Below are 288358 nucleotides of genomic sequence, written 5' to 3' on the forward strand. Positions count from 1 at the left end.
GGATACTGAACCTTCGTTGGGCTGGTGGGACGGCTTTAAGCGGACAGAGGAAAATATCCCTTATTTGTAAATCTAAAACTTGACAGGTATGGTTTACGTGAGTGAGAAGAAAAAAAATGTGTTTAATTGTGATTAATCACAGAGATTATTTGTTTATTTTTTATCTATTAACTACCACTAATTATATTATATTATATTATATTATATTATATTATATTATATTATATTATATTATATTATGTTTTTGACACACAGACTCATAGACGTTACATGTTGAAAATGTAGGGCACTGGCTCTTTAAACGCTTCCTGTTTATAACCGATTTGTAGGAATTGAGCGGAGTCTATCGTTATCCAATCAGGTTAAAGTATTACAGCGCTTATGGCTATTAAAACTACATTTCCCGAAGGTCTTTGCGAGTACCGGTTGACGTGGCTGGCGTTCTTCAGCAGACCGGGTCAATTCAAACTTTCAACAGAAAATCAGAGCGTTCCTCCTAAAACTAGTTTTATAAGCGGGTTGGAAGTTGGTATTTAGTCTCTTTTAAACTTTATTAGGCGTGTCTGTTTGTAGTTTCGGGCTGTTTTAGGCTGTATTATGTCTGGGAAAGTGAAGAGTCGGAGCGGGGCGAACGCGGACTCGGTACCGGGTAGTGTATCGTGTGATGAGCGGATTCTGCGGGACTGCCACAACCTGTACACCCAGCCGGACAGTGGTGAGCTCCACACATCTTAAATCAGCTCGAAAAAGTCACTTTAAAATAATGTAAAATCTGCAAACTAGCTAAGTATGTGTTGGGCTGAGTTTGGAATGCTAGCTGTTGCTATAGCATAAGCCAAAGCCGGTTAGGTTAAGCTAAGCTAAAACTATACTTGAACCTAATATTAACGTTAGTTCGTATTTAGTATTAACCGGAGCCTTGCTCGTTACGTTCATTCTTGGGTCAAATAATGTTTTAAAAGCTGTGTATTGTTGGTCTTAGCTTAGCTAGGTTAACCTGGTTAGCCAGTTTAGGTAACCTAGGTCAGCTAATTAACCCAGCTAACCAGTTTTAAACTGTAACTAGCTCTATAAGTTAAGTGTTATGCTTTACTCATACATTTAACTATTTTCAATGTTTGTTGGGCTTGTTTTTAATATACACAGCAAACTAACTACTAACCGTCAGAGGTAGATTAAAAGTTTTATGGTTGTAACGTTAGTTAGTAGGGAGAAGAGATTATGTTCCAGTTTTTAATCCCCTGCATGTTTCTGCCCCTTTAGGACTAATAACAATAGCCCAGTCTGTTGGCGTGACCCTGCTGCCACCTCGTAAAAAGATTACAGTCATGCTGATGGGGAACCACTCTGCTGGGAAGAGCTCCTTCATCAACTGGTATGTAGTTAGCTTCTGTAGTTAGACACCTACACACGGTTTAAGTCCGTCTTCCTTTCCTTTTATTGCACTTGGGTCTTCTTGACCCACAGGGTTGGCATCTGACCAGGACGCTTGGAGATTTTAACTTACATGCTCAAACACATCCGGTGTGCCCGGTTGGCAATCCATTCCACCCATCCTTCAATAACACTGTATATAACCAGGCCTGATTACTTCCAGATCTGTAGAAACAATATATATTTTTAAATACAATCTGCCTGACAACATGAACCAGGATAAAAGATCTCCAAAACTCAGGCGTATGTGGGATCTGTAGAAAAACAATAATTCAAAGTGTGAAAAAACAGCCTTCCTCTGCAGGGAACTATATGTTTTAGGAGCAAGTACAAATAAGCCCAACTATACCTGTCAAAATCCGACAAGTAAACTGTACACAACCATTCATGATGTAAATCCCACCCACAGTTCTGTGTCTAACAGAAAGTGTGTAAGCAGCCCGATAAACTAATTTCCTGGATATTGCAGATGATTTGCAGGCATCAGGGAGACTATTCATTTGCATGAGAATCCTGTGATATCTCTATTATAGCACAGGGTTCTTCTTGACAATCAGGGTTGGAATCCAACCAGGAGGACACTTGATGATTTACACATGCTCCCACAACACATCCAGGAAAAAACTGGCTGGCAACACTTGAGTTTTGTACATTTGAGCAGGGAAGTTACAAACTAACCTGGGTTCCTGTTTGCCAGGATTTGAGCTCGAGACTCCTGCTATATAAGCTTGAGTCTACACATATGTACAGTAGAAGAAAATATTATCTAGGTTGTTCATTCTTATCTGTAAATGCTGCTGCAGATGTGGATGTTCTTTTCAGTCAAGCAAGAACATTCCACACTGTGCCTGTTTAGTCAAGTACCCTCAGGCTTCACACAGTTGGTCTGATTTTTGCTCCTGCTTGGTTGCAACAAAAATCTACAGTCATGTTGGTGCTTTGTGCATAAGTTTAGACACCCATTCTTTTGACTGTTGTGCACAATTGTCCTGAAGGTCCAGTATTCAGGATTGTCTAATTTTCTCCTATTTGTGTTCACATTAGAGTTAATTAGAAATCAGATAATGTCAAATTGGATTTGTTTTTCTTACTTTTGTACCGAATAAGATACTATAGAGAGAATATAGATGCTTGAAGTCTGATCTGAGTGGTCAAACTGAGACAGATGGACATGAATCATATTGAATACCACAAACAAATGAGTGTTGAATCTAATTTTAAAATAAGTTTTAATGTGGATTTTTGCAGAAAATCTGTTCAGATAAAACAAACGCATACAAAAACAAACACTTGCCTTACAATAGCACTGTCAATTTGTTTGATGCTCCACTAGCCTGTACAAGGGATGGTAGATCCATTTTAATGCTACTCTTTGCTCTGCACAATACCAGCTACATTATGAAATTTGGAGATTTTTTTTTGTTAGTGTAAAATGTTGTGATGTTACATTACTGCCTCAGGGGTCAATGCTTCTTTCCCTGTCAGTGATGGGTTTTGTTTCTCTCAGCTTGTCCAGAAATGTGTGTATGCTTAGTTTGAAGCACAAATTCCACTTTCTAACTTTAGGGGGGCTTAGGTGCAAGAAGTGGCAATTCACAAAATGTTGTATAAAATAGTATACATTGAAAGGGCAGTTTGAGGTGCCTGTCTGAACAAAGCCTGACATTCCAACTAAACCTGGTAACTGCAGATGACTTCAGTCTCCAAACCCTGCTCTGTACTTCAGGCCTACCAATGATTATGCTACTCGAACCCAGTAGTTTGTAATTGTGGTTTTGGTATACCATCTGTTCTATTTTCCTGCTCTACTGCTATTAGAAAATATTGAGCCAGTGCTAGTTATGTGCTCACAGACTGACCACAGAAGAAAGACTAGCAGATGGCTATATATATATATATATATATATATATATATATCATTTTTTGTTTGTTTTATATATAAGGTTCTTTACAGAACCCCAATTGCTTTTGTCAATGTAATTGCCAACAATTGGCCTGCAGTCCAAGTCTAAGACACTCAGGGATAAGCAAAGGGTAAATTTTCTGATTAGCCTGTCAAATCTTTGGTGGATATGTGGTTGTGAATAACTATAGGTTACATAAGCCAGTGATTTGTGGTTCTAGATATACCTGTAATTGTTTCTTATTTATGTTTTGTTATCTGTAGGTATATAGAGGAGCACATCCAAAGAACTGGAGTTGCAATCGAAACCCAAGGCTTCACATTTGTTACTAGTGGACGCAAAAGAGAGTCCCTTACGGTAAGTACTGTTATGATTTATGGATATTTACTTTGTATAAAGCTTGAAAAATGGTGTAGTAATGGTCTTTGGTTTGACCTTTCATCCTTGTTCTTTCAGGGTAATGCAACTCTTCACCTGTATCCCCACTTTAAACCACTTCAGGACTTTAAAGGTTTGTTATTAATGTCTATTTTATCAACATTTAATCACTGTGAACTTCTATAAGGTGTTTTTTTTTTTTTTCCTTCCCCTTTTTCCTTTTAATTAATTCCTTCTTTGTCTTCATGTTGCTTAGGTGTGTCTGAGTATCTTGGCACCGAGATCTGCACTTCTCGGCAGAAGCGTTTTAGCTTGGTGACATTTGTGGACACTCCTGGACTGGTGGATGGGGATATGAAGTACCCCTTTGATGTGGACCAGGCTGTGCTTTGGCTTGGTGCGTTTTTTTTTTTTATATATATATAAATTTGTGCATTTGTGTGTTTCTAACATCACCAGTGGGGTGGTATTATTAATTGACTGATTTGAGTGTCCGGACAGGTTTCTAAAAAAATTAAGCAGGACTGGTATTTTTCTAAACTTCAAAGCAGCACATTTCAGCTATTAATGTAAAAATATAGTTTAGGGATTGGTACCATTTTTAAAACTATATCACAGCAAGAAATGAATTTCTGCTTGTAAAAACTCACCAGATCCTCTGATTTAACACAGTTAAGACCTGATTTACCAAACCATGTGTTGAATAAAAGAGCTTTGGAGATGTTTTGTATAAATGTTTAATTTAATTATTTTACCAAGCATTTACTTAAGGCATCTTTTTTTTTTTCCTTATTTTTTGCAGGTGATTTGTGTGATTTGATCCTGGTGTTCTTTGACCCGATGGGTCAGGCTCTCTGCAAACGTACGCTCAACATTGTGGAGATGCTGAATGAAAAGCACGGAGATCGCCTCCGCTTTTACCTCAGCAAAGCTGATGAAGCTGGAGGAGAGTCTGACAGACAGGTTTGATGTCTTGTAATGTAAAAGAACATTCCTTAGTTTCTTAGTAGGTAGTTTCTCAGACCTAATGCCAGCTTGTTATTTCAGAGAGTGATGATGCAGATTGTACAGGAGTTGTGCAAACGCCCAGGACTTAACAAGTGTGGTTTCGACATGCCTACTATTTATGTCCCAAATCCCAACAAGGTACTTTTGTGCTTAAATGTTAACTGGTCACGATAGTGCTGCGTTTTTATTTATTTTTATTAAATAATTTATTTAATATAACTTTATATTTTTGCCCACAGCCCAGTCGATGCGTCAATCAGATAGAGGAGGTGTGTCGCACCATAGAAAAGACCATCAACCAGACTGTACAGAACACACTTAACTCCTTGGAGAAGGACTGTGAAATCATCTCTGAGGCCATTACAGATGCACTCAGCAACGACCGGTAATTTAGCAACAACATTAACATGCACATTGTTCTGAGTTTGTGAGATCTCAATCCATTTAACTGAATTAATTAAAAATTAATTGGCCACACAATGTGAGCTTAAGTTCATTTAAACTAGGCTATCCAATACATTTTAAAATGGCTACTTTTGGTCAGTTGTCGCATTAGCTGAATATTATTGACTATTTCTTTAAACAGTGACTTATAAATCTGAAGGTTCAGGTTCATACCCAATAGTCTCACTGTATGACAGACAAATAATTCAGACCAATCATGCTGCACATTTTTTTTGTAGTGCATGATTATCATGACCTTATCAGAATGACAGAGTGTCACTTAGGGAATGTTTTTGGCATAAATTTGCTACTTTTTTTAAAGTTCCTCTAACATGGGCAAAATACTACCATTTCACTGCTTTTTGTTAATTAGCTGTTGACGAGAAGGTAGTCAATTTAACGCGTCAACTCTGGTATTGGCTGTTGCTCTTGATTTTTATTTTTTATGATGCTGAATTTCTAAATATGTACAATATCTGTAAATATTGGATAATCTCTATGCCATTGGCATTATATGGTGCAAACAACACAGCCCAAGCAAATGAATCAGAATGATGATCAATCCTGATCCAGTAAAATATGCCTTGATGTTTTTACAGATAGGATCATGACCTCTACTCTCAACTATTTAGACCATATTTACACCTTCACTTCATGTGACCAGTATCTTGATTTTATCCTAACAATATATTTCCAACATGCATTTACATTTGGTTGTTAAATATCTGATTGCTTTTTGAGATGGAATTTACAAATTGAATGCATCTGAGAGTGAGACACATTTGAAACACATTGAAGCCATGTAAATACATTTGAGTCTATTTCTGGAAATGTACTCTATACACATGGCCAAAAACAAAACAAAACTAGTCTCTAACTCCTTTTGTGTTCTTACTCCTGTAGGCAGTGCAGCGTTGAGAACCGGCGGGCCCGCTGTAAGGGCTGTTTTCTAGGGCTGCTGGGCTTTTCTATCCCCTTACTGATGCTGGGTGCTTTGGTACTGGGCAGCATGTCCAAGGAGATGCTGGACCTAGTGCTAGGTGCTGATGGCACTGTGGCACTGTCACAGTATCTGGTAAGTCTGTGTCCTTGTAAATTTGTTACAATATATTTATATAATCCCATGCTTTTTAATTTAATGCATTCAGCTCCTTCAAATTGCTACTCAAGTTGTTCCATTGCCTTCATGGTACCATTACATACATCCTGTCTAGTCCTTATAATGAAATATTGTCGATAAAATGACCTCTAGACCAGATGAAGATGAACATATTGGCATCAATTTCTTTTCACAGCTATTCAAAAGCATTTTCAGTTCAGTTGAACAGAAGTTAGATTATCTGTATCGCATGAATAAACAGTGAGAGTCTACAGCAGCAAACAAAGGGAAGTTTACACAATGGGCAATATAGTGGGTGCCAAAAGATCATGTTAATTTATCGTACTAAATTAACCTAAAAATAACAATCCTTAAGCGCAAATGTGGTGTTTAGTCTGATTAAGAATTAAGATGACAATTAGTAACTAACCCTAACCCTAGTTATTTTTTTTTTTTTGTATTTGTGTGTTTTTCTCTTGTAGGCTCCAGTACTGAGGGCGTTTGAGTCTGTGTCTGGTGAAATGCAGCTCTATATTTGTGGTGGCCTTGTGTTCCTCTCCTTTATCCTCCTCATCCTCTCTCGGTTCTCCTCCCGGTCAGTATAGTGTGGGTGAGCCTGTGTGTAGGTGGGCACATGTGAACATGCTTAAATTTTTCTTTATGCTCAAATTTGTTTCTCTTCTATTTGCAGCACTAAGCCCACTCTTTCAGGAAAACAAAAGAGGCAGATGCAGGAAAAACTGGAGTATATGCAGGACGTGAAGAATAAAAAGGTAAAGTGATAATTGTTTCAAACTGTGATTTTTACTATTTATAAGACAATTTCTACATTTCTAAGGCCGGCATTTAGTTGGCAGCTACAAGCTGATGTTCTGAGCATCATAACTGAGAATCAGAGTATACCACACATAGTATACATCACATTTATATACAGCATATTTAACCAGCACAGTGGCATAAATTTCTTATCAGTGATTTAATGCAGCTTGAAAAAACAGTTTGCATTAGGGCTAACATTCACCAAATATGCTCTGACTGGCTGCATCGTTACTAAACCCCCCAATTGAGCCACGTGGCTCATAACTGAGAACCAGCTGTCCTAAAAGCTATAGACATTGTCTGTAGGCAATAAATATGATCATATCGTAAAGGACAATAGAATTTACCTTATCTAATTAGTACATTACAATTAATCTGTTACAAACATAATCCATCTCAGAATATCAGTTAGCATTACCAGTCCAGTTGTCAATCTGCAATCTGCTATTGTGGACTTTATAATAAGTGATCAGGCCAGATTGTATGAATAAAAACTTAAACTCTGTTTTATTTTTATTTCTAAGTAAGTTATTGATGAAAATAAATTACTTTTTAAAAGGTAAGTAACTTACCTTCTTCTGAAAATAAAATCTGGCATGTGACTGTCTACTTTAAATGCTTTGGTCACTTGTAGCCAAATAAAGGTATATCAATGCTATAAAAGATGCCTAGGGTTCTAACAGGCATACAATATACAAAATTTGCACTGTTGTCAGTTTACAGCATTCAAGCCAAGCAGATGTTTCAAAGCAGTGTGTGTGATGTACACCGCAGATAATGTTTTTTTTTTTTAAGACTTATCATGTGTATTGTAATGTGTTGAGATTTGTACATTTTGTCCAGCCCTAACTGTATCTACCTGTGTATCCACAGAAAGAGCTCTATGAACAATACCTCCGGCAAAGTGTTGGAGATCAGGATATGAACTAAGACGTACAATTGGAATGAAAGACCTGATGCATGGGTGCACAGAGAAGTGTGGAAGGAAAGAACAGTGATGGAGAAGTACCACTGAGCATTCTGCCATAATAGAGCACCAGTAGTAATAAAGACTCAAGTTTTTCAGCACCACATTCCAAAATCACACCATGCCAGCACTCGAGCGTTAAACATTTTAGTAACCACCTCGCCCCTTTAAAGCCAGCAAGAAAATGTTGGTTAAATGTACTGTTACTGTACACACCTAGAACACATTCCAGCCACGGCATGCACTGTTAAATCTATTGTATAGTTTCTGTACTTTTTTTAAATGTCTAATCTAACAGACTATCTTCCAGATGTGCTATAATGTTAACATGAAAGACTACATTTCGAAACAGAGCTTTGCTGTAGGCCTTGACTTGTACATCAGCAGTGCTTGTTTTACGGTTACATGTTCATATGCTGCGCTTAACTTTATACCTCACCATGTTTTTAACACAACAGCTACAATGAAATGAAGGTCTGTTTTTGATCATGATAGAATTTCCAGAATACTCCTCATGCCCTGAGCTTTGCCAAGTTTTACCAGGCTTAGAAAGATCAACTTTGTATGCTTTCTTTTATTTTTACTCTTTTCTTATTGTAGTGATGATGAAATGTGATGATAATAATAATAAATGCACAATTTAATAATGCATTTTGCATCATCTGTGCCTTCTTTGTGCAGTTAAAAAAAGACTGCATCTCTCTGTTGCAAAAGTTTGGGAAATGGGTCATCTGAAATATGTGAGGCCTCTGAAGAATTTCCTCAGTTTGATCCAGTAAGGGACATTTCAGCAGAACTACTTCCTGTCACATTTCCCATTTCCTCTGTATTCCTTTTTCCCCCACTTATTTCAAACTGTGCATCAGCAGGGAACATATTTAGCGTTCCTTGTACTTGGGTTCATGTTGGGTCCATATTGCGCACAATTCAAACAAGGCCTCCGTTAGTCCTTCATTAAAATGTAATGTAATGCATTTTGACATAACCAGGCTTAAGTGACTTCAGATCTGTTCTGGTTACATTCTTTTTTTTTTTCCCGTTACATTAAGAGTGCACTACTGGGTAGAGCAAGTTAATGCTAAACATTTAATATAGTTATGTGCAAAATAATAGCAGGTAATATCACTACACATTTTAATTACTGATTTTGGCAGAGAAGCAAATACAACAGGGGGAGGGGTGACTAGGTGCAGTCAAGTAAATAAGCAACCAACAGTATCAAGTTTAGTGAGTTAAATGCGTAATTTTGGACATCATAAGAGAGAACGAACCTTGGGAAACAAAGAAATGCAGAAAATAAATGGCTGCACAGCAAAAACAACCTCAAATGTTTTAACTAACAGGGCAGCATTTGTCAATGTTTTTGCCTGATATTACTCTTTTAAATCTTGAGGATTTCCACTCAAGCATTACATAAAATGAAGGAATCACAATTTTAAAAGTATCAGATTGGGAGTCTCGAAAGCCCTCAAAGTTTTCAGAATATAAATAACTTTACTGTGGAGAAAAAGGGTTTTAGATAACCTACACATTTCAAGTGTTGGCCTGTTAACAGTTTAAAATGGCAAACAAAAATCTGAAACAGGGTAGAACAGAATAAACAGGAAAAAAAGAATGGCAATGAAGCATCCAATTATTCACTCTAACTAAATTCAAGGAGATATTTAGTTATCTGAGTACTACAACAATTTAGAAGACTTTTACATGAAGCCAAACTATTTACAAGAAACATTTTGATAACTGACATTTAATAACTGCATTTATCTTAATGGACCAACACAAAGTAGCACAAAAATGATGCATGGTTTACTACCTAAGCTATGGATTTCTGCAGCTCCTCCAGAGTGATCATGGGCCTCTTGACTGCTTCTCTAACCAGTGTTCTCCTTGCTTTATCTGTTAGTTTGGGTGGGCGGCCATGTCTTTAAGTTTGCAGTTGTAGAATACTTTTCCATTTTTGGATAAGAGATTAAACAGTGCTCCTCAGGATGCTCAAAGCTTGAAATATGTTTTTTATAACCCAACCCTGCTTTAAACTTCTACACAACTTTATCTCTGACCTACCTGGTGAGTTTCATGGTCTTCATGATGCTGTTTGTTCACTGGTGTTCTCTAACAAACCACTGAGGCCTTTACAGAACAGGTGTTTATATTTATAATAAGACTAAATTACACATAGCTGGACTCAATTAAGAGACTTTAGAAGGAAACTGGATTTCATTTAGGGATTTTGCAGTAAAAAAAAAAATGAGCTAAATACTTTGGAACACGCAGCCAAGGAGTAGGGAAGGAGGAGAAGAGAAAAGGAAGAAGAGAGAAGTAGTAGCAAAAGTTTCTGGACGCAGGCGAGCCGCGCATGCGCAGAGCACTCACCCTACACACTAACCCTGCCCTGCAACGTCAGCTGTCAGAAGTGCAGTAGATATAACTATAATCTTCGTGTGTGAGTTTACTGTCTGTGAGGGTGGGGTTTGTGTTATTCTGGAGATACAGCTACATTTCAGTAAAAAACCCTCAACAGGAGGGTTTATTGGGCTGTTTCTGCTGTCTCTGTTTTCCCTATGAGCTTCAGAAGGAAGGATGGTTGCGTAATATCCGCAGGGTTAGACCGGGGAAAGTTGTTTCCTCTCGACATTCAGACCCTGATCCCTCATGTATGGAGCTTCAGCTGAGGATAGTTCACTGCTCGAAGGGCATTTCTGCGGATTTAACAACATGCTAGCTGGCTAATGACCAACCGAATCCAGTGTGGGGAGTTTTAGAGCATGGAGGAGCCGGAGAAGCCAGCAAGTGTCCGGGAGGAGGAGGACAGCGAGACTGCTGGTATGTAACTTAGCGTTAGTAAGAAATGCTTCACTGACATTCTAGCAAAACACCACGAATTAGCCTGAAACATCAAATAAACACCACGACAATTCTTACATATTTAAATTAAATGGTTTATTGGAGCTTCTGACCAGTTATTTAAAAAAAGAGCACTAACTAACACTTCTCTGTGTGACTTTTAGTTTGTATGTCCAGTAGCTAAGCTACCTAGTTAACTAACTACATCAGAAACAGCGTTTATTGATTAGTCATTTAATGCCATTTAATGGTCTTTAAAATGACAATAATATTGACAATATATCTTAAACAAATAATTGGTATAGTGACAGGCCTACTGTTGATATAGGACATTATAAATAGCCATTAATAATTAGAATGATTTTATTAGGCTATGAAATATATATGAAAGACAAAAAACTGAGTATGTATTTATATTTTTATCTAACTACTTCTGTTTAATATCTCTTAGTAATAAGTAGATAATAGAACATGTAGTATGAATATAATTTAAAAAAATAAAACAGGATTACGCACATTCGTTTAATTTTTGACAGGCCAGTGGATGTTTGTTAGTTCTTTTTTGCAGTCAAGAAAACTTGTTTTATTACTGTTTCCCACCTGACAAAGACCAGAATTCCAGTACTGATAGTATACTATAAAATAAATTACAGACACCCATCACTGAATACACCTTATGAAGGTTTTTCACACGTCAGTTATCACACACACAAAAAAAAGTTTTTTATTGCTTCTTTGCTTAAAGAATCTTTTTTTTTTTTTTTAGAAACATACTAAAGTAATACAGTGTCCATCAGCCCTTCTTCTGCTTGCCTGCTGGCTTTGGCAAATGTGTGACCACTATACACTGTAGCCTAGAATTGAGAACATACAGTAGGTCTTGTCAGTAGGGTTTTAGCTCTAGTCAGTAGGGTTTTGTGATGCTGGGCATTGGCCATAAGCTTCTAATTTGCAAATTGGACACTTTTCCTTTCATTTGATGTTTCTCCTCCTTTAGATAAGAACTGAAACATAACAAGAGAGTTTTATTCAAAGGTCATTTATAAAATGCTTTCTCTTTCATTTTTCCATCAGGTCCATGTGAAGCAGAAACGAGTCTGCAGTCCGAGCTAGTTGAGTGCCGAGCCCAGTTAGAGCACTGGCAAGGTGTGGCGACGATCTGTGAGCTTAGCAAACAAGAAGAGCTGCAGGAGCTGCAGAAACAGTGTGATCAGGAGATCCAATCTCTCCAAGAGGCTCTCAGAGGTGAGAGGGGGAAGAGAAAGTGAAAGGGAACATCAGAATCAAACCAAGTCAGTCTGACGTTGCAGAATTGGTTGACTGTTCCACTGTGGTCACACTGCTGGCGCTAGAAAAATGTCTACAGTGTTGGATTTTTATTTAATTGCAAACAGTTTGAACACTATGGATTTTAATGTTTGTCTGGTCAACTCAATTTAATTTGTTTATATACTTTACATCCATTCCTACAAGCCTAAGCTAAACACACGTGATCGCCAATCGCCAGTCATACAACTACAACTGATGTAGCAAGAGCTCATGGGCAAGAAATAATTTTGAAAAACCTTTGTCATGCTCTAAAGTACAGAGTTACACTTACAAATATCACTTAAAAATTTACTGTGCTAAAACTTTTAGAAATTAAACTTGTATTTTCATCTACTACTGTAAAACTAGCCTAGTTTGGAGGGAAAACCGTAAACATGGCAACTTGGGATACAGAGGCAACGCAAAAGTGCAGTACAAAGAGAAATATTAATACTAAAAAAAGTTAATACTATTTCCAGTGATATAAATAGAAATAATAAACAGACTTAATGACAATTTACATAAATAAATAAATAAAATAAAGTACTTATGCATTTCCCTCTCAGTAAAATTATTACAAAAATCTTCCTTACAATAGAACTGATTTTTTGCTCAGAACAGGGTAGGGTAAAAACAATCAGGATTAATCAACTTAAAGATTAGTTGACTACTAAAATAGTTATTAGTTGCTGCCTTTATGACATCTTTTCCAAGGACGCCCATAAATATTTTAATAAGACAGATGTTGCCACCACATGTTGCCAACATTTCAAAGGCGTGTCTGTGGAATAGAAGGGCACTGTTACTGAACTGACCTGCCTGCAGTACTGATCTGTACCCAGTAGAATTTTGGTACAGAGAGGTATCAAACGTCTTAAAAACTGATAAACGCTTTAAGAAACAATTGTTTATATATTTTTTGGAATGTCCATACTATCCCAATTTTTTATCTAATTAATGGTTATTGTAGCTAAATGCCTTTTCTGTTTTTTTCCCATCTATTGTTTTCTCAGAGACAGCTGCTCAGTATGAGGCCAGAATATCCATGCTTCAGTCAGAACGTGCTCAGTGGAGAAGAGCAGGGTTCACTCCAGATAACAAGGTGTGTGTATATTTGGCTTTTGTGTGTGTGCTATCAAGGCTTGGTGTGAAGGATAGATTAAAATGGAGCATGTGATTGGCAATCACACTTCTCCATGCAGTTCCTACTTCCAGTTCTGTTAGATAGTACCTAGCTAAAGTAGTTTAGGGAAGACAACCTGTAAACCAGCTAAAAAGAGCTGTGGTTGTTCAAAAAGCTAACCCCTGTCCACCACCCAGAGCACCAGTAATGGGCATGTAAGCATCACATCAGGACCAAGCAGTACTGTTGAAGGTCTGGTTTGATAAATCATGATCATTTGAAAGGTCGAGTGCCTACATACAGCTCTGGAAGAAATTAAGAGACCATTTAAATTTCTGAATCAGTTTCTCAAATTTTGCTATTTATAGGTAGATGTTTGAGTAAATTGAACAAAGTTCTTTTATTCTATAAAAACAGATATCATTTTCTCCCAAATTTAAAATAAAAATATTGTCATTTAGACAATGTATTTGCAAAAAATGAGAAATGGCTGAAAAAACAAAAAAGATGCAGAGCTTTCAGACCTTAAATATTGCAAAGAAAGTTCATATTCATAAAGTTTTAAGAGTTCAGGAATCAATATTTGGTGGAATAACCCTGGTCTTAATCACAGTTTTCATGCATATTGACATTTTCTCCTCAAAAAGCAAAAAGGGTGAAAAGGGATATGGAGAGAAACAGAAGGACAAGAGTCTGTAATTATGGAACAACAGAGTGCTTCTGTTGCTTAGTGGAGCTGAAAAAATGGAGAATGAGTGTAGAATCAAGACGGTTACATTATTTCTTAAGAATCATGTGCAGAATGCTCTCCACCAGTCTTTCACACTGCTTTTGGGTGACCTTATTCCACACCTGTCACAAAAATTTAAGAAGTTCAGCTTTGTTTGAGGGCTTTTGAGGGTTTTCTTTGCATCGTTTGAGGTCTAAAAGCACTGCATTTTTTTCAGTATTTTAACCAATACTCATTTTCTGCAAATAAATGCTTTAGTGACAATATTTTTATTTGGAATTTGGGAAAAGGGTTGTTATTAGTTTATAGAATAAAACAACATTGTTCAAACTGATCATTTTTAAGTGGTCTCTTTTTTTTTTCTCGAAGATGTATATAGAGTATCACAGTATATCGTATTGTGAGTTTCCCTGTGATTCCCACTCCTAGTATTAAAAAGGATTTTTAAGCTGGAAAGTAATGAAGGTTAAAATGTAGTTATCTGTTCTTCATCTGATACCCACTGAAACATAATAGAGCTTTCTAACTTTTCTTGACAAGCTCCACAAGTGTTTTTTACCTTATTTTATTAGTTTTGTGGTCATTCCAGAGGACGTATGACCAAATCGAACAATGATATAACTGACCATTAGCTAACAGTTGGAGAAAATTCAGCCGGAGTGTCAAATATGGGCATAAACAGCATGACGCAGACTGGAATAGTCCTCCTTTTTTTTCTTTAACACACATCTCTCTCACTCCAGGACAACATAAAGAAGGGAAGGATGGAAGGAGCCTCCCCACCCGGTGAGAAACCCCAGGCTGAATCTCCTCCCACCAAAGCTTCTGATTCGGATATGACTGGGGACAGCGAGCCAAAAGAGCTGCAGGCTGAATCATCGGACTCTGAGAATACAGGACTCCACATGGAAGGCTTTTACACTCAGCACTATGATTCAGCCTCACTGTCCTCCTTCTCTCTGGACACGCCCTCTCTGCCCAGACGCCCGCCCCCTCAGGAAGACACTGCCTCCCTGGTTTCCACAGGAACTCTGGTGCCTGAAGCCATCTACCTGCCTCCACCTGGGCACAGGCTGGTCGCACATGCGGATTGGGATGCACTCCAAGCACAGGTCAGTCTGGGGTTGTTTTGGGACAGTAGTTTGTTCAGTACAAAATCATGAAATTCATTACAATAGAAATGTGTGTGTATTTACACCGCCTGATGTAAATAGGTAAGCAAATGGGTATGAGCCTCCCATTTTGATTACAACAAGTTATTTACCCCTAGCTGCTGCATGTTTAACCATGTTAAAAGACCCATTTTATGGTTGTGGAAAAGATGAAGTTAATCTGTTTCAGAAGGGGCAAATTATTTGCATGCATCGATCAGAGAAAACAAAGGACATTGCTGAAAATTGGGATCAGAACTCTCCAACACATTATTAAAAAGCAGAAAGACGGTGCACAGACATTATCTTTGAATAAGGAATATGGTTAAAAAAAAATCTTAAAACAATTGTGACCATTTGGTGAAATCAAATACTAGAAAAACAGCACTAGAACTGGGAAATGTTTGATAGTGAAAGTAATAGTATTTCCACACACCATGTGAAAGGAACTCAAGTGATTGGGACTAAACAGCTGTGTACCCTTTCAAACTTGCTAGCGAGCAAAAAGATTGGACTATTAGGCAAAGGAAGAAGGTCATGTGGTATAATGAGTCCAGATTTACTCTGTTCCAGAGTGATGGTGGCTAGCTGGGAAAGCTTGGACCCATATTTCTTAAAAAACAGTTTGTCCAAATCCAAAAATAACTCATCTGGTTTAACATCATCATGCACTGATTTATCAAACCAGGTGTTGGAAAATAAATATAAAACCTTAGTTAATACTAAACACCCATGACAAGGGCTTTGAAGATGATTTAAAGAACAAAGTGATAAATAAATATTATTAGTAGTATTTATAGAAAAGTTTTTTAGTATAATGAAATGCTCGTATCAGTATAATTTGTGAGGTGTTGTCTTGTGAGTAAGGCTGAGCTGTGGCCAGCGTGCATAAAAGCAGCTTGAATTATCAGAATTTGAGTAAGGCCTGATAGTGGTGCCAGATAAATGGCACACTTAATTTTCAAAGTTGTGGATAAATTTAACATTCCTCAATCCACAGTGCCACAGTTTGTTCTGGGAATATGCCACACAAGGCAGTAACACCCACAGTGGACAGCACTGGGTGGTGATAATTGTGACCGGTGGAATCTGGCTAGAGTTGTCAATGCAAACAGACAAGCAACTCTTGTAGAAATCACATCCACATTCAGTGCAGGAGGCCCTGCACATACACATTCCGCAGGTCACTGCAGGGTCAAAGTCATGGGACACTAGTTCCTGTCACATGGCGTTTGGCATGTCCGTGTACAGTGAAAATAAACGAAATGGTGCTTTGAGAAAGGGCAGCTCACAAAAGTGTGTATAAGTGTCCTTCTGGGAGTGGCAGCTGTTGTTGACTCCACACACAGTGTGGGACTGTTTCTGAGTCTCAGCAGTAGCCTGTGATCAAATCTTTTGTTTAGATAACATTGAGAACAGGGATAATGTTATGGGACTATGGTCTCTAGCACTGGTAAAAAGTATTGCATATTTGTTAGATCTGACAAAAGTTCATTATTCTTACCAGGCCTATCGTGATGTCTGAATTGCAATAAACAATAGAATTGTAATTTACAATTCAGTTTCTGATTTAATGATAGACAGAATAACATTATAAGGCAAATATACATTTAGAAAGAGTAGTGAGTAAAACTGGATAAAATACTAATAAAAATAAAGTATTTGAACACAACGGACATAATGTCTTATTCATGTTCATCTATATAATGTGTGATACGGATACTTACTTTTCTTAAATATATATATTATATTTTAGAATATCCCAATTTTACCCCCTTTATTTTAGCCATTTAAGCTTTCCAGGTCCAGTCATAAACCAGAAAATCCAGTGTACAACTCCTAAAAATGGAAAAAAGTCATTTTAGTAGTGTAAAAAATGCATGTATTATTTAAAAAAAGAGGGTTTAATTGGTACATGCTGTTGCTGTTGATTATTTAATTGTGATTTTTTTTGTGTGTGCTCAGGTGGCTGAACTACAGGGAGAGCTGACCCAGTTAAAAGAGGAGAAAGCACAGCTTGAAAAAGAGCTGGATACACAGACCATAGAAACCCAGAAACAGGTAAAGAACCTTTAAGTTGACTTGGTTCTGCCGTGTACCTTATTCCCCTTATGAAGCCCTAACATTGATTATTCTTGGGGGACAAACTAATTACACCTCCCTTTCCTTAATAACAGCCTAAGCCTGTTGGATAAGGGTTACAACAGTCATTTAAAGTGATTTTTTTTCTGGTTGGTTAAATTGTCCCTTTGTTCCACAGGTACCTGTTGAATCAGTCACACACAGACTTTATTCAGTTATATAAATTTTAAAATGCTCCATAGTTTCTGAGAGTTTTTGTAACTGACCTCCCCTTTTCATTTGAAATCATTAGTAGTAGTATAACATATTAACATAAGGCCAACAGCATTCTGACTTTATTATAAATTGGCCTTTTTAACCGTCAGAAGCATCACAAGTGAAAGAGAAAGTAAAATTATGGAACTGATAGTGGTTTGGAGTGGAACGTGTTTCGGATCCGACAACAGTCAGTTTTTTTGTATGGAGGCCTTGTGGTGTACGCTTCAGTGCTGTTTTTGCTGTGAAGCAACACACTGCTGGTGTAATGAAATGGGGAGGCATCACAAACTACACAAAGTTCATCATTGCAATGATACAGAAGGGAAACAGCTCAGATCAGCTATATTACATATAAAACAAGATTGTTACTGAGGATTAGATTAGAAAATCATGGACATTTGGAAAAGAAGGCGTAAAGAAACGTAGTAAAATACTTGGAGGACATTCATTTTATTGTAACATTAGCTACAGAACATACAATCACAGAAAAAAGCAAGAGACCACTTTTACCACCCAAATTATGAGCTTCTTTGATCTTAGCAAATTAAAAACGTCTGGGATATAATCAGGAGGAAAATGGATGATCAAAAGCCATCAAACCAAGCTGAACTGCTTGATTTCTTGCACTAGGAGTGACATAAAATTACTCAAAAGCAGTGTGCAAGACTGGTGAAGGAGAACATGCCAATATGCATGACAACTGTGATTTAAAGCTCTGCATCTTTTTTGTTATTTCAGCCATTTCTCATTTTCTGCAAATAAATGCTCTAAGTGACAACATTTTTATTTGGAATTTAGGAGAAACATTTTCTGTAGTTTATAGAATAAAACAATGTTCATTTTACTAAACATATACCTATAAATAGCAAAGATCAAAGAAACTGATTCAGGAACTGAAGTAGCCTCTTCATTTTTTCCAGAGCTGTATAATCTGCTGTTATTTTCTCTCTATCATAATTTCCTAATAAATGAACACATTAGAATTATTACAAAAGTACAGATTTAAACAAATTTTTAGTTTAGAAAATATGTTTATTAATTTTATTTGAACATTTGTGTATGTGTGTCTCTGTTCACTTAGGTGGCAGTGCTCCAATCTCAGGTGCAAACATCTGAGGCTCTCCTTCAGGAGCTCCAAAACTCCTTCAGCCAATCACAGAGTGCTGTGCAGAGCAGACTGGTGAGTAACAGTTGAATGATGCAATCAAATGCAAGACCTCCAGCAACTGTACAAAGCAGGGATCTAAATTCATGCCAGTGGTGTAAAAGGGAATTCCTCCCCATTCGCCACCTCTAGGGGGAGCTCAGAAGCAGAGAATGATCATTCTCACATAATGCTGCTTTAAATACAGACCTGCCTTATCTTAACCCTTTAAGACCCGTGTATTTTCTTTAATTTAAATGTTTTGTTGCACATATTGTATTTAAGAGCTGTATTTGAGAGCTGTTGTCTATCAGAACAGACCGCGAACCAGCCAATGAACAAGTTTATAAACCATTGGAACAGTAGCTTGACCCCAGGCACCCACTGCACTGGTTAAAACAGTAGTAGTAGTAGAGTCATTAAGCACAGTAAGAGCTAATTTTTAACCAATTAAATGTGATTTAGAATTAGGCCTGTCACCATAATGTTTTTTTTTTTTTTTTTTTAAAGTGTATAATTTACTTTGTATGCTATTTTCTGTTATTATTATGTCAGTGGCATTTAATAGTCTTACAATTACAATCACAATAATTTCTGGAACAATATATAGTCCACAAAAAAATCTTATTGTGAAAGGCCTATTTAGAAAACTATTTTTTTTTATACTGTTAATGGCATAAAATGTTTATAAAATATAAAATATGACATACATGCTTCCAATGCAATGGAAATAAAAATAACTATTAAATATTTCAGTTAATTGGATTTATCTGCTATATATATTTATAGTAGAATATTAGTCTTCTGTGCATTACAGACAGAAAACAGCATTCTTACATTGTGTTACTGGAGAAAACTCTGGTCTGAAAGGGTTAACTGAGTATACATTATACATTGTTAATCACGTAGCTGTATTTTATTCAAACACATTAAAGAAACTCATCTGAGACATGTGACAACTGATCAGGATGCCCTCAATGAATATTTATTGATTGATTTGAGGCTCTTGAGGCCTTTGCAAAGGCCAGATTTGACTGTTGACAGATGATCCATTGTTCAGTCCTAATCTGTGGGTTCTTTCTGTTCTTCGTCAAGCAGACAGAGTTGTCTCTCTCCCAGAGGAGAGTCTGTAGTGAGCTGTCCAGACTGAAAGGAGAGGAAACGACAGAGAACAGCGCAGCAGGAGCTGAGCACCATTCTCTCTTTTTACAGGTAACAGACACACTGTTTGAGTATCTAGATGGAGGTGAGGCACAGAAAAGGAGATAAATTAAATAGAGATGCACTGAAATTCAAATGTTTGACCGAAACCAAGCGAAACAATACATTTAGCCAAAATCTGATCAGTGAAAATTGCATTTGTTTAATTTATTTTTCACTATTGAATAAATTAAATAGCGTAAGTATCTATTTTTTCTTGATTTTCAAAAAAGAAGCACATTATTTAAAAATATTTGTAAAACACTTATTGATACACAGTGATCTCTCAGAAGATATACCAAGAAATCATGATGGCTACATTAGCAGTACTGTTCTGATAATAAAATTACTTCACTAGTGCTATTCTAGTCACACATTTAGCTAGTTAGCTCAGGAGTGATATTCTGTTCATGAATATACTTCAGCAGTGCCATTTTTTGCTCATTTAGCTCAGTGGTGCTGTTCTAATCATCAATTTACTTCAGTAGTGCTGTTCTAGTCACAAATTTAGCTAGCTACCTCAGAAGTGCCATTCTAATTCCAAATATACTGATGCAATTTTAGTGATAAATTTACATTAGTTGTGCAACTAAAGAGACATTACAAGTGATGCTGGATGAGTTATTTTGGGGCTCCGGTGGAGTAAGGTTCTGCCACTGTTATGCTCAGAGGGCCACCAGTTTGAATCCTGGATTATGCTGCTCGCCATCAGCAGCCAAAGTCTGAGAGAGCACAACTGGCCATGCTCTCACTTGGGGTGGTGCACTTCCAAAAAAAAGATGACCATCAGCTCTACATGGTGATGCTAGCAGTGTAAAAAAAGAGGCTTGTATTGGATGATATGCTAGTGCTAGGAAATGCTAGCATTATGTTAGTATACACAAGTTTTATGTATGTATTCGCTGTATCTGCAAGTGAAGATGATTAAGTCAGTGTGTATCTGTGTAGGGCGCACACTCAGAGGAGCGGCTGCGGATTGAAATAGTCAACTTGAAGGAACAGCTGGAGACACGCACAGAAGAAAGCGGTTAGAGCTTTTCTTTTTGCCTCTTTTGTCCACTTTAGTATTTGATTCAATGTGCCTCATTTACCGATATAGTTTCTAAACAAGATTTCTAAAGTGTTTAAAAACTGCAGAATTGTTTACAGCTCAGCTCTTTTTATAATGGATCCCATTGTTCTTAGAAACTAAACAAAACCCAAATATTTTCTTTAAAAGCGGTTGGTGAATAAGGCCCAATATTGTTATGTATTAAACTGGTGTATTTAATAACCAACATGTTTTCTTTGTTTTCTTTATCTCTTCTTTCTTTAGAGGTCTTAGAAGGTGAGTTGAACACATTTCAAACATCTCAAGCATGTGATAAATATTTAGAAATGTACAATACACATTGTTCCGTGTGCTGGTGAGGGGAGGGATCTTACAGAACCAGGGTTGGAGGATTTTGTTCACAACTGCATGTTCAGCATGTTTATGTCTGTGTTCTTTGGGTATTTCTCAGCTCAGCTCTCAAGCCTGAAAATAGAGACGGACCGCATTCAAAGTGAAAAAGACAAGGTGAGTGAGAATATGTTTATAAACTACTATACCATATTACTTTATTACTGTATACTGTTCTGTTAAGCTGCTTTGCTGTAGTTAAACACTTCAGTGAATCACTAAATTAAATCGTTGAATTGTTTGTGGTTCGATTCAACAGTGTTTTAATAATACAATTATCATTTTAAGACCAAGTTATACCACTGATAATTATATAATATATAATGTTGTATATAATTATATATTTTGTAAATTTTTAGTGATATTAATGTTAACATGTAATGAATGTGACTAATCTGGAAACTTTAGCGTATTGTTTTTTAAACGCATTAATCATTTTACCCATTTTGGCTCCAATTCCCTGCCATATTTCACTCTTTTTACAGAACCTGGTGACATTTTAGTGATTTTTACAGTTTTTAGCCGTTATTTTGTAGTTATTTAAAGATGTAAACACTGCTGCTACTGCTCAGAAGTTTAGAATGTAGTTTACTTTTTATTTACATTAAAAAAGGAATTAAATATGGATGCTTTCCCCGTTCCATTAAAAAATATATTATATCGCTATTTTTAAAAGCAGTTTGTATTAGTTTTGCCATTTACTGTGGCAATTGTTTGTTTGTAGTTTATATGTATGAAATAAATTTGCTGCGCTTTAGTTCTGTGGAAGATATTTGTGCTTACATTACTTTTTTTTTTTTTTTTTTTTTTTTTTACTATTTTTGTCACATTTTTTTATTTTGTTTACACTATAATGGTTTTATACAAAATAAGATTTTATTTGGTAAATTACTATTTAAGAAAAAGACTGTGATATGTTTTTTATTTTTGCTGAATGTGTAAAACTGAATTACTTTAAAACTGTATACATATAAATGTTTTTTTCAGTATAAATATGTTTTGTCATATTGGCAAGTATATTGTTATCGCAAAAACACCTTAAATATCATTATTTTATTTTAAGGACACATTACTCACCTATAATTAGAACGTAAATAAAATTCTTCTGTAATTTTATTTTATTTTACATTTAAAAATCCATTAGTAAAAGTTTAAGTGTTAAGAAGGAAAAAATTTGATTAATTGCGATAAAATCATAGCAAATTGAGCTGTTAATTATATTTTTTAATGATCAACAGAACTATAAGATTTTCTTCACTGCACTTTTCATTACATAAAGTGTATAAGTAGTATATGTATATGTAGTAGTGCTAAATTTCTCTGTATCTTCTCTTCACTATTTATTTTTATTATTTCTTTGAGTGCAGTTGGAGAATGATCTGCAGGAATGCCGCACTGAGCTGCAGGGCCTGCGGGTGGCGCTCTCGCACTTGCAGAGAGACAGCAAGACACAAAGCCATGACAAGGTAGGACTGAACTTTCTTTTTTTGGGAGGGAAAACACATCTGGTCCTGTGATATTGTATAATAATTATTATTTTCTCTCTTTCTCTCTCAGACGGTTCTTCAGCAGCAGTGTTTAGAGCTGCGCAGTCAGGTGATCAGTCTGCGCTCTCAGCTGGACACCAGTCAGGCTGTGCAGAGGGACTTTGTGCAGCTGTCGCAGTCACTGCAGGTACACACCGCTATAACTACACCATCTGCACTGAGTCCAGATTATGATTTTAGCTATTGTTTTGTAAATAGAATAAATATATTATTCTATTCCATATTCTACATCTATACATCACAGTATCTCACAAAGGTAAGTATTTATATATATATATATATATATATATATATATATATATATATATATATATATATATATATATATTGTAATATATCTTTTAATGGTACAACACTGATTTGACACTATGATACTATGTAAAGTAGTCAGTATACATCTTGTTTATAAAAGTGTAAATAAGCTGTACCCTGAAAATAACACACCACACACAGCCATGTTTAAACACACCTCCAAGATGAAAACCACATTGCAGAGGAAGCTAAAGGTAGAGATGATTGACTGGCCAAGTGTGTCTCCAGTCCTAAACCCTATTGAGCATCTGTGGGGCATCCTCAAACTGAATGATTGCTTTGCAGTTTTGTATAGGACTGCAGAAAACTTTGGAAGACATGCCAAGCAGGTGCTTAACAGTGAAAAATGAATCTGTCATTGACCCAAATATTATTTGATATATGCATATTTGTATTTTTGAATCTAGATCATTTTATCTTTTTTTGTTTTGTACAACACAAGTAACTGCTAGCTGTAGTTTGTTAAACTGGACTGAGTAAATGTGACAAACGTTTATTTTATTTACAGTTACCCAGGTGTAAATGTGGTGAATAAACTTTCACTGGTTTATGAATAAGTTTTTATAATTTGTATTTGCTATTTGGACAAAACATATACACATTTTAAATTCACTTGTTCTATCTGCTACACACAACTGAGTGTACTGAGGTACTGAAGTGGGTACTGAAGTAGATACTGTTGTGGGTACTGAAGTAGATATTGGTACTGAAGTAGGTACGAAAGTTGATATTAAAGTAGGAACTAAAGTAGATACAGAAGTAGGCACTGAAGTAGTTAGTGACCTAGTTACTAAATAGATAGTAAATAGGTCCTAAAGGAGGTAATGAAGTAGATACTGAAAATAGGTACTTAAGGACTGACGTATGTATTGAAGTAGATACTAAAGTAGGAAGTGTGAAGTAGGTGTTAAAGTGTAAAAGTGAGAAAATGATTTTTCTTCTGTGCTGTTTTGTGTTTTTAAGGTGAAGTTGGAGCAGATCCGTCAGGCGGAGTCTTTGGACCAAGTTAGGGAGATTCTTGGGGAAGGACTTGAAATAGAAAGTGATCAGTCCACCAGCGCCACGTGATCCAGCTGCAGATTCTTACCTTTTCTGGACCAAAGAGAATGGTCTCTGTTACAGGAAACGACCCAGGACCAAGCATAAACTACCTATCCTAATGAACTGGTAACATGAAGAAATAAACCAGATTAACACTGACTGTTCTCACACACAGATATTAACTGAAACATTGCAAACATTTTATAAAGTATAACTTTGCTTAAGACTTTCTGAAACTGGACAACTGGTTTTACTTGAATTTTTAAGCATTCCTGACAGATAAAAAACTTAACTATATTTGTGAAGATATTGTGTGTTAAGACTTACTGTACTTTATAAAATTCAACAACTGTAATCAGTAATTTCTACTGAACTTCTTAACAAATATACACACGTACATTTCTCATTTTTATTTCTGTCACCAGTTAAACTTTGACACTCCTAACAAAAGTGCCATCTTTCTTTGATACTGTTTGCTTATGAAAAGACTGAAATAACTGTAACCGGTGGGAAGATCTGCATTACAATAATGTAGTTTTATTAAAGTAATGGTTCACAACAAAAAAATCAAAATTGTATTATTTTAACCACTACTTTTAAAAACGTTTTTTTGGTCAATATGTATTTGGTTTGTGAAGTTTGACTATCCCAAACATGTTTGATGTCGGAGGAAGCATTCTACAGTGTCTTGCAAAAGTATTCATACCCTTTGAACCTTTACACAAGATCTACCTTTCAAAAAGACAATGACCATAAACAAACATTCAGCTTTGCTGTTATTGATATGCAGTAGACTCCCACGAACATTGAACATTTGCAGATTTGCAATCACAGATTTGCAGCTGTAATGGCAGTGAAAGGTGACTCTACTAAACATTTATATAGGGGGGGTAAATACTTTTGCTTGTCACACATTTTTACATTTTTATTTGAATATAAAATTGAAAACCATGTATCATTTTTGTTCCACTTCATGACGATTTGCTTCTTTGTGTTGGTCCGTCACCTAAAATCTCAGTAAAATACATTTAGGCTTTTGGTTGTAAGGTAAAAAAAATGTAAAAAGTTAAATATATATGAACACTTTTGCAAGCCACTGTAGATATATTTTTTATGTAAAAATTGTACATTTCTGAGAATTGTTAACTAACATGGGGTCGGTCTCATGTCAGGCCTGCATAAAGGAATTGCATTTGATAACTTCAGTGGGACAAGACTGCCCAAAATAGGAAACTGGCAAAGACATGTTTTACTGCAGGGAATAAAACAGACTTGTGTTTTAACTTTTCAAAGTTTAGTGAGTCATTTATTTTGTTGTATTCTTTTATTTTTGCTTACTTCTGTCTTCTTAACCACACATTTAGATTTCTCTAAATGGGTCAGTGAAGCAGTGAAGAGAACACTGGATCTTCTTGATGTCTGCTGACGTCTGCTGTTCAACAACATACCAGTTATTGTAGATGTAGATTGCAGAAGAAAGGAGTCTCAGAGATACGGGCTTCAGACATGCGTTTCCTTGATTACTAAAAATGTGACTGTAATTTTTTAGATGGGAACAGATTTGTCCTAGTCCTGAGAACAAAAAAATAATTATGCGTTATTAAATACTATTACTGAACTTATGATATGTACTGAGCATTGCAATACAATAATGAAAAACAACTCGGAGACAAGGAATTTAAATATTTGAAATTTATTGAATCAAAGTAAAAAAGAATGAGAAAATTAAAGTGTGAAGAGAGCTACGCACATTGTAAATGTATTGATGACTAAAATGTGAAGTAAATCCTTTCCTCCCTTATATCTACACCTTTACGTTCCATCCTTGCCTCTTCCATCTCTACTCCTTTACATTCCATCCTTTCCTCTTCCATATCTACACCTTTGCTTTCCATCCTTTCCTCCTTCATCTCTACACTACAGTGGCCCTGAAGTGCAAAACAAATTAACATGTCAGAAAACAAAATGACAAAAAATTAAAACAAATTTACATACAAAAATAATTACATTCAAGAAAACAAAATTACCAAAGAAAAAATATTTTACATGGGCAAAAAATATTACATTTCAGAAAAACAAATTTACAAAACTTAAAACAAATTTACAAGACGCAAAACACTTTTACCAGCACTGAAACACTTTTACAAACTGCGATTTCTGACGGAAAGGGAGAAATCACACAGGAAGTGCTTGTTGCGGACCCTCCTTGTCAGTCAAGCTGCTTCACAATAAGAGAGAGTGGAGTTATGGACACTGAACGATGTTTTATGGCACGTATTTTAGCAACCGCAGTAAATACAACAACTATCCCTGTCCTGTTGCTACTGACCGCGGGACACTGGCTGATGACCGCGGGGCAGTGGATGATGACCGCGAGACAGTGGCTGATGACCTCGGGGTAGTGGCTAAAGCCCGCGGATGGGCCAATAGCTACAGGACAGGGATAGTTGTTGCATTAACTGCTGCTGCTAAAATACGTGCCATTAAACATCTTTCAGTATCCATAACTCCACTCTCTCATTGAGAAGCAGCTTGACTGACAAAGGAGGGTCCGCAACAAGCACGTCCTGTGTGTTAGACCCTCCCTTTCAGTCAGAAATCGCAGTTTGTAAAAGTGTTTTAGTGTTGCTTAAAGAGTTTTAGTGCTGGTAAAAGTGTTTTGCCTCTTGTAAATTTGTTTTTCTGAAATATGTTTTTTTTGCCCTATGTATTATTTTTTTAATTTCTTGAATGTAATTATTATTATTATTATTATTTTTTTTTTTTACAAAAAATTCATTTCAGTTCATTTGTTTTGCACTTCAGGGCCACCGTACTACACCTTTGCTTTCCATCCTTTCCTCTTTCATCTCTACAAAGTGAGCTATTTACAGTGCATAAATCATTAAAATGGTTAAGTGAAGTATTTACATCCATGTCCATCCTTTCCTCCTTTATCTCTACACCTTTACTTTACATCCTTTAATCCTTCATTTCTACATCTCTGCATTCCAGCTATTCCTCCCTCATCTCTACATCCCTGCATTCTAACTCTTCCTCCCTCATCTCTACATCTCTGCTTTCCACCAGGCTGTGCTGTTCTACTCCTGTCTGCTTAACCAACAGAAGGTAGTTCTGGGCAGGAGGTCTTGGCTTCATCCACAACTTTTTGGACAGCCGTTTTCTGTTTCCTGCTCTCTCCTGCATTTCACAGAGGTATAGAATACAGAATAAATCACATTTGTCATTTTTAAATACAGTGAATGAAAAAGGACAACTTAGACGTATCTGAAACAAATCACACTTTAATAATCAGTTTAGTTTATTTATTTAGTACATTATTTTATACACAGAAGTCATTCAAAGCTTTATACATCAAGAATAAAAACAATGTACAAATAACAAATGTAACAATAAAAATAACAATTATATTACAGAATAAAAGAGTAAAATAAACTGCAAACAGAAGAACAATAAAATAGAACATAAATAAGAGCCAAACAGATAATACACTTCTGCAAACAATTAAGAAAAAATAGAATTTATTTGTTAACATATTAGAGGAAAAAATCATGTCCAAAATCTGGTTAAAACATTAAAATATAACAATAATATAATATAAATAATATAATTTGTGCATTTTATGTTTGTTATTTTTTCTGTAGGAAATTTGGGGGTGTACAACATTTGAATACTTTGTAGGACAAGTCTGACAAACGGGAGACAAAAATTAAAATTTAAGTTACAATTCCACCTTAAATGCTGTATCTAAATGCTGCGTCTCTTAAGGTAGAATGGAAAGATTCAAACAAGGATCCCTTCAATGATTCAACGCGTGACCTGCACTTTTCAGGCTAAAATATGTTTGTTTGATATAAATAAATATTAATTAAATAATATTCAAATTAATTGATTAATTTGATCACTGAACTGAACTGTTTGGGGCAGCGCAGTGTATCGCTATCATTAGCATGCTAAGCTAAGCTAAGCTAAGCTAGACGCTATGTTTATATGTCGCCTAGCAACCGGAGAGACGCGGCTCTTCCCGGGGGAAGAAACAATACAAAAATCACAATATTTCGATATAAATTATATAAAAAATATATAAAAAATTAAAATAAATACTTTATTTGCAGTTTATTCAGGTGTAGTTTCGCTACTCTTTGTGTATCGTTGTGTTTGATATCACCCATGTACGATATATTTTGTCATTTACAGAGTAAATTTACAGAGTAATAAATAAGTAAAGGAAATATAGCAGTTGTTAGCTCAAACACTAATTTAGTTAATTAAGCTAACTGCACTGTCCATCAAACATCACCATGATCACTTACAGGAACAGCGCCAATCCTCCTTAACCAAGGCTTGATCAGCAGGAGGCCACGCATCTCCACAGAAGGCTTCATCTCTAATCAAGAAACTAAGTTAAAATATAAAGTATTAATAATTCATATCAAATTTCAATTAACCTAGTGAGACTTTTCATCACAACAGTAATTTAAGTCTGATTTACTTACCTGAATGTCTTTTTATAAGCGGTTTATAAGCTCTCTCTCTCTCAGACACTGAAGAACTGTGTTCTCCAGCAGTCAGTCCAACTAACTGTACACTAAAGTTCCAAGTGAAGCTTCTTCTTCACCTCAAGTCCTGCTGCTGCCATTCTCCTTCACACATCATATGGCCTCAGTTGCTCGATCCAGCCGCTTCGCGCTGGATCAGCATCAGCTTTATACACACTAAAAAAAGAAAGTACAGATTTGTACTTAAAAGGGTACAAAGCTTGTCGCTGGGGCTGTACCTTATATTGAGGTACAAAAAAGTACCTTTCAGTGAAAGTCCTTTTTTGTACCCATGGTTTTTATGCCAGTAAAGATTGTAAAAATGTTTGAATTATCATCAAGTAAATATGGCTCAAAAACTTGATGATCGAAAATTGTCTGGCTTTCAAATAAAAAATGTGCAATTAAAATATATATTGTTTATTAGTACAGTGATACAGAATACTAAATGTACCCTTTGGCTGGTTAAATGGTACAAATTTGTACTTATTGCTGTTAGAAATTACTTTGTACTTTAGAGGGAACAAATCTGACCCTGTAAAGACCAATATTGTACCTTTGAGGGTACAATTATAAAGAATGTACCTTTGAGTACAAAAAAGTACTTGTATCGTACCCCTGTTTTTTAGAGTGTACGCCTCGACTACTGCAATGCCCTGCTAACTGGCCTCCCGGCCTGTGTAGTAAAACCACTCCAAATGATCCAGAACACAGCAGCACGTCTGGTCTTCAACCAGCCAAAACGGGCACATGTCACCCCACTGCTCATTGAGCTCCATTGGCTACCAGTTGATGCTCTCATAAAACACAGAACAGCTCCTTCCTACCTGCATTCACTCCTGAAGGCTCACGCCACCTCCCGGCCGCTGCGCTCCTCCAATGAACGTCGCCTCGCTTTACCAAACATTTACACAAAGCAATCCAGACTGTTCTCATACAGAGTTCCCCAATGGTGGAACAAACTACCTTCTACTACCAGATCAGGAGAATCTCTGACTATCTTTAAGAAACTCCTGAAGACAGAGCTCTTCAAAGAGCACTTACTCTCTTAACACCTCTAACACACTAACTACTTCTAACCTCATTTCCCTCTTCCCCTCCTTCCCCAATTCCTCCTATTCAAAAGTATTGAATCATGCATCATTTTAGAGAACATATTTCCATTCAGTGGTCCAGAGGTTCATGTTTATCTGCTTCAAAATCCTATTCTATTTGCAGTAGTTCTCTACAGAGACAAGACAAACTGTGTGTGTGCATTTACACATCTGTGTCAGCAATGGATGCAACATAAAGTAACTCAGTGCATTCATTAGAAGGACTGTCCATTAACATTTGCATATATAGTGTATTTTGATTTGGGGCTCCAATTTAAGCTGCGCACAGTCTGCTAGGTATGTGGATGTTGTAATCAGAAGTTTAAGGCTCTCTGTGTGCATAAACATGTGATCTCTCCATGTGTGAAATGCAACCTCTCTGTTGTCTCACCATTCTCCCACCTGAAACCATCTCTCTGTGTCTAAAGTGGTTTTATAGTAGGCCTCCTGGCATGATGGGGGGTTGCCCCCTCTGCTTGCCGGTGCCAAGAATGTCAGTCCTGAAATGCAACCCTGAAAACACTGCCCACGAAAACAAAACATGAGCTAAGGTACAGGACAGCAATAAACATGTCCAGCCTTCTCCTCCACCTCCAGAAAACTTGAGGAGTGGAAAAAAACTGTATTCATACACTTCTTTATAGCATGGAAACATGACCACTCTAAACACCCTGAACAAATGGTAATCCCCTGTCAGTTCACGTCTGACACAACACACACACACACACACACACACACACACACACATGCAAGCACATACTTACACAACAAAAGGTCACTCGTGGACTATTATGGCCTCTAATTATTATTAGAAAATAGTTAGGATGTCCATATGTGTACTGTAATGTTACACACACACACACACACACACACACACACACACACACACACACACACACACACACAATGTTCCCTCTGGATGTCCCCCTGTCATTTAAACACGGAACAGCAAAGTCCAGCACAGATACACAGTCCGCCTTTACTGAGAAGTACTCCCAACACTAGGAGGGTAAAGACTTGTACATTTCTTTTCTTTGACCCTGATGGCAAACTTACTCTGGACCGTATCTGGCCCACACCAGTGACATCTTTAAAAATCCGGCAGCTAACTTATTTTTGTACAACAGGCCCAAGACCGGCACAACTCTACAATGGATTTCACTACATCTGGCCCAGATTTGGCTCAGATCTATGACTCATTACCATATCTGGTCCAAATGTGGCACAGACTAGTATAGTCTGAGTGGCCTGTAAAACGTCTTTAAACCCAAAGCAGCTCCAAAATTTACAGCCTTACTGTAAACATACAGTAATAAAGCAACATTTTATTTTACTAGTTTTGTTTCCCTACTACAACCACTCAAAACAGTTCACATACATATTCTGACTAAACATTTGAACATAAACAAAAAAGACAAGAGTTTAAAGCCATTTAAACTTTATTTTGTTACTTGTCAGAAGATACAGGCTTTAAAAAATAGAACCTTCACTTTATCAGGAAAAGCATGTATCGCAACTTTAAAATATTACATTTGTGTATGTGGTTTGTGTGTGGTTAGCAAATTGCTTCAGTGGGAAAATCATTGCAAATCAATTAATTGAATCAAACAGAAGGAGACCAACATTCACATGTGCCTAAAGTGGCAGTGTTAGGACCATTTATGCAGACCAGATTTAATTTGCAGACACAAAGATAGATCCGAAACAGACTCAGTTATTATGAGACAATATCGTATTGGATCCAAATAAAAAAACTGTAATGCGAGTTTGCTGAAGGAAAATCAGATCATTCCATTACATGACATTACATTAGAAGTGATAAAGGAAGAGAGCGCCATCTACCCACCCCTTAGAGAGAGAGCAAGGCCAGTTGTGATCTCTTACACTTCAGCTGCCAATGAAATGATAACAGAACAAATTGCTCACCCCATCCTTCCAAATACACACAAGCTGTCTGCCATGTACTAGAAGAAGTATTGAAAAAAATAATAATAATAATTTAGCTACCTGTGGCTATTTGAAGGACAGGGGCGAAAAAAATTGTGCCCCCACCAGAATAAAAAAATGCCTATTATGCACCATGTATGTTAAAAAATGTCATAGTATTAACGTCACATTACCCAATATAGGCTGGGTTTTACATAGGTGTTTTCACTGTGACTCAGGTAGGCTTCCCAAATTTTACATGTATCTAAGCCTAATTTACAGTGAACAACCCAGATGTCTCTCCTGGGCCCATCACTTACGCTGATGGGGTACATCCCTTACATCCACACATAGCCTTTGCACTGGGTGATGCATTGATATATGTTTTTTTGTTGGAAGGCTCAATTAACCATAATTATTATAGAATAACACAGTGGTTAGTGCATTTTTCATAGTATAAAATTCATTGTATCTGAATATTAACAATAAACACTGCATAATTCACATTGGTCACTCCAATGATTTATTCTAAATAAATAATTTACAGTGAAAACTCTATACCTCATAAGAATTCATTAATTCATTCATCAATTCATTTCTCAATACAGAGCAATTCGTAGTAGTTAAAGAAGTAATGATGTATTTAAATAGCTAAATAGTGAGGGATTTAAGAGGTTCAACTGAAACTTAACATAGAGACTGTGAACATTAACTTAAATTCGGATAAACACATTTTCTTCACATTTATTTTGTTATAAAGTCTGTTCTACCCTGCAACAGTTGCTATGAAAAAGTGTATTTGCAGCGGGGACCGGATTATTTGCATAAAAAACAAGCCAAAACAAAGATGTCATTACTCTGTCATTGACATTAATAGTGCAACCACAAGAGCTGCTTACTGCTGCAACGATGACACAACAAAGCACCTTCCCGACACTGAGTGGTGAAGATGAGGTTTCGACGGTGATGGGATGCTAATTATCGCAGCGGGAGAGGTCAGCGGAGGTCGGCTGCTGAACCTTTTCTGCTTGGGTCAAAACATGTAGAGTTGCTGGGCAACAAAGTTTCTGGGCCTTGTAAGGCTCGGGACTGTAGCAAAGCAAGGGGCTGAAAACCAGCAGGCCTAAAAATAACACACAAAGGGATAGAGAGAGAGAGAGAGAGAGAGAGAGAGAGAGAGAGAGAGAGAGAGAGAGAGAGAGAGATGGCTGTTGAGGCGGGCTTTCTTTGGGATATCCTCTACCCTCTCCTCTTTCAAGAATACCCAAGGACATCCCTCACTATAATTAGCAAGTGTTAGCAACTGTCCCTGTCCCAAATGTTCTTACTGTAAGAGCACCTAACAGTTTTTCTCTCACTTTTCCAACACCTGATTTGTTCACTCACACAACCTGTTAAACCCCCCACCTTCTACAGTACTATCTAGTCTTCCTGTGAATGATCAGTGGACTTCAATGAAGTGATCAGACAAATATCATTAGGCTTATAAGACTTATCCAAGTCTATAGGCTGAGCAGGGGGTGGCTTGTGGGTCTTAAGTCTCAAGTTCTCTAAAGTCACAAACCTTTTTGTAATTTATGGTTGATCCTGTATAATTCATAGTAATTACTCAACAAGTCATAACAGTTACAGTGTCATTTATAGTGGCTAGTAAATATATTTCACATTGGTCACTGTAATGATTCATAGTAACTGGATAATTATAGAAGACATTCATTGTACTATGTTAATAAATCATAAGAGTTAAAGAGTAATTCATGGTAGGCACTATAAAATGTATAATATTTACTAAATAAATTCTTATACAGTACCAGTCAAAAGTGTAGACACACCTCTTCTCGTTCAATATGTTCTCTTTCTTTTCATGATTGTTACATTGTAAATGTAATATTGAAGGCAATAAAGATACACAGGTGCATGTGAAATTATTTTTTAACTAAAAAAAAGTGTTAAACAAACCAGTTTTAAGGACAGATCTGCACAGTCTTGGTATTTTCTAAGTGTCTTTACAGTAATTGTCTGGAATAGTTTTCTAAATTTCTAATTTCTAATAATTGTCATTTAGAGCATTTATTTGCAGAAAATGAAAAATGGCTACAATAACAAAAAAAGACATCAAATAATGCAAAGAAAACAAATTCATATTCATAAAGTTTTAAGAGTTAAGAAATCAATTATTGGAGGAAAAACCCTAGTTTTTAATCTCAGCTGTACAGTTCGGTTTGGTGGCTTGTGATCATCCATCTTCCTCTTGATTATATTCCAGAGGTTTTTAATTTTGTAAAATCAAAAAAAAACTTTGATCTCTTATTTTTGCTGTAATTCCATATGTGTCCCTTAATTGTTTTGATGTCTTTGATATTAATATACAATGTCCTCTGCTAAAAAAAATCCAGCTCAAGACCAACAGCTCATCTAGAAATAAAATAGAGAAAAAAACATACAGCTGGTCATAAAAAATCCCTATGCTGGTCAAAAGGTACTTAACCAACTAGCCAACCAGTATTTTTTACGACAAGCTGGTCTTAAGCTGGAAAACAAATTAAATAAAGAAATTAAGAAAAATACTAAAATAATTTAGTATATGAAAATCTACTGATTTTTTCATCAGGAAAGTTGTGTTATTTGGAATTTAGTCTGTCACCTCAGTCAGCTAGCTTGGTAGCTAAGTTAACTAGCTATGGATACATATATATATATATATATATATATATATATATATATATATATATATATATATATATATATATATATATATATATATTTTTTTTTTTTTTTACAAAAGAAGGCAACCACAGCCCTCAGCCACAGAAAAACATTCAGCTTCAGCAGCTTCAACATCCTGCGATAAAGAGAGTCACCAGTGAGTGGGTAACATGGTTAGCTTAGCATTATTAATAAATAGCTGCAGTTAGCTCACTGGCTAACATCAGAACTCTGGAGCTAGAGCTCTGGTTAGCATTAGCTGAGTTGTACTGTGTACAGTTGCTATATACAGGATGTGACTTTAAAAATCCTAAAAATTACAGTTACGGTGCTGAAACTAGGTCAAACATACATTAAAACAATTATTTAACATTATGAAGTATTAATTTAAACTCATGAAGTTCCTAAGTGACACATACTGAACATCCTGAACATATCACAGGACAGTGTGTAAAACTAGCTCTTTTAAAAGTGTATTTTTTGCTTTGTCAGCTCTGTTTCAACCATTTACCCATTCACACACTTTACTAAAATGTTTTACGTTCTATAGAAGCTGTTCTAAACTAATTTCTAAAACTAATAGAAGTTAAATTAGCAGTTAGGTAGGTAATTGTTGTTGTGTAATTTATGTTAAATTAGAATTTTAATCTTATATAATATCTACAGTCATTTTCCCACAATAATAATAAAAACAAACATTAATGAGCCGCTGACTGAATTTAACTGTTTACATTTTGAACTTCAGAAATGGGTCTGAAGTCTTGTCTTATTATAATCCCTCTATAAACTCTTACCTTACGTAATCAACTTATTTTTAACGGACTGACAGAATATTTTGAGTACATACACAACTGGCCTATTGGTTAGAACACCCCCATATTTTCCATTTTATTTTTGTCATTTAAGTTGTTCTTGAAATGGTACAAAATCCAGTGAACTGTAAAAAGATACAAGTTAGCTAGGGCTTTCAATAAACTTTTAATGAAAATAAATTTACTAAAAACTGAAACAAAATAAAAAAAAATGAAACAAGACATTTTTTAGGAAAGAAGTAATTTGTTTAATGACATAAAGCTGGTATAGATGTATAAAGATGTATAGCCATGTGTTACTGCACTCTCTACTACAGCATATACACAACACTGCACATTCAGATTTTCATCATAATAAGTAGAAAAATACCCAGAAACACAGATAACTGTGTTTTTAACTATTAAAAGTATTCTAAGTATTCTATAAATCAAGTGTAAGCCAGATAGCAGTGAGTACTCTTCCATTAAAAGACTCCTGGAGAAACTTGGAGAAAACTGGTATAGGAAAAGGTCTGGCTGTCCCACATGGCAGTGTTTAATATTGGAAGTCTCAGTTTCAACAGTGAAGAGAAGATTAGGTCTGACAAGTGAAGTGCAGTAATAAAATCATTAATACGATAATAAAACAGCTTGTCTGGATCATGCAGCAGAGCTACTGGACTACTAAACAGTGGGTGTGTTCTAAAACCTTTGACTGGTAGTGTCCAATTAGAAAGATTGTATATACAGTGACCCTATTAACAGGTTTAGTGCAGCATCTGTGATGGATCATCTGTTATCATCATGGAAGTAATGCAAAGAAGAACCCTTAAAATTCCTAATTGTAATTCAAACAATTCATTAAAACTTATACGTCAACAGTTTTTTTTTTAATTATTGCTTAAAGAACCATTTAAAGCACTTTTATTTTAAAGAATGTAGTATGATTCCATGTGTGTATACACGTATATACACGTGTATATATACATGGATCGTACTAGGAATTCTATAATTAAAAGCAATGTGTGCATTCCAGGCTCTCTATATGTGGATGTGTGTGTGTAGGTGTTGTTCACTGCTTGAGATTAGAAGGTCTCGCACTGGAACCTCAAACTCAAAGAACCAAGAATAGGGACAAGGTTGAGACAGTGTTGAAAGTTTAACACCATTCTTGTCTAACAACTGCAACAGGCACACAATCGCACACATCCACACACCACATACACACACTGTCACACATGCACATGCATAGACTGCGCAGCCTTCTTCCAATGTGACTCATGAAGGTCTTTAACTTGAGGGCAGAATCATGGAAGCCCAACCTGGAACATGTTCTTCAAGATCTGCAAAAAGAGACACTATAACTTCTTTCTTCCTAAAAATCACATTTTTGGAGGAATTTTAAAATTGTTCAAAAAATGTTTTTTTTGAACAATCTCAGATTGTATCCCAGGGGCATTTATGGGTAGCACAACCCGGAATCATAAAATTATGTCCACGGTTTCCAAGTTGGTCAGGATCAGTAATGGGACCAGGAAGTGTTAAATATGGACCCTTTCTAGATGCACTGTAATAAAAAACATGACAACGCTTAACGAAACCTTTCCTTCTATATAACTAAATACAAATCCCAAACAAGCCCCACAGCATTATGGGCCATTGTCACGTCCATTGTTAAAACGATACAATATGACAGGATTTTCTATTTTCTGACAGACAGAAAATGAATGTAAAACAGTAACTTTCTGTCAGCTGGGATGATAAATAAAATTTACACATCCTTCCTAAAATAATTATTTGGAAAAATTGGCTTTTTGCCTAAAACATCTCCTTATGATGCTGCATGGTCACCTGTATTAAAATCTTCTACACCCTCAGTAGATCACATCATTTATTTCTACCTCTTTAGGATAATAGCCTATGTAAGGAGTGTGACTTATAATAAATTATGACTTAGGCAAATAGCTTTCCAAGGTGGCAGCTACCTTCACGGAACTAATCGCTACAATTCAGGATTTATCTCCAATAAGTGATAAGATTTTAAAGGCTTTTTAAGGCTTACAGGCTATAAATATTGCAAGGTTGTTTTGTCCTATTATTGACATTTATTGAGGTTTTATTAGTCTGCATTTTAGTCAACAAAATAGCCATATGTCCATAGATGTAAGCTATAAATTCTCTACAATTTGTGACTGTTAAAATGCTAATAATCTTTTCAATCAGTTTTTTTATATTCTTTTATTTGGATTGTTTCTTGTTGGCTCTACTGCTCGACGCTATGATAAACTATCCATTTAAACCATTGTTCATTTTTAAATAGCCATAACAATAATTTTTTTGTGTTTCCTGAAAAGCTTGAACAAAATTACTTCAAAAGTAATTCATGTATTCCACTTCCACAACATTTTTTGTATAAAAGCACATGATACATTTTGAAAAACAGGCTATTCTAGTTATTTTATTATTGTTTTTTTTTAGAGAACAAAATCTGTAAAAAAAATCATCAGTCAAATCATCATCATTAGAGTCTTGGTTGAGCCATCTGATTAATCAAACTAAAGAACACAGTGATGTATAACTACTGTCCATCTCATAATACCCATCTCGTAATTACAGAAGGTCAGTGGAGTCGTGTTTGACATGGTTAACTTTAGACTTTGACTGGTTTAGTCCTCCAGTGTATCGAACTGGTCACTGTGGTCGCCACACTGGGGCTGAGTGTGACACTGGTGCCAAAGCAGAGACACCTGGTGCTGTCTGTGGGGCAAGGGTCAGCCAGAGGGCAAATGGTCAGATGTGAAACGTCATAAGGAGACAAGAATGAAAAACAAAAAATAGCTGAAACATTGCTGTGAAAATAAACAAACAAACAGTTTTTTTTTAAGAAAAAAGGAAATTTGGATATATGAGAAGATGCGAAAGAAAAAAGGAACACCCACAGACTTTCTCGCACATTAAGGCTGGACAAATTCTGTAGACAAAGACACTATGCGAGAACACCTTTGATTTGTTAAAGAAATTATGCGACCTTTTTAAGATTGCAAAGGCAAATTTGGTGTATTAAAAACATTACACCAAAATGAGATGAGAGATCTCTTTCTTACCTAATTGTATTTCTTTGTGTTGCTTCCTAAAACTTTATCATTAAACACATTTTAAAATTAAACAAACAATGGTCTAATCAGTTTGATTTTTACTCTTTAACTTTTTATTTCTTTAACAGAAATAATTTTACATTGTAAAAAAGTCATTTGAAGATTCTGCTGCTCCAGAATACCCTGTCCTCTGTTTATGTATTCAGAATTAATAATAATAGTAATATTAATATAAATATAAATTTATAATTATCTTGTTGCTAATAGGGATGCGCCAATACCACTTTTCTCTTCTGTTAGCAATACTGATGCCAGATTTTCAAGTATCTGCCAGTATCGAGTAGCAATACTGGTATCACAGTATAATAAAAAAGGCTCTTAGTCGTGAATGAGAAATGAGAACGTCGAACACCTCACACCTGGTCTCCTGCAGAGACATGTCTTTCTTTTTTAGTTAAGATAAGTAAGTAAGTAAAGAGCTGTTACAAAAGTACTCAATATGTCTCCAATATGACTTTTGATAAGCAGTGTGTGAACGGTAGAGATGTACACATCAAAGAGAGAGTGTGTGTGTGTGTTTGAATGCACAATGGCATGTATGGAGTGTGTAGGTGGGTGAGTTAACACTAGTCAGTGTGTGTACGTATGTGTGACGGGGGGCTGAAAGCCGATCTTGGGGGATAAATGAGTTAAATGTCATTGAGGTGCACGCTGACAGACCACGCCATGTTGAGGTCATAGTTCAAAGTACAGAACAGCTGCTGCAGCAATGTCTACAGTGTGGAGAAGATAGGAGTGGAAAACCAAAGAAAGAATAAAAGAATTCAAGAAATGAATAAAGAACGAAGAGAAAAAAGTAAAGAAATGAAGAAAGAAAGAATTTAAACAAGAAAGAAAGAAAAAAAGGACAGAGAAAAAGACAAGAGTCTTGTGAAAACTGAACCAAGGAAGAAGAAGAAAACCAACACAAACAAATGAACAAATAGTATAGAAAGAAAAAAAGTGAGGAAAGAAAAAAGAAAGGACACATAAAGGAACAAATATATAAAAAAGAAAGAAAGAAAAAAGGACTGAAGGAATAAAAAACAAAAAGAGAAGATGAAAAAGGAACCAAGGAAAGAAGGACTAAACCAATACAAACTATTAAGCAAAGAATATAGAAAGAGAAAAGAAAGAAAAAGTCATGAAGAAAGGTAGGAAGAAAGAACAGAAGAGGAAAAAAAATACAGATACACATCTAAAGAAAGAAAAGGATCCAGCGAAATCAGAATGACAGAAGGGAGGAATAAACAAATGCAAAAAGTTAAGAAAATAAAAAAAGAAATTAAGAACAGAAAGATAGCAAAAAAGAAAGTAAGGGAGAGAGAGAGAGAAGAGACAGAAATAAATGGATTAATTACACTTAAGTGTTTTGTCATAAAGGAGACGCAATGGAAAGAGTTAGCCTCTCTCGCTCTCTTTGCCTTTAAGACATATGGCTTATGCACAGTTCTAAATGGCACCTTCTCCTTTGATGCCCTACGGCACGTGTGTGTGCATGAGGGGTCTGTGTGTGTGTGTGTGTGTGTGTGTGTGTGTGTGTGTGTGTGTGTGTGTGTGTGTGTGTGTGTGTGTGAGGGTGTTTTGTTTTAAAGAGAGCTGTGAAATCCTCCTGGGACACTTGGTGTCTTCTGTCCACTCATAGGGAAATAAGGGCCCACTTTGCCTTAGTCTGTAATGACACACTTGTATCCTGTGAAGCCCTGTTTATTCCACAGGGTCCATCAAGCTACCTCAATGTGTAAGAGACCCCAGAATCCAGAGGTAACTTTGGGTGCTTTCACATCAACCTTGATTACTCCAGACTAGTCTAGGTCTGAACCAAAACTGCCAAAATCTGATCTGGCCAATAGAAGTGGTTTCACACTCTTGCAAACAATTGTACCAATCACAGATTGTTAAGGCAGGTCGTTGTCACCTATTCAACAACAGGTGATACCTGTATCTAATGTAGCTGTAGATTCATTTACGTCTAAGAATAAAAGGAATCCGATGGAAATCTGTTCTGCTCATCCTGCTGTGTGACGCAGAATTTTGGCAGATTTCAGGTGTGAAATCGCCCTTTGACTTAGAACAGGTTTATAATGGAAGCCAAAGGGAAATTATTACAGACCTTTTAATGTGTATCTCATGTCTCTCTCCCTCTTTATATCTCTTTCTCTCTCCCTCCCTGATACACACTTCACGCTTACACACAGTTTTTCCATGTCTGGTCATTTGGAGTGTTAATCCCCTGAACATAATGTCCTAACTTACATTGAGATTCATTGCCATCTCTTTCTCTCTCTCTCTCTCTCTCTCTCTCTCTCTCTCTCTCTCTCTCTCTCTCTCTCTCTCTCTCGCTTAGCAGAGTTATAGTTAAGTTATAATCTCTATTATTACATCCTATTGTCCTCATATTGAGCCCTGCTGACCCTTCCCTGCCCCAGTACAAGCAATAAGACACTTGACCCATCACTCATAATCCCCACACCACCCAACACTCACACTCTTGAACAAATACACACACACACACAAAAACACACACACATGCTCTCAACACTACAACCCTTCACTCCCTGCCATCCATCCTACACTGACCACCAGCATGTTCCAAAAACAGACACCATTTTCGGTTCAAGGCTGACCCCCTTCCCCCTCAATCCCCCACATACTCACACACACACACACACACACACACACACACACACACACACACACACACACACACACACACACAATGCCACTCACACCCACAGTTGTTGCCCCATTCCCCCATCCAACCACCCCAGGCCCGGCCCCTTATCTCCTTATACGTCCCACCTTATCCAATAGGGGTCCACGTAGGGGTGTGCCTGCAGGCCAGGGGGCTTTGGTGGGTCTTTATAAAATTGTATGGAGATGAGCAACAGTTAGCACTTTCTGTCAGTCCAGGGAGGAGAAGGACAGGAGAGAGAGCCGAGAGAGAGGGGGGAGAGAGGAAGACCGTTGGGGCCAGTGGTTTCGTCCCAAATCCCACTCTTTCAGAAAGTGTCGGTGGGTAATCTGTGTTTTTTGGTGGTGTTTTTTTTTTTGGAATTCTCTGGGTTCCTGAGCTGGGACCTTATTTTTTTCCTTCCGTACTTTACCGCTCATGCTCTCCTGTTGTACGTGTGTTTTGTGAAGTCTCCCCTTAAGCAGAGAGGATGGAGAACGCCCACACTCAGGAGTCGGCTGAATGCCTGGCCTACTTTAGCGTGAACGAGGGCACGGGCCTCTCACCTGAGCAGTTCAAGAAGAACCTGGCCAAGTTTGGCTATAACGGTGAGAGAAGCATGAACTGATCGATGTTGAATGTTAATACAAGGAAAGAAAGTCTGAGCTACTGGAGTCTAGAGTCTATGAGGAAGAAGGAACTCTCAGGCTGGTAAAAAGAGAATAGACAGAGAGCTGGATAGTGGTAATGATGATCCTTTTCCAGCTAAATAATTACCACAAGTTTATTTTATTTATGCCACTAAAAATATGATTGTATCATTTATTTCAATCACATATAGTTGTCTTTAACTACATACGAATAATTTATATATATGATATCAATATACATTGATCTAGATCTAGACATCTGATAGCAGTTCCTTTAAGTGTAATATATATCATGATATAATTGAGCTATATAAGGCAGAAAGGGCCTAGACTAAGGCTTTGTGTCAGATGCAAGGTCAAATTGAAGGACAAACAGTCATTTCTAGGCCCGTCAGCTCTGATTCTTGTAATTCTTGCATACACTGCACTGTATGAAGTCTCTCTGAGACGATGATTATGCTTATGGTACTGTACAGGTAATAATAATAATCTTCTCTGTCTGTTGTTTTGTCCTTTTTTGATTCCACCTTCCTGACTGCATTGACCAATCACAGAGCTGCCTGCTGAAGAAGGTGAGTTAATGAACTCAGCTGACTTATAATTGTTTAAAATACATTGGGCTGCGCCAAGAGGTTTTATCAAGATTATTTTATAAATTTGTATTATCAATTATTATTATAATTATTTTATTGTACCCGCATTTTTCTTCCAATTTTAGCTAAGCCAATTAGCTAAATGTTATTGTGTTAATATCTGCTAAACATAAAAAAATAGACATACTGTTGGGTTATAAATTAAGCTAAATTAACCAATGCTTATTTTTTTGAGCATTCAGTTTATTAAAACAGATTAAAACATATATCCAAAAAGTCTAAGTTTTTTTATGCAATTATATGCCAATACCAATATGATTTAATACACTGCTAATTTGCCAGTGTTAAATCAACACTGTTAGTGCATCCAAAAAAAAAGATGTATGCAAGAACAATGGAGGAACATAGAGTATACTCTATTTGTGTTTCACTGCCTAGACTCAGATTTCAGATTTAAGGCTAAGGTGTGATCCACTTACAGGCGACAACATTTGAAAATGTACTGCACTAATAATACTGCTCAGAACTCAGTGGACATAATTGACATATCACATTACACAAGATCATAAATACAAACTGTTCGTTCTCTCCCTCTCCCTCTCTCTCTCTCTCTACCAGGTAAAACAATCTGGGAGCTGGTGGTGGAGCAGTTTGAGGATCTGTTGGTCAGGATCCTGCTGCTGGCAGCCTGCATTTCTTTTGTAAGTGAATCTGTGTGAATCTCACATGATCAATACAGCAACATACCAATATCCTCCAAAGAACTTTCGTTTTCCTTGTGGCTGTTTGTGGGCGGGACCTGAAGGGGTCATGTGGTTGCAGGTGATGTGCTAAATGTGGGCTTGTGGTGTTCCTGAAAAGAGACAACACTTCAGTTTCACAGTTGGGGGTCACTAATGCTGTTGTGAAGGACAGGGGACACATTCTCAAGCCCTCCTGTCAATCTCTGAGAGAGCCCCTTCACCTTTCAGCCTTGAGTAGTGCACTGTGGGTAAACTGTAAATTCATTTGTGAACCTGAAAGCATGGCGAGCACCAGGAGGTAGTAAAAATCACGACCCAAATAGAAGTCATGCTTTGAGTTCCATGTCCCTCAATCTAACTCGTTAATCACTTTGCATGTAAGGAAAAAATGCAGCATGCAGAAGACTAATTGAATTTTATTCGGATTGTAAAATCAGACAGACATTGGATTTTGGATACAAAGAAAAAATGGTTTGATGTGCAAATACAGCTTTTCTAGTCCCCATGGAGAAGTATTGCTTATAGAATAGGGCTAGAATGCAGAGTTAACATTAAAAAAAGTACAATAGGAAATGCAAATATACAAATAATATTCATTCAAAATAATAATTACAATATAAAATATGAAGAGATCAAATAATAAAGGACAAAGCTGATCACTCAATTCAAGGAGAATAAGAGCAGGAAAAATCATAATATTAAGAAAACTTTTTTCAGTACTGGATTGATGTTGCATTTTATCTGGACATTAGAGACAGTTACTCAAACAAAAAGTAGGATTATACTTTTAAAAAAGGAATTACATTTAAATTACAAAAAAAAATATGAATGAGCAGGTGTCTGAAAACTTTCGTCCATAAAGTTTTAATGCAAAACAGCGGTAAAAAATTGTATTGTGCAAATGTTAACATTATAAAAATCCAACACATACCTCACAACTAGGATATTGTTTACACCTGGTTACAGTATCTGGAATATATTCTAATAGGATTTTAACTAAATGCATTTACACTTGGTGGTCAAAATTGTCTCAACATTTGTTAGACTGAAATCCGATTGAAATGTACAAATTCACTCATTTTGCACAAATTAATACTAGTGTTTTAGTTTACTTGTACTGGGAGAATACTCAAGTGCTTTGAAGTGGTTTGATCAATTATTAAATGCATCTTTGTTGCATTTATACTTGCATTTTATGTAGTTGGGTATTGATGTCAATGCATTTCTACATCAAATTAAAATTAACCCAACCAGACATCCAAAATTAATCACTGTTGGTGGCCAGCTTAAAACAAACAGTTTGACAGTTTCAGACGCTATTAGTGCTTATAAGGCTTGGTCACATGTTTGGCGCATGCTCTAATTTAGCGCTGTGAACGAATGTGAAAGCCATAGAGAGGTTTATTTCATTCTATGGTCTCCTGAGTCTGCTGAAGTGAAACATTTATTTTTGGGCTGTTAATCAGTACGTACATCATTCTACGCTGCACTTATTACTCTCATAACTTCTCCTTTAATGATTGTTTGATTCCTCCTTAATAGCTCCTCTTAATGGCATAAGTATATTCACAGCAAATGCAGCTCATTACTGAAATACTTTATCTGTAATTCTCCCATGAGGTTTTGATATAAAAACACTTCCCATCCATGTCAGGCCTTTAATCCTTCTCCCAGCCACACACACTCTCACACACTCACAGTCATACACTCACACACTCATACACGTGTCCACTTGCAAGGTTGTTTTATAGAGAGTTGAGTTGAGGGGGAGAACATGCAGCATTAGTTCTGCTGTCCTGCGTCGTAATAATTTCGCTATAGCCCTAGAAGGCTAGGCCTGGTGGGAAGAAAAGCAGATGGAGAAAGACAGAAAGAGAGAAAGTAAGTAAGAAAAAAGGAAGAAAGAAAATACGAAGGAAAGAGAGAATGTGTCAGTGTTTTATTAATTGTGTATTCTGTATTTTTATTTTCTCCAACTGGGTAAACATCTCTGCTCATCACATGTTTTTTAAATGACTGGAGCTAACTAAACAATTCAGCCTAATAATTTCAGAACATTTTGTGGGAACATTAGAGAAGATTCAATAAATTCTTCCCTAAAGATCTAAAGTAAATCTAATAGAATTGAATCAAATAAATTTGAGATTTACACCTTTGCTGTACTGTTTTTTTAATATAGTAATTTTTCTGCCCGTCAGGTCCTGGCCTGGTTTGAGGAGGGAGAGGAGACAGTCACTGCCTTTGTTGAGCCTTTTGTCATCCTGCTCATCCTCATCGCCAATGCTGTGGTCGGAGTTTGGCAGGTGAGTTTTTTCACAATGTCAATTACTTTACATTTTACAGCAGAGAAAAGGGTTTTGTTTGACCTACACTTGTAGCCCATGCACAGAACAAGGCCTGTTAAGAAGTTACCAATCTAAGTATTTACACACATCCGATCACAAAACAGCAACACAGAAGAAAAGAAGTAATTCATGGAAACGTTTTGAAGTTAGGGACGAGATGAACAAGCCAATGCCTTAGACTAATAGAATAGAATCATATAAATCACCAGAGTTATATAGTACTGTTAGCTCAGTGAGCTGAGCACAGTTTCTTAAAGGAGAACTCTGGTGTAAAAATTGACTTTTGTTATAGTAAAACATGATAAAGAGTACCAAACTTTGTTGAATAGCCCACCTTTGTTCTACCCAAGCTTTCCGAAATCCAGCTATTTCTTGCAATTTGTCCACAGGCTAGAATGGGTTTTAACGGGGCATAGTTTGCTCCTGCAGATAAATTGCTTTTTACACCATTATCAGGGCTCAAAGTAGCTCCACATCTCATTGTTAGAATCTAAAGAGCCCTGATATTTAAAACGAGGCATTATGAACTTTAAAAGTGAAAAACCACGGTTTACAACCCGTAGCGTTAGCTACATCTCCGGGCACCGCCATCTTAAAGTAATGTCATTAGATGATCATTAGAGTGACAAGCATATAATGTTGCAGCCTGGAAAGGCACAAACACGAAACATTCTACCTTCTGTATGTATACAGCATGTACTTCTGTTAAATTTACGTGCTCATCACTCTGTACTTTAAGATGGCAGCACCCGGAGATGTAGGTTATGCAACGTGTTTTTTAATAAACTTCTTGTGCACTTTTAATGTACTTAATGCCTTAAATGTCAGAGCTCTCTGGATTCTACCAATGAGGTGTGGAAAAAGCGATTTATCTAAAGGGGCAAGAATATGGCAAAATAGCTGTCTCTCGGAAAGGTGTGGGAGAATGGAGGTGAGCTAATCAACAAAGATTAGTACACTTTATCATGTTTTACTACACCAAAAGTCAATATTACACCAGAGTTCTCCTATACATTAAAAGTCTAAATGTTTCAACTGTTCAACTGATACAAAAGCATGGCCTCTTTGATGCCATCTTACCATCTTTGACTTTTGTATAATACATGGGCACAGTACATGGGCAGTGAGATGCTTGGAAAGAGGCTCTCTCTTTGGTGTGCAGCAGAACAGAGCAGTTGGCATTAAATCAGGGGTCGAGGGTTAATCCCAGCAGATCTTTAAGCCCTCCACGGCCTGCAGCAGTGCTTTGCAGAGTGGCCGTATCGTCACGTTGCTCAGGGCTGGTCAGGTTTCAGTAGGGTCCACATTGATACAACAATGCTCACTTGGAAACTATGTGCAGCAGTGGAAGGAGAAGGCCTCTGGGCTGTAAAGAGATGGGAAGAGAAAATAGGATCTGATTGTGGCCTGGCATTTCCTTCCTCCACAGGAGCGCAACGCAGAGAGCGCCATCGAGGCACTGAAGGAGTACGAGCCAGAGATGGGCAAAGTGTACCGCGCCGACCGGAAGAGCGTGCAGAGGATCAAGGCCAGAGAAATCGTTCCTGGAGACATTGTAGAAGTGTCAGGTAGATGCACAATCAGCATTCACACTAAAGCAAAAAGAGAATAAAGCTCAGACTTCTGAATGAGTCAGTAGGATTGACTGACTGATCCAGGCTCTGCCCACAAATATTGACTAATAATGAACTCCATATGTTCAGGAGTGATGTAAATTAAATGATACTGGAATTCTTCTTAAAACCAGTCTAAATATATGATTTTTTAAAACATTGCTATACAAGAATATCATAAGAATATTCCAATTATAAGTAACTTATTTTTACTTGTTTTAAACAGTTTTACCTACTGAAATTGTCTTATTCTACTGCTAGAATACTTTGCCTCTTTTAAGCATAATGTCTTGACAAAAGCGAAATTATCTGTTATGTCTTTAAAAATTAAAAATGATTTACCAATACTATAATAGCCAGTACTTTAAGAGCCAATACTTTAAGAGCCATTACAATTGTGATGCCTGCCTTTTTAAGTCTGGTTAAATCAGATTTTTTTCTATATCAAAACAAACTAAGATCAATATACTGTATCACCACTATGTGTCACAAACAAATTCTTTATATTTCCCCCATTTAAATTTGATAGTTGCTGATAAAACAAACCAATTTAAATTTTCCAAAAGTACTTGGAAAGTTTTTTCTATTATGATGATTTCCATTCTGGAGATACAAGGTTTTTGGCAAGAGAGCAAGGATATACATACATGACCAGAGCAACTATTTAGAAGGTATTTTTTTTATTATTTATAGATATAATGAGCCACCTTCAGTGTGATGTGACGCATCATGATGCCCCATCAAATAAAGATTGAATGGCAAGCATCGGCACCTGCTGCCAGTATGTCTGAAGTGTGGCAAGACACAAGAGTAGAACAAAGCATGTTGGCCAGCTGTCATACTGCCATATGAAGGGAGGGATGGAGGGAGTGAAAGAGAAAGAGAGAGAGAGAGAGAGAGAGAGAGAGAGAATTGTGTGTGAAATGTGTCCTTGAGAAAGAGTGTGAACAGGTATCCTTTTATGGCAATCGCTGTGTGTGTGTGTGTGTGTGTACATGAGAGAGAAAGAGAGAGAGAGAAAGAGAGAGAGAGAATAAAAAGCACAGGGATCACAGAAGGTTGAGAGAACTCATCAAGAGTGCAGGCAAAGGAGTGCTGGTGTATAAATACAGCCCAGCACCTGTCTTCCACTTGCCCCCTGTCTCAACCCCCTCTCTCTCTCTTTCTCTCTCTCCCTCTTTCCCTTTATCCCTCTCTCCTTCTCTTTCATTCCCCACCTGTTCCCTCCTCATCACTCCTTCTCTCCACTCCAGTCAACTTGTTTACAGTGTTTAAAGGGTCGCTGTGTCCTTTCTCTCTCACGCAGCTCATCACTTTAAAATGCTTTGAGTTGTTGGGCAGGAAATTATAGTTCTTCAATGAACTACTTATGAGTCAATTCAGGCCATCTGATTACTTAATTGATAAATAATTAATTTATTAAGAGTTCGGTGAAGAGGACTTTTACTGGACAAATCCATTTAACTTTAACACTGATACTGAAAAAAGGATACATGATTTTTTAAATTTTGCAACACACGTTTCTTTGTGTTCTTGTTCTTAATCCTACAGTTGGTGATAAAGTGCCTGCTGATATCAGAATCACCTCCATTAAGTCCACAACTCTGCGGGTTGATCAGTCCATCCTTACAGGTAAATATTAAAAAGAAATATTATGCATCGAAATAGTATTTCTTTTGTTTATTGTGATGTTAAAAGACGAAAAAAAATAATTTGACTATACATTTTATTCTATTCGATTAAGTAATTATTGTAACATGTAGAGTAAACATGAGTAATAGTAAAATAATTTAAATCATAACTCTCTCTCTCTCTCTCTGTCTCTTTTTGTCCTTTTAGGAGAGTCAGTGAGCGTAATTAAGCACACAGAGTCCGTTCCTGACCCCAGAGCCGTCAACCAGGACAAGAAGAACATGTTGTTCTCTGTGAGTTTTCTTTTTTTTTTTTTACCACCACACCTCTATCACTCACATCATCTCCCCTTCCATCATTTTCATTACAAGATCTAACTTCACTTAATTTACTCACTCTAACAGCATAGCATTTTCACTTTACCTGTTAGAACCTGTATGCAAGCCTATACTACAGGCCTTCGCTCTCAGAACCAGTTGTATAATTATCAACATCAGTTTAATTGGCTCTAGAGTTAAACCCTGTGTAATGCCACAAAATATTCCATATCAACCAACAGTCACCAACAGTTCAAAACAGTTTCTGCATTACGATTAATCGCTAAATAAGGTAGCAAACACTGTAGTTTACTGTATAAAAGCATGTGTGTGGTACATGTGTTCATCCGTGTCTTACTCTCCTGTCTTTGCTTTTACCAGGGAACCAACATCGCTGCAGGCAAAGCTATTGGTGTGGCCGTGGCCACTGGCGTCTCCACTGAGATCGGCAAAATCCGTGACCAGATGGCGGCCACAGAGCAGGAGAAGACACCCCTGCAGCAGAAGCTGGACGAGTTCGGTGAACAGCTCTCTAAGGTCATCTCTCTCATCTGCGTGGCTGTGTGGATGATTAACATCGGCCACTTTAACGACCCCGTGCACGGTGGCTCCTGGATCCGTGGTGCAGTTTACTACTTCAAGATCGCTGTGGCTCTGGCTGTGGCTGCCATCCCTGAGGGTAAGAGAACTGCTCTGGTCACAGATGTGCCACAGATAGTAATTGTACAATAGCATCACACATTTTTAATTAGGTTTGTCTTTACCAAAGCAAAGCAGAACTCATCACTAATGATGATCCACTGCCATTATAAGTCACTTGCACGTCTTACACCATAGGCGTAGGAACCGGGGGGGATGGGTGGGACATGTCCCACCCAATATTAGAAACAGGTGGATTTGTCCCCCCCAAAAATGATATCAGTTCGCTCAGGTCAGCTGTACTATTAATGAGGAGACAGACCGGACCAATCACGGAGCCGGTTCAGGTATTAAGTCACGCCTCTCAGTAGAAACAGCCAATCAGCTTGCTGGTTTTGCGGCGCGCGGAGCAGAGGCAGTTTGCTGTTGGGGAAGCCCCGCCCCCTCGCTGTGAGATTTAGCAGCGGGATCGGGACGCAGCAGCTTCAGCTGATTTTAAAACAGATATGGATATACGGAGATTTTACTAAAAGAAAGGTAACGATAGGCTAACCACTTCAACTGTGATGATATGTTTCTGATAGCTGGTTAAAAATACACGTCTCTGAATCAGCACACAGTTTAAACCCACTGTGATTAATAAACTGCAGCTGTGTTAGTGTGTAAGCTTATCTTTGGAATTAGCTAGATTGGGAGTCAGGGTTAAAGAAAAAAAATAAAATATATATGTAATGTTTCCCTGTACCTGATCAGCTAATCACTTTAATTTTCAAACTGTTTATTCATTTAGGATTACAGGACTTACTGTGAGCTATAATGAACGAAAATTGATTTAACTAACTAGTTATCTAGAAGCTGGATGTAGATGATCGCCAGAATTTCGAACAGTACTTTAAGTTGGTAGTTTAAAGCAGTTACTTAACCCCGATCACTGCCCTAAACTAGTGTTTTCCACCTGATCAGCTAATAAATAGTCATTTACTGAGTTTACCTGTTAAAAACCTTTAGCCCCATATGGAGCCTAAATTAATCATGTATATCCACCAGAGGAAGCTCTAGAATATGCAGAACAGTTTTAATATGCAGTAGAATATAAAAGAACTGGGTTGAGAAACACTACTGTAACGTGACTTCTGTTCATTTGTATTTCACAGTAAGACCACATATCCTGACGTTTATAAAAGTCTCTATGAAACGTAAAGTTACATTCTTTTACATAAAAGGACACCATCTTAAGAAGAGCTCTCAGTAGAAAAAAATAAAAGTGCAGGAGAAAATGTAAATATACAACAGAATTGACATGCCAATACATAATAATAATAATAATAATAATAATAATAATAATAATAATAATAATAATCTGTTATATTATTTTAAATATTAGGTGATAACTGAAAATTTTTGTCATATGTACATAATTCAGACATTGCTTGCATAATTTTTAGTTGTATGTAATGTTTAGGTTGTAAAATCACCTTATAATAATAATTTACTTTTAATTAAAAGTAATTTCCACAAATGTTGTTCTAGGAAACAATTGGGTGGGCTTGGGTTCATATTGGCAAATGTGTCCCCCCCAATATCAAGCCCGCTCCTACGCCCTTGTCTTACACAACTAACGAGACACCAAGATTTCATTACTTCCGATTGATTTTTTTTTTGACGGTTAGTTTATCAATCAATCAAATAATCAATCATTTTTTTCCCTCGGTAAAACATTGTGTAGCCCTCATGTTCAATGCTCCCAAGCATTTACAACTTAAAGGGACTGAAAAATAATTTTAAGTATTTAATCAGGTGAGCTAAAATAAATAAATGGTAAAAGTATTAGAAAAACAAGCAAAAAAACATAAGATTTAATGAAGAAGAAATAAAATAATTCAGAATAAAAGCATAAAGGGACAGGCCAAAATGTAAAGCAGCAAAATAAAGAGACATAATTTGCATATTAAAATATAAATACAAAAAATAGTGACTCAAAGGGACTGAAAAAATACATTTAAATTTAAATTAAAAACAGATAATTAATCAGGTGAGCTTAAATAAGCAACTTAATAAAAAAATAAATAAACTAAATAAATAAATATATAAATAAATAAATGGTAAAATTATTAGAAAAACAAGCAGATATAAGACTTAATAAAGAAGAACTAAAACAATTCAGAAAAAAAGGATAAGTAGACAGGCTAAAATGCATGTAAAGCAGTACAATAAAAAGATAAATGATTAGTATAATAAAATATAAACACAAATAAAAAAAATAGAGGACTAAAAATGAAGTAACTAAAATAGCACCATGATTATAAAGAAAGTGATGAAGGTAAAACAGAAGATAGAATAAATACAAAATAAATGAACAAATAAAAAGATGAAAACAGGAAATAAAATTAAATTAATAAATTAAATAAATTAAATTAAATAGATAAAAAAACTCAACTAATACAGTTACAGGCTGTCTAAAGATAGTTAGAAACTAAAAGTTTAAAAATTATTTAGTGACACCAGTGAGTTGAGGTTTTAGAGTTTCCTATAGTGAATTCCAGCTCACTGTAGATATTCCAGTGTAGCGGAATTGGATTTTGTTGTGTGTTCTGTGTATATACATATACGTCTATAATGTGAATCCACTAACCTGGCTCTTGCTCTGTGTTGGCAGGTCTGCCCGCTGTGATCACCACCTGCCTGGCTCTGGGCACACGGCGCATGGCCAAGAAAAACGCCATTGTCCGCTCCCTGCCCTCCGTGGAAACCCTGGGCTGCACCTCCGTCATCTGCTCCGACAAAACCGGCACCCTCACCACCAACCAGATGTGTGTCACCAAGGTGGGTCAGAGATAGGAGTACATAGTAACCTCCAAACGAACACACATACACAATCACACACAAACCGCACACATGCAAACATGAAAACATAAAAAAAACCACTTTTCAGACCTTCCCTATTGTTACAAATGCCTTTAAACTAAAATCCCCCGCCATGTGTTTTTTTTAGATGTTCATCATTGATAAAGTAGAAGGCGACTCCGTATCTCTTGACCAGTATGACATCTCTGGCTCCAAATACACTCCTGAGGGTGAAGTGTAAGTATAAAACAACCAAACAAGCAATGATTAAGAAGATACAAATAGGAAAAAAAATAACACATGCTGAACATAATCTTACTCACTTTCTTTGCCTTCCCTACAGAACTAAGCGTGGCCTTCCAGTCAAATGTGGTCAGCTTGATGGTCTGATCGAGCTAGCAACTATCTGTGCCCTGTGCAATGACTCCTCCCTGGACTACAATGAAGTTAGTATACACATCTCTCACTTTCTTTCTTTCTCTTTCTTGTCTTCCTTAAAGCAGCATTATGCAAGAATTGGGAGGTGTAATTAGTGCTTTAACACATTATTTTTGTAAGCTGAGAAATACAGAACCAGCATGCTAAAGTGAAAGAAGCATGTGGCTTGAGGTGGTAAAGTAATATTACAGGATTTTACACAAATGTGGCATACTGTGTACTAGGGCTGCAACGATAAATCAATATAATCGACAATGTTGATTATTTAAATTTGTTGACTACGAACATCACTGTCGACTAATCATTAATTTGTAATAGTACCACATTACTCAAAGTGCTGGAGACAGAACCGCAATAGGAGATATGGTAAATAGGTAATAGGTAAATGTCTTCCTCACACAGTTTATACTCCTAATCTGTCTCCAAAAGTGCCCAAACACAGCAGATTACATATTTAGTCACTAAATATCAAACATCCAGACATTTAAATGCCTTTTAAATCTCTTGTTCAACTGTCGCTATCGTTTTTAGAGATGAAGGACATGGCAGAAATAATCGTTGACTAATCGAGAAAATAATTATCAGATTAGTCGACTACCAAAATAATCCTTAGTTGCAGCCCTGCTGTGTAGTTCAGTTAGCAGAATGCCGACCCTGGAGTTGTAATGGTAACAGCACTAGCACTAGTCTCCTCATTACAGGTTAATGGAGCATCAACATGATTTATTTAGGCTGTTCGATTAATGTAAAAATGCTACATAATGCTGCTCATCTTAAAAGGACTATCTTCTAAATTGCTTACATTTTATATTTTGTTGTTTCTGTTTTGTAACAGTCTAAGGGTATCTATGAGAAGGTGGGTGAAGCCACTGAGACTGCACTCTGCTGCCTGGTTGAGAAGATGAACGTGTTCAACACTGAGGTCCGAGGCCTGTCTAAGGTGGAGAGAGCCAATGCCTGCTGCTCTGTAAGTGTACCAATCTATTGTTGTATCAAAAGTTCCATTCCATTCTATTAATCAGAAGTTCATAATAATTGGTCCTCCTCCGTCTTCTCTGCTTCCTAGGTTATCAAGCAGCTGATGAAGAAAGAGTTCACCCTGGAGTTTTCCCGTGACAGGAAGTCCATGTCTGTCTACTGCTCCCCCGGAAAGCCCTCCAAGGCCCCCATGGGCAACAAGATGTTTGTCAAGGTCAGTGTTACTTTTCTAGAAAGTAGAAATCAATCCAAACCTTCTCCATAAAAATAACATTATTTTAACCTTATCTAATCCAATCCTGTGTTCTTTCAGGGTGCTCCTGAGGGTGTGATTGACAGGTGTGCTTATGTGCGTGTGGGCACCAACCGCGTCCCTCTGACTGGCCCGGTTAAAGACAAGATCATGGCTGTGATTAAAGAGTGGGGCACTGGGCGTGACACCCTGCGTTGCCTGGCCCTGGCCACACGAGACTCCCCGCTCAGGAAGGAGGAGATGAACCTGGAAGATTCCACCAAGTTTGCTGACTATGAGGTATGAAAGAAATGAGAGGATCCTTCTTTATTTAAATAGTCTACAGTCTCAGGATGATCTTTAAACGCTAAAAAGACTTAACAGTATATATACACACACACAGACAATTGAACACATAGGGGAAAGTAGCCTGTAGGGGATGACTATACATTGATAATGCCAAAAAAAAGGGGTCAGACACAAACAATGTGTTTCTCATAAATATTCATACATGCAAACATACCGTATTGCCTCTGATTGGCTAACAGCACTGCAAGGCAGCAAGATAAACAACAGTTAGAAACATTTGAAAACAAATACAGTTTTACACAAATAAAGTTTTTGCAATGTCATATATGTTACTTCACAACATGTTTAAGTGCAGTTCAGCCACTGACCTAGTCTTAGAGTCTCTGTAAAATGCAAAATCCACCAGAGATCCTATGTAAATCCTATAGTTACACACAGAGGTCGGTAGTCCAGGTCCAGAAAGTAAGAAATTTGTTTATTTTAACTTTTAACTAGTATAAATAAAACTGTTCTAAACATATTCCTACCTATCTGAATTGCACTTTGCTGGAGGTGTTCCATAGACAAATTCTAACCCTTTGTTACTTAGCTCTAAACTACTGGGCAAAGCATAAAACACTGATGTGTTATTTGCACAAAGAACACAGGAACGAACTTGCCATGCTGTTCCTAGCACTGTTAGCTCCTATCTGATGAGCCGAGGTGGGCAAGGCCATGAATACTAATTCATGGGTTGACGTAGACACAATTTCTTTTCCTGATTGACTTGTTTTTCTGAATATTTTCTTTTACTAGCTACTGCAGACAATAGAGGTTAAAGAAGAGTTTCATGTGCAGCATCATATACAACTCAGAGAGACCTATAGTATTTCACAAAGAATAAGAAAAAATGGATTTTAGCAGAAGGAGACCTTTAAGTGATCTCAAACTGGTTCCAGTACCACTGATGTGTCCCTGTGAATTGTTTAGATGCTACAGAGCTCCAGGTTTCACTAACTTCATCATATTCTTTTGTCCTCCATAGACTGACCTCACCTTTGTGGGCTGTGTTGGCATGCTGGATCCCCCTCGTAAGGAGGTCATGGGCTCCATCCAGCTGTGCAGGGCTGCCGGCATCCGCGTCATCATGATCACTGGTTCGGGACATTCTTCTCTCTTCTTTTTATAAGTCATTCACATGCTATTATTCAATACTGTTCCCTCAACACCTTCTTTTCTATTTCTCCCAGGTGATAACAAGGGCACAGCTGTGGCTATCTGCCGTCGTATTGGCATCTTTGGCGAGGACGAGGACGTGACTGGCCGTGCCTTCACTGGCCGCGAGTTTGATGACCTGCCTTTGACTCAGCAGAGAGATGCCGTGCGCAAAGCCTGCTGCTACGCCCGTGTCGAGCCATCCCACAAGAGTAAGATCGTGGAGTTCCTTCAGGGCTTTGATGAGATCACTGCTATGGTGAGAAAGCTACACATGTTTTGACCACAATATTGATCATAAATCATGATCAAAGAAACCAAAACACAGAGAAAACAATGGGCAAGATAAACGTGTTGTAAAAACGGATGGAACCAGTCTAATACTCGGCAGTGAGTGAGTGAGTGAAGTGCAGGGATATATATTTTGGTGAACAGGTGAAATCAATACTCAGGTGATGATTATGGTTTGGGAAGTGTCATGTGATCAGTCATCTGAGGGAGTGAATGAGTGATATTAGTGTGTGGTGCATTCTGGGCAATGGAGTCCTGAGTTGGGAGATCACCTTTTAGACACAGGTGCAGGAAGAATACAATTACTGTCAATTGATTGAAAACAAGATGCTGGAAATCCCAGGCAAACGTTTCTATAGCCAGTCCAGACAGAAACATGGGCCAAGTAGAAATTCTTATGAATTATTTTGTTTGAAACTGGTTTAATTACTTACATTACAAAGCTAAATTTTAGTTTTTTGAATATTTTGGTCATTCTGATCCCAAAAGGCAAAGATCATTTTAAATAGATTTTAAATGTTAAAATAAACTCCTTTTTAGTGTTTATGCTTGTGTTTAGGCCCTACTGATCCCAAATAGCAAGGAGACATTAAAAATGCAAACTAAGCAAAAGTCCGGATCTCAGGAGGTTAACATTCCTCAATTCATATTAGAAATTACCACCCAAGTGGACAGGGCAGTCGGTGATAATGATCATGATCAGCCAGCGGAATCTGGCTAGAATTGTTCAAATGCCAGACAAGCGTCTCTTAGTTTCCATAGAACATGTCAGTTTAGGTTAACGATTTCAGTGCTTTGGGGCCACAAAGATCTTCATCTTCCATCCCTCTGTCATTCAACAGACTGGTGATGGTGTGAATGATGCTCCTGCTCTGAAGAAGGCCGAGATTGGCATTGCCATGGGCTCTGGCACTGCTGTTGCCAAGTCAGCCTCGGAGATGGTCCTGGCCGATGACAACTTCTCCTCCATTGTGGCAGCTGTTGAGGAAGGCAGAGCCATCTACAACAACATGAAGCAGTTTATCCGCTACCTCATCTCCTCCAACGTTGGCGAAGTCGTCTGGTGAGCGACCGTCTCTTTAAAACAAACAGCTGCCCTGCTGTTATCTATCCATGTGTCTTCACAATTTCACAAGCCTTATCCTTTCTCATTTCTTCTCCAGTATCTTCCTGACCGCTGCTCTTGGTCTGCCTGAGGCTCTGATCCCAGTCCAGTTGTTGTGGGTCAACCTCGTCACTGATGGCCTCCCTGCCACAGCTCTTGGCTTCAACCCCCCTGACCTGGATATCATGGGCAAGGCTCCCCGTTCTCCCAAGGAGCCCCTCATCTCTGGCTGGCTCTTCTTCAGATACCTGGCCATTGGAAGTATGTTAAAAATGCAATCAATGGAGTAAAGCTTTGATAAATCTAAGGCAAGGCCTTATAAATGGCTGTATAAACTGATAAACTGATTTTCCTCTCTCTCAGGTTATGTTGGAGCTGCTACTGTAGCTGCTGCTGCCTGGTGGTTCATATACTCTGATGATGGCCCTATGGTCAGCTTCTACCAGCTGGTGAGTCTCCTGAACCTAAGTTTGCACACAAACTTTACAATGACTACAACAGTGTTTGCTTGAGTTCAGTTCCTCAAAAGACCTACTCAGATGTGATTAGTTTCTCTGGAGGTCCTGAGGTAATTTTCTCTTTTATGTGGGGGTCCTCTGTGATTTTAATCAGATGCCCTCTGAGAAAATTACAGGCTGATTTACCTACTGTTTTTCGCAGAACTCCGTGGTCCTCTGGTAATTTTAGTTCCGCCCGGATGCACATTTCTGAGTTTAGTCACCTCGCGTTTAATAAAATAGCTATTTGTCCACTGTCACACACCGTAATAACACTTTAGGCGCGCGTTTCCACAGAGATCCACGTAAACACAACAGCGAGTGGAAATGGAGGAGCTACTGAACGTGGTGTGACGTCACTGAGAAAGCTAAAAAACTCACTGGTCCTCCTGTTTTTTCAATTGCAGTCTGGATGAAAGAGTTTTATCACTGAGTAGAAGTGTGAAATATTTTTCACAGACGACCCCCTGAAAAACTTAACCCATCAATAGGGCTACTTCTTGAAAAGTTCAAGTTCTATAGTGGCTTGCAAAATTGTGCATACCCCTTGAAATTTTTTTAATTTTGTCTTCTTACAACCACAAATGTAAATCATCGCTGTCCAATGAAAAACAAGTATCTCCATTTTTGTCGATTTTTAGTTTACTACATAATTTGAACAGACAAATTTTATGTCCCTTATACTCTGCTAAATTTTCTTGATGAAGGGACCAATAGAAATGATCTAAGAAATAAACTATTTTTACATTGACTTCCTTTGAATGTTTAGAAGTTTTCTCTCTCCTGTAAAGTTGCTGTTTTGGAGATACTTGTTTTTGATTGGACAGCGACAATTTTTTTTTGAGATTTTAAATGATAGATCAGCACAAAGTAACACCTAATTGTGAAGTGGAATGAAGGCATACTATGGTTTTAAAAATTTGTATCAAATAAAAATCTGAAAAGTCTGACATGCCAAAGTATTCACCCCCTTTACTCTGAAACCCCTTAATAAAATCCAAGTCTCTGAATTATTAGTTACTAGAGTCCAGCTGTGTGTGATTTAGTCTCAGTATAAATATAAACACCAGGTCTGTGAAGGCCTCAGTGTTTTTTTTGTAGAACACTAGTGAACGTACAGCATCATAAAGACAATGGAACTCACCAGACAGTTCAGATATAAAGCTGTTGAGAATTTTAAAGCAGGGTTAGGTTCTAACAACATATCCCAAGCTTTGAACATCCCAAGGAGCACTGTTCATTCAATCCATCATAAAAAAATATATAAAAAGAATTGTACAACTGCAAACCTACCAAGACATGGCCGTCCACCCAAACTGATATATCGAGCAAGGAGAGCACTGGTCAGAGAAGCAGCCAAGTGGCCCATGGTCACTCTGGAGAAGCTGCAGAAATTCACAGCTCAGGTGGGAGAATCTGTCGACAGGACAACTGTAAGTTGTTCACTTCACAAATCTGGCCTTTATGCAAGAGTGGCAGGAAGAAAACCAGTGTTGTGCTTCTTTGTGTAGATCTATCACTTAAAATCTCAATAAAATACATTTAATTTTATGGTTGTGAGGTGTAAAGTTATGAAGTCATGATAAACAAAATACTTACTGGATGTCTCCCTGTCTTCTAGTCCCACTTCATGCAGTGCAGTGCTGAAAACGAGGACTTCGAAGGTATTGAGTGCGAGGTGTTCGAGTCTGCTCCCCCCATGACCATGGCCCTGTCTGTGCTGGTGACCATCGAGATGTGCAACGCCCTCAACAGGTCAGACTCCAACAACCTGCTAGAGATTGATTATAAATACAAATAAAAATGTCAATGCTCAGCTCTTAAACATTACCATCTTCACCCATATATACAGCCCTGGAAAAAAATTAAGAGACCACTTTAGTTTCTAAATCAGTTTCTCTGATTTTGCCATTTATAGGTATATGTTTGAGTAAAATGAACATTGTTGTTTTATTCTATAAACTATGGACAACATTTCTCCCAAATTCCAAAAGAAAATATTTAATTTAGAGCATTTATTTGCAGAAAATGAGAAATGGCTGGAATAACAAAAAAGATGCAGAGCTTTCAGACCTCAAATAATGCAAAGAAAACAAGTTCAAATTCATACATTTTTTAAGAGTTCAGAAAACAATATTTGGCATAATAACCCTGTTTTTTAATCACCACTTTTATTCATCTTGGCATGTTCTCCTCCACCAGTCTTACACACTGCGTTTGGATAACTTTATGCCACTCCTGGTGCACAAATTCAAGCAGTTTAGCTTGGTTTGATGGCTTGTGATCATCCATCTTCCTTCTGATTATATTATATATAAGTGGTCTTTCATTTTTTTTCCAGAGCTGTACATGTCTCCTAACTATGTGACATTAGTTTCATAGCAGCCACAATATTAGATTGTAAGTCTTTATTAGTTTCTGAGTAAATAATAATTGCTTATTACTTTAATTTGATTGTGTATTTGTGTGTGTGCAGTTTGTCAGAGAACCAGTCCCTGGTGCGTATGCCTCCCTGGAGCAACCTCTGGCTGGTGGCGGCCATGTCTCTGTCCATGTCCCTGCACTTTATGATCATCTATGTTGATCCTCTGCCTGTAAGTTCCACCAACAACCTTCAAGAATTTGACATAAAAAAGTACAAAAAAAAATATTATAGTCCGATTTAACATTAAACATTGATTTTATTTCTATAATCTTCATAGTGCAAATTACTGTTGTTTATAAAATAAATACGTGGTATTTTTTGTCACTGTCACAAATCTCTCAGTTTTTGTAGGTTTTTGTTTTATGACATAATTTAAATCTTCTCTTCAGTTGAGTTTTTTGTAATGTGTCCAAATTTGAATATAAACAGACCAAGAGAAATGCTCCAAAATTATTAGAATATTTTTTATAGTAACTTTTAGTAATCCTCCTGTGCAGTTTTTGGAGATACCAGGTTTTGGAATGACAGCAGCTTATTTGAAATGTTAGACTTTTGGACAGAACTGTATGCCAGTTTATTTTCTTTATCTGTCAAATTTATTATCCATTACTGATCTATTTTTTTATCTATCTCTCCACATATCTCTCCATCTCCACATATTTCTCGATCTCTCCATCTCTCTCTCCATCTCTACCTATTTCTCCACCCATCTCTCTATTTCTCCATCTCTTCACCTCTCCATATATCTCTTCATCTCCACCTATTTTTTTCTCCTATCTCTATATCTCTCTCTTCACCTCTCTATTCATACATCTCTCCATCTCTCTCTTCATCCATCCATCTATCTATCCTCTAGATGATTTTCAAGTTGACTCATCTGACTCTGGAGCAGTGGCTTGTGGTGCTGAAGCTTTCTTTCCCCGTCATCCTCATCGACGAGCTGCTCAAGTTCGTCGCTCGCAACTACCTGGAACGTAAGTGAACACACACACACACACACACACACACACAAATTAATTTTCTCCTTTAATTAATTAACACTGATCAAAATTACCTGTTAATTAATTGAACGTGATGATACAATCTGATAATGTACTAAACTCTATACTGTTAACCCATCGATTAAGCTTTAAACACCTTTTAAAACAGTAAAAAAAATCTATAATTTAGACTTCAGTATCCTTAAAACTAAATACTCCTGTGAATGAGCCTTCTCCTTTTTCCTTTTCACATGTACCTCCTCTCCTCTTCCTTTTCTTTTCCTCTTCTCTGATCTTCTCTAATGTCCCTCCTCCGCTCAATCCCTTATGATTTTATTCCAGCCTAATCCTGTTCCCTTCACAATTCCTGTAACAAAGCAAGGTATCCCCAGTCGTCACCATCTGCGTTTATTGTTTAGATAGGGTTTTGTCTTTTGTCTTATTTTGTTGGATGTTCTATGCTCGGTAGAACATCAGAATGTCGAATTGTTCACTGAATTGTTTGAATCACGCTGTTTATGTTGCATATTTGCAGTTTTAAAAATGTGTCTGGTTATGGTGAATAGTTATCACCAGCTTACTTGATATATTAACACAAACAATTAATATATGAACATAATCCAATTGAAATTCATTTGAAATCCTAATGATAATAGATAAGAATGGGCAGATGCTGAATTGCTGATTCAGTTGGGTTATATTATTCATATTATAGTTCTTTTACTAACTTTGTTTTTGGACTGTGGGTGGTTGTATGTGGAATTCAGCTTTTAGTATATATATATATATTTTTTTATTTTTTTCAGGGTTTCTTTAGCATAATTCTTTATTTGTTTGAAATTTGTATTATAATTAGAGTTTGCATGGAGTTTTCTCAAGCAAAAGCTTCAGATTTTTTTTGTCATTGATGATTTAAACTAAGAAATGCACAAAACTTAACTGCATTGCACTCACCACTGTACTACCATATTACTGTTCAGTGATACAAATAGTGGGATAGTGCTGTATGTTCAGCTTTTACTAATGGATGGATGAACTAAATGAAAGAGGACAGCTCACCAACTTCAGTTTGAAGTTAAAGCTTTTCTGCAAGCCTCTTTCTGATTGTTCTTCTTCTCTTTCACAGAGAAAGACGAGAACCTGGTGTCTAAGAAATGGGACTAAGAAGAAAACATCCGCACAGAAGCAGAATTGTTCTTTTAAAAAGAGAAGAGTTGGTAAAAAAGAAGATTTAAAGACAGAGTGTGCTTATCCAACCGCCTGAAAGAAGTTAGACGACCAGTCAGTGAAGCAACAGTGAACATCAAGCCCACTGCAAAATGCCAAAGAGAAAATCTTACAGATATTTAAAAGAATGAAATAAGTGCTGTGAATGTATTGCAATTTAAGTTAATATATATAGAGAGATTAACATTGTAAACAGTTATCTAATAATGTACTGGTTCTATTCTTAAAAAAAAATAAAAAATAAAGATATATTAAAAATGGGAGAGGACTCCATTCTGTGTCTCCTAAAGTTTGACTATTACTTGGGTGCAGAAAAAGAACTTTTAACAGCAGTTTGAAACATTTAATCAAATGAGACCCTGATGTGGATACAAAAAACAAGTTAGGGTCTTCAGCATAGCTAAATTTGAAGGAAAAGCAAGAGGAAAAAAACTTAATGGAAGTCAGTGTAATAAGAAGTAGTTTTAAAGAATACTTTTAGTTTTGGTCTGGTCTGAATCAATAAAGTGTTTTCCCTTTGGTCTGGTTTGCTTTGATAGTTAAAAATGTATTAACCGCAGCAAAATGTGTCACAACAAACCATGTAAAAATGTTATTTCTGCTTATTGCTCAGAGCAAGCTGTCTGGGAAGCCGCTCTTAAAGTTCTTTAATTTTCCCAAAAATCGCCAGTGCTCCTTTTAAGCCAGTGTGCCTTATGTATGAATTTGATCAGTCAGGTTGTAAAGCCACTCTGCTGAAGTACAGCTTTATACATTGGTTCAGTTTGGTTCTGCAGTCCCGAGACTGGAGCAGAATTAGCATTAACCACTAACCGTGCTAATCAGTAGCTCTTTTGTAGGGGAAAAATTAAAGTGGCTGGGCATTCTGTATAGCCGCAACTTTATTAACTTCATAATAACAATTAATCTTCATTATGCTGAGACAACAGAGAGGTTGCATTTCACGCATGGAGAGATCACATGTTTATGCACACTGTGAGCCTTAAACTTGTGATTACAACATCCACATACCTAGCAGACTGTGCGCAGCTTAAATTGGAGCCCCTAGTCAAAATACACTATATATGCAAATATTAATGGACAGTCCTTCTAATGAATGCAGAATTCAGTTACTTTATGTTGCATCCATTGCTGACACAGATGTGTAAATGCACACACACAGTTTGTCTTGTCTCTGTAGAGAAGTACCTCCAATAGAAAATGATTCTAAAGCAGATAATACAAACATAAACCTGTGGAACACTGAATGGAACTATGTTCTCTGAAATGATGCATGATTCAATACTTTTGAATAGGAGGAATTGGGGAATTGCCTTTCCTGGAAACGCAGCATTTAGATAGTTTTCAAAATTAGGGGTCTCATGGAAATGCTTAAGCACCCCTGTTCATAAGACCTATTTAATTGATTGAGTAAAAGTGAATGAACGAATTCTGTACAGAAAACCTGTTCTCCACATGTTTTATTTTCTAAATTGTGAAAAACTTACACAATTACCCAATAAATGTCATTACTTTCATACACACCTCATTTATTTTTTTCCAAATACAGTGTGTGAACTTTTTTTAATTGAATTGTTATATTTTTAGTGATTCCAAAAGAACACTAAACAATTTAAACCTGGGCTAAAACTGCTCTTGTTCTTGTTGGAGCAGATGTCAGATAAATTTTAATCACTGTTCTGTTTGTTTTAGTGTACTGTAATCATATAACAGCAGTTTATTATTAATGACTAGAATTAATATTTCTGTTAATAATTCAACATATGGACAACCTGTCTAATGCTCAACCTAGGTCAAAAATGACCCGCATTCATTTTCTATTTAACTTTCTGTTAACTTATTTAACTAACTGTATGTTTGGCAAAATGATAAACATGATGCAAATACTAAGTAAGTGTTAACTTTCATCAGATATTTTCTAAGGTCATGTTAAAACAATTGAAAGCAGTTCTTAGTTAGCTGTGGGAGCTGTGAAATGGTAAATGTGGGTCATGTCTGACCTGTGTGTAAACCTGACATAGAAATACAAAAGTTGCTTCTTTATAAAGTAAAAAAAAAGAAAATAAAAATAAAGATTTGTGCTAAAGAAACCCTCAGCCATACATGAATTAACATTAGAGGGGTAGTGAAACAAGAATTACTTTTATTCAAAAAGTAAGAAAGGTAAAAACAAAATAAGCATGTTTTATGATTTAAAAACAAGCTTATTGAGGAATACCTTAAATTCAGATTTTTCATTGCTAAAATATATAATAGAAATTCTCATTCATACATGAATTAACATTGAAAATGAATGTGGGACATTTTTGACCCATGTTGCACATTAAAGGGGTAGTAATACAAAAAGTAAATTCAAAAAGATTGCTGAATAATTGCAAAAATACAGAAAATTAACCTCAGCCAGGTCACTTTTGAACCATGATGTGCATCAAAGGGTTAAAGAGGTTTTGACTTAAAACTAATTCAGTTTATTTTTAAGTGAATGGTTGCTATGGCAGCAGCAGGACTTGTGGTGAAGAAGAAGCTGCACTTGGAACTTTAGTGTACAGTTAGTTGGACTGACTGCTGGAGAACACAGTTCTTCAGTGTCTGAGAAAGAAAGAGAGCCTATAAATCGAGTGAAAAGACATTCAGGTAAGTAAATCAGACTTAAATTACTGTTGTGATGAAAAGTCTAACTAGTTTAATTAAAATTTGATATGAATTATTAATACTTTATATTTTAACTTAGTTTCTAGATTAGAGATGAAGCCTTCTGTGGAGATGCGTGGCCTCCTGCTGATCAAGCCTTGGTTAAGGAGGATTGGCGCTGTTCCTGTAAGTGATCATGGTGATGTTTGATAGACAGTGCAATTAGCTAAATTAGTAAATAGAGTATTTATTTAAATTTTTATATATTTTTTATATAATTTATATCGAAATATTGTGATTTTTGTTTTGTTTCTTCCCCCGGGAAGAGCCGCGTCTCTCCGGTTGCTAGGCGACATGTAAACATAGCGTCTAGCTTAGCTTAGCTTAGCATGCTAATGATAGCGATACACTGCGCTGCCCCAAACAGTTCAGTCCAGTGATCAAATTAATAAATTAATTTGATTATTATTTAATTATTATTTATTTATATCAAACAAACATATTTTAGCCTGAAAAGTGTAAATAAATTGTATTTTTTCTTAATTGTTTGCAGAAATGTATCTGTTTTACTCTTACTTAAGTTCTATTTTAATTGTTCTTCTGTTTGCAGTTTATTTCACTGTTTTATTCTGCAATATTATTGTTACTTTTGTTATTTGTACATTTGTACGTTTATTCTTGATGTATAAAGCTTTGAATGACTTCTGTGTATAAAATAATGTACTAAATAAATAAACTAAACTGATTAATAAAGTGTGATTTGTTTCAGATACGTCTAAGTTGTCCTTTTTAATTCACTGTATTAAAAAAAATGACAAATGTGATTTATTCTGTATTCTATACCTCTGTGAAATGCAGGAGAGAGCAAGAAACAGAAAAAGGCTGTCCAAAAAGTTGTGGATGAAGCCAAGACCTGCTGCCCAGAACTACCTTCTGATGGTTAAGCAGACAGGATTAGAACAGCACAGCCTGGTGGAAAGCAGAGATGTAGAGATGAGGGAGGAAGAGTTAGAATGCAGGGATGTAGAGATGAGGGAGGAAGAGTTAGAATGCAGGGATGTAGAGATGAGGGAGGAATAGTTAGAATGCAGGGATGTAGAGATGAGGGAGGAAGAGTTAGAATGCAGGGATGTAGAGATGAGGGAGGAAGAGTTAGAATGCAGGGATGTAGAGATGAGGGAGGAATAGTTAGAATGCAGGGATGTAGAGATGAGGGAGGGACAGTTAGAATGCAGGGATGTAGAGATGAGGGAGGAATAGTTGGAATGCAGAGATGTAGAAATTAAGGATTAAAGGATGTAAAGTAAAGGTGTAGAGATAAAGGAGGAAAGGATGGACATGGATGTAAATACTTAATCATTTTAATGATTTATGCACTGTAAATAGCTCACTTTGTAGATATGAGAGAGGAAAGGATGGAAAGCAAAGGTGTAGTACGGTGGCCCTGAAGTGCAAAACAAATTAACACGTCAGAAAGCAAAATTACAAAAATTAAAACAAATTTACATACAAAAAATAATACATTCAAGAAAACAAAAAAATATTTTACATTGACAGAAAAAAAAACATTATATTTCAGAAAAACAAATTTACAAGAGGCATAACACTGAAACATTTTTATCATCACTGAATCACTTTCACAAACTGCGATTTCTGACTGAAAGGGAGGGTCTAACACACAGGAAGTGCTTGTTGCAGACCCTCCTTGTCAGTCAAGCTGCTTCACAATGAGAGGGTGGAGTTATGGATACTGAACGATGTTTAATGGCACGTATTTTAGCAGCAGCAGTAAATGCTAAAACTGTCCCTTTCCTGTTGCTACTGCCCCATCCGCGGGGTTTAGCCACTGCCCGGTGGTCATCAGCCAGTGTCTTGCCGGGTTCAGCCACTGCCCCAAGGTCATCAGCCAGTGTCCCCTGGGGTTCAGCCACTGATCCGCAGGGTTCAGCTACTGCCTCGCGGTCATCAGCCACTGCCAGTAGCAACAGGACAGGGATAGTTGTTGTATTTACTGCGGTTGCTAAAATACGTGCCATAAAACATCGTTCAGTGTCCATAACTCCACTCTCTCTTATTGTGAAGCAGCTTGACTGACAAGGAGGGTCCCCAACAAGCACTTCCTGTGTGATTTCTTCCTTTCCGTCAGAAATCGCAGTTTGTAAAAGTGTTTCAGTGCTGGTAAAAGTGTTTTGCGTCTTGTAAATTTGTTTTAAGTTTTGTAAATTTGTTTTTCTGAAATGTAATGTTTTTTGCCCATGTAAAAAATGTTTTTTCTTTGGTAATTTTGTTTTCTTGAATGTAATTATTTTTTGTATGTAAATTTGTTTTAATTTTTGTAATTTTGTTTTCTGACATGTTAATTTTTTTTGCACTTCAGGGCCACCGTAGTGTAGAGATTAAGGAGGAAAGGATGGAAAGTAAAGGTGTAGAGATGATGAAGGAAAGGATGGAAGGCAAATGAAAGAGATGAAAGAGAAAAGGGTGGAAAGGTGGAAAAGACTGCAGTCAAGACCCTTGCTTTGGAAGGAAGACCAGTGAGAAGAAGATTAGAAGGATACACACAGCTCATTTCATATTTCAGTCAATAATACATTTACAATATGCATAGCTCTCTTCACACTTTCTACATTTTCTCATTCTTTTTTCTTTGGTTCAATAAATTTTGAATATTTAAATTCCTTGTCTCTGAGTTGTTTTTCATTATTGTATTGTAACGCTCAGTACATATCATAAGTTTAGTAATAATATTCAATAAGGCATAATTATTTTTTTTGTTCTAAAGACTAGGACAAATCTGTTCCCATCTAAAAAATTACAGTCACATTTTTAGTAAATGAGGAAATGCATGTCTGAAGCCAAAAATATCCCTATGTAAAGGTAAAAAGTATCAACATTGAAACACCTTGACAAAATAGCCTGAACTACGGTGAGAATTACATTTATTATCATCCCTTAATACAACTTAAATATAAGATTTGACTATTAAAACCAGTAAGTAACTATAATCTAACACAGTTAAACTAGAGTGGAAGGAATGTGATAACATAATGATGAAGAGCTGGAGCCCCCACCCCCATCATGACCACTTTCTACAGAGGGAGTCTCGGGTCTAGGACCAGCAGACTGCGAGACAGCCCCATCCATCAGGCTGTGAGGATGCTGAACTCTCTTCCTGCTCTACCCCCCATCCCAATCCTGACCCCACACCCTCCCACCAACACAGTACTGAAACTCTGCAGTAGAACACACACAGTACTGTAACTTTTGTAAAAGGACCTGCACTACACACCCAATACCTGCACTACTGTTACGCTGCACTGTCATACACACTTTAATTCCCCAAGAACTGGGAACTTTAAGAACTTTACCAGCCTTAAGCTAGATACAACATTTGCACTACTGTTATACGGGTTCTATTTATATTGTCACTTGATCTTAATCACCATTAATATTGCACTATTATCTTCTGTCTCACAAATGTCTATTGTGTTTTTGTTGTATTGTACATATAGTGTCTCCCACTCATTTAGATTATATTTTTATTTCTTTTTATTTCTATTTATATATCTATTTCACCCCCACCACTACTGCACCTTGTTCTGTCTCATGTATGTCTGTGTCCCTGCTGCTGTATTGTACACATAGTGTCTCCCCTTTTCTTTATTATCCATTATCTGTACTTGCTGTAAAATTGGGAAGGAGAGTAACGTAATTTCAATTCTATGTATGTCCTGTACATATGCAGCATTGACAATAAAACTACTTGACCTTGACTTGACTTGACCTTGACTTGATGATGCCAAAAAAATTGTAAAATAGTTTAAAAATGCATTTATATAAAATGATTAAACTAATATTAAAATACCAAAAGAGAAGAAAGGGTTAAATAAAAACGTGATATAAATAAAAAATATATACAATAATAAAAAGAAAAAAATAATAATAAAATTTTAACATTTAAAACCTGCCAGCTGATCCTAATCAATTGCAAGAATGTGTTAATTAATTATATTATATTAATTATATTGGTTTATATTTATCAGAGAAATGGTGTATGCTAGCATATAATGAAAATATTTTATAAATAAAAATAAATCAGCATATTTCCTGTGATACTTTTAACGAGGACCAATCAACTTTTTCATACAGCTCACATGATGTGTTTAATTAGGTTTGTCTGTGATGTACCTCATGGCTCTGTGGTAAACTGACATATTTTTAAACAACATTAGTACAAGTTGTAAGGCTGGCTCAACGTTTTTTGTTGTTTTTTTGTGGGGAAACTGTACTTGTTCCAGTATAATTAACTAAGCTAGAGTAGCTTAATTGGTCCATAATCACCATTAAAAATTATGGAGACAGTGTTTTTAATAAAGAGAGACAATAACTAATAATTAAATAAATGTTAGACAATATAAATGTAGAAACAGACAGGTCTATATTTTTAAAAATAAAAAAGCCTTCATTTATTTGCAGGGCCCTACACATTATGTGTAGTGAGCGTATAGCTAACGGCAGAGCGAGGCAGAAGTCCACAGTGACTGAACACACCAAACATAAAATTGAGTGTAGCCAGGTCCAGAACCAGAATTCACCAGATGATCATGTGATCTGTGGGCATGTGATAGTGTTTAGATTATTTGTTGGTGTTTGTCTTGTCCTTATAGCTGGAGGATTTAAAGCAAGTAGTTTTAGGGGATGATTATGGGGATGAATATATAACATAATACTGTGTTATCTAAAATTTGCTCATCAGGGCCTGACACATAAAGAACAATCTCATGGACATGAAGACAGCAACAGGTGGTTGGTGCTAGACCAGGACACCCACCAGCTGCTCAATTTCCTCCCTATAGACAGACTCATCACTCATCACAAACTTTATGATCTTTACAGATGAGATGGGGATACAGGGGATGGTGTAAAGACTGAATTGAAGGGGTAGTTTAAACTGCAGGAGCTCTGGCACAACAATATTAAAGGTTGAGTTACTGTAAGTATGAACTGAAGGGCGGTTTAAAGAGGGTTTGTAATAGCAAGTGGGATAGGACCAACCTATTTAACACTTTAATGACTGACTACAGGGAACTGGACAATCAGCCTGCTTGTGTTTGTTTTCATTTTCCTTGTTAACAAGTATGAAAACCATTGCATTAGCTTAGTTTAATATAGTTTCAGTAACTTATGACCCCTTGACCTCCTCAAAACAAGCATGAAAAATAACCAGTAGTGTGCCATGGTAGCTACCTAGATATTTTTTTTATTCCACATTAAATTATATAGCAGTTGCTTTACATGGCACCTTAAGCTGCTGTTTAATGTATAAATAGGTAGAATTATAAAAAAAAACAAGAAGCTAGCAAACAGCTAACTTTAGCTTCCTATTAAAGAGGCATGAAAAAACAAACAAGCAAATAATTACAAACAAGCATGAATGATTAAAAAAAAACAACAAGAAGCTAGCGAACAGCTAACTTTAGCTTCCTATTTCACAGGCATTAAAAAACAAACAAACAATCATAAAACAATTACAAACAAACATGAATAATTAAAAAAAACAAAAATACCGGCTGGATACCGGCTTGTTCTCTTTCCTATAATGTTTCATCATGTGTGACACAATATGTCCTCCTTCAGGATTTTGACAGCCTGAGGTATTGGGTCTGATACAACTGTTTAAGACGACATAAGACTTAAGAGAAAATGAACTGGGAATCAGGCGAAAAGTGGTATTTCACCATTCATATTATATTATATTACATGCTATGTCCACAGGGTCATTGTGGAAAAAATATGTCCTTCTTCAGGATTTTAACAGTCTAATGTATTGTGTATTAGAATTTGATAGTGTTTAAGACAACTTAAGAGATAATGGCCTGGGAATTAGGCCAAAAGTGAAAACAACGTTTTAATTCATCATCTAATTTTAAACATGCTGTTTTTTACTGTTAAAATGCGCCACCTGCAGGCGGCCGCATGTATGTTCAGCCAGCACTTAAGGTGGAACGGAAACCTGAATAAGACACTGGAGTATAAGAAGCTAACTTCAGCGTCGTCTTTATTGAACGTCTTCCGCTTTTAAGGTGGAGCAGAAAAGTATGGCGTCAAAATAGGGTCAAAAGTTTAGAGAATCAAAAGTATGATTCATAACCACAAAATTTACATTTGGAACCGAAATGACTAATATTGATATAAAAATAAAATTACAATCACGTCTTTAAACAATATTTATTATTGAATGCAGAGTTTAATATTCCGTTTTGTGTTTAGATTCATAAGAAATCTGTTTGTGGTTTCAGTATTTTTTCAGTTGCTTTTCAGACATGGTAAGAATAATACTTTAAAAATACAACTCATATTTACTACTGTAAAATACAAAATAAAGCTCTGATAGTAGTTGGGGATAACTGGCATTCAACTTCATTAATTTTATAATATTAATGGAACTTAAAGTGGAGTTATTCATAACTAAATTTTGGGAGATAATCCACGCCCATTACTCCACCCACTAGCCCTATTTAAACCCCCACTTCCTCTCCTCCTGCGTGTGGCACAACTTGGCATTTGCTTCGTATCGCACACCTCACCTGATTCGTCATGGATCTACAGCTCGCTGCTTCTGACGACGAGCTCTTCTAAGCCTCTGGCTCTTCATCCGCCGGCGCTCCCAGCCGGCCTCCTCGACTGCGCTCCGTGGTGTCCGTTCCGGCTTCCTCGGCGGGCGTCGCTTCCTCCGGCTCCTCGACCCGGTCTGGCCGCTCCCGCGAAGTTGCTCCGCGCGGTCCTCGCATCGCCGCCGGGCTTCGCCGGCTTCTCCTTCCCCTCGACGGCGGCCTTCGACCCCCAGGATTGGTTCCCGTCCTCCGGCTGCCTCTGCCGCTCCCTCGCGGCCTCCTTCTGCTTCTCCAGCCTCTCAGGCGGCTTCTTCAATTGGCGATTGGACTGTCTCTGGTTTGCAGAAGGCGCTCCGGTCCCGCGGCGTTCCCTTCGCCCGGTCGGCCAATAAGCGCTGCCTGTTTTCCCTCTTTCAGGCTTCCAGCCCTGGCTCCAGGCGCTCCTCTGCCCAGCCTGCTGCAGCCTGCGGCGAATCCTCCCCGGCGTTGCTTCCTCCTCGCAGCCGTTCCCGGCGCTCTGTCCCCGTTCCAGCGCCCCCTGCCAGCGTGGCGGTCCCCGCACCTGGCCCGGCGCCAGCCTCCTTCCCCGTTGGAGTTCCCTCTTCCTCGCTTCTGGGTGATCCTCCCCGTCCTCTCCTTTCCCTCCCTTCAGCTCCTGCCCGCCTCCAGTCTTCACTTCCTCTCCCCCCCTTCTCCTCTTCTCTGTTTCCTCCTCCCCACTCCGTCCCGCCTTCTTCCCACGCTGTTCCCCAGTCTTCCCTCGCCATGCCCCCGCCTTCTCTCACCTTGCCCCTGTCTTCCCTCGCCATGCCCCCGCCTTCTCTCACCTTGCCCCTATCTTCCCTCGCCGCGCCCATATCCTCCCTTGCCACGCTCTCATCTTCCCACGCTATCCCCTCATCTTCCCACGCCATCCCCTCATCTTCCCACGCCATCCCCTCATCTTCCCACGCCATCCCCCCATCTTCCCACGCCATCCCCTCCTTGATGGCCCGCCCACCAGCCTCTGAATTCATGCCTGCCTCTTCCCTCGCGCTGCCTGGGCTCCGCCTTCCGCCTCCTGACCTCTCCTACTCACTCTACACCGCCGCTCCAGCCCCGCCCCCTTTTATGGAATACCACCGCCTGTTTTCTGCTCGGGCCGCAGCCCGCCTCTTGCAGCAGAATGTCTCCACATACTGGGGCATTCTTGATATGGAACTGTACTGCAGGATCTTCGCGGGCCGTGCTTCCATTTCCTGTGGGCTGTGCGGGCATCCCTCTCACCCCGCCTCTGCCTGTTCCCTCGTGGACCCCTCATCTGGCCCGCGCGTGGCCGCGAGCTCTTATGCACGCTTCGCGGATGCCCCGGCCGGCCGCGCTCCCTCCCCCCAGCGCGTTGTCTCCGTCGATGCCCGCGGCAGACGCCTGAGTTTCCTGGGCCATCGCATGCTGTGCAACAATTTCAACGGGGGCGGCTGCTTCGCCTCGTCTTGCAAGCTGCTGCACGCCTGCTCCTACTGCGGGCTGGCTCACTCCCGCTCCGGCTGTCCCCGGCGCCCACCCAAGCACGGCGGAAGCTGACTGCTCCGCTTTCTGTCCACAACTGTCAACGTGCCCGAGCTGGCTTCGTGCCTCTCCGGCCATCCCGACCCCGTTTTCGTCTCTCATCTCCTGGATGGATTTCTTTTTGGGTTCTCGCCTGGTCTAGCTGTCCTGCCTTCCTCCTCCTGCTCCTGCGCTAACCTCCTTTCAGCTGAGGCCGAGCCGGAGGTCGTTTCCCGGCTTCTGTGCAAAGAAGTTGCGGAGGATTTTATGATCGGCCCTTTCTCTTCTCTCCCGTTTTCCACCTATCGCATTAGCCCCATAGGCATTGCCACGCGCAAGTACTCGGGGAAGAAGCGCATCGTCATCGACCTCTCCGCACCTCACGGTTCTGTTATACCATCCATCAACAGCCTGATTCCCAGCGCCGACTTTTCCATGTCGTATGCTTGCGTGGACAACGCAATCTCTCTCATCCGCCTCCTCGGGCGGGGTACCTGGCTGGCCAAGGCGGACATCGTATCTGCTTTTAAAATCGTCCCCTTGCATCCCGATTTCTGGCACCTTTTCAGAGTCCGTTGGCGCGGGCGATATTACTTCGCGGTCCGCCTCACCTTCGGCTGTAAGAGCAGCCCTAAGATATTCGACTCCCTAGCCGAATCGCTGTCCTGGATCCTCCTCAACGTTTATCGCATCCCGTACGTCGTCCATCTGCTGGATGATTTTCTCGTCCTCGATGCCCCCACCTCTCCTCCAGCCCGATGCATCACCCGACTGTCTGCAGCTTTCGACCGTCTGGGTATTCCTCTCTCTCCCGACAAAACTGTCGGCCCTGCTACATCTCTGGAATTTCTAGGCATTACCCTGGATTCCGTTTCTCTCCAGGCTTCCCTCCCCCTTGACAAGCTGGTCCGTATCAAGGATGCCCTCTCTCTATTCCTTGAACGTCAGCACTGCTCCAAACAGCAGCTTCTCTCTCTTTTGGGGCATTTAAATTTCGCCATGCGGATTATTCCCCAAGGCAGATCATTCATTTCTCATCTTCTCACGCTGTCTTCTTCCATCACCTCTCTCAACCAAACAGTCACTCTGGACCAAGCCTGCATGTCTGAATTGCGCTTCTGGCTCCTCCTACTCTCCCACTGGAATGGCATTTCTCTCTTTCGCCTTCCAGAAGCGTCGGATCACCCCGACTTTTTTCTCTTCACTGACGCTGCCCCCTCCTTTGGATATGGAGGCTATTGTGGCACCCGTTGGTTTTTCTCTCCCTGGCCTCAGGAGCTCATCGAACAGTCGGCTACAGACGGCGACTCCTCTGCTCTGCGGGAGTTATATCCCGTCATCGCAGCCGCCGTGCTTTGGGGCCATCTGTGGAACAGAAGCATCGTCTCCATCCATTCCGACAGTTCTACCGTTGTACACATTATCAATAAATCCAGATCCAATAATCTATCCATCATGCTTTATCTCCATCGTCTGACTTGGTTATCCATCATACACCAATTTTCTCTCCAAGCTCTACACATACCTGGCCTTTCTAATCCCACTGCTGACGCTCTCTCTCGTTCCAACCTGCAGAAATTCAGGACCTTGGCACCACATATGGACCCTCAGCCCACTCCGACTCCACCTTATTCCGATACCATCTTCCCGCTCTAGCCACATCCAGCATGAACCAACTCACCACCGCTTCTCAAGATCTCATCATTGACTCCGTATCCCCTAACACCTTGTCCACCTACTGGACCGGTTGGCAGTGTTTTAAACGTTTCCACCACATCCAAAACCTTCCTTTTCCTTCTTTAGACCTTCACACTCTGTCCTCCTTTCTCACTTTCTCAAGCATTCATCTTTCGATCCGCTCCTCCACTTTAAAAGTCTATCTGTCTGCTATCAACTTCTTTCTTATTCTGCTATTAGGATCTCCTCATCCCTTTTCCAAACACCACCAAATATCCCTACTTATCTGAGGAATCAGAAGACGAGAGCCGCGTTCGCCCAATCGACGCCTCCCCATCACTTCCCATATACTGCATTACTGTCTTTTTACGCTCCGCCACAGTTACGCTGCTCCCTCCATCTGCGCTACGCTTGAATCTATGTTTCTCCTCGCCTTCTCCGGCTTTCTCCGCTGCTCGGAATTCACAACTTCCACTACCTCCCATAATCCTGCTTTTCACCCCTGTCTTTCTGATTTATCTATTTTGGACAAAAGAACACTGACCTTCAGAATTAAACGCAGTAAAACTGACCAGCTCGGCATTTCTGCCCCTATCTATCTTTTCAAACTTACTTCCCCTCTCAGCCCCTATGAGCCCATCACTGCGTACCTCAGCCACCGTCCCACTCACCAAGCTTCTCCAGACGACCCTCTTTTCGTCACAGAATCCAGATCACCTGCCACTCGCCACTGGTTTCATTTTCATCTTAAGCAAATTCTCTCACTCAGCGGTTTTAACCCTTCCTTCTTTTCAGCCCACTCTTTTAGAATCGGCGCCGCATCCACAGCATCTCACCGCGGTTTACCTGATCACACAGTAAAAATCCTCTGTCGCTGGACCTCCCAAGCTTACCATGGATACATCAGAACCCACGCAAGCGACCTTTTAGCTGCTCACGAGCGCCTGGCTTCCCTTACTGTCTAATTTTGGGGCTTCAGCTTCTCGCGTCCTTGCGTAGCTGCCCCGAACTCTAGCCCAAAATATCCACTGAGTTCGCCCCCTCTCCTCTTTCTATCTTATTCCATCAGGGCGTGGGTTAATACTAGCAAAGTGGAGTTATTCATAACTAAATTTTGGGAGATAATCCACGCCCATTACTACACCCACTAGCCCTATTTAAACCCCCACTTCCTCTCCTCCTGCGTGTGGCACAACTTGGCACCCGCCTCCTCCCCATCTCCCACCTTTTTCTCTTTCTTCTTCTTCTTTACCTCTCATCGCGGGGGGGGGGGGGGGGGGCTTCAGCTTCTCGCGTCTTTGCGTAGCTGCCCCGAACTCTAGCCCAAAATATCCACTGAGTTCGCCCCCCCTCCTCTTTCTATCTTATTCCATCAGGGCGTGGGTTAATACTAGCAAATAAGTTGTATTAGACCCCAAAACCTGCAGCCGCTGCGGGTTTGTCGATGGGTTCTGTTCAGGTGTTTTATCCACACGGAGCGCTTACTAACCGGTTTAACCGTCTGCACGGTCAATCTCTCCGTACCCGGGGACACAGAACCGCTCAACGGGAGGGAGTAGCGTGATCTGCCTGAAGGCTAGCGGCCGGGCCGGGCCGGGCCGGGCACTGCTACTGAGTCCTTAGCGCTGCTTTAAGACCTGGTCGCTGCTGGCATTGTTAAGCTAACGGCTCAGAACCAGCCAGAGTCACAGCGGCGGCACGGCGTTAAAAACCTCCTGACCCTGCAGTGGAAAAGCTTTCAGGCTTCAGCTCGCCTGTGATCTATAGTTATGAGACGTTTCGCCATTTTTCCACAAACCATAAACCGCGGGTCGCACGAGAAGATGCTCCGCCCTTTAGCCACGCCCACTGGGGGGCTCCGGTCTGCTTTCCCTTCCAAAACGTGCCACAGGAAGTGTGCTGCTGAGGGATGAGAGGACCATTTGAGCGAAGCTGTCCATTCACTTCCATTCATTTCGGGGTGTCTTTGAATCAATAATAAATGTATTTCCAAGCCGTTTTCGACTATGACACGGCCCATGTCGTTTTTTACAAAGAACAGATTTTCTTTCATTAGATCCATAAGATTAATAATCTGTTCATAGCTTTAGAAAATAACGTTTTTATACAACTATGCTAACGATGACGTGAAAGAAACGCGACCCAAAAAAAAAAACATGCTGTAATGTTTGGAGAAGTTGCTCCTTTTAATTCAAAAGTACGGAGCCGATTGCCGTTGAACAGGGTCAAAGTAACCTTTTATTATGGAAATATAATAATACTACTAACAGTGATAATACATGGTAGATACCCAGATAGCCACCGAGTGCTGGCCCAGTATTGGGCCTTAGCTGGTTTCTGACTGTCCTCAAAGGTGGCCCAGAACCGGCCACCGGACTCGGCCCAGTGTCTTTTTGAACGTAGGACCAAGTCTGGGCCTTATTCGGTTTCTGACTCCTCAAAGCTGGCTGAGAGTCGGTCACCGGACTCGGCCCAGTGTCTTTTTGAACGCAGGACCAAGTCTGGGCCTTATTCGGTTTCTGACTCCTCAAAGCTGGCTGAGATTCGGTCACCGGACTCGGCCCAGTGTCTTTTTGAACGTAGGACCAGGACTGGGCCTACACTGGTTTCTGACTGTTCTTGAAGCTGGCTGAGATCCTGCCACCGAACTTGGTCCAGTGCCCAACACAAGTTAAGCAAAACTTTTGTAACTGAAGGTACTTTGTCTTTTACTGTTGGTGAATTTGTTTTCTAAGAACTAGGAGGTTCAGGAACCTACAATGTTATTCCTACTACTACAAGCTACAAGCTATTTGTACATAAAATTTATGTAAATAACCACTTTGTACATCAGTACATCAATATGATTATTATATATTATTATAGGAAACACTAATAAGGAATTTACCATTGGTTTAAATAGAGTATTCTGTTTACTCAATTAGTGTTAATGAGAGAAAAACTTTGTCTGGAAGCTCAAAGAAAGACATAAAACAAAGATTTATATTAAATTTACGTTTAATTCATAAAGTTTACATATTTAAAAAATAAAGGGAAAAAAAGAAAACAGAAACAGATTACAATTTGCAAATTCTTTTTAACTCATTCAATTGAATACACTACAAAGACAAGAAATTTAATGTTGCAAATATTCACTCATTTTGAATTTGATGCCTGTAACATGTTCCAAAAGTTAAGACAGGGGTAACAACATTATGCATGCATTATGAAGACCAAATACGAGAACGAAGACCCCGGACTGTTTCTTTAACTAGCTGAGCTCTGCGGTACAGTTAAAAAGCTCCCCACGACAGTGCTCTTACTGCCTCTCCCTATTAGGCTACAGAGGGGCATGTAGTGTTGTGTTACAGTGTTTGTTGTTGCGCCGCTAAAGTATGGAGGATGAAGAAAAAGAAATCCAACTGATTTGAAAGAATCAGGAAAAAATTGAATTGTGACCCCAAGAATCAATTTTGAATCGAATTTTGGGATTCCCAAAGATTCACAGCCCTACTTTGTACTATGAAAAACATTGGTTTAATAGGTTCGCCCAAACAAAGGTTTGGCACCTGTGGACTTCTTGTTACTTTTTACCGTATTTATTTTTATTTGTATCTGTTTTAATACGTGGTACCTTTGCCAAGTAAAACTCAATATTAACTCAACTTAATATTGAGATGATTGGTTTTAAGAAATTTGCATCGGCCTAAAACATTTTCACAGTACTGTACATATACACACATACTGTATAGGTTTTTGTGTGTGTGTGTTTGAGCTGTACTATGGAGGACTAAAAATGACATAAGTATAAATAAATAAATGCAAACATAAATGTAGAAATAATAAATATATACATGAATAAATGAATAAATAAATAAATGTTGAAATAAATAAATAAATATATAAATAAATGCACATATAAATGAATGAATGAATGAATGAATATTTGCATAGGTAAATAAATAAATTAATACATTTCTTATTTATTTATATATTTATTTATATATTTACTTATATGTGCATTTATTTATTTATTCATTCATTTATTTATTTCAACATTTATTCATTTATTTATTTCAACACTTATTTATTCATTCATTTATATATTCATATTTCAACATTTCTACATTTATTTATTTCCACATTTCTTCATTTATTTGTTTATCTCCACCGTCCTGTACTTCCGGTATCAGTGAGACAGAACAAAAGGGACGGCACAGCAACATCGCGGCTATAACCCCTACTGCAGTAACAACTGCTGAAAATGAATGAGGGTCAACAGCTTAAAAATGTCGCCGCTGCAGGCCAAGGCAGGAGCAGTGTCACTACCCGATCTGTACCCCCTGCCCGATTTGTTCCGCGCATGCACACGCATTGCAAACTGAGCAGGGGCACAGATCAGGTAGCCACGGCTGTTACACCAGCCGTTGTGCGCATGCGTCAACAGTTTTCGGCTCTGTGAGGTCGCTGCTCAAGCTTAACTTCCGTTTTCTGAATTATAGATAGACTGATAGGTGTTTAAACGAAATATTTCGAAAATCAAACAAAATAATCTATTAAAATGTATGTATGTGGTGTTTTTTTTTACATATGCCAAGTCTGTAAACTACTTCACATTTTATTAACTTAATTACACCTTTAGCGATAAGATTAACATCTACATGCTCAAGTATCAATTTATAATGCTTACCATGAATTAATGAATGAATAAATTCATAAATAAATAGAGCCAGAACACAATAATTCGCATAGGCTAACTAGCAGTTTATCTTTCTGTAATCTAGATAGACTGGGAGATATAAATAAGTAAAATACAAACATCAACTAGAAAATAATGTTCTTTGTTCTTGAGCAGTTGATATATAAACTGTGCATTTTATGCTTTGTCAAATTTAGTATTACAGGGTGTATGAGGCATTTAAAAAATTTAATTTGTTTACCATTATAACAAACCTGTTTGGGTTATATCCATTATATGGGGTGGTGGTGTGGTCTTTGACCATTTGTAGTATTCCTCAAGCTAACAAAGAGTTTATTAATAAAAAACATTTATTTTTGCTTAAAATACACAGCAGAATGTTTAGAAATGGGAACCAAATACCATGTCTCTAAATGTGGTCCTGTATCAATATGCTACTAACCATTAAAAATAAGGTACAACACATTTATCAAAATACCAGTTTATTTTCTTCTCAGAGAAAGCATGAGAGCAAAAAGCAAAACAAAAGAAAAACATCCCTCTCAACACACAACCACCCAGCCACTCCCACCCTACCTCACCCCACCTCACCCCGCCCCACTCCCACCTCACCCCGCCCCACTCCCACCTCACCCCGCCCCACTCCCACCTCACCTCACCCCAACACACCCCACCCCACCTCAACACACCCCACCTCACCCACTCCCACCCCACCTCATCCCAACACACCCAACCCCCCCGACACAAACACCCACCACAACACAAAAACCCACCCTCCCCAACTCAAAGTACCCCGACACAAACACGCAACCACCCACCCAATTAAAATGGTAGTCACAATAAATAAACATTCATACAGATATTTCAAACACAGGTAACTGTTTTTACCTTCTGCTGTAGTTAGGACCTGAAAGAAACAACTCTTCAGCCTCTTGTATAGTTATTCCCTGTAGTGTAGACATGGCTTGGGTGATGCACTAACAAAAGGGTTAAAAAAATTAAATATAAATTATAAAACTGCATTATAAAGATTCAGCACTGCAGTGCAGTGATTAGAAGTGATTATCAATGGTGGTGGTGTATGAGGTGTTAGTGCATGTTGTGCTGGTACAGTGAGTGGATCAGATATATCAGTGCTCCTGGAGTTTTTAAACACTGTGTCCATTTATTGTCTCTCATTCTATTAGACACTCCTACCTATCTGCACCACAGTGTATATGTAAAGTCAGATAGAAGCTCTGAGTCTGTTGCTGCATAGTTGGTGCTGTCAATACTCTAGTCCTTCATCAATGCTCACTGGATGTCCACCGCCGGTGGACTATTCAGGTCAAGCAAGTGAAACTGAGGTGTTTAAAAACTCCAGCATTAGCGTTAGTATCACTGCTGAAAATGACCCAATAACTGTCTGAGAAAATGTATTGTGGTTATCATGGTCTCACAGTACTACTCTATTGGATTTTAAAAAAAGATACATTTGATTAAATTTTTTATGTAACTTAAGTCACAACAGGCTATTTAACATTGTTAATAGATATTTACTGCATACCTAGTAACCTTACCTCTGGGAACAAAACATCCAAAATGAACTGCACTTGATCCTCAATGTGGAATTCTACTGGTGCAGATTTCAGGACATCCTGAAGATAGAAAAATAGGGAGTCCTGTTCTTCCTCCGAGTCCAGGTACACTGGCACCCGTAGAGATGATCCCTTCTGGATTCTGCTGAGCCACTTCGAAGGCTCTTTTCCACAGAGTACACCCTTAGGTCAAAAGGCAAAGTGCCAAAAGCACTTCATCAAAACATGAGCAAACATTTAACATTTCTAGTTGAATGTCAAAAGTAGTTTATGTTAAAAGTTTTGGACTATAAATCCACATTAAAAAAAAAAAAAAAAAAGTCCCCCAACACATGGTGACAACAAGCATGAATTATAAGGCCTTTTGCTTATTTGCTTATAACACTGTAATGGTAAAACAATGTGCAAATTGTAAATAACAAACATTGTTAATGTGTGACAAACATACCAACAAATGTTGCCGGACTCCATGGTCTTGTACAGCAAAGTCTACCAGCTTCTTTTCTTGGGCTGTGCGGTTGACCATGGTTTGCACATGAGGTGGAATGTCTGAAGTGATTGACCTAGATACCCTAAAAAGTGGCTGAAGGGTCCCTTGCAATAGCCTGCTAGCCCTGTCAGTCCAGAAAGCAAACCTCTGGCCATGTCTGTTGAATCAAAAAACTTAATCAGCAGGTAATCAAATGAAATAAAATGCAGAAAAGGCATGAATACTTTAGCAGAGTGGCCTTACCCTTCAATCTGAAATCTTTCCATCAGTAGGATGCACCACCACTGGCGGATTAATGGCACATCATTCTAAAACATATATAACAATGATCAGACAATTGGGGTGGGGTTTGAAATATTTTTTCTATATTAATAGATGCAACTGACCTCTGTGAAGATAAATGGGGTATTGGTGCAGATACAGAGGGCATACTGTAAAAAAATAAATCTCTCTATTATACCCAATAACTCAAAATGCTGCTTATCACAACTTAAAAGGATGCTTACAATGAGTATAAGGATGCCACAGTAGTTCCCAGAAGTTTGTTGAGGGAAGTGCTGGAAACAAAATATTAAATATTACTGTTAAGTAAAGGTGTTGAACCAATAGAAACAGATGTAGACAAGTGCTTCACTAAAGTAAGCTTAGGTTCCCCCTTACTGAGTTACTGCCAAAAGCCATTAATACATGAAGTAGATGTGCTGAAGATAGAGATTGTGTCAAATTGTGTAAAATAGACAGAAAGTCCCTAGGTCTGGACAAGAAAGAATGTATGGTGGAAAGAAGACGAATGAATATAGCAAAAAGTATCAACTGGTGGGCTAGTCATGGCTCAGTTTCCCAAAATCACAGTAGAAAATTCTCTTCAAAAGAAAATATCTATAGTCTTACATTACATTTAAGCCAACTGATGTCCAGAGTTTTATATAACCCAGTAAGAAAATAAAGAAAAGGCTTTACATCAAAACTTCTGCCGGTCTTCTCTGTCCAGGGTCTTGGGTCAATCTGGCCTGCAATATGTCTGCACATAAAATGGAAAAAAAAATTAATTATGGACACACACTTACTGAAACCTATAGTCATACAATTGTTCTCCATGGTCTTGTTTCATAAAATGAGACCTAATCCTACAGCCATCGAACAAGGCTTCTGCGTAAACATAAAACAAAAGAACAAAGCTATAAATAAGCAGCCATAGAACAAGGCTTTTTGTAAATCATCAGCCATAGAACAAGGCTTTTTGTAAATCATTAGCCATAGAACAAGGCTTTTTGTTAATTTTCAGCCATAGAACAAGGCTTTTTGTAAATCATCAGCCATAGAACAAGGCTTTTTGTTAATTTTCAGCCATAGAACAAGGCTTTTTGTAAATCATCAGCCATAGAACAAGGCTTTTTGTAAATCATCAGCCATAGAACAAGGCTTTTGTGTAAATCAGCAGCCACAGAACATGGCTCTTGCATAAAATATTATTGGTAAAAGCCACTGAACAAGGGCAACTTTTTCCTCTCTCTTAACCTAAATATCGTTTTGTACGAGTCATCTCCAAAACCACCAGGGAGTACAGAATCTAGAAAAATGATCTCTCTCTCCACAACCAGTAAAACCTGCAATGGACATATTTCAAAATGATAAGCTAATCAACAAACTTCATTCTAAAAATCTGAATATCTATTTTTTGAAACTGTAACTCAACACATAGCAAATAGTGATCCAGTTGATTCTGTTGCATACTCCATGCAGGGAACAAAATCGCATCCTTGGAACACAGATTGTTCTGGTGTAGAGAAAGAAAATGCAACCATTCAACTACTGTGCATTGTACAGAAATCATTGCATTAATGTGCAACTGTCTGTCTGTGTGTGTGTTTAACTTCACTTTACCGGTAAACTTGAGAGTGGGTCCACATTCATCGTTTTCCATGTGGGAACCACATACATGTCAGCAATGTAAACATCTTTCCCCTATTTACAACACAACAAGATTAGCAAATGTATACAAGTACCCATGAAGAAGTATACAAAATAACAATGTTTGAGCTTCTGTAATTAATTACATGTTTTTGAGCAGCTTCTCTGATGATCTTAAAACATGCATTCCCAATCTAGACGTAATAAAACAAAATAAAGGCATAAATTACACACAAAAAAAAACTATTTCTGTGCCTTTGAGCAAGCATGCTGCAACATGAATATACTTACAGTAGACTCCATGCACTGATTTAACCCAAGACTCCACAAGTCCTCACGTGTAAGACAGATATTGTCATCTTTAACAATCAATTCTGCTGCTGGAAGGCTTTTGTCCAGGACATATTTCAACTGCAATTAAAAGAGTTAGCAAGGGAGGGGGGGTGAGAATGGTGTGAGAGTGTAAGTATGTGAGAGATGGTCTGAATATACGATTGCAAAAAATTATTGGTAGTGTCTAACAGTGTGTGAAGGAGAGTGAAATTTGGAATGGGCTAGGTGGAATCATCCCCTACCAGTTTTTCCTGGAGAGGACCCAAGTCTTTTTCCCATTTCTCTCCAGAAAAAGCATAAGGATGGTCTGTTGCTTCATCAGGTGTACCATACTCATGGTCCTGAAGTGACACACATGGAACTGCTCCATGATCTGAAGAGACAATAAAAAAAAATTAAGTCTAATATTAATAAAATAAACTTTACAATATACACCTTACATGTCAACCATTACAAAAAAACACTACTTAGCTCTTACTTTCCAACCTGTAGAAAGGCCTTAGCCGTGAGACATTGATGCAACATCGAGTCCCATTATCTTTCACCACTGATGCCACACCCTTTTTAGAGATACTATCCACAGTGAAAGGACCTTTGTGGCGGTCAGCAAGGGTGCCAGGACTGATTGTGCTCATAAGCTTTCTCTTACGGTTCCTGTAAGACTTTTGTTGTCTTTTCTGCGCATTTTCAATGTTGCTAAACACCTGAAAAAAAAAAAAATTACACTTTACTACATGCCATTGAATTAAAAAAAACTTCTGTGGTCAGACTACATGAATTTGGACCTAACCTTCTCATTTAAAATTTTCATTTCATTTACTCGGGTGTCAAGATCATCTTCTGGGTCAGCAATTTTAAAGTCTTCTCCCATGGGACAGGCGTTCATAACCTCTGGCAAATGAGGGTGCCGATGGAAGAATAAGAAATACGGGGTGTGCCTGGTTGAAGACTGGTTAAAAACAAATTAAGTTATCAGAAATAAAACATTATATATCGATTACATTATATATCGACCATAATGAATGTATAATGAATACCCACTTGCTTAGCAGTTAGTACCATACACAACTGCAGGTAAATGGATGTCCCAATCATTATGGCTTTCATTTACATACTTCCGCAATACACGTTTGACATTTTGATTTGTTCGCTCATCCTATATATATATAAAAAACAACAACAATTAAAACATTTCCTAATTTTTTTTAACATTACAGGGAAATGTCAAATAAAATTATGTTGAAAATTACCTGCCCATTTGTCTGAGGGTGGTAGGCACTTGAGACAGCATGTTTGATTTTCAGAGTTGCAAAGATGTTTTCATTCAGCTGTGTGCAAATCATCAAAAAGGAAATACAGTGTGCATAGCAGAATGTCAGAAAAACATGTGTGCTAATTAAGATAAATATCAATGTTAAGAATTCACATTATACTAGACTTTTACCTCATTAACGAACTCTCTCCCTTGGTCAGTAATAATTTTCTTGACCATGCCGAACAAGTAGAGTGTCTTTATGATGGCTGCTGACACTTCAGTTGCAGTCTTATTTTGCAGTGGCTCAGCAACAACCCACTTTGTATATAAATCAGTCATGGTCAACACATACTTGTTTTTTTGACCAGTTTCTCGCAGTGGGCCAATTAAATCCAGGCCAATCACCTCCCATGCAGCCTTCACCTAAACACATATTTTCCATTACCTTTCAAAACATTTATTTTCTCTATTAAACAAAACAGAATTTGGAATACCTTAATAGAATGTAACACTGGTGTCCCCGTCTTCATGGGGTCATTTAGTTGGCAGCGGCGACAACACTTCACCTAAAAAAAAAAAAGAAGAATTAAGTTGGGACAGTGTCTAAACATGTACAAAAAGTAAAATAAAATGCATATCATAAATACATATTAGAACAAGGGGTGTGCTATATAATTTCGTGCACAATAATATTTGTCGTTACATTACTTTGTTTTTGTTACACTATTTTTATACAAAATCAGAATCTTGGTAACTATCTATGAAAGATTTCTTTTGTTTCTACTGAATAAATAATATGAGGCTGAAGTTGGTTTGATATTCGCAGCTGCCGCTTCACTGAACCACCGTGAACTAAAGGGAGCGTTCACAAACTGTTCCGCATATTATATTTAACACCTCACATATCAACACTGAAGGAGCTATAATGAAGAAAAGCAGTACAGCTGTTTATTAACTATGTAAATATACATTATGTTATAAAATGCAATTTTATATACACGACCTTCCACTTATTTTCTGTTCTAGTGTAATTCATTCATTTCCTAAGTAGAAAACATCTTAAATAGAGAATTAGCCTCCTACCTTAAGGGAAAACCTGGCATTAGCCTGGCCAGAGCTAACTGTTAACTGTAAAATATTTATTTTAATTACTGAATATTAAATTAATAAATTTTATATATAATTAAAAAAATACAATAATATTTTAAAAGCCGTTGCGCTCAAAAAAAAAAATCCAGTGTGATTTTAAGATTTTTTTCATCTTGGGCCAGACCAAATACTGATACTGATAAATGATATGAAATTCTAGTCTCCTATTTTAAGGAAAACCTAGAATTAGCCTGGCCCGAGCTGATTTTATACTGTAAAATGAATTAGCAACATAGCATACACAGCCATAATGCAGCAAAAAATTTAATATAAGCTGATGGTCCAGTACGATTTTGAAGGATATTTAATCTTGGGCCATGCCAAATACACATGATATAATGAGTTTTAGTCTTCTACTTTAAGAAGAACCTGAAATACTTTATACTTTAAAACGAACTGGCAACATGGCATACAAGCTATAATGCACAAACATTAATGAATATAAAGCCAGTGATTCCAGTGCGATTTTGTGAATACTAGAACTCTTCATCTCATGTTTATTTGTTCTGGTCCAAAATGAAAAAGTCCTTCAAAATCATACTGGAACGTCAGCTTAATATTCAATTTTTGGTGCATTATGGCTCGTATGTCATGTTGCTAATTCATTTTACAGTATAAAATCAGCTCAGGCCAGGCTAATTCTAGGTTTTCCTTAACATAGGAGACTTCAATTTCATATCATGTGTATTTGGTCAGGCCCAAGATGAAAAAATTATTTGAAATCACATTGGAACATTAGCTTTTTATTCATTTTTTGTGCAGTATGGCTCACAAAGGTTTTTAAAATATAATTTTATTAAATATTTTTTTCATTATATATTAAATTGTTAATTATATATTCAATAATTAAAATAAATATTATACAGTATACAATTAGCTCTGGCCAGGCTAATGCCAGGTTTTCTCTTAAAGTATGAGGCTAATTCTCTAGTTTAGATATTTTCTACTTAGTAAATGAATGAATTACACTAGAACAGCACGTTAAAGTAAAACTGGAGAAAGTAAGTGATGGAAGGTAGTGTACATACAACCAAACGAATCAGGAGCTGCGAATATCAAACCAACTTCAGCCTTGTATGAATAATACTGTAATATTTATACTAAATAAAACATTTATATGTACTGTGTTGCAGTTTTACGCTCTGGAAATAAATAAGAAATTGTGTTATAACTTCACAACATACCCACTCAGTTACATCTTTCATTAGGGTAGGCCAGAAGTATCCAGCAATCACCCTGTCTCTCGTGCCTCGTACACCGTTGTGGTTGCCGGTGCCGGAGTTATGGCACTCCATCAAAACAGACCTTTTTTCCTCCTCAGTACAAACAACTAGTCTCATATACGTTTTATTTGGTCCAGTGTAAAACAATCGGTTGTCTGCCGAAAAAAAAACACGTTTCATATTTAATTACTTATTGATATAATAAAATACTCCGAGCTAAATTAGCTAGCATAGTTAACCTAGCTATACTAACTAGTTCACATAACGGGACACTTCGCTTCCTCAGCTAACGCAAACCTTTCTAAAATATGATATGATTTTAACTTACCTTTTGCTATGAAGTTTTCAGACACACGCCGCATTTCCTTGCACATTTTTTTGTTGCATGGTGGAGTAAATGTTCCACTTAAAATGTACTCTTTCAGAGCTCTGTAAAAACTTAAGTCCTTCATTTTGAAACCGCGTTTTACAAGCTGTTTGCGACAGTGTGAGCGGAACCACAACTTGGCATTGCCTACCTGATCTGTGCCCCTGCTCAGTTTGCAATGCGCATGCGTGCGCATGCGCGGAACAAATCGGGCAGGGGGTACAGATCGGGTAGTGACAAGCAGTAGAACCAAAACTTTTGCAGCTCAAAAACCAATCCTGCTTTAGAGCGAGGATAGGACCGCCTACCTAACTATCATACAAATGCAGAAATACAGAAATAAATAAATTAATAAATGTGGCAATAAATCAATAAATAAATGTAGAAATGTTGAAATAAATGAATGAATAAATAAATGAAAAAATAAATAAATGCACATATAAATGAATAAATAAAAATAAATATAAAAAATTAGAAATGTATTTATTAATTTATTTATTTACCTATACAATTATTCATGCGTGTATTTATTTTTTATATATTTATTTATTTATTCATTTCTATGTGTATTTATATATGCATTTATTTATTTCAACATTTATTTATTTATTCATTTATTTATTTCAACATTTATTTATTTCTACATTTATATGTGCATTTATTTATTTATTTATTTATACGTATGTCATTTTTGGTCCTCCATACTGTAATACTTAAATATATAAATACATCTACATTAATTATAAGGAAAATGTGTTGATTATAAAGATTAAAATAATATAAAGACAATTAAAATAAAGATAATTTAATAATTCATTGATGTCTCCTCCTCAGTAAATTTATATCTTACTCCCTGAGAGCATTACACACCCACCAGTATAGTTTTTCTTATTTATATTTTCTGAGTAGGCTCTAAAAGCAAGTTATACCTTCTCTACACATATTTAATTGTACGCTTGTTTCTATAGATACAACTATCAACTAATAGAATCAAAGTACAGTAATAGTTTAATGTTAAATATGTTTATTGCAGTCATATTTACAAATATAATGCTGTTATGTTTTTTCTTTTGTATGACATGACCATTTTAAATTCAGCATCACATTCTTGAAATAAGTACTTGGAAAATTGGGCACCAGCAGAAGCGAAAGTAGGGGCAGCAACATTAAAACATATTAATTTACTGACAATAATAAAATGTATCTATGATTTTCCTATTTCCTTTTTTGCCAATATAAAACATGAATAATTTAATTGCTCTGAAAAGCTCCACTATTTTACTTAATGTTGTTAAATTCTCCTGTTGTGTCTAACAGGATAACTGTGTGTGTGTAATTTAATTTTAAACTTTTTCAAGTAAAACATTTTTGTCTCTAGTATACTAATATACTGCATACACAAACAACTTCTAGTGTGATTTTACAAATTAGAGAAATGTTGACTAAAGCTTATTTGGTAGTAGTGAGTGTGTTTATATAAAAATGTGCTAGCTAAGTTAATAACATACACTTTTAACGAAGTAGCAGAGTGTGCAGGAACTCTGGAATAAACAATACAAATAAAGATTTTTTTTATATTAACTCACAGACACAGCACCATTTTATTTAACTAAAAAGCTAGCTAAAACAAACATTACACAGTGACTTGTAGAGACACACAACCACTAAGTTAACCTAGCTGACTAGCTAGCTAATGTACAACATCTAAACAAAAGTTCTGTGGAAGCATTTAGGTTAGCTAGTAAAGACCAATTCGCTAGCTAACTACCAAATTGGTTAACTAGCAAGCCTAAATGCTTTTACAGTATGTATGTTTGTAAAAGCATTTAAGCTAACGCTAGCAAACTGGCTGGTTTCTATCCTAGCTAGCTAACTGTTTATAGCTTAGCTAACGTAAATACCGAAACAGTACTTCTGTTCTGGCCTTGTACACTAGTTAACAATTTGAATTTCAAGTAAAAACATACTTTTTGGTTGTCTGTTAGTAACTGTTATAGCAACATTAACATTTACATTAACATGAAATGTGTTTAATGCTACATTCTGAGATAATTTAGCTTCAGATAATATCACCTTGATATGCTGCTAAGTTAGCTAGCTTAGCTAACTGAAGAGGCAACACAGATAGGGTTATAAATCATATTTGACGGCCAAAATATTTATTAAGTCAAAATAAATTATATTTCAAAAAAGGTACGTAATATTAGTTAGGTTTCCTACCTACCTACAAACTTCAAAGGTTTCAGGATAGCTGACAGTTGAGGAACGTTGTAATGTTTGAGGAATCCGCGCGCCAAGTGCTACGAGAAACCGCACGGGTTGAACTGGGCTGATGCGCAGGGGCACCAAGGTAAATATCATCTAGATTCATTTACACTCTAAACGTGATCACACGTTTGGGGTGTGCGCGACGGTTGGTTTTGGGGTCTAGGGATGCTGATCGTGTGTGTGCGTGTGTGTGCGTGTAGCAGTACTATAACAGGCTCTGTGTGTGTGTGTGTACTATAACAGGCTCTGTGTGTGTGTGTGTGTTTGTGTGTGTGTACTATAACAGGCTCTGTGTGTGGGTGTGTGGGTGTGTACTATAACAGGCTCTGTGTGTGTGTGTGTGTGTACTATAACAGGCTGTGTGTGTGTGTGTGTGTGTGAGGAGCAGCATAACAGCGGGAGTAAGTATTCTTACTGACAGGAGTCATCTATAACTGTAAATAAAAAGAAAATATACAAGTCAGCTTTGGTAGAAAAGTGCTAACAGTAGGGAACAGTCAGTTTTCCACTTTGTTAGTGCAGTGCTGGTACAGGGTCGTCTGCCGTATTTGAGCCAGGACACACCTGTGTTCAGAGAATCAGCAGGTTAGGTGCGACAGTCGTTCACCAGCACCAAAACGACTGCTCAGTGACACTGATGTAGAACACTCAGAAAGTGACACTGGGCCAGCTGTGGGCCAGAAGTATTTTTCTGCTTGCGACTCTAAACCAGCAGTGCCGACTTAGAAACGACTCCGGGCCAAAGTCGCTGGCTATCTGGGTAGTTAGATAGTAATAAATAGAAGTAAGACAGGCCATGAGATTTATAATATATAGACAGAACTATATTTTATATTACACATTTATTTTTATCATTACAGAGTTTCTAAATGCTAAAAACTATGAATATTCTTCAGTAAATCCGTGGACTGATATTGGCTATCAGTTATTCTAGTTTATACCGTCTGTTCATTCAATAAAAGCCCCTTTCTGGGACGGAATGGAGCTTTTCTCACTGTGGAGTGAATAGTTCTGTGCAGCTCCTATAAACAGTGCGGTTGTTTGCACGGCACGCGGCAGATTCGCGTCATGCTGGCGCCTGCGCAATCTCTCTCTTTCCCGGTTAACGCCCCACGAGAAGCCGATCAGGAAGTGACACGATTGCCCTCACCTGGCTCCGTTGAAATCAGCGGGATGGCTTGGTCCAGTTAATATATGCTGTCAATGCATTACACAGATGGAGATGCGCTGCTGTGAGCGAGTGAAATTACCGTAGTGGGCGGGGCCTTTTTTTTTTTAGCAGCCAACAACAGACTGTTTCCCACCCACCCATGAAAAGAGGGTTTGAACTAATTCAAAAGAGCAAAAAATACTGAAAGCGCAAACAGAGAGAAGCGCAACTGAGCAAAAAAATACTGAAAGCGCAAACAGAGAGAAGCGCAACTGAGCAAAAAAATACTGAAAGCGCAAACAGAGAGAAGCGCAACTGAGCAAAAAAAATACTGAAAGCGCTAACAGTTTTCTTATGAATCTAAAACACAAAACAGAACATTAAACTCTCCATTCAATAATAAATATTGTTTGCAGACATGATTTTAATTTTTTTAATATCAATAATAGTCCATTCGTTTTCAAATTTAAATTTTGTAGTTATGGATTAAACTTTTGATTCTTAAATATTTTGACGCCATAGAAAATTTGTATGTGGAAAGTTTGTAGAATAAGCACAACATAATCAGAAATGTACAAAACACATAAGGCACCTCACATACACTACAGCCGTAATGTAACATATAGGCTTTTAAGGTGGAAGGAAAATATGTTCAACTCTATCTTGTGGCTGGTAACCTTCTGAAGGCCTTCCCAAATTGACTTAATGTTGTTATAAGCAATATTCTTTTTTTGTAGCTTGAACAAATTTGTATGAAGTAATTTATTTTTGCTTTTCTGCAGCCTGTATTTAGCTCTTTTTTTTGTAGAAGATTCTGTTCTGTTTAGCAATACTGAAACCTGAATGCAGTCTGAGATTAGCTGAAATGTTGGCTGTGATTTTTTGTGTGTATTTATGTACAACCCTGTTGGCAGTTCTAAGTTTGTCTTTTTAAGTCTTGAATTGACTTGACTTTTTCAGACTGGTCGGTACTCAACATTGCGGACCAAGATCAAAACCCCACAATACCTTACTTTTAGGCATTTCTACAAAATTCACTACTATTGGACTTACCATTAAATTTCTCCAGACCATATAATGTGCCATTGTCCCAAGGCAATCAACAATCCTCACCTCATCTAACAGAGATCATGTTGTTTTTAACTCGGAGCTACTGTGGCTTATGCTTTAAAATTATTTCATCCTCATAAGCTGACACATGATCTTTCACTTCACTCTCACCTCAGGTGCTTACAGTGCTCATGAACACTAAAAAAGATGTTGCACTTTAGTGCCATAGTCTTGACAGTGTAATACGACATTTGGGACCAGCATGTCTTTGGTACTCGAAATGATTTGCATAATATAGCTATTAATACATGTCCCTCCTGTGTGTGTGTGCATTCCCCACAAAGAAGCTAACTAATTAGTATCAGTGTGCTCTCACTATGCTTACCTAAAACTGGACAGGATGATATCATGTCTCTTTCTTTCAGAGCACACTGCGGATGTGCCAGGGAAACACAAATGCCAGGGCTGAGCGAAGGGACCTTGGCAGTTTTTCAGCGTTCCATACCACAGCAGTTGTTAATATACAAGTGATGGCATGCCGGCTTACTGAAGCACACTCTCACAACAGGTGGTGGATAGACACTGTGTACATTTTGATAAGCATTTTTCATTAATAGTGGTGTGATACGTCTAACAGGAGAGGCCTAAAATGCATGGCAACATGCTCAACATGACTTTTGTCATGTCATGTATTGTATATGAATCTTGGATTTTTAACATTTAATATCCCAAGAAATTATGAAGCTAATCCCTTTACATTTTGCATTGTGGGATATTCTGTATGTTTAAATATACTGAAGTTTAATATTTTTGAGTATATTTAATCAAAGAAAGGCATGAAAACATAAATATAGTAAAACATATTTTACAACTGGATGTTTTGAAAGTCAATAAACAAAGCAAACAAATAAGATCACAGATTATAATATATATTAGAATATAATTCAAATATGGACCCTTTAATTAAGAGTGTTAATTAAATGTTTAATTTATGATCCAAATTATATATGCTACAAAAAGTTTATATGAATTTTTATCAGTAGCGCCATGTACTGTATATGAATCTTGAATTATTACTATTTACTATCACAGGAAATTATAAATATTGTGGAATATTTTTTCATGTTTGAGTATACTGAAGTTTGATATTACTGAGTATATTTGAGAACACTAAGGTATACATACTACTATTACTTGTACACAGTTGGGGTGCATCTTCCATTGTTCGCTTTAAAACACTGCTTTAAATCCTTCAGATCTGCAAAGTTGACAAACACTGTCCTCTGCTGGACATTTCATTTTTTTTCTAGTTAGTCTTTTGCTTTTACCTTTCTTATTAAATGTTCATTTCTCCTATACGTTATGCTTTGTATGGTAAAAAAAAATCAGGGTAAATAAAACAATATTGGCTTCAATTACTTGGAAGCACAACTCATCATACATCCATATTTAGTTTATGCAGATAAAAGTAAAAATTACCCACTTTTTTGCTTATTAAATACATTTATTTTTTATATAATACACAAATATAAAACAGTATTCACAATGTTTACACATTATACACAGTCATTAATTGGTTTGAAGTTGAAAAATGTCATGTATAAACAGTACTGATTCCCCAAGCTTTATGTAAACCAAAGAACAAGGCATGTTCTACCTCCTGTTGATATAAAAAGTAAAATTTTATAAGGTTTGGGCAAAAAACAAAAAACAATGTGCTTAAAAGTTAAGTTAATTTTCTAATCAACTTCTTCAATAGTAGGACCCTGAGCGCTGCCCCCTGAGCTGGCTCGGGCCTGAGCTCCACAACTTCCAGCTGGCATCCCTCCCTGGTACAGCTTTGTGATGATGGGGTTGCACACTTTCTCCAGTTCCTTCAGCTGATGCTCAAACTCCTCCTTATCAGCCAGCTGATTGTTCTCCAGCCAGGAAATGGCCTGGTTGCACTTCTCAATCACCTTCTTCTTGTCATCTTCACTGATCTTGCCTTTCAAGTTCTCATCTTCCACACTGTTTTTCATGTTGAAGGCGAACGACTCCAGAGAGTTCTTGGCAGCGATCTTCTCCCTCTGGAGGTCGTCTTCTGCTTTGTATTGGTCTGCTTCCTGCACCATCCTCTCGATCTCCTCTTTGCTCAGTCTGCCCTTGTCATTGGTGATGGTGATCTTGTTCTGTTTGCCGGTGCTTTTGTCCACCGCTGACACGTTCAGAATGCCGTTGGCGTCGATGTCAAAAGTCACCTCAATCTGAGGGACTCCACGTGGTGCAGGTGGGATGCCCGTCAGGTCAAACTTCCCCAGCAGGTTGTTGTCTTTTGTCATGGCTCTCTCACCTTCAAACACTTGGATGAGAACACCAGGCTGGTTGTCTGCGTATGTGGAGAAGGTCTGCGTCTGCTTGGTGGGGATGGTGGTGTTGCGCTTAATGAGAGTAGCCATCACTCCTCCTGCAGTCTCGATGCCCAGGGACAGTGGAGCCACATCCAGCAGCAGCAGGTCTTGAACATTTCCAGAGGTGTCACCCATCAGAATAGCAGCCTGAACTGCAGCGCCGTAAGCCACCGCCTCATCTGGGTTGATGCTTTTGTTCAGATCCCGGCCGTTGAAGAAATCCTGCAGAAGTTTCTGGATCTTGGGGATTCTGGTGGACCCTCCGACCAGAACAATTTCATGGATCTGGGATTTGTCCATCTTGGCATCTCTCAGGGCTTTCTCCACTGGCTCCAATGTTCCCCTGAACAGGTCTGAGCACATCTCCTCAAATCTCGCTCTGGTGATGGAGGTGTAGAAATCTACACCCTCATGCAGGGAGTCGATCTCAATGCTTGCCTGAGAGCTGGAGGACAGGGTTCTCTTGGCTCTCTCACAGGCTGTACGAAGCCTCCTCAGCGCCCGCTTGTTCTGGCTGATATCCTTCTTGTGCTTCCTCTTGAATTCTTCTACAAAGTGGTTGACGAGGCGGTTGTCAAAGTCCTCCCCACCCAGGTGAGTGTCTCCCGCTGTGGCTTTCACCTCAAAGATGCCGTCTTCAATTGTCAGGATGGACACATCGAAGGTACCGCCTCCCAGATCAAAGATCAGGACGTGGCGCTCTCCTTTCTTGCCTTTGTCTAAACCGTAAGCAATCGCTGCAGCTGTGGGTTCATTGATGATCCTCAGGACGTTCAGACCAGCAATCACTCCAGCATCTTTGGTGGCCTGCCTCTGAGAGTCGTTGAAGTAGGCAGGTACAGTAATAACGGCATTTGTCACCTTCTGTCCCAAATAGGCCTCTGCAATTTCCTTCATCTTCACCAGAACCATGGAGGAGATCTCTTCAGGGTTAAAGGTCTTCTGCTCTCCTTTGTACTCAACTTGAACCTTTGGCTTTCCTCCATCGCTGACCACTTGGAAGGGCCAGTGCTTCATATCGGACTGAACGACAGGATCGTCAAACTTGCGGCCGATCAGCCTCTTGGCATCAAACACAGTGTTGTTGGGGTTCATGGCCACTTGGTTCTTTGCAGCATCTCCAATCAGCCTCTCTGTGTCTGTGAAAGCCACGTAGCTGGGGGTGGTCCTGTTTCCCTGGTCATTAGCAATGATCTCCACTTTCCCATGCTGAAACACTCCTACACAAGAGTAGGTCGTGCCCAGGTCAATGCCGATAGCAACTCCTTTAGCAGATGACATCTTTTTTGTCTGTTTTCAGGCGCCTGTAGTGATACACAAAAGAATCCTGTCAGATTTGACTAAAGACCAACAATATAGACAATATAGTGGAAAAATACACTTTTATTACACATTTAAACATTAAAGAAATAATTGTTTGTAGATTATCCTCTTGCTTAATAACCTGGGTATGTTTGTACATATAAATAACACTTTTATTTTGTTACTCAGCTTTAATAATAAATATATAACCTACAAGAAAATACAAAACAATAAGAAAATATATGAAACGCATGGATTTGCAAATATATCAGTACTAAAAGCTTATTTGTATTGACTAAACAGCCTCTCCACATTGCTTTACACATTAATAATGGCTGGCAATAACTCAATAAAATCTACTTACAGTTGAAGAAATAATCCGGAATGTGTGGATTAAGTCTCGCTGTTAGAGCTGCTGCTTCTCTCCTCTTATTTCGTGTAGAACTGGCTGCTTTCTGCTGCTCCTCACTTCAGCCCAGCCTTATATTCAGCAGCGGACTCAGCCAGTGTCTTCCACACTGTTCTCGGCGTTTCTCCAATGCGCCTGAGAAACTGACCAATCAGACGTAAGCGGCATACGAGGCCACGCCCATCAATGACTCGTCTAGAATGTACCACAGAGTCCCTCACAGAGCGCACGAGCGTTTTCTAACATATTCAACCAATGTAGGTAAAAAAATCTGTCCTTTATAGAAATGTTTAATTAATTATTCAAATTTTCTACAATTGTTTTATTTACAGATTCTTTGTTTATCACACTAAACGTATTATAACAAATTAAAAATATGTTATAGCTTAGACATAAAAACATAACTAGGAGTGTAGTTATGTTATAATTAAAAGATGGACCCTTTGTTTAAGAGCAATATTGAAATAAAAATTCTCATATATATATATAATATAATATGGGCAAACAAAATCTTCACATGGTTTATACTATATGCCAGTAACATTTATCAATGGCCAATAAGCCCTGTAGCTCATGTTATCCCCACACAAATATGGTGAATTATAGAGAATACAAAATATTAATAGGATGGTAACTTAACCCTTTAAACCCTAGGCTGTTTTGGTGTGTTTTTTCTTATTTTTTGTCAGTTCCTCTTTCAGGACTTATAACACAGAAATTATATCAGACAGTCACATGCCATGACCTCTTTTACTCCAGAAGCTATACGGCTGCTCAAAAATATAATAATTTAAAATCTAAATGGAAGCAGAATTGTTATATTTTCCAAAACCTGGGCATGTTTGGGTAAAAATTTTACTAAGCGCCTGTTTTTTTTTTAACTTATTTTTCAATGTTAAATATATTCTCACCTAAGATATCCTTTCAAAAATGGTTAGACTAGAGTGTATATGAGTTGAAAGCATAAGAATATTGATAATAGTTAATTACATGGCTTATTACTTTGACAAAATACATGGAGAGCATCAGGCGGACTTATTTTTCTTGAAAATCACACATCTAGGATACATGTAGATTACTAAAAAACTGACACTCAGAGCAGCCTATGCATTTCAGTATTTTGATCAGGACACACAAAGAAAACAAAAATGCTAACTTTTTAGTCTAAATAAATACCAATGTTTAGTGTAAAATAACTACATAGAAAAATGTGCAAGTAAAATAAAAACTATATAAAGTAGTGCGCAGCATACCTTGCTTTAGTTTGAGTGCAGGTAGTTTCACACTTTTTCTGTGGACACTTTTGAGTCATTTACTGATATATTTGGTTTGAAACATCATATAAATATGTTTGAAGCACTACAGGTATATAATATTGGTTGGGGAAGGAGATCTCACTTTTGTAGGTGTTTGTCTCCATGGGCAGATGCTTTACTGCACTGGGATGGCATTACTTTTTTGTTTTTAGAAAGAGTACGTTCTGCCCTTTTTAACCATATATGGATTATGTTTATGAGTGAAGGGATTCCTGAATAATTAAGCTGAGAACACAAGTTGTAATTTTGGACGGAAAATCTGTCTGTAGGGTTCTAAGGGTTAATTAAAACAAATAGGATGGTAGCTATAGGTTATAATTCAAAATGTACCCTTTATTTAAGAGTGTTAATTAAATGTTTAATTTATAATCCACATTATATATGTTACAAAAAGTTTATATTATTGTTGCCAGTAGTGTCATGTACTGAATATGAATCTTATAGTTTTACTATTTAATATCACAGGAAATTATAAATATTGTGGGATATTGTGCATATCTGAACTACACTAGTATTACTAGTACACAGTTGGGATGCATCTTCCATTCTTTCCTTAAGACACTACTTTAATCCTTCAGATCTGCAAAGTGGACAAACACTGTCCCGTGCTGGACATTTCTATTTTTTCTAATTACTACTTTGTTTTATACCTTTCTCATTATATGTTAATTTCTCCTGAGTTATACTCCGTATGCTAATCAATTCAGAGTAAATAAAACAATATTGGCTCCAATTACTTGGAAGCACAAATCATCATACATCCATATTCAGTTCATGCAAAAATGCAAGAGTAAAGAAACACAAATTACATTTATTAAACACATTTATTATTTATAAAATGCAAATATAAAACAATATTCACAACATTTACACATTATAAACAGACATTAAATGGTTTGAAGTTTGCTGAGCTTAAGTCATGGAAATTTCACATATAAACAGTACAGTTTCCCTAAGCTACATGTAAACCAACGAACAAGGCATGTTCCACCTTCAGTAATACAAAAAAAAAAACCTTTTCAGGTTTTGGCACCAAAAAACAATAGAAAAAACGATGTGCTTAAAAGTTAAGTTAATTTTCTAATCAACTTCTTCAATAGTGGGACCCTGAGCGCTGCCGCCTGAGCTGGCTCGGGCCTGAGCTCCACAGCCTCCAGCTGGCATCCCTCCCTGGTACAGCTTTGTGATGATGGGGTTGCACACTTTCTCCAGTTCCTTCAGCTGATGCTCAAACTCCTCCTTATCAGCCAGCTGATTGTTCTCCAGCCAGGAAATGGCCTGGTTGCACTTCTCAATCACCTTCTTCTTGTCATCTTCACTGATCTTGCCTTTCAAGTTCTCATCTTCCACACTGTTTTTCATGTTAAAGGCGAACGACTCCAGAGAGTTCTTGGCAGCGATCTTCTCCCTCTGGAGGTCGTCTTCTGCTTTGTATTGGTCTGCTTCCTGCACCATCCTCTCGATCTCCTCTTTGCTCAGTCTGCCCTTGTCATTGGTGATGGTGATCTTGTTCTGTTTGCCGGTGCTTTTGTCCACCGCTGACACGTTCAGAATGCCGTTGGCGTCGATGTCAAAAGTCACCTCAATCTGAGGGACTCCACGTGGTGCAGGTGGGATGCCCGTCAGGTCAAACTTCCCCAGCAGGTTGTTGTCTTTTGTCATGGCTCTCTCACCTTCAAACACTTGGATGAGAACACCAGGCTGGTTGTCTGCGTATGTGGAGAAGGTCTGCGTCTGCTTGGTGGGGATGGTGGTGTTGCGCTTGATGAGAGTAGCCATCACTCCTCCTGCAGTCTCGATGCCCAGGGACAGTGGAGCCACATCCAGCAGCAGCAGGTCTTGAACATTTCCAGAGGTGTCACCCATCAGAATAGCAGCCTGAACTGCAGCGCCGTAAGCCACCGCCTCATCTGGGTTGATGCTTTTGTTCAGATCCCGGCCGTTGAAGAAATCCTGCAGAAGTTTCTGGATCTTGGGGATTCTGGTAGACCCTCCGACCAGAACGATTTCATGGATCTGGGATTTGTCCATCTTGGCATCTCTCAGGGCTTTCTCCACTGGTTCCAATGTTCCCCTGAACAGGTCTGAGCACATCTCTTCAAATCTTGCTCTGGTGATGGAGGTGTAGAAATCTACACCCTCATACAGGGAGTCGATCTCAATGCTGGCCTGAGAGCTGGAGGACAGGGTTCTCTTGGCTATCTCACAGGCTGTACGAAGCCTCCTCAGCGCCCGCTTGTTCTGGCTGATATCCTTCTTGTGCTTCCTCTTGAATTCTTCTACAAAGTGGTTGACGAGGCGGTTGTCAAAGTCCTCCCCACCCAGGTGAGTGTCTCCCGCTGTGGCTTTCACCTCAAAGATGCCATCTTCAATTGTCAGGATGGACACATCGAAGGTACCGCCTCCCAGATCAAAGATCAGGACGTGGCGCTCTCCTTTCTTGCCTTTGTCTAAACCGTAAGCGATCGCTGCAGCTGTGGGTTCATTGATGATCCTCAGGACGTTCAGACCAGCAATCACTCCAGCATCTTTGGTGGCCTGCCTCTGAGAGTCGTTGAAGTAGGCAGGTACAGTAATAACGGCATTTGTCACCTTCTGTCCCAAATAGGCCTCTGCAATTTCCTTCATCTTCACCAGAACCATGGAGGAAATCTCTTCAGGGTTAAAGGTCTTCTGCTCTCCTTTGTATTCAACTTGAACCTTTGGCTTTCCTCCATCGCTGACCACTTGGAAGGGCCAGTGCTTCATATCGGACTGAACGACAGGATCCTCAAACTTGCGGCCGATCAGCCTCTTGGCGTCAAACACAGTGTTGTTGGGGTTCATGGCCACTTGGTTTTTTGCAGCATCTCCAATCAGCCTCTCTGTGTCTGTGAAAGCCACGTAGCTGGGGGTGGTTCTGTTTCCCTGGTCGTTAGCGATGATCTCCACTTTTCCATGCTGGAACACTCCTACACAAGAGTAGGTCGTCCCCAGGTCAATGCCAATAGCAACTCCTTTAGCAGATGACATCTTTTTTGTCTGTTTTCAGGTGCCTGTAGTGATACACAAAAGAATCCTGTCAGATTTGACTAAAGACCAACAATATACAGTATAGAATGAATATACACTTTTTTTTCTTTTACAAATTTAAAATATTAAAGAAATAATTGTTTGTAGATTATGCTCTTGCTTAATAACTTAGGTATGTTTGTACATATAAATAATACTTTTATTTTGTTACTCAGCTTTAATAATAAATGTATAACCTACAAGGAAATACAAAACAATAAGAAAATATATTAAAAACATGGATTTGCAAATATATCCGTACTAGAAGCTTATTTGTATTGACTAAACTGCCTCTCCACATTGCTTTACACATTAATAATGGCTGGCAAGAACTCAATAAAATCTACTTACAGTTGATGAAAGAATCCGGAATGCGTGGATTAAGTCCCGCTGTTAGAGCTGCTGCTTCTCTCCTCTTATTTCGTGTAGAACTGGCTGGTTTCTGCTGCTCCTCTTTTCAGCCCAGCCTTATATTCAGCAGCGGACTCAGCCAGTGTCTTCCACACTATTCTCGGCGTTTCTCCAATGCGCCTGAGAAACTGACCAATCAGAAGTAAGCGGCTGTCGAAGTCACGCCCATCAACGACTCGGTCTGGAATGTACCACAGAGTCCCTCACAGAGCGCACGAGCGTTTTCTAGCATGTTAAACCAATCTAGGTCCTTTATAGAAATGTTTAATACATTATTAAGATTTTGTACATATATTTACAGATTCTTTGTTGATCACACAGAAATTATTATACTGAATTAAAATTAATTATTGCATAGACATATAAATATAACAAGGATGGTAGCTGTAGGTTATAATTCAAAGGCGGACCTATTATTTAAGAGCATTAATTAAATATTTATCACATAATCCACATTATATAAAGAGAGTCAATGAACATAGCAATTAAATAAGACTACAGATTCTATTATATATCAGACATCAATTTAATTCAATCTTTAAATTACAACAACAGCATATCAATACTAATAGAGGTCTTTCACGACATCTTAAATAACATAAAGACAGTAGTTAAAAGAAAATATAGACAAAATATTACATGTTGCACGCATGAAGACAAATATAATATATACGTGAATACATTAACCCTCTATAACATGGTGTTGCATCAGGAAACAAACTACTTTTTGGCAACTACAGAAAGACTTAAAATGTATTAATTTATTAATCTGAGGGGGATTCATTTGGTTTATCATTCTACATGAAAGTGGAGTAGGCTATTTTTTATCAACCAAAGCCACGTAGGACGCAATACAAGTCATTAATAATATAATGTTTAAATGTTAATATTTTTAAGATTCAATAATAAAAGATGTATCGTTTGATTAAATATATTTAGGTTTTGAATTACTTTTTTATTTGTTTGTTTTATTTTACTAACAGTGTTTTCGTTTGTTGCCTCAGGACACTGCAGCCAGACCACTTTTTTAATCTTAAAAGCTTATGCTTTTAGCTTTTTTCCTCCAAATGAAATAAAATTCATGCAACAGAGAATTACATACTTCCTAACAGTTCTTTAATAATATCATCTAAAATCCAAGACGTATTTTTAGCTATTTTATTTAGTTGTATATGTATCTAATAAGTACCGTCAGTATTCAGAAAACAGTGGAAACATCGAGAACAGTCTAGAAAGTTCCCCCCGCAGCCGTGACACAAAATGGTACGGTCCTGTGGTCAGGGTGGGCTTGGCCGCGCCAGTTGCCTCTCCTCTGATTGGTCAGTTTCGCCTGTCTATGCAGAAACGCCGAGAACAGTGTGGAAGAGTCTCGCTGAGTCCGCAGGTAAATATAAAGCTGGACGGCGGGGAGTAGCGGCACAGATCAGCTGTTTCTGAACAAACCGAGAGGGGCTGAACAGCGAGTTCAACAGCAAGACTTCGTCCACACACGGCCTGGAGATTTGTTAACTGTGAGTACTTTATCTGAACCTTTTACTACATTTCCCCCAACTAACTGGGGACACTCAGAACTCATATACAACTCATAACATACAGTCAGTGAACTTTTACATCTTTTTCATTTTTGTTTAGCTATGTGTATCTAACCAGTAAATATCTAAATTTAATGTAAAATATTAAATGTTATATTTAGTAGTTTACTACTTTCAAAGATGTATTTCACAATCGTTATATCCAAATTACATATGGAGCTCAATTATTTATCTGATTTTGCTATTTATAGATATATGTTTTAGTAAAATGAGAATTGTTAATTTAATCTATAAACTACGGACAACATGTATCCCAACTTCCAAATAAAAATATTGTAATTTAGATCATTTATTTGCAGAAAATTAAAACGTCTAAAATAACAAAAAATATGCAGAGCTTTCAGACCTCAAATAATGCAACGAAACAAGTTTGTATTCATAATGTTTTAAGAGTTCAGAAATCAATATTTGGTGGAATAAAGAAACTAGTCATTTTTAAGTTTTCCATAGCTGTATGTAGATATCTTTTTGAAGATACTGTATTTTAGCAGTAATAAAACGCAGTACCATAAATCTACACACTGAGCTAAGTAGTGCTCTGTAGTTGTTTTCTGCAATTTGCAATAAAATGATAATAATCTATGGTATATTACAATATTGCTCACATATAACCTGCTTTTATTAGATAAGACATTGCATGTTATGTTTATTTATAGTTATAACAAGAGGCCAATAAAAGTATCCAAATCAATGTAAAGGTCTGAGATGTGATATGGAGATGTTGCTGTTACTAATTACCGGTTACAAGTATATTAACTTTTGTCAATGTTTCTCTCCTTATATTATTTCAGACACCTAATTACAAGCAATCAAGATGTCATCTGCTAAAGGAGTTGCTATTGGCATTGACCTGGGCACGACCTACTCTTGTGTAGGAGTGTTCCAGCATGGAAAAGTGGAGATCATTGCTAACGACCAGGGAAACAGAACCACCCCCAGCTATGTGGCTTTCACAGACACAGAGAGGCTGATTGGAGATGCTGCAAAAAACCAAGTGGCCATGAACCCCAACAACACTGTGTTTGACGCCAAGAGGCTGATCGGCCGCAAGTTTGACGATCCTGTTGTTCAGTCCGATATGAAGCACTGGCCCTTCCAAGTGGTCAGCGATGGAGGAAAGCCAAAGGTTCAAGTTGAGCACAAGGGAGAGCAGAAGACCTTTTACCCTGAAGAGATTTCCTCCATGGTTCTGGTGAAGATGAAGGAAATTGCAGAGGCCTATTTGGGACAGAAGGTGACAAATGCCGTTATTACTGTACCTGCCTACTTCAACGACTCTCAGAGGCAGGCCACCAAAGATGCTGGAGTGATTGCTGGTCTGAACGTCCTGAGGATCATCAATGAACCCACAGCTGCAGCGATCGCTTATGGTCTGGACAAAGGCAAGACAGGAGAGCGTCACGTCCTGATCTTTGATCTGGGAGGTGGTACCTTCGATGTGTCCATCCTGACAATTGAAGACGGCATCTTTGAGGTGAAAGCCACAGCAGGAGACACTCACCTGGGTGGGGAGGACTTTGACAACCGCCTGGTCAACCACTTTGTAGAAGAATTTAAGAGGAAGCACAAGAAGGACATCAGCCAGAACAAGCGGGCGCTGAGGAGGCTTCGTACAGCCTGTGAGAGAGCCAAGAGAACCCTGTCCTCCAGCTCTCAGGCCAGCATTGAGATCGACTCCCTGTATGAGGGTGTAGATTTCTACACCTCCATCACCAGAGCAAGATTTGAGGAGATGTGCTCAGACCTGTTCAGGGGAACATTGGAGCCAGTGGAGAAAGCCCTGAGAGATGCCAAGATGGACAAATCCCAGATCCATGAAATCGTTCTGGTCGGAGGGTCCACCAGAATCCCCAAGATCCAGAAACTTCTGCAGGATTTCTTCAACGGCCGGGATCTGAACAAAAGCATTAACCCAGATGAGGCGGTGGCTTACGGCGCTGCAGTTCAGGCTGCTATTCTGATGGGTGACACCTCTGGAAATGTTCAAGACCTGCTGCTGCTGGATGTGGCTCCACTGTCCCTGGGCATCGAGACTGCAGGAGGAGTGATGACTACTCTCATCAAACGCAACACCACCATCCCCACCAAGCAGACGCAGACCTTCACCACATACGCAGACAACCAGCCTGGTGTCCTCGTCCAAGTGTTTGAAGGTGAGAGAGCCATGACAAAAGACAACAACCTGCTGGGGAAGTTTGACCTGACGGGCATCCCACCTGCACCACGTGGAGTCCCTCAGATTGAGGTGACTTTTGACATTGACGCCAACGGCATTCTGAACGTGTCAGCGGTGGACAAAAGCACCGGCAAACAGAACAAGATCACCATCACAAATGACAAGGGCAGACTGAGCAAAGAGGAGATTGAGAGGATGGTGCAGGAAGCAGACCAATACAAAGCAGAAGACGACCTCCAGAGGGAGAAGATCGCTGCCAAGAACTCTCTGGAGTCGTTCGCCTTCAACATGAAAAACAGTGTGGAAGATGAGAACTTGAAAGGCAAGATCAGTGAAGATGACAAGAAGAAGGTGATTGAGAAGTGCAACCAGGCCATTTCCTGGCTGGAGAACAATCAGCTGGCTGATAAGGAGGAGTTTGAACATCAGCTGAAGGAACTGGAGAAAGTGTGCAACCCCATCATCACAAAGCTGTACCAGGGAGGGATGCCAGCTGGAGGCTGTGGAGCTCAGGCTGGATCCAGCACAGGGGGCAGCGCTCAGGGTCCCACTATTGAAGAAGTTGATTAGACAACAACTAATCTAATACTATTAATATAATCAATGGAATTATATCCTTTTAAGGTTAGATGCCTCAGTATTTACAAACTGTTTTGTGCCAATACTGTTCAGTTGTACCTCATTGGATTTGAATTTGATCAGTTACATACTGTACCTCTTTAAGAACTTCATTATTTAAGAATGAGAGATTTTATATTAAGGTTTTGATCAATTATATAAGGAACAATAAGTTGAACACACCATTCCTGTATATATAAATGTAAATAACATTATTTATTGTTTTTGTTGATAATAAAGTTTTTTCAAAATATGGAAAAGTTATCAGTGTCTTTCCTTTTTTTTCTTGCACCTTTTTAGGAGACAAATGGCAGAACATTGATTTCATAACAATATTATTAAAGTCTCAGTTTCAGACACATAGTCATTTTATTGAACAGCAATTTCATACTTTGGTAGTTCTAAACAATCTGGTTCCATGTTAACAAATATAATTATTTATGGCAGAATAAACAAGAAGCAAAATTTTGAAAACAATAATATTAATATTATGCACTATTGTGGGCAAAGAAATATCTTGTTTTTTTATTGTTACTTTTTAGTTAATGAAGATAAAACCCAAAGAACTATACATAGTGCAGGCAGTTAAAATGTAGAACTAGGTCATGGTTTGTGGAACACTATTATAAAGGACTATTCATGATGCTACATAAATGTGCCTTCCATGTAGGACTAGCAAGTATGACTAAAATCTTATATCACAAAATGCTTAAGAGAAGTGGCAATATAAGTGTGATGACTATATTATACATTAATAAAGTATCAGTATATATTTCAAAAGCAAAACAGTAAAATACCAAGCGGAATTGCTTGGTATTGTAATGATCAACATAAGTAATATATTTGGTTTAATACTTTATTTAATACCATTTAATACAGGTTATTTTTAACAAATTCACGCACAGGCACACCCTATTCAATATCTAATGTTGGCATTGACCAACATGATTCTGGAGTGACCTATTTGATTGAATTTGATTGAAATTCTTCAGACATGATTTTCATACACAATTCATGGACAAAGGTATTGGGACACCTGCTCGTTCATAGTTTCTTCTAAAATCAAGAGTGTGTACTGTGTCTATTTAAGTCTCTTCTTTTCAGGGGCAGTTTTGGAACATTTAGGTGCATGGTTGTGAGAATGTGATTGCATTCACTGCTCTGGATGTTGTATGATCACTACCCCCAAATCATAATCCCTAACTCCTTAAAGAAGAACTTGGGTGTAAAATTTACTTTTGGTGTAGTAAAACATGATAAAGAGTACTAACCTAGATCCAGTAAGAAGATTATTAAAAAACACTTTTACAACCCATAGTATAACCAAATCACCACCACCACCACAATCTTTTACCTTTGCCTTAAGTGTTTTTAATAAGCTTATTGTGCACTTTTAAAGTTCTTAATGCTAGTTCTAGTTTTAAATGTCAGAGCTCTCAGGATTCTACCAATGAGGTGTGGAGCTACTTTGAGCCTGGATAACAGTGATTTATCTGCAGGGGAAAAATATGCTCCATATCATCCATTCTAAAGCATTTTTCCATAAACTAAAAAATAATCTCAGAAAGCTGTGGGTGAATAGAGGTGGGCTATTCAACAAAGGTTAGTTCTCTTTATCATGTTTTACTACACTGGAGTAATCCTTTATCATTCCAAATATGATTGCATGGAGCACCATCATTCCAGAGAACATACTGTAGTTCTACCACTCTAGTGCTCAATGCTGGGGGCTTTATGACATTTAAGACTTGCCTGGCGTTAGGCATGGTGTCAGTAGTTGTATACTTATCGTCTACTCCAGAAAGTCCTATTTTACTGATAATCCTTCTCTATGTGGAATATACAAGCTGTGTGTATATTTTGTGCATTTTCACATCTGTGTCAGCAGTTGGTACAACGTAAAGTGTCTATTTATTAATTTCAAGAAAGTTAAACTGTACAGTCGAGTATTAGAGAGTGTGTGTGTGTGTGTGTACATGGTCTAGGTGCACCTGTTGCACCATCAAGGCAGTTCAGTGTGAAACGGAGGTTGTTTGCGTTCACGTGGCCTTGTGATAGTAAGGAAGACTAGCACACCCACCCTGAGCGTCTGAAAATGAGACACAACAGAGATCAGCTCAGTTCAGCATCTCACCTTCATCCAGATCATTCCTGCTCTCACCCTCAGGCCTGCCTTCACCTTACTGTTCTCCACGCTGCGATACTGTGGACTGAGATTTCAGCTGCGCTTCTGATGGAGCAGAAGGTGGTTCTCATTACTGGCTGCTCCTCAGGGATCGGGCTCAGCCTGGCTGTCCACCTCGCATCTGACCCATCTAAAGCATACAAAGGTAAATATTGTTCTTATAGAATCATTTTGGCTTTTTATTTTTATTTACACACTGTTATTTATAATTTTTAATCTCTTATCAAATCTATATGAGACCAGAAAAAACATTTCTTTGATTATTTTATTAGCATATTTCCATTGTAGTGGACTTCAGGTAATGCTTGTCTCAGAAAACATAGAGGTTATATACTGATACTGATTAGATTTTCATGTGGATTTTTGTTTATAGTATCAATGTCACTAAGATAAAGAAAAACATATTGAACATTAAAACTTTAAAAGCTTTCCTCCAGAGATGAACTTCTCCTGCTGGTTTTTATGCTGAAAAAAAAGATTGTTTGGTTTTAAATATTTTAAGACTTATTGTTTAATTATACAGTGTGGGCAATGTGGACAACAGAAGCCATTAAAAGATGTGTAATATAATGCTTTAAGTTCTCTCTAGAATATTTCATCACTTGCCATTCAAAAACCTTTGTAACAGGTTGTGTTTTTTTAAACATTGTCTCACTTGTGGACAGATTTATGGACAGATAAAAATGCTTCAAATAACTTTGAATAAAATCTGATATAATAAAATGTCCAAAGTTTTTTTTACCTTTACGTGTAAACTTGCCATTTTGGAGATACAAGGTTTCTGCATGATAGCAAAAATCTTCAGTAGTGTAGAGAGGTTTTAGAAATGTAGTTTTCTGCCAACCCCATTTTTCATTAACACAAAGATGTAAAACAATGCACTAACACTGCTGTGTGAATATCATCAGTATTTATTACACTAAGTAAGTTTTCAATCTAATTCACACAGGTGACCAAAACATGTGCACAGTACTGTATATCTGCCATGATCTTTATGTCACAATTTCTTAATGCATTTATCTGCAAAAAATATTTTTATATGATTGACAAAGACCTTCACATTACTTACACCTCTGTTGACATTCTATACTGACATAAAATGATGTTTGTTTGTTGATGATGTGTTAATCTTATAAAAATGCTTTATTATAATGTACACTATAATATACACATATGAAAATGGTGGAATATGCGTTCAATATATGGCTTGCTTAATGTTTAGTATACGCCACCATGCGAAATCTGGATAAGAAGCAGCGCTTGATGGAGAGTGTGAGAGGGCTCCATAAAGACACCATGGCCATTCTGCAGATGGACATCACTGACCAGCAGTCAATACTCAACGCCCAGAGCAACATCACTGAGGGCAGAGTCGACATATTGGGTAAGAGAGAGACAACATTCAAGCATCTAACATTTTTAGATTTTTACTTTTTGACATAAATATTAATCTTTACCTTTTGTGAACATTTTGTGATGAATAGACGAATTGAAATGCTTCACAATGTTCTCCAGAAAGTTTTGGCACTCTTGGTCAAATTTCCATATTTTTTGCGCTATAAGGCGCACTTAAAATCCTTTAATTTTCCCAAAAATCATCAGTGTGCTTATTATCTGTTGTGTCTAATGTATGAATTTTAGTAGTCAGGTTGGAGCTAAAGGTTGAAGCTTTAGGTGTATTTATTGTATAATTGTTTCAGTTTACAGTTTATATGCATGTACTAAATATTCTGCAATATAATTTGCTGCATTATATTATTTTATGCTATACTATTAATTTTGCCACATTATGATTATACTGTTATACTATTATACTATATTCCTGAAATTAAATAATTATTTTTCTGTTTTCCTAAATCGCCAAGTATATTGTTATTGCAAAAATACCTTGAATATAGTGATATTATTTTAGAGCCATATCGCCCACCCCTAACAGGAGGCTTAGTTTAGCCAGAGGCACCGAGACTGGAGCAGTATTAGCATTAGCTGCTAAACGCGCTTAGTGCTAGCTCTTTCTCCGTTCAGAGGATAATATTATCGGACTGTAGCCTGCTGCTAACCCCGGCTAGCACTGCTGGAGCAGCATTAGCATAATTAACTTAGTTAGTAACTTAGTTAACTGAATGTGGATTTGCTTTCTTCTTTCCCAGTCACGTTGTGGGTTGAGGAACATTCCTCTTTCTTCTCTTTTTCTTCTCGTTCTCTCTCTCTCTCTTTTAGTGTGTAATGCTGGTGTGGGTTTGATGGGACCACTGGAAGCCCAATCTGATGAAACCATGAGAAGAATTCTGGATGTAAACCTCTTGGGCACTATCCACACTATCCAAACCTTCCTACCTGACATGAAGAGGAGGAAAGACGGACGCATCCTGGTCACTGGCAGCATGGGGGGCCTGCAAGGTAAAAAAAACAGAGAAATAGGAAACAGAGCCAGAGGGAGAAAGAGCAGGTGGGGCAATAGAAGCAGAGCAGTCTCCTTTATTTTGCATCATAGAAATTAAATTAAATGGCATGGGAAGTTAAGGGTTATTACTAGTTTGGTAGGTGATGCAGCATGTCGAGCAGCAGGGGGCGCCGCTCTGTAAGTAATGGAGTGTGAACAGCTTTTCAGCTTCAGTCCCTCTTACAGTGCTAGTTGTAAAAAGAACCCTTTCAGGCACGGGTTTTGTTGTTAGATGGTTTTGGCTGGCCTAACCTGGTCTTTGACGTTTTGGGAGAAAGCAGGAAGCTGGTATAGTCTGGCAAACAAATCAATAGTTGACCAGCATGATGTCCTGCTGGTCCACCAGCTAGTTGATTTTGGTCACACCAGTGAAAAAGCTTAATCTTGCTGGTCATGCTGATCGACCAGTCTGGTCAATCAATGTGTAATTGCGCCAAGAGCATGCTAAAAATAACCTTTAAAACGTGCATTGTTCTGTAGTCCTCGAAGTGAATTAACCTGGTGAGTTTTGTGAGAATTCTTTTGTGCTCTTTTCAGTTCTTTTTTTTTTTTATTAAACATTTATATATATATATATATATATATATATATATATATATATATATATATATATTTATTTTCACATTTTAGCTAGTACAATTTTCACACCCAATACGCTCTTAGTCAGCTGTATATCCCCCATCACTAGTTATGCCACAACACAATTAAGGTGAAGACTAGCACATGCCTCCTCTGACACATGTGAAGTCAGCCACCGCTTCTTTTTGAACTGCTGCTGATGCAGCATTGCCGAGTAGCATCACAGCGCGCCAGGAGGAAAGCACAGATTCGACACAGGTTCGACACAACAGCTCACAGACGCCTTGTGATGATTGACATCACCCTAGGAGTGATGAGGGAAAGAAAACGCCATCTACCCACCCAACGAGAGAGCTTGGCCACTTGTGGTCTCTCAGGGCTCTGGTAGCTGATGGCAAGCTGCATGACTGGGATTAAAATTAGATTAAATCTGTTCTTTTCACCAGGGAATAGTTATAAAGTACAGTCTGCACGTGAAAAATAAGTCATGAAGTAATGAATCAGCATCTGTGTGTGTTTCAGGTTTGCCCTTTAACGAAGTGTACTGTGCCAGCAAGTTTGCAATAGAGGGTGCCTGTGAGAGCCTGGCTATTCTGCTACAAAACTTCAATATCCAGTGAGTTTTATTTTGTGTAAATTTGTGTCGCTGATGCATTTTTATACCCCATTAAGCAACTAACCCAAGTAGTAGTCATGGAGTTGCTAGGTCTTAATTTCAATAATTCTCTGCAGTTTTTTGGATTAGTAATGGAATTACAGTAGATAATTATATGAATCACTTTTTTCCTGATGCAGTGTGAGTATGATAGAGTGTGGGCCAGTAAACACAGACTTCCTGAAGAACCTAATGAAGACTGAGCCCACGGACGAGTCTGTGGAAGTGGATGCGGACACACGCAGCCTGTACAAGAAGTATCTGCAGCACTGCCAGGAAATATTCCAGAATGCAGCACAGGACACTGAGGAGATCGTTCAGGTGAGAAGAGATAACACCCAGCACATGCTCACTTATGCTCAGTGTACAAGACTTCCACAACTAGGGGCAGAACATCAGACAGTCAAATCAAAATCCCCATTTCGGAGATTACACCATATCAGTTGTTATGCAGGTGTATGGTACAACACAAAATTAGCATTCTTAATTTATGGCCTGAAAAGAAGTATTATGGATTATCATGAAGAAATTAATGGAATGTATTATTTAAAAAAGTAAAAATAAAGGGGAAATACCACAGCTGCCATTTGTACACTATAAAGAAGTGTTTTTACATTTTTACCACTGCCTCTATTATTTTTATTAGAGAGTGCATTATCACAACTTCCCTCACTGTTGTCAGAAACATTTGACTCTGAACTGCCCTCTACTGGATTTATTGCTTTTTTATTATATATAGAAGAACTACAGCAGTAGTGGTGGTTAAAATATTTGAAATTGACATTATTTTAAATGACGTATAAATTAACCTTAAGATTTGTTTTTGAAAAAAAAAAATTATTACCCCTTTTTTGCTTCCCCTCAGGTGTTTTTGGAGGTGATCCAGTCTCCATGTCCTCTTTTTAGGTACTACACTAACACTGCCCTGCTGCCACTGAGCAGCCTCAAACTGATGGCACTGGATGGGTCCCAATACATCCGAGCTATGGGCAAATTCATCTTCTCAGCCGAGCATGCAGATTCACGGAAATAATACACTTCAATAAAATTAATAGACATCGATCTGCCTTCAATCTACCTTTAAGCCACTTAATTTGAAGTTAAACTCTATTTTAAATTCATGTGCACTGCCTGTCAAAAGTGTGGAGATTTTCTCTGCAGTAACTTTTTTAAATCATTAATATGTGAGCATAAGTCATTTAAACTGATTTCATGTTGTTGACGATTCATTCATCAAGAGAAGCTATGAAGAGAATATGTAAAGGATTTAATAAAGGGATACACAGAAAATTTAGCAACCAAAATGATTTGTTAAAAATTATGAATTGTTAAAAGACTAAATAATTTATATTGAACATTATTGTGCTTGTTTGGAATGTCTACTGGAATGGCAAAAGTGTTCAGTGTTAAATAAATATATGCAACTGTAGGTTTGTCATTCCTTTTTCTTTGAAACACAAGACAAAAATACATATAGGTTATTTAATGCATGCAATAGATCCATACATGGTATAGTTCCAATAGATTCATGTCTACAAATAAATCTAGTTCCCATTTAGTTGTAATAACTTGATGTTACTTGATGTTACTTAAAAAAATTAGCAAACTGGCTGCCTTAAAAAAGTTAAGTAAACTCAACTTATCTGGTCTTCCAGTATAACACAAATAAAAAAGTTAATCAACTTCCCTTTCAGTTGTATTAACTTGATGTTCTAAGTTATGCTAACTTAAGTTTTCTTTACCCATTACTTAACTTTTTTAAGGCAACCGGTTTCCTCAAATTTTTTAAAGTAAATTCCAACTTATCCAGGCTTACAATGTAGTTTTTCTTTGTCCTCACTCACACTCACATAATTCTTACAGTGCAAGGTCAGTTTACACCTTCTACCACTTTTGATTGTGCCAGACAGAGGAGTTATGACAAATACTAACATTCACATTCCTCTCTCTCTCTCTCTCTCTCTCTCTCTCTCTCTCTCTCTCTCTCTCTGTCTTTCTCTCTCTTATAAACAATTTGTGGTTGCTCAGCAGGGCCTGCTTTTCTAACCTTGACATTTTCATTGCTTTGTTGATCATGTCCAGACACAAAGCAGCCAAACAGAACATGTCCTCCTGCTTCCATTCTATTGCTTTCTTCAGTTTAATAGCCTTCCGTCTGGCTGACTGATAATGGGCTTGCTTTGGTCAGAGTTTGGTGCAAAATTGGTCTAAAGGAAGAGAACATTCTGAAACTGACCTCAGCCCAAGGTCTGTTCTTGGCATCTGATTCTCATTGTTTAGACGGCAGAAAAAAAACAGAATTGGAAACTTCTCATCAAGCTTACATTTTATACTACATGGACAAAAGTAATGGTACATGGCACTTTATGGCACATTATGCTTACAGAAACTTTAATAGAATCCCATTGTAAATTCTTAGGCATTAGTAGTACTAATATGAAGATGCACTCCCTTTTGCTATAACAAATCTAATAAGATGTCCATTGTTTGTTGTCCGATGTTGCACCATGGTTCCGGAGGAACGTAATTTTACTACACTGTGTACCTGTACTCAGATGTAATGACAATAAAAGCCTCCTGACTTGACTCAAGTCCTGAGTCAAGTCCTGAGTCAAGTCCCAAGTCTTAAACTAAACAAGTCTTAATCAAGTCACCAAATTAGCAGAAAAGCCAATGCACAATATTGCCACAAAAAATGACATAGGATTTTTATCAGGTAAAATAAGATTTGTAGTTCAGGTGGGGTGAATAAGGGGGGGTGAGGACAAGTTATTCAACAATCTGAACTATTAGATAATAATCTCAATGAAATATATAGAGTGTTTGGAACCTTTACTCCACTGCAAAACAAGCTGTGAGCTCTCCATAAAGGACATGCTTTACACATGCATTTCTGGACAAGCTGAAAGATACTTTATTGTCACTGAAAGTGAAAGAAGAACATAGATTAAGGCAGCAGAGCAATATTATTCCGTTATAGCACATCTACACAAATATGTTCCAAGTTACACACACTGTAAACGCATACTTTGTTTGAACTCTAATTATTTAAGTCTGTTTTACATAAAATTTGATATTTCTCAACTATTTTGAGTTAGCTGAACATGTGTGGGCACATATACACTTAAACTGAGATCTTTGAGTTATACCAACTTATAATAACTGAGTTTAGTCTTTTTCATTGGCTTCTGTCACAATCTATTTGCATACTGGTTGTGTCCAACAGTTTATGACACTCACCATGAGTGTGTAGTGATTCCCCCTGGGCTACCTTACAAAAAAAGTTCCCCTTTAGTTGTAATAACTAAATATTTTAATTTATGCTAACTCAAGTTTTCATTCCCCATGGCTTAAAAAAATTTAGCAAACTGGTTGCCGTTAAAAAGTTAAGCAAACGCAACTTATTTGGTCTAACAAAAATAAAAAAGTTAAATCAAGTTCCCTTTTAGTTGTAATAACTTGATGTTCTAAGTTATACTAACTAAATTTTCATTACCTATTAATTAACTTTTTTAAGGCAACCGGTTTCCTCAAATTTTTTAAGTAAACTAAACTTATCTGGGTTTACAGTGCAGTATTTCGCTGGTCTCTTCCAGCTTCAGCAGTTTGCTAATGACAGAGATACCCTTCTCCCTGTTACCATCAGAGGGGAATCAACATAAATCTGAAGCTGATATTTTAAGGTAAAATCAGCTTGCTTCACCTTAGCATCTCTAATGATCTCTTATTGCACTTTCACTACAGTGTGGCATGGGCTGCACGGGCCCGCTTCTACAGGGAAACAGCACCATGCAATCAATATTTATTTACTAATAAAATAAATTATGTCAAAAAATAGTCTTAAGGTCTGATTTCAAGTTAAAGTCAGTGAAAGTAAAGTCTAAGTCTTAGGTCAAAGTCATGTGACTTGACTCCACATTAGAAGGAGGAAGAATATTCTTATTCTTGCATAATGCTGCCTTAAATCATTCCGAACAATCTAAATATAATTGTTAATTGTAATTCTTTTATAATAATTAAATTCAGTTGATTTTATTGTAATATGTACATTTACAAAAAAACAATTATAACACAAAAGATAATAAAATAAATAAAATTAAAAAATGCTGATCTAGGAAGTTTGGCTCCTATAAAAACTAAGTACAGGCTTTCTCTCTTTCGAAGAAGCACATGGTCCACAAGAGTTACGTTACTCCTGGCCTGAGGTTTCCGTTACGTATGAGATTGGATTACTTGTACTTCCCTAATTAAGTGCCCTAATTAGACCATGCTGAGTAGAGGAGGTTTGATCAAGGTGACTGGTTTTGGCATCAAAACCACATAATCTTCTTAAGTCAGTCACCAAGGAACACTTATCCATCGTGTACAGGGTCATGATCTTAAAACGTATCTGTTCTTATAAGGGAATGACACTGTCCAACAGTCCAGACACTGTCCAACCATCCAGACATGTTTGGTGTCTATAATTTACTTACTTTAGTTTAAAAAGAGAGAAGAGAAGAGAAGAGAAGAGAAGAGGAGAAGAGAAAAGAAGAGAAGAGAAGCTTGTCCAAACGTTTGCTAACAGGCTTCCCTTGGTGTAGTAAAAAGTAGTCCAAATGTGATTGGCTTGGTGACCATTTCTTTAAGACATTTAAGATAAGACAAAAGTATGAGAGAATTGGTATTTTTTGCTTCTAGGCTCCTCCAGCAGCTCAAGAAGAGGCAAATACTGCTTTGAGAAAACACTAAAGTACACTCTTTACATATGCATTTCTGGACAAGCTAAGAGATACAGAACCATCAACAAAAGTTAAAAAAGCTTGAGAATTAATTTGACAGAATCTTACAATAATATGACTTGGTATACTCAGCATCATGCAGTTCTTGTGAGCATTGTAGGAATGATTTTATTCGGTAGACTAAAGCAAAAATGCTACTTTAACGTAGTATAAGAATAGAGAGAATTGAGTTTGATTTTTTATTTTTGCTCATGCACTACCCTCTATATTATGCTTTATACATGCATTTCTGTTCATGTCTAATTCTCTAAGTACTCTAAGTCTAAGTACTCTAATAATGTGTTCATTGGTAGAAACAGGTATGTGGCTTAGGATTAGCTTCCATAAGTGTATGAGGGTGTGCTGAACTCTGTGCTTTACTCTGGACAATAACTTGGGTCATTGTACGTGTGTAAATACCAAAGAGCTATAATAAGCAATAGTAGTTCAATGCCCCTGTAATCATACACACACACACACACACACACACACTCACACACACACACGTTACATTTAACTTTTTATCCTCCAAACACTTAAAACGCACATTTAATCTTATTCAGTGATGATATGTGAAACCATTTTACAGCATATGTATTAATATGTTGGGTACCGCTTTAAAATAAGACTACATTTATAAAGGGTTTATAAATTGTTTACAATTAGTTTATTAATGGTTACTAATTAGGTTGTAAATGCCTTAAAAATCATTAATAATCAGTTATAACACATACGTAGAAAGATTATTAATGATTTTTAATGCATTTACTACCTAATTAGCAACCATTAATACTAACTAATTGTTAACCATTTATGAACCCTTTATAAAGGTAGTCTTATTTTAAAGTGGTACCATATGTTGTATATACTGAGGACCTGTGTATAATATACAGTATTATGAATAATAATAATGATAATAATCCAGTCAAGTATTTTAGCTTTTATTTTATTATATTGTTCTGTTCCACCTTCCACCAGCTTCTGCTCTCTGTTGCACTATTTAACTACTAGCGATTTTTTAATGCTTGTTATGAAGAAAATGACCATAAAATATTGAAACTACTCATTAAATTATGGTAATACAAAGTTTATTATAAATTTTATCAAAGAAAATATGTGTGGGTTTCTTTGGTTGCTTGTGCTGCCATCTTGCCTGTGATTCTCATACCGTTTTTTCTTTTTTTTTGAGTGCCTCCGACAAATCTCAGTTTGAAGGGTGATGTAGCCCTAACAATCCCCCTAAGATGGGGCTAAGATGTAGGACTTATGGGTGAATTGGGATTGGGCCTGACTTAAATTTTAATTTCACTTGTGGCTAAACGTTTTGCACTGTACTGTACATATTGTATCTCAATGGAAGTCAGTTTATTGTTTATAGAATTTTTATTGGTCTGTATATCATTTTAAATTTAACACATTTAAAAGTGGGATTTGTGGTTTTCCAACTATTTTAAAACAAAAGTAACTAAAACTTGTTTTGCACATTTAATATTTTTACCTTTATAACTATATAATGTGCAAAAACAAGCACACACACAGGTTATTTTAACCGTGTGAAAGTGAACAGTCCAAAGGGCGAGTGTGTCACGCGTTTTCCAGGCAAGTGATTAGTGCAGAGTTCAGGGCCAGACCCACGCATTTTTATTACAGAACATTTTGGGGAACCCTGATCTCACTGGGTGTTTACTGGACGAACCTCACCACCTCGATCATCTGATCCACATTTCATAAAGTTCTAGGCAGAAGTACAGATAAAGGTCTAAGTCTAGAAACCCTGAAAGAGTTTTTCTTAATGGGATTTTTAAGTAAAAAAAGCTATTGAAACTATAGCAAACTAAAGCATGCGACTAATTGCCTCAACTAACTTTATAAAATTTCTTGGCAAAATGTACATAGTGTAGATGAATCCTAGTTAAGGCCAGGCCAATTACTCTGCACATGCTCAATTATAATTATCATCTATCATATCGTATAATATAACATAATATTCTCCCAAATTTCCCAATGCCGATTATCCTACCCACTCAGCTGCTCTGCTGCACTCCCCCTATCACTAGTGATGCACCAACACAAGGATTGATGACACAAGGCAATTGATGTTTCTCGACAAATACCTTCACTCTAAAAAGTGATTTTGTGTTTAAGTCAGAAGTGCTAAAACAATCAAGTTGAATGAGCTTACCGGCCAGTACAACTCAATAAAATGAGTTCAGAGAACTTCAACCTGAAAACTTTGTTTTTTGAGCAAATGAAAATATGTTATTTCAACCAACTTTGGATATATTAACCGTGTCAAGGCTCTTTCATCAGTGTTGGTTCATACAGCTTACCCATAGGCTCCTGGCACCATATATTTTGCATATTGAGTGTGGCCTCTCGCTTACTTACCCTCTTTGTGTTGTCTGTTGCCCACAGCTACCATATCCTAGGCATGTGGAAGTATTAAGTGGCTTGTAGTTACAGAGTTTACTCTTAAACTGTCGTTATTGGAGTGAAAACAAAATTGAGCCAATTTTTTTTTTTTACAGTGTACATACTGCACTGTAAAAATAATTTATTGGCTCAACTTAACTCAGTCAAGTCATCATTTAGATTTGACTAAGTTAGGTTGTACATAACATATTAAATTTGTTCAACTTAACTGAGTTAAAGCTTGATTATAACTTAAATCAGTGAAGTTTATTCAACTTAACTGAGTTTTGTTCAAACAACAATAATTTAATTAACTCAACAGTTTTTCAGTGGGCTCAACAAGTTCTGTGGGCTTAAAGAACTTTTATTTTATTTAATATATAAATATTATATTTTTACTGATCTGCCAAAAATGACAGTATAATGCTAGGACAGTAAAAGAGTAAACTCTGTAGCTTCAAGACAACATACTATTGCTCTTACAGCTTACAACACTGTGGCCTGGCAAACAACACTTATATTATACTACTGCATGCATAAAACAGACAACACAAAGATGGTAAATAAGGGAGATGCCACACCAATATGCAAATATATGGTGCCAGGAGCCTGTATACACTGTAGAAGGAGCCTTAACACATGTAGTTTACTAAAAGCTGATTGAAATCACATTTTTTTCATTGGCTCAACAAACATTTTTAAGTTTCCAGGTTGAAATTCTCTGAACTCATTTTATTGAGTTGCATTGGCTGGTAAGTTCACTCAACTTGATACTTGAGTTCTTCTGACTAAAACACAAAATCACTTTTTAGAGTGTGTAAATATTGTTATATAGCTTTGGTCTCTAAGACAAGGGTTGACTGGAGATTTAGTTAAAACAAAATGTAGTTAAGGCCTTTGCTTAATCTCTGTCTGGGAAACCACCCCATAGTGTGCTTACAGTAGAAAATATAATATCTAATATCTTGGCTGCTTAAGGGTTATGTGCTGTACTGTACCCAAAGTTACAAATAAAATATGTTAGAAAAAATATTCTTTGGAACAACTGTATTAATACAACAATTCCTGATGTAGGTATTAGGTCTAAAGTCTAAATCTCAATCCTTTATACACGTCATGCTAAACGGATGAATGAACAGACCTAATGAATGGTTATAAGTGTATGAACTCTGGCATAGTTAATGTTCAACTGCAATAAAAAAGGCAGGTGATGGATGTCAATCTGACATCAGAGAGGTGCTGCATTGGGCAGATTAAATTGACGTCAAAACCCAATGTTATACAGGATTTTTAATTTTGCTAGTCATTGCAAGTCATAGCTGAAAAAAACAACACTAAATTTGAATATATCGTCATTTAACAACATAACATTTTTCAAAACCAACAGCATTTAAATGTTTATAATCTATCAGCATGGCACTGGCATGTATTGTTTGAAAGATTCTGGATTTTAGTGACTTAAAGCGACAGTCTGTACAGAGATTTAAAGACCTTTATGGTGAGAATATTTAAATACACAGAGAATGTAAGTAATTTGGATAACACATCCAGGTCAAAATTTATATGGCTTATTATATCATGCTGGAAAATTCACAAATGTGGCTGAATTAAAACAATTCTGCAAAGAACAGTGGGCCATAATTTCTCCACAGAGACGTAAAAGACTTATTGCCAAGGGTGGGCCAACCAAGTTATTAGGTCTAGGGGAAAAACACTTTTACTGAGAGCCAGCTTGGTTTAGATAGATCTTTTTCTTAATAATTTAAATGATCATTTAAACAGCTTTTTATATTTTCTCAGGTTTATTTTTGTTAAAATGTGTTTGATAATCTGAAAAGAAATTAATAAAATAAAAAAGAAACCAAAAACAAAACAAAAAACAAACTACACCAACTTTCATTTTCTGTTTCTGCCTGCTTAAGAGAAACCAAATCACTATTGAAACACCCTTATTAAGAAATGAACATGTTATTAGGGCTGAACATGATGTTCCTATGACCCATATCTCCACAGTGGAGCCCCTATAAAGCAATTTGTTATTTAGTTCCCACCCATGCTTGCTAGCCAATTAGCTAGCAGTTAATTTCCCAAGTAATCAGTTTAAAATACCTCAGAAATTGCAAACATGCTTTTTTTTTACATACTCACTGTTTTCACTGTTATTTTCTTTTCTTTTAATTATCTTAAGTTTAAACTGTATATTAACACAGTGCTTACATTGTTTTATTCTTTTTAATATTTTAAGAACAGTATCCACTGCTGTTAATTTAAATGTGCGTACATATAAAGCACATTTACAGCCAATCCCAGCCCAGTAATTGGGTGAGGGGCGTGGTTTGTCTGAATGTGGGCGGGGATAGTTATCATCTAGTAGTCCGGCGGTTCTCAGCGCCCCTCAGTACAAGCCGGCTGTGAGCTGATAAGGACGGAGCTCTTTATCCGCGACTAGCTCTCTTATTCTGAACCTAAAACTGAACTAATGGCGACCAAAACGACCCCGCTCCTCCTCCGGGCTGTGGCGGACCTGACCGAGACTCAGACTCTCAACATGATGAGGAGAAACTCCAGCAGAAACACCATCCGGTAAGAGAATCACCATCAGCTACCAACTAACTACATAATGCTACATCCACCTGTCCTGTACTAACAGCCTCAGAAACAGCCTGTTTATCTGCCTCCAGTAATTTAACCCAGAGGAACCCATGGTTTAACAGCTGTGTAAAGTTCTTCACAGCACTCTGTCCTTCATTACAACTCAAGAAAAACTATACTGAACATCCTAAGAACATAATTAACTACATTACCTTATATACAGAATGATATATACAGAATGAAGGAGTGCTGGGTTAGTGCTGGAAATAAAACGAAATAAAAAATAAAACTAGATAAAACTCTAGCTCCCTTTAAACGTGTGTTTTTTTTACACGTTTTTAACCATTCTAATACTTAATAATAATAATTCCCTGTATATAATAATGTAATAATAATAATGTTTTCCCTTCCATATAATTCCATACATGAAATTGCTATTGTGCCATGTATGTTACATATGGATACTAAACTTAAAATGTGACACAACTGTTATCACCCTTTAACCGTTGTTTAACTGTTTAACCCTTTAATTAATGGCTTAATTTAATGTTATTTTCCATACAACTAGTCCTGACCTGATTTTAAGAGCAAAATAATAATGATGAAATAATAATAGTAAAAAACAATTGTTGTGTCATTTATGTAACATCATAAATTTAAAGTTAAAATTTTACAGTCATGTTCCCACAATAAGAAAAAAAATATTAATGAGCTGTAAACAAAAAAAAAAACATGAAATAAATTGACATTTAGGCTCCACCAACAACCTACTCCCCATCTCAGTTGGTCTAATACGAAAACAGAAAATAAATTAAAAGTGTATGTTAATAAATATAATGGGAAGGTATAATTTATAATAGTAACATTAAAAAAACGACTAATTACATTAACTGAGGAGGTCTAGAAATGGCTAATTTATTGAATAAAATGGTACTTGGTCAAAAAGCTAACTAGGCTTATGCCTATTGCCTAGGTTGTAAAAGGCTTGATTGTGTGGAAGCTGTGAACCAGAGAGAGAAACCCTCACAGGAATGTGAAGTCAGGAGAGACGAGTGTTATTAGTGAAGAGCCCCTAAGGCTGTGTGTAAAAGGTGAGTGAGGTGAGAGACAAAAAGGGGTGTTTGAGTGTGTGTTTAGGTTTAAGGCATGCCTTCTGTGATGGAAGGAGAGATAAAGGGGGGAAAAAAGAAGAAATGAAAGACAGACAGAGAGAGACAGGCAGAGAGAGGTAGAGAGAGAGATATAGAGAACAAGCAGTGTGGAGATAACATTACAAGTTGTGGTTATGACTACACTGCAATTTGAAACTGAAAGGAAAATGTTAAAAATTTGGGGATTTTTGGGGGAACTTAACTCATTAACCCATGTTTTTAATGTGAAAAATAATGCAGGACTCTTTTAAATTAATCAAATCTTAAAGCTAAAAGGCTTATTTTTTAGCGATGGTTCGTCAATATGCCTCTGGTTTACAAGTATGTGTTAAAATAAAAGTGATTAAACTGCCTCTCCCCCTGATGTTCCAAATGTTTGTGTTTCACCCATTGCTGACACAGAAGTGCCAATGCACACAATGCACACAAAGAACTATAGAACAATAGAACTGCCAATGGAACTATGTTCTCTAGAATGATAGTGCTTTATGCAATGCTTGATATATAGTCTGTGTTCACTTATTTTTTTCTCTTTCTGTTTCTTTGCCAGACATTTGAGCTCTTGTGGTATCCTAGCAACGCGGCGCGCCAGCTTACCCCTCCCACCCGCAACATCCCAGGTCGTTCCCACCCGCAACTTTATTAACCTAACTGCCCCCCTCATAGCACGACGAATGGAGTACTCTGAGAGCCGGACTATTGGGTGAGCGAGTAGTATAAAAAATTACTATATACTTAAATTATACTAATTCCTTTTGAAAGCTTTTGTTAAAAACAAAATCTCAAATGTTTTTGAAATTGTGTTTTTATATTACATATTTACTTTTCTGGGGTAGTCAATGAAACCATCTCAATATTAATTTCCAGTTTCTCAGTGGAGCAGATATACAGCATAGTTGCCAACGTGGACCAATACCAGCAGTTTGTGCCTTGGTGTAAGAAGTCAAAGGTCACAAAGGGGCGGAACGGGGATGTGCAGGCACAGCTGGAAATCGGATTTCCTCCCATTGTTGAACGCTACGTGTCCGAGGTTACCGTCATCCCGAACCACCAAGTCAGAGTAAGTGTACCTCTCAGTGTAGTGTGAGAAATTTATTTAGCCTATGTCTAACAACTAGAACAGTGGATGGTGTGGTAGGATAAGGGCAATGCACGAGAGCTTGTTTTGATAATATTCTGCAGTATAATTTTGTGATATACTACTGATGAACATTTATTATGTTAATTATTAAAAACAAATGTCTCATAAAGACTACTAAAGTAAATCAAATGTGAATAAAATCTCACTTTTAGGTAATATATAAACATTAACATATCCATATGTAAAATAAAAATTTAAATGCAAGATGGACCTTTTTGTTAAATCACTTGGGTAGTAAAAAAATCTTTGCTGCTTCAGAATATAATGTTTTGTCATTTTATCTTTAATAATCACAAAACACAAAAGATCCACTAAAAGAGCTATACATGCACACTTTTAGGTAGGGATGGTTGATATGGCCCTAAAATAATATTATGATATTTGACATGACAGGGTATTTTTGTAATAACGATATACTTGATGATATGACAAAAGATTTAAAAATAAAAAAAATCTGTAAACTTTTATCATATTTCAGTTTTGTAAACACCAGTAACTTACCAAGACTTTGACGTTGTATTAAATAATAATAATGTAACAAAATAAAAAAAATGGAAAAAAATAATGTAAGAAAAATAAGGTGCAGAACATGTATTTTCTTAGTAAATTATAAAAAAAAATCCCCTAAAATTTACATAAATATAAATATAAAATAGATTGACGCTCACAAGACAGACTATCACTAATATCACAGTATGCATTTTTTTGTTGTTTTTAAATTATTACAATTATTTAAAAAATATTAAATAACATCATTATTGTGTATGATACATTATGGCTGAGTTAGTGCATAGTGGTTTGCAACTATGTGTCCTTTAAGCAGACACACCTGTGGCGGAAATGCACTGCTAAGCTAAGACTGGGACACGCAGGACAGAAGCTGTTGGGTAATGTTAATTGGTGTGATTAGTGTGGCCTGGTCTAATGTAAGGTGGAGTAAAGTGGCTTTAGGAGAGGGACTTAAACGATGTTACTATAGGCAGGTTTGACTGGGTTAAGTCATCACACACACCACCGAGCATCAGATCCTAGAATAATTGAAACCCACAGGTCAAGGTCTGCAGTAGGTTAAAAGAAAGTCTGACTGTGTGTGTTTGTATGTGTGTGTATTTTACAGGCAGTGTGTACAGATGGATCGCTCTTCAGTCACCTGGAGACACTATGGCGGTTCACGCCGGCTTCTGGGAAGCAGGGTGATTCCTGTAACGTGGAGTTCTATGTAAGTATTGTGATGTTAAATACAGTACACTGCTGTGTCTCTGTCACCAGCCCATACCTCAGGTCATCATGTTCTTCTGAAGGTGGTTTTTGATACAGAGACTAATCTTCTAACTCTTAGACAGCGTGGACATAGAGATTACTGCAGATTAGGGGGTTATTTTTATCACACGCAGGTTACCCTTCCGCTGCTCTAGAAATATCCAGCAGTGTATGGCGTAAAAGTCCCAGCGCTGACAGACACTCTGACCTGATTGTGAGCGGAGATTAGACACAGGAATGACTGGGAAGAGGAGACAGGTCTGGAGGGATTTGGCAGGCAGGGTATTTATAGGCTCATTGATAAAAGGGCGACAGAAGAGACAGACTGACTGAAGGAGTGAAGAAATGGATGAATTCAGTATTATTTTTTATTTTTCATTACTGTATTAGTATTATTGTGTCCAAATCTTATCTCTCGAATTGGTACAACCCGATACAGACGCATAGCTGAAAAGCACTAAAGTTCAGCAACCTAACTGCTGCTTAACTAGTTAAATTTAGGCCTTCACACAGCTCTGAAAAGAAAATAAGGGATCACTTAAAAATTAGGAGTTTCTTTGATTTTACCAAATTGAAAAGCTCTGAAATATGATCAAGAGGAAGATGGATAATCACAAGCCATCAAACCAAGCTGAACTGCTTGAATTAATTGAATTAATATGAATAATTAAATAATTAAATAATGTTTGGTTCATTCCCCACCACTTTAATACACATCATACCAATTTATTTACTTTTTCTATGAGATCTTTGGGTTTATATTCCTTTGAAAACTCAGGAGAAAACCTTTTATTTCTACTGTAACATTAGTTTATTTTTTTACAGTCCACATACACTATGTCGGCTGCCCTTACCTTTTATGACAATCTGAAAAACTCATTTTTATGACATAAAGAAATTTCTCGAAAGTTACAGTTTTTGGTAAACCCCTCCCCCATTTAAACCCAATAAACCCAACATTAAACCCAACATTACTTTACCTAAAGTAATGTATTTCACAAGTTACTTAAACAACATTAACAAATTTCATATGAGGTTCATTATAACTAATTTAATAATGAATGAAAATTTAAAAAATCACCTTAAATTAATATTCCTGCTCATTTCTTTCCTGTTTAGGTGTCCTTTGAATTTAGGTCCCTGCTCCACTCTCAGCTCGCTACACTGTTTTTTGACGAGGTGGTTAAACAAATGGTCAATGCCTTCGAGACGCGAGCGGCCAAACTTTACAGCCCCCAGGCCCGTTTACAGGAGACCACCAAGAGAAGAGCACCCTGAGAACACTGATCCAGGACGCCCTACAATAAACAGACTTTTTTGTGTTAAACAATGGCCAGTTACAACCAGATCTGTCAGCACTGGAGATCAAGAAGTTGTTTTTAGTCCTGTCTTGGACAATGGACTCTAAATGCTGCTATTTTCACAAAGCACACACACACACACGTACATGTACAAACACACAACTACAACTATTTATTTCTGTCACAAGAGTTTTATTAATGTATTTACTTGAATGTATTTATCATTCATATATATATATATATATCATGTATATATTGTAGAATTACAGAAGAATGTAAAAGAAAACAATTATTTATCTAAGCTGTTCCACAGACTTGAATGGATCTGAATGATTTTTTTTAAAGCATAGTTGCATAGTTTTGGGGGGTTTCTTGGCTTTTTATTTTTTTTTAAAAAAAGGTCCTGTTTTGAATTTGGTGTATTCCTTTTATTTACATATTTTTATATTTAAACAGACTAAATAGTTTAGTTCTTGGCCTTGAGATACGTTAGTAGCACTGTGTAAGTTAGCTGTGTAGCATGTTTTTGTGCCAGTCAGATATTTTTGTTATTATTTTGTCATTATCTATTTATTTTGACCATATTATATAAATGTCATGAGCACTTTCTTTCTTACATTTTCTTTTATTTGTTTCATAATGATAATAATAATTACTATTATTATTAAATGCTGAATTGCTGAAATTCTGAAACATGGCTTAAGTGAGTAAAAAAATACAAATTATGCTAAACTGGTGTGTAAATATTTGGGTATGAGTTGGGGTTTGAACAGGTTTGAATAAAAGGGATACTTGTTATATGTCTTTTCCAATACTGTATTATGCAAATCCCTTTAGAAGTGTTTGCACAAGCATATCATGATGTGAGACATGTGCACATGACTATGGCCTAAAATAAATATATTTATATATTTTATACACCCAGATGTCTTATAACTTTCTTGTCTTTGTCTTTTAGTAACTTTATTGAGAATCATTATTTTTTCTTCTTACTAATTCTTAATGTTATTAATAATTATATTACATACACATATTATATACATTATATTATGTAATCAACACATATTTTAGACATACCTGTCAAGTTTTAGATTTAAAAATAAGGGATATTTTCCTCTGTCCGCTTAAAGTCGTCCCACCAGCCCAACGAAGGTACAGTATCCTTTACATTTTAAGACAGGTTTACAAAAGATCTAAAATAACCACATGTGAACCATTTACACACTACAATTAGATTGTCAGAATCTGAACATGTTGTGGACATTCCTACATATGTCATTCTTTTAATACAGCCAAATTAAAAACCATTTTCTAGATATTTAAAAAAAGTTAAGATTTCATGTCTTTTTGGCATAAATGCACTCTTTTATATAATATATTTTTTGTTTATTTAATAGATTTAAAATTGAACAAAGGGCGCACAAATTCTGCAAAATGACTGTAGGTGACCTAAAAATAGTATCATGAGCTTTTACTAAACAGACATAGACCAGATATATTCCATCAGTAAAAATTAGTCCTAAGGGGCCTACACAATTAATAATTTTTAATTAATACTTCTTTCTTTTGATCACTCCACCCCTGATTAGTTCAGTTAATTTCGGTCCTCTCCACATTTCTAGTTCAGCTGAGTCACAAGCTGTAATTTTTTTATTTTGAAAGGTTTAATATGTCGTTTTATTTCGGAGACAAGTATTTTTAAGCAGCTATCAGAAAAATCTCATCACAGTTTACATGATTAGCCTACCGTTACCTTTCTTTTAGAAAAATCGCTGAAAACCCAGATATGTTTTAACATCAGCTGCCTGAACTCACAGCGATGGGGGGCTTCCCCACACTGACCCTACTTTGCAAGCTGTTTCTCCTGAAAGACGGGACTTTCTCCTTGAACCGACTCCACGATTGGTTAAAAGACACAGAGCGGTCAGTGCCCTGTCTCCTCAATAATATATATTTTTTAATTTAATATAATACGGGAAATTTACGGGAAAATACTAATACGGGAGGACGGCGGGAAAGAGGAGTAAAATACGGAAGTTTTCAAGGTCAAAACGGGAGACGTGACAGGTATGATTTTAGATTTAGACATATTTTATATGTTTTAGCTATATTTATAAGTATATGTATATGTTTTGTATGAAAAAGTACAGCGAGTTCAGTGGAATTCGGGTTAAACAGGAGCCTGAAGAGTTCCAAGAAACTCACATGACTGAACTCACATGATAGAGGTATGAGTTATCTAAGCATTCCAATAGCCACACCTCTTTATCTTCAGCAGCCAATAACTTTCTGGCTCCCAGTCTAGTTTCTGACAGCCAATCAGGGCTCTCTGTGTTCTCTGTTAACCCGCCCCTCCTAGAACAAGAGTACTAACAGCAGGCAGCTCAGAGCAAGGTCTTATATGGTCTGAGAACTTCCAGCTGTAAGAGTGTAAAGGAGAACTAATAGGAGATGTTTCATTGCTGTTGTTTTCTACAGTCTGCTGATACAGTTTACACATTAATAGAATTACTAGAAGTGTTATAGTAATGATTTAAAACAGAAGCAAAATCAATAATTATTAATTTAACAATATTTTAAATTTTTACTCCAGGATTTTCCAACCATGTAGATTTTGTTGCATCTACAACTCATAAGCATTACCCATAGTAAAACAATTTCAGGTCTCTTCCTTGAATACTGAAAAAAAAATATTGGCTAACTCAAGTTATCATTTTGATTGAACTCAGTTAAGTTGTAAATATATACAATTAAGTTTAGTCAACTTAACTGAGTCAAAGATTGATTATAAATGTAATCAATTAAGTTTATTCAAATTAACTGAGTTTCATTTATACCATTATAGCCCCAAGTTAACATACTGTGACAACTAGGTACAAAGAACAAATGTAACTTGCTCTTATAGCTGATAACACTGAGGCCTGGCAATCAACACATACACAATATTACTGTGTGCCCAGGATAAGGTAGCTTTGGGCAACAGACAACACAAAGATGGTAAGTAAGGAAGAGTCCAAACCCAATATGTATAAACCAACACTATGGAAAGAGCATTGACACGTGTAGTAACTAAAAGTTGATTGAAATCACATTTTTTTATTGGCTTACCAAACATTTTTAAGTTTTCAGGTTGAAGTTCTCTGAACTTATTTTATTGAGTTCTATTGATAAGTTCACTCAACTTGATAATATTAATTCTTCTGACTAAAACACAAAATCACTTTTTAGAGTGTAGTTTTTTAAATAACAGAAAACCTATTTTTGAAAAACACTTATCCACAAGAGCAATTTGACTTCTATTAGAAGAGTTATCATATATGAGTAATGTTCTTTAATGTTTATCTGTACACTCAACAATTTTGAGAATAAACAATGCATACAGATACACTGAAAAAAGGAACTTTGGACCAACCTAAAAAAATGCTCTAATTTGTTACACCTAAATATATTTTATATGTTTTTTTTTCAACTTCTATTTTTCGATTTATTTAGAATCTAACATTTTTATTTAAAGTCAATCAATATATTATTTAACCCATGTACCGAAAAGTTCTTTAAAACTAAGATAAAAGATGATTTCTAATAAAAATCCTTTTTCACACTTTTTAAAAAAAATCTAGAATAATGGATTATTTTCTGTTACAGCAATGTATAATTTTACCTTTGAATAAACTTATTAAAAGATTTGAATTCTGTTAGTTAATTTTTAAACTTTCTGTAATTTCCTTTTTCACCCAAAATGCATTATTTATTTATATATTTACTAAAGCTACACGTATAAAACCTATTAAATTACCATAGAATAAATCAGAACAGCTTAATGTTCTAATGTTAGTAATAATTTTAGCTGGGCAAACTTTCAAAATCTCTAATCAGGCTTTTATTTCGTAAGTAAAAGCAACATAACTGTGCAGTTAAACAGCTATGCGTTCACAACTTGCTCTTACATCCAATAACACTGCATACAAGCATTTAACCATTATATAAAACTTCCCTCATTAGCTAAGAGAAAATACCATGAGGGGAAACAACTTCACAATGATGGTGAGGGAGGAGGTCATGCCCTTTACGTGTAATTGTGGTGACGGAGGCCAATGGAAAAAGGGTGAGACTTACTGACAGAAGGATTCCAGGAGGAGTGTTCTGATGTGATGTCATAACCTCTGAAATAAAGTAAAAAATATTATTTAAGTTAAATTATTTATTTTAAGTTGTTTTAATAGGAAACGGATTTGCTTTTAGGCAAACTGAGAAAAACGGGTTTAAACCAGAAATCATAATTTTTCATTAGACCAACATAAAAGTTCACTTGAAATCAATGACATGGTTGTTACACTTGTAAACACACAGTGTAAACAGATTAGTCTAATTTACTACATAATGTAAACTGAATAAGTATAAAGTGTTGCTGAATTTGTAATAGAAGTGCTGAAATTACCAGTTTATGGGTGTACTATAAAGGCTTCAGAAGGCCATGGCAGACTGTTTTTCTCAGTGGCCCAATGCATTCTCATAACTGACTCTGTGAGGCGGAATGTTGAACATTTCTGTGTTTTATTAAATAGCAGCAATTCTTTGAATTTCAAGTTCTGAGTTCTGGAAGGTTCCGGTTTTCCATTAACAATTCAGGGGTAGGGCATTCAATGAATTACGACAGAGGAAAAAAAAAACAGTACTGGGCAGTACTGTTTACATTAATGACTCAAGGTGTCACAATGCATGTTGTTTAAAAAACATTAAGTCACACATCAGGTTAAAACACCTGCATAACACTTTCTTGTAATTTTTCCATTACGTTCACATACTCTTGTTACCCCCTGCACCATAATATGTATGAACCCAAATATGTATGAACTCAAATAAATCATGTAAGTCTGTTTAAGTAAAATTGGATATTTCTAAACATTACTGTACTATTTTGAGTTAGGTGAACATTTGTGGCCACATACTGTAAACATCCAAACTGAAATCTAAATTGATTATAATCAATTGATAATAACTGATTTCTGAGTCTGCATCTTTTCTCTAAGCTTTTAGCACAATCTTTTTGCATACTGGGTGTGTCCCCAAGTTTCTGATACTCACAATCAGTCTATAGTGTAGTATCCCTGTGTACCCCAAATCATTTATTCTGATAAACTGTGTGGTTGCTATTGTGTAGGCTGTAAGAGCAAGCAACACAAACCAAGTGAATTAGCTATATTAGGTATAAATAAATACATTATAATAACACAATGTAATTATTTTTTACAGTTGTTGTTTGTGCTTTAAATGTATGCAGACTGTAATTGCCAGTGACCGAAAGTAAAAATAAAGCTATTCATAAACTCTTTTAAAAAAATTTCATTGTAAATAGAGAGTAAACAACACTGTGGCCAGGCAGCCAATGGCTCTTAGCTGTTTCAAAATATGAAGGGAACTCTTCCCAAATAAAGTGAGAACAAATTGTTGCTTCAAATGTATTGAGTAGATTGTCTATGATACTTTTTATAGTCTATAATTGATTTAAATTAAGAAAGCTTCTTAATGTGGTAGATTTAATGTGCTTTTCCTGGTGTTTACTCACATAACAAAGCAGTAAAAATTGGGGAAATGTCTTAAAAACAGTATAACCACCTGTTTTCGCCCAAATGGTACTCTTAAGCCCTATACAGAAGGGATTCGTTTTTTAGGGAGTCCTGGCGTAATTTTCTCTTTTATATGGGGGTCCTCTGTGATTTTATTCCCGTTCAGAACGACCATGTATGTGTAGACGTCCTCCAATAGACGTCCTCTGAGAAAGTTACAGGCTGAATTACCGAATGTTTTTCACTGAACTCCGTGGTCCACTGGTAATTGTAGTCCTGTTCAGAGTTTCGTCACCCTGTGTTTAATAAAATAGCTATTTGTCCACTGCCACGCACCATAATTACACTTTGGGTAAGCATTTCCACGGAGATCCTTGTAAACCCAACAGTGAGTGGAAATGGAGGAGCTACTGAACGCGATGTCATGTGACCAAGAAAACTCATTGGTCCCCCTGTTTTTTCAATTGTAGTCCAGATGAAAAAGTTTTATCACTGAGTAGAAGTGTGAAGTATTTTTTGAACAGAAGTCTCACTAAGAAACTAATTCCGTCCGGATAGAGCTTAATACTGTGTATACAGGTGGTAAAGGTTTTACTAGGGCATCCTTTAGTGATGGGACGATACACTTTTTTCAGCTCCGATCCGATACCGATATAAAACTGATATAAGATTGCCGATACCGATACAAATACCGGTACTTTTAGTTTATTAATAGTACTATGATTAAGGTTAAATAATGAGGCTGAAACAGACCACACAGCCCTTTTAAGAGTATCCACAGGTGCATTTAATGTAAATGCATTCAAAAGTCATTTATTTGACACACTTCATATGCAATTACACAATAGTTTCCTTTCAAATAAAATGTTTGAATTTTTATTAAATATAAAAAAAAGTAAAATATTAAATACGTTAAACATTAAATTCAGGGCATTTTTGCAACGGTTGTGCAGGAGACTTTTATTTTGACAGGTAGCATAGAGGATTAGCTGCAATAGCTAACGGCTAACTGGCGATGCTAACTGTATTTCCGAGCTAAATTAATCACTGTTTTTTAATAACAGATTGATTTCTTAGTGCTGGTTAGGGTTGGTAGGACCTGTGGTTTGATATTAGATGTGGATTATGGCTGTAGTTCACTTAAGATTTTAAGAATTAAGAAGTTATTTATTACATTCACAATGCCAGAATGATTTTGCTAGCTAAGCTAACAGACTGCAGATCTTAATGGAGATGGCTAACGGCTAAGTGGCAATGCTAACTGTATTTCCGAACTAAATTAATGACTGTTTTTTAATAACAGATGGGTGTGTTTGTGCTGGTTAGTGTTTGTAGATGCTGTGGTTTTATAGGATATGTGGATTATGAATGTAGTTTACTCCAGTCTGTAGTACCTTCACAACACCGGAATGCAGCTGCTGTCAGTTCAGTGCTAGCTAGGCTAACAGACTGCTGGTGTTAATCTGTTTACCTCTCAGACGCTGACTTTACGTGTACCGTTCTGCTGTACAGCGTTTCCAAAGTGAAAACTCTCCAGATAATGGACTTTTTTTGTAGATAAACAGCTAAAGTTACTCAGTCAGCCGCAGACTGAAGCTGCTGGGGGTTCAGGGTAAACTGTTAAACTGGAATCTTGATCAGGGATGAGTTTTGTGTTAACGTTATGGCGGGTTTATTGTTCAGCTCAAGCTTTGGACTGGAATATGGATCGGTAAGTGGATCGGCAGCGCCCGCCCGATATCCGATTCGTCGGATTACGTCAATATCGGCCCCGATACCGATATTGTATCGGATCGGTCCCATCTCTAGCATCCTTAAATGCATTGCTTTCTTCAGTTTTACAAATGAACATCATTTAACAGTTACTTACTGTATGGTTGTAACTGGATTACATTGCTTTTTTATTATTTATTTCTTATTTTAACCTATTTTCTCCTCAGTTTGGAAGGCCAGTTACCCCACCCACTCACTAGGCCTTCTCCTATAAAAAACAATGATCCAACACTGGAAGGCTGAAGATTAACCGAAGCATTGAAGACTATGAATTAGTAAATAGCAGTTCGTTCTGGGAGTTTCCAGTTTTCCATGAATCATTCAGAAGTAGGGCATTAAACGAATGATGATGAAATGAGGACGAATAAACAGCAGAGTGAGCAGTACTGTTTGCATTAATGACAAAAGGTGTCACAATACGTGTTGTTGAAAACATTAAGTCACACATCAGGTCAAAACACCACCCAAACTCCAAGGAAAATACGGAAAAACATGGAACACACCTGGAGAACACCTCTTTTTATTTTTTACATTGTCTTTCTATTGTCTTCCAGTCAAATGTTCTAATGTTCTCTCTGAAAACTTGCTTTTTAATCTAATCACTGGCTTTTGTGTCCACACTGGCCATGTTAACACACAAACACACTGGTTGAAGGACTTCATTAAAGTAATATTGGTCTCTCAAAATGCCTGTTATGAAGGCCAAAGGTGATTCTGGACTTGTGAGGTTTCACAACAAAGCGTTCATGTCAGTGTTAACCACGGTACCTCCACACATGGACATGTTGCTCCATGACGGTCTGGAACAAGCACCCACCAAATTTCATTCCTCTCGGTTAATTCAGTTAATTTCATTCCCCTCGGTTAATTAAATATTTTTTTAAGTAATGGGAAATGAAAAATTGAGTTAGCATAAATTAAAACATCAAGTGGTGATGGTGAGTGTCAGAAACTGTTGGACACACCCAGTATGCAAATAGATTTTGACAGAAGCCAATGGAAAACAAGCTGCAAATGGCAACAGACTAAACTCAGTTGGTTCAACTCAAAGATCTCAGTTTGAATGTATATGTGTCCACAAATGTTCAACTAACTCAAAATACTTGAGTATTGTTTAGAATTTTATGTAAAACAGACTTAAGACATTTGAGTTCAAACAACGTATGGGTTTACAGTGCAGCTGATGATCAGCAATGTGGCTGGAAAGCCAAGGTTTTCCCAATGGAAGTTGGCTGCAGAGGTTTTGTGGACAAAACAATCACCAAGCTGCTTAGGGACCTGGCAAAACCCAAAGCCAAACCATCAGAGCCCTCTCAAGCTGGGTCTGATTGAAGAGGAAAGATCCCACCTTGGCATCAAATTAGCATTTGTGGTGCTGGAGGGCTAAGAACTGAGAGAGGCACATCTGGGATGCCAGGTGTCGTAGATAAGCTCTCTGGAGGTGTTGTGGGCCTGTCATCGACACACCAGTGCAACAGGGTGCCCACCTGATGACTCCAATAAAGCTTCAAACATTTCTGCCACACAGAGAGCACCGTAACCCCTTCACTTCCACAGGGAAACCCCTCAATGTCTGCATCAACGCAACTCTCAGGGATGCAATCAATAATTGATTGTGCAATCTCATCCTACAACAGAACTTTTGATTTTGGAGTATATGCATTATTTTGGACCCATAATCCATAATCACATACAAAAGCCTTTTTTTGACTAGAACAGAAAACTAGTCAGCAAGCTCAGGTCTTAACCAGTGCCTTCTAATTATACGGCTCCACATCTTCACATCCCTTCCCCCTCTAGGGTTTGGAGCCAGCAGGTGGAGTTGGTTAAATGTCTGTCTTTCAGCTCTTCAAGAAAAGGTTTCTCTAAGCTCTGCTTGAGCAACGGAGGACAATAGAAACACCATCACCCCCTGAACTGGTGGTATAGTGTTTACCAGATGAATAGATGCCAATTGTTTAGCAGTGGCAGAGTCCAGTGGATGCTCCTTCATTAGAAACTCGAGCAGGTGTGCAAAATAATACCAACCAGCTCTTGTGACCTTCTTCTGATTGAGATCAGAGGTTAGATCTAAAGACCAGCTGAAGTATTAGTGAGGACAGAAGCATGTTTGAAGATGATTTCCACAAATTTCTTTCACAAAACACATTAAAAATATGTTCAGATTAGGTAAAGAATACTAAAAGTATACTTTCTATTTCATTTACTTTAACAAAAATACACATTAAACACACAACTCTGAAAAGAAATAAGAGCTGAAAGAGAAAGAAAAGAGAAAGATGGATGATCACAAGCCATCAAACCAAGCTGAACTGCTTGGATTTTTGCACCAGGAGTGGCATAAAGTTATCCAAAAGCAGTGTGTAAGGCTGCTGGAGGAGAACATGCCAAGATGCATAAAAAAACAGGGTTATTCCACCAAACTGTCAGAGAAAGCCAGGCAGGGAGTCAAGGAGGCGGACGTAATCGCAGGTAAGAAAGAAATTAATAATTTATGAAATAAATAACAAAGAAACAAACAAACAAAGAACAAGAAAACAAACCAAAACAAACAGGATGTAACGATAACATAAAACAAACAGGGAGGCTATACAAGGAAACAAACAAGTAACTGGAAATAATACAAACTAAACAGGGCAGGGATATATACAAGGAATAAACTAGGAACTAAATAAACAAAACAGAACTGAACAAGAAACAAACAAGAAGATATATATATATATATATATATATATATATATATATATATATATATATATATATATATATATATATATATAACAGAGGACTAAGTCTAGGAACACAAAGGCTATGAATTCAATGATACACGGAGAGACAAACAACAGGAGAAGGTGCAAAAACCGACAGCAAACACTGACATAGGAGGGTTATTTAGAAAAACACAGGAAGTGGAAACACCTGGGGCTAGGGGGTGGAGCTACACGTTAGACACAGGTGGAAAAGTACTGAGACAGAACACAGGAGCACAGGTCACGTGGGGAACACTCAGGCACGAGGACAGACAGGAACAGACGCCTGGACACTTTAACTTCAAGTCTTTCCTCACTTTGTGCAGCTCTCTCTGATTTGACAGTCCTGCGAGCCGCGCTACAGAAACGCGAGGTAACACACGATGGGGGGCAGCTTCGATTTTACCAGGATCTCTCTGCTGAGGTCCTCCGGAGACGCCGCGAGTTCGGTCAGCTGAGACAGGAGTTTATGGCTCGGCAGATGTTTAGAGGATTTGCTTAGCCTGCGAAGCTCCGGTGTCTTTACGGCGGTAAGATCCGCCTGTTCTCGACAGTAGAGGAGGCTAAAAGCTTTCTGTCCGGTATCGAACGTGACAAGTGATTCTGCTGAAAATGTACACACTATGGTGTTCTTTCTATTTTCTTTATAGACATTATTAGAGGTAGCCTTTTGTCTGGATCTCATATTTATCGTTAAGGTGACAGGAATTGCGCTGTCTGATATTTAAACAAAGGAGAAAAAGTTTTGGTTATTTCTTATTATATTCTTGATATATTTTCTGTTCTAATTCAGCTGATAATTCTTTACTTTTTCTTTGAGACCTGGACAAACTTTACTGTTTACTGTAAAACTCTGGAGCGATGTTTGGTTCCACTTCACGGTTTATGCGGATGGAGTTTTTTTTTATTTTTCTTTTTTGCTCTTTTTTTCTGCGGTCGCCGTTTTACGGGCCTGGTGACCTACAAGTCTTTGATCTGCCCCGTCGTTTGGGGACGGGGCTTGGGGCGGGTGGAATGGGTTGTTTGTGTTTTTTTTTGTTTCTTAAATTAAATAAGGTTGCACATAAGATTCTTTGTTTAATTAAGTTGGCGCTCTACGCATCTGTGGTCACATTCTGGTTTCTTATTTTTCAAACTGAAAATGAAGGATTCGTTTAAATATATAACTTGGAACATGAAAGGCTTGGGACATGTTATTAAAAGAAAGAAAATTTTGACTTTTCTTAAAAAGGAGCGAGCATCAGTTGCCATGATTCAAGAAACGCATCTATCAGACCTTGAGCATTTAAAACTTAAAAGAGATTGGGTGGGACAAGTGTATTTTGCATCTTACAACTCTAATACGAAGAAACGAGGTGTGGCTATTTTAATTAATAAACATTTACCATTTATTCTTGAGCAACAAATAAACAATCCTGAAGGTAGATACGTTCTAATCTCGGGCTTGTTGTACGGACAGCATATCACTATGTTCAATATTTATGCCCCAAATGAGGACTGCCCTAAATTTATGTCTGATGTAATCCTGTTGTTTAATAATAGCTGCAAAAATTTAGGGATTATGGCCGGCGATTTTAATTGTGTCATGGATCAAAACTTAGATAAGTCTTCCTCTCTTTCAACCAATTCAAAATCGGCAGCGGTGCTCAATCAGATGTGCGCGGAATCTGGGCTAGTAGATATTTGGAGGGAATTAAATCCTAGTGTCCGAGACTATACCTTTTATTCTAATCCTCATAATTCATATTCACGAATTGATTACATACTCATACCTAATTTTTCGATCCACGTTGTATCTCATTGCAAAATTGGCCCTATTGTTCTGTCTGATCATGCTCCAGTCTACATGGAAATGAAACTGGGCATCCCAGTATCTAGCAGTAGGACTTGCCGGTTTAACTCTTCTTTGCTTACAAACAAGGAATTCTGTGATTTTATGCGCCTACGTATCCGTTATTTTTGGGAGGATAATAAGTACTCCCCTGTGTCATCAGCCACTTTATGGGATGCAGCTAAAGCCACAATCAGAGGTGACATTATCTCATATTCTTCTTCAGTAAAAAAGACTCAGGCTCAGGAACGCTTAGATTTGGAAGCAGAAGTTATTCGTTTAGAAAGATTACATAAATCCTCCCCCACTCAGTCAAATTTTGTGAAATTATGTCAGATGAGAGCTAAGCTTAACTTTAATCATACGAACCATATTAAAAAACTACTTCATTTTTCGAGACAGAAGTTTTATGAATTTGGTAACAAATCTAGTCGGCTGCTTGCTCATCAACTTAAGAAGGAACAGAGTGACAGAGCTATTAAATCTTTGAAAAACTCAGACGGTTCTATTACATATGATCCTTTGGTTATAAACAGGTCTTTTAAAAGTTTTTATCAGTCTCTTTATAAATCAGAGAATACTATGTCAGAGACAGATGTTTTGGCTTCTCTTGACACATTATCCCTTTCTGTCATATCAGAGGAGGACAGGGACACTCTAAATGCTGAGTTTTCTGTTGAGGAAATTTTTCAAGCACTGCAAGTCATGCCTTCCAATAAATCTCCCGGTCCAGACGGCTTTCCACCTGAGTTTTTTTAAATTTTCTGGCCTGAGCTTCACCCAATTCTGCTACCTGTTTTTCATGATCTGCTTGAGTCTGGTTCGGTACCTGACACTTGGAAAATGGCAACAATCTGCTTAATCTTGAAAAAGGGTAAGGACCCTCAGGATTGTGCATCTTATAGACCAATAAGTTTACTAAATACTGATTGCAAAATTTTAGCTAAGGTACTTGCTCGCAGGTTGGAGGCTGTACTACCAAAGGTAATTAAACCCGATCAAACTGGCTTTGTGACAATGCGATATGCCTCTGATAACATACGCCGGCTACTAAATATTGTGGATTTTCTTGATAAATCTAAACACCCCGCACTTATAGTTTCACTTGATGCCGAAAAAGCCTTCGACCGCGTCGAATGGTCTTTTCTCTTTGCTACACTTGAGAAATTTAATTTAGGGCCAAATTTTATTAAATTAGTTAAACTTTTATATTCCGATCCCCGAGCTACAGTTCTTACTAATGGATAAATGTCACAAGTTATACATATTAAAAGAGGAACAAGACAAGGATGTCCTCTGTCACCCCTATTATTTGCTCTGGTGATTGAGCCATTAGCCGAGTTGATTAGAACAGATGCCAATATTTTGGGTATTGACATGGGAAATGAGGACCATAGAATCTCTCTTTACGCTGATGATGTTTTATTGTTTATTTCTAACCCTATCCATTCACTTCCCAGAATATTGGAAAATATTGCTCAATATAGTACACTTTCTGGTTATAAAATAAATTTTTCAACATCCATGGCACTGCCATTCAATGTCCCTACTTGCTCCTCTCAATCCTTGTCTACTTTTTTGGGGGATGACTTTCCATTCCATTTGGTTGTTGATGGATTTAATTATTTGGGAATTTTTTTAACACCAAAACTTAATAATCTTTTTTCTAAAAACTATTTGTCCCTGGTGAATAAAATTAAGGCGGACTTGGTTATCTGGTGCTCCCTCCCATTATCTTTTTTTGGAAGGATAATTGTTCTGAGAATGAACATTCTTCCTCGTTTTCTATATTTATTCCAGTCCCTTCCTTGTTATCTATCCAACTCTTTTTTTAAGGATTTAAACACTTACTTTTCAAAGTTCATCTGGAACAATAAAAAACCTAGACTTAAATTTACCAACTTAATGAAACATAAAGAAAATGGGGGTGCAGGTGTACCAAACATGCAACTGTACTATTGGTCAGCTCAGGTTAAACACATCATTAGCTGGTGTACCAACAGAACTGACTCACTGTGGGTTAATATGGAATCCAAATCATGCTTCCCTCTTTCACTATCTCATTTACCTTTTATTAATAATGTGGAAATGTTGAAAGATGTATCTGATTCTTTTGCTATATCCAATACTCTGCTGACCTGGAAAGATGTTAAAAAGTATTTAAAAATACCTGTTTGTCTCTCTGTGTCTTCCCCATTCGCACTCAACCCAGACATTCCCTCTCAGTTGCATAACACAGGATTCCTTGAATGGTTTAAACGAGGAATTAAGTGTATCTCTTGTCTATTTTCAGATGGGACCCTGTTGCCTTTTGGGGTCATTCTGGAGAGGTATAGTCTATCAAAATCAGATTTTTATAGATATCTCCAGATTAGACATTTCTTTAAGTCTCTTCTAGATAAGGGGGAGTTGCGGGTCGAGATGACAGAGATGGAAAAACTTTTTTCTAAAAAGTACGATTCAAAAGGCCTGATTTCAAGGGTATACACTATGTTGTCTAATGAATCCTCATCCACTCTGATAAGTTTAAAGGCTATTTGGGAGAAAGATCTGGAAATTGACTTGGATCAGAATTTATGGGACTCTGTTTGTGTGAACTTGTTTCCCAAGTGCACTTCAATTAATGTGCATGAACTTAATTTTAAGTTCATGCATAGAATCTATTTAACACCAGTACGATTACAGAGGATATACCCAGAGAGATTGGACCTATGCTTCAAATGTCAGACACAGAGAGGTACATTTATTCACTCTTTTTGGACCTGCAATAAAATTAAACCATTCTGGAGGGAAGTGCATCTGGTTATTGAGGATATTTTCAGTGTAAAGTTTGCTATGTGCCCCGCACTGTATTTGCTGAATGCTCAGTTGGATGACATGTTTGATGCCCAGTTGAGACAAGTTTTCATTTTGTTGGTTTTTATAGCCAAAAAATGTATTTTGTTGCTTTGGTCTTCCAAACAAGCCCCATCATTGACCTTATGGCTCTCTCAGTTGACCTCTCTCCTTCCTCTTGAGAAACTGACTTATGACCTCCGCCAGAGGTCTGAGAGCTTCTGGCGGGTATGGTCCCCTCTTTGGAACTATCTGGAAGATCTTGGGTAGAGCCTATGAGAGACTACCTTCTGTTGTTTTGTATCCTGTGTGTGATCGCTATTAATGTATGAGGGTATGGCGCTATCAGTGTAATTTTTTTTTTTTGTGTGCAACCACTAAAAAAAAAAAAAAAAAAAGTGTTAAACAAACCAAAATACCGTACTTAAATGTGAAACATTAAAAAAAAAAAAAAAAAAAAAAAAAACAACAATGTTCATTTTACTCAAACATAAACCTATAAATAGCAAAATCAGAGAAACTGATTCAGAAACTAAAGTGGTCTCTTCATTTTTTTCCAGAGCTGTACTTTCTCTGAAAAATAGTACATTTAGTATGCATTTAAATACATATTCATTATAGTATTTGTGTTTCTACATTAAAAAATACAATTAAATGCACTTTTCTTCTTTTAAAAGGGAAGCCACACTGGCCTACTGTGGACAGGTTTGACAATACTATTCTTGAATATTCATTTTATGGTTAGACAGTTGCTAAACTGTTTTAATTAAAAAAACAAAAACAGCCCTGGAGAAGCTTTGAAGCTTTTAACCAAAGCCCCTGATTTTAGCTCAAATATTAAAAATGCTGGAAAATGGGGGGGGAGTACTTTGGAAGGGCCATATGGTGATGTATGGGTTTAGGGGTGGAGCAGGAGAGGGAACTGATTGGCCTGAGTTGCAGCAGTGGCAGTGTGCCTCTGATAGCGATAAGGCTCTGATGGTTAGTTGTCACCAGGGGGGCGGTGTTATTGATTGATTCATTTATTGATTGATTATTTTTGCATTATGTGAGTGTCCGTCTATGAAAGTACATCCTTGTCTAGAGCACAGTTAGGCACATTTGAGGGCGCTGCAGAGGCGGAAATTACAACAATAAAAGCGTTTTTTAAAGGTTAGGAAATGTTTGTAAAAATTTTAATTCAAAGGAACACATTTCAGCTATTAATGAAAAAAAAATGGTTTAGGGTTTAGTGCTTCTTTAAAGAGTATACATTGGCATACATCACGTGCAGCCAATAAATAGTCCTGCACAGTGCATAGTGATTCCCCACAGCTATACACCCATCTCCATTGGGGTTGATAATTAGCTGACACACAGAATCAGGTGGGCCGGAGTGGTGAAAGCACAAAGCCATCCAGAACTAAAGCCGTCAAGGACAGGAAGCACCCTGCTTTGAACTTTGAAGATCATCTGTGATGGCTGGAAGCGGATACAACCCTGAAACCTTTCCATACATGTACCCCCACACACTCCCACAAGTAGGTACTTAGGTTGGCAGGGATTATGAGGGAATGCAGCTATTTGATACATGATGCTCGTGACTTCGCATGTTGGGATTGCAATCCTCATTGCAGCTATTTATGTCCAAAGTGACACTGATATACACAGCGTAGAAGCCGTAGGCCAGAGTTGAGGGCCAAATCAAAGATAAGTTTAGCTCTTTGGAACCTGAGGAAGACTGTTCTCTCTCACAGCACCTGGCTGTAAACCAGAATAGCATTCTTTAACATTATTCCATAGCATCTGGCTTTAAGCAAAATTATACAATATAAATACATTTATAATAATAAGGTACATAAATCCAGTTAAAATCGCCACTCCCTAATGAAATGAACACAACATTTTATTGCATCCAGTCAGAAAACACATAATAAATGATACCTAATCCAAAGTGCATCCCTTGCAATTAAGTGTTGTTGATGTCTTTTTGCAGTGTGCAGTCAGTCAGGGGCCCTTTCCCACCCCCCTCAATCTGTTTTCTAAATAGCCTGTGTGTAAAACAGTCAAGGTACACATTCCAACTTCCTGGCTAACATCTAGTGTCACGTAAGGGTCGTGTAATAGCATGTAATGAGGCGTGCCGCTCACTATGGCTTGTTGGTGGTGTATTCTGATGCCGGGGTACACTGAGAGATGAGATGCCTGCACGTCTTACACTGGTTTCAACCCCCTGAATGGCGGTCTGAAGTTTATTGGTCGGTCATGTGGGAAGGTACTGCAAATCTTACAGCTTTAAAGGGTATTAAAGTCTCCATTTTCCAAATCCCATGAGATTTAAAAAATTAAAAGGTCATGAAAGAAGGAGATAGGCAGCGATTCTATTTGTTTTATTCCATAGAAATAAAGCCAAAAATTGTCGCCATGTTGTCATATTTGCAATCAAGTCTGTGCTGTAGAGATCAAAGTGGATTTTTTCCTTTGTATACTCAGTTTGTCTGGTAAACATAATAAAAAATAAATGTTTTGAAACATATAAGTATTTGACAGAGCTACACATCATAGTGCAAAAAGCCACTTCTAGTGCTTGATTTCACGGTGTCCAACAATACACTTCATCTCAATCAGTTCTTTCCCAGTGTAAACACCCTAAAGCACTAAAACTAGTCTGTAGCCTACGAATGCGCAGACACATGCAATTATCCCCCTGCAAGTACTGTTGTAGCATGTCACTGCCTCATCCAGACACACCTCTGACTAATTACTGCATACTTGTCAAGACATTTGGTCGCCAACCCAAGTGTTGCAGCATGGGGGCACTGGTTTTAACAAGCTTCTACCCTGTTAAATAAAGCTTAGCTGGAATATTAGAATCATATCAGCATGTTGGATTGTGGAAGGATGAATAAGGTCCTTCTTACTTAATCTCTAGGTCAGTGATTCTTCTCTATAGACTTTTTGTGTGTTTTTTTCCATTGCAAAGTGCATTTACAAAGAATTTTGCAGTCTGTTCTACCTATTTGTTTGTGCTCATCAATTGATTCCTTGTGACTTACTTTCAATATGGCAGCACCCAGAAAACCACCTGAAGTTACTGTGTGTATAAACAGCGTTTTTAATTAACTACCTGTACCCTTTCGAAGTTTTCAGTATCTCGTTTTAAATGTCCGGGCTCTCAAAATTCTACCAATGAAGTTTAAGAGCTACTTTGAGTTAGTTAATGGTGTAAAAAATGGTGATTTATATGCATGGGCAAGGCTATGCCCATATCACTAGCATTGTAAGCCTGTTGGGGGCATCGGCACTGGAGTCCTCCTTTAAAAAAAAAAGTAGCTTTTATCTGATCACACATATGCTAGTGTGAATGGAGATATTCGCAGGCTAGGGCTGGAAACAGGGAGCTTTAGAAAAAACTTCTGTATCTCTACTATTTCACATTTTTACTTCTGCTGTCAACGTTACCACGTTAATACGTCTGATTAATGTGAAAACATTAACATGTTTAAAACATGAATCACGTCATTAAGTTTGAATGACATCCTATAACTCACTTCTTTTACAGAGCCTGGTGATGTATTAGCATTTTAATAGCATTTTTAGTGTTTTTTAGCAGTATATTTAGCGACATAAACAATGTGGTTTACTACTACACACTACTACTAGTTTAGAAGGTAAGTTACTTTATTATTTATGCTGATATATGGAAAAAAAAACTTTTGCCAATCTAGCATTGATTTTTTTTGTATTTAAATATCCATTATTAAAATTAGAAGAATGCTGATAAAGATTATCTGATAATCCTTTAGCGATTTACCCCACAAACTTTTACCTGTACTAACCATCAGATCCAACATTAGAAGGCAGTAATTAATGAATTATATGAATAATGAATTAATGAATTAATTAATGAACAGTTCTAAGGTAGAAGTCAGCCTATTTGGCCTATTGCCGACCCCTGTTTTGCTGCACACCTGGCAGTTCAGGGGCATTCACAAAACCACATACAACCATAGTTTGTTCATAATATGTACAATATATTTGGCTCAAGGTACATCAAAGAGTAAAAAAAAAATAGATGACAAAATTTCTATGTGACAGCGATAAAAATATTGCACTGAAAAAAAGTCCCTACATAGTTTCGGCAATATCATATACTGATGAGTGTAAGCGTTACTTTATATGACTTGATTTAACGCAGTCCTTGGCCAGACAATCTTATGACCTGCTACTTTATATCTGTTACCCTAGTCTAGCCTGGGAAACTGAAACCAGACCACTGGAGACACAGTGAACTTATGTACCTTGCTCTGCACGTCCACATATAGATCACAGGTGAGGTATTTGAAAAAAATCTGCAGATTGTGGCAGCTTGAGTATTTATGCAAAACTAAAATGTCCTTGAAGGCAGAATAACTTGAAATCTTAGCAAAACAAAGCAGTATTTTGTAAATACCCAACAAGATGGGGAATTCATGGGTCCTGTTGTCTTCCACATATAATTCAACACACTAAATCCTGTATCTGTAAACACTCATTACTGCTATTTATTCTATATATTCTTATATGTTATCTATTTAACACACATGTGTATTTGAAATTTGCAGCTGCAGAGACCCACCCAGTGTTCTGATTGGTTAAACAAACCCCGTAATCTGATTGGTCTAGATAAAGCTTTCCTATTGGTCCATCAATCAGGCGTAAAAACAGGGTCAAAATTCGCAACTGCAGCTAGAGCTTTGCACCCGCAGCAGAGAAGCTGAATGAGAGGATTTTTAGCTCCACAGTGAAAAACGTCCACTGTCACATGTAATTTTTGGTCTGACCCAGCTTAAGCCATTTGAGCAGTACTGATTCACACATTCAAGAGATTGGATTTACAAATTTAAAAATATATATTTATATATAATTAAAATATTTTTTTCACATTTGTACATTTGAGTTATTATTAATATTACTTTCTGTTTCAAGTTTGCACATTCCAGTTAATTTGTGGATTTGGATTTTCGTGCATGTAGCTGTTTAAATGCAGCTACAAGTTTCAGTACATTTGTGACTTCTGTTTTACAAACTCAAAATCTTTTTTGACTCCATACAGCTCAGCTAACATACAACATTATAGGAATGTTTAGCAACATTTTGCAAAGGTTCCATGAATGTTAGCCTGAAACGTTACAGAAATAATGTTCCTGGAATGTTGTTATTAGGTACAATGTAATAAGAGCGTTTCTCACATAATATTCATCAACCTCTTTTGATCATTCCAAGTCCAGTGCAGGTGTTTTTTTGTCATTGAATAGGAAAGTATTAGCTTTCTTGCATTTCCAGATTCCAAAAAGTGAAACCATCACTAAAAGTTGATGTTTGCCTCTGCAGTCCTGTTGGTTTGGCCCAGAAGTGAAAAATGAGAGCCTTCATTGTGCTCTCACATTGACATTTTTTGGGGCAGTAGACTTATGGAGTTAATATTGTGCCTCAAGTAAAAATGTAAAAAATAAAAATAAAATAAAATAATAATAATAATAATTATTATTATTATTATTATTATTATAAAACTGGCAAACAGAATAAAAATATATAAAATAAAAAGTAAAAAAAAATACATTTTTGAAAGAAAATCATTAAAGACATAATTAAAAACAGAAGCAATTATAGATTTTAAGAATAGAAAATTATCTACAACATCTGGATTGATATACAGTGAAGTTATAGAGTGAGGAATTTGCACAACACAATCACGAGATTAACCCTGCAGAAAACTTGTGGGACTGTGGTGGGAAATGTTTGTAGCAGAAAAAACCCAATCACTGTGGGAGGTGTGTGTGTGTGTGTACAGCAGAGAAGAATGTGTGGGAGGAATACAGAGTTGTGAGACAATCATCAAGGCCAGAGGTGGCTGCACAAAATACTGACAGACCCTTATTTAAGCAATTCTTTTGGACTGCCAGTGTGATTTGTTGGAAAAAACGTTACAATGGTTTAAAGTTACATTATAAACTGATAGTATATATTAGACAGTATTTTTCTAATGCCTTTTTTATACATGGCCTATTTTTATGGAGATATTAAGATTGAAGTACTTTGCAATGCAAAGGAAGGAACTAGACTGTCTGGCTTCATTTAATCTTTTCTCTCATGTGAACACTGCCATCTACAGGACACAAAGAGCAACAGTTAAAACGGGATAAAATAACCAGTAGTCGTGTTGATAAAACGTTACTCTAAATTAGAATTTATACTTTTTCTAGTTTTATTTTTATTTTGTCTGTTACATACACTATTTGTACATAAAAAACTTGAAATTTAGGATATAACTGATGTAACTGACACATAAATCTCAGTTATTTTAAATTCAAATAATACACTAAACTTCCTTTAACAAAGGGCCTGTGAAAACAAGATTTTACAGTTTTAAAGTTTACAGCACATGTAGAAGCTTCCAGAACCTACATGTAGCTTAGCATTGCTGCCAGTTGTTAACATATGTTAACACAGGTTCTCATGCAGTTTTTTTCACTTTATTAATTTATTTACCTGTTGAATTCCCTCATTTTTTGTCCATTACATAAAATGAAAATAATGTGTTATATTGTTTTGTTTGTATTAATGCTTGCTGCTGCCACTGCACTTCCATCACTGTCTGGGCAGGGCATTATATATATGTAGATTTTTCTCAAACCCTGAATATCTATCTAGCTAATTCTAAAGTTAAGCTAACTGAGTCACAAGCTGTATTTTATTAAACACACAATGGGTTTAATTTATGTTTTGATTCAGAGAAGAGTCTTTTTAACCAGCTATCAGAAACAATCTCATCACAGTTTACATGGTTAGTTACCTTTCTTTTAGAAAAATCTCAGTATATCCAGATTAGTTTTAACGACAGCTGCTCCGACTAGCTGCCTGAACTCACAGCGAGGGGAGGGGCGGGGCTTTCCCCACACTAAACTGCGCTCCGCAAAACCAGCTAGCTGATTGGCTGTTTCTCCTGAAAGGCGGGACTTTCTCCTTGAACCGGCAACACGATTGGTTAAGAGACACACAGCGGTCAGTGCATTGTCGCCTGCGGCCTATATTTTTTTTTATTTAGTATAATACGGGAAATTTACGGGAAAATACTAATACGGGAGGACGGCGGGAAAGAGGAGTAAAATACGGTAGTTTCCCGGCCAAAACGGGAGACTTGACAGGTATGCATCTGGAACCATATTAGAAAAAAAAAAAGAACATTATTTAAAAACACACAAATGAAGCAGCTCATTGCATTTCAGTGCAACAGATTGCTGTAAAACTATTATTTATTATTATTTATTATTTTGTATTAGCAACTTGTAAAAACGTAAAACTTTATTATCATCATACATAAAGGAAATAATGGAGGAAAATGAAGGAATAAAAATTGCTTCATGCATCAATTATTAAATATTACTAGTATAAACCATTGTAATCTACAATCATTGTGACTAGTAAAAAAAAGAAACTAGCGTTGTCATTAGCTAGCTATTAGCATTTTAGCGCAATAAAACAGAGTTTTTCTTGTTTTGTGTTTTCTTTCTTGTTATATTTTTTACATTGTGAATTTAATATTGAAGACATTAAAGCTATACAGGAATTCAGAATTTTTGTTTTTAGAAACAAAAAGTGTTAAAAAAAAAACAGTGTACTCCAAAATAATAATAATAATAATAATAATAATAATAATAATAATAATTAAAAACATTAAAATATCTTCTCTATAAATAGTTATCAGTCTCTTTTTATCATAATCTGATTTTGCCATATATTTAAAAGTGGTGCATGCTTACATAAAAACACACAAAACAAACTTAAACTTAACCTAAAGTGTGAAGATTTTGGTTTATACCCTGGGTAGGCTCCAGTGGAACTTACCATGCAAAAAGAGGGTCTCCAACTGAAATGTTTGAGAACTGCAGTTGTAAAAAGCAGCCTAAAATTATTTATTCTTTATAATCTTATTTAAGGCTTTTTTGACCTTCCAGCTAGCTAGCTTGCCGCTAATGTTAGTATTTTAGCATGTTAAATAGCTTACTACTTATGTAAGCTAGCTCTCTGTTAACCTTAGTTCTCTCCCTGGTAACATTAGCTAACTCATCGCTAATGTTAGTATGTTAGCTAACTCATCGCTAAAGTTAGTATGTTAGCTAACTCATCGCTAAAGTTAGTATGTTAGCTAACTCCCTGGTAACGTTAGTATGTTGGCTAACTCACTGCTAAACTTAGTATGTTAGCTAACTCGCCACTAAAGTTAGTATGTTGGCTAATTCCCCGGTAACGTTAGTATGTTAGCTAACTCATCTCTAAAGTTAGTATGTTAGCTAACTCGCCACTAAAGTTAGTATGTTAGCTAACTCATCAATTTAAGTTATTATAGCTAAAGTTAGTATGTTATCTAATTCACCGCTTAAGTTAGTATAGCTAAAGTTAGTATGTTACCTAACTCACCGCTTAAGTTAGTATATTAGATAACTCAGGGCTAACCTTAGTATGTTAGCTAGCTCGACGCTAAGTTAGCTAGCTCTCCGTTAATCTTAGTTCTCTCCCCGGTAACATTAGCTAACTCGACACTACAGTTAGTATGCTAGCTAACTCACTGCCAACTTTAATATGTTATCTAACTCACCTCTAAAGTTAGTATGTAACCTAGCTTGCTGCTAATGCTAGATGTTAAAAGTGGGCCATTGTGCTTTCCTGACATTAAACACACTATCTGAAAACATAGTACCTACAGCAGACTTACAGTACATGTAAGACAATTTATGTTAACTACCTGGATTTTAATTTTAAGACTGTTTAAGAACCTGCAGGAACTCTGAATTATGCCAAGGACTATTCAACCATGTAAAGAAAAAACAATATTTAAAGACTTAAAGGCCAGTCAATACTCAAGTGCAATCAAAAAGACGTTCAAAAATGTTAAAAAGTTACCTCTGTTGCACAGGATTAGTTAGTCCGACTTACCAGCTTCAGAAACTGCAAGTTTACAGGATTCCCCCCTCCCCACCCCCCCTTTTTTTTAAAGAGCAAGACTTTATCATTGAAAGCAATGCTGAATTGAGCATTAAAAGAACTCCACAGTAATATTTAAAAGGTGAATAACATATTCTGAGGTAAATACCAAGGTTTTCTACAAATTCAACTACAACAATCTACATATAACTAATATATAAAAATATGATTTATATGATATAATAAATAATTTTATACATTTGATAAAACCATAAAGAAAGTTACGGTCCCCAGAAGTCATGTCACTGATTTAACTAGAGGCTGCATATGTCTTGTATGTAAAACTCAGAGACTAGTGTTTATTTTCTGTATTTGCTTTATTTTCTGTAACGTCTATAGAGATGAATTAGTGCCAAATTGAAAAGCAATCACTAGAATGGAAAAAAAACATGAACTAATACAGAAAGTGTTGCAGCTAACAACCCATTCCCTGCACCTAAGCTGAGTGCACAGATCTAACTATCCCATGGCAATGACATGAGTATAAATAAATAAATGCACATAAAAAATTATAGATATATAAATTAATAAATATGTGCATAAATAATTGCATAGCTTAATGAATTAATTAGTACATACATTAATTTTAAAGATTTGTTTTACTATTTCTACATTTATTTATTTCCTAATTTCTCCATGTACTTATTTATTTCCACTTTTCTTTATTCATTTATTTATTTCTGTATTTCTGCATTTGTATGTTAATGAGCTAGGCAGTCCTGTCCTCCCTCTAAAGCATGATTGGTCAACTGGTGAATCCAACAGAAGCAACCAGTTTCTAACTACTCTAGGTGCTGACCGAAGCTACCCCACACCCGTGATTCCCAGAGACGGGCAGGAGCCCGGAGGGAAGACGCCATCCTGTCGTAGCACCATAGCCGGGGAGATATGTGAGACAGTACCTACACACGCCCAGAGTCGTGAACACTGCTCCGCGGCCCGCCCGTAACCTCCCGCCGGCCCCAAGCGGCACGAGCGTCACCTCCCGACCACCATATGAACGCAACAATGTACACATGACATTTCTACAGATATCAGGGTCCGAGCCTCTTTTGAGTAAGCTGAAGGCGGCAGCGGCAAGGAAAAACTCCCTCAGTTAAATAGGAAGAAACCTTGAGAGGAACCAGGACTCAAAAGAAGAACCCATCCTCCTCTGGTCGACACCAGATATCTCATCTACCAGCATGCAGAATTTGTGCCAAAATAAAAAACAAAACCAGTGTTACATTTGTTTTACACTGCTTGACTTCAGTGTGTAAAAAATCTGTGGAATTAAATTGGGGCACTGCTTTACTGACTTGCCCCTTGAAGTATTGAACATAAACTCATCTTTGAAACAGAATGCACATAACATTTTGTTGTAACCAATGACTGTATAAAAACAGGAACACTGTGATTTCATTTATTTTAACAGTAAACCTGCAGTCCATGTATTTTACATACAGAACCATTTACATTTACATCAAATTACTTACCGGAGCTCAGCTCTTGTGAACTAGAACTACTACAGTCCACTTTCTCTGTATGAAAGAAAATGTAAATTAAAAGTGTACATAGAGTACTGCAACGTGACAATTGTTTTTGCTTTTCATATTGGCACATATTTTGTTTCTATGAAAAAATGTAAGTCATGTGTGCATTGCATTTCATATTTTTTCCGCTGTAGTGATTGCCGTTTACTTTTTCTTCTCTATAAAAACTGGCAAAACCGTTCCTGGGCTGGGAAGCTGGACTTGAACCACTTGTGATCCAGGATCTGCTGCAAATTAGGTCTTGAGGATGGCTGGGCCTGCAGACACAACCTAACCAGTTCATGGAATTCTGTGTAGAGAGATGAGATTGGATGGGAGAAAGATGTTTCAGTATGACATTTACTTGCTATATTTTGTTTTCATGATTTCTGCATAAAAAAAAAACACTACCATCAAAAGTAAATTTTACTCTTCAGGACAGCTGTAAAGTTTTAGCTGTGCATATTTTTACCAAACTAAATACTTTTGGATTGAGCCTCTCTCTAATTAGTTACAAGGTCTGTTTTACTCTCATTTACTAGGATGCTTTCATTTATCTTACCATCTGATAGGCCATCTTTAAAGTTGAGCTGACCACCAAGGATCTCGTCCTCATCTTTAAATGGAAAGGATGCACTGACAACCTGGAACAGCATCACCCCTAAAGACCATACGGTTGCAGGAATGGCGCAGTACCTCCCTTTTAAAAAAAACTCTGGGGGGCAGTATTCCAAGGTGCCTGAAATCATAAAAGTGGAAAGAAAACAAGCAAAGATGAGCACAGAACTTCATTTCTACTGTATATTCATTTAAATGGCCATGGGACACTAGCTTATTCTCAGGACCATATTTTTAAGGTAATTTTATTTTATTTTAAAGTGACCAAGACTCCATCTTACCCTCAAAATAACTATATCCGTATCTTCTGATCAAATCACCACAGCCGAAGTCGATCAGTTTGAGCTTCAAAGTGTCCGTGTTGATCAAAATATTATCAACTTTGATGTCTCTGTGGAAGACACCTCGCTTCTGGCACTCGATCACCGCCTCCACTACCTGTATCATTAAATGTCTTGCCATCTGTTCACTGACAGATCCTCCGTAGGTTTGAATGAAGCCATTCAGGTCCATGCAAGGATAAAAACGCTCCAGGATCAAAATATAGCGCTCAGGCTCATCGAACCACTCGATGAGTTGAATGATGTTTTTAACAGGTGGCTCGCTCATCTTTTGCATCAGGGCCACTTCTATTGGAATGGACCTGGAATCATGAGGCTGCAAGAAATACATGTAAGACATGTTAAATAGTAAATGCAGAGAAGAACACGTCAAGCGTAGGACTTAAGGACTATGATGTTGCAGAGCTTATATGATTTTTGGCCATGTATTGAAAGTAAAATTTAGTTACAGGTTTACTTACGCTTTTGAAGTATCGGTCGTCCTCCTGTTTTGGGATGAATTTAATGGCCACCTATGCAAAAAGACAATAAAAGGATTAAAGATCATGAGGATTAAAAATGAATGTATGTGAGATAATGATGTTATGGAGCTATATGGTCAAGAACCTGTAGGCCATCAGAAATGCGTGTTCCACCGAAGACCACTCCAAAGCCTCCTTCTCCGAGTCTCTCTCCAACAGTGTAGAGAGATTCGTAGTTCTCTGTGGAAACTAATGTTAAAACTGAATGTTAGCTCTATTGGATTAATTTAGCATATATTTACACATTAATATTCCTGGTTTTGCAGGATGCAGTGGAATGAAATTTCTGTTAATATTCAACATTTTAATCATTACAGTTCACTCAGCCTAAAATTTTATTAAAATGTACATTGTGTGCAATGATCTGGACAATGAGCTGACCTGGCTTGTTGTTGACCTTTGGCTGTTTAGGCCTTCTTCTCCTATTTCTATACTTTTGTTTCCTGGGCTGTTGTCTTTTCTCTGCCTTCTTTTTCTTCCTTTCTGGGGATTTGATTTTAGGATCGTCCGTTTGCTGTGGAACCGTCGGCAAATCCTCCTCTTCTTCTCTCTTCCTCTTTTTTTGTCTGAATATAGACTCCTCCATCTTCTTCTAAGAAACGTTTCTCACAATAAAGCTAATTAATTAAATAAATTAAACTTCACTGTAACGAGCTGCACAGTTCTGCTGCTTCTTCTTCGGTGAACTGAGGAGAGATGTGAGGCTTTAGAATTTACAGTTCTTTACAGTGACACTGGATTGTGACATCACGATTAGAATGCGGTGCTTGGTTGCCGTGGTGATAATGAAACTTGTGTTTGAGCTCCACCATTGTGCCCTCTATTGACTTGTGTTAAACTTTTGAGAAATTATTTGCCTTTCCAAAGAAAATATATATATAATTATATATAATTAAAATATTTTTTTCACATTTGTACATTTGAGTTATTATTAATATTACTTTCTGTTTCAAGTTTGCACATTCCAGTTAATTTGTGGATTTGGATTTTCGTGCATGTAGCTGTTTAAATGCAGCTACAAGTTTCAGTACATTTGTGACTTCTGTTTTACAAACTCAAAATCTTTTTTGACTCCATACAGCTCAGCTAACATACAACATTATAGGAATGTTTAGCAACATTTTGCAAAGGTTCCATGAATGTTAGCCTGAAACGTTACAGAAATAATGTTCCTGGAATGTTGTTATTAGGTACAATGTAATAAGAGCGTTTCTCACATAATATTCATCAACCTCTTTTGATCATTCCAAGTCCAGTGCAGGTGTTTTTTTGTCATTGAATAGGAAAGTATTAGCTTTCTTGCATTTCCAGATTCCAAAAAGTGAAACCATCACTAAAAGTTGATGTTTGCCTCTGCAGTCCTGTTGGTTTGGCCCAGAAGTGAAAAATGAGAGCCTTCATTGTGCTCTCACATTGACATTTTTTGGGGCAGTAGACTTATGGAGTTAATATTGTGCCTCAAGTAAAAATTTAAAAAATAAAAATAAAATAATAATAATAATAATAATAATAATAATAATAATAATAATAATAATAATAATAATTATTATTATTATAAAACTGGCAAACAGAATAAAAATATATAAAATAAAAAGTAAAAAAAATACATTTTTGAAAGAAAATCATTAAAGACATAATTAAAAACAGAAGCAATTATAGATTTTAAGAATAGAAAATTATCTAGAACATCTGGATTGATATACAGTGAAGTTATAGAGTGAGGAATTTGCACAACACAATCACGAGATTAACCCTGCAGAAAACTTGTGGGACTGTGGTGGGAAATGTTTGTAGCAGAAAAAACCCAATCACTGTGGGAGGTGTGTGTGTGTGTGTACAGCAGAGAAGAATGTGTGGGAGGAATACAGAGTTGTGAGACAATCATCAAGGCCAGAGGTGGCTGCACAAAATACTGACAGACCCTTATTTAAGCAATTCTTTTGGACTGCCAGTGTGATTTGTTGGAAAAAACGTTACAAGTTACAATGGTTTAAAGTTACATTATAAACTGATAGTATATATTAGACAGTATTTTTCTAATGCCTTTTTTATACATGGCCTATTTTTATTGAGATATTAAGATTGAAGTACTTTGCAATGCAAAGGAAGGAACTAGACTGTCTGGCTTCATTTAATCTTTTCTCTCATGTGAACACTGCCATCTACAGGACACAAAGAGCAACAGTTAAAACGGGATAAAATAACCAGTAGTCGTGTTGATAAAACGTTACTCTAAATTAGAATTTAGACTTTTTCTAGTTTTATTTTTATTTTGTCTGTTACATACACTATTTGTACATAAAAAACTTGAAATTTAGGATATAACTGATGTAACTGACACATAAATCTCAGTTATTTTAAATTCAAATAATACACTAAACTTCCTTTAACAAAGGGCCTGTGAAAACAAGATTTTACAGTTTTAAAGTTTACAGCACATGTAGAAGCTTCCAGAACCTACATGTAGCTTAGCATTGCTGCCAGTTGTTAACATATGTTAACACAGGTTCTCATGCTGTTTTTTTCACTTTATTAATTTATTTACCTGTTGAATTCCCTCATTTTTTTGTCCATTACATATAATGAAAATAATGTGTTATATTGTTTTGTTTGTATTAATGCTTGCTGCTGCCACTGCACTTCCATCACTGTCTGCAATTTTTTTGTAATGGTGCATTTTAATATTGTACTAGTTACTAATACTAACAAGTTACTTCTTACATCTGGAACCATATTAGAAAAAAAGAACATTATTTAAAAACACACAAATGAAGCAGCTCATTGCATTTCAGTGCAACAGATTGCTGTAAAACTATTATTTATTATTATTTGTTATTTTGTATTAGCAACTTGTAAAAACGTAAAACTTTATTATCATCATACATAAAGGAAATAATGGAGGAAAAATGAAGGAATAAAAATTGCTTCATGCATCTATTATTAAATATTACTAGTATAAACCATTGTAATCTACAATCATTGTGACTAGTAAAAAAAAGAAACTAACGTTGTCATTAGCTAGCTATTAGCATTTTAGCGCAATAAAACAGAGTTTTTCTTGTTTTGTGTTTTCTTTCTTGTTATATTTTTTACATTGTGAATTTAATATTGAAGACATTAAAGCTATACAGGAATTCAGAATTTTTTTTTATAGAAACAAAAAGTGTTAAAAAAAACAGTGTACTCCAAAATAATAATAATAATAATAATAATATTAATAATAATAATTAAAAACATTAAAATATCTTCTCTATAAATAGTTATCAGTCTCTTTTTATCATAATCTGATTTTGCCATATATTTAAAAGTGGTGCATGCTTACATAAAAACCCACAAAACAAACTTAAACTTAACCTAAAGTGTGAAGATTTTGGTTTATACCCTGGGTAGGCTCCAGTGGAACTTACCATGCAAAAAGAGGGTCTCCAACTGAAATGTTTGAGAACTGCAGTTGTAAAAAGCAGCCTAAAATTATTTATTCTTTATAATCTTATTTAAGGCTTTTTTGACCTTCCAGCTAGCTAGCTTGCCGCTAATGTTAGTATTTTAGCATGTTAAATAGCTTACTACTTATGTAAGCTAGCTCTCTGTTAACCTTAGTTCTCTCCCTGGTAACATTAGCTAACTCATCGCTAATGTTAGTATGTTAGCTAACTCATCGCTAATGTTAGTATGTTAGCTAACTCATCGCTAAAGTTAGTATGTTAGCTAACTCCCTGGTAACGTTAGTATGTTGGCTAACTCACTGCTAAACTTATTATGTTAGCTAACTCGCCACTAAAGTTAGTATGTTGGCTAATTCCCCGGTAACGTTAGTATGTTAGCTAACTCATCGCTAAAGTTAGTATGTTAGCTAACTCGCCACTAAAGTTAGTATGTTAGCTAACTCATCAATTTAAGTTATTATAGCTAAAGTTAGTATGTTATCTAATTCACCGCTTAAGTTAGTATAGCTAAAGTTAGTATGTTAGCTAACTCACCGCTTAAGTTAGTATATTAGATAACTCAGGGCTAACCTTAGTATGTTAGCTAGCTCTCCGTTAATCTTAGTTCTCTCCCCGGTAACATTAGCTAACTCGACACTACAGTTAGTATGCTAGCTAACTCACTGCCAACTTTAATATGTTATCTAACTCACCTCTAAAGTTAGTATGTAACCTAGCTTGCTGCTAATGCTAGATGTTAAAAGTGGGCCATTGTGCTTTCCTGACATTAAACACACTATCTGAAAACATAGTACCTACAGCAGACTTACAGTACATGTAAGACAATTTATGTTAACTACCTGGATTTTAATTTTAAGACTGTTTAAGAACCTGCAGGAACTCTGAATTATGCCAAGGACTATTCAACCATGTAAAGAAAAAACAATATTTAAAGATATAATATTTCAATACTCAAGTGCAATCAAAAAGACGTTCAAAAATGTTAAAAAGTTACCTCTGTTGCACAGGATTAGTTAGTCCGACTTACCAGCTTCAGAAACTGCAAGTTTACAGGATCCCCCCCCCCTTTTTTTTAAAGAGCAAGACTTTATCATTGAAAGCAATGCTGAATTGAGCATTAAAAGAACTCCACAGTAATATTTAAAAGGTGAATAACATATTCTGAGGTAAATACCAAGGTTTTCTACAAATTCAACTACAACAATCTACATATAACTAATATATAAAAATATGATTTATATGACATAATAAATAATTTTATACATTTGATAAAACCATAAAGAAAGTTACGGTCCCCAGAAGTCATGTCACTGATTTAACTAGAGGCTGCATATGTCTTGTATGTAAAACTCAGAGACTAGTGTTTATTTTCTGTATTTGCTTTATTTTCTGTAACGTCTATAGAGATGAATTAGTGCCAAATTGAAAAGCAATCACTAGAATGGAAAAAACATGAACTAATACAGAAAGTGTTGCAGCTAACAACCCATTCCCTGCACCTAAGCTGAGTGCACAGATCTAACTATCCCATGGCAATGACATGAGTATAAATAAATAAATGCACATAAAAAATTATAAATATATAAATTAATAAATATGTGCATAAATAATTGCATAGCTTAAAGAATTAATTAGTACATACATTAATTTTAAAGATTTGTTTTACTATTTCTACATTTATTTATTTCCTAATTTCTCCATGTACTTATTTATTTCCACTTTTCTTTATTCATTTATTTATTTCTGTATTTCTGCATTTGTATGTTAATGAGCTAGGCAGTCCTGTCCTCCCTCTAAAGCATGATTGGTCAACTGGTGAATCCAACAGAAGCAACCAGTTTCTAACTACTCTAGGTGCTGACCGAAGCTACCCCACACCCGTGATTCCCAGAGACGGGCAGGAGCCCGGAGGGAAGACGCCATCCTGACGTAGCACCATAGCCGGGGAGATATGTGAGACAGTACCTACACACGCCCAGAGTCCTGAACACTGCTTCCCGGCCCGCCCGTAACCTCCCGCCGCCCCCAAGCGGCACGAGCGCCACCTCCCGACCACCATATGAACGCAACAATGTACACATGACATTTCTACAGATATCCAGGTCCGAGCCTCTTTTGAGTAAGCTGAAGGCGGCAGCGGCAAGGAAAAACTCCCTCAGTTAAATAGGAAGAAACCTTGAGAGGAACCAGGACTCAAAAGAAGAACCCATCCTCCTCTGGTCGACACCAGATATCTCATCTACCAGCATGCAGAATTTGTGCCAAAATAAAAAACAAAACCAGTGTTACATTTGTTTTACACTGCTTGACTTCAGTGTGTAAAAAATCTGTGGAATTAAATTGGGGCACTGCTTTACTGACTTGCCCTTTGAAGTATTGAACATAAACTCATCTTTGAAACAGAATGCACATAACATTTTGTTGTAACCAATGACTGTATAAAAACAGGAACACTGTGATTTCATTTATTTTAACAGTAAACCTGCAGTCCATGTATTTTACATACAGAACCATTTACATTTACATCAAATTACTTACCGGAGCTCAGCTCTTGTGAACTAGAACTACTACAGTCCACTTTCTCTGTATGAAAGAAAATGTAAATTAAAAGTGTACATAGAGTACTGCAACGTGACAATTGTTTTTGCTTTTCATATTGGCACATATTTTGTTTCTATGAAAAAATGTAAGTCATGTGTGCATTGCATTTCATATTTTTTCCGCTGTAGTGATTGCCGTTTACTTTTTCTTCTCTATAAAAACTGGCAAAACCGTTCCTGGGCTGGGAAGCTGGACTTGAACCACTTGTGATCCAGGATCTGCTGCAAATTAGGTCTTGAGGATGGCTGGGCCTGCAGACACAACCTAACCAGTTCATGGAATTCTGTGTAGAGAGATGAGATTGGATGGGAGAAAGATGTTTCAGTATGACATTTACTTGCTATATTTTGTTTTCATGATTTCTGCATAAAAAAAAAAAACACTACCATCAAAAGTAAATTTTACTCTTCAGGACAGCTGTAAAGTTTTAGCTGTGCATATTTTTACCAAACTAAATACTTTTGGATTGAGCCTCTCTCTAATTAGTTACAAGGTCTGTTTTACTCTCATTTACTAGGATGCTTTCATTTATCTTACCATCTGATAGGCCATCTTTAAAGTTGAGCTGACCACCAAGGATCTCGTCCTCATCTTTAAATGGAAAGGATGCACTGACAACCTGGAACAGCATCACCCCTAAAGACCATACGGTTGCAGGAATGGCGCAGTACCTCCCTTTTAAAAAAAACTCTGGGGGGCAGTATTCCAAGGTGCCTGAAATCATAAAAGTGGAAAGAAAACAAGCAAAGATGAGCACAGAACTTCATTTCTACTGTATATTCATTTAAATGGCCATGGGACACTAGCTTATTCTCAGGACCATATTTTTAAGGTAATTTTATTTTATTTTAAAGTGACCAAGACTCCATCTTACCCTCAAAATAACTATATCCGTATCTTCTGATCAAATCACCACAGCCGAAGTCGATCAGTTTGAGCTTCAAAGTGTCCGTGTTGATCAAAATATTATCAACTTTGATGTCTCTGTGGAAGACACCTCGCTTCTGGCACTCGATCACCGCCTCCACTACCTGTATCATTAAATGTCTTGCCATCTGTTCACTGACAGATCCTCCGTAGGTTTGAATGAAGCCATTCAGGTCCATGCAAGGATAAAAACGCTCCAGGATCAAAATATAGCGCTCAGGCTCATCGAACCACTCGATGAGTTGAATGATGTTTTTAACAGGTGGCTCGCTCATCTTTTGCATCAGGGCCACTTCTATTGGAATGGACCTGGAATCATGAGGCTGCAAGAAATACATGTAAGACATGTTAAATAGTAAATGCAGAGAAGAACACGTCAAGCGTAGGACTTAAGGACTATGATGTTGCAGAGCTTATATGATTTTTGGCCATGTATTGAAAGTAAAATTTAGTTACAGGTTTACTTACGCTTTTGAAGTATCGGTCGTCCTCCTGTTTTGGGATGAATTTAATGGCCACCTATGCAAAAAGACAATAAAAGGATTAAAGATCATGAGGATTAAAAATGAATGTATGTGAGATAATGATGTTATGGAGCTATATGGTCAAGAACCTGTAGGCCATCAGAAATGCGTGTTCCACCGAAGACCACTCCAAAGCCTCCTTCTCCGAGTCTCTCTCCAACAGTGTAGAGAGATTCGTAGTTCTCTGTGGAAACTAATGTTAAAACTGAATGTTAGCTCTATTGGATTAATTTAGCATATATTTACACATTAATATTCCTGGTTTTGCAGGATGCAGTGGAATGAAATTTCTGTTAATATTCAACATTTTAATCATTACAGTTCACTCAGCCTAAAATTTTATTAAAATGTACATTGTGTGCAATGATCTGGACAATGAGCTGACCTGGCTTGTTGTTGACCTTTGGCTGTTTAGGCCTTCTTCTCCTATTTCTATACTTTTGTTTCCTGGGCTGTTGTCTTTTCTCTGCCTTCTTTTTCTTCCTTTCTGGGGATTTGATTTTAGGATCGTCCGTTTGCTGTGGAACCGTCGGCAAATCCTCCTCTTCTTCTCTCTTCCTCTTTTTTTGTCTGAATATAGACTCCTCCATCTTCTTCTAAGAAACGTTTCTCACAATAAAGCTAATTAATTAAATAAATTAAACTTCACTGTAACGAGCTGCACAGTTCTGCTGCTTCTTCTTCGGTGAACTGAGGAGAGATGTGAGGCTTTAGAATTTACAGTTCTTTACAGTGACACTGGATTGTGACATCACGATTAGAATGCGGTGCTTGGTTGCCGTGGTGATAATGAAACTTGTGTTTGAGCTCCACCATTGTGCCCTCTATTGACTTGTGTTAAACTTTTGAGAAATTATTTGCCTTTCCAAAGAAAATAAAACATGTTGACAGTGATACGCGTTACCGTCATCACATTATCATAGTGCTGGGCAGTATACTATAGGGGAAACTACAACGGGTATGTATTTCTCTCATACCGCCGTACCGCTAGAGGTGCTGTGGAGTGCACACACACACACACACACACACACAGCCTGTTATAGTACTGCTTAACACACACACACACACCCACACACAGAGTCTTATTCTATTGGCAACATTTTTCTACATGGACTGGATAAGCTGTGTGTGTATGTGTGCGTGTGCGTGTGTGCGCGCGTGTGCACGGGGGTCTGTGTGCAACAGGGGCTTCACAGTGCACATGCACCTCCAAGCCACTTTCAGAGTGATCTAGGAGATATTTTTGTGATGGTGATACCATTTATTTTGATTCCATGTACTTAATAAATATTTTGACTGTCAAATATGAGTTATAACCCTATCTGTGTGTCGCCTCTTCAGTTAGCTAAGCTAGCTAACTTAGCAGCATATCAAGGTGATATTATCTGAAGCGAAATTATCTCAGAATGTAGCATTAAACACATTTCATGTTAATGTAAATGTTAATGTAGCTATAACAGTTACTAACAGACAACCAAAAAGTATGGTTTTACTTGAAATTAAAATTGTTAACTAGTGTACAAGGCCAGAACAGAAGTACTGTTTCGGTAACGTTATTTACGTTAGCTAAGCTAATAAATAGTTAGCTAGCTAGGATAGAAACCAGCTAGTTTGCTAGCGTTAGCTTAAATGCTTTTATAAACATACTTACTGTAAAAGCATTTAGGCTTGCTAGTTAACCAATTTGGTAGTTAGCTTGCGAATTGTTCTTTACTAGCTAACCTAAATGCTTCCACAGAACTTTTGTTTAGATGTTGTACATTAGCTAGCTAGTCAGCTAGGTTAACTTAGTGGTTGTGTGTCTCTACAAGTCACTGTGTAATGTTTGTTTTAGCTAGCTTTTTAGTTAAATAAAATGGTGCTGTGTCTGTGAGTTAATACAAAAAATCTTTATTTGTTTTGTTTATTCCAGAGTTCAGTAATATGTTCCTGCACACTCTGCTACTTCGTTAAAAATGTAAGTACTTTATTAACTTAGCTAGCACAGTTTTATATAAACACACTCACTACTACCAAAGAAGCTTTAGTCAACATTTCTCTAATTTGTAAAATCACACTAGAAGTTTGTGTATGCAGCATAGTATACTAGAGACAAATGTGTTTTACTTAAAAAAAATTAAAATTACATACAGTTATCTATAACTAGACACAACAGGAGAATTTAACAGCATTAAGCGAAATAGTGGAGCTTTTCAGAGCAATTAACTTATTCATGTTTTATATTGGCAGAAAATGAAATAGGAAAATCATAGATGCATTTTATTAGTCAGTAAATTAATATATGTTTTAATGTTGCTGCCCCTACTTTCGCTTCTGCTGGTGCCCAATTTTCCAAGTACTTATTTCAAGAATGTGATGCTGAATTTAAAATGGTCATGTCATACAAAAGAAAAAAAAACATAACAGCATTATATTTGCAAATATGACTGCAATAAACATATTTAACATTAAACTATTACTGTACTTTGATTCTATTAGTTGATAGTTGTATCTAGAAACAAGCGTACAATTAAATATGTGTAGAGAAGGTCTAACTTGCTTTTAGAGCCTACTCAGGAAATATAAATAAGCAAAACTATACTGGTGTGTAATGCTCTCAGGCTAATGTTAGGTGTTACATTGGACGCTAATGCCAACTTGTTCTCCAAACGGGAGTAATATATAAATTTACTGAGGAGGAGACATCAATGAATATCTTTATATTACTTTAATCTCTATAATCAACACATTTTCCGTATAATTAATGTAGATGTATTTATATGGACCAAAATTTAGGTGGACCAAAAATGACATGTATAAATAAATAAATAAATGCATACATAAATGTAGAAATAAATAAATACATGCATGAATTATTGTATAGCTAAATAAATAAAATAATACATACATTTCTTATTTATTTTTTTATATATTTTTTAATTATTCATTTATATGTGCATTTATTTATTTTTTCATTTATTTATTTTAACATTTGTTTATTCATTCATTTATTTCAACATTTATTTATTGATTTATTTCCACATTTATTTATTTATTTATTTCCACATTTATTAATTTATTTATTTCTGTATTTCTGCATTTGTATGATAGTTAGGTAGGTGGTCCTATCCTCGCTCTAAAGCAGGATTAGTTTTTGAGCTGCAATAGTTTTGGCTCTACTGCTCCTGTGTTGGCCTGCAGCGGCAACATTTTGAAGCTGTTGCCCCTCATTCATTTTCAGCAGTTGTTACTGCAGTAGGGGTTATAGCCGTGATGTTGCTGCGCCGGGACACACAGCAGCACAGCGGGGTGTGCGCTGGTACACCAGTGTGTACTGGTGTATACACCACTGTCCTGTTGTGTACTGGTGTGTAAAAAAATGTTCTGTAGGGTGTACTGGTGTATACACCACTGTCCTGTTGTGTACTGGTGTGTAAAAAACTGTTCTGTAGGGTGTACTGGTGTATACACCACTGTACTGGTGTGTAAAACACTTCTTTACTGGAACCCCCATGTCTGTTCTCTTGTGAATTACTGTATAAAAGACAGCCGCTGTACTTCTGTGTCCTGGCACGAGCGAGCCGCAACCAATCCTGCTTTAATTGCTCTAATTACCATAGAAATGCAGAAATACAGAAATAAATAAATGAAGAAATGTGGAAATAAATAAATAAATAAATGAAGAAATGTGGAAATAAATGAATAAATAAATGTAGAAATGTTGAAATAAATAAATGAATAAATGTTGAAATAAATACATGAATAAATAAATAAATGTTGAAATAAATAAATTAATAAATAAATGCACATTAATATATAAATGTTGAAATAAATAAGAAATGTATTTATTAATTAATTTATTTACCTATGCAAATATTTATGCGTGTATTTATTTATTTATTTATTCATTCGTTTATATGTGCATTTATTTATATATTTATTTATTTCAACATGTATTTATTTAATAATTTATTTATGTATATATTTATTTATTTCTACATTAATATGTGCATTTATTAATTTATACTTATGTCCTTTTTGGTCAAACACACACAAAAACCTATACAGTATGTGTGTATATGTATATTACTGTGAAAATGTTTTAGGCCGATGCAAATTTCTTAAAACCAATTATCTCAATATTAAGAGAGTTTTACGTAGCAAAGGTACCACGTATTAAAACAGATGCAAATAAAAATAAATACGGTAAAAAGTAACAAGAAGTCCACAGGTGCTAAACCTTTGTTTGGGCTAACCTATTAAACCAATGATTTTTTTCTGATTCTTTCAAATCGGTTGGATTTCTTTTTCTTCATCCTCCATACTTTAGCGACGCAACAACAAACAGTGTAACACGACACTACATGCCCCTCTGTAGCCTAATAGGGAGAGGCAGTAAGAGCACAGTGTAACACGACACTACATGCCCCTCTGTAGCCTAATAGGGAGAGGCAGTAAGAGCACTGTCGTGCAGAGCTTTTTAACTGTACCGCGGAGCTCAGCTAGTTAAAGACACAGTCCGCAGTCTCCGTTCTCGTATTTGGTCTTCATAATGCATGCATAATGTTCTTACCCCCGTCTTAACTTTTTTGGATTATGTTACAGGCACCAAATTCAAAATGAGTGAATATTTGCAACATTAAAATTCTTGTCTTTGTAGTGTATTCAATTGAATGAGTTAAAAAGGATTTGCAAATTGTATTCTGTTTCTATTTTCTTTTTTCCATTTTTTAAAATCTTTGTTTTATGTCTTTCTTTGAGCTTCCAGACAAACAGTTTTTTTTTCTCACTAATTGAGTAAACAAAATACTTTATTTAAACCAATGGTGAGTTCCTTATTAGTGTTTCCTATAATAATATATAATAATCATATTGATGTACTGATGTACGAAGTGGTTATTTACGTAAATTTTATGTACAAATAGCTTGTAGCTTGTAGTAGTAGGAATAACATTGTAGGTTCCTGAACCTCCTAGTTCAGGTCATGATGGGGGTGGGGGCTCCAGCTCTTTCTCCGCAAGCTGAGAAGAGCTGGAGCCCCCACCCCCATCATGACCACCTTCTACAGAGGGGCCATCGAGAGCATCCTGACCAGCTGTTTCACCGTGTGGTAAAGGGCCTGCACAGCATCCTGCCGCAGGACCCTCCAGCGCATCGTGAGAGCAGCTGAGAAGATTGTTGGCACCTCTCTCCCCTCCCTTCAGGACTTGTACAGCTCCCGCCTCACACGGAAAGCCCTCCGTCTGGCAGGAGATCCCTCTCACCCACTACACAGCTTCTTCAGCCTGCTGCCATCAGGGAGGAGACTGCGGAGTCTCGGGGCGAGGACCAGCAGACTGCGAGACAGCCCCATCCATCAGGCTGTGAGGATGCTGAACTCTCTTCCTGCGCTACCCCCCATCCCAATCCTGCCCCCAGCACACACTCACTCAGCATCCTGACCCCCCCACTAATAAAGTACTGAGACTCTGCACTACAATGCACAAAGTACTGGTCCCTTCCAAACGGACTTGCACTACACAACACCTGCACTACTGATATACTTGCACTGTCAATACGCACTTTAATTCCACTTAATTAAACTGTGAACTTTAAGGACTTACGCACCCATTCACTTTACCAGCCTTAAGCTATATACCATATACCGTATTTGCACTACTGTTATTTACTATTTTTACTGTCATGCCATCTCAATCACCATCAATATTGCACTATTGTCTTACGTATGTTTATTGTGTCTTGCTGTATTGAACATATAGTGTCTCCCACTCTTTTATATTATAATTATATATCTATTTTTACTTATTTACTTATATTTATATATCTATTCCTCCCCCACACCACTGAACCTTGTTTTTGTCTCATGTATGTCTATTTGTGTCCCTGCTGTATTGTACACATAGTGTCTCCCATTCTCCTTTATTATATCTATTATCTGTACTTGCTGTAAAATTGGGAAGGAGAGTAACGTAATTTCAATTCTCTGTATGTCCTGTACATATGCAGTATTGACAATAAAACTACTTGACTTGACTTGACTTGACTAGTTCTTAGAAAACAAATTCACCAACAGTAAAAGACAAAGTAGCTTTAGTTACAAGCAGTTTGCTTACTCTATTCAGCCCAATGTTGGGCACTGGACCAAGTTCGGTGGCAGGATCTCAGCCAGCTTCAAGAACAGTCAGAAACCAGAGTAGGCCCAGACTTGGTCCTACGTTCAAAAAGACACTGGACCGAGTCCGGTGACCGAATCTCAGCCAGCTTCAAGGAGTCAGAAACCGAAAAAGGCCCAGACCTGGTCCTACGTTCAAAAAGACACTGGGCCGAGTCCGGTGACCGAATCTCAGCCAGCTTCCAGAACAATCAGAAACCGAATAAGGCCCAGACCTGGTCCTACATTCAAAAAGACACTGGGCCGAGTCCGGTGGCCGGTTCTGGGCCAGCTTTGAGGACAGTCAGAAACCAGCTAAGACCCAATTCTGGGCCAGCACTCGGTGGCTATCTGGGCCGTTAATACTAAATTGACAAAGTTTAAAATGCACAGTTTATATATCATCTGCTCAAGGCCAAAGAAAATTATTAATAATTATTATCCATTATGAATTATTTTCTGGTTTATGTTTGTATTTTGTGTGTAATTTATCTCCCAGTCTATCTAGATTACAGAAAGATTAACTAATTAAATGTGAAGTAGTTTATAGAATTGGAATATGTAAAAATAAATAAATAGTTAAAAACACCACAGGCTTGTTAACAGATTTTTTTCGAATTATGATTAGTTTAAACACCTATCAGTCTATCTAGAATTCAGAAAACGGAAGTTAAGCTTGATCAGCGATCTCGCAGCGCCGAAAACTGTTGACAGCTGTGGCTACCCGATCTGTGCGCATGCGCGGCACAAATCGACGCAGTGCTCTCATCGCAGTGAGAGCAGGTCCTTGCCCAGAATGCACGGGTCGTTGATGCGTCCTACCCAGAACTGTTGTTGAAAGGGCCCCTTGCCGACATCAATCGTCAACTCCGTTAATCCTAGGAGACCTATAGGATCCCCGGTGACTGCAGAGAGAGCGATGCGCTGGCTGTTGTCAGTCACAAACTCGGCCGCTACCTCCGTCGCTAGCTCAGGCCGTATCAGTGAGACTGACGAGCCCGTGTCCACCAGCGCGTTCACCGTCACTCCATTCAATGAGCATTTCAGGAAATAGCCGCTGAGTCCGGCAGTTCCGGAATCAGATCCCGAGGGTAAGCATAGCGTTCCTGGGGCCACCGTAACCCTCACTGGGTGGTCCCGGCTCCGTTTCCCGGCCGGCTGCAGTGCGCTCGCTTGTGGCCACGCCCCCCGCAGCGCCAGCACTCCAGTTGGGCATCAGACCGGCTCCGACCCCACCTCTGCGAATCACGGGCAACCGGCGATGCCCCCCACGGTCCAGGATGGCTTGAGAGGATGAGTTCGGACCGCTCCGCCACCTCCACCGCGGACTCCAGGGTCTGCGGGTCGGCCAGCCTCACGTGTTTGCGAAGCTCGCTCGGCTCGAGGGCGCGCAGAAAGTGATCCAACGCGAGCCTCCTCTGGGCCGCTCGCGGAAACGTTGGGTAAGCTTGGCGGGTTAGCAGGGCCATCTCCGATGCCAGCACGCCCAGTGTCTTTCCCTGCTGTCGGCGTCTGTCCGCCACTAGCATTTTGGCGGCCGCCTCCGACGGTTGGCGGCTGAAACGTGTTCTCAGCGCCCGCGTCAGTTCAGGCAGCTCGCAGCGGCACTCGGCGGGGAGCTCGATCAGTACCCTCAGCGCATCGCCCCGCAGTGCCAGGCAGAGGTTGGCTGCCGTTTCGGCGTCCGTCCAGCCCGCACCGCCCGCTACGATGTCAAGCTGAGCTTCGAAGGCTGTCCAGTCAGCGCTGCCGTCGTAGGGGGTAAGGCGCGGTTGAGCCGTCAAGCCCGCCATCCCGGAGGCTTGCGCCGCCATCATCGTGCCGTCCGTTCCGCGAGTCGGCGCCGCTATCCTTGCGCCATCTGCTCCGTGAGCCAGCGCCGCCGTCCTCGCGCCATCCGCTCTGGGAGTCAGCGCCGCCGTCCACGCGCCATCCGCTCTGGGAGCCAGCGCCGCCGTGCTCGCGTCGTCCTCTCCCCAGCTACGACCTCCGAACAGCCCGCTGGCGCCGCCAGGTCCGAGTCCACTCCGCTGGAGAGCCTTGCCTCTAGTCCGTTGGTCCGCTGTCTTCCTCCTCAGCCGTTCGATTTCCCCTGCCAGCAGCTCAACATCTTCCAGCAGGGTCACTTCTGACACCAAATGTGGCGTGGAAGAGGAAGGAAGACCCGTGAGACTCATGCTGAATGCTCAACAGCTCCTTTATTGAACCGGCTTGCCACTCACTTATAGTCTTTAACAAGACTAGGAGAGCTAAAACCATCCCCACAGAGCTAAAATAGCCCAAAGGCCACCAACCCAGCTGTGTGTCTCCCAGATGGCAGATCCAGAGTGGTGCCCACCCTCTCTGCATAACCCCTCCCAAGGGAGATGCCCCACCCCTGTCATCCTCGCACACAGGAGAACAGAAACATGCCTGCAGGCAGCCACACACACAACCCAGAGCCGCCACAATATTGTGTCTGATTTTTGTATACTGTAATGTCTTTAAAGGCTTCAGGAATAACACTTTTTAAAACATGTGTCTTACTTGTGCAAAAGAGCTTTTGAGAAATATCTAAATACTTTTAGATACATTTAGGCCCATTTATAGTCTTTATGGAACTTTTTAAAACATTTAATTTTGTAATGGAAGCAGTGTTAAAGTTGTTGGCGTATATCTTTTAATCAGCCACCGGACTCGACCCAGTGTATTTTTGAACATAGGACCAAGTCTGGGCCTTATCCGGTTTCTGACTCCTCAAAGCTGGCTGAGATTCGGTCACCGGACTTGGCCCAGTGTCTTTTTGAACGTAGGAGCAGGACTGGGCCTACTCTGGTTTCTGACGGTTCTTGAAGCTGGCTGAGATCAGGCCACCGAACTTGGTCCAGTGCCCAACATTGGGCTAAATAGTCCAGAGTAAGCAAACTGCTTGTAACTGAAGGTACTTTGTCTTTTACTGTTGGTGAATTTGTTTTCTAAGAACTAGGATGTTCAGGAACCTACAATGTTATTCCTACTACTACTAGTGCTGTAACGATACATCGATACAACTATGAACGATACGATGCATCGATTTGACGTAAAAACATCGATGCATGTGTTTTTCACGTGCGTTTAACCGGTTACTGCAGAAGCGGGTCGCCGGCGGGCCCGTTCTGGCTATGTAAAGTAGAATTCTTCAAAGCGTCAAATAATCTAAACAGAGCAACCAACTAACCAACTCATATTCTTTAGTACTACTTTAACTACCTGCATGCAAATTTACAGCCATCTACATGAGACCAGTCGCCAGAAATCTCCAACTGAAAACAGCCTGTTTTTTTTTTACATTGTTTACATGAGAAACAGGCCTCCCCAACAAAACAGCCTTATAAAATATTATGTGTATAAAATAACATCATATTACATTATAGAAAATTCGCTTACTATCACAGCATCCACAATACAGCACTGAACCGCAGATAAAATATCCATAAAGTCCTTTATTCGCCTGCTCACTTCTCCTTGCTTGCTTTAGTTTCAGCGCAGCCGCAACGTCATATTCTCAAGCTCCTAGCGACCACACATGTAATGTTTTTACTTAAAGTTGTACGTGAATCCAAAGCTAAGACTGTCTTCTTCTAGATTCTGTGGTTTTTATTGGTCCACAAACAACTACTTTTCTTGAGTGATCGTCTTTTGCACCAATGGCGTGAGCGCTGGATCAGGTGGGTGTCCAATCAAATCAGGTCACAGCCTTTCTCCAGAAGGCTTCTCCTGGAGAGATTTTGAACACTTTGGAGACGCCTGGTGGACACCTAATATAATGCAGTGTAACTTTGCTTTGTGATATAAATTACAACCACTGAATCAGCAAATGTAGAGAATGATTGACTATTCCTCACTAACATCCATACACACATTGTAAACTCCAAATATAACAGGTGATTTTTTTTTTTCATTTTCTTCTGCATTTGATGTTCTCAAATGGAACCTAAGTAATGAAAATGAAAGTCTTGAAGTGAATTATTGTTTTGCCCCAACTGTCTACTTCAATTTAAGTCCTGAATGGTCATTGTGCTATATGTAAAACTTAAAATATTCATTGTTATATCGTAGTAGTGCAAATCGCATGAAAATGAGCATAAAATTGGATCTGCAGTAAGAGGTTTAAAGATTGCATTGCTCCGCTCTGTGTTATTCTCCGCCTATTCTCCGTTACTCTCCTCTGCTGTTTGCCAAGCACATGTTTGAGTTAAGAGTTACACAATGCAGGAACCCTCAGCAAGTCGAATCGTATCGTATTATATCGTATCGTATCGTGACATAATTTGAGGTATCGTACATTATCGTATCGTTGACTAAAATAATCGTATCGTATCATAATGAATCTACTACAAGCTACAAGCTATTTGTACATCAAATTTATGTAAATAACCACTTTGTACATCAGTACATCAATATGATTATTATATATTATTATAGGAACACTAATAAAGAACTCACCATTGGTTTAAATAGAGTATTCTGTTTACTCAATTAGTGTTAATGAGAGAACTGTTTGTCTGGAAGCTCAAAGAAAGACATAAAACAAAGATTTATATTAAATTTATGTTTAATTCATAAAGTTTACATATTTAAAAAAAGGGAAACATAGAAAACAGAAACAGAATACAATTTGCAAATCCTTTTTAACTCATTCAATTGAAAACACTACAAAGACAAGAAGTTTAATGTTGCAAATATTCACTCATTTTGAATTTGATGCCTGTAACATAATCCAAAAAAGTTAAGACGGGGGTAAGAACATTATGCATGCATTATGAAGACCAAATACGAGAACGGAGACTGCGGACTGTTTCTTTAACTAGCTGAGCTCTGCGGTACAGTTAAAAAGCTCTGCACGACAGTGCTCTTACTGCCTCTCCCTTAAGCTACAGAGGGACATGTAGTGTCGTGTTACACTGTTTGTTGTTGCGTAGCTAAAGTATGGAGGAGGAAGAAAAAGAAATCCAACCGATTTGAAAGAATCTGAAAAAAATCGAATTGTGACCCCAAGAATCGATTCTGAATCGAATTGTGGGATTCACAGCCCTACTCTGTACTATGAATAACATTGGTTTAATAGGTTAGCCCATAGACTGTAAATAGCTGGACATAGCATCGTCTCTTAAAAGTGAAGCCACCACAGGTCGGGCGCCCCCTGCTGTTCGGCTGCAGAAAGCTGTGTAACTCCACCCATTCCCATAGGTTTCAATGGCAAAACAGACAACTTTCAATCACGTTTTTTTCTAATATACTGTAATTCTACCTCCATTATTTAAATGCAACAGCTATTGTAACCTCTGCTTATATTGTCACATTTTTATATCCCCACAGAATTCGGTTTTTAAAACTTTATTCGGCTCTATTCAAAAAAGGTGTGGTTATATAAAGGTCTGCTTATGGGCCGGACCAATAGCAGGGGCACCGAGGTAAATATCACCTAGATCACTCTAAACGTGATCACACACACACACACAGCTTGTCCAGTCCATGTAGAAAAATGTTGCCAATAGAATAAGACTCTCTGGATATGTGTGTGTGTGTGTGTGTGTGTGTGTGTGTGCGCGTGTGAAACAGTACTATTACAGGCTCTGTGTGTGTGTGTGAGAGGAGCATAACCGCGGGAGTAGTACTCTTACTGACAGGAGTTATCTGTAACTGTAAATAAAAAGAAAATATACAAGTCAGCTTTGGTAGAAAAGTGCTAACAGTGGGGAACAGTCAGTTTTCCACTTTGTTAGTGCAGTGCTGGTACAGGGTCGTCTGCTGTATTTGAGCCAGTACACACCTGTGTTCAGATAATCAACAGGTAAGGTGCGACAGTCGTTCACCAGCACAAAAACGACTGCTCAGTGACACTGATGTAGAACAGTCAGAAAGTGACACTGGGCCAGCTGTGGGCAAGAACTATTTTTCTGCTTGCGACTCTAAACCAGCAGTGCCGACTTAGAAACGAGTCCGGGCCAAAGTCGCTGGCTATCTGGGTATTAGCTAACATAGTTTTGACACTGTAACAAAACACTGTAGTTAATGAATTACAAGTCCTTTCACCAGAGCTACAGAAATTATAGCTAGTTAGCACTTAGCTAGCCTTAGTTTGCCTTCTCCAGTAGTAGGGACATTCCAGGATTTTAGTACATTTCCTGTCCCACCACTTAAATTTCAAATGTACATATCCAAAATATCTAAATGACTATTTTTGTGAAAGATGTACTTGTTATAAGACAAACTGTAAAATATGGTGGAAAAATAAGCTCCTTAGATATTATTCAAAAGACCGAATACCTTTGAATCACCTCAAAAAATGACAAATTTAACAATTAAAATAAGCTCTAAATAAAATAAAATATCTCCTTTACTTATGAAAACAACTTCTTTGGTCTGCATTGTATTGCATGTTACAGTTTTTATGCTATTAACATGCGCGCAACCCTGTTACCATAAGGAATTTTACCTGGCAGAGAAAGAGTTAAAAATATTTGTCAACTGGCACAAAGGAAGTCACATTACTTTTTGGTAGTCTATTACCTGAATTTAATAAATATATTACTAAAAATGATCAAATTGAAGATCAAATTTTCAGAAGTGTCTACCCCTGAAATGTACCAAAATCATGGAATGTCCCAGTAACAGAAAAGAATAATCTTTATCTAAAAACTTTATCTTCTGTTGTGTGTGTACCTTCAGTTCGGTTCACCCGAGAAAGTCCAGTTGTTTTTTTTTACAGAGCTGATAATGAAAAGAGAAAAATGGTCAAAGCTAGCATTAGCTTTCAGCTTTGTGCACATTTTGTCTCTTTTGGCTTCACCAGCTTCTGCTTCATTGTTTGCTATGGAAAAAACTCAAATAGAAGGCCTGGTTTACATTGAAACACATATTAAAAACACAACATGTTTATTACCATATTTTTTCGTACTATAAGGTGCACTTAAAATCCTTTAGTTAAAAAAAAAAAAACAGCACTCCTTATAATATGGTGCACTTTATAGTGTGAAAAAAAAAACAGTTAGCAGATAGTTACCAGATATTGTTATGGTTTAAGCTGCTCTCCAGTATCAGCAACTCCATATTCTCCAGCTTCTATTATTCTGCAGTCTACATGCTTTGGCTAGATCTTTCACTAGTAGACTGGTTTTATGTGCATTTTAAAAGACATGAATATAATAAATTATACATTTTATGTAACAATTTGGGGGTTGTGCTGTGTTTTCAAGACCTGTTTTAGTCTTTTTTTTTCAATGAAGAAACAACAGTCAACTATGGCAAAGAAAATGCAATTTGACATTCTATGGTTCATTCAGATATTGAGACAAATCAACAGAGAGAAGATGTAGTGCATTTCAGAAAGTCATTTATTTCGTTATTTTTAAATTACGTATGTACGACAGAGATACAGTACCAGCCAAAAGTTTGACACACATTCTCTTTCAATGTTTTTTTTCTACATCCAGACTATGAAGGAACACATAAGAAATTATGTATTAACATAAAAGTATTTTAGAAACACAAAATAATATTCAGAAGGGCTGTTAATGTGTGCTCGCTGAGGCTGGTAACTCCTGATGAACTTATCCTGTGCAAAAGAGGTAACTTTTGGTCTTCCTTTCCTGGGCCAGTCCTGATGAGAGCCAGTTTCATCATAACATTTTTTTTAATCTTTGCAATGGTCTGCATTTGAAGGTACTTTAAATTTCTTTCTTGAAATTTTTCAGACTGACTGACCTTCATTTCTTAAAGTTTTTTTTCTTTACTTTGAGCAGTTCGTACCTCATAAAGCTGACAGAGACAATTGAAAAAGGTGCAATTTTTTTTTCTTCAAAGTTTGGATGACTATTATTCATTTACAATGCAGAACATTATACATCTAATGAAAAATAAACACTTTAAGGTGTGCACAAACTTTTGATTGATACTGTAGTTGAATATGGGTCTTAATGTTTCACAGTTTCTAAAAGCTCAGCTTAACTAATGCGTACAGAAACTAAAAACAAATAAATGAACTACTGGCCACAGATATTGTAGAACCCACACCACACATTAGAACTATTTTTTTTCCACACAGGAAGTCTACAGTGGACAATGATTAATATACTGTAAACAATATGAACAACACTATGGCACAGTTCATCATTAAAAATACCACCGTTCAAAATAGTTATTTCCCTTTTTATATATACATTTATCTACTCTCAAAAATAGTGCACTTGCAACTTGTGATGTTTCCAACACTAATAACTTAGACAGTTAAGACATTTAAACACACAATAAAGCTATGGCCTAGCTCTATACGCAGTTTATTATTGCACTAGTAGCTGCTAACAGCAAACTTGGCACTTTTCACAAAAGGCTACGGGAAGTTCTTACTAATCCAAAGTGAAGGTTCAAACCAATTACTTGTGTGAAGTGTATTTCTTTCTTCTAATACCAATAAAGACAGTTTAAAACTCTTTAAAAAGGGAGCTATAAATGGTTCTTAGGTGAAACCATAAATAAAAAAAATTAGTTTGATAAAGTTTCATTTTTGAGACATATGAGATCTGATTTGAGATGTATCTGCAGTGTAACAGTCCTTAAAAAAACATTTCTTAGTGTTTAATTAAAATTAAAGTTAAAGTTCATACATTTTTGTATCTAAACTTGTTGTGGTGGCACAGCCATTCTTCTTAGAGGGGTTTAATGTTGTTTGTGGAGGTTAGGTGCCTGTATGTATTATATTTGCTGAGTTAGATCATTGGGATTTCGTTGGGGTGGATAGAATTGATGGAGTGTTATTTACCCTCTTGGTGTTGGGTAGGAGGGTGGACTTAAGTCTCAACCAATGGATCGCCATTTTATACGAGAACCACTGCTCATTTTGTGGTCATTCATACTTTCTCCTTATGTAAAAGAAGTCTAAACAGAACTATGGCCTTTTCCCCATGTTGACATTACAGTATTAGAACTACATTGTTATTTATCCAGATATATCTCCATCTTATTTCATAGCATCCCACAGAAACTCTATTTTATACTCTTTATTGTGTTGTGTTGTGTAATCAAAAATTATAACGCTTGTGGTAGTTCGTAACTATGAAAAACCATTTATAGCACCTTTATTTTTAAGAGTGTACACTGATAAACACATTTGCCACTCCTCACACTGTTTTGGTAAACTCTCCCTTCAGCTGTGAGACGTTTATGAGAATGTATCCGTTAACATTTTGGCGTTACAACGTATAGTATACACAATAGCATTACAGGACTACAGAAAAATGACATTTACTACAGCTGGACCAACAGACTTGCATGAGACATCAACACATCAACATGTTCACAGTGAAGCAGTTCAGAGCTTCACAGATATAAACTCACAGTAAGCACACAACCACCCCCTTCCACTTATACCCAGAGGTAAGAGGTCACAGCTGATGATGAAGGTGATGAGCTGCACGGTTTCCACGGTTACATGGACATATGCTCGGGCAAGACGTAGGAAATGTCGTCCCACGGGTGACGGTACAGACCCTGTTTCAGACGCTTCTGATCCAGATAGTGGCCTGTGGACAAGACAGAGACAGAAATGAATTAAATACATAAAAAGCAAATTAAGAAAAGCAATAAATTAACAAATAAATTAATAAAAGAAAGAAAATAGTGAAGAAGATGTTGGGGGGAAAAAAAGAAGAAAGGATATAAAGAAAATAAATGAACAAAAAAGTAAAGGTTAAGTAGATGGTGAGGGAAAAAAATATGAATAAAAAATTAACAAAAAAAATAACAAACAAATAAATCAACAAAAGTAAAGATGACCGAAAAAAGAGTGTGAAGAAGATTAGGAAGGCAAGAAAAGAAATAAGAATATTAACATGTATAATTTTAATGATGTTGCTAATATTAATGTTTAAAATGTTTTTATGTTTTTATTGTTTTTAATGTTTTACAAATAAGCCTATTAGCAAACCTATTTAAAAAAAAATGTCAATAAAAAAATTACTTTTTTTTTCTTTGACAAAAAGAAGACACTGACCAATAAATCCCATACTGCGTCCCAGTACAAAGATTCCATTCAGAGCTCCGATCTCCACAAACTCATCAGCCTCGTCTCTGTAAAACACCAGTGAGAGAATTCTTCTTTCATGCAGGTATTACAATTATTAGGAAAGGGTTAATTGTAAGCTGAAGCTAAAAAAATCTTACAATATGTCAACAACGGTACAATCTGGAAGTTTCTTACAATTACTCAGAAATTATTGTCTGATATGTTATGTTCTGTTCCGAGAAAGGAGAATAATTTGTTGATATAATTATACTAACACATAGACTAGGTTCACACAGAAGGTAATAAATATATGTAAATGAAGTTTGGTGCTCTGTATTCCTTATTCTCACCTTGTGAATCCACCACACGTTCTCAGCAGATCCACAAACGCCACACCAATAAAACCGTCTACATTCAGAATGAGGTTCGGTTTCTGGAACAGATACAATTACATAAAGAAAATTTTTATTTTTTCGTTCTTTCGAACATTTACATATCATCAATTTTTTTTTTTTTTTTTTTTTTTTTTTTTTTTTTTTTAATTTTATTTCTAATTTTTCCCATTTTCTCCCCAATTTACACAGCCAATTACCCAACCCATTCATTAGGACTCCCCCTATCACCAGTGATACCTCAACACACCAGGAGGGTGAAGACTAACACATGCTTCCTCCGATACATGTGAAGTCAGCCACCGCTTCTTTTCGAGCTGCTGCCGATGCAGCATTACCGAGCAGCCAGCGCGCTTGGAGGAAAGCACAGCGGCTCGGCTCTGGTACATCAGCTCACAGACGCCCTGTGCTGCAGACATCACCATAGTGATGTGGGGAAAGAGCGCCATCTACCCACCCAGAGGGAGCAGGGCCAATTTTGCTCCCTCTGACGCCGGCAGCTTGATGGCAAAGCTGCATGAGCTGGGGTTCGAACCGGCGACCTCCTGCTCATAGTGGCAGCGCTTTAGACCGCTGGACCACTCGGCGCCCCATATCATCAATTTTAACAGAGATCTGAGACCACACACACAAACACTATGAACTTGTACCTTAGAGGTGGTGATTTTTTCCACGTCTAATGCATAGTCCAGTAGCTGAGTAGCAGGGAAGTGCTGCTTCACAAAGTCTTTCAGGATCTGCACCCGCATATCAGGATTATTGATCTGAAACAGCACAAATAATAAGATTTAATAAACCATAACCTTATATTACACTCATTATCAAATAAATAATGCTGTATTGCAATGCTATTCTGAAGGAAGGTTAACAGTTACAATAAATGGTACAAAAAATGTAAACTGATATGAGCAACTGGGTACAACTACTTTTTTGAGGATGAGTGTACTATACAACAAAGAGAGGAAGTGTACATGTTGCCACGTAAGCCGAGACTAAAGCTGCAGCTGTGTTTACATCTAGCTTAGTGTTTACTCACAGATTTGACCCTGTGCCCGATGCCCATGATCAGCTTGCCTTCCTTCTTCATCTTGTTGACGAACTCCATGGGGAGCATTCCACTGTCGAATGCCTTACTGAACTGCTTAGCAGCAGCATCCAGAGCACCACCGAACCGGTCCCCCTGAACACACACCCACACACGCTTTTGTTATTAATATGCATCGTTGACTCATTTGTGACTGTGTTTTAGGACTTTACTTTACAATAAGACTATATAAAAGTTTACAAAAAACTTTTTTTTCTTCCTTTTTTAAATCCCATTTTCTCCCCAATTTACAAGGCCAAGTACTCAACCCACTCATTACGACTCCCCCTATCACTAGTGATGCCCCAAACCCCAGGAGGGTAAAGACTAGCGCATGCCTCCTCCAATACATGTGAAGTCATCCACCGCATCACAGTGCTCTTGGAGGAAAGCGCAGCAACTCTATTCCGATACATCAGCTCACAGACGCCTTGTGCTGATCAACATCACCCTTTCAAGTGATGTGTGGGGAGCGTGCCATCTACCCACCCAGAGAGAGCGTGACCAATGTGTCCGCTTGTGGTGAGAACGTAACCTTCTTGCTATATTAACGCATTTTGGTGTGTTTAAGTTTGTGCCTGGGTAAAACCAAACCAATCAGAGGGAGAAAATGCTCCATCAACTGATTTGGACCATGGAAACTACAGGTGTAAAAAAGGCCCTTATGCTTTGACTTCTGAAAGCAAAGGAGTTGGGATTTATCAGGCTAGTATTGAAAGATGTATTAAACAGTATTACCATGTTTTGCAGCATCTAAAGCTTATATCACTTTATGTTATATGTTTTTGTTTCAAGGATATTAAAAAGAGAGTTTATACTTTTTTTAAATAGATTAAATTCATTTTGGAGCATTGCTGTCAGGATTTAACTGCATTAATCAACAATTAAGCCACAACTCTCCACATCTTCCACAACTCATGCCAGAACTGTTGAAAGGATCATTGGATCATCATTCCAGAGAATACAGTTCCACTTCTCCACAGGTCAATGCCTCTCAAATCCCTAGGTATTATGCTATACGTGCATGTTTTATGCTCCAGAGAGTCATTTCAGACAACTCCCTGGGAATTATTTTAACAACACTCATTGTTAAAACATCCACAGTGTTGGAGTAATCTGTCCCCACTGTGTATTCTGTCCCAGCATGCTCTGTAGCCACTGGTATTCTTTGTTTGGGTTTTTTAGAGGTGGTATTTTGTTTATGGGGGTTATGTGTTAAATGTGTGTTTGTTTTAAATACATTTTAAGGTGAACACATTAGCTGTGGTGGTTCCATTGCTAGAGTGGCAACCACGCTTTCGTATTTGGTTGGAAGGAAGTAGGGATTATGCTGCTTGTATGGTGTTTTTTTCCCACAGTCTCTCTAGTTTTAAACAAAGTTTGCTCAGGGTAAATATATTATTCATCCTGCAGTAAAACTAACATATTTTGCAATTTCATATTTTTTCACATGTACCTTCTGTAATTGCCTTTTTCATTTAATTTAATTAATTTTCCTATTTATTTTCTGTTTTGTAAAAGTAACAGGGTGCAAGTTACCAAATGATTCAGAAAAGTAAAAGTAAATTCTAATTAATATTAAGTAGACTTATAAGAAGAAAAACACTAAGTTTTGTTTTACATTAACACTTTTGAGAGTAGCTTTACCTGTGGGGTAAAATTTTATTAACACAGAGGAGTGTTACATAAAGTTTTTATCTAGGACAGTGTTAAATTAAACTCATGAACTAGACTAAAAGCAACAATGGGTGTAACATTAAGTAGCCGAATTTATTCATTAAAGCTAAACAAAGAGAAACTGGTCTTACAATGGTTAGGAGGCCAGACGTGAGGCTGGAGATGAGGTCTTTTCCAGCACGGGCACACACAATGGTATTATGAGCTCCAGATACTGCAGGGCCGTGATCCGCAGTGACCATCAAACACATCTCTATGAACTGGCAGGCGTATCGTGGAAGCCTGTCCAACAAAACAAAATGTAATATGTTTTCTTAGTATTATGGAATACTGAAAACATTTACAAACATCATTTATTTTCATAGGTTTATAGTAGGGCTGAGGAGATTAGTCAGTATAATCGACAATAGATCAATAGTTAATTTATAACAGCATAACAATACACAAAGTGCTGGGGACAGAGATACTGTGGCTGTCTCTCCAAAAAGTCCCCAAACACAACAGATTGCATATTTACTTTCAGTACTTCAGTACTTTCCATATTTACACATCATTTGGGCATTTAAAAGACATTTAAATTACATGTTCAACTGTTTCTATTTTTACAGTTTTTTTAAATAATTTTACATTATTAGCAGCAGCCCTATTTTATAGGTTACCCTGTCATGATTTCTCTTTAGGAATGTATTGTATTGACAATGCATTTAATTTTCACAGCAATGATCAAACCTTTCATACACACTCACCTCCTCTGGAACCAGAGCAGGCCCAGAGTTCCCCCCAGACCAATCTCTGATTTGAAGACCTCTGTGATGGGCATTCCAGCGTATATAAGCTCCTGACCTCTCTCATCACAGATACTGGTCATGAAGGACGCCGGCTTACGGATCAGACCCAACTCCTGCAGACAGAAGTGAAGGAAACAGGAAAGAACCAGTTAAAAGTTTAGATACACCTTAAATTCAGTGGGTTTTCATTATTTTAAGATGTCCTGCATTGTAGATTAACACTAAAGTCATCCAAACTATGAAGAAAAACAACTGGAATTATTTAGTAGACAAATGTATTAAACAAAGCAGAATATGTTTTATATTTTACATTCTTCAAAGCAGCACCTCTTGCTTAAATAGAGACAGCTTTGCACATGTTGGCTGGATTTTCTCAGACAGCTGTATGAGGTAGATTCACCAGGAATGGCTTTCAGTTAACAGCTGTGCTGAACTCGTCAAGAGATAACTACTTGAATTTCTTGTCCTCTTAATGTGTTTGAGAGCGTCAGTTGTAAAGTTGTGAAGAGGTAGAGTTGATATACAGTGACTAGCCCTATTTGAGTAATGTTCTAATCCATATTATGGCAAGAACTACTCAACTAAATAAAGAACAAATGATTAAAGGTCTGTCTTTGAAAGTATCCTCAACTCCAGCTGAAAACCATCAAAATGTTAAATGATAAATCTGGCTCTCATCAGGACTGCCCCAGAACACATGATAAGGTCATTATATTTACCAGCCTCAGAAACTGCAAGTTAACAGCTGCACCCCAGATAAGAGTCACCTAAATGCTTTACAGAGTATCTTAGTTTGTTTAACACTTTTAAGTTACTACATGATTCCTTATGTGTTCCTTCATAGTCTGAATGACTTCAGTATTAATTACAATTACAATGTAGAAAAAAAAAATAGTGTCCAAACCTTTATAATAACTAAGCTTTAATCACAGTATTAATATAAGATTCTGAATGTGATCTACTCACTCTAGCCCAGGAGTAGTCCATTGGTACCGTGGGAGGGGGAACTTCCTTAGCAGGCACAATCACACCTCTGCAGACCAGGTCATCATAAACTGATCTGGAACATATCAATTTAAAACAGATTTAAACTTAACTTTTTTTATGTTGTAACAGAACCTTGGAAAAATTATTTTTATTTAAATGGTTATTAATTCAACACATTTTCAGACTCCGCCCCATATTGCCCTTGTGTCTGCCTTGTTTTCTGCTCTGGTTTATGTTTATAGCTGTCATGTGCTCTGTCACGTTTGTTTGTACATGTTTGTATACGCACCTGACTGTACTTGTGTTCTGTGTTTACCTAGTCTAGTAGTTCCTCCCTGGTACTGTTTTCTCCTTAATGTTTCTGTTTTGGTTTTTGGAAACCATGACAGGGGTTTCCTGATAGTTCCTGTATGTATGAATGTGGCTCTTCATTCAGTCTTTTGAGGGTCATGTTTATGTACTGTACAGCATCGCCATGAGCTTGGTGTGTATGTTTACCATATGTCTTCTTATTATGGCAAGAACTACTCAGCTAAACTAAAAATAAATACTAAAAAATAACTAAAAATAAATACTTTAAGGAATGAAGGTCAGTCAACTTAGTATTACGCCAGACCCACTTAAGAGCGTTTGTGACAAAAAAGCTCTATCTTGGTCTCATCTGACAAAAGCACACAGTCTCAGGTAAAAAGGCCTCTGTGTAATGCCATATTTACACCCCAGAGAAAGTGGAGAATTACTAATTAAAGGGTTCTAGATACTTTGATTCACTTCATTAACTACAGTATAAATAACATAAATTATTCAAATACATTTATTTCCAAGGGTGTTAAGGGTGCCAATAATTGTGGAACAGTTCATTTTATGAAAAATAATTATTTCTTAGTCAGGACAATGAATGGACAATGAGTGTATCAACAAGGAGGTGGTGTTACTTAAGTGGTCAGCTGATGTGTACAATATATGTTCAATGGGATTAAGCTCTCATACACTCCAGTGAGTCCCAAACACAAACTGATTTTGACTGTTGCAAATTTATTAGGGGCACCAGAAGGTCCTAAGCTGATCGTAAATAATATGTCTTACTTAATGATTTCTCCCAGTTCATCAAAACTGTTGGGCACAAAAGCTCCAGCTTCTTTCAGGGCCTTGTTTTTGGCCACTGCGGTTTCAGAGGCCTGGTTAGCACAGGCTCCAGCATGGCCAAACTGCACCTGCAGACAAAACCAGGTCAAAACTGGTCTTGAATTTCTTTCATATTTGGTGAGCAAATCGATTAAGGGATTCATTTAAATATACACACTTACCTCAGAGGAGAACATGGTGGCACAGGTGCCGATGCACCAGCAGACAACAGGCTTATTGATCCTTCCCTCTTTAATACCCTGACAAATCTTATACTCCTCTGTACCTCCAATCTACAAAGAAAGAAAGAAAAACAAAATATTTTTAGACAGACCAAAAATGTTTTAAACAAACAAATACAGTTATAAACTGTATTTGACAGAAAGTATTTGAAATAAGCCTTTATTAAAGAGCTTATTCCACCTTAAAGTGCTTAAGGTGTAAAGGTCCCCTTTGAGCACAGATATTATAAGAAAATAATCCTAAAAGTGGAATCCTAAAAGTTCAAAAATAAATATTTGGTGAAATAACCCTGTTTTTTTTTTTTATCACAATTTTCATGCATCTTGGCATGTTCTCCTCCACCAGTCTTACACACTGCTTTTGGATAAATTTTCCCCACTCCTGGTGCAAAAATTCAAGCAGTTCAGCTTGGTTGGATGGCTTGTGATCATCCATCTTTCTCTTGATTATATTCCAGAGGTTTTTAATTTGGTAAAATCAAAGAAACTCATTATTTTTAGTGGTGTCTTATATTTTTCAGAGCTATTTATGGGAAATATGCTTATTTTGTCTTGTCTAAGCTGACTAAGCTGAAACTGCACTACTACCTCTACCTCTTTACTGAGCAAATAAATAAGATGTCACAGCATGTGTGGGTGTGTGTGATATGTCTCACCTCTCCCAGCACAACGATCATCTTCACCTCTGGTGAGTCCTGGTACCTCAACACGTGGTCCATAAACACAGAGCCTGGGTACCTGCAGCGCAAAACAACAGTTTACAAAACACACGTACAGTATGTTCATCATATCCTCTCATATACACTTCATTACACACACAGACAATATATATACACACAGATATAAACATGTACACACGTACCTGTCTCCCCCGATGGCGACGCCCTCGTACACTCCGTCAGTGGTGCGGGAGATGATGTTATTAAGCTCGTTGGACATGCCCCCCGAGCGAGAAACATAAGCCACGCTGCCAGGGCGGTACAGCTTCGATGCCAGGATGTTGTCCAGCATCCCTCCTGTATTTCCGATTTTAAAACAGCCAGGCTTTATACCTCCAACCTGAAGAACACAAATACACACCCACACATGTTTAATAAAACACAATGATTGTACAATATGGACATGAACATCATGGCAAAATGGAGTCATGCCATGATAAGTGTATGCCAATAGCCAACCACAAATGTGTGTTTATACATATACCTATTTGTATATAGGCAACAATAAACACCAAATGAAATGAAAGGTAGTGTTTACCGTTGCTGGTCCAATGATAGTCACTCCTTTTTCATCTGCTTTTTTGATGATCTTGCGAGTCAGCGCTTCAGGAATACCTTCAGCTATGATTGCAATAGTGTGAATCTGCACACACATACACACACAGAATGCCAAAGAACAAAATCTGAGTCAGTGTCCAATTAAAATACAAAAATAAACCCACTCCTAATAACTGCTGGTCTTTTGTGCTATTAAAACAATAAAAAATGAATAAATAAATAAATTACATTTAAATTGAAATTGAATGAACAATAGCATAACTAATATCTAGTTATATAGCGGTTCATCATTAAAATGTTCACATAGTGTAACAATCAGCAAGCATTATACAAATAGTAAAAAAAAGCAAAAAAAATAAGCAAAAACCTCAGTCAGCTTAACACAGCAAATCCTGAAACATCAAATAAATTTATAAATAACAATATATATATATATATATATATATATATATATATTTTTTTTTTAATTGTAGGGTTTATTTGACCTTCTGACCAATTATGTAAAATCTATGAATTTACAGCTTACAACATATTTTAAAATAAAAAATTCCAAGCTTCGAAATCGCTGGTGGAGCAAAGGGAGCAGCGAGCAAAAATCATGTATCTGATTTTATTTTCCTTATTATATACATTTAATTTAATGTATTATTTTCATACACTTTAAAATAAATAATACTGATTTAACTGTTGATGTTGCAGAGGCCTCAAAAATTAGTTTTACAGGGTTACTATGGAGGATGATTTTGTAATATGATGATGATAATTCATTTTCGCCATTTAAACTCTTCAGGTCAACTGAATAACCTGAAATAATACAAAATCCACTGTATAAAAGTTAATAGTAAACTGCCATAGGTTTTAAGGGAAAAAATACAAAAAATAGAATAATATGTTGTAAAAATATACTATATTGTAAAACAAATGACAAAAATCTATATTGTAAAAAAAAGGGGGGTGGGTGCTTTTTGGGAAACAAGTCTTTGGGGAACAGCTTATAAGCAGGTCTTTAGCAATGGAAAAAAAACTGAGCTTTGAAAATGGAAAGTTATAAAGCCTTCGTCTGTATCACACATCATATTCAGACTTTCATTATAATCACTAGACAAAGACACAGAAACACAGATAACTCTGTAACTAATTAAAGTGTGTCTTTTTCTTTAGGGAAATTAGAAAGCAATATGAAACTAGAGAAAGCTTGTACAAGGGGTCTGGCTGACCCACATGGCAACACCTTTAGCTCAGTTTAACAGTGCATATGTCTCTGTTGCAGCAGTGAAGAAAAGACTAAGAGGTCTGACAGGTGAAGTGGCAGTAATAAAATCATTGCATCTAGATCAAGATGACAAAATAATGAAAAAACTTGTCTGTGCCGTGCAACGCTGCCACTGGACTTCAAAAAACAGGGGTGATGTAAACTTCTAGGTTCAGACCTGTGGGTACTGTAACGTTTCCATGGTGCTATCGAAGGCAGAGCGCAGAGAAGCGAAGCTGATGAGCACGTCGACCTCTGGATGTTTCTTCATGGCATCTGACATGTTCTTATAGACAGGCAACAAAATCTCCTTATGACCCCAGTAAAACTTCTGCTTATGGTCTCCACTGCAGGAACACACACATACACAGACACACACCACACAATGCTGAAATAAGTACTGTCGGAGACATTACTAACAGCTTTGAATGCATTACTGTTAGAAGAGAGTGCATACTGCAGCTGTAAGGTCAGAAGAGTGTGTGAACTAAAACTGAAAGGCTGTGAATAGCATGCAGAAGAGTTTCCTTCCCCTTTAAACTCTCTGACTAAAAGATCTCAGCAAAATCTGCCACATACTGTAAATTGGCGAATGAAACTCGGGTGAAGAGGGCAAGACAACACTGGTGAGAATTGTGTGGCATTACATCATATTTGTGTAAAATCCTGCCACTTTTCTTTATTGCTTCAGTCACATGCACCATTTACTTTCAGTGAAGGTTTTCTGTTTCCCAGCTTGTCCAGAAATGCATGTGTAAAGCGTGTCCTTTAGTGATGGCTCATTGCAATTACTAAAAGCTCTGAATGCATACTTGTTAGAAGAGTGTGCAGACTGCAGCTGTAAGGTCAGAGGAGTGTGTGAAACTGAAAGACTGTGAATAGCATGCAGAAGAGTTTCCTTCCCCTTTAAACTCTCAGACTAAAAGATCTCAGCAAAATCTGCCACATAGGTTTTGTGGGCGTGCATGTGATGCCACCACCCTGCTGACTATTCAGTTTCAGTCTGTCATGTAAAGAGAGAGGCTGTGTGCAATACAAGCACACAATGTTCACCACAAAAAATACCCACCACAAGACACTAAACGCTACCATCAAAGGGGTGACAGGGTCTGGGTGAGCTGCATAAATGCAATAAATGTATTCAGCAACTGTGGGATATACCCATTGCTGGCAAACAGTTTGTCTAGTCCCTGTTGAGTAGTACTGCCAATAGAGTGGGATTCGCAGACAGTGATTAAGCCTAGTTCTGGTGTACACAACATTTTGAATAGATTTTGCATTGAAATGAAAGTATAGGCTTCCTATATACTTTTTAGGGCGCTAGTGTGTATGTTTGCCATTTGTCATTGAGTGTATGAATCATAAAGTGAAATTCAAATGTGATTTTAAGGGCACTGTAAACTCTATAATAAACTAAATGTCCCAAAATGCACTGTGAAGCTTGCTACTAAGCAACAGATTATTATTACAAAATTACAGTATTTATTAAGACATAAAATTAATTTTATCTTAAATAATTAACAGATCAGTAATTACAAAAAATTGTTTAGTGCACTGTATTACAGGACACATGGGGCCCTATGTTAGTGACCTTTAGGCGTGGGTGTGTTTTGGGCATAACGTGAAATAAACCAATGCTCTCTGCCTTTGGTGTATTGGTATTTTAACAGTGCAGTGCACTGCACTTCTCAGCAGAGAAAACTGTCCTGGTTGTTCACGCTGTAAAGGTGATCGCATGTGGCACGTCTGCATTGCCAAGATAGCAATGAACGTTTGACAGTTGACTGTAGTCTATGCAAATGTGAATATTTACTTAAAAATAGTAAATAATTTTCATATATCAGAATGTCATTTTATTATACAGCATTTTATAGCATGTTGTCATTTTATAGCATTTGTTTCTTTAAATAATTTATTATTATTTTTTCACTCTTCAATTAACATTTCCAATCAATAAATACAGCAGATGATGATGTCTGTATTACTAGTGGTGTTAACATTAGAGCTGATATATGTATAGAAATTAGGCAGTGTCATTAGACTCATAACTGTAATGGAAAATTTAAGACACCAGCTTTGGAAGGACTTCACTATGAACTGAGAAAACAGGAAGCTTACGTAAAGGGGTAGACCATTGCGGCCACTGAGGGCTCAGCTCGAGAGCACACGTAGTCAAAGTCCAGCATTCCCTGCACTGCCCGTGTCTGCATGCCCCATACGATGGCCTTGGTGTGTTTGCTGAACAGAGTGGTGGCTTTCGCTAAAGAAAGAAAAGATAGCAGATAAGAACAAAAACAATTTAAAGAAATCTTAAACAGGACTGCATGTGCTTTGTCTCGTGAAAAAAATCCTGGACAGACGGTAACTGAAACTGTTGAATTAAGTAAGAATACTCTAATTTGACATCAGCCCACAATTCCTTTATCAGTGGTTCCTTAAATAAGATAAAGTATCTTTCCAGGTTTCCAAGCTAATATAAAATAAATATTTTTATATTCTGAAGCACTTCTATAAACCCATAAATTATAACATGCTTACATGTAAAGGTCCCATTTCTGACATGTATAATAACAAGATTTTTTTCTCAGTGATATTGTCATGATATTAAAAAGGGAAGAAATGCTAAATGATGACCAGGGACACTCTTTTGATGCTATGCTCTGACATCTAATTCACAACATCAGTGAACCAAAATTGTGATTGTTGTAATGAGATTTAAAATGCAAAATTAAAACGCAAATAAGTGCAAATAAGCCCCTAATCACATACACATAGTCTGAGCAACTGATTTGGTCTGGAAGATGTCTGGACTGAAAGTCACACTCACAGCAAGGGCATTTAGGAAAAGCCATGCAAGGACAAGCAGCACTTCTTAAATTACAGTATGTGCGACTAACCAAACCCAGCATATCAATATAAATGTTCAAGAAATTACTGCAACAATGTCTTCTAAATGAATTATGGCTAAAAAATTAAGTCTCTAGCTATTCCAGAATTTGCCTCTGGGATCAATAAAGTATCTATATATCTATCTAGCTAGCATAAGGTGCTTTAAGGTTCTTTGAGAAATTTTATTGAAGATCTATATTTGTTTCATATGTATGTGAGTTGTATGCATGAACTTTTAAAGGTTTAAAAAAGTGAGTGTAAAGATTATCTATCAGCTTAAAAACGCTGCTTCTGTGGCATTACTCAAAGTAACATTTTGAGGACCGTTATTACTGGTATGTTAAGAATGTTATAAGGAATATATAGACCGATATCATAAATAGCCAGCAGGGGGAGGGCAAAGCCTGTTCTTAACACTTGCATAACAATTTGTTAATGTGTGTACTGTATGTGATATAATGTGTGTGTGTATCTAACCTGGTGGAGCCCCTTGTTTGGCTTGACAGGATGTTGAAGACCCTTTTCCACAGTTTACCTCAGAAAAAGATGCAGTCCTGCTGGAGTTGGGGGTCTGAGAGAAAAACAAAATGAAAGACATACAGAGAGAGAGAGAGAGAGAGAGAGAGAAAAGAAGAGAAGAGTAAATTATTTTAATTATATAAACAAAATAATTTTTGCAGCTTTTGCTGCTGCTACTGTATTATTCTTGTTTCTCGCTGTTTGGAAGAGATTAGGTGGTTAAAGCCCACCAGATCGCGCAACACAAACAGCAGATGCCACATTTGGCTCCCAATGTTTCCAGTAATCCTCAGCAGTGGAGAACCATCTTTTTCAAATGTCATAATGTATTAAAGAGGATGAGAACTAAATAACAGGGGAAAGTCCACAACATAAAAAATAATTTTTGCTACATGTACTTCAAATTAAATAATTAAAATTATTGTCACCGCTGCTTCAGAATTTTATGAAATTGCTTTTTGAATTTGAAATAAAAAAGATACAGAGACACAAGTGAAGACATGATGATTCCCATCCCTGTCTTTTTTTCAATCGCTATGCACCCAAAAACGGGTAAAAATAAAGAAAGCAAGAAGAGAGAAAGATAGATTAGATTAAAGTACCTATAGCTAGGTTAGCTATACTTATTACAGCAGGTTTTTGCTGCTGGGTGGCGCCTAAATTGACAAAATTCTATAAAAAATATTTTCTTTCAAAGGCAAACAAGTGCTGGATATTAATCTACACACATTTATCTCCTGAAAATAATTAATTCTGGTGAGTACAGTATTTCCGTTTATTCATAGTAAGCTTAGATTGTTCATGATATAGGAACACACCAGTGCTAACACCACATGCTAATTCACACAAACGCTTTAGGGCTCATTTTGACAGTACAAAATTAAATTAATGCCATCCTGAGACAGAAAAAGTCACATTAGTCATATGTGAGTTAAATTTATAAAGATACAGTCTTTTGGCAAACAAACAAATGCTAAAACTATGTTAGATAATGCTAGCTACCTCAGCTAATGTTACATGCCCCTGTACCTCAGCCCAGGTACAGATTGAAAACAACCAGTTTGATAAGAGGTAGTACACTGAGTAAACTGATATAAAGGTAAAACGAATGCTGATCACTTTATTTCAATCTATTAATAAAAGTAGAGTGTAAAAATGAACTTGAAACAAGAGATATTCAAGTTTCCCTGTTAGCGTTGGGATTAATATTCACTCCAGAAATAGAAAACAAAACTGTGGTTTAGAGGTCTGCCTTATTGCAGTGGTTCTCAAACTGTGGTACGTGTATCACTGGTGGTTAAGCACACCAAGGTGGTACACCACCAAATAAATGTTTTAATGTATAAAAAAGGAAAGATTATAAAGATAATACAAGTAAATGAATGTGGGTACCAGGGGATTTCCGAATCAATAATAATATTACCCAGCTTAAGAATATTATTGGTTTTATTGGAGGAAACAACACATTGTCACTGTTAGATAAAAACATAATTTTCTCCAAATGACTTTCATTAGCATTTTTATTGGAATTTGCAGTATATATTTCAATACCATTTAATTTATTGTGGTATCAGGATATTCAACAGCATTTTTACACATTGCATTTTTGTCCACATCATTTACCTCTGTGGATGACTTTCAGATGGAACCACAGCCATATTATATCATACAATTGATATTGTTATAAATTAAACAATAAAATACTATATAATAAAAATAGCCACATTTTGTCTTTATTTTGTGTTTAATTTACTATTTACTGTTACAGAATATTTAAGAGAATTTTTGTATAACTGTCTAAATTGGCAGTTTATATACATGCACTACATTTCCTGAACTTTAGTTTTGTGGATAATATATTTTGTTACATTACACTGTGTATACAAATTTTAAGACTACTAGTAAGTTACTGTTGTTTACAAATTAGACAAACATTTACATTTTATTGTTTCTACTGAAAGTTTGAAACTGTTATACACTTTTTGATTAGTAGTTATATATATATATATATATATATATATATATATATATATATATACATATAGTGTGTTTTGTTATATCTATAAGAATACTGTTATCGCAAAAGTGCCTTGAAATATTGTGATATTATTTAAAGGCTATATCAATCACCCTCACTCTAGTTATATTGTACTAAAAGTATAATAAATAGTATATACTAGCCCTTTATTAATTATTATGCTTTTTGGGTGCTTTAATTTACCCAAAACCCCAAACATCATCAAATGATTGGTCAGAATGTTCAAAGCATGCAATAAATAATTTAGTGAATGATTAAATGGTAATTTGCTCATTGCACACATTGTGATACCTATACATACTTTAAAGTTTGCCATTGTAATACTTAATAAGGAACAATATACTGTGCTGCTCGACCAAGATCTGTGATTCTACAGTCGTGTGCACAAAAGCATACCTTATTCAGCCACTTTGGGGACACAGACTCAGGAACTCTCACAAGAGGAAACGACAGAAAGAGGAACAGAAATAATGAGGATGCACTTCACTGAACGCTCAGCTGCTCAGCTCACATCTAATGGCACGCTGCAGGCTACAGGAAGGCTTACTGCCAACACACTGGCTTTTCAAACCGACAGACCTGCTGAAACCACTGCCCCTCGAGGGCACTGCCAGTTAAAGCACTGCTCTGAAATATGGGGATGTATGCAGTGCAGTATGGTTGGTGTGGGTTTCTCCCATCAATGTAACCACTGGCCACTTGGTTGGTAGTTGCTTCTTATCAACTTATACACTTATTGGCAAAAAAATAATAATAACACACCCCAGACTGCTGTAAAACTTGGCTTTAAGTTATGTGTCAGGCAGATATGTAAATGATTACAGGTGTGGTCTGATTAGACACTTGGATTTGCCACAAGAGGACATAAAACTGCTTCTTGTATCCAATTATAATAACTTGTAATTGTACTCACTTGCATATCATCATTATATTCACATATAAGGTTTCATTCCACTCCAACAACTTCTTTATGGTGTGTAATTTTTTTGGCACTGAATAGTATACACACCTTCAACAAGCAAATTATTAGGAACACTAATGATAATACTGATTAGGGCCGCCATGTGTTTAAAAAAAAAAACTTGATTTTTCGTGGCATAAATTCAATTCACATAATTCCTGCAGATTATTCAGGGTTATGTTCATGATGCCAAACTCCCATTCTACCACATCCCAAAACACATTCAATTATATTCAAATCGGTTGACTGGGAAGGCCACTAAAGAAAAGTCAACTCAGTGTCATGAACATAAAACCAGATTAAACTGACTTTTGCTTTGTGACATGCTGCATCAACATGCTGTAAGTAGCTGGTAAAAGAAGATACTGTGACAATAAAGAAAATCACATGATCAACGACCATTCTTAAATAAGCTGTTGTACTCAAAGGATGATTGATTGGTATTACTAGACCCAAAGGGTGCCAAGAAAACCTTTGCCACATCATTGCACCCCCTCCACCAGCCTGGACTGTTGAGACAAGGCAGGTTGCATGCCAAATTCTAACCCCACCATCTGTGTACCTCAAAATAAATTCATCAGATTCATCAGACCAAACTACATTTTTTCAGTCTTCAACCATCCAGATGTCCAGCCTGTGTTCACTGGAGCCTTCAGCTTTTTGGTTTTGGCTGACAGAAATGGAACCCAGCTTGGTTTTCTGTTATTCTAGACAATGCAACTCAGATTGTATCACAATTGTACAGAGTAGTACAGAAGAGTAATCTGAGGTAGGTAGCCTTTGTGGCAGCTCCAACAGGTCTGGTCATTCATTGGTGACCTCTCTTGTAAACTGACACAAACTAGATGTTTTTTTTTCTTATATTTAATTTTGAAGTACTCTAGAAACTGTTGTGGGAAAAATCTCAGGAGATTAGTAGGTATAGAAATACTGACAGAAACCCTTCTGACACTAACAATGTTGGGCTACTTATCTGAAAACTATATAAATAAAAAAAAAATGCTTGTTTGGTCATAAATCTGGCGGCTGAGTACAGCAAAAATCACCTTATCACCTTTATCCATTAACTTGTTATTGTATGTGCCCAGCTATCCCCTTGATAGGTGGACCATGTAGTTTTGCTGTAATTTATGTTCTGGCAGGGCAATAACATGGTTAATGTGGGCAGTGCATTGCTGTCCGGAATTAATTGAGAAAGCCTTAGCGTTCTCACTGCAATAATGATGTATTTTTGAGATTCACTGTATTGCGTTCACGCTATTGATGCCACTTACGTCAAATCACCCAGCATGCACAATATTGCCAGGTGTGAACAGGGCCTTAACTGAGGGTTAAGAAATTTCTCTTTCCTTTTTTCAATTCTCAAAAATAAAACATGTATGTTCTGAAAAAGCACATTTTGCAAAATTATGTCTAAAAAAACACACAAATATACAGACCAATGAGCTGCCACTGGTGTTGAGCAGGAAGTTGGCAGTGTGGGCAGCGACGCGTGGCTGAGTGGCTATTGGTCGATGGCCCAGAGCCATCCCAACAATGGCCGTCATATGGGTCTCGGTGCCAAAAACATGGATGGGGATGCCTGTGGTTTTACCTACACACACACACACACATACACGCACACACATTGAATCAATTATGTATTATTAATGTATTACATTCATATATATCCAGCTTTTGCATATTTTTGAAAAATATATCACCGTCCCCAATATTACTGTCATTACCACCACACTACTATATTTCTACAACTAATCGCCTGTCAAAAAGGAATGCTTATATTTGTATATATGTATATATGCAATAAAAAAAAAAAAATGCATCTTATACTAGCTGTTAAATGCCGACAGGAAATATATGAGCTATGGTCTATTTTTCTAATACATCAGTAAAAAATTTCATTACATATTATTACATATATTACAAATGTTAAATGCAAGCAACAGTTTCTTACATTCATAACATTTTTCATTCCTAAAATTCTTCATTCAATACAGATGCAAGATATAAGAAGAGAGCTCTACAGAATACACAAAAAATGTGAAGAAAAAAAACTTATCAGAAGTAACCTGGATTTCTGCATTTTGCCACTTAAATCTATCTGCAAATACATCTAAAATATTTTCATCCTTAGCTCTATATAAGCTCAGCTAAGTCTTTTCCTTAAAGCCACTAATAAGAGTCCCCAACTAAGGAATCCCTCAGACACAAAAACACATACACATACACACAGGCTTACATACCCACTTCTCCCATCACTCTCAGACCCTCCTGGTAGTTTGGACCACCACGTCGCACAAAGATGGAAACCTCATGCTCCTTCAGAGGTTCCTGATAGTCTCTGATTGCCCTGACAATACCCTACACATAAACACACATACAAATACAAAATTACATATTTATTCAAGTTATATTTTCATGTCACAATACAGTTTCATAATATTAGCTTTTCTTCCATGCTGTACCTTAAATGTTGCAGCTACATTAGTGAAGTTGGCAATGCTTCCTCCAATGATCAGCACCTTTCCTACAAGAAAAAGCACATAATAAGAGTTATTCAGAGTTATTCACTTTGTACACTTGAATAACACACTGGATGCTATAAATAATGACTGTTTACACAATATGGACACAGATACCACACAAGATGCCACACGCCAAATTAGCAAATTCCACACATTGTATATGTATTTGTTGGTGTCAGTTTTACAGAAATTGTCATCAAATTGTTTTTCACTGCAGGTTTCGCCTATTCATTTAATTAGCACCCATACGTGGCGTAATGAAGCAGTAACTTTAGTCAGTCAAATTGGGTGGCGCGTCTTGGGGAGAGCACCTATGTTTCAATAAAATATAAATATTTGATGCAAAATGTTGATACTCGATACAGTACAGTCGAAACGATACAATATAGCGATATATCAAGATACAGCTTTGGAAAAAATTAAGAGACCACTTCAGTTTCTAAATCAGTTTCTCTGATTTTTCTATTTACAGTTATATGTTTGAGTAAAATGAATATTGATGTCTTATTCTATAAACTATAGTCAACAAAAAGTATTGGGGAGAATAACTACCAAATTCCAAATAAAGAAATTGTCATTTGAAGCATTTGCAGAAAATGAGAAATGGCTCAAATAACAAAAAAGATGCAAAGCTTTCAGACCTCAAATAATGCAAAGAAAACAAGTTCATATTCATAAAGTTTTAAGAGTTCAGAAATCAATATTTGGTGGAATAACCCTGGTTTTTAATCACAGTTTTCATGCATCTTGGAACTCCTCCACCAGTCTTACACACTGCTTTTGAATAACTTTATGCCACTCCTGGTGTAAATATTTAAGCAGTTCAGTTTGGTTTGATGGATGTGATCACCCATCTTCCTCTTGATTATATTCCTGAAGTTCTCAATTTGGTAAAATCAAAGAAACTCATCATTTTTAAGTGGTCTCTAATTAGACAGCATTAGGCCTTACCATCATGGTGTTTCTCTCGGGTCATGAGAGATAAGATAGTCTTGGCGTAGTCATAGGTTTGCTGTTCACTTGGAGCACCTGAATACTCTCCATAATTGGCCAGCTCATTCACTCCGCCCAGGTCACAGATTGTATCACTATGGAGACAAAAAGACAGCCAGTTAAACTAAGAATGAACATAATTTAGTCCTGAGTAGCACAACTGTCTAAACATTTAGGATTCAAGGATTTAGCCACAGTTGCCTTGTTTTGAAGTGGTGTCAAGGACAAGAACCAGATTTTTCACCAGGACAATGCCTGCCCACACACAGTAAAGGATTTCCAGGATTGCCTTTTACAGATTGCAGTTTTTCCTTGGCCAGTTTAAGCCCTATCTGGATGGGATTACTTTCTCAGGGGGACGTCCGTAAAAAATATTTCACACTTCTACTCAGTGATAAAAAATCTGCATCTGGACTGCAGTTGAAAAAACAGGAGGACCAGTTAGTTTTTTAGCTTTCTCGATCACATGACATCACGTTCAGTAGCTCCTCCATTTCCACTCGCTGTTGTGTTTACGTGGATCTCTGTGGAAACACAGGCCCAAAGTGTGGCAGTGGACAAATAGCTATTTTATTAAACGCAAGGAGATGAACCTCAGAGATGTTGATGGGACTGGACTAAAATAGCGGAGGACCACAGAGTTCAGTGAAAAACAGTAGATAAGATCAGAGGACGTCTGAGAAAAACACAAACATGGTCGTTCCGGACGGGAATAAAATCATAGAGGACCCCCCATAAAAGAGAAAATAAACCCAGGACCCACTGAGAAACTGATCCCCTCCAGATAGGGCTTTAGTCACCAGATTTATCAAGCATTTATGGGCCCAGCTGGGATGCCAGCTTAGAGCAACAGCAACAACATATTCATCCTAACAATAAACAAAGTAATTGACAAACCAATAAAGCTTACAGACATTTTGTAACAATATAAAAGAATAAAAAAAAGTTTAAATTGGTGAGAGATTGTCTTTCAGGTATTGCATCTGCAAAGTGGTTTGCAGTAACATATTTTCCAATACACACAGATGCACATATCATGCACACATTCCTGAGACAGTTCTCATGCCTCTTAACTTTCCTCGTAATTGAGTAAACACATCAAGGTAAAACGAGGGCTCCTGTGAGATGGCACCACACACCAGTACCCCCTAATAAGTCCCACCACTCTCTCCGGTTCCATATTTTGACAGACGGCGAGAGGGAGTGTTGGTGTAACAAGCACAGCCTTCATTCCTCTAGACACAGCTTTCTCAGGCATGCACTGGCTAATGTAATTCAGCCCTCACTGCTAATGAGTACCGGCATCTGCCAGACAGCCACTGCTGCCATCTCTAAACTAATGAAGTATAAGACTGTACACTTCTCTACTATGCAGTAAACTCTATAGAAAACGGCATAGTACATTCTTCATCAAAAAAACTGATGCACAGAGAAGGAATTAATAGACATTAATGAAATTAGTAGGGTAGGTATTCATGCCAGACTGTCACTGAGGGACTCAGTGTGACAGTGGGTTATCTTCAGTGACAAGTTTTTTTTTGTCAATTTTTTTGTCTTCTGTTGAAGAGGTCTGGTGTCATGGTGTGGGGGTAGCCCAACGTTAGATTAATCTATCAAAATGCCTTGACCCATATAAAGGGCTACAGGTGTAGGTGATACACAACCCTTCTTCTCTGCAGTAACATAACTTATTAACACTCAACAAAATCAACAAAAATTCAGCATGATTGAAAACAGATGTACAAACTAGACAACCATAATGAAACGAAAGGTTTGGAGGACATGAACAGTTTGATGTGTATTCAGGAAAATATTGATTTCAAAATGAAGTCCAGAAAAGAGCCAATTTTATGATTTAATTCATTATATTTTGACAGTTGCAGATTTCCTTGAATATTTTTCTGTACTTTCTATTACAGTTAAAATATTGATTTTCAGTAAGCCTTGGAGAGCTAGATCCTTTGCCATGGCCAGTTGCATTGCCAGAAGCTTCAGGACACCATTAGGAACCTCTACAACCCTATGCCAAGACATTTGGAATGTTGTGATATCCATGTATTACTCATGCATTACATACTACTTCTGTTTGGGTAACTTCTGTTCTGAGTAGCACTGCAAACCTTCTCATTTAATGTTTTTATTTTTTTCCTATATTGTAAATAAATACTAAAGTCATCCAGACTATAAAGGAACACATAAGAAATCATGTAGTAACTTAAAAGTGGAACATTTAGGTGGCTCCTTTTCTGGGGCAGTCCTGATGAGAGCCAGTTTCATCATGACATTTCTGATGGTCTTTGCGACTGCACTTGTGGAAACTTTCAATGTTCATTAATTTTTTTTGGATTGACTGACTTTAATTTCTTCAAGTCATTTTTTCTATATTTAGTCAAGTATTTCTTGTAATAATATGGATTAGAACATTATTTTAAATAAATGAAAATGAATAGTAAACTCCAGCATTTCACTTATGGACTATAAGGTTTAGTGCAAATTTAGTGTTAATTTTAATAAATGTATTGTCACTTTTTTACAATTCTCACTGGGAAGTACAATATTGGAACAAAAGAAAAGAAAATCTGATTGGCCCTGTACCTGTATACAACTGAAGCTCCGCCCCCTGCTACCATGGTCCAGATGCGTCCACGGGGATTAAGAAGAGTGAGCTTCAAACTGGCACCACTTTTAGCATCCAAGTCTGCAATATATGCTTCCTATTGGAAGGAAAATTACGCAAATATGAACATTAATATTGAACCACAGTTAATTTAGAGCATTTTGCAAAACAGTTACACATCAGTGTTATCAGTGTTATCACAAGATATCACCTCACAACTTATAGAGCTATGGGCATTTACAAGCTGTTCCCTGAGGTAGCACAATTCATGATCATACAGTACATGCTTACACACTGCTATCCCGTGACTTTTGGCATGTCATTGTAAATTATAACCATCCAATAACAGAATTTTAGTCTCATTAAATCGATAGTGGTGATATTGATTGGAACGAACTGGATAGAACATAAAACATAAAGATCGAGAGACAGCAGAGGGAATAATAAATGATCTCTCGCATAAATAATAGCAATACACACAGCTGCAGAGACAGCTCGGCCAATCAAAGGCAAGCTTACCCACCCATCCATCTGGCACAACCTTATTTAGAATGTGTGTGTGTGTGTGTAAGTGCGTGTGTGTATAAACTGAAAGCCCAATTAATCCTGTCAGTCTGTTTTTCAGCGCTTACCCAGATACTGCCAAATTGAATATGCGTGTATCACACTGGCCAATAAAACACTCTGACCCTCTGGAAGGGGAACAGGATACATATATATCACTGTGTTCAACAGCGGCCACACTGACAGCTCAATCTCATCACACCTACACAACCACACCTACACACTCTGTACGACACACACCACTTCCTTCCATCATTTTGTGAGCCTGTTTACCAGCATTTTGACACACACACACTGTTCTGACACAACCCTGCGCTGGTGAAACTATGAATTATTCATAAAGCAGTGCTTCCAACTAAATGTACAAACATCTTGTTTGTAACAGAAAGTGAAAATATAAAATTTGGTAGCATTGATGCCCTCCATAGATGCCATCGTGTTAGTGCCAGCACCATTGGCAGACGGCTGCACGACACAGGACTACACGCACACAGACATTTCATTACACTGGCTATGTTTACATGCAAAGCTTTACTCCAAACTGAATGATCTCATTCATATTCTTGGTTTGATGGCTTATGAACATCCATCTTCCACCTCTTGAATGATCTCTTATTTGGATTAGTAGTGGTTGCAACTATTTTGTGATAATATTTAATGATGAGTGTATAAACACTCATTATGGTGAGTTTGAGATATACAATGAGATATACAGGTGTACATGTGGCGGTCCTACCTCAGGATAGGCCTCTCTGCCAAACGGAGGAGGAAACTCCACATCACCCCATTTAGCCTTACACAGGTAGTCAGCTGTAGCATCAATCTTAGCAGCCATGTCCAATACATACACTCCATTCTTAGTCACCACTGTAAGAGTGTAAGAGAGAGAGAGAAGGAGAAAAAAAGGGAGAGAGAAGGAGACCGAAAGGAAGAGAGAGAGAGAAAGAGAGAGACAGAAAAATTTTAAAGTCTAAGTCTGAATGCACTATGGTCATCCTAAAGCTTTAACTTCAATTCTTAAGAATATGTCTGTAAGTGCCTTGAGTGTTAAAAAACAATACACACATACATATTTTACTTATTATTATGTATTAATTATACATATATACATGTGTATATTTATATGTACTTATTTTATTTTATGAATTATCCTGCATTTATCTATGCAGTATATACATAGATATGTTCATATCTGTTTTAATTTCATGTTATTTTAGGCAACGTCAACGCTGATACATTATATGTATCAGCATCTGCAAATACACATAAAGTATACATTACATATATATAAATATACATATACTGTACATGTATAAAAAAGAATCATAATACACAGTTACTCTCTTTCATAGCATATTAAATAGTTGTTACATTTATATAGCCATTTATTTATTTATTATTTTCTGACCAGAGGAGGATGGGTCCCTCTCCCTATATATTAACATTGAGAGAACATGTGATAGTATAAGGTACATGTGAGCCTTGGTTCCTTCCAAGGTTTCTTCCTCCTTCAGCTCTGAGGCAGACTTTGTGAGGGAGTCTTTGCCTCTGTTGCTCACTGGGGAACAGAACTGTGGTGTGTGTTCAATGTTTTGTCTGATTCTCTGTCCTGTTAAAATGTTTCTGTAAAGCTGCTCTGTGACCTTAGTAAACATCAGTAAATATTATATATAAATAAATTTGGTACCACTTTAAAATAAGACTACCTTTATAAAGGGTTTCTAAATGATTTACAGTTAGTTTATTAATGGTTACTAATTAGGTTGTAAATGCCTTAAAAATAATTAATAATCAGTTATAACACATACAAGAAAGAGCAATAATATAGATGGCTGTGGGTTCACTATTTGGCAAACAACAGGTCATTGTTGCCCTTTCTACGTATGTGTTATAACTGATTATTAATGCTTTTTAAGGGATTTACAACCTAATTAGTAACGATTAATAAACTGATTTTAAACCATTTATAAACCCTTTATAAAGGTAGTCTTATTTTAAAGTGGTACCATAAATTTGATTTGATTTGATTTGTTTATACACTTTTCACTCATTTTATTTTAAATCTTAAACTATAATAAAAAGTATTATTGACTATTTATAATATACAATTATTCTTATGTTCTCCTTCTTCTAATTATTATCATTAATTAAGACTCTTTAAAAGTATAAGAAAGCAACTCTAGGAAGAACTAGGATTGAAATGAGGGAGAACCAAAAGGGGGGTTTTAAATGTTCTAGTAACATTTCTGCAACATCACTCTTATAAACGTATCATGCTGTTGGTATCAGTAACTCAGTCTGTTCTCTCTCTCTCTCTCTCTCTCTCTCTCTGTGAGTGAACGGGGCGTGATTGGATCGTGCGCAGGTGAGTCAGCAGCATTCAGTCAATGTTTGTTCAATCGCTGCTTACAAAGCATGCGGGTTCAGCATGATCAGAGAGTGTGTGTGTCCAGAGAGCAGTGTGTATAACAAGGTAGCAGCACAGAGAGAGAGAGACTACACAGAGGGTTCATCTTGGGTCATGCTCATTTCTTTATTTATTTGCTCTGTGTGTGAGACTGTATGTGTGGAATATGTTACAGCTCTGAAAAAAACTAAGAGACCCCTTCAGTTTCTGAATTAGTTTCTCTGATTTTGCCATTTATAGGTATATGTTCGAGTAAAATGAGCATTGTTGTTTTATTCTATAAACTACGAACAACATTCCTTCCAAATTCCAAATAAAAATATTGCCATTTAGAGCATTTATTTGCAGAAAATAAGAAATGTCTGAAATAACAAAAAAAAGATGCAGAGCTTTCAGACCTCAAATAATGCAAAGAAAACAAGTTCATATTCATAAAGTTGTATAAGTTCAGAAATCAATATTTGATGGAATAACCCTGGTTTTTAATCACAGTTTTCATGCATCTTGGTATGTTCTCCTCCACCAGTCTTACACACTGCTTTTGGATAAATTTATGCCACTCCTGGCGCAAAAATTCAAGCAGTTCAGTTTGGTTTGATCTTCCTCTTTATTATATTCCAGATGTTTTCAATTGGGTAAAATCAATAAAACTAATCATTTTTAAGTGGTCTCTTATATTTTCCAGAGCTGTATAAATTTATGTACTGTAAGCAAGATGATACATTGCATTTTTTAAAATATCAAATTTAATGTAATTAAAAAAAACGATCATAAATCAGAACAGTAGGATCTGAAGGTAGGATCTAATCTAGTGGTCCAAGAATAAATACAATATGAAATTAATCACAGCCCAAGCTTTTAATAGTGGATATTTAAATGTAAATAAAAGATTCAATGTTAAGATTATGAAATTGGTATTATACTTATATTAGTGTTGTTGTATTAATCAAAACATTACTGTCTGATTAATCATGATTAAGATCCCTTCCTGTATCTAAGTTTAAGGGTATTAATAATCTTCTTATAGCCTAGGCCATCTTTGTGGAGAGCAACAATTCTTTTTCTCACATCTTCAGAGATAGGAGTTCTTTGCCATGAGGTGCTATGCTGAATTTCCAGTGGCCAATATGAGAGAATTGAACCCAAAACACCAAATTTAACAGCCCTTCTACCCATTTACACCTGAAACCTAGTAACTTGGAAACTGTGAACAAGTAATCAGATGACAATTGAGCACAATTAGGACAGATTCACTGTGAGGTGTACTCACTTGGGTTGCCAGCTATTAATGATTAATAAAGGATATAATAAAATATTTGCAGAAATGGGACTTTTTTTGACTTTTGTTTGATACTTTGTATACACACATATGTGTGTGTTTGTATGCTGATTATGCTTTATTTAGTCTGTTTACTTGGAATGAAACATCAAAGTAAGAGAAGGAAACAGAAAAACAGATGCTACAGGGCACAAATCAATGGCTAATTACCACACACACACACACACACACACACACAAGATACACAGCAACATGCACAGAAAAAGCCCACACGATCAAAACCACTTCTAATTCATTTAATAAGATATCTCTCTTAGCCATTCAAATTAAATTATGCCTCCCTCTCTCTCTCTCTTTCTCACATTCTTACTCTCCCACTCTTTCATAATTTCTCTCTCACTCTTTTTTAGTCTCTCACTCTCTCTTTCTCAATCTCTCACTCTTTCTTACACTTTCTCAATCTCCCACTTTGACTCTTAACCAATATCTCTCTCTCAATCTCTCACTCACTCTCAGTCTCTTACTCACTCTGACTCTCTCTCAATCTCTCTCACTGACTCGTTCTCTCAATCTCTCACTCTCTCTCACACTTTTTCAATATCTCTGTCTCCCAATCTCTTACCCTTTCTCCATGTCTTACTCTCTCAATCTCTCACTCTCTCTCACTCTCTTTCACTGACTCTTTCTCTCAACCTCTCAGTCTCTCTTACTCTTACACTATCTCTCACTCTCTCTTCTCTTTCTCAATCTCTCTCACTGACTCTTTCTCTCAACCTCTCAGTCTCTCTTACTCTTACACTATCTCTCACTCTCTCTCCTCTTTCTCAATCTCTCTCACTGACTCTTTCTCTCAACCTCTCAGTCTCTCTTACTCTTACACTATCTCTCACTCTCTCTCCTCTTTCTCAATCTCTCTCACTGACTCTTTCTCTCAACCTCTCAGTCTCTCTTACTCTTACACTATCTCTCACTCTCTCACTCTTTCTCAATCTCTCATACTGACTCTTTCTCTCAACCCCTCAGTCTCTCTTACTCTTACAATATATCTCTCTCACTCTTTCTCAATCTCTCATACTGACTCTTTCTCTCAACCTCTCAGTCTCTCTTACTCTTACACTATCTCTCACTCTTACTCAATCTCTCATACTGACTCTTTCTCTCAACCTCTTAGTCTCTCTCACTCTCACACTTTCTCACACTATCTTTCATTCTGACTCTTTTTCAGTATCTCTCTCTCCCAATCTCTCACTCTTCACTTTTCCCAATCTCTCAATCTCGCACTCACTCTTTCTCAATCTCTCAATCTCGCACTCACTCTTTCTCAATCTCTCTCACTGACTCTTTCTCTTAATCTTTCAGTCTCTCTCACTCTTTCTCAGTCTCTTACTGTTTCTCAATCTCTGACTCTTTTACCCTCTCTCAATCTCTCTCTCTTTCTCTCTTAAAGAGTAACTGATTACAGGGTGTTGAAAGCCTAGTAAATGAGCTGCAGCTGAAGTTGGTTAAAAATAGTTTAAGATGGTTAGTCTTTAGGAGTTCCCCCCATCACATGATGTTTCATTCAGATTGAATTTAAGAAATGATTGTGTGGATAAAACAATGCTTCTTCTTGTGTCGAAATCTGTGTTCACAGTAACCGAGAGCATGCTCACTTTTACTAACATTGCCTAGAAGTTGTATTGAGTCAAAAATGGGGAAAACACAATTAAGTCCCTTTTAAAAATCCAGTAATAATAAATATTGAAGATACACAGAACTTTATTGATTGAAAAGTGTGGAGGAGATAAATTGCTCGTACTATTGTATCTGGTATATAGTATCCGGATGTGTTGGCATCCAACATTTTTGATATCTTCCTTTGCAGAATAAAGTGACCTGCTTAAACCTGGTTGACCTGGTTTTGCATGTGGTTTGTTGTGATGAATGTTGTTGCATTTGCGGTTTTCCTTGTGTAAAAACAAACCAAAGGGGAAACCACTCCACCCTTCAAAGCCTAATTTGTAAATTAGGCTGATGAACTACATGCAGTGGAAGCAGGTATTGCAGGTCAGCGATTAGAGAACACTGCTCTCTGTGTTGTTAAAGATGGAGGCAGAACTGGTTATAATGGTGACTCACCCAGTGGGTTGATCTCCAGGTAAGTGAAGTATAGATCCTCATACAGGTTAAACAAGCCCACCAGGAAGCTGGTCAGCACCCTGCACATTCACACACACACACAAACAAACAAAAAAAGATAAATAGTTAAACTGGAAAGTAGACGGTAACTACAGATACAAGCCTTCTTTGAGGAGAAATTAAAAAAGTGGTTAATACGCTCACACTAATTGGAATTGTGGGCCAATATTTATATTCAGCTCCAGAAAATTAAGAGACCACCTTAAAATGATGAGTATCTCTGGCTTCACTATTTAAAAATACATGTTTGAGTAAAATTAACATTGTGGTTTTATTTTATAAACAACTGACTGATATTTTTTCCAAATTCCACATAAAATTATTGTCATTTAGAGAATTTAATGACAGAAAATAAAAAAAATGATCAAAATATTTAAAAAGATGCAGAGCTTTCAGACCTTAAATGATGCAAAGAAAACAAGTTAACATCCATTAAAAACAAAAATACTAATGTTGAAACTCAGGAAGCACTTCACCAGTCTTTCACACTGCTTTTGGATGACCTTATGAAAAACAATTGAGATTTGTATGAGGACTTGTGACCATCATATATATATATATATATATATTATTTTACAGAAGGTTCTTTAGTTTAATGTATGTCTATATTAGACTTCTGACTGCAGTCTGTAATCTTTAAACTGAACAGCTGGGGTTCAGTCAAGTGGGGAGCGATTGAGATGCAGATGAAGAGGCAGGGAATATATGGTGTTTAGTAAGGTATGGTACACAAAGCAAGTGAGAAAGTTAATTTCTGTGAAAAGAAGGGAATTCAAATACATAAATAAACAGTTTGTTTTGTCCCAGTTGGACGCAGACGGTCTCTCCACGCCTCAGAAATCCAGCTTTACACTGGAGAATAAAGAGCTGACAGACTGAGAGACGACTGGGAGGGACGGAGGAGTGGAGAAAGAGAAGAGAGAACAACATGGTACAATTGTGAATAAAAAGACAAAGGGAAAAAAAAATCTGAAAAAGCCAAAAATAAATGTTATGGTAGGCAAATAAAAAACCTGCCTTTTCTTATGTGACAGGAGAGTGACTATGCAGGCTTATGCCGGAGGAGTGTATTTGTTTGTTTCAGAGACAGAGAAAGAGAGAGTTTGTGTGTGTGTGTGTGTGTGTGTGTGTGTGTCTTGTTCCCATTAGCCCATTACCCTCCTGAGAGTCGGGCCGAGTCTGACTTTTACAGAGCAGACAACAGTAACAGCCCAAAGAGAACAAAGAAAGAAAGACACCCAGGAAAGAAAGAGAAACAGACAAATATAAAAACAGCAAGAAAGGAGGTCAGACATTCAAAAATAAAATACAAAAGTAAAAAAAGAAAAAAGCAGACATTTAAGATAGTAAAAAAAAAAGATTTAAAGAATTTAAAGAATAAAAAATAAATGGTAAAGTTCAAAAAACATAAAAAAACACGAAAAGAATAACAATAATAAAAAAAGAAAGGAAGAAAAATTTAAGAAAGAAAACTAGAAGGACAGAAAGAAAGACAGACAGAAACAAAGGAAGACGAAGACAGATAAGAAGGAAACAAAAAAAGAAAGAAAAAAAAGAAAGACAGAAACCAATAAAATAAGCACTAGAAGAAATGAATAACACTCAAGAAAATAAAGAAAGAAAACTAGAAGGACAGGAAGAAGGACAGACAGATGGAAACAAAGGAAGATAAAGACAGGAAATAAATACATAAATAAATTAATTAATAACACTAGAAGAAAAGAATAACACTCAAGAAAAGAAAGAAAAAGAAAGAAAGAGAGCTAGAAGGACAGGAAGAAAAACAGATGAAAACAATGAAAGAAAGAAAGAAAGAAAGAAAGAAAGAAAGAAAGAAAGAAAGAAAGAAAAAGAAACACTAGATGAAAAGAATAACACTTAAGAAAAGAAAGAAAGATAAAGTGAAAAAAGAAAAAAAATCAAGGAAGGAATACAGACATAGACAAATTAAAAGACAGACCACAATGAAAGAAAGAAATATAGACAGAAGATAAAAATAAAGAAATATAAAGAAAGAAGAAAAAAGCCCTGATATTTCTGAACAATTGTCAAAGCATCAAACTGACAATTTCAATGTCAGCCAAGACAGTGAGTACAGCCAGAAAGAGGTGTATGTGTGTGTGTGTGTGTGTGTGTGTGTGTGTGTGTGTGTGTGTGTATGTGTTTCATCTAGCTAAGAGACAGGCAGGCGATGCGTGATCAGAATAACAGTAGGGTAAATGGGAGGGAGGAAGAGTTTCATTTGTCTAATGGACTCCTCCCCTCACCACCACTCCCTCACTCTCATCCCTCAGTGAACGGGTATGACGGCATCATCCCTCTTTCCCTCCCTCCACTTCAGTTTTACTTCTTTATTTTTACTTAGTCATCACTTTTAGGTTTTTTAGCGCCAAATGTGTGCGTGTGTGTTATCTCTTTACGCCACGGCCTGTGATCTATATCATGATCATCATTCACTGACATTGCGAAGCAATTGTTTATTATTCATTAATTTAATACTCATTAATTGAAATAATTTAATATGTGAGAGACAGAGTAAGTGAGAGATCCCTTCATTGTCTTCTTTTCTTGCTAACAAGCCGTTAGAGGCTTATAAATGGGAAAGCTAGTGATGCTGACAGTTAGCTATGCTAACAGCTAGTAAGCTGTTTTTCTGAGGTGGATTACTCACTAATAGTTAATAACAGAATGATGGCACTGCACAGGTTGTGTGTGATTATACGTATATCATGTCTGTACATTACTCTTGGCTTCAGTTATGAAACCAAGATTATAGAATAGCGACATAATAGAATAGCTGCCGGCTAAATGTCTTTAAAAAATCTCAATATTTATTGATTTTTGACTATTAGCTCTAGTTTAAAATCTATGAAAATAAACCTAAGCTATCCTTTGAGCAGAGGAATGAGATTCGTAGGTCCAAACTGTGATGTGAAATGAATTATGACTTGTACTATTGCAAACCTACGCCAAAAGTATCTCTCTCTTTTCCTCATGCTCTCACACTCACTCTTTTTTGTCGGCAGGGACGTGCGTGAGCAGCTTCTGTTTGACGTCATCTGGCCGGAGTTTCTCATCCACACCAACCAGCAGCTTCTGAGCTTTAGAATCGACATCACCAACATCGACACCACCTTCATGATGAAACAAGACGTAATCACCCTCACGCGCTGCGTAAATACACACGTAAAACTCCTCCTCCTGCATAAAAAGACAGACAGACAGACATATGCGATATCAGTCAATTGTAATGTACTTATTTCTTGGTTTTTGTTCTGTTGAATAGAAATCATTTCTAATCTAAAGTAATATCACAGCTGCACACAAACACTACAAATCTCATCAGGTCTTAAGTAGAAGGGTCTGGATCTTCCTCATAAATATGCTAAGATGCCAAAACAGCAGAGCTCACAGCTTCTTGAGAAATCATCCTAGGGCTAAGTTCTTAATAACTCATTCCACATTCTCTTTCATGCAGATTAATTCTGGGTTTTACCTGCTTATGGGCGACAAAAGGCTCTATGAGGAAGTTCTTCAGAATGCCTTTAGCCTTCCCCACCTGAGAGAAACAGAGAGAAATGAGTCAGTCTTCAGCTAAAGATTAAAATACATTTAGAGTCTTTGTCTCAGTTCCTTTTAACTCATTAAAATCCTCCCACATCCAAAGGTGTCAAAAGTATTTGTTGCACAATTTGTTGCACTTATCTTACACCCTGCGCAAGGCGCGTTGTGATGCTCTTTGCTATCTTACACCCCGTCAACAGTCTATTTTTACAACTTGTGCCCACACCTTTAAAATAATGTCAGAGTTTAGGAATACATCTACACTGATGGGTGTGGTGGTCTGGAAGTGAGGTGTGTTCAGGTAAATATCTGGTGTGTTGCTATTTTGGCAGCAGAAAACACAGGTGCGCCACTGACTGAAATAAACCTAGACAACAGTCAATTGTCAGAGTCCATTCCTATAGATGTGCCATACACCCCTGCTCATTAAACATGCACACACGAACGCACTCCAGAGCCCAAACCCGACTTTTAACTCAACAATAAACAGAATAAAGGATAAAATAGCATTGCTGTTCCCTTAAATGAGCTGCTGGCGCACCTTCACAATGTGAAAGAGCAGGTCCGTTTCCTTTGCTGAGACGCACAAAGCGTCGCACTGTTAAGATACGAACGTGCCGAAGTAAGAGCACGCCTGGCCTTTAAAGGGAATGGCAAGTAACACACTGATTGGTTAATTTCATGTTACACCCAAAACACACCTATGAGTAATTAAGGGAATCAGTACATGCCTTTTGCGTGTTTTGAGCCACGCAAGGCGTATTTTTTTCACCCTCAAGATACCAAAGACACAGGGACTAAAACCAGTTGTCTAGTAAATTGTACTATTTGTTCCATGTTGCACCATGATTCAGGTGGAAAGTAGTTTCAAAGCCTCTGGACTTGACATGAGAATACTGGATGTGCACCTCAACTATACCCAAAAATATCAGATGGAGCACAAACCATCATTCCAGACATCACAAAATGCCATGGACCTAAAGGCTCAATGCTTCAGACAGGGTGAAAAAAAAAAAAATTGAATGCCTGTCGTTGCAAGCGGCTCTCAAACAAACACACACACACCAATCTCATTGCCGTGCAGTCATAACAGTGGAGCAAGAGGGCTCCAGATATAAATCAACAGGAGAAAAGCGGCGAGGAGAGGTGACATTTCAGAGCGAGCGCTGGACGATAACGAGGGGGAAAAATGAAAAGCTGAGAAAGGAGTCTGCAGTCGTTTAAGAGCCTCCGGGGACAAGAGCCAATTTAGAGAGAGAGACATTACCATGCTACTGTGCAATATAGTGAATAAATTAAGGAGGGAGGAAAGAAAAGGTTATTTAAAAAAAAAGAATGAATGAAAAAATATCTAAAATAATAAATACATTATGAACAAACATGCAACAAAAATAATGAAAAGAAAAGGAAAAGGAACTTTTTTAACACATTGATACCCAATGAAGCGGTCAGACTGAGAAGGTCCTTTGTCCCCATAGGCATCAGGCTTATTAACAAAGTAAAATCGCATTCAATGTCTTTCTTTCTTTTTATGATTTTTTTAAATTGTAAATTTAATATTGAAGATATTAAAGCTGTAAAGGAAACTAAGCAGAAATATGTTGTAAACTAAAAAAAATCTTAGTAAACTTATATTCTAAGTAGCCAGACTTAGATATGAAGGCAGATTTGCACACTCGTGGTATTTTAAACTCAGTGTCTTCATGATAGCATCACCTGGAATAGTTTTCTCAGCATCTTGAAGGAAGGAGTTCCTGGAGGTGCTGAACAATATTTGCTGCTTTTCCTTCATGCTGTGAAGCTTTAGCTCATCCCAAATCACTCGTCTCAGTTGATCAGGTTTAGGTCAGGGGATTGTGGAGGCCAAACACTACGTAATTACATATATTGTCCTTAATTGTTTTCCTGTCTTTAATATTATTTTTCCAATATGCCGGATGGTGACAAAGTGCTAGATGTCGACTGCTTCAATGCGAAAAAAGGTATAGATTTTGTTAATTATTATTAATCAAAAGTGTATTGTCTATAAAATTGTGTAATTTCTTTGTTATGATATGTTATCATATTAGTAGCATTGCATGGTCTTAAAATTTGTTATTTACAATGTATCAAAAAATCATGGCAAATGTACAAATAGAAATGCTCAAAAATAAGGTTTTCCTAACATATATAAACATATATATACACTGAACGCAGGATCTTTGCACATTTGAGCAGAAAGGATTTCCTTCTACTACACATTAATTCTGGAGAGACGTTAAGACATCAATCTTTGTTTACAGCGTCCTACACCAGCTGCTTCCCTGCCCACTGAATGATGGACACACTCGCTCTCTGAGACACACTTTGCCTTAATGGTCAGCTACACACAGAGTACAGAGCACTGGCAGCACTGAAATGTGTGTGCATGCAAGTAGGAGGCACTGTATGTAAACACACCTGTACATACATACTGTACATACCTCACTCTGTCATACTGAGAAATAAACAGATAAATGGATCATTTTTAACTGAGTGTATAATATATGAGTGTGAAGTGTGTGTGTGTGTGTGTGACCTCACCGTGGTCTCTCTCATCAGGCGAGGTCTGAGCCATTCTTTGACCCCCTGCAGATCAAGATTCACCCCCACCAATCCCAGCTTCCCCCTGCGCTTGATCAGCTGATCCGGCTTCACAACCAGTCGCTGCAGAGAAGAATAAAACAGCATCGTCACAGTCATGATCATATTTAATAACTATATGGATGTTTCATAATAAAATTAATTTAGTGTTACAGAGATTAGATGCTTGTATGACTTACTTACCTGTCCAGAAAAGAAAGAGAAAGAAAGGGGAAGGAATGGAATGGAAGGTAAGAAACACAAGAAAATAAAGAAAAGGAAAAGATGAATGAGATATAACAGAAGGAAAGTAAACTAAAGTAATAAAAATTAAATCAGTGAATGAAAGAAGGAAGCACTGAAATGAAAAGAAGGAAAAACAAAGGAAAAAAACATAAAAGAAATAAAATGAAGAAGTAAAAGGAAAGGAGGGGCATTAAGAAAGAAAGAAAGAAAGAAAGAAAGGAAGGAAGAAAGGAAAGTAAAAAAAAAGAAAAAGACAGAGGCTGACCACTGAGAGGTTGCAGAGAGAGGGCACAGAGAGGACGGCCAGGAGGAACGAGAGGGTGGACCTTAATTCAATTTACTAATCAACCCTATCTCTACACCCACATCTCCCCAGAGAGAGAAAGAGAAAGAGAGAGAGAGAGAGAAAGAGAGAGAGAGAGGGATGACTCATATGTAATATGATTACTCTCTGCTCTCCTCTATAAAGGTGATTAAGAGTGCTTTTAGAGCTGCTCTGGAGGGAGATGCCTCAGCAGTGATACGCTGTGAAAGGGCTCTTAATCTCTGCTGCTTTTACTTACATCATCCTTAGCATTCGTTTTCTTCTTCTTTGTTCTCCTGTCCCACCACTGCTCATTATCTCTCTCTGTCTATCTCTCTCTCTATCTTTCTCTCTAAATCTGGAAAAGCACACTGAAACATCCCCTACTGATCACATTGATAGATGTTGTTCTCTGGTAGAATGCAACAGCTGCGTTCCAAAGCTTAAGCTGCAGTCACACACATATGGAACAGTCTAATGAGGTTAGAGGTTTTTGTTCCCCATTTTCTCCACAATTTACCTTACCAATTACCCAACCCACTCATTAGTACTCCCCCAACACCAGGAGGGTGAAGACTAGTACATGCCTCCTCTGATACAGGTGAAGTCAGCCACAACCTCTTTGCTGCAGACATCACCTTTTGGAGTGATGTGGGGAGAAAGCGCCATCTACCCACCCAGAGAGAGCAAGGCCAAAATGCCCCGGTAGCTGATGGCAAGCTACATGAACAGGATTTGAACCGGAAATCTCCTGATCATAGTGGCAGCGCTTAGTCTGCTGGACACCACTATTTTTCTTACGATACTGATACCAGGTTTTATTAATACCAGATTTTTTCCAGATCTACTGGGGTATTATTTTTTTCTCCTACCTCCACTTTTAATTCACTACTTATTTTCAATGATTTTATTACTTTTATTCCAATACATTTTTTTATTATTAAAATGTTACGAATTATCACATTATCACTGCTAGAGCAGTAGGTGCTCTGCACTGTCATTGATGAAGCTCCTCATCATTGAGCGAATAAAGCGATCAAGCTGTCGTATAAGAAACGCACATGCTCCTATTCTGCCTTTCTCTCTGCTGCCCTCCTGCAATATGATATTCACTTATTTCACTATGTAGGTATGGTGCTTAAAGAACACTTTTTGATATAGCACTTGTTACTTTATTTAAGTCTGGGTCTCTAGTACTTTATACATGTCTGCCGATACCAACTATAACTACTTCACAACTTCAGAGATTTTTTTTCATAGATTAATGTGCCTTAATTTGTTAAAGAAATTGACAAAAGAATTTCTAGGAAACAATTACATGTGCAAGATGAGTAAGTTCAGAGAGATACTGAAATATCGAAAATGTGTTTTTTTACCTCAGTAAGAAGCCATGGATGATCCTGAACCAGCTGGTCCCAGCGTGTTTCTGCAGTGACGTTAGCATAGCGAAAGTGGTTCTGTACGGCCGCTGTGGTGCAGATGTGCTTATACAGGAAATCTTTTCCTGTCTGCTCTGAGATGGCCTTTGCTGACATAGTGCTGGATCACCTAGACCTAGACAAAGAGGAAGAGAGACAGTGAGAGAGAAAGAGTTGGAGAAAGCTGAAAAAAATGACAGGAATAGGATGCATCACTCCTAGGGTGGCATTACTTATAAATGAAGGATAACAATAATATTAAAACTTTTAAAAAAATATATATTAAAAAGTATATTATTATCTATATGCAAAAAGTCATAAATGATACCAGTTAGGGGTGGGACAAAATATCTATATTTTTAATTTGCGATACATTATTCATATGTGGCTTCAAATATCAGGATTTTTTTTTAACCGTAGGTGCACCAATTTGCCTTGCTAAAGTGGATACAACATTCTGAACATTTATATCTAAAGTTGTGCTAACATTTAGCATTCCTTGATCCACACGCTGTCACATCTCTACTGGAAATACATTATACATGGCATTATTACCCACAGTGGACTGTGCAGTGGGTGGCAATTATCGTGACACGATACTAGTTCCTTTCCCATAACATTTGGCATGTTAATGTAGTGAACATGCATACATAATTTTTCATATCTGCAAATGCCCATAATTCCCAAATATCACTATTAATAAACGTTTATTTTCTGAACGGCCAAAGAGCTAGTGTTTAGCGTGGTAGTAACGCTAGTACTGCTGGAGAACTAAACTGAAACTCCTGTATAACGCAGCACTTCAGCAGAGTGGCTTTACTGCTTCTTACAACCTGACTGGTAAAATTCAATCATAAGGTGCACCGGATTACATAAGGCGCACTGACGATTTTTGGGGAAATTAAAGAATTTTAAATGTGCCTTATAGCGCAAAAAATATAGTAATAATCCTTAATATTCTATATTTATTCTCTGTATTACACCACTGTCTAACAGTGCCACAAGTCACATGTGGGAATTTTGCTAAATAATTCTGAATCCTACACAAAATAACCCAATCAAACTCATTTCCAACCTCTAACTGAAACCTGTATTCATCCTTCCAGCTAATGGATTGACTATTCAAACATGATAAAATGATACATAAAGGTTTAGAGTCTTTGTATACACATTATTAAACAATATACTTTCCTAATTCTTTTTTCTTCAGTGCACCTTATCACCCCATAACCCCATTCCATCTTCTGCCAGCCTTTCGCTTTCTTTACCTTCCACTAAAAAAAGAAAAGCTAAAAACAGCCTCCATGCTAACGCTAACATGATTAGCGCCCAGCCCCAGCCCAGCCCTAGTTAGAGAAAATTTCCTTAAGCCAAGGTCCAGAACACTGTAAATGTCTAACGCAAAATTTAAATACAATATCAGAAATATTTGTATGTACAGGCACATTTATTTAGTTATTTAGCAGCAACAAAACTGCAGTCAGTTTTTTTCTAATCCATACTTGAAAAGAGTAAGTATAAAAGAGTAGGCACTTGATTTTAAGTTGAGATGCTAATTAATTAATACACTCTACTCGGATACTTAAAATTAAGAAATGCATTCTGTACTTATTCACAAACTGGCTGTTTTCCACCTGAAAGGTATGTTGTAGCTACAAAGATAACACAGTAACTTTAGCTTGCTTAGCTAACTTAGCTCTAGCTCATTTATTTGTTTACAAAAGACTGCCTGCCTTTCTCAATAGACATTCCACGTTGACTTTGTCACGTTGAACTGTTAATTGTACAGTTATATATGACTTGAGTAGAACTACTGAGGTAAATGTATGATTAGAATAGCACTGCTGAGGTAGCAAGCTAACCATTTGCTAAAAGTGTGACAAGAATAGCACTATCTATCTATCTATCTATCATGGTAAACTGAATCTATACTCTATACTATAACTTGCTTAATACTAAAAGAAAAAAATAACTATACTCATTGTCCATGACATATCTACCAGAAGCAGATTTTATATAGCCAAAGATTAATTTTACTCTACTTTTTTAGTAGAATGAGGCATTATTAGTATCATGACAAAAATAATTAATAAAATTAAGTCCTGTATTGTTAAACATTGCAATGTATATCGCAGCACAACAAAATATCAAAATGTAAGTTTTTTCCAGTATCTGGCAGCCCTATTCTAAATAAATGTTTTTCAACTGAAATTTAAGAAAATTACTAAACAATGAGTGCAGAAACAAAAAGTTTGTCTTTATGTTATGACTGATCAGTGTATATACACCATATACATAAACTTGCCATCTAAGAAAGAGAACATAGCACATGGCTTTCCTCTGACGAGGTTAAAAGCTCCACACTTCAGCAGCCCTGTGACGGGCAGGCTGTCATTCTCCTCTGATGACATCACAGTGCCCGTCTGAACTCTGTCAGGATTTTGTGATGCAGTGTGGACAGTATGCTGTCAGTGAGGGCATCACACTGACCTTCTATTTCTGACACTTCTCGCTGGAACAGCCGGATAAAAAACATCTCAGAATTATGACAGAAAAAAATGCCATAGGCTCTGAGAGTCTGAGACACTACAACTGTTAGTTATAGAGTTTGCTCAGTGATGGTGTGTATTTCATACAGCCCCAGAGTCCCGGGGTTATATGTTTAATCCTTGCTTTGTATCCACTGAGCTTCCTCTGTGTACTATGATTAGATAGTGATAAGAAAATTAGATACTAGTTAATGTTCATTATTGGTCCCACTAGGGCTGTGCAATTAATAACATTATAATAATGGTTATTACACTCTTCATGCTCTTCACACTGCAGACTGTGCTCAGAAAGCTGGAGGCAGAATGAGGTAGAGCATGGTAGAGTAAGGTAGAGCAAGGTAGAGAAAGACAGAGTGAAGTAGAGTGAGGCAAAGCGAGGTAGACTGCGGTGAAAGTTAGTTAGAGCAAGGTAGAGAGAGATGGAGTAAGGTAGCGCAAGGTAGAGGGAGAGGCAAAGTGAGGTAGTGCGAGTAAGGCAGAGAAAGGCAGAGAGAGATAGAGAGAGGCAGAGCAAGGTAAGTGAGGTACAGCAACGTGGAGTGAGCTCGATTGAGGCAGAGCAAGGTAGAGTGAGAGGCAAAGAGAGGTAGCGCAAAGTAGAGTGAGACAGAGTAAGGTAGAGAAAGGCAGAGAGAGATAGAGAGAGGCAGAGCAAGGTAAGTGAGGTAGAGCAACGTAGAGTGAGCTAGATTGAGGCGGAGCGAAGTAAAGGGAGAGGCAAAGTGAGGGAGAGCGAGGCAGAGTGAGGTAAAGAGAGATGGAGTGAGGTAGCGCAAAGTAGAGTGAGATAAACTAAGGTAGAGTGAGGTAGAGAAAGGCAGAGGGAGGTAGAGAAAGGCAGAGGGAGGTAGAGAGAGGCAGAGCAAAGTAAGTGAGGTAGAGCGAGGTAGAGAGAGATGGAATGAGGTAGTGCAAAGTAGAGTGAGATATAGCAAGGCAGAGTAAGGTAGAGAGGGGCAGAGCAAGATAAGTGAGGTAAAGCAACGTAGAGTGGGCTAGATTGAGGCAGAGCGAGGTAGAGTGAGAGGCAAAGTGAGGTAGAGTGAGGCAAAGTGAGATAGAGTGAGGTAGAGAGAGATGGAGTGAGGTGGCGCAAAGAAGAGTGAGGTAGAGTAAGGTAGAGTGAGGAAGAAAAAGGCAGAGCAAGGTAGAGTAAGGTAGAGTGAGGTAGAGCCATGTTGAGTGAGCTAGATTGAGGCAGAGCGAGGTAAAGGGAGAGGCAAAGTGAGGTAGAGCGAGGTGAAAGTGAGCTAGAGCAAGGTAGAGAGAGATGGAGTGAGGTAGCACAAAGTAGAGTGAGGAAGAGAAAGGCAGAGCAAGGTAGAGTAAGGTAGAGTGAGATAGAGCAATGTTGAGTGAGCTTTATTGAGGCAGAGCGAGGTAGAGTGAGAGGCAAAGTGAGGTAGAGCGAGGTGAAAGTGAGATAGAGTCAGGTAGAGAGATGGAGTGAGGTAGCGCAAAGTAGAGTGAGGTAGAGTAAGGTAAAGTGAGGAAGAGAAAGGCAGAGCCAGGTAGAGAGAGGTAGAGCAATGTTGAGTGAGCTAGATTAAGGCAGAGCGAGGTAGAGGGAGAGGCAAAGTGAGGTAGAGCAAGGTGAAAGTGAGGTAGAGCAAGGTAGAGAGAGAGATGGAGTGAGGTAGCACAAAGCAGAGTGACGTAGATTGAGGCAAAGCAAGGTTGAGTAAGGTAAAGTGAGGTGAAGCAAGGTAGAGAGTTTGAGCGAAGTAGAGTGAGGTAGAGAGAATCAGAGTAAGCTAGAGTGAGCTAGAACAAGGTAAAACAAGGTCCCACATGGAAATATATCAAAGGCCTCCCTATAATTTAAATACTTGAGGCAGGTAGCATCACTCACAATAACAGGCATACACAAAAACACACAGGCAGCAGAGAAAAACAAATGAATTCTTTCTAATCAATACATTTTCTCCATCTATTCATTTTCTTTATTACCCACCCAAACTCTCCATAACGCTGCCTTTTCTTTCTGCCTCAAAATGAACTGCATTCACTGGCCTTTGAGATGAATGAGGAAGAGACCCAGATCTTCAATTAAGGCCCAAGTGTTTCCCTAAGAGATACTAGAAATCCTTGACCTGTTCAATTTACTGATTAACAAACAGCAGCAGCCCGACAGCCTGCAGACCAATACAACCATCATAAATCAGCAGTCAGAAGCAAGGAGAAGGTCAGTCCATATCAGCTTTTCAGAACTGGGAAACCAGGCTGTGTGAGATGCTGGAACACACTCTCACCACACACACACACACACACACCATTTTACGACCAAGGAGCTGAAACTAAAGAGTTGATAGTATTATTGCACAAGCAGGTAATGAGTCTCTGCTTCCACAGTACCCACCGGCAGTCTTGTCTTAAGGTGAATTTACACAATCTTAGCTCAAAGACAAGACAGGTTTACTGCACTCATTCACTGTGTCACAGTTTAGCCCGTGTCTGTCTCGTTGTGTCTCCTTCTCCTGGTCTATTGTGCTCCTGCCCCTCTGTTTTCCTGTCATGTGTCCCAGCCATGTGCTATTGTTGTGTTTTTGTCCTTGTCTCCGCCCTAGCCCTGCCCTAGCCATTAGTGCTGTAACCTCTTGTCTCATTTGTAACCCCGCCCCCTTGTTAGCTCCCACAGGTGTCCCTTATGTTTGCCTGTATATAATACCCCATGTGCTCCTTGTTCTGTGTCGTGCTTTGTTTGATCTAGTCCTGTTTCTCTGTCAGAATCTTGTTTAGTTGTGTATTTGCGCCTTTGAGCCTTTTTGTCTGCAGTGTTCTGGTTTGTTTTCTTTAGTTTATTTATTTGTTTGATTATTTTGTTTGTTTGTTTAAGTCTTTTTCTCATATCCTCATAGTTCATAGTGTTTTGTTTTAGTTACCTTTTCTTTATACTATTTCATAGGGTTTTGCTCTTTTGTTTATTTTCTTGTTTAAATGGAAAATAAAACTAACTTGCATTTGCATCCGGCCTCCTCCTCTCCGTTACACACTGTATATAGCTACGTGACTAATGTAGCTAATGGACCCCACCATAAACCCCACCAATTAGCACCATAAATTCCTTCCTGCAACACCACACACACCTAAACAAGCAATTCAGGCAATTAAGCACAGCAAGTTGTCATTAATTTGCCACTTTTTCACCTAATTAAACAGCCTAAATGTATTTTGTCTTGCTTATAAAAGCAGTTACAAAAACTACTACTTAAAATATTTATTGAATTCTTAGCTTTTTTAATATCCCAAGCAGCCAAACACAGTTAGCACAATATATTTACCTCAGTACATGTATCTCACTAGTGTTATTCTAATAATAAATGTACATAAACAGTGATATTCAAATTTGTGATATTTGAATTTACATCAGCAGTACTATTCAAATCATGAATTTACATCAGAAGTGCGATTATAATCATAAATGTACTTCAGCAGTGCTTTTCTAAACATCAATTTATGTCAGCAGTACTATTCTAATCATAAATGTACTTCAGCAGTGCTATTCTTAATATCAATTTATGTCTGCAATGCTATCCTAACCATACATTTACATCAGCAGTACTTTTCTAATCATAAATGTACTTCAGCAGTGCTATTCTTAACATCAATTTATGTCAGCATTGCTATTTTAATCATACAATTACATCAGAAATGCTATTCTAAATATATTTTAACATCAGCAGTACTTTTCTAATTATAAATGTACTTCAGCAGTGCTACTATAAACATCAATTAATGTCAGCAGTGCTGTTCTTATCATACAATTACATCAGCAATGCTATTCTAACCATATATTTAAATCAGTAGTATTTTCTAACTATAAATGTATTTCAGCAGTGATATTCTAAACATCAATTTATGTCAGCAGCGCTATTCTAATCATACAATTACATCAGTAATGCTATTCTAATCACAAGTAAACTTTAAATTTAAGTAAACAAATTAATGCTAAGGGTAAGTGACCTCAGCTAACATTACTATTCCAGCCCTGTATATCTCTTATCTTGAAAGATGTTTTAAATTAATTTTAATCTTTCAGTATAAATTATTTGGTCTTTTTGCTTAATCAGCCAAACCTAAGACACCAAATGTGACTTGACTGAACTACAGCATGTGCAGTAGGCGTAACATTGTGTATCTTTGTGTATCTTTTCCACTGCACCAATGTGTCACTTTACCGCAATACTCCAGAGCTGCTGAGTTCAATCACTTATATTAGTGGGAAAGGCCACAGCATGCTCTCGGTATTGATCAGAAGGAGACAGTAAAAGAGAAAGAGGAAGGGAGGTGGAACAGGAGGCTAGCACTGCAGATCAATTACACTATCCATCTGAGCAGGTTGTGCAAGTGTTGAGAAATATTCTCACATAAAACATCAGCAGATGCAATAACTTTATATCTATCAAGTGTGTGTCTGACCATATATAACCAGGCCTAACTTAAGGGAAGATTAAAAAACTACTAGTATTCAAAAATGCATATGACTATGGTGCCAAAAAAGCTACTGTATAGGTGTTTTCATTTTTTACTAATGGACGCTGTTCTCTTCATCAGCCACAAGACAAAGCACTAGCTTTTTGGCCATTAAAGAACCAATAAGGATTATATATTTTTTATATTTTATATTTATATAAAATATGATAAAATGATAAAATAATGATAAAATAATCAGGATGTGTCAACAGATGGAAACATACAATGTTTAACCACTGTCAGCTCTTGTCAGCAGTGCTAAAGCCAGTATTTGCTAACTAGAACCAGGTTTAAACACATAACAGCGATGCAGCAGTCATGGAAGCTAGAAACTTCCAGGAGCAATCTTTGCTGCTAAACAGCCTAAAAAGCCTGAGGATTCATCCAAAAAGCTCAATGACAGGAGTAAATATTGGCAGTAAGTTCGACAGTTGCAGAAGACCACAAATAAGGTTGCTGTACTGTGGTTTCCATCACTTCCAGTCCGCAGGCCACAGCAACTGAAACTGAAAATTTGCCAAACCCAGAGTAGGTCTAATTCTTAACTAAATATATGACACTTAACTGTGAAAACCACAATCCATATTGCCATAAGTCAAGTGTAGATGCAATCCATGTTCTGGAATCATGTCAGATTTGATATATAGACATATATAGCAATATTTGTAATGATATTTGACATGAGTTTTAATTAGCACAAATGCAATTATAGAGAAAAAATAGTAAGAAAATCCATTTAAATCAATGATAGCATATGACCAGTCAACACTGCATTAAATATATGTTGTCCTGGTTATATCTATTCTAGTCAGAATGGATTTATAGATCTCTAAATCTGATATTATTACTATTAAATATTTTATTTGTCTCTGCAATGAGAATTTCTACTAGAGATCTGTAATTTGAGTGTTTACTAGTAAAACCAGTAACACCCGCAGCCTCAGCAAGAACATTTATTGCATTTGTATTAAAAAAGTAAAAACCTCTGATAAGATCACTGTACTGTGGTTTTCACCACAACTAGTCACAGACCACAGCAGCTGAAACTAAATATTACCACTTACCTATTTCCTAGATCCAGATTAGATTAAATCTAATCCTAAATTAAATACGATATTTAATAGTGAAACACTACCACCCATATTGCAATGTAGTCAAAGCTTCTTGCAATCTATGTTTCAGAACCATGTCAAAGTGGATAAATATATAGATACGTGTAATGATATTTGTGAGAGCTTCTACAAGCAAGTTATTATAGAGAAGGGGGAGTGCAAATTCTATATAAATCAATGATAGCACCAGTCAATACTCCATTAAGGATATATAGTACTGGTAATATCTAATCTAGTCAAAATGTATTTAAAGATCTTTAAATTTGATATTATTACTAGTATAGTAATGGTATTCTCTATGTCTCTGAAATGAGAGTTTTTTTACTAGTAAGATCTAGTGACAAATTTGCTATAGCAGCATGGATAAGTGTGAATAAAGAGCTGTAACATGATAAAGTGTCTTAGTGCGGATAAGGAGTCAGTGTTGTTTTAAATATGTAATTGTCTTTGAAGTGTTATCATTGATTGATATAGGAATTCACTCTCTCTTCCTTACTAGTAAACACTAGCGATATTAAATATCATCATAAATTTAATTTTTCCCAGAGCTATCTGTATGTCAATATTTTAGAAAATAAATTGCATCTAGTTTTGACTACACTAGAGTATGGAATGATGGTGTTTGATTGATTATTAATTGTCAATTGTTAGTAGTTATTGTTTTTATTATCATATCATTACAATAGTGCTCTGCACAAACTGCACTAAACCAAGCATGGATTTGTTTATGTTGTGTGATTGGTGAGTTCTGCAGTATGACTGCATGCTATGAGGAGAAATGAACTGGTTTAGTGCACTGGTGTTAACGATATGATAATAAAAACAATTCACCACTATTTCCTTATATACTCTTACCAGAACAGGATAGACCAGAAAATCAGTGCTGCTGGATGTGTAGGCATGTGCTCTACACCTGAATTCATTCATTCATTTATCCATTCATTCATTCATCAGTTCAGAGATTTAACAACTATTTTAATTTTAATAGAGGAACCATAACACAGGAACACCCCAAACACATCAAACTAAACTAGTTAGATCTATTTAAACTCATGTTAGTTAATTAACATCATTCTTTTTACACTAAACTGCATGAAAAATATGATTTAATATAACTTACCAGTGAAGAAATGAATGAAAGAATGAATGAATGAAAGGGAGGATCAGATGATCAGTCAGGGATCAGTGCTGTAACTCCTGGGAGATGCAGATTAAGGTGCACACTGCTCCTCTGCTCTTCTTAGACAGCGTGCTTTAGTTTCCTCCTCAATGCTCCCTTTTCTTTTCGCCCCCCACCCCCCTCCGTGTCTGACGATGGACTGAGCCGATCTCCCCGCTCTCTGATTGGCTGGTTCCGCCCAATCAGCGCCTAGTTTAAGCCCACTCCGTTTTTACAGCGAAAACAGCGACTCATTGATCGGACCAAACTCTGATTGGCTCAAATCGCCCACGCTTTCCGAGCTGGCCAATCAGGTCGAGCCTCACCGAGCACGTGAACACCGCCTGCCAGCATGAAGTTTAGATTGGTGAATAAATGATGGAATGTAACCCTGAGCTGATGTGGGTTAACTCAGTGAGGAAAGCAGTGATTTCTAAAACGAGCCTGCAATCAGATAAAGTGTGCTATAACTATAAATAACCACGTAATAATCAATAACACTTTCAACATCAAACATGTTGCTTTATAAGAAAAGCAAGTAACACCCAGATTTTTCCTTACCTTACTTATAAAATACAGCTCTGGAAAAAATTAAAAGACCACTTAAAAATTATGAGTTTCTTTGATTTCACCAAATTGAAAACCTCTGGAATATAATTAAGAGGAAGATGGATGATCACAAGCCATCAAACCAAGATGAACTGCTTGAATTTATCCAAAATCAGTGTGTAGGACCGGTGGAGGAGAACATGCCAAGATGCATGAAAACTCTTGACTTGACTTGAAACTGTCATTAAAAACCAGGGTTATTCCACCAAATACTGATTTCTGAACTGTTCTTGATTTCTGAATTTCTGAAACTTTATGAATACGAGGTTGTTTTCTTTGCATTATTTAAGGTATTTTTGTTATTTCAGTTATTTCTCATTTTCTGCAAAAAAATAAAATAAAAATCCAGAGCTGTACACTATACTCTCAATAGGTTAGTCACTCTCTAAAATCACTGGTTATTATAGCTATGTCAAGCTATTTTAGCCTAAGAGGATGGAATTTAACTTATTTGCTTACTTTAAATCTAAATATGTAAACCTACTTAAAAAGAATAACCAGTTTCCCAGTCTTATTTACAGTTAAATCAACATTTAAAAGTATAGTGTCTCTCTATATGCAATGATAAGAACTTTTTTACTATTTTATTTTATCTGCACTATTGACAATCTTTACTGTACATCTGAAAACATATATACACTACAGGTCAAAAGTTTTATTTCTGTTTATTTCTGCCATTTAATCTTTTCAGGTCCAGTGAGTAACCTGAAATAGTATAAAATGCAGTTAAAAATTAGCAATAAACTGCCAGTAAAACACATAACTAAAAAAATGTATATTGTACAAAAACTAAAAAAAAATACAGTTGACAAAGCATTTCAGTAGTACAGCAAAACAGACTGTTTTACTGCACTCTCTCCTGCAGCATTTACATAAAACACAGCATGTTCACACTTTCCTCATCCATCACTAGAAAAAGACACAGAAAGAAAAGTAACTTTGTTACTATTAAAATAGCGTTTTCTTTAGAGAAGTGTTTTCTTTAGAGAAATTACAGATAAAGCCAAAGTAAGGCCAGTACTCTTTCGTACACATGTCCATTTCTTGTACAATAAGTTGATAATGTAATTATCTTGACAGGCCTATTCACAGCTGTATACACTCTAAGCAGAATCTTTCAGTGCCCAAGGACCTTCCTTAAGTAGTTCCTACAAAATAGGAGGTGATTTAGTGGTATTTAAATGTGTGTCCTTACTTTACAAAAGGACAGCTGTTCTAGTACTTGTGCTCCTTACCTTCCAGAGCATATATCACTTCCACAGGGCTGGATTTATATCACTGAGACCCTCTTTCTAAGGTAAGGGTGGGGAAATTAATACATTGGCCACTAAAGTGGGCAGGCCTGACTGGCTAATGCGCAGCCTGGCTCTTTATCTTCACTATGATTACTTAATGCAGTCTGAGAACTCCAGCCAGAAGACATGAGTCAGTAATAAAAAAGATACAAGCTTTAAATAGGACTGTTCCCATTGATCTCTGGGCATCGACACTGACTAAGCAAATACAGAGATTAAACATTTTCATTACAGGTTTCATAAGTCAGATAAGACAATGTGGAAATATCAGTGCATCAGACGTGATCAGACAGTGATCTGAATTGAACTAACACGCATGCTGAACAAGTGTGGTCTAATTCATTTAAAAATGTATCTGGATCTCTACTTTTTTAATTTGTACCTTCAAAATATTTCTTAATATTGGGTTATAAAGATCAATGTATGATAAATTGTGCAGATTACAAGGTTAGATATTGAGGGAGGAAATCCCACATTTCCAGACAATGGGGAAAAGCCCCATTTAACAAACAATCAAAGTAATACAGTTTAATTTATATCATTAAGGGTAGGGATGCACCAAATATTCAACATAATTGAAAATACCAAATAATTTATACTGAACAATGACTAGTGCATTGTCAGTTATAAAGTGCTTTATTTTTATGTCTGATGTTGGAAAAAAATGTGTTATAAATAAATAAATATTTTTAAATTGTATTTTGGTCATTTTTTTCTGTTAGGTACAGGACAACATACAGTACCAATAAATATATAGTCGGACCTTAAATTCCTTAAGTGTTTTTTCATTATGTGTTTAATGTGTTTGAGAGCATCAGTTGTAAAGTTGTGAAGAGGTAGAGTTGGTATACAGTGCAAAGCTCTATTTGAGTAATATTCTAATCCATATTATGGAACAAACTAATGAACTAAGTAAAGAAAAGAAAGTCAGTCAATGTAAAACATTTTAAGAACATTGAAAGTATTCTCAAGTGCAAAGGCCATCAAAACTGTTATATTGAAACTGGCTCTCATCAGGCCCACCTAAGGAAAGAAAGACCAGGAGGTTAGGTTATCCAGATAGGTTAATCTGAGTTACCAGCCTCCGCAATAACGAGTTAACAGCATCCCAGGTAAGAGCCACCTATAAATGCTTCTTCACAGAGTATTTTGGTTTGTTTAACACTTTTAACATACTACATTTTTACTTATGGGTTCCTTCATAGTCTGAATGACTTCAGTATTCATTTACAAAAGAAAAACATTGAATGAGAAGTGTCCAAACTTTTGACTGGTACTGTTTATTTAATTTTTACAGTGATGGGAAAATTGGCTAAATTAATAAAAACCTGGTATAAAAAAAAAAAAACAGTGCATTCCTAGCTATATTAACTGGAGTAACTCTGCAGTTCAGTGGACTTTTTTTACTAGCATTGACTGTCCGGCAGATAGCTAACAAACATTACAAATATACTCTGTTGCTAGCATACCTGCTGCTATATCCTTTAATTTGTAAAAAAGATGTGTAGGCTTAATTTATACAGCACAAATTATCACTTACCGATGTCTTGTTTTTTTTTCTTCCCTTTCCTTTCTCTTCTTTCTTTTCTGGCTTCACGATAGCTGAAGTTTCATATTTTGCCGGCTGCGGGAACCATGAACCTGGCTGGCTACTATGGGAGGGGCCCTTTCCTCTTGAGGGGGAATTACAATAACAAATAACAACTTTGTTGTACTTTCCTGCATTAATTGTCACAGAATTCAAAGGGGCGCTCACACAGTTTGTTGTTGCATTCAATTCATTCATTGTCTGGCAGCCCAAGGCCAACTCAGGGCCCTAAATAATTGATTGATTTGCTTGCCTTGTTGCAACGGGCCTAAAAAAAAAACATCTCACCAGAAATTAGTGAATGAAAGTGTGTGAGCACCAATAAACTAAAAAACAAATAAAAATTAACTTCTTCCCCTCTAAAACTTTCTTTAAATAACAGGGTAATTCAACAGTGCTACATAATATTTTATGTTAAATGAGGGACAGTCCAAACTATTAATTATGAAATGTGAAGTGGACACATCCCAATCAGAATCAATAGTGGCAATGCCCATGGCTATCTGACATAAAAACCTATAGACAACAAATACAGGCGTTGTATCTGTGGAACAGAGGTCAATGACCTGTCTCTATTTCTCCCCTTTCTGTCTGTCTGTCTGACAGGCGTATGCATTCACACACTTCCAGAGAGATTAGGTTGGCCTGTTTTGGCAGGGAATCATCAGCTGAGTAAGTAGAGGACAGAAACCACGAGATTTCAGTGAGTCAGTGTTGGGAAACTGAGAAAACAAATGAACCAAAAACGTGAACTTCAATTCAGCTACATGAAATGATTTAACCAGTATATAAAGACTTACACAACACACACAAAAAAAACACTAGTTTATATGGAGTTTACACGGCAGGGTTTTCAGGACACGTAGCTAAAAATAGGAGGCTCTGAAGAGGTAAAAATGTGTTCTGTGGAATAATAGATCTGAATCAAATATATTTTAGCTAGAAGAGTTGGTGTTTCAGAATTAATGATCTACCACCGTTACTTCACCATACTGATGATTTCTTGGCTGAAATCTTTTCTAAATCTCTTTATTTAAAGCGATTGGGAGACAGGATTGAACAGACTTCCAAACTATCAGCATTACTTGCAGTAAAAAACAGTGGGTATGATGTGATTAGAGCCCCCTTGTGGAAGAACTTTGAAACTGAACTTGGACAGAGATACTCAGTATTTGAATATAACTACATGTAAACTGCACATGAGCAAATCCTTGGCTTCATTTTCAGGATTTTCATATCAGGTTGGTTAGGTTGCAACTTATCAGTTAGGAGCACATTTAAAGTTAATGCAAATGACCCTATAACCATGCCTGAGAATTTCAGTTACTTTAAAAAGAAGCATCTTGCTTCATCTCTGACTTCAGAAATCAGGAAATGCTCTTTTCTACTACTTTCATTCACGGCCCAGCCCTTCCCTGCCACAAATCAATAGTGCAAACACAGTCAGCACTGGTGTGCCACCACACAATAGAGCAGCTTATTTTAGTGCAAAATCCCATGTGAAACAAATGGTTACACACACATTATGTGCTTGGAAGACAGACTGAAACAAAACGCAAAATGAAAAGAAAAGCCTAAAACCCCATAATGAGGAAGTGTAAAGGCCGCAGCTGACTGTAGAAGAAAACAAAAGGAAAGAAAGAAGCGGACACAGTTTTAGAGCCAAGCAAATTCTTTTATTAAGTGTACAAAACAAACGTAAAAAAAATGTAAGTGCAAAAAACATAGCGCCTCATAGTGTCGGAGGCCTACATGAGCACAGCTGCTGCCTTCGAGCACCCAACTGCGGAGAAAGGCAGGAGGCAGTGGCCAGTCACAGTATTCAGAGTGCACCTTTTGTCGAAAGTGACAGCGAAGGGAAAGAACGTTGCTTGTGTGACACTAGCTCTAAAGCTAAACCGACTGAATAACTAACCAACGATAGTGCTGGCGGTCGCCATTCGAATCGACAGTAGAAAATCTTGGTTATGTGAAGATATCATTGTGGCGTGTTGGCTAACATTTTTGCTAACGTTTTTGCTAACATACTGGCTAAACTGCACATTCAGAAAGAAAGCTTCCATGGAGCGACAGCTGCTGCAGCACCACATGAAGGCTTGCCGAAAAGATATTGTTGGTACTTAAACACCACTCTTAATGATACACAGTAAATAAGCCACTGTGTGCATTAAGTCTGTACTAAATTTAGGACATTTTGGTAACCTACATCTGTCCACAGCTATAGGCTTTTTTTCTTTTTTTGCAAAGCATTTTTTGTTAAGACCAAGATGAGACCAAATTTAATTAAATTAGGCAAGCTGTCGAAACTTCAGAGGCTTTCAAAATTCAACCATGATCTACAGGTATTCAACTTCTTGGAATTTTTCCTTAAAAAGGAAGGATGAGTACCGACGATAATACTGCATCACCATTCAGATCAGCAGAAAAGATGATGATTAAGTGAAGATAACATGATGGCTAGACGGCTCATTCATAAAGAAAGCTCCTGTGGAGTGGCTACTGCTGCAGCACCGCATGAAGGCTTTCCGAAAAGACATTCACAGTTTCACTCATTGAGAATAAGACTGAATGTGTGGTCAATGATTGATACAGAGAGGAAAAGTGAAGTAAAAAATGCCTGTGTATTGGAGGTTGATGTCTAAATTGAAATTGAAATGTGCTAAATTTTTTTTTTGATGCGGCATGCAGTCTTAATGAAGTTCATCACAAAAGTCATAATAGGAATAATAATACTATTGTACTGCAAAAAGAGAAGAGAAACACCAAATACTCCAAACAAACAAACAAACAAAAAAAAACATGTGCATACACACACACACAAACACACGCTCTCACCAGTCCACCCAAACAAACAGTCAGTCAGTCAGTCAGGTCATACAAACAAACAAACACACAGTATTAAACCATAAGCAAATTCATGAAGCAGACTAAACAAACAGGAGTATTAATGAGCCAAAAAATGTACAATTTGGCACTGATATTGGCTGTCAAGTTGCAGAATCTGACAACCTGACCTTCTAGAACTCCAGTCTGCTCAAATACAAAAAACAGGGCCCAGTTTTCCAAAAGCATCTAAGCATGGAGAACATCTTAATATGGCGAGAGAGTGCTCAGTGTGAAGCTCACTCGACCATTTAGGCTAATCTAAGTGCTAAGAATCTTTTGAGAAACCCACCCCAGAACTAATCAAAATTAGAACAAAACAAACAAAAAGAAAGTGACCGGTGGTGACCACAAAGCTGTGTAGCTGTTGACTAAACTAATGAACAGAGCTAAACACGTCCCAGTAATTAAGCTAAGCTAAGCTAACCTCATTTCAAGTGCAAGGGAAGACTGACTGAATACAGCAGTGCAGAAGAGAACAGATAGGCTAGATAGTGCAGCGGCCAAAGCCGAGTGAGCTAGTAGTAGCACCTAACGAGTGAACTATGACCTACAGCAGGGTGTGAGAAATGACCTTAAGGCAGATTCTAAGGCCTCGGAGCTTGCGCTGCCAAGCGAAAGGGAGGGGAGGAAGAAGGCACCTGCTAATGGGGAGGGCTGGGGGCCAGTAGGCTGCTTTGGAATGATAGGGGCTTGCAGTATGTACCAAAAACTCCCCCAGCCCTATGCGTACACTAAAGCTGAAATAGTACATACACACGCATACACACACATACAAAACCCACGGCAATCACACAAGAAAAATCAACCGCACATATACAAGGGAAAAAACCAGCCTCAGGCAAACTGGAAAAGAGGGTGGGGTTGGGGATCAGGATCTCTTCTCAAGCTCCCTCACAGAATGGAGCACTTTGGCTTCTTCTTCTTCTCGCCTCCCTCCTTCTTGGCTGGTTCTGCTGGACGCTTGTCTTCGGAGAAGCTGGAGAAAGTGGTGTCGCATGTAACCGCCTCCCTCAAGGTCAGGTACCAGCGGCCCCCGCCCAGGTAGGAGAGCGTGCCCAGCTCCAGCTCCTCCACAGTAGATGCCTCCTGACCACCCTTCTTTTGGGCGAGGATGTCCAGGAGGTCCGGGCCAGTCTGAACTGCCTCCACATTCGCAGCGCAGCCCAAGGTGACGTGAGCACGGCTTCCCACTGGGAGGGCCTCCACACTGGGAAGGGAGGCCTCGGGGACGCCTTCTTTGTCGGCCCCCTCGGGCCACAGCTGCAGCTGTTCTGTGGTCAGTGCCACGTGGGCTCCGAACGTACGAGGGGTCACCATGAGACCCACGACGGACAGCTCCGCCGAATTGCCCAGCGCGTCCTTCACCACCTACAGAGGGGAGGAAGGAAATAAGTATTTGAAAGATTGCTTGTCTCTGTTTCTGAAATGTTATGCAGTTACATCGTTTGAGCACCAGAGGTCGCAGTTCTGCTAGTGCAGGCCAAAGAAACAGTGGGCGTAAGCAAAGGGCAGAGGATGCATCAGTAATTTTTTCCGGCTATGGAGGGGTGTGGATGGGGATGGGGGTCATTGTGGTTGCTGCACAAGTTTTGGCTTTCCAGGCTTTGACTCTCTTGGGCCAGGAGAGACGACAGATCCTCCACCCAGCTCTCACAAGCCAAAATGTACAGCAGATTTTTAAGTAACGTATTGGAGTGAAAAGTAAGATACCTGTTTTTTTTAATGCAACCAAATTAAGGTAGAAGTCACCTAGAAACAGAAATATTAGTAAACTAGTAAAGATAGTGCTGGGCGATTTTCACGATTAATTCGGATCATTCGAATTACAGTTTTAATGCGATTTTCAAAATAGGATCATCGCGACTTAACATACAATGACGTGCGGAGGCGGGGGAGCCCTGCCTGTCCCAGCTGGTCTGCATCAGGACTGATTAAGCAGTCAGCTGAGACCGGCATAAAGACTCAGCCTCATTTTTTAGACCATAATCACCCAGCACCAATTAACGATACAAAAAAAAAAAAAAAAAAAAATTAAATTAGAGTAATATTATATTTCCTTTGTTACTGTCCGTGTAGACAACAATAGATTCACTCTAGATTGCCTAAACAAACATGTGATTAATTAAGTAGTAAAACAGCACGTTAGTTTGTTTACACTTAGAACAGTACAATGAGCTTTTATACAAGGAGCATTTTTTACTTTTTATACACTTGCGTAAAAAGAAGAAAAAAAATTGTCGTTCAAATTTTGTTCCAAATATTGTGAGAAAATCAAAATCGCATTGTAAGCAGAGTGCATCATTACACCCATAGTGAATGCTCTACAAACCTTTCCTACATCTGGTCATCAGCTGCATTAGCTGCTGGTACAAGTCTCCCTATATTTGCCATTGATTCATTTGTAGAACAGAATGTGTAGAACTGTGGACGAGTTGCAAGTTCAGTTAATTGCCTTTCCAGATGTCATGCTGAACTCTGCCTCCTCGCCAGAAACCGAATCGCTTTGATAGCATGTGTATTGCGTGGCAGAATTAGTCAGATTCCTTTTATTTATTTATAAACAAGAATTAATCTGCAGTTCCAGTAGACACAGAAACAGTGAGTGTAATTTTAACTGTTGCACTTTTATGGCAATGTGTGGCTCAGCAGTACTTTTTCTTCTTTTATTGTTTACTGACTGATAACAGCCTGCCTTAACTTCCTATAACTGATGGGAAAGTCTTAACCATACAAAAAGTATTAACACTGCAAACATACCACAAACCATGGTGTAGTTGATTTAGACCATTTGTTTTGGTCAGATCCAATTTTTGACCTTTGGTCCAGACCACAGCCTGTGGCACTTCTTATACCTGCTATTTTGGTTTTGGATAAGTTTGGGATGATACACTTAATAATGCAAAAGGATCAAACCAGATTTTAACTCAAAACACATCTCTACATAATGCACAGTAACTAAGCCACTGTGTGCATCAAGTCAGTACTAAATAAATGTCATCTTGGTAACCTACAGCTGTACACAGCTATAGGCTTTTTGCAAAGCCATTTTTAGCATCATGATATTCTTACAAATTCTGTTGAGACCAAATAGAGTGGCATTCAAATTTGGCAGGCTGTCAAAGCCTCAGAAGTCTTTCAGAAAACCTTTTTTCTTCAGCTGTGATCTACGTATATTCAATTTCTTAATTTCTTCTTGGAAAGGAAGGATGAGTCACAAGTAACACACTAACCACCAACTTCCCCTCCCCCTAAAAATGGACCTTCACTGAAACTGACCTGTTGTTCAGCATATTCTTTCGACCCTTCTGCCTTTCCGTAGTCGCAGAACTTGGTCGTGCAGTGGAGCGGCCCTTTGTTCTGGAAGTACTGCTCAAGGTCCACCTCTTTCTCGGCTTCGCCAGTAACTTAAAAGAAAAGAATAATAATAATAATAATAATAATAATAATAATAATAATAATAATAATAATACAGACATTATTAAAAAGAATTATTTAAAAGTCAGATTTAATTTCTTAAAAAGGAAACTAAAAAGAAGTCAGATGTTTCTCCATTTCCAACTGGATTAAATATGCTGTTTCCCAGACATAGATCTCTTTATTCATGAAGACACAAAAATAACTAATTTCCCTTTAAAAGGGAGAAACGGTTGATATATGGTTCATTGAATGAAATGTTACAGTTAAACAGAAAAAAACAGTAAGATTTTAATAAGCCATTTTTTTTAATATGAGGATGTAAAAGTAAGCCATCAAGCTTAAAATTCTTTAAAACTACACCCACAGGAAGAACCACACCACTTAAATCACATGATACAGTGCGTGTGTGGCTATTTCAGGCTAGATTTGTTACACGATTTGATCAGATTCAGCATTTTTGGCAGAAACTGGCCCATAACCAATTCTCGTTTACTTCTACTGTGTACGCTTTGCTATTTTTTTTAGCCCGTGTTATTTGGAGTTAGTTTGGCCTTTCTTTCCTTTCATATTGCTAGGAGTCTTTCCACAAGCGGTGTGGAGTGAACAAAATATTATAATAAAATTATAATGAAAATATTATAATGCAAAGCCAGATATATTTATTTGAAAAACAGAGTGGTTTGGATGGATTTTCTTTTTTTTCTGGCCATGACTGCTTTTACTGATTGCCTGAGCAACTCTGGCACTGCTAATGGCTTTGATACAAGAGTTACTGCGAACACTGAGATAGATATTAGTATAACAAAAGAAACTGAACACAATTAGAACTGAAAAGAGCTGATTATCTAAAAAAGAGTGACATTCTTACCAAAAAGATTCCTAAAAGCTACACTGTCAATGCATTTTAATAATTATAAACAAATAAATCCGTAGACTAGTTCATAATTGGCATTCTAATCACTTCTGACAATGAAAGCCCTGATCATAGTGAGTTGAGATACAGACCCACAAACCCACTAACCCACTGTCCACTCACATTCATTTAGATGAGTCTTAAAGGCCTCCAGAGTGTCCAGGGTCTTGATGAAGTCCATAGTGGAGCACTTAATCCTCTCCTCAACCTCTGAAAGCAGGAACCAGCCGAAGAACTCTGGAATCTCTGGCTCTTTTGGCTGCTGCGCTGCCTCTTTGGGAAGCTCTGCCTTGTCCCCCTCAGCCTCTGCTGGTGGCTTTTCACCTTCTGCGTTTGGTGCCTCACCACCTGCTTTCTCTGTTGACTCTGCCTCCTTTGCTGCAGTAGGTTCTGGTGCAGCTGCAGCCTCTGCTTTTCCAGCATCCCCTGCTTCCACCTTCTGCTCCGATTCGGAAGCTTCTGGTTTCTTCTCTGGTTCTTCAGCGGCCTTTTGCTCCACAACCTCAGCAGGCTTCTCCACCTCTGGAGCCTTTGCCTGTAGTTCCTCAGCTGCTGCTTCCACACTCACGACTACTTTGACTGAGTCTGGGGGCGAGTTGGCTTCTGCAGGCTGCACCTCTGGCACTTTCTCTGTGGCCTCCATCTCTGGTTCAGATATTTTTACCTGTGGTTTCTCTTCCTCTGGAGGACTGGCGGAGGTCGATTCCTTATCTTCGGCCTGCGACTCTGCGACAGCCTCTGGAACTTCCTGATTCTGTTCGGCTTCCATTCCTCAAGAACAGCGAGTCTAAAGAGAAAACACAAACAGAAGATCCTTATCAGAACCGATGGGACTCCAAATAAACAGCTTTAGGCAGGCGTTCAAAATATAGCCTAATTCGAAGCATTTGACATCACATGGCCTATATTAATTCTACAACACAGAGCTTATGGGTCATGCTTAGTCTGGCGCTCTACATTTAGGGGGAAATCCATTCCATTCCAATTTCTGCATATTTTAGAGGTATAGCAATATGAAGTATGACTGCAATGATTCCTAGATGTAACAGACAAGAACAATTTTAAATAATTGTCATTGTTAATTGTTGCTCGTAAACTAATTGTCAATTAATAGCACTAAACAAATTACTGGGGACAGAAACACAATGGGAGAAAGGAAATGGGATCACTCACACAGTATACACTCAACTTGACCTGCGTCTCCAAAACTGGCCATATATGTAATCTGGTCATAACAGATTACATATTTCCTCACTAAATAGCAGCATTTCCCACATTTAATAGGACATTTTACAACATTTTACTACCTCCTAAAGCTGACTGAGAAAAAAGCCAAGATGTGCAAATCAGTCATCTAAGCAAGAGGTGCTACTTTAAAGATTATGTAATATAAATCATTCTAGTTTTAACTTTTTTGTTTACTTACGAATTTAACGTGTTTTCCATATGATCTATATAGTTTGGATGACTTTAGTATTAATCTTCAAATGCTGAACATTTTAAAATAAAGAAAACACACTAAATTTAATGTGTATCTCTAGTAAATCTGAAAAATAAGCTTCTATGTGGACTAATTACTTTGCCCTATTCTTTGCCAGTAATATGTATTTTTCAAAAACACCAAAAACTTCTCAAAGCCCTCAAAAAGCAATAATAAAACATCATTGCTGTAAGCAAGCTTTCAAAACTACTTAAATCTTCAGATGTCTTGTTCCATGAGCATCACTGTAAACAATTCTGACTCAGCAAGTTTCTCCAAAACTGAGAATTACACCCCAATCCACGACGAATACCTCCGTTTACACCTTAATGAGCAAATTCTGTTCAAATTAGTGGAATTTCCCTTTATCAAACTGTGACAGTCCCACATTTAATGCAGAAATTTACAGCAGCTGTCACCCAAATCGGTTATTTCCTTCCACCACTTACCGTCACAGTGACTTGGTCTGGCAGCATATGGCTAATTAAAACGTTTCTAGCGAATAATCCAACATCTGTCACCAGAATTTATTCATAACGGTATTTAGAGCATAAATCCACTGGTTTACTGATTATCCTTGTTCAGCATTCAGTTTTCATCTGCTTTAGAAGATAAACTGAGGTGTTAATAAATTTTGAGATACTTGCAACCAATCAGGAAATGTCAAAACAGAACCGCAAGCCACCCCCGTATTAGAGCCAAGTTTAGCAACAGAGTGTGTTTTCAACTTAGTCATAGAAAGACAGGGGCGGGGGTGTGAAGAAAAGCCTTTAAATTGGTGAAGAATATTTATATCATATATATTTTTATCACAATTTTTAGACTTTTAAAAGGGTCTGTAACCGAAGAGTGGCTTTTGTATGGCACTTCTCAAAAACAAATTGAAGAATTATTATTTTAATAAATGTAGCTTTATAATATTGTTCATGCTTAAAAATAAAACATATATGCCCATGAACCGGTGATGACAAACTTAAAAAAAAAACTTTGTTAAAATGTTAAGAAAATCAACTAATCTAGATTAGTGTCTCCTGCATCTGTTAAGAAATATGTAAAGATCTTAAGCAGTTACAGTCTCTAGACCTAAAGAACCCTTATCGCATTTTACTTGCATTTTATTTTAAGCAGAGTTCCTCTTCTCATGTGTATTTGTGTGGGGTGTTTATGCACTTCATCTATTAAAATAAATAAATTATTTACGATTTGTGTTAAGAGGACTCTAGACTTACTTTTTGCACTGGTGCACCGAAAGTTTGGTTGCACCCAAATTTTCAACCGCATTGCATTTAACACTGCAGGTTTACCGCTTCACCCTAGCCCCTGCATTGCTATACATTTACTACTGTTTAATATAAATGTTCCGCATTTGAAGCACAGTTTTACACGAAAGGCAACTTACTGAAAACAAAGTTAGTGCTTAAAGTGCTTATGTTTAAATTCAACCCATTGGGCTGTAAGGAGCAGTAAAGCTACTCTGATGAATTACAGAGGATAAGGGAGTTAGCCTGTGCTAACTGTGACCAACTAGTGGTGCTGGATAGCGCTGCTAACCGGGGCCGAGTAGCCCTGCTAACCAGGGCCGAGTAGCGCTATTAACCTGGGCTAAGTAGCACTGCTAACTGGATCTGGCTAGTGCTAGTGAACCGCAGGGAAACTTTCATAGACTTGTTTTCTGGCAGGTCACACCGGTGTGATCTAAAAAATTTTGTAGTGCACCACTAAGAAATTAGGTTGCACCAAATTGGTCGCACTCTAGAGCCCTGTATAAATAATAAAGCGTTTCATAAACATGTTAAAAGATGTGCTGCTGATTAATACTGAATTAATACTGGCTTTCAAAGATCTGCACAATGAATATGAATAAAATGAATGCAGAGTGCAGACAGAAGGATCAGCCTATAACATATGTATTAAATGTTGAGCATTAATAAGCATCAAGTTAAAACACTTAATACAGGTTTGATGAGTCAGCAGTTTTGTAAAGAAGCTGATCGAACAAAACTGACTGTATTTGTATGGACTGAGGAGCAAAGGGTATGTTTTTAAACATCTATAAACAAAAAGAACATTTCAAAATTTGGGCCCTTTAATAAATATGGTCCCTGCAATGCATTTTTTCAGATCCATTTGATTTCCCAAAACCTTACAAAATGCAAGCCAGCTGACTCTTCTCCCACAGACATGAGCTCATCCCCTGAAGCCTCAGCACAGGCCTGCCAACTCAGGTAAATTCAAAAAACAAATTTCCTCCATCTCTCAAGGGATTTCAGGCAGAAACTTGAGGAACCACCCCTGATGCAGTCAGCACAATTCCCGTAGCTTAGTGTCAGCTCTTCCCCGGACTTCATATCTCCTTCCCTGACCATGTTTCTCCTGCTGCCTCAGCCTCAATCGCTTGCTCAATCACTCTCTCTGCTCAGCCAGACATAGAGGGTTAGAGCAAAATGCATCACCCTTTATCTCAAACATCTATTCAGGAACAGCCAACTGTCCTTTTCTCGATTTTACAGCCACGGCCAGAGCCAACTGCGGCCAAACATGAAAAGTAATCAGCTGACCAATGTTCCTGTTTAACGCTCAGCTATTAAGCAGAGACCCAGAGGCACTGACAGTAATCAGTCAAGACTAGGGTTTTTTTTTTTTTTTTTTTTAGATAGTACTGTCTACGTGTGGTACAACAAAATCAAATACCTGCAAAAAGATTAAATCCAGTTTTCCACATTCACGAGTAACTCCACTAGAATCCATACTTTCCCAGTAAACCGCATGCACCCAGTAAACCCACTAAAACCTGTACAGACCCAGTAAACTGCTCAGTTTCCCCCCAATAGTACCTATATTACTAAATGTAAATCCACTTAACCAACTATTACCTATTTGTTTCAATAAAACGTATTAGGACCAATATCCACTTACTAAACCCACTAGGGTCAACACAAACTATATTTATATTCTCTATTATTAAAATGTATATTCCCCCCAGTACATTATTTAATAAACCCAATTGGATCCACAGACATCAAGGAAATATTCCAGTAGAATCTCTATGGACCCAGTCAACTCTCTAGATACTACAGTATATTCCCAGTTAAACCTAATTAACCAACTGGGTCCCATTTGTACTCAGTAAAACCATTAGGTCCAATATTCATCCAGTAGACACACCAGAACACACATCATCCAAGTAAAACCACTAGGATATATACTCCCAAAGTAAATCCAAAACCAACAAGTACCCCATTTAGGACCAATATTCACTTAATAAACCCACAAGAATAGATACACATTGTATTCCCCCAGTGTGCGTCATCCACAAAACCCACTAGGATCCATAGTCACCCAGTGAACCCACTATGCATGCAGTAAATCCTCTATGTCCTATGTGCACACACAAAAAAAACCATAAGGACATATTCTCCAGCCTAGTAACACCAAACATATGGTAAGCCATGTAATTAGAAAAGCTATTTGGACCAATATCCTTTACAGTAAACACAGTAAATTCACCAGTGTTAAATCAACACTGTTAGTGTAAAATCAACACTCTCAGTGTTGATTTATAACACTAACAGTGTTAATTTAACACTAAAAGTGTTGATTTAACACTGGTGAATTTACTGTGAAGATACTGTAGATCCCATAGGTACCCAGAAAACCAATTAGGGTCAGAATGATAGTAATATCTTATCAAACACTCTAGGGTCCATGTGCACTATATTCTTATAGTCCCAGTGAAGCCACTAGGATTCACTTCCACTCAATCCTCTAAGACCAATACACACCCAGAAAATTGTGTTTCCAGATTAAGACCAATACACACCCAGAAAATTGTGTTTCCTATTATTAGGACATATATTTCACCCATATACCAGCCACTTAACCCACTAGGATTCATAGCCAACCAGTAAATCAACTCAATCCTCAGACCTTTACACACCCAAAAGAACAGTAGGACCGATAGTCCCCACCCTAGCAAAGCCACCCATATGGTCCCATATATATCCAGAAAAACGGTTTTGACCAATATACCTTTCCATAAAGCAACTAGATCAACTAGATATGTATCCAGTAAACCCGTTAGGGCCAAAATCTTAATAAGTTCTTAGTAACCCCTCTAGGATCGAGGCACACTGTATTCTTCTATTATTAGGACATATATTACCCCAGTATATTATACACTAAACCCAATAGAACCTCAGATCTGTACACACCCAAAAAAACCTAGTAGGACCTATAATCCATCCCTCCCAGTACATTTACTAAACCCACTAGAATCCATATCCACTCAGAACACCCATTAGGACCAATAGTGCCTAAAAGACCCAAGTAAATCCAAAAATTAAAGCCACCCATATGGGCCCATATGTATCCAGTAATCCTATTAGAAGCCATATGCATCCATCCATCCATCCTCCCATCCCTCCCTCCCTCCCTCCCTCCCTCCCTCCCAATAACCCCATTAGGATCATATGCAGCCCAAGCAGGAGGCCTGCTTAAAGTGTGATAAAGCCCACGCTGAGTAAACCTGCAGCAGCAGCTAAAGCTGAGTTTTACCTTGAACGCAGTCCAAAACAGAGGGGAAACAGGGGCACACAAAGGGGGACCGATAGATATAGAGAGAGAGCAGGAGCGGAGGATATCTGACCGCAGGGACCAGGCCAGCCAGGCTGCCAGCGTGAGACTGGAACACCTGCAAACGGTTTGCGTCGCTTTCTTTCTTTCTTTGTGCGACTAAATTAGATTTGGGCCACGCCGCGCGCTGCTGCTGCTCCATATCAGACAAAGAAACGCAAAGAGCTCCAAACAACCAAATCCGCCCAGCCTTCTTTCAGCCTCACACACAAACACACACTAATGCATTAATATAGGGGTACTACAGTTGCCTCACAAATGTACAGGTTTAATAATAGTAATAATTAAAAAACGAGGGCAGCTGGAAACAGCTGTAAATAATTAACTTGCTGTCCAAAAAGAAATGAAAGGCGGCGCGAGGAGGGGATTAGTGTAATTTGGTTAAGTGTGTAAGAAAGCTGTTAAAACACTTTAAAAAAGGGAAGAAAGGAATAGATTTGGATTTTGGAGGAGATGATGTGGGGAGTGGCTGCGCACCACACACACACACACACACACACACACACACACACACACACACACACCAGCGTGGCACAACGGGGCAAAAAAGCGCTGCGTCTGACAGAACCCAGGCCAAAAAACACGCTGGCCCAAGCCACGTGATGCCAACAGAATACATAGAACTATTAAGAGACTCCATTAAAATTAACAAATAAACAAAAACAAGAAGAGGAAGCTGAGCTCAGCCAGGCGGACTCGCAGCATAAGAGAAAAAGTAGGTCCTCTTACCCGGGCTGGAGGTTTGAAATTAACTCCCGAAAAAAGAGGGGCCGTGCAGAGGCGAACAGCAGCGCTCCTTCTTCTCTGTGTTCTTCCGCCCCCTCGTTTCTCGCCGGGTTGAGAAAACGAACCCCCGCCTGGCCGAGCAGAGATCAGGGGAAACGAAGCACAGGCCACACGGCGCTCTTGAGCTGTGTTGGGGCACGGGCACGCGGGCGCGGGCACGACTCTCGCGAACGCGCACAGTGGGTGTGGTCAGTTGTCAGGACCCCGCCCATGAAATCTGCATAATAAGCTGAAAGCGTAGATCCTTTGGTTTGGAGAGGTAGGGCGTGGTCACGGAGGGTTCAGAGAGACTCATAAGGAGGGGAGGAAGGAGGAAGGAGGATGGTTTTTATTGTGTGAAAAACACAAAATATGAGAAATAAAAATTAGAATTTTATGATATGGATGAAGTCACCAAACCATGGATTCAAAAGATAAAACAATTATTACTTCAGTAAAAGTAACAGTCCCCCAATTTAAATAAAGGATATTTTCTCTATTTTGATTTTAAAGTGCTACTGTCGTTTTTTTGGATGTGGATAACTAAATAATTAATTATATTTAGCTAAAATAATTCTCTAATATCCCTGTTAGTTTAACAATAATTAGGCCTGTCACAATAAAAAGAATTGTGGAGGATATATCGTTCCAGAAATTATTGCAATAAACAATATTATTGTCCTTTTAAAGGTCTCATTCAATCGTTTTTTCATTAATTAAAAAAAGTCAAGTATGAATGAATGCCAGGGGAGCCGTTTTTTTTCAGAAAAAAGTGCTCCGGTGTTTCTATATAGCTCTGCTTTAGCTCACTGAATTACTGGTCTCTGAAGAAAGATTTTTTGCTCATAAATATTCTTACATATGTTGAAAAATTTTGTTTTCTTTCTGTAATGCACAAAAAAAGAGTATAATACTCTAATATAAAGTCCAATAAAATTCAAATAATTTTTTTTATAGAAGCCTGTGTTTAACATTTTATATTTGATATTGACCTTTAATTAAAATGCCACTGATCTAAAAAAAATGCTGTTGATGCCTATTTTAATAAAAAAAGTGGGTGTGGCCAGCAATTAAGACCAGGCCTCCTACATTAGCCGATATGCACTTAAAGGGCACTAAACCCCTTGAGTTTAGCTGACTCCATCCTCAGCTCAAATTTGAAAAAGGCTAAAAAACGAGAGGGGTCGTTTGGGAGGGGCACTGGGTGATGTATGGGTTTAGAGGCAGGGCAGGAGGAAGAGCTGATTGGTTGAGCTGCAGCAGCAGCAGTGTGCCTCTGATAGCGGTGATACCCAAATGGTTAAATGTCAGCAGGGGGGTGGTATTATCGACTGACTGACCTGCATATTGTGATGTGTCCGCATACAAAAGTACATGGAAACATCATCCTTGCCTACAGCACAGTTGAACCTGTGAGGGCGCTGCAGAGGCAGAATTTACCACAATAAAAGCGTTTTTTAAAGATTAGGAAATATGAACATTTAAGCAGGACTGGTATGTTTCATTACGTTAAAGGAACACATTTCAGTCAATACTGGAAAAAGTATAATTTAGGGTTTCGTGGTTCTTTAAGAGAGACAAATTGTTCTTGCGAGTTTTTATTGCGTAAAACAAAGGACAGTCAAGATTTGATTATTTTGATGGTATCATAATTTTATTTAGCACTAATAAAAAAAACTATCGCACTTAAGAACACAACATTTAGTTCAGTATTGCAGATTCAAACTAAGTTTCAAAACATTAATATTAATAATAATGGTACAGAATAGCGTGGATATGACTTTGAAAGCTGTTAATTGATGTTAGGGGCATGGTCAAACTGGTCAAATGTAATGTTAATGTTAATATGTCTTGCTTGCCAATATTGCATAGCCACTGAGCTGCACTTGTCTGCTTGCATGGACAATTCAAGCCACAGGTTGAGAAGAACTGGTCAGCAGCAGCCCTGTTATTTTAGCCTACATATACTCAATATGAAGAGAGACAAAACTCAGGAAAAACCCTGAGTGATGTTGCAGAAAAGAACCGTTTAGTTACACAATCTACACCAGTCAGGTCTTGTCAGTTGATACTGACTCTGACATCAGTGCTGCAGAGTTGCATATAGCTGGGTTTTTCTCGTCACACTGTAATTCTGCTAGAGGAGCATTATAAACTGAGAATTACAGCATGATCCAGTGCTGGAATAGCTTAGACCTGTGTTCAAAAAAGCCTGAGCTGCTGTGAGTGTAAACCCTAAGCTAAACTAATCTAAGCTAAGGTAACCAATGTTATTGTCCTTAGACTATATACAATACACAAAGCATCAAGCCTAATCAGCCGATCTGTATCTCTGGGTTTTTCACAGGCTTCCAGGACAAAAACAGACAAGCTGAAACTGCCTTCTCACAGGTACTGGTATGTGATGTCCTTGCATAACATTTTACAAACACAGAGCAAGTTTACACACACGCACGCACGCACACGCACGCACACACTCTTTCAATGTTGAGCAGTCAGTTTTTGAAGTTTTGATACTGTAATATCCTGCAGACAAAAATAAAATGTGTCTATACTATTCTGTCTACAAAAATAGAACTCATAAAAAGAGGGGAATCTTTAATGTGCTCATCATTACAGTAGATCAGAGGCCTTGTTTTGCCTTTGGAAAGTTCACAGAACAAAAGTGTGAACTTGCAAACAATAGAAAAACTAGAAATGGATCAAAACGTAGGAGGTTTGAACTATCATCCAAATAGAAAAACAAATATACTGTATACTATATGGACCTATGTTATTGGGACACCTACAGTAGCTTATTTTATGACATCCCATTCAAAATCCATAGGCATTTATACAATGCACTTATGCGATGCTCATTGCTAACATTGCTAACACCTCACCAACAGTCTATTTTCACACCTTGTGTATCATCGTTTAAATATCGTTCAAACATAGTTTGAATATCTATCTACACTGGTTGGCGTGGTAGTCTGGAAACAGGCTTACAATAAAAAGAAAACAATATTTTTACATCATTAACAAACTTTAAGAAGCTCCACACACACCAAGATTGGGGAACAGATTGCCAAATTAATTCTTTAGAAACACATGAATATTATAGGGATATTTTTAGCAACAGCTGGAATTTATGCATTTCTACACAATTAATTTTGCAATATGTTCCCCTATTCTATCTATTGGTTCATTCTCATCAGTTGATTTATTCTCATGATTTTCAAGATCCCTGAAAAACCTGCTTATGGTACTGTGTGTATATACAGTGTTTCTTAATAAACTAACTGCACTTTCAAAGTTCTCAGTGCCTCTTTTTAAATGTTCTTTATGCCTGTTGGGAGCATTGGCTAAAAGTGCTGTATTTCAGAATGCTGGGGGTGAATGGCTATTCTATATAACTTTGTACTCGTCATCATGTTTTACTACACCTCAGGTCCATTTCACACCGGATTTTTCCTTTAACAGTGTAACTGAGTTTAGATAATTGTTGTGTAAAAAATAGCTGCTTGGAAAAATACAGAATAAAGTGGGATATGGGCACTTTAAATCATTGTATAGATTCTAGATGGTCTCAATAGTAGGAACAGGTTTAGACATTTAAACGACCTATGGCTGAGCTTGAAACTACAGAGACCAAAAATGATAAATATATAAATGCACAAATAAATCATGATATCAACAATAAATTAATTAATAGTTTGATTTGCTTTCTACATTTACAGTAGTTGTGTGTGTGTGTGTTAATGGCATAGGGAAATCTAACCTGAGACCAAACCAGTTTGGTTACAGTGGTGTCAGGTGGGGTTTAGTGACACCTAGTGGCAAGCAGAGACAAGTGTCATTCACTCAGTTGGGGTTTAGACTGAACCATAGACACACACATAATTTTTTTCTTCTTTCAGGCTTTATTCAGGAGTCCGCAATCATGTAAATGAACAGTGAATAGAATTTGCAGGCTTTACTTCAGTCACAGAACAGTCAATCAGTACTAAGTTTCTTCTCACTTTGTCACTTGTTGTCTTGTTTCATGAAGAACCTACAGTGGCACAAAATCAGAGGTCAGTCCAAGGCATTTAAATTCATTAAATTCAATGACTTAATCTAATCCAACATAAAGGACGTTGAATTTTAAATTTGAATTTAAAAATGACAGAAAGTAAACTCACAATTCAGAGAAATTCATACTTATCACATATCAGCGAGAATGTGATACATTTAACATATATATTTTTATCCGAATGGAAGTACAGACACTAACGTTAAGCATATATTCCCTTAATGAACGAACATTAACTAACTTTGCATATTGCTTTAATAACAAAAATCTAAAATACATAACAGCTCAGGCCCTTGATTAGCTTTTTTCACTAGAGTGTGATTCAAAAACAGTGGCCTAAATGTTTGGACAACTTTTTAAAAAAAACCTAGATAAAGCAAGATATTTTGTGAAATGTACAATTTAAAAGTTATTACGATTTTCACAATCTTTTTTATAGTATGATTGTCTAGAACATCAGTGTGATCTAAACATTCCCATTCATCCCATGAGTATATTACTGTGACACTGTGCTTGATTACAGGGACAACAGAGAAACATTTTTGTAGCTGAGTCGAACCCTCAGTAAACTTTAATTAAGTAAATTAAGTAAATTAAACTTAGTATAAATGGGGTGATAGAAATATTAGGAGTTAAAAAAGTGCAGGACAGAGAGAGGAATGTCTGTGTTGACCTTCTGGATGGCGTCTCTGGCAGCATTGTCCTGCAGCAGTTTTGCCCAGTCCAGTGCCCTCTCGAAGTGCAACACACTGGCCTGATGGTTACCGAGCTTCACTAGCAGGAATAAAGGGGAAACATCAGATATTGGTAAAATACCTGTATTATACAACAACCCCAAATAAGAAATGGTGGTGACAGCATGGGAAATGCTAAGTCAGCAAAGCATTCAGCGAAGATTTAACAGAAAAACACAAAGCTGAAATATCATAAAACACTCTAAAACCCACTCTCTGAAACTGTGTGGGCATGGTCACAATATTCTAATGCATGTGCATGAGTGACAGTTGTCTATCACTGCCACAAAAACGCTTGTTTACATTACCATGATAACGCATACAGCCTTATGATGGAAAAGCCAGGCCAGACTTTGGCTGCAATTTTAGCTTTTCAGCTAGATGGTTTGTTAGTCGACAGCTTAGCAGTTCACCAGTTCCAGTTGCTCAGACTCAAAGTGAAGGCAGAGCTATGTTAGCCTTGTGATTGTTAAGGGTTCTGCTGATGTTCGCCTGTCCCAATTTTAGACCTGCCCATTCTACATCCAGAGGAGAGATAAAGATTACTTTAGTTTCTGAATCAGTTTCTCTGATTTTGCTATTTATAAGTATATGTTTAAGAAAATGAATATTATTGTTTTACTCTATAAACTATGATCAACCTAGAATATTGTGATTTAGATTATTTTTGTTTGCAGAAAATGAGAAAAGGCTGAAATAACAAAAAAGATGCAAAAAATTGTAAAAGTTCAGAAATCAATATTTGGTGGAATAACCCTGGTTTTTAATCACAGTTTTCATGCATCTTGGCATGTACTCCTCCACCAGTGTTGCACACTGCTTTTGAATAACTTTATGCCACTCCTGGTGCAAACCTTCAAGCAGTTCAGTTGGTTTGATGGCTTGTGATCATCCATCTTCCTCTTGATTATTTTCCAGAGGTTATTTTGGTAAAATAAAATAATTTTAAAGTGGTTTCTTAATTCTTTCCAGAGCTGTATGTTTCAAATGTGATGATTCATCACATTTGCCTCCAAGCCCCGAAAAGTTTATCTCACTTTCTGGCATGGTTAACATAAGGCTTCTGTTTGGCACATTAAAGTTTTAAATGGTATTAGTGAATTTAACTGTTATTAAATAATGGTTCTTGATGCAGTGTCATCTGAGGGATCTGAGATCATGGGGGAATTACCTACTGAGGTTCTGTTATGCTATTCAGTGTAGAGGGAGAAATATGCAATTTTCTTCCATTCTGTTGAAGAAACATTTCTTTTAACATGTCAATCATTTTCTCATGCATTTGTTGGTAAAAATGAACACTCTGCACATCATTGCTCCCCAAGCCTTCCTTTTGTACCAAATCATGATTACGGTACTATCACTGTATCACATTATTATTTTTGTGTGTTTTTGACATTATGACTAGCCCAAAATTTCCCTGGTTTTAGAATGTGTAGCAGGCCTGAAATGCATTTTGAACATTGTATTGCATTATGGGAAATGTAGTTCAGACTCACTCTCAGCCTGGGCTACAAGTACACTTGCATTGAGCTGCCATTTCTCATCACCAATGTCATCAGCCATGCTAAGGGAGCGGACGCCATAATCTCTTGCTTCTGTGTGACGCTGCAGCTCCAGATAACAGCGGCCTATCTCATGAAAGAGCCAGGCCTTCTCCTGCTCCTCCTGCACCATAGGTATCCTTTTTTCCCAGCTAAAGACACAAAAAAACACACATACAATTAGGCTTTACAACTGTAATGCTGTGAATGCATATACTCTGTGTAGAACATTCAAAATAAGGAACACTTACGCTTCTATGGCTTGCTGAAATTTGCCAACACGCGTGTATGCTCTGCCTATGTTATCAAGAGCCCTGGATATACTCTCTATTAATTTACTGTTGGAGACAATCAAACAAAGAAGCAAACTATATTCCAATCAAAACACTAAAGCAACAATACAATAACTCATCAATTAATCAGATATCACAGCCATTCTAAATCACCCTAAACACTCACCCTTCTTGAGACAGATCTAGGGCTTTCTGGTAGTTTTCCAGTGCCTTGTCCACGTCGTCCAAATCCATCAATGCATTACCTGAGGACAGAGAAATAAGACACATCAGAAAAGATTAAATGCATCATTCAATGAAAACGAAAAATGTATACCTCCAAAACAGAGAATGTATTAAATCATTAAATAGTATTAATGTTTAAATAAACATAACTTTTTACAACTGATGTCTCGAAAAAGCTTTACAGAAATCAGGGAGCAACAAGGAAAACCTCCCTTAAAGCTGGAGAAAGAAAACTTATGAGGAACCAAGACTCCTCCTCTGGTCAGCTTACTGATAAATGAATGATAAAAATTGACAATTCATCCACACAGGTCTAATATGTTCTGGTGTACTGATACTGTATCTTAATCATAATATTGATCATATAAATAGTGACAACAGTAATGATGGTTAAATATAATAAAAGTAATACTAATAATAATTAAAACCTTCTTAACCCAATTTTCCAGTTATGGAAAAATATAAGAATGCACACAAAATAAGACAGTACTATCCTATTAAGAAATCTATATAAAATAAATCCAATTAACACAATTTTTTATTCTTAAAATGTATTCTAAATAATAAATAATTAGTAATAACAAGCTTGTATTACTTTGCCTCACTTGTTCTCTAGTGCTGACATGCCCTAATTTCTGATTTGCTGATTTTTTTTTTGTCCTGTGCAGTGGGCGGGGCTAAGCTACTGTTTCATTGGCTGGTTTATTATCTATTCTGCTGGACAACAGTGTCAATTAGTGTTCTGGGGAACAAAACATTTTAAAAAGAAACTACATGATGTCCATCCTTCATAACCGTTTCAGTCAAATGTTCAGCATTTTTATTGGTCTATTCATGATTCATTTTGACACAATGTAAAGATCAACTACCAGACTACAAGAATCACATTAACAAATTCAATACAGATTTAAAACAGTAAAAATTAGGGGTGTGACGAGATATCGTGCCACGAGATCTCGCGAGATTAAATATAACGATATTTCTCGTCAAGCTTAAACCTGTCTCGCGGGAGAAAAAAAAACAACTACCCCTCGCTGCAGAACCACAAGTCCAGGGGGTGGGGCTGGATCTGATCCAACTCTTCCTACGTCGTGTTTTCATTGGTCTGAGGCAGATCGGACTCTTCCCCATCCGGTTTTACTCACTCGCCTTTCGGAGTCAAGTAAACAATCACGAACGTGAAAGTAAGTTCATAATAGACACATTTTCATTTTGCTAATGCTATTAATTAGTTTCGTTGGGTGATTTTACTTAATTGAAAATCTGATTGCTTCTGTTTGCGCGAACAACCTAAGCTATCTAGTAGGTGGCTAACTGACGGTTAAAGCTGATTTAACTTTGACTTTGTTCGCCGTTTTGAGTGTGTATTAATATCTGTAATAATAAATGAACATGGTAGCTGGTAGATACCCACTAAACATTAGACGTCTTATGGACGTGAAGATCATGTCTATATTGCGTCGGTCGGTCCAAGACCAATTCTGTACGTCTACACGACGTGCAAACTAGGTCCGCTATTTGGACGTCTAACTATGACCCCACTTGGACGTCAATATGCAGTTAAACATTTGAACGTCGGACTAGGTCACTTTTTTGGACGTCATGGGGACGTCTAATACAGGTGCAGGAAATTAACATTATTTAAGAATATATTTATTTTTAAATGTATGTCAAAATTGTTGTTATCAATATTGTTAATCACTATGAATATAGATTATTTATGATTAAGCATCATTTATTTCTAATTATTTATTTGAGTATTATATTTTTTATCTATTTAATTAATTAATTAATGTAGGTATTTATTTACGTATGTTTTTATTTTTATTTGGAAATGCAATTTATGTGGAAAATTGTTAAGTTGATTTCAACCAGTCAACGCTACTCTGATTTGCTGAGACCGCACGTCATCATAAACTCCACTCTGATATGCCGAGGCAAAACACGCTAAACATTTTTTGGCTGCTGCAGTAGCTCAGCTCAGCTCATTCAGTTCAGCTCGCTCAGCTCAGCTCCGCTCCGGACCGGACTCAGCTGCCAAGCTATAAGGTAAGACGATATGTATAAGTTAATTGCTTATAGTGTTAGTTGTTTTAGCTCTGTGGTCTTAAATCATCTGAACCTGCTGGCGTTGCCTCTCTTCCCAGGCAGTTAGCTAACTAGCTAGCTAGCTAACGATAGCTAAACAGTGGCCATAGTTAAAATGGAATTGGAATTACTTTTGAGAACGACCGTAATGCAAATAATATTTACTGTAACCGAAGCTTTAACGTAGAAGCATTGTCCGGTCATTAAGTCAATGCACTAACCAGAGCTAGGCTGATAAGCCAATCTAAGCTAAATCAAAGTACCGTCTTTGGCTAAATTCGCTAAGCTAGCGCTAAGTTATATAATTTGTGGCACCCACAATTAACCTAGGCAACTGGGGGCAATATCAAGTGCATTTTGAATAGCCTGAAGAAGTAAGTTTATGTTAATATTACATAAATAAGGCAATTTAAAATAGTTTGTTGTGGGAGAACATTTATTAAAATAGCTTAATATGATGTGTGAGAATTAAAACAGCACGATAATTCTGGTCAGGTGTTAAATGTGTATTCCCGCCTTTAGCTTAGCGTTAGCTAAGCCATAGCATGAAGAAGTAAGTTTATGTTAATATTACATAAATAAGGCAATTTAAAATAGTTTGTTGTGGGAAAACATTTATTAAAATAGCTTAATATGATGTGTGAGAATTAAAACAGCACGATAATTCTGGTCAGGTGTTAAATGTGTATTCCCGCCTTTAGCTTAGCGTTAGCTTAGCGTTAGCTAAGCCATAGCATGAAGAAGTAAGTTTATGTTAATATTACATAAATAAGGCAATTTAAAATAGTTTGTTGTGGGAAAACATTTATTAAAATAGCTTAATATGATGTGTGAGAATTAAAACAGCACGATAATTCTGGTCAGGTGTTAAATGTGTATTCCCGCCTTTAGCTTAGCGTTAGCTTAGCGTTAGCTAAGCCATAGCATGAAGAAGTAAGTTTATGTGAATATTACATAAATAAGGCAATTTAAAATAGTTTGTTGTGGGAAAAAAATAATTAAAATAGCTTAATATGATGTGTGAGAATTAAAACAGCACGATAATTCTCGTCAGGTGTTAAATGTGTATTCCCGCCGTTAGCTTAGCTTTAGCTAAGCCATAGTGTGAAGAAGTAAGTTTATGTGAATATTACATAAATAAGGCAATTTAAAATAGTTTGTTGTGGGACAAAAATAAATGGCCATCTTCAACATTTTCTGAGATTTCTAATTTGTCTTTTTCTACTTGTGCAGATGGAGTCATGAAATGTGACGGGACAGCCACCGAGGACTTCATACTTCGGAGCATCTCAAACATGCACCACAAAGACGTGGAGGACACACCGCTGTCTCTCAGGACCTAGAATCTTAATGAAAGTATAATGATGTTAAGGGAAGGTGTAATGGAAAGGTGTAATGTAAAGTTGTAATGGTGTTAAGGGAAGGTGTAGTGGAAAGGTGTGATAGTGTTGAGGGAAGGTGTAATAGTGTTGAGGGAAGGGGTAATGTTAAAGGTGTAATAGTGTTAAGGGAAGGTATAATATTGTTAAGGGAAGGTGTAATGCAGGGGTCTCAAACTCATTTTTGCCGAGGGCCACATTGACATATTGGCTGTCCTCTGAGGGCCAGATGTAACTTATAAATATAAGAAAATGTAACCAGATGTAATATAAAATGAATGTAATTACTCCTTAATGTTAAATAACTCTCAATATACTATTTATTCAATCAAATATTACAGTTGCATGGAAAAATGTTTGCTTGTTGCTCTATTAACATAAATCCTTTTAATTTGTCATGTTATGAAATCCAAAAACTCCATCAATCAAGAACCAAACTATTCAAGTGAATAGAAATTACATCAAGTACAAGTTATATTAACTTTGATCAAAACGTTTGATACTGAAATAAGGCTTAATAAATATAAAATCAAAAATTGTGAGCTGTGACAGATTTAGCATTTCCTCAGATTTAGCAGTTCCTCATCCAACCACTAGTCGGAGCTGCAGCTGCAGCACCACAAGCCCGCAGTCTTTGCTTAGTCAGAGCTACAGCCCAGCCACGGGCTACAGGACTCAGCTGAGCCAGTCTGGAGCGTTTTGAATTTTTTTAAGTTCTTCTGTGTATGAAATAAAATAACCCCACTAACCGGATAATACAGCTCTCTACAGTTCATCTTTCAGCCCAAGCAGCTAACAGCAGCAGTTTAGAGCAGCGTCACGGAGGCACTGCTGGGATTACATTATAAACAGGTCAGTTAGCGCGCTGCTAACCTCAGGATGTTTATAACTACGGAGTTTAGTGGACACACCACGGCTGCAAGGTTAGACTGTTGAAGGCTACTGAAGACTACTAAAGCAGGCAACGCAGCGTAAGCAAAAAAAAAAAAAAAAAAACACACACACACCAAAATACAAGTTAAGATAAAATATGAAAACGAACATAATAAAGCATAAATAATTAAATTGAATTGCGGGCCAGATGTATGTTTATTTTGTTAACCCGTGAGGGGCCGTATGAAACCGCGTGGGCCGGTACTTTGAGACCCCTGGTGTAATGTAAAGGTGTAATAGTGTTGAGGGAAGGTATAATATTGTTAAGGGAAGGTGTAATGTAAAGCTGTAATAGTTTTAAGGGAAGGTAAATGTTTAGTGAAATTGTTATGGTGTGAATCTAAGGTGTATGTTATGTTGATGTAAAATAAAGGCATTAACCCCAAATGAGATTTACTCATTATGTTTATTATTATATTAATGTTTCCCCAAACAGAAAGGGTCAATTTAAAATCAACAGTGGTAAGATGGGGGTAATTAATTTATCCCTTGCTTTTACTGGTTCTTTGCAGGTTGACATGTTTTGGAAAAAGTGAGAGGGTTGAAATTCAATTTATTTGTAAAGCATATTGTGTATAACTAACGTGCATAACTAGTTCCAGAAGGTTGTGAACCTGTTCCAGTAATTGTTTGGCTTAGCTTTGTATGCGTTTCCAGTTAACTGCTGAAGCTGGAACAATGGAACAGTTGCCACCGTCTGAAATGGCACTACAGTTATGCAGGGAGCCTCAAAGTAGTTGGTCTATAAAAACGTATACATGTAAATTTCACGTAGAAAAGACGTCCACAACGACTTAATTTAAACTAGAATTAGCCCTTATCCGGAGGTCTGGGGGACGTCAATACTGGACGTGCAGAAGACGTCAGAAAAAAGACGTCGTCTGGCGTCACAGTCTGCACCTTCAGGAGACCAAAATTGGACGTGCAAAAATGACCTAGAAAAGACGTCGTTTCAACGTCTCTTTGTTTAGTGGGTAAGACACTCATTGGCATCCTTTATTTTAATTATTTATTTTTTATTTTGTCTTTAGGCCCTTTTTATTAAAGATAAAAAAATGAAATAGTTAATTATTATATAGGAAATGTACAGCATTTTAGTATGTTTGTAATCACAGACATGTTCCTTCTTTTAAATCTGTATTGTGTGATTTAAATGTGCTACGTAGCAAATAACATTTTGATCTATAAACGGTAAAAGTCTTAAGGTTGGGTTCCAGGATTTATTTGATAAGATAAAATAAGTCCTGGTCGGGAAACGTAAGCGACATGTGCTAAGTTTAACGAGGAATTGAAATGCGATGACTTAAAACCAATGAAAAGAAGATATGGGTGGTCAGGAGGTCAGGCTCCACCCCTTGGATCAGATCCAGCCCCACCCCCTGGACTTGTGGTTCTGCAGCGAGGGGTATCTCAAAAAAACAGTTTAATGTGGACTTTTTAAGAGGGATCTGGCAACCCAGTAGCAGCGAGTGTGAGAGTATAGAACAGAGGTCACTAATGGGCGGACCACGGTCCGGGTCCGGACCCAAACGTTGTCCAATGCGGACCCAAACCGATAAACTACTGAGAAGGATTTAATTGTGCGGCGCAGTAAACTCACAGACCAATCACGTGTGGGGTAAGATCACCAAACGCTCTCTTCGGTCAATCAGATCTGTGCAGACGCGGTAAGAAAAAAAAAAAAAAAAAAAAAACACACCGCTCCTCACGCGGGATCGAGCCCGTGTTGTCAGAGTCGCGGTACCGCGGCCGTGAAAAACCGCCTTTATAAGGAGATAGGGAGCCCGACAACGGGTGGAAAAACGAGAACGGGCGGAAACTAGTCACGCCGAGCGCGACATACAGACAGGGGATAAATGTAAACAAAATCTCTTCTTCTTCTTCTTCTTCTATATTTTTTACATCACATCATTCAGTGCAAACAACCTTACAGGATATTGCACTTAAGTTAATTATTTAACATAATTAAGTACCCCTGATATAGAAGATGCTTCTGCTACTTTTAAGTTGAATGTCTGGCTGCATTTTGGCTCCAGTGAAAACAATAAACAGTAACAGAGTGACCAACAAGACACAAACTATATATAAATACTATAAGTAAATCCTACACGTGACTGTTTCATAGGCAGGTGTACTAATCCCTTAGCGCTGTACTGTATTTAAAAAATGTTCTGTCTCTGTTTGCACTTCAAGCATAGTCTTAATCTAACTGGTTATGGTTATGAATAGTTAAATTACAAGAGATTTAGGAGAAAAAACACAAACCATAGTCTTAATATGACTGGTTGTGGTTTGTACTTATTTTTTGCACTATATAAGACCTAGAAAAGGTTTATTGTTTTTATTCTCATTTCTATTCCTTATAGAATCAATGTGTGAGAGAAACCAGTCTGTTAAGTTTGCGGCATATGATTTTGTCCCAAAAAAAAAAAAGTTTTCTTTAAAATTTAATTTTTAAATCTCGTCTCGTCTCGTTATCGTGAACCCAATATCGTGTCTCGTCTCGTGGTATTAGTGTCTCGTCACACCCCTAGTAAAAATGGAGATACAATACATAAATCTATATTGCGACACACTTCACTTCTTAATTATTGAATTTAGGTATCATAGGTTTTATTCAGTCTCATTACCACAGGTGTATTAATTGTATAATAAGAGAGTTGGGACAGTATGGAAAATGCAAAAAGTAACAAACAATTATTGACAAACTGGAGATCCTCAGTCCATGTTTGCTTCTCAGATACTTTGTGGATACTTACTTTTGTATACCGAATCATGGGTACAGAGAGCTGTTGATTTCAACTGTTTGAAATCACAGAATTATTTTGTTTTTGTTATTATTAAATCACTAACCTTAAATTATTACCTGTTCAATGTTTGATGCAGGAATGGATGTATATTAACATATTAAAATGAAATTTAGCAGCCAAACCTGAAATGATCTTGGGTTCACACTGTCTGCAATTAAACAAAATTTACTCAGCTTATGTTAAGGCAAATATAAAGTATTACCAATGCAGCTGTGCAGGTTTTCCAGCACCTCGCTTTTATTGGGCAATACCTCCTCGGACCAGCCGTGCACGTTCTTCAGGACCTCCTGGGCCTTTTTCAAGTACTTCTTTGTTTTGCCTGCACTCAGTGCTGCAAAATAAACATTTTTATAAGCATGTAATTCTTTAACCTCTTGAGACCCTGCATCCTTATAAGGAAACATGTCTGGTTCTCTGCACCAAGATACTTCCTTTTTTTAAATGTTGGCCCTTTGGCCTTGTATGTAGACAGTGCTTGTTCCATGTATTGGTCACATGACAACATTACGCTTAATTGATTGAAAGCAAAATGGCAGGAATCCCAGTGAAAAGTTTCTACAGCGAGTCCACCAGGGCCAGGTAAAAATTCTCATCCAATTTTAAGTTTGAGACTAGTTTATTTACTTTCATTAGAAAGCTTAAATTTTATTTATGGACAAATTGCAAAGGTAATTTTTAAATGTTAAAATTAACTACTGCCCCATATGAGGACTTTGTTTTTTTTGCTAAATGACTTTCTTAAAAATATATATTTTACAGTAACATTTAACAGTTAACATTTCACTATAGATGTTGTATGAAATGTAATCAATATATTATTATATTATACAATATTATAGTGAAAATGACCCCACTATGATGTTGGACAGTTATTGCTGCTAACTGTTTAATTAACAATGAAGCGTAAGGATTATCATGATCAGCCAAATGGCCTAAAAGTTAACCTACAGTTTATATAAACTTAATCATGACTACTGAAGTATTATAAAAAAAAAACACTGTAGAATTTCACCTGCATCAATCTCCTCCAGGTTTTTAAGGATGTAGCGGGTGGGGTCAGTGGACAAGTGGTTGCGGGTACGTTTCCACTGCTGCCGCAGGAGCTTTTGGTCTCGCTGCCGGGCGTAGATGGGCTTCTGCTGATGCCAGAATTCAGTCCGTGTGTCCAGATATGAGATGCAGTTCAGGATCACATCCTGCAGTCGCTCGCCATTGCGTGTCTTTCCTTTTATTAGATCTAAAGAGAGAATATAAAAAAGTCACATAAACAAAACATATGTAAATAACACATCTTTCATACTTTAAAGACTTACAGGATTATAAATAGGCATATTTAATGATATCTGAGCATTTTCACACCCAAACAAAGCTTATTTTACACTGTATGCCAAAATTGTTGATGACATCCTTCTTGTAAAGAATCAATCCTGGAATCCACCCATTAAGAGTTTACACGCACTGAGAAATTGTTACTCCGATATAGGAACGTAGAGTACGATTGTACGTATAATCAGATAACTCGATACACATGCATACACACACACACCTTCATCTCTGAGCAGTTTCTCCAGGTGCTCTTTGTCAGTGTAAAGCTCTCCCAGTAGCTGCCTTGCTGTTCTCTCACTCATGACCGTCTTCTGGGCCTGCTGTTTCAGCTGCACCTTCTTCACAGGCTTTGGTGGAACCTTTTTCAGCTTTCAGCCAAAATACAAAACACACAAACAAATAAACACAAGTAAAATGGAATAATGAACCACATAACATTCTGTAATGAATTAGTCATTTATTTTAGCATATAAACCATCTCTCTGTGAGGACCGTACACTAATAGGGTTCACAGCTGAAACCAAATTATCTTACAATGAAATTCATAATGAGTTTCACCAAAATACAGCTTCTGGAAGTGCCTGAAGAGGATAAATAGTTTTGAACTTGCCTCATCAGCTTTCTGCAGGGAGAGGTCAGATGTATTCTCTAGCTTCACAGATGAGGGACCTGAAAAATTAGAAAAGTATTCTGTTTTAGAAGATTTATATGAATTAATGATTGGCATAAATATCAGGATTTATAAGCAGGTATCACATTTACTATATGGACAAAAGTATTGGAATACATGCTCATATATAGTTTCTTCTTAAATTAATGGTATTAAAAATAATTTATTCAGCTTTAATTGCCAGGATTTGATTGCATTCGGCCACAAGAGCAGTAGTAAGGTTAGTAAGGATGTTTGATGATCCCACTTCCTCCCTAACCCCCCATCTCATCCTGAAGTACTGGATGGAGGGGCACCATCATTTTAGAAAACGGTTGTATGTTTTGTTTTGAGTGTGGCGCCAATCGGTTCACTTTTCTTTGCTGCAGAAAATCGTTTTTTTCTTTTGGCAGTACTTCTTTACAGAGACTGAGACAAGCTGTGTGTGTGTGTGTGTGTGTGTGTGCATTTGCATATACATTTGGACACATTGTGTCGTTTTCAGTAACAGGAAACAGTGTTATCTGTGCATCATCACTGAGAATTACTGTAGAAAACCGTCTATAAGTACTCACTGCCCACAGAGTTATTGATGGCCTCTTGAGCTTTCTGTATGCCCAGCCTGAACTCCTGCAGCTCTGGACGCAGCTTATGACCACGGTGGTAAAAGATGAGTGCAAACTCAAATTCACCCTTAGTGTACAGAGCTTCTGCCTTCTGATACAAACCCTGGAAAGACGAGAAAACCATGTGCTCAGGACAACATTAAAACCAAGATGGTCAATGACTCTTAAATCACATGTAGGTGTTTTATTTTCATCATATCAACAATATTCTGCAATATTCTTTTATATACTGTTTTATATAATTAAAGTTTTTTGTTTAGAAGAACTCTAAATGAATTAAACCAGATTAGGAAAACCTATGCAAATTAATTTAACTAGTGAAACATTTACATGCAATTTATCTGGAAATCATTTTACCAATTTGACCTTGAATTTGATATACTGTCGTTTTTAACTATATTGAGTGATGTGTTTTTCTGCATTGTAGATTAATACTAAAGCATCCAAACTACCAAGATAAACATATTTAGTAAACAGTCATGTTTTATATTTTATATTTTTCAAAGTAAGCACTTCTTGCTTAGGTAGACACAGTTTTGCACATCTTGGCTGGATTTTCTCAGTCAGCTTTATGAGGTAGAGTCACCTGGAATGGCTTTCAGTTAACAGCTGTGCTGAACTTGTCAAGAGTTAATTACTTGAATGTCTTGCCTCTTAATGTGTTTGAGAGCATTATTTGTGAAGTTGTGAAGAGGTAGAGTTGGTATACATTGAATAGCTCTATTTAAATAATGCTTGAATACATAGTATGGCAAGAACTACTCAACTAATTAAAGAAGAGAATTACTTTAAGAAATGAAGGTCAGTCCATCTGAAATATTTAATGAAACTTTGAAAGTATCCTCAAGTGCAGTTGTAAAGACCATCAAAAATGTTATGATGAAACTGGTTCTCATTAAGTTTTTTGTTTTGTACCATTTCTGGTTATTGACAGGACCTGAAGAGCTAAGATAACAAACATAATCAGAAAAATGTTTTTTTTTTTTTTTATTGTAAAACTTTTGACCGGTAGTGTGAGTGTACTTTTCTTTCTGAAAATAGCACCTTGAAAAATTTCTTATCCTCTTTGAGAGAAGCCTCAGCATCTTTCAGTGCATTTTCAGAATCCCCCAATTTCACATAACACTTAGATCTGGCAACCAAGCAGTTCTTGTCCTCAGGCTGTAATGTCAGAGCCTAAAACACACATACACACAACGTTACTGTACTTTAAACCAAACTGTAGTTATATTAAACAATTCAAACTATACGTCTGCATCCATTTCCTTTTCTTTATTTAGTAACGTTAAATATGAAAGACACAGTACGGGACACAGAAAAGTTATTTGTTTCCACAGAAGGAAAGCGGAGAGGACTTACCGTAGAGTAGCTCTGGATGGCTTTAGTGTATTCTCTTTTGTTGAACAGCTGCTCTCCCTCAGCTATATAGATAGAAAACGTGCTTTTAGGACCCTGTTCTCCCTCGTTATCGGACATTTTAGCTGAAATGCAGCTAAACGGGGCTAAATGACTGACTGAGGTAGGTTAGTAAACTAGGCTGCTTTAGCCTGTTTGGTAGGACTGTCCCGTCTGTGGTCTCCTAGCAACCGCTTAACAAAACCACACTTTAGTGTTAGCTTAGCGGCTAATCCGGTTCCCCACAGCGGTTATTTAATTATACTGTTTTTTATTTATCGATACCAAGCATATTTACACACATTACATATTAAATAATATACACATAACAGTTTGCACAATACAGAAATAATATTGCTAGGGAGGCATGGCAAAAGAAAAATGTATGGCCATTCTCGTCACCTAAAATTTAACATATATCTTTCATTATTAAGTATATTATATAATTTCATTATTTTGACATACCTAAGTGGTTAGTCATTATTTTACATACCAAGTCTTCATTTAGAGATACCAAGCAGTTATTTTGAAATAATAAGTCATTATTTTAAAATATTTATTGTGAGATATTAACAGTTAGTTTGAGATAGTAATTATTTGAAATACTAACTTTTTAAAGATACTAATTATTTTGAGCTATTAAGTCGGTATTTTGAGATACTAAGTAGTCATTTTTGAACTACTAACTCGTTTTTGAGATACTACGTCATTATTTTGACATATCAAGTCGTTAGAGAAATACCAAGTCGTATTTTGTAATATTAACGATATTTTGAGATATTAAACAGTTACTTTGAGGAAGCAATTACTTTTACAATAGTAACTCGTTTTTGAGATACTAGGTAATTATTTTGGAATACTAACTCGTTTTTGAGATACTTAGTCGTTATTTTGACATATAAAGTCTTGATTTAGCTTGATTTATTATTTATTATTATTTATTATTATTTTGAGATACTTAATTATTCTGCATTATCAAGTTATTATTTGAGATACCAAATCGTTATTTTGAGATACCAAGTCAAGGGTCCAGTAAAAACACAGTGGTATAGGGTTTGGGCAGGAGTATGAAGGTCCTCACAGCTATGCTCCAAAATATGGTAAAATGCTATAGAAAGTAGAGACACGGATACTAACAAAAGCAGGATAACATCTTTTCAGAAAAAAATATTCTTTTTGTGATTAGTCATTTAAGTCTGTGTTGCTTATGTTTCTGACTTTACATGACTCCTCTATGTCAGTGTCACTGCAGTTCAGAGAATATCCAACCACCCAAATAATATCTGCTCTTTTCTGTGGTGGCCTCGATCATTGAAGAACAAAAGGATAATAAACGTATGCAGAGAAATAGAAGGACTAAAGCCTGTGCTCTTGTACCGTATAAGAATTGAACTGGACAAAAAAGGACAATGAGTGTAGAAGCCCACATCTGAGAGAAACAGTCATCCCAAATACTGACAAAAACACAAGAGTCAAATGGAGGGGAGAAACCAAAAAAACTAACTTTATTTACATGGCTATTTGAAAGCGGTCCATGGTAAAGACTGTTCCATTAGCATGAGCCACACCAATGTGGACATTATCTTTCGACTGCACCACAAGGATCTTAGGACAGGCAGTTAACGCAGCATAAGGCTTTTTAACAAGAGCCAAATTGAAGCATACTTCAGGCTTTAGGCGAACAGTAGGTAATACTCAAGGTCACATGCAGGAGGGACACTTGTACAGCAAATTTCCAGAATTTCAATTTCCTGGCACGGCCTGGATTTGCTCCCAGATCCATAAGCTATACTGGTATCTATTTGCGCTAAATTCTTCCACTGGCCAAAGGCAAATTCTAGCAGCTTTAGCTTCCACCTTTCAGTTATATCATTTAATTACAACCTGAAGGAAAAGCAGAAAGCTACTATAATCTCCAACACAGGCCCTGCCATCTCTAAAGTAAGAGATCCTGGTGCATCTAAAGATCATTTATCCACACATCTTCAAGTGCTCAGTGGCTCACATCTGGTTCTGTGAAATTACAATAAATATTGATATCAAAAAAGTGAATATATTTCATAGTTTAAAAAAACAAAATTCAACTATCAACACAAAGAAACACTATACATTCCAGTAAAATGTACAATGCAGCAATGGGTGAATGGCAACATTGAGAAATGGACATTGCAGAGAGTGAGGAGACCACTACAAGGTGCTGAATCACCACCAACACTTTCTGCACTCGTGTATACAGTAGTGTTACTGAATTGAACCCAGCCAGAAGGACAGAGTATTTTAACTGAACAATGCTGTGATTTTCTGTGATTCTATTTTGGCATGGGACAGACGCATGTATTCACATAGCATCACAGCATCGAAGAAGATAAAACCAAGTGAAATGACAGCTCACAGTAATCTTAGAACTGTTATTTGACTTGTTTTGTATGATTGGAGACGTGTGGTGCTAGACGTATTGTGCCTTTTGAATATCACAAGTGACAGTAAGCAAATAAGCAAACAGAGTGAGCTGAGCTGAGCTTCAGTGGCATCAGGAGCCACAACTGAAGGTACTCTTCTTTTGTGAACCCTGCTTTGATATCAGAATAAATGATGTGAGACTTCCACAGTCTGTGGTAGCCCTGAACCATAGCACCTTACTTCTACATTCCACATTACAAGAAATTCTGAACCAAACGCTGAACAAACCATGTTTAACCATGAACAAACGACCCAAATGTTGTTGTTGTTTTGCGAGAGTGGTTTCTTAACTAGGGCCATTTCTTACTTAGCACTTATTCAAATCCTAATTGTGCAGATTACAGTTGTTCACAATACAGTAGTGGAAGAAAAGAAACCCTATTTAAAAAGACTGCAATCAAAACAGGAAGGGACTAGTCAGAAAAAGGCTGACGCACTGTGCAGTGTTTTCTTAGTGTTTCGGAAATGCTTGTTTACAATATGATCACATTCTGGCCGTAAACGTCTTGTTGCATCAGGTCAAGTCAAGTCAATGGCACAGACTCAGGGTCCAGTACAGAACAGAGTGGTATAGGGTTTGGGTGGGGGTGTGAAAGTCCGTTTCGGGGTAGTTTGGAGGTCGTGTGGGTCTACTGCATACGTGTTGGAGAGTGTCCAGTTAGCCGAACTGGAAGAAGAAATTTCCAGGTCCGGATGCTGAAGAATGGAAGAGAGAAAAAGTTAAGTGTAAACAGGTAGAAACCATGGCGAGTATACAAATAAATCAGTCAAAATAACACAATTTGTCAAGACCACACAAGCCACCCTGGGATACAGCAACTTTCTTAGCAACCAAAATAGGAAAAACCTAGAATAAGCTAAAAGACTGAATATTTTACAGAATAAAGACTTAATATTTATTTATTACTCATTTATTTCTATTTTCTCAACAGCGAAAGTACTTTACAGGATTCCAAAAAAAAATTAAGCCAAACAGACATTAGAGTTAACTTAAATCCATCAACCAACAGGAATACCCCCTATAGCAACAGCACTGTGAAAAGACTGTGGTTGTTATTACACTGAGAAGACCTTCAAGTGTGCTAGTCTGCAGGACCTACCTTCAAAACTGAACCCGCCAGGACCACCAAAGAACGCTTTGAAGATATTATTGGCATCGAAATCTAAAAAAAAGGGAAACAAACAAGACAGACAGACAACAAGTAACTGGCATTATTCTCAGACTTAAAAACAGGATGTCTGATTATGTTCATGTTTGTGTGAGAGAGAGACAGACCCATGTTCATGTCATCGTCCTCCAGGTCATGGCCGCTGTCGTAGCGTGACTTTTTCTTGGGGTCTGAGAGCACCGTAAAGGCTTCTCCAACTTCTTTAAACTTCTTTTCCTCCTCCTTTTGTACCTCAGCACTCGCTCCACTGTGACGGTCTTGGAAAGAAAGAGGAGAGTAAAAAGTAGGAAAAAGCGAGATGCGTTTAAAAAGAGGAGAGAAAGACCTTCAACACATGCCCATTGGGTTCAAAGATGTGTTAAAGACGGTGGGTTTTAATTCTGATCCTGAAGTATCATTGCAGGTTTAGGAGTAAATCCTCAGACATGGATAAAGCTTGGTCTTGAAGTAATATAGCATAATAAAGAGAGATTTTTCCACTGAAAGTAAGTAGAGTTGAAGACTAGGCTTGATCACTATCTGCCCCTTAGAATACCAGTACATGCATTGTTTATTACATGGAGTTCACTTTCTTCTAAGAGCCCAAGATATGTTTTGTCTAACCAACCTATTAGCCATTTTACTTGTTAATAAACATCTATTTTTGTATTGCTGATCTGAGACACAAGTTGGGATGTGGTCGTTTCGAGCTAACAATAAAGTACAAATATATAAATCAATAAGTAAATAAACATGCAATTTTGAACAGATGTTAACATGTGACTGTACGCATGATTTGATACAAAAACAGTATGCATAAAAGACTGAGACTTTAAGGAGCAAACATGTGTCGAAATCTCCATTTTGTTACAAATAAGTAAAAAAAATTAAAAAATAATAAATTTAAGGAATTGAAAATAATTTTTCAAGCAATTGTGAGGATTTTCAGTGATTTCTGATGGCACTACATCAAAAAATGGCAGATGTTTCATGTGATAAACAGAACATATCTTGGGTTCACACTGTCTACATTTAAATAAAATTCAATATAAATGTAACAGAAGTAAAATGTTCCTAACTTTGAGAGTTACATTGTATGAGAACAAACTTGCACTCAAGGTGATAATGTCAATTTAAATTTTATGCAGTGCTAACTTTACCTGGATGGTGCATCAGGGCTCGTTTACGGTAAGCCTTCTTGATCTCATCTTCCGTGGCGCTCTTATCCACTCCGAGAACTTTATAATAATCTTTTCTTTTACTCTTCTTTAGCTCCAGCTGGGCAGTCTTTAACAAGTGCTTATGTTCTAAAAGACATAAGAGATTTTCAGGGGCAGTAAAAATTATTTTAGGCCTTAAGAATTGAAAAGGTCAGTCCATTGCATTCAGATCTCTTACTTACCTTTAGTTTTCTCTGTCTGATAGACCTTCTCATAGTCTCGGACTGCTTCTTCATACTGCTCTGTGTCCATGTAACTGAAGATACCCAACACACAGATCAGTATCCGTCTATTCCCGATCACACAAACACCAAACACATACAGTAAAATGTGCTCACCACTGGGCTCTTCTTAGATAAGCTTTAATATAGGACTCATCCAATTTGATAGCTTTTGTACAGTCTTCTATGGCCTGCTCCAGTTTCTTCAACTAGAAGAGATTGAGAGAATATGGTTTTGAATGTCTATTTCCATCTGAGTGTTTTTTTATTGATCAAAGGAGAAGTATGACATAGTTTAATGTTTAGCACCTGTAAACAAACCTGTAAACCTGGCTAGACAGCCATGGTTAGTGCTACTAAATGCCGCCCGACAAAGGTAGACTGAGGAACTGAGTGTTCTGGTAACCCAGATTGCTATCAGCTAGCGGTTTGTCTCATGTAGCTTGTTTTAACATGGTAAATGAGCAGACTACAGTCTGATATACTCGCCTCTAAATGGCGAAAGGGCTAGCGCCTAGCGCTAATGCTGTTCCAGCCTTGGTGCTGAAGAAACTTTTCTGAAAATCCTTTATAACGCTGTACTTTAGCTGAGTGGCTTTACTGCTCCTTACAACCTGACTGGTAGAATTCACACATAAGGTGCACTGGATTATAAGGCACACTGTTGATTTTTGGAAAATTAAGATTTTTTGCTAGTAGTTTGTCTTAGTTGCTAGCTAACTAGCCAATCTTTCCTTTCCACCTGATGCAATGGACATCAGGGCCTGCAGCATTTAAGGCGAAATCAAAGCTAATTTTCAGTTCCCCATCACAGAGGAAGGCATACAATGCACTAAAGTTAACTAGTTAACAAGCAGCTCCTAATGACGTATCACATTATTTAAGGGTTGTCCCATTTCTTAGGGAAAGGATCTCACCCCTATCTACTTGTAACTCTGTTCCAAGGGGAATGGTTACACTTGAAAAGAAGGGGTAGGGGTAAATGGTAGAGCCAAGGGGTGCAATGGGATTGGGCCTTAGTCTGCCTTACTGATCAAGTAATTTAGTCTAGGCTTAACTAGTGTATAAGAAACAGGCTAGTGGTATTCAGTGTTAGTATTTTTACATATTTTCACAGTTTCTGGCATCAAACATAATGATACTATACTTTATATTAGGATTTGTGACAACTTAAATAAGACTACAACCTCATGTTTATGATTATGTAACCAACAGAATACAAGATCACTAATACTTAATAATAGTCAAGGTTAAACCAATGTAAGTGTGTGCCCAAAAAGGTAAGTCAAACTTTTGAAAGCCTGTTGAATTAGTTCATATGTGAAGCTGTGTGTGCATTTGTACATGTGTCAGAAACAGGTGCAACATATAGTAGCTTAATGCATTCATTAGAAAGGATGTCCAAAAACACTTGAACATACAGTGTACCTTTGAGCCAACAGTGGCTCGGTTGCAGTAGAGCTTGGCATTGGTTTTAATGTTGTTAGGATCGATGGTCAGAGCCTCAGAGTAGAGATCATAGGCCTCTTCAAAATTGCCTTCTTTGAATGCTCTGTTCCCCTCTTCTTTCTTAGCTTTCAGTGCTTTGGCATTCTAGAAGAAACCAATAAAAAACACATCAAGTGAGTAAGAGAGCAACTTCCACACTTCATGTTCTCTTCATGTTCTCAGTGATTTCCTTTGAATAAGGAAAACTATATGTTAGGTCAAAGGGTATTACAGCATTATATCTTATCACAATGAAGTGTTTTTCATTCTTTACCAGAAATTGACAATTAGCTGCATGTAAACACCAAAATGTGCACCACAATAGTTACTATGGAATTTGTTTAAACATATCTGTAATATGACACATTGGTAACCAAGCAAATAATACAAAATAAATCATGCAATGTAGAAAAAAGTGACTCACTCTGCAGGCCAACCGGGCCTTTTCGTGGTCGGGCGCCATACGGAGCGCCTGAATAAAAAACTGCACAGCTTTATCAATGCAATCTTCATAATAAAGACACAAGCCCCTCACATACAGGGCATCACCGTTAGTGGCGTCCATCCGCAAGATATCACTGTGGGACAGAGAATAAACAGCTGTAAATAAAAACATATAAAAAAACAAAAGGCAAGATTTTTAACCTTCTTTAACTTACATTCAACAGAAGGTTGATTAAATTCGAAATTTCTCTACGCACAATCCCAACACTTACTCTAATCTAACCTTTACCTTAACCCAAAACCTACACATAACCCTTTATATCACCAAGGCTATACACTTTCAGTTTTTTCCTCATAATTTATTATAATCAGTTGTAGAACATGTATTTATAAGCTGTAGGGGACATCCTTTTGGACCGGTCCTGTAACTCACTTGCATATAGAAGACTAAAGAGTCTCCACAGGGGGCGCTAAAAGACCTCAGGTATCTTTTGGCACATTGTATGTAAGACACATGCATGAATTCATTACTCAGGAATACCTCAATACACAAACACAACATAAATATCAGCTTTATTGTGATCTAATGAAGCATCTGTGAGAAATCTATTGTGAAAAAACAACCAAAAAATAGGTGATCCTTAAAAGTTTGGGGACTATGCCTTCAATTTAATTCTCATTTTATTCCCAGAGCAGAGATCCAGGCTGATAGAGGGAGGTGGGCAGGAGTGGGGGTGCTACATACGCAACATACTTTTAAACACACAACTTGTTGGCACCTGGGCCAAGATATATAAACAGCCTGTGCATAACCCCGATTATTATTGTCAGGCAGTGCCCAGATATTTTTTTAAAAAGCTCCTTAAATTAATTAATTTCGTGTACAACATTCAGACATAAGACAAATCCAAATATAAGCCTATATTACAGCATGGAACAAACTGCTTTTAACTTGTCACTTACCTGCCCACCTATTGTTTCACTTTTTCCCCTGAACACATCAACTTACATCACACGTTTGTTTTGTCACAGTACTGGTTTTTTATTATTGTATGTTTATAAAACTGTCTAAGAAAAGTCTGTGAAAAACTGTGATGCTTTAACACAGTTACCTGGCAACAGACTGGGCCTCAGGGTAGCGGCCGAGAAGCGCCAGGCACTCCGCCTTCAGCACCTTAAACCTGTGACATGCAGATGCAGATTCCAACGCCCGATCCATACAGAAAACCACCTACACACAGAGACGCACCACAGATCATGAAGGTAGTTAAGAGTTTCTTGGCAGAACAGCATTTTCTTTTTGTAAAGCATCTGGATGTGGTAGAAACTCACCATTCTGAAATCTCGCTTATCAAAACCAATCTCTGCCATGCGCTCGTACTCTAGAATGGATTCTGCATTCTTCAGCTACAACACAAAACATACATACCACTTTTTTTTTTAGGACACACAACAAATAACTCCTTCAATTGTTTAAAAAAATGATTTTACTATCAAATTACACCATATGAACTAAATGTTTGGACACCTGCACTTTGATTTATTTTCTTCAGAAATCTAGGGCATTAAAAACTAAATGTGTCCTGCTTTTGTTAAAATACAGTCTCATGTTTATCTGCTCCAGAGAGTCCTATTCTACTGGCAGCACTTTTCTACAAGGTCTAGACAAGCTGTGTGTATTGGTGCAACTGCCATTGGTGCAACTTAAACTAGATAAAAACATTCATTAGAAAGGGTTTCAAAATATATATTTAATCATATAGTAGTGTAATAGTTTATGTTATTGCTGAAGATATGCTACTACAGTTTTTACGAGTGTTATATAGGATGTAGCATGATTTACAGTGTCACTGTGTAACTGGTTGTCTTACTTCTTGTTGAGCCTGGCTGTTGTCGGGCTCCAGCTCCAAAACCTTCTGGAAGCAGCGGCTGGCAGCCATTGCATTGCCAAGCGACAGGTGGCACTTGCCCTCCCGTAGGTGACCCTGGTGGACAAATGACAAGATTGAGCACATGCAAGAAAACAAACAAATTATAAAACACTCATTAAAAATGTTTTTATGTTCATGCTAAAGAAACAGAAAAGTCCGATTTGTATTATGCATTAAAAAGTAGTCATAACCTTTTTTTTTTTTTTATCCCAGTGGTCAACTTAAGATCAGTTTGCATGGGTTTAAGTACAAAAAAGTCTTAATATATATATTTTTAAGGTGACAAAATTTAAAGCGCCCGCTGTTTTATTTAGTGATGCAACACAATGTGGCTCATTTAGGAATTCAGATGGGGCATTCTCTTTTTTAAAGGGACTGTATGTAATTATGTCATATCAACACAAAAGCAAAATTTTAAAACAGGTAGGGCCCTATGGAATCAGTTTTATTTTTTTTGGCAAATTATGTTTAATTGTGTTTCTGTTTTTATCATATTTTTTTTTGGTCACACTTCGATTTGCAGAGACAGCGTTTGTTCATAACAGTATATTATCTGGCTAATATGTCAGATTAAACTGTACCTTATCAGCAGTTTAGTTCAATTAAAAATAAGTATATTTAATAGCTGGGTTGAATTTGAGACATTCTCATCACAAACAAACAGACAGAGATGAATAGCAAATGTGTCTCTTCTAAAGTGTGGGGCTGTGGTTAACTGTAGGGTAGATGTCTGTAGTAATGCCAGCTCATGTGAGCTGAGATACAGTATGGGAGTATAGAGGTTGAGCGTAACTATTACAATTAAGCTTGAAAAGACCAATGGTGCTGTTTGCTGCTATAATGATTAAACATTTGTATTGGATACCTTCCTCATAAACAATCCCGTGTTCATTTTGGGATATCAGAGTAATGCACAGAGCTGATGTTAGTTTTACTTCGCTCTTTGTATTTCATGTTTATATATGAATTTCACATTTATTTCTCAATTCTGTCTATTCTCTGCATCACAGGAATCATTTCCATATATGGACTGTATGAACTGGGGCTGGAACTTTATGATACAAGAGAGGTACAGGATCGCTGCATCATTCCTTCACTAAATCTGGGTTTGCACATTCACAAATCTAAGCTTCAGAGGGACATGATGTCCTTAAAGCTGTAAGAGTTCTTGGCTTTAGAACACATTGAGCTTTTCTTCATAATGAGGTCATGTTCCAGTAACACAGCATCTCTGCCTTTTTTCAGCAGTCCTCCTCTCAGTACAGCTCAGCTGAGATAAGAGACACTTGCAAGATCACATTGACTTTGAATGCAGCAGGCCCAACACACAAATACAAATACTGTTCCCTGATCTGTGGAATATCAGTGTAATAAAGGTTAGGACATTTTAAAACTTCTAACCCTCACGAAGGTGTCATCTAGCCGCACGGCTTGTTGGGAGTCCTCCAGCGCCTCTCTGTAGCGGCTCAGCATCATTAGCGTAGCCGCACGGTTGCCATAGTAACTGGCATTCTTCGGGCAAACATCTGTTAAAATCAAAACAAACAAAAACACAGTATAGCTAAACAAGTACAGAGAGACTGAGAGTTAAATAGGAACAGCTTTTGGAAGAAAAAAAAAACACTCTGCCATATTTAGCTCTAGAATGAAGGTTACAAAAAAACTTTCCCAAAACAAGACCGTTGCCATGGTGAAAAGTTCTATTTTGGTTTTGCAGTTAGATAAAAGACTGCAGAACTGCACTCAATGGGTAAACATGTTTTGTATCAGTATGAACTAATGGCAACTTTATATAACAAATATCAGTCAGTGAAAGACGCTTTGTCTTTCTCAATTTGAAACAGAAAACCTGATTGACTTTTATTATGTGCAGTTGCTAATTATTAACAATATTTGACTTGAGGACTCTAATCGTGAAATTAGAACTTTTTTGATTGATTTGAACTAAAGCTAAAGTGATGTTAACAGACACTGCAGATGGCCTCTGTAGTCTTGGAGCAGTTAGCCACAATGCTATGCCCTGACGCTGGTCTACGATGCCAAAAACAGACCAGCTCCTATATGGACAAGGTCAGATCGGAACCAAAAGCTCTTCATGGTTCCAGTACAGTTTGGTTTAAGCCACCATTCCTCATGTCATATGGAATACAGACATCCCAACTCTTATTTGTCCTGGCACCAAGGTGGTGGATTGAAATTCCACTGGGTGTCAGAACAGCACTCACTGTCCTCAAACTCTGACTAAATTCTCTTTTTTAAAGAGTTCCTAACTAATTTGTTTTGTCCTAGGTGTTATGATTGATGATATAAGTTACTCTGGATAATGGTGTCTGTAAATAAGTTAAATGTAAATGCTAACAGCCTTGAAGCAGGTTAGCTATAATGCTAACTGATATTCCAAGCTGTATTACTCACTGTTGATGGCAATGCTTACGCTAGTTATCTGCAATGTTGCCCACATTCTGAGCAGGATTACTCGCTGATAGTTTATCAGAACAATGGTACTGCACTAAATGGAAAAGGGCAAGTCTTGCAATTTAAAATAAAATAATATTATATAAAATACAATACAATTCAATACTGTACAATACTCTAGCTGCCATTTCAATGCAGCCCTAGGGTCTTCTGCAAAATATCAAAACAGATTCCATCAATCCCTGCTTCCTCCTGTGGGTATGACTCAAGTTTCCAACTTTATCGATCACTTCAAGACTACAGAAACAGCTGAACATGGGATTTAAACACAATTTAAGAGATTTAAATTTTTTAAAAATGTTCCGATAGTGAGTAAATACAGTGGGGGAAAAAAGTAATTAGTCAGTCACTCTCACTTAAAAAAGGCGACATCATCATCAATTGACATCATAAGTAGACATCAACTATGAGAGACAAAATGAGGAAAAAAAAAAGTCAGAAAATCAGATTGTCTGATTTTTTAATAATTTATTTGCAAATAATGGTGGAAAATAAGTATTTGGTCAATTACAAAAGTTCATCTCAATACTTTGTTATACAGTGCCTTGCAAACGTATTCACCCCCTTGGATTATTTCCCTATTTTACTACATTACAACCTGTATGCATTTTTTTTATCTGAATGCATCTGCACAAAATAGTCTACGTTTTAGAAGTGAAATGAGAAAAAAATATATGTATATAAAGAAAATATGAAAATAAAAAAATGAAAATTGGCATGTGCATATGTATTCACCCCCTTTGTTATGAAGCCCCTAAAAAGTTCTGGTGCAACCAATTACCTTCAGAAGTCACATGCTTAGTGAAATGAAGGCCACCTGTGTGCAATCTAAGTGTCACATGATCTGTCAGTATATACACACCTTTTCTGAAAGGCCCCAGAGGCTGCAACATCATTAAGCTAACCAAATAACACCATGAAGACCAAGGAGCTCTCCAAGCAAGTCAGGGATAAAGTTGTAGAGAAGTATAAGTCAGGGTTGGGTTATAAAAAAATATCCAAATCTCTGATGATCCCCCGGAGCACCATCAAATCCATCATCATCAAATGGAAAGAACATGGTACCACAACAAACCTGCCAAGAGAGGGCCGCCCACCAAAACTCTCAGCCCGGTCAAGGAGGGCATTAATCAGAGAGGCAGCACAGAGACCAAAGGTAGCCCTGAAGGAGCTGCAGAGCTCCAACACATCTCATCACCCCAAGAACACCATCCCCACAGTGAAACATGGTGGTGGAAGCATCATGCTGTGGGGATGTTTTTCAGCAGCAGGGACTGGAAAACTGGTCCGAGTCGAGGGGAAGATGGATGGTGCTAAATACAGGGATATTCTTGAGCAAAACCTGTTTACGTCTGTCAGTGATTTGAGACTAGGGCGGAGATTTACCTTCCAACAGGACAATGACCCAAAGCATACTGCTAAAGCAACACTTGAGTGGTTCAAGAGGAAACGTGTAAACATATTGGAATGGCCTAGTCAAAGCCCAGACCTTAATCCAATTGAGAATCTGTGGTCAGACTTGAAGATTTCTGTTCACCAACGGAAACCATCTAACTTGAAGGAGCTGGAGCACTTTTGCCATGAGGAATGGGCAAAAATTCCAGTGGCAAGATGTGGCAAGCTCATAGAGACTTATCCAAAGCGACTTGCAGCTGTAATTGCTGCAAAAGGTGGCTCTACAAAGTACTGACTTACGGGGGTGAATAGTTATGCACACTGATGTTTTCAGTTATTTTGTCCTATTTGTTGTTAGCTTCACAATAAAAAAAAAAAAAAATGTTGAAAGTTGTATGCATGGTCTGTAAATTAAATGATGCAGACCCTCAAATATTCCCTTTGAATTCCAGGTTGTGAGGTAACAAAATGTGAAAAATGTAAAGGGGGGTGAATACTTTCACAAGGCACTGTATATCCTTCATTGGCAATGACAGAGCTCAAACATTTTCTGGAAGTCTTTACAAGGTTGGCACACACCATTGCTGGTATGTTGGCCCATTCCTCCAGGTAGATCTTCTCTAGAGCAGTGATGTTTTGGGGCTGTTGGCGGGCAACACGGACTTTCAACTTCCTCCAAAAGTTTTCTATGGGGTTCTGGAGATCTGGAGACCGGCTAGGCCACTTCAGGACCTTGAAATGCTTCTTACGAAGCCACTCCTTTGTTGCCCTGGCAGTGTGCTTGGGATCATTGTCATGCTGAAAGACCCAGCCATGTTTCATCTTCAACACCCTTGCTGATGGAAGGAGGTTTGCACTCAAAATCTCACAATACATGGCCCCATTCATTTTTTTATGTACACGGACTGGTCGCCTGGTCCCTTTGCAAAGAAACAGTCCCAAAGCATGATGCTGCCACCCCCATGTTTCGCAGTTGGTATGGTGTTCTTTGAAAGCAACTCAGCATACACTCTCCTCCAAACAGTTCTCTTTGGTTTCAGCTGACCATATGACTTTCTCCCAGTACTCTTCTGGAACATCCAAATGCTCTATAGCAAACTTCAGACACGCCCGTATATGTACTGGCTTAAGAAGGGGGACACTGTCCCTGGCCGCGTAGTGCATTACTGACGGTAGCCTTTGCAATGTTGGCCCCAGCTTTCTGCAGGTCATTCACTAGGTCCCACCACGTGGTTTTGTTTTTTTTGCTCACCGTCCTTGTGATCATTTTGACCCCACGGGCTGAGATCTTGCGTGGAGCCCCTGATCAAGGGACATCTGCAGTGGTCCTGTAGTCTACCATTTTCTGCTTATTGCTCCCACAGTAGATATCTTCACACCAAGCTGCTTGCCTATTGCAGATTCAGTCTTCCCAGCCTGGTGCAGATCTACAATTTTGTTTCTGGTGTCCTTCGACAGCTCTTTGGTCTTCACCATAGTGGAGTTTGGAGTGTGTCTGTTTGAGGTTGTGAGCAGGTGTCATTTATACAGATAACGAGGTCAAGCAGGTGCCATTAATATAGGTAATGAGTGGAGGACAGAGGAGCCTCTGTAGCAGGTCTGAAGTTACAGGTCTGTGACAGTCAGAAATCTTGATTATTTGTAGGTGACCAAACACTTATTTTGCACCATTATTTGCAAATATTTTTTTTAAAAATCAGACAATGTGATTTTCTGATTTTTTTTTCTCTTTTTTATCTCTCATCGTTTATGTCTACCTATGATGTCATTTACAGGCCTCTCTCATCCTTTTATGTGGGAGAACTAATTGGTGACGGACTAAATACTTTTTTCTCCACTGTAAATAATGTGTTGTGTTTGGGCACTTTAAGAGACACCGACTGAGCTGAGTGTAAACTGCATTTCTGTCCCCAGCACTTTGTCTAGTGCACAGCAATTGCAGATTTCAGATTAGTAGACACTAAAATTGGGAGTCAATACATTTTTATAACAAACATTGTTGATTAAACTGCCTAATCATTCCAGCCATAGTTCCCACTGCCACACAAAAATACATACAGTAGTCTAGCATGTGTCATATACTGGAGACACGAAAAGAAAAAAAAAAACACACAAATAATCTACATTCATATGCAAATAAAAGTTACCTATGGCCTTGGTGTAGTAGTTGAACGCTTCAGAGTATTCCTTCTTAATGTAAAAAGCATTGCCTTGCTCCTTGTAGCCCTCGGCTTCCCTGGGGAGACACAGACAAGTCCGGAAAGATGAAAAACAAAAAACAATAACAGGACAGAAAGATTTTTCAAAGTCAAAGAACAGAAATACTGTTCTAGCATCTATTCTTGCCTGCACCAATTTTCATTATGACAGTACAGTTTTCATACTGTTTTAGGTTCTCTTTCAAAAAGAATCACCTAAAAGAAGGCCATGTGCTTAAAGGGACACTAGGTACGATTTTTCTTGACAAGCATCCCTCTCATGCCTGATCTGGGTCCACTGAGCTAAAACAAGTCTTTGAACTTCTGTGTGACGAGTGTGACAAATGTTTTTTATTATAATTTAATTTATTGAACTGCTGTTGGACAGATTTGGGATTCGTTAAACACTGTACACTCGCTCCTTAAAGGGTAAATGGTGCTCTATCCCCTCATCACTCTTTCTGATGCATCAGCAGCAGTTCGGCTGACGTATCGGAAGAGGCATGTGCTAGTCTTTACCCTCCTTGTGTCCCCTTGTACAGCTAAGTAGCAGCTAATTGGGTGGGACAATTGGCCTAGCTAAATTGGGAGAAAATGGAAAAAAATTGTAATAAAAAAATAAAATAAATCACCACAAGCTAAAGGAAGTTCTACAGAGCCTTGTCCAAATATTTGTGTACACCCCTTTTTAAATTAATGCATTCATCTATGTTAAATTGCATGCATATATATATATATATATATATATATATATATATATATATATATTCTTAAACACAACTGAGCTGTGGAGCACTGAAAATATGTTGTCTGGAATGATGGTACACCAATCCTCACAGCAGTTCACAGCAGCAAAATCTCGCAGAAAGAGAGTTACTCCACCAAAGACAGTATAAGCTATTATTCATATCATTATCTACGGAAGAAACCATGAATGAGCAGGTGCCCCAATACGCTTATCCACATAATGAATTGAATTTTTATTATCATTATCAGCTAAAATCCTCTCCAGGCTTTCCAGTTTCATAACATGAATACACAGTAACACTAGGTTTGTTTGTGTGCATAAGTATATTTGGGTTTAGGGGGATGGGTACAGTACTCCAGCTGATAAAAATAGAATCTTGGCTATTTTCAGACTGAAAAGACCTGAAACAGTCATGTGGTTTGAAAGCAGGACCAAAACCTGGTCCTGTATGTTGAATTTTAAAATATCAGATTCATGAAGTGGGTTTCTGTTTTAAGAAAACTTTGAGTTATCACACTCATTTCTAACTGCTCTGTACTCCTTACTCTGCCTTTAATTTAAATGACCTCTATTATACCATAGTCACAGTAGTTCCTACCCTGCAATCTGATCATCTGTGAGACATTCTAGTAGTGCCAATATGGTGCAATAACAACAGTTCTTCAAGTATAGCACAACCTAAACACTGGAGATAAATGAATAGGGTGCACATTGATTTCTGCTGTGATTTGGGCAGCCGTGGTTTTAGGTTTTTGGGTTTTGGGTCCGGGTTAGCACCCGAACATCCCTTTCAGACAGCTTTCTCTTGCATCCACAGTAAATCCTGTTGCATCCCTCTTGGTGTAATGCTGACGTTACCCTGTATACTGTGGCTCTTGGTACATCACAAAGACTTGCTGTCTTGGTCACAGATACGCCAGCAACACGTGCACCAACAATTTGTCCTCTTTTAAACTCTGGCATGTCACCTATAGTGTTGTGTGCATTGCAATATTTTGAGCAAAACTGTGATCTTACCCTGCTAATTGAACCTTCATACTCTGTTCTTACTGGTGCAATGTGCGATTAATGAAGATTGGCCACCAGGCTGCTCCAATTTAACCATGAAACCCTTCCACACTAAAAATGACAGGTGTTTCAGTTTCATTGTATGTGGACTACATCCTATGCTTGACACTTGCTTATTTGCAGAATGTTGTCAGTTCTGGGAGTTGCTTTCCAGGTGTTCCAGAATTCTGCCTCTCTACCAGTGCCCCTTATACCACATCACACAAAGGTCTAAATAGGCCTGATCTGAAAGCACCACAACACACATTCTAATGCAAGCTGCTAAGTGCCAGAGAGCACTAAACACAGATACACACACACAACTGAAGAAAGAGAACAGCTGAGGTCAGCACGTGTTCCTAGATGTACTGTAAGTATTGAGTTGCTCTTCCCATCAATTACATCAGCCTTCTCAATCTACACCCACCCAGCATCCTGTTTACCACACACCTAAACACAGCAGCACAAATTAAACCAGTATCAGTAAGTGTCAAATCAAATTGTCCAAACAACGTCACCTTTTCTGTCTGTATACATTTTTGGGAATATGAGTAAGAGCATTCTAGATCAGAAAGAAAAACATGGATCTGATTCAATCCAACATAGGGGTAGTGCTTAGGGCCTACATTATTACACAAACCAGGGCTGATGTGGTCTGACCTAACAGACCTGTTAAAACCTGGCAATTACCAGATAGGTTGAATCAGGTGTACGTGAGCATTTATTGTACAGTTATTGTACAGCAAAAACTTTATTTTTTGCATAATTTAATAACTAAATTCAATATTTAGCACTTTTGGAACTCTGATATAGTTTTTATTACATTATGCTATTGTTTATATGTATGCAAAATAAACCTTGCAATTGTTTATTCTTGAAATTTATTAAATATTTTAGTGCTTTGTCATATTGCCAGGTATATTGTTGATTAACAGTTAAATACCCTAAAATCCAGATTTTATTTAAGAGCCATATTGCCTGGTCCTAACAACACTTTATGAACGTTTTAGGGATGTGTATTGGCAAGAACTTGCCGATACAAAACAGATCAAATATAACAGTGATTAAATAAATATATTGCGATATTTTCTATTATTGTAAGCAAGGTGATGTATTTTATTTTTTTTACAATCAAATTTTTGAAAAAAAAAAAAATAATAATAATAATAATAATTAATAAATAAATAAATACAAAAAATATATATATATATATATATATATATATATATATATATATATATATATATATATAGCTAGCATTAAGAAAATTGTCGGCAAGTCTAAATAACATGATTTCACAGCTTAAATGCAGTCCTGGCATTTAAGTGTCATCTGATCATCCAATATAACAAAGTGTTAGATATTCAGCCCAAGTCAGATCAACTCTATGTTCAAGTTTGCGAATAAGAGATCTGCTCCACAGAATCACAGATTTAACTGTAGAAGTCTTTGTGTAATTCAGCTGCATCTCATCTCACTGATACACTGGTTTAAATTCTGAACAGTGTGTGATGTGCCCTCTAAAGCAATCTGTGGTTAACATCCTTTACACAAGTGCACAATGACAGCAGCAGCTGGAATGCCATCAGCTGGGAATGAACCCATGACCAATATTCTTTTGGGATTTGGTGAGGTCAACAGGCAGTGTGATAAGGCCTTACACCAAAATAACTAAACGACTAAACAATCCAAAAGGTGTGGCGTACATGAATCCAATTATACAAATATGACTTCTGGAATTACCACATATTTCTTCCTGTATGACTGAAAATCCTAAATCCAAAAATCAAAAATCAATTCAATATTGTTTTGTTTTTAAATATTAGGGGTGTGCCATATCATATTTAACTATACACAATATTGCACCAAAAATAGTTTACATTAATTTTACAATTTTTATTCTCTGTAATATTAACAAGAATATTATCATAAACACCCTGAAAAATTGTGCTATTACTTTAGAGCCATATTGCTCACCCCTAATGAATATGATTCCAAATCATTACTTGTACTTTCAAATGAATAATGAAGAGTAAAAATACATTAGGACACGACTGTATTATTATATGTGTGGCATAAAATTATCTTAAAATGACAACATCCTTCATTGGAATTGTTTCTTGGACAATATCATGCAAACAATGTGGTTATTGTGACAGGCCTAATAAATACAAAAAACAAAATCAACTATACACTGATTGCAGACAAGCGGAGAAAGCAATAACATCACATAAAACATTGCACAGCATTGACTATATTATGCAATGTGTGTGTAAGGACCACAAACTCAGGCCTGAGCTTTGCTAAGATCTAATGTCTTGCTAGGCTATCGCATTTCTCAGTTAACAGAACTGCCTGTAAGCACTACTGATCCACCACAGTAACTACACTTCACACAGCTGCTGCTGCTCCTGCTACTGAATAACTATGGTTGTGTCATTCATGGTTGCTGGACATTTCCTGATGGATAGTGTTACAGTCTCAAAATGGATCGCATTTAAATGTGCACTGACAGTTTGTGTCATGTGTGCTCCTCGCGGAAAATACTTCAGGCTACTTCAGAAAGTTCCAGAGCTGTGCTGAGCTCTCCAGTAAGGTGTTGCCTTAAGTGGAGCATTTCTGCTTCTGCTTCTGTTCATACTGGCTGCAAATCTTGAAAGAAAACACAAAATATGTACAAACGAATAGCAATTCATGGTTTACTCTGAAATTATGTATAGTTTTTTTTAGCTTTGATTAGCTTTGCTGTGAGGATTTCAAGTTGGGGTCAGGATGTTGGATGATCATCCTCACATCATCGATCATTCCAGAGAACATAGCTTACACCCCTCTAGACCAGTGTTACTTAACCCGGTGGATTTTTACTGGTTCCCGTGCTTTGAAATGGTAATCTGGTGTAAAATGGTCTAAGGTTGTAAAACATGATACCTAGAAGATTTTTTTTTGTAGAATAGCCCACCTCCATTTGCCCTCACATTCCAAAAAACAGCACTTTCAGCTGATGCTCTCAACAGGCTTACAATGCTAGAGATAGGGGCATAGGTTGCCCATGCAAAGAAATCATACTTCTAAAAAAATAATTTCCGAAATATTCATGCATTTCCACTGAATTAATTATGCAATCAGTTCCTATTCAACAAAAGTAGAACATGTTAAAACATGCCATGTTTCACTACACATGACACTACAAGTCCATTTTACGCCATATTTGTCCTTTAACACATCCACTGCAACTCTGAAACAACTTCTTAATGAACTGCCTAATTCAGTTTTGTGTGATTTAAGGAGAATGTAAAGCAATACACGGGCAGGGTGCCTCCAGGATCCAGAATTGAGGAGGGCTGAGAAACAGTTACCTCATGTTTATCTGCTTCAGAGAGTTTTATTCTAGTGGCAGTACTTCTTCAGCTACATGGGCTAAGCAAGCTGTGTGTGTGAGTCATTTGCACATCTTTGTGAGCAATGGAAGCAACTTTGCTGGCCTTTATTCTGGAGCTTCTGGAGGAGAGGAACACTGGCCTATCCATAAACTGACAGGTACACTGTTGGCTAAAGTATTGCACTGTTCTCTGGATTCCAGAAGTAATCACTTACTCAAACATTTCCTCTGAACTGTAATAAACCTTCTAGAAAGGTGTATAAGTAGGCTGAGTGAACACAGCTGCGTGAATTAGAGGGCTGGGCTATTTAGGGAGGCGTGTGGAAGCTCTTAGGGGTAACAGTTGATCTAAATGGGGACTGCAGTGACAGGAGCGCCTGGAGAACATCCCTGACCACCAGCCAGGTTCAACTAGGTGCCTCCACCACACACCGCGGCGACATTACCGGCATTTAAAACCACTGTAACGACATTTCTAGCTTCAGTGATTCAACAAACACTGACGTTTTTACCGAGCTGGCTGGTTAAGTAACAAAGCCAGTGAGTGTTTCCATGCGGCTGTCATGGCTGTTCTTATCAGCCAGCCATCAAAATAACTGCGTTTATATTCAAGTTGCTGCAAACAATCCGGACAGTTAGCTGGTTAGCTATCTTCCACAATACAAAACATTACCCAGTGACCACTCAGCCAACAGCAGACAGTCTCTCCACTACAACAACAACCACAGCAGCAGCAGCAGGGCTGAAAACAGCCAGGCCTGCTCCGCTACTCAGGCACCCGAAAACCCGAGCCCTCTGCTCGGCTCCAAGGCCAGCGGCACCCCGCAATTCTCGAGGTCTCCGTTCGCCCGTACCTTCGGGAGAAGGTCGCTCAAACACCCGCATTCTCGCCTTGACACTACTAGAAACTTCTGTCGCTTAACCACCAGCCCCGCTCCCAGCTCTTTTCCCGTTCCTCTAAACCCTCGCTCCGTTAGTTACCTCTCCATCTCCTCATCGCTCAGCTCCATCTCCGGACCCGCAGCCGCGTCGTAGTCAACGGTCGCCATTTTGCTGTGGTGGGCGGAGACTGAAGCCGACGCGTGCACGCGCATCATCAAGCGAGGGTCCCCCCGGGCAGAGCCAATCTATATAATGCTGCAGGCCGGAGCCGGTTTATGGTTGTCGCTGCAGAACCACACAAGTGTAAATCCAGGGGGCGGAGCTACATATGATCCAACTCCTCCTACCTCGTGCTCATTGGTCTGAAGCAGTGGCCACATTAGAAATTGGAATGGTTTTATATAAATATAGATATCCTCGGTCCTTTTTCTGTTTAGTGAGAGACACTAGTAGCTTGTTTTGGGCTTGGACAAGTAAAGTGTGATATTATAACCCCTTGATTTTCATGTTTACTAGGACTCCAGACTCTTTTATTATTTTTCAGTATTATTACTGGGAACATACATAATGAATACAATTAACCATGTTCTTCAAGACTTCATTGGTATCATTTGGTTACAATTTGATTATTTTACAGGATTCCAAACATTTCTAAAATGTTAAACCGTTCTACAGATGGTAGTTGTGTTTCTGGTTTATATTTGTTGATTAGACCTGGACATTTGTTGTATATTCGTTGATTTATGTTTTTTAGCTGTAAAACTGGTTTATGTTCCATTTTCAGTCTCTGCACAAGAAGCGCGAGCCTCTGTACCCTCAGCACAGGGCTACCGTAATACACCGTTAGACGCGCATTGTTTTCATATTTGGTGCCCCTATCACAATGAAATAAGTGGAGCTCACGCCGGTCAAAGATAGAAAGAGGGCTTGTTGTGGCCCGCGGGAAACCCCACACCTTGGATTTATAGGAGGAGTTGGGTCAGATCCAGCACCGCCCCTGCACTAGTGGTTCTGAAGCGAGTGGTATATTTGGTTTATGGCGAGTTTATGGTGTGCATGACCACTTCATATAACCTCATTATAGAAGAAAATGACTGCGAATCGCTAGAGGGAGCCAGCGAGTGAGTGCAAAACTAATAGAAGTCAGAAAATGTACAATGTATCCATAATGGCTGTACACTGATTTGCAGAGATGTTGTTATTATAAGCCTAGTATCATCCAAACAACTATGTTGGAAAGAAACAAGTTGCAGATATTTTTGGATGCAGCATAGAAACTCAGTGGTCCAGATTCTCAGTTATCCAGATTCTCTGTGATCCAATGTCTTAAGTTGTCCAGGGTCTCAGTGACCCAGGGTCTTGGTGATCCAGAGTCTTAATTATACAGGGTCTCAGTGCTTCAGGGTCGCAGGGAGTATCAGCGATTCAGAGTCTCAGTGATCCAGATCCAGAGTCTCAGTGATTCAGAGTCGCAGTGATTCGGGGTCTCAGTGATCCAGTGTGATGCTCTCCGAACAACAGGGGGCGCTCGTCCCTCCGCCTGGCTCTGCAGTGTCGCACGTCAGGGTGAAAACAGGAAAACAGGAAGACTGGATGGTGAGATTTTGGGCTGTCGTTCGTTCTTTTTCTTTGTTTTAGTTTTATTTCAGAATTATTGCATGTTTAGTGGTGTATGTATCTGTAAATCAGCCTGGTGCAGAAGAAAAAAACGCTAATACAGTAACGCTACCTGCTTTAAAGGGCTGTACAGCTACACTGTGTTTTCCTGAGCCTGTCTACAGTAACCATATCAAATGTTTTTATTTTAAATATCTAAGCTAGCGTTAACTCTACTACAAAAAACATATTCTCATGAAGTTCATTGTTAATGTTCTGTCTTGTAAATCACTCTCTCTCTGTCATTCTCGTTATCTTGCTCTCTCTCTCTCTCTCTCTCTCTCTCTCTCTCTCTCTCTCTCTTAGTGTAAATGAGGTGCTAGTGAAGTGAACTGATCATGGGTAAAAGCTGTAAGGTGGTGGTGTGTGGCCTGGCGTCTGTGGGAAAGACTGCAGTTCTTGAACAGTTACTGTACGCCAATCATGTTGCAGGTGAGAAATGTTTCCGTTGAATAAACGTTGAATCAACGTTGATCAACGTAGATGTTATGGTTGAATTAACTTTGAATCAACTATTGATTTTGAAAAGTGAATCAACCTTGAGATAGCAACGTTGTTTCAACGTCATACGTTCAACCTTTAATAAACCATAGCTCACTAAAATGAGAAAATCCTCTGGTCAACAAAGTGTTAACAATAAACTTACATCACTGTAGTAAAGCTGAGTATAAAGAAAGTTACCCACCACTACCAATCTGATCAACATCTGATCTCAAAAACACTAAAACCGTAAAACTATTAGAACACGAACATGATGTTAAATTAAAAAGCGGTTACTGCACATAGAAGTAAAACACTGTTTTATTCCTTTATCCAGCTTTTTTTTTTTGAAATTATATGGTGATGAAATATAAAATGCTGATTCAAAAGGCGGAAGGTTGAGGACATTATGTTGATTCAACGTTAAAATTTAAATGTTAGCACAACCATTGAACATTAAATGTTGATTCAATGTTGTTTCAACGTTTAAACAACATACAATACTTTAGTCATATTTCAACCATATTTCAACGTTAAAGGTCGGTTGTGTGCCAGCTGGGATAGTTTAAATCAGCTGTTTAAACAAATACAAGTTATGAAAATGAATATGAACGGGTTCCACAGATAATGCTGCTTCATTATAATAATATTGATCGTATTGCTGTTGGAAGGTTCAGAGCCTATGGAGACACTGGAGGACATTTACATTGGCTCAGTGGAGACGGACCGCGGCACACGTGAGCAGGTGCGTTTCTATGACACGAGAGGTCTGCGGGATGGCATGGAGTTCCCACGCCACTACTTCAGCTTCGCAGACGGCTTCGTGCTGGTCTACAGCGTCGACAGCAAGGAGTCCTTCAAACGTATGGAAGTGCTGAAGAAAGAGATTGACCGCTGTCGTGACAAAAAGGAGGTACATTTGTCTTTTTATTTATTATTTATTTTTTGGAAGCCTATTAACCCTTTGATGCGCAAAAGGGGTCAAACATGGGAGGGGTCACATGGGGGGGCGGAGTTTTTATTTTCTATTTGCAATAATTTAATTAATTTGTTTAGAATTCAAGGTATTAATCAATTAAATAGTTTTTGACCATAGCACATCCTTTGGAATAATTTTTCAATAAAAGCCCTTTTTGTATCACTACTCCTTTAATGCACAACATAGGTGAAAAATCACCCTAATTCGTTATTTCTGTAACTTGCATGCATGGCTGAGGGTTGCTATGATTGAATTTAGGGTATTACTCAGTTAACTTTTTCATAAATTAAGAAAGGAAAATAAAAATGAAGCTTTGTAATTTGGTCATTTTTGACCCATGTGTGAACAAAAACGATATATTTTTATTAAGTATTAAAGTAAAAATGAAAATAATGATCAGTGGTAATCAAAACAACATATTTCAAGAAAACGTGGAATATTTAATCATAAAATAAATAGATATAAAATAAAAGAAAAAGAAAAAACAGCATGAAATAACATGGGAAATGTTGTGCAATAGAGGGGGTGTGCATGTGTTGAGCACACTATATAACTGTACACTGTGTTGAAACAGTGGCGAATAATAGTATATACGCTATATTTCCAAAAGTATTTACTCTTAGATCTGGCTTTGGTATATTATGCGATTTGGGTGAATGCTTCCATCTTTGCAAGAACAGTTTGGGGATGGTCCAACCATGAAACAACTGCAAAAACTTAAGTATGGTAAAATGGCAAAAAAAATGGTAAAAAAAATGGTAAAATGGCAAAAACATGGTAAAACGACAAAAATATAGTAAAAACACAATTAAAATTTAAAAATTCGGTAAAGCTTTAAAAGCATGAGAAAACTTCAAAAACATGGTAAAATGAAAAAAAAAAAAAACATGGTAAAACGGCAAAAAACATGGTAAAACTTGAAAAATATGGTGAAACTGTGGTAAAATGGCAAAAACATGTTAAAACTAAAAATATGGTGAAAACATGGTAAAACTTAAAAAGTATGGTAATAATGTAAAAACATGGAAAAATGGCAAAAATATGATAAAACGACAAAAATCTTTAAAAACATGGTAACATGGCAAAAACATGGTAAAATGGCAAAAACATGGTAAAACTGCAAAGACATGGTAAAACTTAAAAAATATGGTAAAACATTGTAAAAATTTTAAAACATGGAAAAACAGCGAAAACATGGTAAAACTTTAAAAATATGGTAAAACATTGTAAAAATTTTAAAAACTTGTTAAAACGGCAAAAACATGGTGAAAACATGGTAAAATAGCAAAAATATGGTAAAACATGGTAAAATGGCAAAAATATGGTAAAACAGCAAAAACATGGTAAAACGACAAAAACATGTTAAAACTAAAAAAATATGGTAAAACATGGTAAAAATGTAAAAACATGGTAAAATGGAAAAAAAATATGGTTAAACGGCAAAAACATGGTAGTGAAAATGATAGTGTTTTTGATGGAGGATACACACATTTTTTTAAGGTAGTCCACCTGTATTATTCCATTCCCGGTAAGCAATGTACCAGTTCCACTAGCGGTAAAACAGCCCCACCACTACCATGTTTAACAGTTGCTGGAACAGTAATTTTGGGCTTTATTGCCTCTGCTCTTCTACTCTCCGTCACTCTCTCTCTCTCTTATCTTTATCTCTCCCTCAAGGTGACGATTGTAGTGCTGGGGAATAAGCTGGATTTGGCAGAGCACAGGAAGGTGGACAGTGAGGCAGCGAAGCAGTGGGCACGTCAGGAGAACGTCCGGCTGTGGGAGGTTTCGGTGACGGACAGACGGACGCTCATCGAGCCTTTCGTCTACCTGGCCAGCAAAATGACTCAGCCACAGAGCAAGTCCACGTTTCCCCTCAGCCGCAACAAGAACAAGGGCAGCGGCTCGCTAGACAGCTAGAGACTGAAAGAGGGACAGAGGAGCAGATAGAACACAATGCTGGCTGTTTATATGCACCACTGATCACTTCACTATCAGTGACATGCCCCTAGTACTGATCACTGGCAAATGCACTACTGTTCAAAAGTTTGGAATCATTTTTTTCCGCAAAATAAAACATCACTACATTTTATACTACGTGTCCAAATGTCTGTGGACAGCCATACTAAGAATGCATTCTGCTACATCTAGTAGTCATGCTGCAGTTGAATTGATTTCTTTGGACCAAATAGACATGAACCTGTTGGCACCATGCCTAATGCCAGATTTGTTCTAGAGGGAAATAAAGCCCTCAGTGTTGAGCTGTAAAACAGTATTCTCTGAAATGATAGTTCTCTATCCAACACTTTTGGTATTGAATTAGGGATGAGGTGAATGCAAACCATCACAGCAATGCTCCGAAATCTAGTCAAAAGCTCTCGCTGTACAGTAGAGACAGTTACACCAAGAATTGGGCCAATTTTAGTTTTTAATACCCTTGACATAACATAAAAGCTGTCTTAATTCTTTGTTCCATATATATAAGAACAGCATTCTGCATCGCAGACCTAATAGGGCCCTATTAGTGTAAAAATAATTCGTAGGAAGTAATGAAAATGATTCCAAAAGTTTGAACAGTGAAGTTATCCACTGTTGCTGTCATAGCAAAACCTCTTAAAACACCATGACTTTTCTTTTATCTTTTTTTTAAAACGCTATTTGAAAACCGTCATAGGAACCCTGAAGTAGCCAAGTAACCTTTTTTATTTATCCATCCAATGTGTGCACTGTGACAGATCCTCTGTCAGGAAAACCCCAGAGTATGATGCTGCTACCACCACAATGTTTAGCAGTTGGTGCAGTGTTCTTGGATTTAAGCTGACTACACTGTTAAATAATTCTTTGCAAGTTTTAGTGTTTATGCCTACTGATGTTGCAAAAGAAAGGAATTCTGAAGAGGGGCTTAGAACATGGGTTTTAATTTTTTTGACATTGTGCCCCCCTCTCTTTGTTTCTATTTTAAAGGTCAATTTCAGACACAGCTTGTCAAAAATGCTAATCGCTATTCAGTTATGTTTCGGATTTCAGTACCACATATTAAAGTGGCCCAGATTGAAATGGATTCAAAGCATTTTTTGCTTTTTCCACAGCTACAAACCTGTGTCAAATTTAAAGTAAAATGTTGATTTTGGCCCAAATTTACATGCTGTTTAAACATAAAGTGACCAGGTGTAAACAGGTATAAATTATAATGTAAGTTCATTACTTAAAAAAAAAACAGCCACCTTTTACATAGCATTAACATTCCAACACATAACACATCCTGTTACATTTTTCCTTCTGTAACATTTACCAGGTTTTCTTACATAAGTGATGTTACAGAATGTGTATAGAAAGATGTGGGTGGATACTGATTGATGTCAACCTTTTTCTAGGACTGCTGTATGTTCCTGATGTCCTGTTTTTCTAGGCTAATGTACCAAAAGCCTTACCTCAATTGTTGAGTCTTTTACTTTATATTAATGCCTTATTGTTGCTTTTTTTCATTATATTTGGAATTAAGTGTGTGCTCACCAGAGCTCATGAGTTCTTACTTTTTAACAGTATGTATGAAAACATTGTTCAAAGAACTGTTTAGTTAATATTTTTAATACTATTATTATTTTTCATGGAGAAAAGAGCATTGGTTCAAACAGAATGTGCTTGTAAATGCAGGGCTGAATCTGTAAAAGGGAATCTGAAAGTTACTGACACATGACTATATATATGATATAAATTTTGATTGGTCACCTTATGACATATGTTTCTTTATCTTTAAAATATTGTAAATCTCACTGCTTGACCTTATATGTTTTAAAATGTGTGTTTTTGTTGTTGAACAGTTCCATTTATCATCGCCAACAAATGTTGGTAGCACAGATCAGAATTTTTTCTTTGTTACTGAATTTCTGCTTTAGCTTCAGTGTTGATTCTGTTCATAATCAGATGGATAAAGTTATCTGATTTAAAATCAGATAAAAAAATATTCAAACATTCAAAAAATAGATTTTAGTTCAGTAAATGTATTTTCCAGTTCATATATACTCTAATCTAGTGCTGCAACTAATGATTATTTTGGTTGATTATTCTTTCGATTAGTTGAATTGTCAGTGATTATTTCTGCAGCTTTCTCTATCGCTTTAAAACAAGAGAAACAGCTGCTTGTGGAATTTACATGGCCTTTAAAATGCCCAGAAGATGTTTAATTAAGAAATGTTCTGATATTTAGTGAGTACCATATTTTTTGGACTGTAAGGCACACCGGATTATAAGGCGCACTAGTAAAAATGTTTATTTTCTGGTGTATTTTCATACCTAAGGTAAGGAACACGGTGTTGCCATGTTTTCTTTCTAATTTAGCTGGCCTGTAAAGCTAAAAGCTAAGTAAACAAACATTTTAAGACGAGTCAGACAAAGCAAACGAGTGCTTAATGTTAATCAATACAGATTTTTCTTTTGAAAACTGTATATTTCCGTTCATTTACAGTAAGCTTAGATTTCCAGACTTCCACTAAAGCTGGAGCATTAGCGTCTAACCGCTAGCACTTAGCGCAGTTAGCGGGTAATGCTAATCCTGCTTCAGCAGTGCTAGCCAGGGTTAGCAGTAGGCTACAAAAAAAAATAAAACTCACCTCTGAAAAAAGGCTAGCACTTAGCACACTTAGTGGGTAATGCTAATGCTGCTCCAGTTCACTCCAGCGGAGTGCCTTTACTGCTCCTTACAACCTTATCTATATATTAGGTGCACTAAATTATAAGGCGCACAGGCAACTACAGACTACATAACTCCAGCTTCAAGAAAAGACAATCCAATTAAGTGAAACACGTCTTTACTTACTTTTTTCAAATACAATACAATAAAAATTATTCATTTACTCACTCTTTGAGCTGCTTACGTCTGTTTAACATCAACAGAGCAACAAAATCAACGCAAACCTTTACATTCTGACGTAAATCATGCTATAATTGAGCTTTTGAAATTGTTTCATCTCTCATTATTTAATTACCATTTTGCAATGTATCAGTTCCAGATAGCCCCAGTGTAGGATGCTGCCACCACCATGCTTAACAGTTCAATGCAGTTTTCTTGGGACTGAGCTTGTGTTTTATTTTGTTTCATATAACTTAATTACAGTCTCAAATTTAAGATGTTTTGCCTAGAAATTATGCAAAAGGGGCCTTGCTTTTTTGTTGGGTTTTTGTGTTTTGGACAATTTCTGAAAAAAAAAAAAAAAAATATATATATATATATATATATATATGTTTATGAGTTATGTTCCAAATTTCTTTCATGCTTTTTTAATAGGTGCTATTCAAGTTTTACCCATCTGCTATAGTGTCAGCCACTAATCTACAGAATGAAAATTTAATTTACATTCTTCCCTTATCTGGGGTGCTGTTAACTTGCTGGTCTGAGGCTGGTATCTCTGATGAACTTATCCTGTGCAACAAAGGTAACTTTTGATCTTCCTTTCTTTTTTTTACTGAAATAAGCAACTTCTGCTTTTTCCTGGGGCGGTACTAATGAGGGCCAGTTTAATCATAATGATTTTGATGGTCTTTGTGACTGCCCTTGAGGATACTTTTAAAGTTCAGATTGACTGACCTTTATTTCATTAAGAAATTCAAATAATTAACTCTTGACAAGTTCAGCACAGCCATTCCAGGTGACTTCATAAATCTGACTGAGAAAATCCAGCCAAGATGTGCAAAGCTGTCGTCTAAGCAAGAGGTGATATTTTAAAGGATAAAATATAAAACATTTTCTGGTTTGTTCAACATTTTTAGTTTATTAAATAAAATAAAAAAACTGCACTCAGTAATCTAAATGGGAATAAATAGTGTTGTAATACATATCGAGGGAGCTGTAGTGAATCCCACCCTTACCCACAGTCAGTGTAAATGTGGACAAATCTTAGTTAAGGTCAAGTACCATTTTCACTCTTGTAACACGGCGTTCTGCTCCAGAACCTCTGTAACTGCCCTTTTGTCTGACCCCTCCTGGAAGCGTGCCAGCAGTGTTCCTCGGGGAGAAAGCGACAGAATTGTTTTTTATTTGCCCTTTATCTCTCTTTTTATGGAGCAGGTATTTCATTTCATTCTTGGTGAAATCTGCAGTGACCTTAAAATGGGGGCCGGTCCCTCTGGGCAGCATATCTCTGATAAAATGCCTGCCTGTGTGTGTGTGTGTGTGTGTACATGTTTTGGTACCTTTTGTGAGGACCTTAGAAGCATAGCAGTATGTCAAAAATTGTAGATTGTGTGAGGACAATTTAGTGGTCCTCATAATTCTAAAATGTCTAGTTGTGGTCTCTAGTAAAAAAAAATCTCCGGTGTTTCTGTATAAACCTGCTTTAGTTCACTGGATTAGGGGTCTCTAAAGAAGGACAGGATTTCGGCTCTTGCTCATGTATATTTATACATGCAAACATATTGCGTCTAATTGGCTAACAGCACTGCAGCAGAGAACGCCTACAAGCCGTCCCCCCCACAGTTAATTTTACAGCTCTAAATCTCAAAGGACAAAATGTTTTCAGAGATACAGCCTTAGTTATAAAGATACAGCACTAGGTGCTGAGTGCTAGGTCAAGTTTACCCTTAAACTTCGCTTAACGTGAAACTCTCAGTGGTGCTAGTCTCCCCGCAGCATTGATAACATTTTTTTTTTTTTTAGTAGATTTTAGCGGATATAGACCTTTAATTAGAAAATTTAAAAGAGTAAAATGATTTACAATTGGTTACTGAGGTTAAGCTACACTTATTTATGACATGAATGAACAGTCCTTACAAGGATAGCAAAACCCAACGTGTGTGTGTGTATGTGTGTGTGTGTGTAAGAGAGAGAGAGAAAGAGAGAGCGAGATCAGGAATGTAAGAAAAGTGAGAAACTGTCTAAAATATCTTAGATCTGAGGCTAAAGAGACTGACCCCACCCATTCTTCTCCTACTACTCCTACTCCTAAGCTCTAAATATTCTTTCCCTTACTCACTTCACCCTTATAATTACATCTCTCACACGTTTTTCTTTGCTTACCTCAGCAGAGGGGGTGATTCCATGCATTCATGGTCATAGTTCACGATCACAAACTCACTTTATTTAGTGCTCATTTCAAGATGAATCAGGAGTTTTTTTCAGCCACTAGAGGGCCCCAGGAGCTTGGGTAATGGTGGTACATCAC

The 288358-nt window shown here is 37.4% G+C and overlaps 13 protein-coding genes across 23 annotated transcripts; 7 read left to right on the forward strand and 6 right to left on the reverse strand.

Moving 5' to 3' along the window:
- Positions 1 to 397: 397 nt before the first annotated feature.
- On the forward strand, positions 398 to 8704 carry si:ch211-11k18.4 (uncharacterized). Its single transcript, XM_007234471.4, has 12 exons — positions 398 to 715; positions 1264 to 1375; positions 3602 to 3695; positions 3795 to 3849; positions 3973 to 4113; positions 4519 to 4679; positions 4764 to 4862; positions 4964 to 5109; positions 6072 to 6243; positions 6750 to 6862; positions 6959 to 7040; positions 7960 to 8704. The coding sequence occupies exons 1-12, from the start codon at positions 598 to 600 to the stop codon at positions 8014 to 8016; spliced, it is 1350 nt and encodes a 449-aa protein (XP_007234533.2). The 5' UTR covers positions 398 to 597; the 3' UTR covers positions 8017 to 8704.
- Positions 8705 to 10435: 1731 nt separating this feature from the next.
- rabep2 (rabaptin, RAB GTPase binding effector protein 2) lies at positions 10436 to 25526 on the forward strand. The gene is made up of 13 exons (XM_022672662.2): positions 10436 to 10876; positions 11972 to 12142; positions 13219 to 13307; positions 14802 to 15170; positions 17175 to 17270; positions 18631 to 18729; positions 19792 to 19905; positions 20842 to 20920; positions 21209 to 21220; positions 21396 to 21451; positions 22702 to 22800; positions 22892 to 23008; positions 24157 to 25526. The coding sequence occupies exons 1-13, from the start codon at positions 10819 to 10821 to the stop codon at positions 24259 to 24261; spliced, it is 1464 nt and encodes a 487-aa protein (XP_022528383.1). The 5' UTR covers positions 10436 to 10818; the 3' UTR covers positions 24262 to 25526.
- A 15780-nt stretch (positions 25527 to 41306) lies between these two features.
- On the forward strand, positions 41307 to 62410 carry atp2a1 (ATPase sarcoplasmic/endoplasmic reticulum Ca2+ transporting 1). 2 transcript variants are annotated; one of them, XM_049467896.1, is made up of 25 exons: positions 41307 to 41438; positions 41568 to 41705; positions 42302 to 42319; positions 42959 to 43041; positions 45282 to 45386; positions 46858 to 46996; positions 48593 to 48673; positions 48881 to 48966; positions 49372 to 49669; positions 52286 to 52452; positions 52622 to 52710; positions 52817 to 52919; positions 53747 to 53878; positions 53978 to 54103; positions 54203 to 54421; positions 55455 to 55566; positions 55660 to 55883; positions 56758 to 56978; positions 57079 to 57281; positions 57384 to 57469; positions 59139 to 59272; positions 59994 to 60111; positions 60799 to 60916; positions 61265 to 61304; positions 62049 to 62410. In XM_049467896.1, the coding sequence occupies exons 2-24, from the start codon at positions 41588 to 41590 to the stop codon at positions 61267 to 61269; spliced, it is 2985 nt and encodes a 994-aa protein (XP_049323853.1). In that variant the 5' UTR covers positions 41307 to 41438; positions 41568 to 41587; the 3' UTR covers positions 61270 to 61304; positions 62049 to 62410. The 2 variants fall into 2 exon arrangements, with proteins under 2 accessions (XP_049323853.1, XP_022528372.2); XM_022672651.2 differs by lacking the exon at positions 61265 to 61304.
- A 31162-nt stretch (positions 62411 to 93572) lies between these two features.
- hsp70.1 (heat shock cognate 70-kd protein, tandem duplicate 1) lies at positions 93573 to 101039 on the reverse strand. Of its 3 annotated transcripts, none has more exons than XM_049467899.1 (2): positions 100869 to 101039; positions 93573 to 95743 (listed from the first exon to the last, which is right to left on the reverse strand). In XM_049467899.1, exon 2 carries the CDS (start codon positions 95718 to 95720, stop codon positions 93789 to 93791), a length of 1932 nt encoding a protein of 643 aa, XP_049323856.1. In that variant the 5' UTR covers positions 95721 to 95743; positions 100869 to 101039; the 3' UTR covers positions 93573 to 93788. The 3 variants fall into 3 exon arrangements, with proteins under 3 accessions (XP_049323856.1, XP_022528366.2, XP_049323855.1); XM_022672645.2 differs by lacking the exon at positions 100869 to 101039 and adding an exon at positions 96106 to 96273; XM_049467898.1 differs by lacking the exon at positions 93573 to 95743 and adding an exon at positions 98272 to 100501 and having other exon boundaries at positions 100869 to 101034.
- Positions 101040 to 102196: 1157 nt separating this feature from the next.
- On the forward strand, positions 102197 to 105578 carry hsp70.3 (heat shock cognate 70-kd protein, tandem duplicate 3). The gene is made up of 2 exons (XM_049467897.1): positions 102197 to 102439; positions 103312 to 105578. Exon 2 carries the CDS (start codon positions 103335 to 103337, stop codon positions 105264 to 105266), a length of 1932 nt encoding a protein of 643 aa, XP_049323854.1. The 5' UTR covers positions 102197 to 102439; positions 103312 to 103334; the 3' UTR covers positions 105267 to 105578.
- A 1874-nt stretch (positions 105579 to 107452) lies between these two features.
- hsd17b1 (hydroxysteroid (17-beta) dehydrogenase 1) lies at positions 107453 to 112473 on the forward strand. Its single transcript, XM_007234470.3, has 6 exons — positions 107453 to 107644; positions 108722 to 108883; positions 109720 to 109899; positions 111044 to 111137; positions 111317 to 111497; positions 112042 to 112473. The coding sequence occupies exons 1-6, from the start codon at positions 107548 to 107550 to the stop codon at positions 112207 to 112209; spliced, it is 882 nt and encodes a 293-aa protein (XP_007234532.1). The 5' UTR covers positions 107453 to 107547; the 3' UTR covers positions 112210 to 112473.
- An 8253-nt stretch (positions 112474 to 120726) lies between these two features.
- Positions 120727 to 126717, forward strand: si:ch73-141c7.1 (coenzyme Q-binding protein COQ10 homolog, mitochondrial). Its single transcript, XM_007234469.3, has 5 exons — positions 120727 to 120931; positions 122642 to 122794; positions 122959 to 123151; positions 124350 to 124451; positions 125612 to 126717. Exons 1-5 carry the CDS (start codon positions 120828 to 120830, stop codon positions 125768 to 125770), a joined length of 711 nt encoding a protein of 236 aa, XP_007234531.1. The 5' UTR covers positions 120727 to 120827; the 3' UTR covers positions 125771 to 126717.
- Positions 126718 to 149784: 23067 nt separating this feature from the next.
- On the reverse strand, positions 149785 to 161063 carry LOC111189179 (serine/threonine-protein kinase pim-2). 7 transcript variants are annotated; one of them, XR_007427210.1, is made up of 7 exons: positions 160427 to 161061; positions 160131 to 160234; positions 159986 to 160036; positions 159465 to 159840; positions 159128 to 159304; positions 158003 to 158873; positions 149785 to 150502 (listed from the first exon to the last, which is right to left on the reverse strand). XR_007427210.1 is itself a non-coding variant. In XM_049467901.1 (6 exons), exons 1-6 carry the CDS (start codon positions 160629 to 160631, stop codon positions 151243 to 151245), a joined length of 1044 nt encoding a protein of 347 aa, XP_049323858.1. In that variant the 5' UTR covers positions 160632 to 161063; the 3' UTR covers positions 149785 to 151242. The 7 variants fall into 7 exon arrangements, 6 of the variants coding, with proteins under 6 accessions (XP_049323858.1, XP_049323859.1, XP_049323857.1 ...); XM_049467901.1 differs by lacking the exons at positions 158003 to 158873; positions 159128 to 159304; positions 159465 to 159840; positions 159986 to 160036; positions 160131 to 160234 and adding exons at positions 151626 to 151802; positions 151963 to 152338; positions 152484 to 152534; positions 152629 to 152732 and having other exon boundaries at positions 149785 to 151373; positions 160427 to 161063; XM_049467902.1 differs by lacking the exons at positions 158003 to 158873; positions 159128 to 159304 and adding an exon at positions 151626 to 151802 and having other exon boundaries at positions 149785 to 151373; positions 160427 to 161063.
- A 12445-nt stretch (positions 161064 to 173508) lies between these two features.
- Positions 173509 to 221516, reverse strand: aclya (ATP citrate lyase a). The gene is made up of 28 exons (XM_007256256.4): positions 221374 to 221516; positions 212078 to 212255; positions 210113 to 210235; positions 207483 to 207545; positions 206997 to 207187; positions 203927 to 204006; positions 198859 to 198989; positions 197537 to 197655; positions 194900 to 195036; positions 193889 to 193950; positions 193667 to 193784; positions 192863 to 193017; positions 188383 to 188476; positions 187135 to 187276; positions 185195 to 185363; positions 183745 to 183849; positions 183350 to 183546; positions 183144 to 183225; positions 182428 to 182538; positions 182207 to 182334; positions 181100 to 181193; positions 180092 to 180246; positions 179477 to 179627; positions 177621 to 177764; positions 177235 to 177348; positions 176543 to 176625; positions 176181 to 176257; positions 173509 to 175710 (listed from the first exon to the last, which is right to left on the reverse strand). The coding sequence occupies exons 2-28, from the start codon at positions 212234 to 212236 to the stop codon at positions 175616 to 175618; spliced, it is 3279 nt and encodes a 1092-aa protein (XP_007256318.3). The 5' UTR covers positions 212237 to 212255; positions 221374 to 221516; the 3' UTR covers positions 173509 to 175615.
- Positions 221517 to 226558: 5042 nt separating this feature from the next.
- Positions 226559 to 239181, reverse strand: LOC103043047 (2',3'-cyclic nucleotide 3' phosphodiesterase). Its single transcript, XM_007256259.4, has 4 exons — positions 238962 to 239181; positions 232244 to 232907; positions 231067 to 231194; positions 226559 to 229158 (listed from the first exon to the last, which is right to left on the reverse strand). The coding sequence occupies exons 2-4, from the start codon at positions 232887 to 232889 to the stop codon at positions 228682 to 228684; spliced, it is 1251 nt and encodes a 416-aa protein (XP_007256321.3). The 5' UTR covers positions 232890 to 232907; positions 238962 to 239181; the 3' UTR covers positions 226559 to 228681.
- A 3698-nt stretch (positions 239182 to 242879) lies between these two features.
- odad4 (outer dynein arm docking complex subunit 4) lies at positions 242880 to 257247 on the reverse strand. Its single transcript, XM_049468192.1, has 12 exons — positions 257015 to 257247; positions 256700 to 256831; positions 255605 to 255758; positions 254991 to 255049; positions 254601 to 254748; positions 254067 to 254291; positions 253257 to 253385; positions 245786 to 245864; positions 245578 to 245664; positions 245282 to 245478; positions 243725 to 243825; positions 242880 to 243030 (listed from the first exon to the last, which is right to left on the reverse strand). Exons 1-12 carry the CDS (start codon positions 257129 to 257131, stop codon positions 242995 to 242997), a joined length of 1464 nt encoding a protein of 487 aa, XP_049324149.1. The 5' UTR covers positions 257132 to 257247; the 3' UTR covers positions 242880 to 242994.
- A 1282-nt stretch (positions 257248 to 258529) lies between these two features.
- dnajc7 (DnaJ (Hsp40) homolog, subfamily C, member 7) lies at positions 258530 to 278336 on the reverse strand. Its single transcript, XM_007256262.4, has 14 exons — positions 278186 to 278336; positions 271980 to 272068; positions 267364 to 267488; positions 265903 to 266016; positions 265364 to 265438; positions 265144 to 265262; positions 264012 to 264165; positions 263528 to 263692; positions 262217 to 262308; positions 262061 to 262134; positions 261819 to 261965; positions 260787 to 260936; positions 260611 to 260673; positions 258530 to 260206 (listed from the first exon to the last, which is right to left on the reverse strand). Exons 1-14 carry the CDS (start codon positions 278299 to 278301, stop codon positions 260169 to 260171), a joined length of 1521 nt encoding a protein of 506 aa, XP_007256324.1. The 5' UTR covers positions 278302 to 278336; the 3' UTR covers positions 258530 to 260168.
- Positions 278337 to 279589: 1253 nt separating this feature from the next.
- Positions 279590 to 284934, forward strand: nkiras2 (NFKB inhibitor interacting Ras-like 2). Of its 2 annotated transcripts, none has more exons than XM_007256260.4 (4): positions 279590 to 279682; positions 280049 to 280174; positions 280894 to 281135; positions 282879 to 284934. In XM_007256260.4, exons 2-4 carry the CDS (start codon positions 280081 to 280083, stop codon positions 283119 to 283121), a joined length of 579 nt encoding a protein of 192 aa, XP_007256322.1. In that variant the 5' UTR covers positions 279590 to 279682; positions 280049 to 280080; the 3' UTR covers positions 283122 to 284934. The 2 variants fall into 2 exon arrangements, with proteins under 2 accessions (XP_007256322.1, XP_022528358.1); XM_022672637.2 differs by lacking the exon at positions 279590 to 279682 and adding an exon at positions 279732 to 279866.
- The last annotated feature ends 3424 nt before the right edge of the window (positions 284935 to 288358 follow it).

Source organism: Astyanax mexicanus, chromosome 19 (genome assembly GCF_023375975.1).
Source record: "Astyanax mexicanus isolate ESR-SI-001 chromosome 19, AstMex3_surface, whole genome shotgun sequence".
In the NCBI taxonomy this organism is placed as follows: Eukaryota; Metazoa; Chordata; class Actinopteri; order Characiformes; family Acestrorhamphidae; genus Astyanax; species Astyanax mexicanus.

Bases quoted from the DNA above. Each gene is read 5' to 3' on its own strand.
- hsp70.1 (XM_049467899.1), bottom strand. From the start codon at position 95,720: ATGTCATCTGCTAAAGGAGTTGCTATCGGCATTGACCTGGGCACGACC.
- LOC103043047 (XM_007256259.4), bottom strand. From the start codon at position 232,889: ATGGAAGCCGAACAGAATCAGGAAGTTCCAGAGGCTGTCGCAGAGTCG. The intron at 231,195-232,243 runs GTGAGTGGACAG...TTTTCTTTTAAG, and splicing joins TAAGACTCATCTAAATGAAT to TTACTGGCGAAGCCGAGAAA. The intron at 229,159-231,066 runs GTCAGTTTCAGT...TCCCCTCTGTAG, and splicing joins AAGAATATGCTGAACAACAG to GTGGTGAAGGACGCGCTGGG.
- aclya (XM_007256256.4), bottom strand. From the start codon at position 212,236: ATGTCAGCAAAGGCCATCTCAGAGCAGACAGGAAAAGATTTCCTGTAT. The intron at 204,007-206,996 runs GTGAGTGTGAGA...GTGAATGTGCAG, and splicing joins GTCCCTGCCGACAAAAAAGA to GGTGCTGACCAGCTTCCTGG. The intron at 180,247-181,099 runs GTGAGTAGATCA...TTCTGTCTGCAG, and splicing joins TGGACTACTCCTGGGCTAGA to GAGTTGGGTCTGATCCGTAA.
- LOC111189179 (XM_049467901.1), bottom strand. From the start codon at position 160,631: ATGGAGGAGTCTATATTCAGACAAAAAAAGAGGAAGAGAGAAGAAGAG. The intron at 152,339-152,483 runs GTAAGTAAACCT...TATTTCTTGCAG, and splicing joins ACGACCGATACTTCAAAAGC to CCTCATGATTCCAGGTCCAT. The intron at 151,803-151,962 runs GTAAGATGGAGT...TTATGATTTCAG, and splicing joins CGGATATAGTTATTTTGAGG to GCACCTTGGAATACTGCCCC.
- odad4 (XM_049468192.1), bottom strand. From the start codon at position 257,131: ATGTCCGATAACGAGGGAGAACAGGGTCCTAAAAGCACGTTTTCTATC. The intron at 254,749-254,990 runs GCAAGTTCAAAA...TTTGGCTGAAAG, and splicing joins CCCTGCAGAAAGCTGATGAG to CTGAAAAAGGTTCCACCAAA. The intron at 243,031-243,724 runs GTCAACACAGAC...GTGCCACTGTAG, and splicing joins CCAGAGACGCCATCCAGAAG to GTTCTTCATGAAACAAGACA.
- atp2a1 (XM_022672651.2), top strand. From the start codon at position 41,588: ATGGAGAACGCCCACACTCAGGAGTCGGCTGAATGCCTGGCCTACTTT. The intron at 52,711-52,816 runs GTAAGTATAAAA...CCTTCCCTACAG, and splicing joins TACACTCCTGAGGGTGAAGT to AACTAAGCGTGGCCTTCCAG. The intron at 54,104-54,202 runs GTCAGTGTTACT...GTGTTCTTTCAG, and splicing joins GCAACAAGATGTTTGTCAAG to GGTGCTCCTGAGGGTGTGAT.
- hsp70.3 (XM_049467897.1), top strand. From the start codon at position 103,335: ATGTCATCTGCTAAAGGAGTTGCTATTGGCATTGACCTGGGCACGACC.
- dnajc7 (XM_007256262.4), bottom strand. From the start codon at position 278,301: ATGATGCGCGTGCACGCGTCGGCTTCAGTCTCCGCCCACCACAGCAAA. The intron at 265,263-265,363 runs GTGAGTTTCTAC...CTCTGTGTGTAG, and splicing joins ATAAGCGAGATTTCAGAATG to GTGGTTTTCTGTATGGATCG. The intron at 260,937-261,818 runs GTAAAGTTAGCA...TTTCTTTCCAAG, and splicing joins AGCCCTGATGCACCATCCAG to ACCGTCACAGTGGAGCGAGT.
- hsd17b1 (XM_007234470.3), top strand. From the start codon at position 107,548: ATGGAGCAGAAGGTGGTTCTCATTACTGGCTGCTCCTCAGGGATCGGG. The intron at 107,645-108,721 runs GTAAATATTGTT...CTTAATGTTTAG, and splicing joins CCCATCTAAAGCATACAAAG to TATACGCCACCATGCGAAAT. The intron at 111,138-111,316 runs GTGAGTTTTATT...TTCCTGATGCAG, and splicing joins CTACAAAACTTCAATATCCA to TGTGAGTATGATAGAGTGTG.
- nkiras2 (XM_007256260.4), top strand. From the start codon at position 280,081: ATGGGTAAAAGCTGTAAGGTGGTGGTGTGTGGCCTGGCGTCTGTGGGA. The intron at 280,175-280,893 runs GTGAGAAATGTT...TGCTGTTGGAAG, and splicing joins GTACGCCAATCATGTTGCAG to GTTCAGAGCCTATGGAGACA. The intron at 281,136-282,878 runs GTACATTTGTCT...CTCTCCCTCAAG, and splicing joins GCTGTCGTGACAAAAAGGAG to GTGACGATTGTAGTGCTGGG.
- si:ch211-11k18.4 (XM_007234471.4), top strand. From the start codon at position 598: ATGTCTGGGAAAGTGAAGAGTCGGAGCGGGGCGAACGCGGACTCGGTA. The intron at 4,680-4,763 runs GTTTGATGTCTT...TTGTTATTTCAG, and splicing joins GAGGAGAGTCTGACAGACAG to AGAGTGATGATGCAGATTGT. The intron at 4,863-4,963 runs GTACTTTTGTGC...TTTTGCCCACAG, and splicing joins ATGTCCCAAATCCCAACAAG to CCCAGTCGATGCGTCAATCA.
- rabep2 (XM_022672662.2), top strand. From the start codon at position 10,819: ATGGAGGAGCCGGAGAAGCCAGCAAGTGTCCGGGAGGAGGAGGACAGC. The intron at 12,143-13,218 runs GTGAGAGGGGGA...TTGTTTTCTCAG, and splicing joins TCTCCAAGAGGCTCTCAGAG to AGACAGCTGCTCAGTATGAG. The intron at 18,730-19,791 runs GTGAGTAACAGT...TTCGTCAAGCAG, and splicing joins GTGCTGTGCAGAGCAGACTG to ACAGAGTTGTCTCTCTCCCA.
- si:ch73-141c7.1 (XM_007234469.3), top strand. From the start codon at position 120,828: ATGGCGACCAAAACGACCCCGCTCCTCCTCCGGGCTGTGGCGGACCTG. The intron at 120,932-122,641 runs GTAAGAGAATCA...TTTCTTTGCCAG, and splicing joins TCCAGCAGAAACACCATCCG to ACATTTGAGCTCTTGTGGTA. The intron at 122,795-122,958 runs GTGAGCGAGTAG...ATTAATTTCCAG, and splicing joins TCTGAGAGCCGGACTATTGG to TTTCTCAGTGGAGCAGATAT.